Here is a 223,780-nt window from a genome sequence, read left to right as displayed (position 1 = left end):
TCAGCACGCCGCCCCTTTAAATCGCGTGCTCCCTGCCACACGAGCTCTTGACTATATTACAGCGCATTTACAAAGTTCACACAGCTAATATAACCCTCAAATGGATCTTTACAAGATGTTCGTCATGCATGCTGTGTGCATACATCGAATCATGGGAGTAAAGTATTTATTTTGATGTTTACATTTGATTCTCTATGAGTTTGAGGCTATATACTCTGTGGCTAACGGCTAATGCTACATTGTTGGAGAGATTTATAAAGAATGAAGTTGTGTTTATGCATTATACAGACTGCAAGTGTTTAAAAATGAAAATAGTGACGGCTCTTGTCTCAGTGAATACAGTAAGAAGCGATGGTAACTTTAACCTCATTTAACAGTACATTAGCAACATGCTAACGAAACATTTAGAAAGACAATTTACAAATATCACTAAAAATATCATGTTATCATGGATCATGTCAGTTATTATTGCTCCATCTGCCATTTTTCGCTGTTGTTCTTGCTTGCTTACCTTGTCTGTGCACAGATCCAGACGTTAATACTGCCTTTCCTTGTCTAATGCTCGAACATGGGCAGGCATATATGCAAATATTGGGGGCGTACATAATAATGATCCCGACTGTTACGTAACAGTCGGTGTTATGTTGAGATCCGTGTGTTTTCCGGAAGTCTTTTAAACAAATGAGATTTACATAAGAAAGAGGAAGCAATGGGGTTTGAAACTCAATGTATGTCTTTTCCATGTACTGAACTCTTGTTATTCAACTATGCCAAGAAAAATTCAATTTTTGATTCTAGGGCACCTTTAAGATATTTTTGATGAAATCCGATGGCTCAGTGAGGCCTCCATTGCCAGCAATATCACGTCACCTCTCAAGATCCATAAACGTACTAAAAACATATTTAAAACAGTTCATGTGAGTTCAGTGGTTCTACCTTGATATTATAAAGCGACGAGAATACTTTTTGTGTGCCAAAAAAATAAAATAATGACTTTTCAACAATATCTAGTGATGGCAAATTTCAAAACACTGCTTCAGAGCTTTACGAATTGAATCAGTGGTTCGGAGTGCCAAAGTCATTTGATTTCAGCAATTTGATACACGATACGAATCACTAATTCGAAACAAAAGATTCGTAGAGCTCCGAAGCAGTGTTTTGAAATCGGCCATCACGAGATATTGTTGAAAAGTCATTAATTTTTTTTATTATTTTTTACGTACAAAAAGAATTCTCACCACTTTATAATATTAAGGTAGAACCACTGTACTGTGTTTTAAATATGTTTTTAGTACCTTTATGGATCTTGAGAGGTGATGGTGACACTGAGCCATCAGATTTCATCAAAAAAATCTTAATTTGTGTTCCGAAGATGAACGAAGGTCTTACTGGTGTAGAACGACATGAGGGTGAGTAATACATGACATTACTTTCATTTTTGAGTGAACTAACCCCTTAATTTCACTGTTCGGTTTTACAGTATAGATATACTATATTCTTCATTTCTGAATTTTGCACAACCCTTAGATGATACAATCCTAATCAGGTAAATGATGAGACAAACATACACTGAACACTTAAAATAATGAATGCTTTGCTCTCAAAGCCAGTGACAATAAGATTCAATTATTCAAATTGTGCTTTTTCAGTCAAAGTCAGAAAAATCATGCGTCTTAATCAGAGTTTTCTAACATAAAACATAAAAAAAAGAGTATGACAGGCTTTTATCTGAAATGCATTCTCCGATTAGACATTCTTATCTAAACATAAAATATCCCTCTGATTTCCATGTTCCCTTCTGCTTTGCGCTGGAGTTATGGTGCACTCAGCTGGCTGGGAAAATAACCATTAAGGACTTGCAGTGCAATAGAATAAATATTGCATGCAGTGATATAGGACTCACTTGACTCTTAAAGAGACAGTCAGGAGATTCCTTGAAGGCCAAACTGCAGAAATCACTGAATCACTTTGATCTCCAACAAATGTTTAAAGGGTTAGTTCACCAAAGGTCTTACAGGTGTGGAACAACATGAGGGTGAGTAATTAATGACAGAAATGTCATTTTTGGGTGAATTAACCCTTTAACTATGAACTAATTAAATGAATGGAAAAAGTTGTGCCCTCTCTTGATGTGTACTTTGTCACAGCAATTACACATAAGGCTACTCAAGGTAAAATTTGAAGCATACAGCACCATAAACTTGTTATGACTCATATGACATTGCATATAAAAATAGAAGGCTGTGTGTGTGCCCTGCTGCATTTAATATTAGTCAAAGTGGTTCTCCTTCAGAATAGGATGGGAGGAAGGGAGGAGAGATTTAGATGAGGAGGGAGGTCATTAGAATAATCATTTAAAGCAGCGGCGTGCAAGTCCTCTGTGTGCGATTCACTTTTATGGTTCAAGATGTCTCCCACCTGGCACACAAACAATAACCCTCTATAACAATAAAGACGATGCTTTACACGCAGACACATCCACACATGTGCACCGACACGAGCACTCTGAATCACCCTGCTGAGCCCGGCGAATCTGCTGCTCTGGCCTTTTTTGGCTCCGAGGCCTCCGGACCCCCCTTCGCCTGTAACGCGTGTAATCATGGCTTTCATTTGGTTACAGGAGCGGAAGGGCCGCCCAGAGATGGCTAGATTAAATCTTCCATGTGTCAGAGGAGAAGAGAAAACAACATTGCGCTGCCTAGGGAGGGCTGGTGAAAAATAACCTGTCATCACTTTCGCTGGTTTTGGCTGCTCTCTCGGTGCTCTATCGGTTCGGTTGTTCACTCACTCCATCTCTCTCTGGGTCTAATTCGTGAGGCGGGGTTTTCAGGGGACAAGGTGAGAGACGCAGGCGGTCTGTAATAAAGAGAGACAGCCTGATAGGAGGCAGATGGAGGATAGGGGAGAAGGAAGCAAAAGCGGGAGAGAGAGTGAGGATGCTCCTGAGAGGGAGAGTTTGGGACTGGGAGAGAAAAGAGGAAGTGACACTATGTGCGAAGAGCAAGTCATGTAATATAAGGAGTATTTACCTCTGTTATGGTGCTACTAGAGACTCAGCTGCATAGATGCTCATGCATATCCGGGCATTGTTGGGCTCGTTACTCAAAAAAGTGTAATTTATTACTCGTTACTAGTTACTCCTTTCAAAAGTAATACTATTGCTTTCTGGCAACAGTACTAGTTATATTACTTTTTCTTTACTCCCCACAGAAGTTGTAATTGTGTATCTTCCCCAAAAAATCTTCTAAAATGTTACTAACAACATATTTCTGCCACATTGGATCGCAGTCAGAAGTTATTACAAACACTCAATAGTGACTGATAGTGACTTTTAAAAGGATAGTTCACCCAAAAATGAAAATTATCCCATGATTTACTCAAACTAAAGCCATCCTAGGTGTATATAATCGGAGATATATTTAAAAAAATATCCTTAGTCCTCCAAGGTTTATAATGATTTTGAAAGGGAACCCAAATTTTAAAACGGTCGTCCACCTGAAGCTAGTTATTTGAATTTATAAAGTTTTAAATATGGATTTTTTTCTTACAAAAACGCATCTTTGCTTCAAAAGGCCTTTATTAACCCTCTGGAGTCGTATGGATTATTTTTTTTTTTAATGGATGGATGCATTGTTTTTGTTTTAAAATTTGGGTTTCCATTCACAACCATTACAAACCTTGGAGGACTAAGGATATTATTAATATATCTCCGATTGCGTTTGTCTAAAAGAAGATAGTCATATACACCTAGAATGGCTTGAGAGTGAGTAAATCATGGGATAATTTTCATTTTTGGGTGAACTATCCTTTTAAGTAAAAGTGTTGTATTGTATTAATCCCATTAATTATCATATGTACCTTGTAGCTAATTTCTCTGTTACCCATATATGATTATATTTCATGATGTATTTTATTAAAAGAAATCACATAAGTTTGTAAGAAAATGTTTTGTATTCCAAAAAGATTTTTGTAGTAATATAATTTATATCGGGATCAGAGGGATGTGGGTGGGCAAGCCATGTAATGCCAGAGTAAAGTAATGCCACAACTTCCATAATGCCACAACTTACACAACGGTGTTCAGATCATCTTTTCTCCCGACAAAATCAATGTAATGGCAATATTTCCATCTGCTGAATGTAAGCTTTTCCATATTCCAATCTTGCCTGCTGCAATGGTGACTTCATGTGCATGTGTGGGTCTTGAAAATTATGAAAATATATATAGGAATTATTGGATTGTTGGATTTCAAATCAGGGGTTGAGACATCAAAAGTAACTAAGGTTGAGTCTCAATCAGCTCCCTTCCAGGGCACTGAATCATTCACTCTCTAAAAAGTCTCACAATGCACCGTGAACACCAGGGAGCATCGATGCTCACTCTGTTCCCTTAACGGACGTTCTGAAACATTAAGCGTAAATCCATGAGCCATCTCACTACACATAATGACGCACGATAGATGTTTTTAAAAATACAAACCATTATTTTATTATATTTCAGCATAAACATACATCGCTAGACAGGTAATGAACATAATCTAGCTAACATTTATCTATCTATTGTCTGTCTGTCTGTCTGTTGATCGATAGATAATCTAATCACCGTGTAGTAGTCACGGTGCAAAATCTCAATTTGTTTCTCAAAAAAGTTTAGTATTTTATAATAATTTTCTCAACATGGATAGTCTGATGGGACTCCTTCTTGAACAGCGAGTGTAAAGCAGTTTCAGAAATAAACTTTTTTTAAACACAGTATTTGCTTTCTGGAATATATTTACAATTATGAGGGCTTTTTTTTCTGGCCATATTTAAAGGTGCCCTTGATTCAAAAATTGAATTTACCTCAGCATAGTTAAATAACAAGAGTTCAGTACATGGAAATGACATACAGTGAGTCTCAAACTCCATTGTTTCCTCCTGCTTATATAAATCTCATTTGTTTAAAAGACCTCCGAAGAACAGGCAAATCTCAACATAACACCGACTGTTACGTAACAGTCAGGATCATTAATATGTACGCCCCCAATATTTGCATATGCCAGCCCATGTTCCCAACATTATGAAAGGCCAGCCAGTATTAACGTCTGGATCTGTGCACAGCTGAATCAACAGACTAGGTAAGCAAGCAAGGACAATAGCAAAAAATGGCAGATGGAGCAATAATAACTGACATGATTCATGATAACATGATATTTGTAGTGATATTTGTAAATTGTCTTTCTAAACGTTTCGTTAGCATGTTGCTAATGTACTGTTAAATGTGGTTAAAGTTACCATCGTTTCTTACTGTATTCACGGAGACAAGAGCCGTCGCTATTTTCATTTTTAAACACTTGCAGTCTGTATTATACATAAACACATCTTCATTCTTTATAAATCTCTCCAACAGTGTAGCATTAGCCGTTAGCCACGGAGCATAGCCTCAAACTCATTCAGAATCAATGTAAACATCAAAATAAACACTGTACTTACACGATTAGACATGCTGCATGACGAACACTTTGTAAATATCCATTTGAGGGTTATATTAGCTGTTTGAACTTTTTTTTTGCGTTGTTTAAGGCAAGCGCGAGTTCTTGGGGCGTGGAGCACCAGATTTAAAGGGCCACACACCCTGAATCAGCTCATTTCTAATTATGCCCCAAAATAGGCAGTTAAAAAAATTAATTAAAAAAAATCTATGGGGCATTTTGAGCTGAAACTTCACAGACACATTCAGGGGACACCTTAGACTTATATTACATCTTTTTAAAAAAAAGTTCTAGGGCACCTTTAAACAAACACAGGGTGTGAGTCCATTTACTTAAATCACTTTGATTTACTTTAGTCAATTAACAATTTGAGCAATTATGACTGTTATGCATAAAATCAAATCAACATCAAATCAAATACAAGAATCACTGTTCTTCAAATGCCACTGTCCTAGTTCAGACCCTGATCAAACTCACCTATCTGCAATTTTCTAGTAACTCTGAAGACCTTAATTAGTTTGTTCAGGTGTGTTTGATTAGGATTGGAACTAAACTCTGCAGGGCAGTGGCCCTCTAGGACCGGATTTGAGGAGCCCTGCTGTAAATAATGCTCAAAGTATTATAACACAATAAATGCTCCTTTTAAATAACCAGCATTTCCCTGTGTTATATTATACAGCTCTCTAATGTCACTGTAGATTTTGATCTTTTTTAAGTTTTTGAGATGTTGACTACGGCAAATACAAACATTTGATGTAGTGTCAGAGGCACTGAAACCATAAGTAGAAAGGCCTAGAATAGAATATAAAAACATAAGCAGAAGATATTTAAGATATAGAAGAGAACTTGACTAGGGGAGCCTGTTTTACTCTCACATTTGATCTATTTTACACAATTTTCTTTCACAGAAGTAGCTCACACCACTAAACGGGCCTGTCATCTTGCTTTCTTCCTAGAAAATGAATCAGAAGCATGTGCAAAAAAGATGTGTAAAGAGAGAGATAAGGTGAGAAAGAGAACTTATAGTTGGATGAGATGTGAAGAGACACCAAAGAGAGCAACAGAGAGCTTGAATACACAGGTCATGCTTTGAGGTAGTTTAATTATTAATATTATGAAGTAAAAGGTTTGTTCTAAACCCTAATCGATAAGTATTACATTTCTGCAAAAAAAAAATGTCCCTCACCCAGGGCTGTCGCTACCATTCATGAGGCCCCATATAACAACCTTAAATATTCTTGCATTATTGCAACAAATAAAGTAAAATCATTGCAAGTAAATGAGAAAGCACCACTCTCACATTTTTACAAAATATTTACAAAAATAAAATAATAAAATCAAAATTTAAAAACTCTGGTTTTAGTTTTAAGTACATTTTTTAAGTGTTTAATTGTATTTATTAATAAGTGTTTATTGCAAACCCAGTGAAACAAAAATGTTTTAATGACAATGAGTAAGTGGGGGAAAATAACTGGACTGTATAATAAAGAGCATGTTTATTTTATGTGGGTGAGGGTAGTGACTCTTTATCCATGACTGCAATATGTGTAAGGCTTAAAGGGATAGTTCACCCAAAAATGAAAATTTGCGGTTAATTTACTCACCCTCAGGCCATCCAAGATACACTAAGGTCTTAAGAAGCTAAACGATTGGTCTATGCAAGAAACTGAACATTATTTACAGCATTATTACCTGTAATCCTCAGCCTCTGCAAACGGTCTTGAGCGCATTCATTCACGTCACATGACGTATGCATAGGAGCTCAAACGTTGAGAATCTAGGAAAAGTCAAACTTCCCGACTGAGATCATGCATATATAGGTTGCGGCATCCAGGGTAAGCATAATAAGAACTTTTCTGATGAACAATACAACACGCGCGTCTTCCCTCTCTGTTGTAAACGAACACAGCCTCAGCTCACGTGTGAGTTTGCTCCTGCGCACACGTCATTATGTGACAGGAAGCGCTCCAGACTGTCGTGAATGCGCTCAGGACTGTTTTCTGTGGCTGTGGATTACAGATAATAATGCTGTAAATAATGTTCGGTTTCTTGCATACACCAATCGTTTTCCTTTTTAAGACCTCAATGTATCGTCAGGAGCCGCGTTTTTATGAATCTCAAAGCGACGGCTCCCATTGACTTCCATATGAATCACAGAGGACCACGGTTTCAGCTAAAAATCTTCTTCACTGTTCTGCTGAAGAGAAAAATTAAGTAAGAGAGTAAATTAACAGCAATTTTTTGGATGAACTATTTCTTTAAGAGGTCAAACAAAGTTTGCTACACCATATGTTTAACTACACCATATGGCAACAAAAACATCTTTTTCCATTGTCGACCATTTAAAATATCTGTATTCTGATCAAATAAAATGTTTTGCAAGCAACATTTAAATGCAAATATTTCATTATATTATAGAAAATATTTTGACAGTTTTATTTCTGAAAGGCTCTGAAAAGTGTGCAATGGACTAGTGAATAGGGAAGGTATTGGGACTGGGCATGTTTAATCAATCATTGCTGTCATCAGTGTCGGGAAAAATTACTTTACAATGCTTTACAATATTGTTTTACTCCCTAAAAAAGGAACTAATTCTGTTACTTAGTTACTTTTTTTGGAAAGTAATGTATTACGTAACTTTTGCATTACCTTTTCTTACCTTGGCTGGGCTTGCTTAAAAAAGTTTTTTGGTAAATAGAAAGGCTCTTTCATACGGTGGCCCAGTAGTGCACAACACAACGAAATTAAAAAAGCAAACATAAGTTCATAACACAACGAAATAAAGCCACAACACAACGGAAACAAGCCACAACACAACGAAATAAAGCCACAACACAACGGAATCAAGCCACAATACAACGGAATAAAGCCACAACACAACGAAATAAAGCCACAACACAACACAAGCCACAACACAACGGAATAAAGCCACAACACAACGGAATAAAGCCACAACACAACGGAATAAATCCACAACACAACGGAATAAAGCCACAACACAACGGAATCAAGCCACAACACAACGGAATAAAGCCACAACACAACGAAATAAAGCCACAACACAACGGAATAAAGCCACAACACAACGGAATAAAGCCACAACACAACGGAATCAAGCCACAACACAACGGAATAAAGCCACAACACAACGGAATCAAGCCACAACACAACGGAATAAAGCCACAACACAACGAAATAAAGCCACAACACAACGGAATAAAGCCACAACACAACGGAATAAAGCCACAACACAACGGAATAAAGCCACAACACAACGAAAAAGCCACAACACAACGGAAAAAAGCCACAACACAACGGAATAAAGCCACAACACAACGAAATAAAGCCACAACACAACGGAATAAAGCCACAACACAACGGAATCAAGCCACAACACAACGGAATAAAGCCACAACACAACGGAATAAAGCCACAACACAACGGAATAAAGCCACAACACAACGGAATCAAGCCACAACACAACGGAATAAAGCCACAACACAACGAAATAAAGCCACAACACAACGGAATAAAGCCACAACACAACGGAATAAAGCCACAACACAACGGAATCAAGCCACAACACAACGAAATAAAGCCACAACACAACGGAATAAAGCCACAACACAACGGAATAAAGCCACAACACAACGGAATCAAGCCACAACACAACAGAAATGCTCCCGACCACTTGGGGGCTCTCAGAGCTCGGTAATATTACTATTCCTTGCCACTGTTCTATAAAGTCGACAGTTTTACAAAGATATCAATACCATGATTAGTTTTAAGTATGTAAGCATTGTATATCGACATTTAAAAACAGACATGTTCAAATTCCAAAGGTTTTTAATTCCTGTTGGTAAGACTGACAAGCTTTGGAATTTGAATATGTCTGTTTTTAAATGTTAAAAGTAATTTTAATGAATACAAATTATACGTTTTAACCACTTGGTGGGATTGGCAGACGTTCCCTTCATCATGCGCCGTGGTAGCGCGTCAAATCATTCACAAGTATAAATATGAAGCTATTTTGCACATAGGTGATGCTGACTCTATAGAACAGTGGCAAGGAAAACTAACTTTACCGAGCTCTGAGAGCCCCCTAGTGGTCGGGAGCATTTCCGTTGTGTTGTGGTTTGATTTCATTGTGTTGTGGCTTTATTCCGTTGTGTTGTGGCTCGATTTCGTTGTTTTGTGGCTTTATTCTGTTGTGTTGTGGCTCGATTTCGTTGTGTTGTGAACTTATGTTTGCTTTTTTAATTTCGTTGTGTTGTGCACTACTGGGCCACCGTACTTTCACACCAAAAGTGAAATGAATAAGCCTCAGGCTGAAAAAAAACAAACAAACCTTTCTACCATTCTGGACTGCAGAAGAAGAAAGTTCCACACTCTTCAGCAAAAAAAAAAAAAAGAAACACAAATTTGATGTTTATTTTAGTCATTTTTTCTTACTGGTACGGTTGAATTTGATCATCGAAGGTCAGCAGCAAAGACACTGGTTAATAAATTCTGATTAAATACACAAAGTATATTTGTGTAATTTAACCTTTAATTATTTTAGGTTTGCGTAATATTCCGAGATTGCATTTCTTGGTTTTTATCCATTTTGTGGAATACTGAATCTGTTTTTGTGCAAGTGAGGAAATGCATGCTCATATTTAGTGAAGAATTACAACACACAACACATCTGCACCTTATACTTCTGATTTCTCTCAACATGGGGACAGGAGAGGTGTCAGTCAATAAATGAGAAAACAAAGTAACTTAGTTACTTATTTGAAAAAGTAGCCATTTTAATATTTTGTAATGTTAAAATACGTAATATGTTGTTGTAAATTTAAAAGTAACGCATTGCTTTACTAGTTACTTGAAAAAAGTAATCTGATTACATAACTCACGTTACTTGTAATGCATTACCCCAACACTGGTTGTGTAACAGCCTGCAGCTAAAAAAAAGCTGGCTGAAGAACTGACCACCCATAAGCAAGGACTGCAAGGTTTAAATTACTTCCAGGTCCTCCAATTCAGATGAATGCGGATATTAACAAATAGCTTTCTCTGGGTATTATATGCCTCCTTGGGGATGACTGAAGTTTGCATAGCGTGTTAAATGCACAGGTGCTGTGTGATCACACGGAAGAGCAATATGTTTGTAAGTGTGTATACAGTACATGAGCATGTACGTGTCACATGTGAGACACCCCAGACTGTTTGTTTAAATACTGTAAACACTCGACAGCTCCTGTTGCATGCAGATACAGTTAGCACTCAGCACATGAGGTGTGTATCCTCAGTAAACAGAGTATAGGAGTGGTGTGTTGACAGAAAAGATCGATACTTGGGTAACTGCTGATGGGAAACGGAACAATCTTCACTTCTGATCCCTCGGTAATAACACCGCCAGTGTCACAGACACACACATGCTTGTCACTCAGCCTGATGAGCATCTTACAATCTCTCTCCCAATATCTGTGTGCACATTAACACAGCAAACAGACACATCGACATTAATAAACATTTACAGATGTTGTTAAAAATACTGTTGAACATGCATAGATATTAAATTACATGTGCATTAATAGACATTTTAAAGAATAATTGAGTTGAAACAGGCTAAATCTCAAATGCAGTCATGTGTGTGAACACATGCTCATCAGGTCCTGTCTGAATCATAGGGATGGGGGCAATGGCTGCTTTGGGTTTGAGTCAGCATGAGGGTCTAACATCTCAAGCTCTATATTCATTCCTGGTAGCAACAATTGTGAACAAGTACTATGTACTCTTGACTGAATTCATGAGGGACAGGATTCGAGTGGGAGAGCTAGATTGGATAGGTACTTTTGGTTGTCAAGCATAATAAAGTCTTAAAAGTTTCACTCAAATGTCTTTCAAAGATTGTCACAAAGCTTTTTTTTTTTCCATTATGTAACGGCCACTTTTATTTTTATATAGAATGTTTGACTCTGAAATATATCAAATTACAGGAGTAAAATATGTTGTGAACACTGTTTCACTTTGCACTAACATGCACAGTTCAAATGTTTGGGGTCGGTAAGATTTTGTAATGCTTCTGAAAGAAGTCTCATATGTTTACCAACCCTTCAAACTTACAGTGAAACTGTATGTATTTTTAATATATTTTAAAATGTAATTTATTCCTGTGATGGCAAAGCTTAATTTTTAGTAGCCATTACAGACTTCAGTGTCACATGATCCTTCAGAAATCATTCTAATATGCTGATTTGCTGCTCATAAAACATTTGTTATTACTATGAATGTTGAAAACAGTTGAGCTGCTTAATTTACCAAGGACAGCTCAATATTTTCACATACAAAGAATCATTTATACTGTGAGAATAACAATAATCATGATATAATGTTGATGTGATTGATTGAATAATTTTTAAATGTAGTATTAGTAGAGTGTGTAGTGTTTGAAAAGCACACACACACACACACGACCCTGGCTTACACTTGCGTACAACATCATTGTTGACTTCTATTTCAGGAAAGGAACATTATGTACACAGGCATTCTGAAATGAGACTGTAGAGAGATGAATTGCTCAGGTAGCAATTTGCATTCTGAGAGTGTTAAAAATGTACCTTATATGATTTTGCAGATAAAAAGCTGTCTGGTTCATACTTCCTAATGAGTCTAAATGTATGCAAAGATATGAGTGAACTTGACCATGTTAACATTGCACTGAGAGAGGTCTTCCTAAAGTGCACTCTTTATCCACATTTAAAAAGAGAGTGAGTGAGTGAGTGAGTGTGTGGCACAGCCATATAGACACACTTTAGCTTTTCCAGACCTAAAAAAAAGAATCACTAGCCATGTAGGACAAAAAAACAAAAAAAGGAAGAAAAGGAAAACAGTAGATGAGTGAAAAGAAGAGAACAGGATGGAAAAGACAGAGATGAAGAGGAAGGAGAGATGTGATGTCATGGTAACAGAAAAATGTTGTTTAAAAGGCTGAAAAGAATAACAGGAGGAAGTTGAAAATACAGAGAAGACTGACTTGAGAGTAAATGAAGCTTTTTTCCCACTTTTGCTCAGAAACATTTAAATGAATAGTTAACTAAAACAAATTAAAATTCTTAAAATCCTTATCTTCAGTTCATTCCAAAACCATATGAAGGAGAAACATTGCAGAATGTCCATGCTGCTCTATTTTGTACAACAAAAGTAGATAAAAGACAAAAATTGACCACAAAAGTACTTGACATAACATCTTTATTTGAAGTTGACATTGAAGTGGTCTTTATTCTAGGTGTTCTAACGCAGTATAAAGTGTATAATAGACCAATTCTAAGGAATTGGTCCTCAGTTTTGAATGTCCTGAAAAGGTCAAATTAGATTTGAATCAATTTTTACACTTAAAGGTGCCCTTGATTCAAAAATTGAATTTACCTCGGCATAGTTAAATAACAAGAGTTCAGTACATGGAAAAGACATACAGTGAGTCTCAAACTCCATTGTTTCCTCCTTCTTATATAAATCTCATTTGTTTAAAAGACCTCCGAAGAACAGGCGAATCTCAACATAATACCGACTGTTATGTAACATTCGGGGTGTATGCCCTCAATATTTTTATATGCCAGCCCATGTTCCCAACATTATGAAGGGCAAACGAAAGTTACCATCATTTATTTCTGTATTCACGGAGACAAGAGCCGTTGCTATTTTCATTTTTAAACACTTGCAGTCTGTATAATTCATAAACACAAATTAATTCTCTATAAATCTCTCCAACAGTGTGTAATGTTAGCCGTTAGCCACGGAGCACTATCAAACTCATTCATAACCAAATGTAAACATCAAAATAAACACTGTACTTACGCGATTAGACATGCTGCATGACGAACACTTTGTAAAGATCCATTTTGAGAGTTATATTAGCTGTTTGAACTTTTTTTTATGTTGTTTAAGGCAAGCGCGAGCTCCGTGGGCGGAGAGCACGAGCAATTAAAGGGCCAGCAGCCCTGAATCGGCTCATTTATAATGATGCCCCAAAATAGGCAGTTAAAAAAATTAATTAAAAAAAAATCTATGGGGTATTTTGAGCTGAAACTTCACAGACACATTCAGGGGACACCTTAGACTTATATTACATCTTTTTAAAAAAAGTTCTAGGGCACCTTTAACTTAAACCCTGCTCCTCACACACGATTGTTGTATGGCTTCTGGAGATCTATGAACTACATATGGTACTTTCTGTCCATTTGGATGGAGCATGGCAGTTTATATCACCACTTTCATTGTATGGAACAGAGAAGCTCGGATATTTTGCAAAACATCTCCATTTGTGTTCCATCGAAAGAAGAAAGTTATTCTGGTTTGGAAAGAAAAGAAGAAACAGAGTAAGCACTGAATATAGTCAACCTTTGACCATGAGGTGTGAAGTAATTAATACTTTTATTCAGCAAGAATGCATTAAATTGATCATAGTTGATCAACAGTTATTTCGCAATATTACTGTTTCTTTGTATTTTTGATTAAATAAATGCAGCATTGGTGAACATAAGAGACTTCTTTCAGAAACATTCAAAAACAATAAAGACTTATTTTGAACTTTTGTGTTTTCGTCACACACACACACACACACACAAAATCCTGGAAAAATGTATGACGGTTTCCACAAAAATATTCTATAACTCTTTTCAACATTGATACTAACATGAAATGTTTCAAGAGGATCAACCTTAGGATCATGTGACACAGAAGACTGGAGTAATGATGCTGAAAATGCAGGATTGCCATCACAGGAAATAATAACATTTAAAAAATATATTAAAATATTAGAATAGTTATTTTAAATTGTAAAAATATTTCACAATATTACTGTTTTTACTGTATTTCTGGTCAAATAAATGCAGCCTTGGTGAGAATAAGAGACTATTTCAAAAACATTAAAAAAAAGGTACCAACCCCAAACCTTTTAACAGTATTGTACAGCAAGTTGAACACAATGTATTACGCTGTGGTGCTGTGGCCATTTGTGGCTATAACCTCATATGACTTATATATGTCCTAAACCTGCTAAACAAGCACACACATTTTTTTATCACAGGATGGTTACACAGGAAGTGTCTCTCTACTAGTTTCTCTTGCACCTAAATCATAATTCAGAGTCTTATTCAATAATCTCTTGTTCACTCTTTTTAAATACACCACCACAACTCTCTCTCTCATTCTTTCTGGTGGGAGAACAGAAACAGAACGGCCTCCTGCTAGTTGAATGAGGAGCAACTCAGTACAGCTGGAGAAAGGTCACTAATGACAGGCCTTCAGCACGGCTGTCAGAGTAGCCCACAGATATCTCACACACATACACAACTGCCTCCACCTGCATTGAGCCGCTCAGAGAAAAAGGCGTAATAAACTCAAATGATAGATAGTGAAATGGATAAGCAGATGAACAGACATAAAGGACAAATGAACAAAAGGAAAAAGGGCAAAAATAAAGATAAATGAATGGGTGGATGGATAAATGATGGACAAATGAATACATCTTGAGTCAGAGTTCCGCTCTATGCTAGTGAAGAAATGAAGATCGTATTAGCCATTTTGTTTAATTGTTGCCATCTAGTGGACAAAATAGAAATAGATCCAATCTATTCTTACCAACCACATTTTTCCCTCTATTATGCTATTGAAAAAGGAAGTTTGGGTCAGACATATCAAGATTTCATAGGGCCTGCACTATGAGTCTCCTTCTGTGGCACGCATCTATCATCACATGATGCACATAATAGCCTACACACACATGCACACATGTTCACTCAATCACATTCACTTACGGTCACTAGGTCCATGAAGCCTCAAGGCTTGTGTGGCTATAGTGAAGCAGCGGTTCAGCACTACATCATACTGTCCTCTGTCAGTGATATCACATCTCATCTACCCTCCAGCCACTCGCTCAGCGTCACACGACCAGCAGGCCCACATCCAGCCTGCTACAACTGTCCCAGGTCTTGGAAGGACTCTGATGGGATCAGACACTCAAAGGCCTGTGGTCATATTCTGAGATAGGGATAGGCCACAATGGTCGTAGCAGTGTTGTTTTAGCATTCTGATCGTTCACTGGTTAAAACTCTCTCAGAAAAGTTGTCTTTAAATTAAAGGTCCTCTAAGCGACGTCACACGTTTTTAGGCCAAAACATTTTTGTCACATACAGCAAACATCTCCTCACTATCCGCTAGCTGCCTGTCCCCTGAACACACTGTAAAAAAACGCGGTCTCTGTAGTCGCCGCAAGCTCCAAAAACGGCAACAAAAACAAACTGGTGCAGCCTGGACCACGAATCATAATAAACACGCTCCAGCCAATAACCGACAAGAATGATTTTAAATGCGCGTTCATGACTGTTTCAGGAAGCACGGATGGGAGGGGAGGAGGCGGAGGCGGAGGGAGGGTCTAGCTAGCCTCTGTTTTGTTTGACAACACTTCGAACGTCAACAGGAAGTTACTCCGCTCAGGATCGCTTAGAGAACCTTTAATTCCCTTTAAAGTACCATTAGTTGTCACTGCGTTTTTATAAAAAAGTTACATTTTTAACATAAAGTACAAAAACGTCACTGTTTTTGAATGCATGCAAATGTCTTGTGTAAAAGCAAAGTCCCTTTAAGACAAGTCATTTCACTCGGCGGCCATCTTTGAAACGCCTCTCGGGCATCCTGGGCATCATGCAATCTCTTTGAATGGGGAAACATCAAATTCTCCAAAACTGTTTGCCAACCTTACGATTAAATTTCATATTTGAAATCACCAATGAAATCTAACAACAACCGGCTCATAAATTTAGTTTCTAAACGCTCGAATCATGACAAAAAAAAACTATTTTTCAGGCTGGATCAAGCTAATGCGCATGCGCAGACCTAAATGCGCATCTCTTCGGAGGCGCAAGTCTGACTGTTTCTATAGAAACCGGTGATTCTAACGGCCGCTGAAGTGACGCGATGACTTTACCAGTCGGCGATTGGCTCTTATTTAGAAGGCGGGACTTATTCCGCCATATTGCGCATTACACTTTCTCCCATTCAAAACAATACGAGTGACACGTCTTGTGTTATTCTATAGTCTTTGGTAAAAGTCCCCTTGATACTTACTGGTTGAGCCACGTTCGAAGCGGTTGTAAAATTTGCGAAAACATACAGCTGACCGCATTACATGTATCGCTGCGTCACTGAGTTTCTTAGCAACCACTCTTAGCAACGTAAACATGTTTGTTCCCTATTGATTTTGTTCATTAAAGCTTACTGCATTCTGTAGAAGAATATTGTGAGAGAGGTATCGAGTGACTGACTGTATTTCCTGACTGTAAGTCATTCCTGTTCATAATAAAAAAAAACATTTGAATGCCTGCTGCGATCTTGTCCTTTTAACATTCAATGGGTCTTCCCGTGCCCTGCTGACACTGACAGTGCTAGTCAAAGCATTTGCCATTTGCGTTGTTTCAGAACAAGTTTCAATACAAAAGTCTTTGTGACTGAGTGACTCGCTCATAAAGACAATCTTTGGCGCCATCTAATGGCATGATAAATGTAACTTCTGTTGCTGTTCACAGTCAGGGACTATTTTTTCCAGTGGAAGGAAGGCTTTTAATGATTTTACTTCATAAAAGTTGCATTGATACATAACTTTTGGCTTTAATATTGTATTGTGTGGTAACCGTTTTATAAAAGCAATAAGCCCTGTGAAGCCGTGGTTTACAGGGAATTTATAACAGCTCCGCGTCGTGCCAAACAACGCCCCTTAGCTGTTATGAATTTACTGTAAACTACGGCTTCTTGGGGCTTATTGCTTTAATTTACTTATTCGACTGTTAAAAAGTGCACTCTATATAGTGTGAATATGGTATATGAATGAAATTTGGATGTACTACATCCGTCATGTCACGAGACCTACTAGCGTCAGTTGCGCCGCTTCACTTCCATTCATAAATCCCCTCCCGTGGCATAACGGGATAGTAAGTGTCCATCGAATGCGCACTTTAGAATCTTGAAGGTCATACGGTGACTTTTCACCAAATACTATGTATTCGGGCATACTACTATTTTCGCATACTATATAGTAGGAAATTATTTTATTTCAAAAGCAGCGTGAGAGTTCCTTGCCTCATATACACAGACCTGACACTAAAACACTTTCTTAGTTTTTGTTCATTTACTTTATATGAGGATTTGATATGGTTACTATGTGTGAAGTAGAGTTCATATACAACCAAAACATTTGCTTGCAGCACTGCAACTTATAAGTACAAGCCATTGTCTCACAATAAGTGGCCTGTGCATTTTTCTTCAATATACCCTGCAAACCTCGTCCTTAATGTTTGTGGCCTACGCACATAATATTTCCTTTTTTTGCACTCTTTACGAGGCATGGTGTGTTTCCCTTAAATCGTTCGTATGAATATGCCACATGATCATCATGAAGGATCACTTTGGAGAGAATCAGGGAAGCAGAGAGAAAGCCAATTGCTAGGAGATACAGCCCAGGAGAAAATAGAGAGATGTGAACATGCAGTTAATTGGGATGTATGAGAGTGGAGAAATTAGGAAATATGAGGGAAGTAGAGAAGTGAGGAGGAAGGGTATAAAGAAAGTGGAGAGGAGCAGGTAGAAGTGTGAGAGAGAGCAGGAGAAAGCAGAGGGAGGAGTATACGGGACCTTGATGATACAGGTGGAGGGCATCTGTGCATTCTGGTGAGGAGAAGAGCAGTGAGTGGAGAAGGTGATGAGGGGAAGGAGGAATGACAGGAGGAATGTGTTGTCACCTCACTCAGGGCCCATCATCTGTCTTTATACCCTCACTGAGCAACAGATTTTAACATTACACACACACTCTCACACCTTTACATTGTGCTTATGACAAGCTGTATTAGAAAAGACACATACTTGTGCCCTTCTCTTTCTCAGACACACACTGTAAATTCCCATCAGGTCTTGGGATGAGATGAAGACATCATCTGGCTGTATGGTAAAACCCTGGAAGTATGGAAATTTGGATTAGAGCTGGTCCATCTCAGGCTGAGACCATACAGATAAGAGAAAGACCTCCAGGGCAAAAGCACTGCTTCTGAGTCTCCATCAAACACCCAATCTCTCTGACATATCATCAATATTTTGCCTCGTATATGAATCATTAAATATACAATTTGCAATGCACCTGAATGTTCTTTAATGTTAAAGGCCTGCAGATGTGCCAGAATCAGACATTTAGTAGTGTGTTCTGACAAAAAACTATTATAGCCTATTATATTATATTATATTCACATCTCTCGTCTCTCAAAGGAATAGTTCAACCAAAAATGAAAACTGTCGTCATTTACTCACCCTCATGTCGTTCCAAACCCGTAAGACTTTCATTCATCTTCGAAACACAAATGAAGATATTTTTAATGAAATCTGAGAGATTTCTGTCCCTCCATAGACAGCTATGCAACTGACATTTTGACGCTTCAAAAAGTTCATAAAGAGATCGTAAAACTAATCCATATGAATTGAGCAGTTTAGTCCAAATTTTCTGAAGAGACACAATCGCTTTATATGATGAACAGATTGAATTTAGGCTTTTATTCACATATAAACTTTGATTAGCGAACATAAATAGAAGCTCAACTGTACTTGCTTGACGCTCGAGAACAAACCTTATTGGTTCTTGCAGAAGCTCAAAAGTGCTGTGAAACATGAGAATGAACCTCATTGGTTCTCACACGTCAAGCGAACATGCTTGAGCTTCCGTTTACCACACCTGATGTGTGCGCTGATGAATGTTTATACGTGAATAAAAGCCTAAATTAAATCTGTTCATCATATAAAGTGATCATGTCTCTTCAGAAAATTTGGACTAAACCGCTCAATTCATATGATCTCTCTTTAATGGTCTCTTTATGGACATTTTGAAGCATAGCTGTCAATGGAGGGACAGAAAGAACGACATGAGGGTGAGTAATTAATTTTTGGTTTAATTTTAACTTTAAGTGGAAAATGGACCTCCTTGGCTTTTTCAGTCTTTTGCCCATTTTCTGTGTATGAGTATAGCATATAGATAACAAACTTCACTGTTACAGACATGCTAAAGGATACAAATTTTGAGGTGTAAATTAATTGTATGAGTTTTCACCTTATAGAATGTGCTAATTTTTCAGGATTTTTAATTAAAATAATGAATTCTGTCACCAATTCTTTTTGACACTTTGAATGTGTACATACAGCGCCTCCCAGATGTCATTAGTGAAGCAATTAAACAGGATCTTTGATGGAAATGTTTAATGTCTGCAGGTAAGTCTTGGTGCAGTGATGGCATTATTGGTTGTTGATTAATCCAGTCCCTTGTCTCTTCTTACAATGACCTTGTTGCAGAAATTACAGATCAATAGCACAAAGTGGCGCTGTACATAACTCAACCAGTCGCTGAGCTAATAAACACCAATTCCAACCCCTGACCGGCAAATTAAAACCCAATCAGAGAGGCCCCAAGGGGGCCAGGAGAGAGTACAGCAAGGCCAGTGACTCACACAGACCTGGAGCTTTGAACAGAGGACTTAATCAGTCACTGATTAGAGTGGCAATCAGAGCATAGGCTAATGTACAGCAGGGATGCTATAAGTGTAATTATACTTCCTGCAACGCTACTGAGGTGTATACTACCACTCACTGATATTTCTTGTAAACCCAGATTTGTTCTTCTGACTCACAGTTCATGTTTTCTGTCTTTTGCTCTCTAGCACATGCCCAAAAACACACAAACCCAAAAGAAAATTCAATTCCTCTGAGGTTATGCTTTTGTAGGCTACTTGAAAGCTTGAAATCAACTCAAATTGCAGTTTACTTCCATAAACAGGATATTTATTGTGAAGTAGGTGATACATAGCAGAATGGAACTTCATACCTTTTTCTCAGAAGTTTCTCCTAAAATTCTTTATAGGAAACATAGCTACTGTAGAAAGAGAAACAAACAAAATAATTGGAGTACAGCAACAGCATGAAAGAATGGTGTATTACATAGATTGATAGCATGATAGCTTAACCAAGATAAATTTGATTTTGTAAGAATTTGATGAGAAAAGTTTGAGTTCATACTGAAATCTCTGACTTTTGATTACAGACTTCAGTATCATGAGAAATCTGAGCAAAATTTGAGAACTCTTTGAGAACTCTTCTGAGACACTATTTTATCTTAATTGAGGGTATGCACGTGACGTCACCGTTACGACTGCGGTCACGTCCACTGAGTGGCAAAAGACTGAGCGGCAGAATTGGTTTTCAGCGTGAATGTCCCGAAAAACACACAAAACACATCCAAAACGGGAAAGTGCTTTGTGATTGACTGTACAAATAGCTTTGACACGAACCCTGAGGTATATATTTAAAGACCGCCGAAAGCTACAGAAAAAAAGAAGCAAATGGATCACTGTAATTCACAGAAACAACTTGACTTCAGCAGATAAACATGGATTTGCAGTAATCATTTTGTGTCAAATTGTTGGATTTTGAGGTAAAATCATACCGTATATATTGTATTGTTATATATTATGTTGACTCATCAATTAAATATTTTCCATCTTATATTCTGCATAATTGGGTGTTTTTCAATAAACAACAACACTGACAAAAACTATACTATAAAACTATATATGTTTTAGGGCTGGACAATATGACGATATAAAATTGATATAAGTGATTACGCGGATTTAAACCTACCTATATTGTAGTTATATAGGCTAAAATATTCACAGGCAGATTTGCTTTATGTGTCTCCCCGCCGTCGAAATCAGGCACATATAAATGTCAGGAGACACGATTCCTGGCTGCATGTCAATATCCATGGATTAGGTTTATTTGACAAGTTGTAAGAAACACATTCAATTCCAACCTTTAGTGTAATTCGTTAGTTTTACTCGCGTTTTCGCAGTTTCGCCTATTAAATCCAGTCACGCAGCAGGTTCTTTTGCCACTCAGTCCAGCTGAGGGAGCGCGCTTTCGGCGGGAAAGTGACGTCGATGCATACCCTCTATAGAGACAAAATAGAGACAAATATGGAAAACTAGAGTCTATTTTTCAGGGAAAACGTCTGAGAAGCAAGAAACATAAACTAACGTCTCAATTTGCCATATAAGAAAAACAACTGAGATTTTAGAGATCTCATTTGTGCTTTATCTTTACTATGGGAACACAGATACACAAACTTGTTCACCTATACTTTTATAAACCTCCAGTTGACTTCTGTTGTTCTTAAATTAAGCTTATTACCAGTCACTGATCATTACAGACATCTTATGGCATTTTTAGACTTCAATTAAGGCCAATATGATTTACCCAAAAGACATTAAAGTCAGTTTAATGGTGTTTTAGAACAACCGTGAGGACATTTCCAGAAATCCTCACCCATATACAATCACTTCTGTACAAGCAACTGACAAGAAAGTTAAGGCACAATTACACATTTAACTGTAGTTCAAGAACAGAACTCATGTCTTTCGCTAATTAACTTCACATTCCTCTCTGTCAGTAATGAAACACTCCTGCATGTGTCACAGAGGAGGTGCAAGAGGGCCATCTAAAGGCCTGGAGGAGAATGACATGCATAAATGTGCTGACTTTAGCAGGAACGCTTAGTTGAAACTACAGCAGCTATATAAGTGAGTGAACAGGGCTGTAGTGACAGTTGTGTGTGATTTGACAGGTTGACAGTCTCTAGTGGCCTGAACCAGCAGTTCATTTCTCTCTCTCTGTATCACTGCTGTTCACCCTGTAAAGTTTGTCACTCTGCCTACAACCTTAAGCCAAAGGACAAACACAGGAATGTGTAAAAATACTGTGCTCAAAATTACATCTGTTGAATTCAGAACATGGTTAAACGCACAGTAATGAATAATGTCGCTTTTCAGATGTGTTTTGCTACCAAACACACTAGAAATCACTTCCCTTTTGATCAATTACTCTTGCTTTTAAAAAATGTGAACAAATATTTGAAGATAATCAACAATAAAAGATCTTCATCGTTAACTCTCATCTTCATTCTCTGCTCTAAATATCACTGCCCAGGAAGCGCTGATGGCCTTTAATGAGCTGATCATCACATAATGTTAAATATAAGACTGATCTCAGAACAAGTTAAGAGGAAACGGACATCACTCTGTAGTTTTAATTTAGTAAAACCATTTGTGTCCTAGTGGTAAACACACATGCTCCAACATATTGAGCTGTGGTGACCATAAAAGTGATGTGAATTCAAAACCAACAGCGTTTCCTTACCCTTTTCCCACTTTCCAGTCCTCTCTGTACACTTAGATGAATAAAAAGAGGGACTTGTTTCTACCAAGTGTGCAAATCAGATGTCTGTCCATCATTTGTCAGCATACCTTCACAGAAATTGAGCACCAGAGATCAGGCTGTCATTCAGGACCTGATTGGTAGCTAACTGTCAAACTATTACACACAGCCAACCGCAGAAAGTCAGTAGACTGTTAGCCACAGCAGATGGCATCAGTATATTATGTATGGGGCTTAGATGGATAATTTATGAAGGTACAGCATCCTGATAAAACTAGCATCATCATATGATATCAGTGACTTTTTGTAAGCTTTTTTTTTTTTTTTTGTGAGTCAGCATAAATGGCATATAGTGGACTTAAAGCAACCGATCATCACTAACCTGGTATTTTTCCAGGTATCGAACACTTTAAAAAAATCCTCTAAAAAATGAATCAAAATAGTTCTGTAAGTTCTGTAAGATTTGTAAATGTTTTTGAAAAAATACAGTAAAACTGTAATATTGTGAATATTATTACAATTTAAGTGTCACATGATTCTTCAGAAATAATTCTAATAAGCTGATATGGTGCTTAAGTAATGTTTCTTATTATTATCATCATTATAAACATTATAAACAGCTGTGCTGCTAAATATTTATTCTGATAGAATATTCTTTGATGAATAAAAAATTCAATAGAACAGCATGTATTTGAAACATAAAACTTTTGTAACATTAAAAAAATCTTTACTGTCATGTTTGATTAATTTAATGCATCCTTGATGAATAAAAGTATTGATTTATGCACATGTAAATAAACCTGAACTGACTCCAAAATTCATGAGAGACTTCCCAGAACAGTGCTGCTTTAACGTACAATCAGTAATTTCCAAAGCTTAGTGACTTTCTGGGGTAAAATTATGGGTAATTTGATAGTATGTTATTGCAATCAGGGTTTGTTTTGTAGTTATATAACCTCCACTACATTCAGAGACTCAAGGGTAAGAAAATATTCCCCGTTCCACCCCTGTCCTATATACTGTAGACATTACGTTTTTCTCATTTTAAGACCATTATAAAAGAAGAAACTGAGAAGCATTTGCCACCTTGCCCACTGACACCAGGCAGAAAATCCCAATCTGTCCCCATCATCAGGTCACAGAGGTCAGACATCCATCTGCACTTCAGGGGTTCTGTTCATTAATCATTTCAGTGTTTCTGAACCGCTTGATACAAATTTGCTAATAGAATATACAGGGGACAATCTGTGCGACTTTTAACTAAAGATTTGTTTAAAGTACATTTTATATTACACATACACATCCTCAAGGAAGCTGACAGGACAAACAATGCAGCGCTGTGATAAAAACCATCAGTGGCATTGTGCCCTACAGTTTTACCATAGAATGAATCTTAAACTTTTGCAAATAATTTTTCTGTCAGCAAATGAAAAACACACTTCTTCCATTATTCAAAACAAGCAGTTCTGCCTCAAACTCATGCAATTGGAAGGGAGCGTTCAGTAGTGATTTCAGATGGTAGGCCTAATATTTCTTCGTACTGACTGACGTGGTTTTTACGTGCACTTCACACCAATGTATTGCCATGGCATCAGTATAAAACCCGTAATACTTTAATCATTTTTGTTAGTGCAGTTAGCTGGACTGTCTGAAAATGGAGTGCAGTATAGTTGTGTGGACGTTGTTCAGCCACCAGAGGGAGCTCTTACTTCATTTACGGTCCTCACAGTCCATCTTACAAAGATTGCTAATTCCAATCTATTATTATTTTTTGTTACAAATTATTAAATTAAGGTGGCAGTTTCGTGCCTTGCTGAATGAACCCCCCGAATTTCTATTTTCTACTTGAGTAGAACAGACCGTTAAGACGTTTGTGACTCATTGGTAAATCACCTCAAAGTACCCTGCAGATTTCCGGCGCAATTATCTTTGCAAAGCTCGGTAATTGTTTTACCGTCTCATTTTAACAAAGAGAACTAAATTATTGCTTCTAACTTTTACATTTAATGAGCAACATTTAAAAATCACTCAAGGTACAAAAAACAATGAATAATCAAATGTTATTTATTTGATATTTAAATCATACAGCTAATAAAAACATTGGTTTAAGGCAGACTAGCAGCGAGCATTAGCTGCAAGATGTAAAGTAAGAACAAATACAAGGCTGAATGTTATACTGTAGTATAATGAAGAAAAAAAAAAAATCAAAAAGCCAGACAATGAAACCCAAATTGTGGCGCTGCAGCTGTTGTACTAGAATGTGAGACAATCCAAACTGAAACAAACACTATAAAAACTCTCATTTTCTCCATTTATCAGTTCAGCACAAATGAAGAGAGATAAATACACAGGAAGTTCATGTAAGCATGTTTTTTTTGGGTTCATGATGAAAAGTGTGCATGTGTAAAAGTGTATGTGAGAGAGAAAACAGGGAGTGTATTTGGCGGTTTTCCACATCAGTTTTGCATGAAAAAGTATCATTGGTCAAAAGTGCAAATATCATTCCATAAGAAAAAAAAAAAAAAAAGCTTGGTAACCTAAAACTCAAATTGACCTTTTCTAAAGTGACTTTTTGCTAGTACAACCTTTGCTAAACTGTTGTACTACAGGATACAGCAGGAGGACATCACTAGCTAGACTGCTAATACTACAAATATCAATAACGTCACGCTAACACACCAGAGACGCAATCAATGTTCATCACCGCTAAGCCCTGGTAAGCTGATTAGAAATAAGTGTAATGGGTTTGTACTTAAGGCCAACACGAGCTTAGTAAGAAACATTCAGGGAAAACATTCAGTTGGGTCAACTGAGCACTGACCACGCTGGTTGGCCAACAAAACCCTTTCCCTGCGTTTTGAGAAATGCATCCTCAGTGCATCCTTCGGTCCAAATTAGGGTGGGTTTAACGCCTCTGAGATGCTTTTGTGAATCTGGAAAAAGTGTTTGCGGCGGCGATTAATCTTCTCGCCGTTTCTGAAATCAAATCCACATTTAATTGCTTATCTCACTCCATGGCATGCACTGCTATGAAAACCATGCTGGGGAAATCACAACATGGTTTCGGTCCTCTGGAGAGCCCAACCTCCAGAAAACATACATTTTACACACCAAAATGAGAAAGCAGTGGCGCCTGTCTGCACATGGAGAGGAAGCAAAGGATTGTGAGAGAAACAGTGTCTTTCATCCTCTCAACAGTCTGAACCCACCGTTTTGAACTTCATCTTGTCTTTCTACTATTTCTTTGTGTGGACATCTACAAAACAGAACAGGTGATGGCTTGTGTGTAGCGGACCTCAGTGACAGGAAAAGGCCTCTGCATGAAGAGGGATCTGTGGTACTGTGCTGTGGAGAAAAAGGTTTAGGGGAGATGGAGGGACACAGAAACATAATGGGAGACAGTTTCTGGGGTACAGAGGTAAGGCCCATATTCGTTTTCTGCTTCCCCTCAACAGGGGAAGAGATGCATGAGGGAGGGGTACAGTCCTGTTATCCTGGTCACTCAGTTTTCTTGGCCCAGGCCATGTCATCACTGCGTGGCTTCTGACCCGTCAATCTCTCGATCAACCACTCCATTGTCCGCCAAAAACCCACTCTGTCCAGCGGGTAGTTCAACCACCCTGAGGGAGAGAATGACAGAGAAAGAGAAGCGGGGCGTCATGCACCAATGTTTATAAAGGGACATCAATAGCAGGGGCTCACTTAGTGCCGTAGGCGAGTTAAGACGTTACCAAAATGGAGGGAAAACACTTTTTGACTTCTAAGTAGTTATTTATATAAGTGTAAGACTAGATAGTCAAGTGGTACACATTATAAGCAGAAAAGGGTTTTAAAATTGGACTTCACACTAGTGTTGGCAAAAGTATCGACTTCGGTATCAAGTGAAATTTTAAAAATGTGATGCTTAGAGCACTGTTACGTAGAATTGTAATTGGCCGTTGTGTTCACGTCCTCATCAGAAATGTCTGTGGTTGGCTACAATGATCAACGCTTCAAAAACATGTTATAAATAGACATCAATGATGCTCTTCACCAAGCGCTTGCACAGATACACACGTGAGCGTTTGCAAGCAGGCGTCTATCAGCAGACCTTTCCATTGATAGACGCCCGCTTTCAAATGCTCCCGCTTTCAAATTCAAACACTTCCATGTGCTTTCAAATGCTCCCAAGCGTTGATCATTGTAGCCAATCACAGACATATATGTTGAGCGCGTGAACACAACGGCCAATCAGCGCTCAAAGTGTCACATTTTTAAAATTTTCGACTCAAAGTCGGTACTTTTGACAACACTACTTCACACATTATATATATATATATATATATATATATATATATATATATATATATATATATATATATATATATATATATATATATTTTTTTTTTTTTTTAATGTAAATGATAAATGTTAAAAAGAGGTGTTTTACCAACAAAAGAAGAAATTCAACCCCCCCCTAAAAAAATGCATGTGAATTGGAAAAACACTCTTAAAAAAACTCCAAATTTAGTGGTTAAAAAAAATCCATGACATTTCAGCCGTTTAAGGCCCTCATCAGACACTGAACGCCCGAAATGTAATGTAAATAATACAAAATAATAATACAATTATTACATATATATTATTATTTTTTACTATCATTGCTTAGTTTGAAATGGAATACTTTGAAATGGAAGTAAAACTGAAAAAGGAACAAAAGTAAGGTGAAGCACACAGGCTTGATGCGTAAAACCAACCAGACACAATTCATTCCTTTCGCTGAATGACACACTTCTTTGAAAACTCACCAGCAAGAGAAAACAGAGAAATGCAAGCGAGAAAGAGAGAGAGAACAGTGAGAGGGCAAGACAAGCAAAAAGGAGAGAGCAAGGACAAAAGAGCAAGACAGGAAGAAAGAAGGGAAGGCACAGAGAACAACATCAAGAAGCAGTGAGACACAGAAGCTCCTGGATGGTGACTCCCAGGGGATGGACAGAAGATCAGGCGCTAGCAGTAGAGTAATGTACACACTTACTGCTATAAATATGTAGCAGCACCCCACCCCCAGCTAGCCCGCCTCAACTCCACTATGTGTACACACACACACACACACACACACACACACACACACACACACACACACTGTTGTGCTCATAGACATACATTCCATTGGGTTTTGACAAGAAAACCATTTCAACAATACATGAACAAGGTATTTAGACGTTTAACACACAACGTTCAAAGTAGAGATACACCAATGTATATCAGCCAGGACGACTAATCAGGAATTTGGCCATTTTGAGATTATTGGTTGATAATCATGCACACTTGAGCGATTAACAGAAGACTTTATCTCTCCAATTTGTCAGTTCCAAATTCTGCTGACAGCTTTATTCAATGGATAGTAAGTGTATTTTTTATTTAAATGTGGAAAATGTAATCATGTAAATGTTTTACTCTCATTTCAACAATTTTGTGTTCAGTTGCATCAGAATTATAGAATTATATCGGCCACTGGCCACTCTGCCTTCTAGATATCGGCATTGGTCAACCATTAAAGTTCACACACAGGTCCTGTTTACACCTGGTATTAAGATGCGTTTTTGTTGATCGGATCACAAGTAGACAAGGGAAACACATTCCCGTTTACACCTGATGTTTTAATCCGTCTCTTTTGTCCACTTTCAACCACTTCTGTCCTGATTTCTTCTAGGGGAGTGTCTATAGGCAGGTAAATGTATGTTGTTTTTCCAGATCTTTCAATCTAATGGACAAAAGAAGCTTTTGCGATTTACATACGAACTCGCACGGAGACTGTGGAAAAACATACGGAGAGCAGCAGCTTTCGTTTCTGCTTGTATAGCTGCAAGACCACACCGAACGAGGTGAGTGCATGTTAGAAATCAGGAATGGTGAGAGAACATTGTGCTTGGTATGTTTTTCATCTTCAAACCAAACTTTGTTCTTCATCTGACAAAGTTTAAATCCCATCTGGCTAGTGTGCTTCCCATAACGTTTATGCATTAGGTCAGTAAGTGCAGTAAAAGCAATCCGGTCGAATGCGTTTTCGACTACCTCTGGAAGTTCTCAAAAGTGGACAAACTCAAAGCATTTTAGACCCAGTTTACACCTGTATTTAGCGTCATAGTAATTTAATGTTTATATATTTTAAACACTGAATCGCTATAGAATCGCGATTAATCCGATTCTTTGCATTTTACATCGATTATCGACCGAAATAAACGATTCACGATTCAAAAAACATGTTTCAAGATCGATGCATATGCATCGTCAGAATTTGTAATCAGTGCATCGAGAAAACGAGTGAATCGTTACACCCCTACTAAAAACTAGGTAACAGACACAGAAAAAAATATTAATTATTAAACACTTTTTGACTTTTTATCATAAAAAAAAAAAATATGACCATGATAATATCTACTATATGAACTATACCATGTTTATTTGGACATGCACCACAGTAGTATGGCTGGATGGTATATATAAAAAGATCTCAAATATTTCAATATTTTATATATACACATCTCAATATTTATGCATTTGCTACAGTATTACAACCAACTACATTCATTATACTTTAATGCAATAACTACAACAGTAAAAATCTAGCTATATATTAAGCCGTTTTAACACAATATAAAAGGCCCTTGTAATAAACAGCAATATTTCCATATACGGATCTATATACAGACCAATAAGGTTTGTTCTCATGCCTAAATTAAAGGTGCCATCGAACTGAAAATTTAATTTACCTCGGCATAGTTAAATAACAAGAGTTCAGTACATGGAAATGACATACAGTGAGTTTCAAACTCCATTGTTTTCTCCTTCTTATATAAATCTCATTTGTTTAAAAGACCTCCGAAGAACAGGTGAATCTCAACATAACACCGACTGTTATGTAACAGTCGGGGTGTACGCCCCCAATATTTGCATATGCCAGCCCATGATCGAGGCATTACACAAGGGCAAAACGTCTGGATCTGTGCACAGCTGAATCATCAGACTAGGTAAGCAAGCAAGGACAACAGCGAAAAATGGCAGATGGAGCAATAATAACTGACATGATTCATGATAACATGATATTTTTAGTGATATTTGTGAATTGTCTTTCTAAATGTTTCGTTAGCATGTTGCTAATGTACTGTTAAATGTGGTTAAAGTTACCATCGTTTCTTACTGTATTCACGGAGACAAGAGAGCCATCACTATTTTCATTTTTAAACACTTGTAGTCTGTATAATTCATAAACACAACTTCATTCATTAAAAATCTCTCCAACAGTGTAGCATTAGCCGTTAGCCACGGAGCACCATCAAACTCATTCAGAATCAAATGTAAACATCCAAATAAATACCATACTTGCGTGATTAGACATGCTGCATGACGAACACTTTGTAAAGATCCATTATATTATAATAGGGTTATATTAGCTGTGTGAACTTTGTTTATGCTGTGATAGAGTCGAGAGCTCGGGAAACGTTCAGCACCTTTAAGTAAAGTTGAGCTTCCATTTGCCATATTCATGTCCTATGCATGTTGTGTCTCTTCAGAAGACTTGTTTACACTTTCGTTAAAATTTTTTTAAAACATCAGTTTTGGTGGAATGGATTTTCAATGGAGAGCAACAAATCTTTCAGATTTCATTAAGGATATCTTCATTTCTGTTTCAAATATTAACAAAAGTCTTATAAGTTTGGAATAACATGGGGGCAAGTAAGTGATAAAGTGGTTGAACTATCCCACTATTATCCCAACTATCCCCCCCCCCCCCCAAAAAAACATTAAAATTATCCCGATATTCACAATTTTGATACATCACAAATAGAATGGTATTCTTTGAGGTACAATGGTATATGAATATGGTAATCCTTCAGAACCAATTGAAAGTACCATGTTATTACTACCTGACACCGTTATTGTACCATGGTACCGCCACAGTACTTTTTCCAGCGATCCCCAATTATGACATCACATGGTCATCCACTGCCCTAGTATCTTTGTATATAAGCACCACACTGTTCCTTGGTCACAGCTCCGTGTGTGTGTGTGTGTGTGTTTGTACCCTTTCTCTACAGTGACCCCTTTGGTGCAGGAGGAGAGCAGAACAGCTCATCATGTTTGTTTGATTTTTCATCTTTGTCAAACCCACCGCCCCCCCTGCCCAAGCCTATTTGTTAGCACTGACAGCAGGTTAGCATTAAATATACATGGAGGTTGTCAGCCACTGGCACACACAAAGGCGGGCCCCGGCCCCCGGGGACTCGGGCAGGGAGGGTGGAGGAGCAGGGCTCATGCAGAGAGAGACTCCCAAGCGTGCGCGTATGTGTATGCGCGTGAGAGAGAGAAAGAGAGAGAGACCCTTTCCTCTCCCTTCATCAGCGTCTCCCAGTGGGATCAGGGAGCAGCAGTGGAAAGGAAAGAGGGAGGGTCAAAAGGACCGGTCTGTGCTCTGGAGCATGCGTGCACACACATCTGTCGTCCACTGGGGCGCAGGGTGACGCACAAGCATCCGTGCTCCCCTCTCTCCCAGAGACGCAAGTCGCATACTGAGTGCTCGAGCTATCATGGGAGTTTAATGCCTTCACACACACACACACACACACACTTATGTGCAAACACACACAGCTGACTTTAAAAAGTTATTTTAACCCACTCTTTACAGCTACTGGCGATGCAGGCCACGCTCCGTGGAAGAATCCTTGCCAGATACTGTAGGTTAGCGTGATCAACTACATAAAAGACTCTCAGAGGAACTAAACCTCCCTCACGTGAATCTGATCCTGTACGTATTGTTGTTGTAAAGATGCCTACGGGACTAAATGATAGTTCACCTAAAAATGAAAATCCTGTCATCTTTTTCTCACCATCATGTTGTTCCAAACCTCTGTGACTTTGAAGAATGCTTCCAATGTTTTTGTCCATACAATAAAAGTCAATGATGGCATTCATAGCTGTTTTGGACCCCATTGAATTTCACTGTACAGACATTTTTCAAAATATCTTCTTTTGTGCTCTACTGAAGAAAGAAAGTCATGACATGAGGGCGAGTAAATGATGACAAAGCTCAATTTTGATTGAACTATCCCTTTAAGACAGCAATAACGCAAGGCTTCCACCTCATCGAACAAAGTATGCGTGTGTACCTGTAGTGATGCAGTAGTACGTCTCATGTGGCGACACATGATGGATCCGGTGGTGCTTTCGTGGCAGCACTAGGTGGCAGTCCTGCAGTAGTGTGACCCAGCGTGGCAGGCCGAAGTAGGAGTGGGACCACTTGTGGATCTGATTAGTCATGGTTACAAAGACTGCCAACGCAAAAACAAAACATTCCCAGGGGTAGGACTCTGCAAGGGCATCTGGGAAAGAGAGATAGCGTAAGAGGGAGGTGGAGGGAGAGATAGAAGAACAATGGCAAAAGGTGAATAGAGAGAGATAAAATTATATGCAAATGAACACAAAATGCCTTAAAGTGACATGCCCTAAACTTTTTAATTAAGTACTAGCCTAACCTTTTAGCATGTGAAACATCAATCAAATTGACCTTTCAACTTTCTTAGTATTGAGCAGATCATCAGCAACACAATGTTAGTGGAAAAAAAAACTTTTTATCCAATGGAAATTCTGTCATCATTATGTTTTTCTAAACCTGAATGTCTAAAACCACGAATGGGAATGGGATGAATGCTGACAAGCTTCAAAAAAGAAAAAAAAGGGGCCATTGAGGCTTGTGAGTGATATTCCAAGTCTGCAAGAAACAAAACGGAATTTACACTGATCAGGCATAACATTATGACCACCTTCCTAATATTGTGTTGATCCCCCTTTTGCTGCCAAAACAGCCCTGACCCATTGAGGCATGGACTCCACTAGACCCCTGAAGGTGTGCTGTGGTATCTGGCACCAAGATGTTAGCAGCAGATCCTTTAAGTCCCGTAAGTTGCGAGATGAGGCCTCCATGGATCGAACTTGTTTGAATCAGCACATCTCACAGATGCTTGATTGGATTGAGATCTGGGGAATTTGGAGGCCAAGCCATCACCTCAAACTCGTTGTGCTCCTGAACCATTTTTGCTTTGTGGCAGGGCACATTATCCTGTTGGCAGGTGGCCTCTAAGTAGGTGTTACGTGTCAAAGTAACATTCCAAATGGATGGCAGGACCCAAGATTTACCAGCAGAACATTGCCCAAAGCATCACACTGACGCCGCCGACTTGCCTTCTTCCCATAGTGCATCCTGGTGCCACGTGTTCCCCAGGTAAGCAACAACACAGTGCACACACCCGGCCATCCACTGTTGGGCCATGCCCACTTTCGGTGGTGGACAGGGGTCATCATGGACACCCTGACTGGTCTGCTTTTGAATTTGGAACATTTGGAGATGCTCTGACCCAGTCGTCTAGCCATCACAATTTGGACCTTGTCAAACTCGCTCAAATCCTTACGCTTGCCCTGCTTGTAACACATCAACTACTTTGAGGAAAAAATGTTCACTTGCTGCCTAATATATCCCACCCACTAACAGGTGCCGTGATGAAGAGATAATCAGTGTTATTCACTTCACCTCTCAGTGGTCATAATGTTATGCCTGCTCGGTATATATTTACTTTAAATGAATGAAAAAATAAATCACTCAGGACATTCCGCTAAACTTTTCTTCCTAGTGAAAAGAAAGTCATATAGGTTTGGAATAACATGAGGAAGACAATTTTCATTTTTTGGCTGAGTTGTTCCTGTAACCCATGCAGAGCAAAAATGGAACTGAGAACATTTTACCCTTTTCAAACCATATTCTCATTTGTCGATTTCCCAATTTTAGGTATTTTAAGATGAATGTGGGACACACTGACGGCTCCAGGACAAGGAGCCACACTCGGGTCACACTCATTGGTTCTAAAATAGTCACGCTGACTCACTCTCACGGTACACTGGAAAAGTGAGTGGATGTGTGTGTGTACCTGGTGGGTAGGAGAGGAATTTATAGGCCATGTGGGCCAGAGGCAGGATGGTGATCATGCAGTTGTCTCCATTAGTCTCTATGAAGTCATGCCGTGTGATGGCCGTCGGATCAATGTGGTGCTCCCGGAACGGGCGAATAAATGCCTGAATGGAAAGAGAGAGGTAAAAAGAGAGAGGGGGAGCAGGGGGAAGGGAGGTTAAGGTTCAATTGAAAAATGGGAAGAGATGTCTAGGACTGTGATTTAGAACCATTACCCTGTGGTAATGAACGGGTACGTCTATGATATAGACACTGGAGGATCAAGCTAGAAGCTACTGTTGTATTACAGATTACAGAGACACTAAACAACTCCAAGAACACTGGATGTGCATTTTAAAATGCTCATCCAGTGTTCTTAGAGTTAAGATATGAGAAAGAAGAGGAGTTTAAACTAAAATATTCATTACAGAAACATCCTCTGCTTCAAGTTTCCCCACTGATAATGAGCCATAAACCCACAGAAAATCTGTGTGCAGAACTCTTCAGTTCTACACATTTGACATCCTTGCATGCTTTTTTATTAGATATGAGCTAATTTAATTTAATCATCTTTTAGCTACCAGTTAGAATAGGTCACAATGGTCGACTGCAACAACTGACTAGTTGATTAGTTAGCTTGACTAGTTTATCTATTATTTTCATTTGTATATCTTCATTTCATTATATATTTAAATTGCATGTTGTACTTTAGCAGTAAAACTGCATCAAATGTCTGCGTTTTGTTGGCAATCGGCATGCAAGTGCATAAAATGTAAACACGAACGTTTTTGTTCCCTTTTTATTTATAACGATGTCACAGCTTTCAGACGATCTCTACGTAAAAGCTTTGTGCGCTCGTGATTCTTTAGCTCCGCCCACGACAGGCACGCACGCCTCCAGGAGCTCGGCTTTTTTCAGAAAGACTTGGTAGTCTTTTATCATCTTTTATGAATATGATAAAACTGAAGACTTTTCAGAGATATGAAGGATGCAATATTACTCTATAGCAGTGGTCGCCAACCCGTCGATATTTATCACTGTTCCAGTAGCTCGTGAAAATAACAGAAATATGAGTACAAAAATACATTACATTTCTCCAATCTTTGTACTGTATTTTTGTATTTATTTTTATGTTATTTTCGGGAGCTACTGGGACAGACAAAGGCAAATAGCCCACACATGTCTGAGTCTGTAAAAGGCCGTTTTAAAGAGGCCAAAAATGCTGAAGACAAACGCAAAAAGGAGAAAATTCTGTAGCAGGTAGAGCAGCTCACTGTTCATGATGCTCGAAATATAGGAAGAAAATATAAATTTGGGGGTGAATTGGGTGTGAGGGCTTATATGAATGCATCTCTAAAAGGAGATCAGTCTTCAGAAAGATTTCGATGGCAATGGCATTTTATTTTCCTCTTACCTCAGAATAAAGTAGCTAATTATTAGCGCGTTTCAGCTTTGTTTACAGCGGTAACCAACGAAACACTGTATCACTGCTGCTCCATAAGCGCCACCTGCTGTCAGAGAGTGAATTTACGTCCCATTCAGTCTGCTGTTTTTGTTTCATGCTTTTTTGTGTGTAGCGTTTATAATTTCACAAAGATAAAGTCAGACTGTTCTATTTTTGCTTTAAATCTTGAAATTAAATCTAATTCAAAAAAAAAAAATAACTGCTCATGCAACGTGCGTAGCATCTTTGTTTGGATTGTGATTAAAAAGCAGTGGTTCCCTCTAATTTGAAATGGCTATGTATTTTTGTTTATTATAATAATAATATTAATAATAAATATCTGCAACCAGTATCAGAATCGGCCAATTTGCTTGTAGAAAATAAATAAATAAATAAATCAGAAGCTAAATAACAGTTAGGCCACGAAAAAAAAAAAAAAACTAAACATAATCTGGGCTGTCTTTTTCTATCAAGTAGATCTTGTCTTTCAAAAAGGTCGAGGTCAGGGATCTTGGGCTTAAAAAGGTTGGTGACCACTGCTCTATAGGTACTCAAGATTAACTTGAGATTGGCAGAAACTGTGTGCGATCCCCCTCTTTAAAAAGTTTGCATTGTAAAAAAAACTTCAGGAAAAGTTGTCTCTTTAAGTGTAGTCCCATTAAAAGCAACTCTGTTGCAGCCAAATGCATTTTTGAGCATTTTGCCACAAGAGTTGCAATCGTAGGACAGCATGTCAAGTAAAAAATAGCCCAACCTTTTAAAACCAAGTGCATTCTGTTCCATTTCATTGAACTCGTCTAGAGGTTTGCAAACACAAGAATGTGCCTTGTGTAAAGTCTCCCTAAGAAAAACATGTCCAGAACAGAGTTAGGTGAACCCAATCCAGCCTCATTATTTATTATACAGTACTTCTAGTTAAGAATTAGTCCAACTGGTGGTTCAGGTAACCCATCGACTAAGCAATTTTATAAATATGCCCTTTTGCACATCCATACCAATAAAAAGTGTAGAACCCCCTTTACCATGTTTACTTCCATTCCACAGATTTTCCACAAAAATCAGCATTGAAAATGCGAAAAAGCAGATTTCACCCAGGTCTGGTGGTAAGACAGGGTTGGGTGGGGTTAGATGTTGACTGATAGACTCAAATTGGCGCGTTGGCGGTACTAGGGCCTAAATGAAAGATGACGCATGCGGCACGAGCTACATGTTACGAAGCGGAGAGATAACCTAGCATTAAACAGCACTTCCCCACGGCTCAGATCCAGCATCATGAAAAACCATAACCCAGCAGCACCTGTCACTCACGCCCAGGAGCGCTGCTTTGAGACGGGCGCCCGTCTGCGACCGCGCGGGTGCCGCAAAATGAAAGGGAGTAAGAGAAAGGATGGTATAAGCACAAAGGAAAATACAAGAATGAAGGTAATTTATTTTCCACATAAAAAGGAGGAATCGTTTGGAGCCACATTACCATAGCGTTTCAGAGACAGAGCGCAGGGGGAAAAATGTCATTATCGCGTGTTTGTGGGCTGAACTCAATCACACCTATATCTGAGAGAACGTGGCGACACTCTGCTGGAGCGGAGAAAACTATCTGTTGATATTTCGACAATTATGTTCCCTCCTGTTCTCCTCGTTTCCTTTCCGTCTCTCTGTGCGCGAGATTAAAAGAGCGCTAAGCCCCAGACAGCACACAGTGTGCATGTCGACTCACCGGCACGCTGCGGCAAACCTGTGCCTCGCCGCCGCTAATCCCACACCGTTTAACGGCCTGCCTCGCCTCGCCTCGCCTCGCCCGCCTTCTGCCTAATCACGACTCACATCTTCGGATTGCCCTAGCAACCCAGCCAAAGACCGGAGCCCGTCCTCCCCCACCCTTAACCTAGAGCGCACATTAGAGATCCATTTCATTTCTCTTGCCTTTTTTCCTCCTCCCTACGCTCTTTGCTCTTAAGTGCCTGTTTAATCACGGTCATTAATGATTCTCCCTCAAGTTAGTGCTTCTTGTTTGAACATGTGGACAAAAAGCCATATATATCGGTCTGCTAAGTGCCGCCTTTAATCTGCTGGTTAAGGGTCTTAAAGCGCTGCGTTCTGGATGTCTGTAAATTCCCTCGCTTTTTTTGAAGTTCGATCACTCCCAGGTGGCGGATCCTAATTATCCTCGACAGCAGAAGGATCGGCGGTGGCTGCGGAGCCGAGTGGAAACCCCTTCACGGTGGGGAGGTGTGGCCGAGCCGTTTTACAGCACAGACGGACAATGATGAAAGCGAGAGAACGCGGGCCCCTCTGCGGTAGCCGGACGGAGGCATTCAGATGACCTGCTCTTGGCCTCAAACAGTCTTGACCATGTAGGACAAATCAGGACCTCAATGACCAGCATGTAAACACAGCCCCCTTTATAAAAGCAAAAATAATGGTACTATAATGGAAATTATTATAGATTTTTCAATTATCAGTATCAGTCAATATTGAATATTTAATTGTACATAGGCTACTCATTTTCGCAATTTTTACATTTAGATTACCATTTTCCATCATCTAACAAAGGGTTAAAGGGTTAGTTCACCCAAAAATGAAACTTCTGTCATTAATTACTCACCCTCATGTTGTTCCTGTAAGACCTTCATTCATCTTTGGAACACAAATTAAGATTTTTTTTTTTTTTAAACTAAGATATCTTTTTTATCCCCCTTAGAAAGTAATGTAATTACCATCATTCAAGGTCCAGAAAAGTAAAGACCTCATTAAAATAGTCAATGTGACTACAGTGGTTCAACCTTAATGTTATGAAGCGACGAGAATACTTTTTGTGTGCAAAAGCAAAACAAATATCACAATTTCTTTTCTACCCAGTCAGACATGTTCGCAGTTGACGGTGTTAATGCAGTTCTGTGCTTCTGTGTTTACCCCCGAACGCCGGCACAGTATTACAGGTTTGGAACGACATGAGGGTAATTAATGACAGAAACTTCATTTTTGGGTGAACTAATCCTTTAAAGTTAATCTTTAAAAACACTAATACTTTTATAAATCTGTTAAATGTAATCTTTAGCAAATCTCAATATGATCCATTTTTCACACTATATTATGACTTGATTAAAACACTAGCCTCAAGTACCTTATTGCTTTTATAAAACGGTTACCACACAATGCAAATATTAAAGCCAAAAATATGTATCAATGCAACTTTCATGAAGTAAAATCACTAAAAGCCTTTCTTCCGCCAGAAAAAAATAGTCCCTGACCGTGAACAGCAACAATCATTACGCCATTAGATGGCAGCAAAGACTGTCTTTATGAGTGTGTCAGTCAGTAGCAAAGACTTTTCCACTAAAAAGACTTAATTGTTGTGAACAGAACAAGACGAACTGACAAATGCTTTGACTAGCATTGTCAGTCACGGGAAAACCCCTTAACTGTTAAAAGGACAAGATAATACATCGGACATTTAAACAGATTTTTTATTATGAACATAGGATTGACCTGAAGGAAAATGCTAAATCTGAATGCAGGTAATAAACTCGCTCAATCGATCTCTTTCTCACAATACTCTTCTAGTTCTACATAATACAGTAAGCTTCAATGAACAATATCAATAAGAACAAACAAGAGTGGTTGCTAAGGGTGTTGTGTAGTGATACACAGAACCGTTGGGTGAAGCGGTCATAGCCGCGTTTTATTGTGAATAAAACAGCTATTCATCAATCAGAATCAAGGACAGGAACTAACCGTTTTATAGTTTTATTTAGAAAACAATAAAGAATTTTAATATTCTATAGCTGATAATTTGGCGTTGCACAGTATAAAGCGGCATAGCACCCACCCAGACCTCTATGACACAATCTCTATGCAGCACACATCAGCCAGAGAACAATAGGAAAAATTGGTGTTACTCAAAGAACAGGCCTCAAACTGTGAAAATTTCATGGTCACACACATTGTCAGGTGTATACTGATCATTGCTAAACCTGTATACTTGTCATTTCCTTTCACAGTAATCAAATTTAACACTCCATTTTTTCAGAAGTAGCCTAATAATTGGCACACGGGACCAGATTTAGCTTAGGTTAGCCATTTTTCCACTGCCAGTCTACTGCCCCCTTCCACATAATAGCACAATGACCCCTGTCAGCACAAAAACACATAAATGCTCCCAGATTCATGGCCCCTACTTGTCTGACAGAGAAAGCAAGTGTCGGCTGCTTTTTAATTGGACAGCGAGGGGGTGACCTTTTCTCTGATTGGGCAAGGAGAGTGCGACCGTACTATGCATTAATGCAACCCTCCTGAGTATCTCCAGCACCCTTTGGGGTTAAGAGTGGGTGGGGTTAAGATGTGGCGCTCCAGGAAAGCAGGAAGGGCTGAAATCCCCAGGGTGGAGATGGCATTTTACACTCGCCGTTTTTGAGCCTGGTAAACCACAACAGGCCAATAGAGCAAAAGCTGATATGAAAATTAAACAGGGTAATTTGTTAAAATCAAACAAGATACTACGCTTAGAGACCACACTGTGCATATGAATGCATGAGTGTGCCAGAAACATGGTGCCATTGTACCTAAACGTGCCCACATGCCTACAGCCAATCACATTCATATGGCAGGGCAGTATAGGGACAGTACATCTGAAGTACTGATCTATGCCTTGGTTCTTACCTTTCCAATTATTGGGATGTCCACCGAACCCCATGTATCAGCTCCCCAATGTACCATCCCAGACGCAAAGTCTGCTGTCACAATACCAGTCACTTTGAGAGAAAGCAAAAAAATAAAGAATGGGGTTGAATTTATTGAGTAGTGAAATAAAGGTGACCATGACATGGCAAAACAACGTCCACTACAACTGATGGGTTTCTCTACAGATAATGACAGCAGAACTTTATTAGAAAACAAAGGAAACGCATGAACAGAAAGGTCACAAAGAATGTAAGAATTACCGATGCCAAAGATGATTTTGTAGATGTGCACTGTGGAGAAGTTGAGGAGGAGGAAGGAGAGGTTTACAATGAAGAGTGAGAGGCACAGAATCACACAGATCCACTCCTGCAGCCGCTTTCCTACAGGGATAACAAACACATAAAAGGTACATGAGCACAAATAAAGAGACAATGCATATATGACATCAATAAATCAAGTTTTATTTTAATTTCAACAACATAGGTAGGATAACTAGGAATTTGAAGTCTGATAATAATTATCTTTAATTTAATGTATTGGCTTAAAGGATTAGTTCACTTCCGAATGAAAATTTCCTGATAATTTACTCACCCCCATGTCATTCAAGATGTTCATGTCTTTCCTTCTTCAGTCGAAGAGAAATAAAGGTTTTTGAGGAAAACATTCCATGATTCTTCTCCATATAGAGGACTTCAGTGGGACTTCCAGATTCCGTGCAGCTTCAAAGAGCTCTAGCGAAACAATGTCATTTTTAAAAAAATAAATAAAAATGTAAATACTTTTTAACCACAAATGCTTGTCTTGCACTGCTCTGCGATGAGCCATGCATTACGTTGAAAGGTCTTGCGTGACGTAGGCGGAAGTACAGTGGTAGGGCGTAAAACTTCATCTAATTTTCTCCTCTAACTTCAAAATTGTCCGATATTGTTGTTTTACCTTTTTTTTTTTCCCCGTAAAGGCCGTTTGGCTTAATCTTTCCATGTTCGCTTTGTAGACACTGGATTAGTACTTCCGGCTTCGTCACGCAAGACCTTTGTAAAGTGATTACGTCATGCGTGCGGATCGCAGAGCTAGTGCAAGATGAGCATTTGTGGTTAAAAAAAGTACATAAATTATCTTTTTTTTTTTTAGAAAATTACAGATCGTTTCGCTAGACAAGACCCTTATTCCTCGTCTGGGATTGTGTAGAGCCCTTTGAAGCGGCATTCAAAACTGCAATTTGGACCTTCAACCCATTGAACCCCACTGAAGTCCACTATATGGAGAAAAATCCTGGAATGTTTTCCTCAAAAACCTTCATTTCTTTTCGACTGAAGAAAAAAAGACATGAACATCTTGGATGACAAGGGGGTGAGTAAATTATCAGGACATTTTCATTTAGAATTGAACTAATCCTTTAAATATTGTGGGAATAATTTACTTATTGGACTAATACCAACAGCACTAAAAAAGTAGTCAATGCAAAAGTTAAAAGAATTCTAAAAAGTAATAAAAGGTGTATGAGATACAACAGATTGCAAAAAGACATCCTTCTGAAATAGTTGGTCAAGTAGTCGACCATAATGACCCATTACATCAGGAGAAAAAGGGATAGTTCGCCCAAAAATGAAAATTCTGTCATCATTTACTCCCTCTCAGTTTGTTCCAAACTTGTATAAATGTCTTGGTTCTGCTGAACACAAAGGAAGATAGTTGGAAGAATGTTTGTAACCAAGCAGATCTTGCCCCCATTGGCTACCATAGTAGGGGGGAAAATACTATGGTAGTCAATGGGGGAGAGATCTGCTGGTTACAAATATTCAATAAATTTATTACAGGTTTGGAACAATTTGAGGGGAGTAATGAAGACAGACCTCTGATTTCACAGACAAGGCTTAAGCTAGTCCTAGACTTAAATGCATGTTTGAGCTGTTTTAACTGAAAACAGCTTGTACTGGCAGATCTTAAAATGTCAGTGCCATTGTTTTTTCTCAAGATGCACACCAGTAATGTTTTTTTCTAGGGTACGTTTATAAAAGCTACTTAAATACCCTAATTGAACTAAGGCCTAATCCTGGCTTAGTCTAAGCCCTGTCTGTGAAATTTTTGGGTGAACTATCCCTTTAAGGGCAAAAAATTAAACTAAAAAGAAAGATAACTCAAAATGCTATCTTCTCTTGAATGTTATTAATTCTCCTTAGTAACAGTATATTTAACTACAGTGTCCACTGCGAGGTCACAGATGGCAGCGAACCGACATCTCTCAAAAGTAGAAAAGGTCATTGGGGTCGGCGGACAGGAGACAAGCTGAACGTGTGTAACCGTGTGTGTGTGTCCCATTATCTTGCATGCTCAGGAGTAATCGATTAGACTAGGACAAGTTGTAGGCAGAGGCGAGGGTCAGGATCTCTTGCGATGGTGCGTTTGCCTGACACAGCTAAACGTCCCAGGTCAGGGCAGAGGGCACTGATGGAGGGGCCACAACGGGCACTGTTCGGACCACCATGACAGCGGCGTGGCACGGCGGGCGGCCGTGGAGGATGATTAAAGTGCTAATGCATTATTCACAACAGAGTAGAGAATTAGTCTATATGGACACCGGCCACATCTACATGTCCCCATCTCTCCACAGCCTACATTCAATCTCCATTTTTAAAAGCTTGCATATTCAGTATCTAACTGCATTCTACCACATCTGAGTCTTTCGTTCTCTTACTGCGGCTCTTTCTTCTCATTCCATCGCTCTCTCCTTCGCTCTCCTGTTGGGCGGATGTGGGCATGGAGAGGCGCAGTGGACTCAGCTCTTTTGAAAATTTAATGCCATTAGAGGAGCCGTCCTGAGTGGATTGGGAACGTGAGGAGGTTGAGAAGAAGATATTGATGACAGCTATTTATAGCACCTCAGTGGGCCAGCCAACACCGTGTGCCTGAACGATGGACCACAGTTCTTATAATGCACTCACAAGCCTGCGTTATATCACAATTACGAGAGCACCAACCTATGGCAACCTTAACTGAACAGATTGTATCCCACAATGCACCCTGTGATCAATCCAGGTTTTGGTGCAGACTTCAGTTCGATTGACTGTAAAGTTGATTGCTGGATTAGTTTGAAAGCTGTTGGTTTTACACCAAAAAACCAAATGCTGGGATTAAAATGAAATAAAACCAACCATTGTACAATCTGTGGCCGAAGTCAACTGCCATTGATTACATATATTATGCTTTGTTGCCCTAATGGGACAAGTTTTTGCATGTTTTAGTACGGACAATGCAATACAATCTGTTTTGTTTTGCCTTTATTAATAATACATACCCTTGGATACACTTTAACAATAGCATTCAAATCATTAACATCAGTTAATGCATTAGGTCTAGTCAATTGACAACCCTTTTTACAGCATTAATCTATGTTAGTTTATGAGTTGTTAACTCATGTTCATTCACAATACATTAAATAATGTTAATACAGAGGCCTTTAACCCTGCTCCTGGAGACCTACCGGCCTGCAAACTTTATATCCAACCTGCTTCAGCAGACCTGAATTTCACACCAATGTGGTTTTCAAGTGATCCTAAAGAGCAGGGTTGGGAAACGAAAATCAATTCTAATCCTGGAATCAGATACAAGTTCAGGAATCAGATACTTGTTATAAAGCTAATCGATTCCTGTGTGCGCATTTTAGTGTGGTTTTAAGCTATTCAAGCACAAGAAGAGGCGAAAGAGAACTCAATTCGGCACTCGCATGCCGTTTTCTGTTCTGGGCACATCCAGAGCGTGCGGAGAAAAAGCCACTTCTCATTTAGTATACTGAATTATATACATAAATGCTGAATTGAGTTTCTCTTTCTTCTTCTGCTTGAACGGACAAATACACACAAAGTTATATCAAAATATCCTCGTAAACACAGTTGGTTATGTCTTAGGGCATTTTCACAGCTGTAGATCATTTGCTTTGCTCCAAAACAGGGACTTAATTTGTTACAATGTTGCACTTTCTTCTTTGTTTGGTTAGCTTTCATAAGGCAACATTTCAAAGTGTACCAAAATGTGTTTATGCTAATCATATGCAAGTAAAACTGTCCCCTTATTGGTCAATTTCCCCTGTGTCATCCATCAAGATGATTGACAAGTTCGCTCGATATTATTGTGGCTTTATTTGTGACTGTTGCAATCATTTCGGCTGTTCAATTATAGTATTAATGCTGCGATAAATTCAAACGTGCTCCCTCTGGATCTCCCAGAACTAGGCCAACTGTGTCGAGACACGATTCAAATAAACACTATATGAATGTTATAATGACCAGGAATCAAGGCTTTGACCGGGAAAGCATTCTTGCACGGAGAAGAGCGATTACACAACATTTTAAGATGAAGAGGCACTCTTTGGTTTTCAACTACAGTAACTAATGTGCTCACTCACAGAATCAAAAACTGCTGCATTTTATATAACACATTTCCCATTATGAATTATGATATCGTTTGGTTCGTTGGTCCATTGGGTTGGATCCCTTTCACATCTCAAGCGAACCGCCCCAGAATTTGTTTGCAATCGGGCCGAGATCACCCCGTTCAGGCGGTCTTGGAGCGATGGTTTTGGTGCGGGTCTGAGCGTGATTGCCGTGTTCACATATACCTAAACGAACCAAACCAAGGGAGAAAACGCATCAGGTTCCAAAACGCCACGTCGGGGTCAATAATTCTTAGGGGGCAGTCGTGGCCTAATGGATAGAGAGTCGGCCTTGTAACCCAAAGGTCATGGGTTCGAGTCTCAGGTCCGGCAGGGATTGTCAGTGAGGGGAGTGAATGTCCAGCGCTCTCCCCATCCTCAATACCATGACTGAGGTGAGACCCTTGAGCAAGGCACCGTACCCCCAACTGCTCCCCGGGCGCCGCAGCAATGGCTGCCCACTGCTCCAGGTGTGTGTTCACGGTGTGTGTGTTCACTGCTGTGTGTGTGCACTTGGATGGGTTAAATGCAGAGCACAAATTCCGAGTATGGGTCACCATACTTGGCCACATGTCACTTCACTTCACAAAACAAATGCTCAGGTGTGAACACACTTTTAAGTGAACGTAAACATTTGGGAAAGAATATGCATGTGTACCAGTATACTGGATCCATGCATTAGGTCATAATAAAGCTGCTGCCATGTGTTTCATTACTGTTAAACAAACGAAAGAAAAAGGAAAATCACTCGATCTTGACTGAATAACTTTTGTATCTTTAATAAGGATTATTAAAGTGATTGTGTGTGGGTATTATGCATAATTGCTGTTTTTTTTTAAAATCTTTAATTAAATTTTTCTTTTAAAAGTGAATTGTGAGATGTGGATTGTACAGTATGTACGTATTGTTATTTCGTATTATATGAGAGCATTTTAACCTAAGAATAATTTCTATCATTGGTGATAGACAAAGTTTCTCTGAATTCTGATTATTTTATTTATAAAAAGAAAAGTGTTACTTTACATTTGACTCAGCTTTTTCAGTTGTATTTATTTGTGATATTGCTAATTTGCTCTTATTGTTTTACCAACTATAATGTATACTTCTTTTTAATGTTTGAAATGTATATTAGTAAGCCTAGTTTACTAGTTAGCTGTTCTTTATGCTGCAGTTTTTTATTCATGGTATTCAGCTGCAACAGAATATTTTGCAAAAAGACAATAAATATGTTTGATATCTAAATGTTTGACATTATTTTTGTATCATCTTGGAATCTCATAAACATACAGTGTGACTGACTCACAAATTGAACCTTATTGTAAAGTGTTATAAAATCACATTTGAAGCTCACATCTCGGGTAAAATATGATTTCTTTTGCTGTGGCGCTGTAGATTCAGTGGCATGGTCATTTTACTGTACAAACATACCGTGACCAATATACTGTAACACTTTAAATAGACCAACAGGGGAAGGGAGACAATAAAACTCATGAAACTTCTGACTCATGTCCATGCACCGTACCAAGTAAACACAAAATAAAATGAACATAAAAGGCACGTGTTTCAATATACCAATGAATATCTAAGAGAACAGATGATCCAGGGTCATCTGATGTTGTTATAAAGCCCATACTCCTTTCTGATGGCACAATGGATTGTGTAGTTGGACTTAATGTGGTAGCTCAACAGGAAGTAGAGGGAGTCCAGGTGCAGCACATCCAGGTGTGTGACCCTGAGAGATCAAAACTAGACATTGTGCCACTTTCATTACAGCAATATCACAGTGGTCTCGGATGTGGTGTCGAAAATCTGAACAAGGTTTGCATGCAAGCGCTGTTACAGTATTGATTTTTGTAGACGAACAATATTACAGATTTTATTTTGGAATATCACGGAAAGGAAAAGTGTGAAAATCTACCGCTGTTCAACACTTCACATGACACCATCTCTGAGATCTTCCAAAATTATTCAGAGACAAAAACCTGAAGTTAAAAAACAACATTAAAAAAAACAAAACAACAACACTCTAGCACTTGTGTCCTCTCTTTCCTGCCTTTTTTCTTTCTCACACACAGACATGTGCGTACACACACTCTCGCAGCAGTGGGGCCGCTGTCAGGTGATCAGCGTCAGTCCTTGGATCCTCCTGCTCCCCGGTGAGGGCAGAATCTAGGCCAGGCCTCGACAGAGCCGCCGTCGCCGTACGCAGCCAGGAACACCGTCCCCCTGTCCACAGGACCTGAGCGGCGCGCTCATTAATACAGTCCTGACAACAACGTGCTCCCTTGCAACCCCCTGCACCATCGCTCACACCCGCAGCCCCCTTTCCTGCTCGCTGGCGTGGGGAATTAACCTGGGAGGGGCGGGGGGAGGGTAGGGGGTGCTAATAGGCTGAAATTAATCAACGACGCCTGATTCGACGCAGAGGGGCGGCTGGAGTGCCAAACAACGTCCGTGAATGCTAATGGCGTTCTTGCTCTCTCACTCTGTCAAAATGTGCGCAATTTTCTGCGGCAGGTTGTAATATGCCGTCGTCCATCCTCGAGTTTCACCGCGTTTCACATGCTGATGCATGCAAGCACGGTTACATGGCTTAAGGTGAAAAACGTAGTGAATCTTTCCAATTTGTTCAACGTCACACTTCTGCAAATTAAAAAAATGCCGTTTAAAAGGGACCGTTCACCAAAATATGATCATTTACTCACCCTCATGTCATTCTAAACCTGTATGACTTTCTTTCCTGAAAGTGAAAGGGACTGTCACGCTCAAAAAAAAAAAGACGACAAAAACAACCATTCGAGGATCAAAAAAGTCATAAAATAATACGTGCATGTCTTCTGAAGAAATCGAATAGCTTTGTGTGACGACCAGACCAAAAATTGTAAGTTCAAAAAACTGATTCGTTTTGGAATCAGACCGATTCGGTTCTCGAGCTCACAGATTCGATAATCTGGTTGCAGCAAGATCATCAATAAATAACTACTTAAAGTTCAATCACACCAATATAAAGTGCACAGGTTGTTTAAGATCACTTTTATGATCGTTTTGATGCTTAAAATACCTCCACCCCCTTGACTGTAAAAGTCGCATTATTGAAAACATCCTCTTTTGTGTCCTTCTGAAAGTCAAACCAGCTTTGCAATGTTATGAGGGTGAGCAAATGACATTTTCATTTTCGGATGAACTAATCCTGAAATAAATGAGGACAGAAAAACTTTTACAGGCTGATGGGACATCTGATAGGGTGCTAAGGTCCCGTGCTGAGTTCAGATGAAAAGGGGTGGGGTGTAGAGGGCGTGGTAGCGGTTTATCACCTGTCACGCCAGCAGAAGTCAGAGAGTGTGAACAGTACGTGTTGTTTGTGCTGTGGAGAGATGGGTGTTTTTTTCTGTCTCTATCCTCGACGAACAAAGGGCTCTTTTCTTCGGCAGGCTCTCCTGATGGGGCTGCGGTGGTGCGCGGGCCCCTCTGTTCTCAGCGCAGCCGCGGCGCTGAAAGAACGGCTCTCACCTCCTCCGGAGAGGCAGACAAAAAGCAACTCACAGACTCAGAATAGCAGCCTTTCAGAGGGCCGGCCACGCCACAAAGTCCTGCCAACATGCCATGACTGAGCCATTCTCTACCCCACTTCACCTCCCCCCCAACAATGCCAAGGGCATCTACATGTGGGCAAAAAGGAAACTGTATTGATTTAGGAACATCAAATGCTGGCCAGGAAAATGAACCTCATATTAGCACACACAATTATATTTAGCGGGATACTTAATGGCACAGGCGCACACACTCATTGTCCCCTTGCCAGCTCTCTGTAGGCCTGTCTTCAGAGGGGACTTTGGGAAAGAAGGGAGAGACAGGAAAACTGGGTCACGCATGGCGAGAGGAAGAGAAAGAGAGTGAGAGAGAGGGAGGTAGAATTCCCCTGATCAGGACAAATGGATCAGTCACAGGCCTTGTTGCTTTCATCTGTTCTCAGTGGACAACTCAACCTGGGACACACACGCTAACACATGTACCCAGACACACACACACACACACACACACACACACACACACACACACACACACACACACACACACACACTTTGTGCCATATAATACTCTGTTATTTAAAAAAAAACAAAAAACAAGTATGTGAGGACTGACAGTTTTTTTTTTTGGGATAAAGCAGAGACACAAAAACATAGTGGACTGGGAGTAAACCACTAGCGACAAAAGTTCATTACTAGGAGCGTGAATCATAATGTAACAATTGCAACTCTGAATTTACACCTCTTTACACCTGGTACTAAGATGCATTTTGGTCAACGGATCACAAGTGGATCACGCAAAATACAGGTGTAAACGGGGTCTAAAATGCTTTGAGCTTGTCCACTTTTGACCACTTCCAGAGGTAGCCGAAAACACATTCGACCGGATTGCTTTCGTAGTGTAGATGCTCATGTGGTCAAAAAGACCACCTATTCTCCGCCTACTGACCTTATGTGCAAACATTATGGAAAGCACACTAGCCAGACGGGATTTAAACTTTGTCAGCTGAAGACCCAAGTTTGGTTTAAAAAGAAAATGGAACCAAGCACAATGTTCTCTCACTAGGATTTCTAACATGCACACACCATGTTCGGCGTGGTCTTACGGCTGTCAGAGCAGAAACGAAAGCTGCTGCTCTCCGTATGTTTTTCCACAGTCTTCGTGCTTCTACATATGTCCATTAGATCGAAAGATCTGGAAAAAACCCACATATATTCAAAGAAATCAGGACAGAAGTGGTTGAAAGTGGACAAAAAAGAAGGATTTAAACACCAGGTGTAAACAGGACTTTGTCTCTCTCATCTTCTTGTGATTCAGTAGACTAAAACGCATTTTAAAGGTGCTAAAGAGGATCTTTTCGTCGACTGAGAAACCAAAGACTGTTACTGAGTTTTTGAAATGAGCGCATGCGTAAGAACAACCCCCCTCCTTCGAAGGAACGCCTCCCAAAACTCGTAAACACTCGTATTGGAACACGAGTGTTTACCACCGGCATTCGCCGTGTTGTGTTAGTGGATTCATTATGTCGGACTCACCGCAGGTAACTCATAATCTGCAGTTGTTACTCCTGTCTCTGAACAAAAAAAATTGCATGCGATGCCTGTGGAGTGTGGAAAGTTACTGGAGCGCGCAGCCGCGCTCGTCTCTCACAAGGAATGTCATGGCAGTGATTGACAAGCCAGAGAGCCAATCCGCGCACGTCTCTCACAAGGAACGTCACGGCAGTGATTGACAAGCCAGAGGGCCAATCGTTTACGCGATGATCACGTAAACAATTGGCTGATGTTTTTAAGGCCCTACCTCGTGCACAGATGATGTATATTAATATTATTACTTTCAGTGCACCTAATAAATAGTCTTTTATCAGTTAGTAAAGACAGTTTCAAGTAATATTGCAAAAATGTATAAAACAAAACATCCTCTTTATCACCTTTAATACCAGGTGTAAACAGGGCCTCAGATTCCTTGAAGACAAATGAGACTACACTGGTACAGTTTTGTTGAGTGCAACTAGAAAAGACAAAGCAATAGAAAGTAGTAGTCTATTTATTGTCTTTGTATGAATTTGTATCACTGTGACCAGTTTAGATTGTAAGCTAACAAAGTAACACTTCTTTTGTGGTGAAAGTTTGGGGTCAGTAAGATTATTTAAAAGATACAATATACATTTATAAAGGTTACAAAAATGTATATTTTTAAATAAATGCATGCTTTTGAACTTTCTATTTATCAAAGAATCTTTATGTGACGTGTGATGGAAATATTTTATGTCAACATGAAATGTACAGAAAATGCAGACTAAGGATGCTTAGGTCAAAGACCAGTCACATGATTAGCTTAAATCATTACAAACCAATCACCAGAACAAATCACAGTGATGAAGACATTGATTTTTACTCAACTGTAAGACTTAAATGTGCATGTATCTTTCTATTCATTGAGACTCACTCTGTTGTTGTGACAAGTGATCTCCCGGCCGTAAATAAAACTTCATTTCTACAAAGAGCAACTTGGAAGTCGTGTCAGGTATATGCTGCGCAGCTGAGGAATAGAAGTACTAAAGATTCTACGCTCAAAAGACCACAGCAGAGACAGTGATAGTGTTGGAAGACTATAGAGTCGCCCTCGGGGTGAGGCTGTAATACTCTGAGTCAGTATTAATGATCCTGTGTCGGACCAGCGTACACCTGAGAAGGACGGTGAGAGTGTATAGATGCTAAAGACCTGTGTGCTCATGTGTGATTGAGGTAGTGATAGTAGCTTCTTGACGGGACGCCGTCACCTTACTTTGGGAAGGGAATTACCTCAAAGTATTGGAAATGTATTAGAAGTATTCGAGAAGGGAATTACCTCGAGATACTGTAGTATTATGTTGTATTATATTCGAGACGGGAATTACCTCGAAGGTACTATGGTATTGTAGTATTGTATTGTATTATATTCGGGATGGGAATTACCTCGAAAGTACTGTAGTACTGTATTGGTACTGAGTATTATATATATTATATTGACAACTGGAGGTTGTTTGAATTGTCAGTGGTGAAGTCAGATTTGTATTGAGAATTTCCACGACAGACGTCATTCCTTTTTTTTTTTTTTTTTAAAGAACTAGTCCTAGTTTCCATTCTTACTGGTTAACTCCATTTTTTAAAAGAGAAATAGGTAGACACATTTATGTTTGTCTATGTACCCAGTCAGACCGACCCTGATATAAGGGCCACAGATGACAGACTCAGGAAAGAGCGACCCCTGAGACCACACACACACAGACACACACACACACACACACACACACACCACTACCTTTTAACATCTACAAATCTCCAGATTGACGAGCGCTGAAGGTCACGGCGAGAGGTTTTATGCAATCATTCAGGACAGACAGATTGAACGAGAACACTTTATGTATGGACTAGATTTTTATGGTATGGAATACAATCTGGAAGGTTGACCTCGGGAACGTAAAGAGTTAAGCAGGTTTATGGCCTTTAGATTGAAATTCATTAATAAGGGAGAGAGGGATTAAAATGCAGAGAGTGGATTTTAAATATTGAAAATTCACAGCGGAGCCACTTCACCGAGAACTCCATACTAAATACAGCGCTGATTGAGGACGGCGCGGGAAGGGCCGCGTTTAGAAATGGAATTTAGATAATAGTAATTATACGGCTCACCCACTGTCCCTGTCCCCAACTGCCACAAACCACCTGAATTCACACAGAAAGCTGATGGAGAACTCCATCAAATATTAATAACAGGCTGTGTGGTTCCAGTCCAAATGTATTTAGGCGCCCTGGCACGCTTCTACGTGTGTGTAGGCATGCAAAAGAGACTATTTTCCGTATGTGCCGTTAACATCCTGCCGCATTTGACCCCCCATCCCCAAAGTACGCGAATGTGTCTGTGTGTGCGTTTGAGTGAGCGAATCCGGTTTTGTATCATGTATACAGCTGAGGTCCTAATGCATTTAGCTGCCCTGGTGTGTGTATAATTGAGAAGCCCAGCAGGAGAGGTTGCAGGTAGCCAGGTTCCCCTCCTCCTTGTCTCTCCGTCTCCCTCTCTTTTCTTTTCTCTCTCTTTCCCCTTGAGAGCAGACTTGGCTTTTGTTTACGCTGCCAGTGAGCAGTTCATGCTGGACAGAGTGGCGCAGCGAAAGCCAAAGCAACACTATACGTTTTACGTCACATACAGCAGTTGAGCGACTGCCTGATCCTGCTGCAGCCCCGGTCACAGAGGTCACAAGAGCAGCTCAGGTGTACGGCCATAAGCTAGCCGTTCAGAACCTTTAACCCGTGACCTTTTGACCCCATGGTCAGCGTTCAAGAGCCAAGAGCACTCGGTGGGCACGCCGGGGGTCAACGTGGCATGACTTCGGCGGGAAGGTGGGATAAATTATACAGCAGGTCAGACTCCACTGAGTAGGGGGACTCAAAAAGCACACGCACAAAGAAAAGAAGAAGCATTAAAGATTGGATTCTGGTGCTGCCAGGGGGCAGTGTTGGCCTGGCAGTGGGTCGAGGCTAATAAGATTACACGGCTAGGCAATTTTAATTGTTTGTTTGGGCCAGTATGAATGAACTTCAAGAGGAATGGAGTTAGAAATGCAATAGTTCTGCAGGCAGAAAGTAACTATAAGATTAGAGTAGCTGTGCACCCAGAGGTGTTCAGCTCTCTAAATCAGTGAAAGCTGCATCCAGCAGCTTTAGCAAGAAAAACTGCGGTCATCAGACTGCACAGACCATTAGCCGGAGTCTGCAGTTTGCCACAGAGAGGACAGAATCTGCAAGAACCAGGGTGTAATTTAAGAACCGACACTAGTCTAAAATATTTTGCTACTTCTTGGAAAAAAGGAGTTACACTCATTTCGTCTTGACAGGTAAATGTCCAAAAGCAAGATCTGCAATAGATTTACAGGCAATTGCTTTAGCAAACATTCACCACCACCAAAAAAAAAAAAAAAAATCAACACATCTGACCCTTCTAAATTTATTATACCTTGATTCCAGTAACTAAAGGGACTATTTAATCACCCTGTTGTTTCAAATATGTATGTTTTTTTTTTGTTGGAAAGAAGTTTAGCAGACTGCGAAGGTGCTTTTTATCATTCATTGAAAATGAATCATGACAAGGAGTTTGCACCATGAAAGTAGTCTGTGAAGATCACAACAAACCATATTTGAATATTCAAAAGCACAAATTAACTTTCAGAGCTGTGACCGAGAGAAATTTTGGTCTATGATAGGGCTGCATGATTAATCATATTTTAATAGCGATAGTAATATCTGCTTCTCTCGATTAATTAAAAATAATCATTGCAATATTGTCTGGCTGGTTATTTGTCCTGAAAACGTTTTGACAATTTGACATTTCCGTAACCTTGCATTGGTAATAAGCCTCCAATATCTTTCCTGCTTGAGGTTGCCAAGAGCATAAATCCCCCAAACTGAGCTTTTCTCTTTTTCTGTCCAGTTTTTTTACCAAAGTCCCTTTCAAGGAAAGTCTGTTCACTCAACGGCCATTTTTGCAATGCCTCCGGGCAGCTATTTCGGGCATCCAAGACCAAGTCCTATCTATCTGAATGGGGGAAACCTGAAATCTCAACAACTGCTTGCCTAACTCACAATTAAATAACATATTTTAAATCAGCAACAAAATCTAAAATGAACTGTCTCATAAATCTTGTTTCTCATGCTCAAATAGCGTTAAAAAGGCTTTTTTTTTTTTTTTAGGTTAGACAAGTCAATGCGCATGTGCAGTCCTAAGCGCGAGTCTCAGGTTTCTATGGGAACCGGAGCTACTAACGGCGATTGGCTCTTTTACCATATTAAGCGATGCGCATTGCAGTTTCTCCCATTCATAAGTAATAGGAGTGAACCGTCTTTCTATACCATTAGCCTTTGGATTTACTTTACTTTTATCTTCCCAACCTGGCAAGCGGCAACCATGCGCACACGCTCTCTATGGTCTGCAAAAAGCACTGATGATCTGACAACATTTAGCGATGTTCATTGTGAAATTCTTCTTGAATGGAAGTGTCATACAGCCAGTTTGTGTTCTTTCATGAGGCCGTGTCTTGCTGCTACTAAATTTGCGATCGAACCTTCTCTGTGGCAAACTGCAATAAATCCAAACAAACACTTTTTTTAAGTCACCATATTCTTTTATTGTACAGCAAAAAGTAAGATGTCCTTATGAGTTTCACAGAAGAAAGAAAGTCACATGTTTGCAACAACATGAGAATGAATATATGAAGAGAGGTTTCGTTTTTGGCTGAACTCTCTCTTTTGGCTTCTGTACAGTCTTCATATATCACAAATACATGGAATGATGTCACTCACCACAATACAAATCATTTCAACCCACCCCCTAATTTCTGAAAACTAAATCTGTACCTTATATTTGACCAGTAATATTCCTGAAATGTGACGTTAGTAGGTGTGTTTTGAAAGTGACACCAAAATTCTACAAATTCAAGTCTGAAACTTTTGTTTTAGTCATACATTTCCTTTGAAAAGTCTTATAGAAGCATCTTATGTAAAGCTTGCATTTATTTAATAAAAAATAAAACCAGTAATATTGTGACATATTATTACAATTTAAAACTAGTTTCCTATTTTAATATATTTTAAAATGTAATTTATTTCTGTGATGCAAAGCTAAATTTTCAGCATCATATACATACATACATACATATACATACATACATACATACATATATATATATATATATATATATATATATATATATATATATATATATATACATATATATACACACACACACACACACACACACATATACATATACACACACACGTGTATACACACACACATACATATATATATATATATATATATATATATATATATATATATATATATATATATATATATATATATATATATATATATATATATATATATATATATATATATACACACATAACACACACATACATATATATTTCTAAAATGACTCAAATTTAACCAATGGATTTACAATCTATTAAAATCACATGCTGGTACTGTGCAAAGAAAGATCTGCTGAGGCGAACAGAAGAAGGACTGTGTACAGTATGTGGTGCTGCAGCAGGACTGAAGGCAGGGTTATACTCAGTGTCAAGCATGAGTATCTGGTGTCTCATTCTACTCCGTGGCCCGGTCTCCTCTTTGTACTGTAACACACACCCCTGGCCCTGCGCCACAGACTGGAGGATTTGCCTACAAGGCAGCAAGCTGAAAGATCAACTGCTTTCCTTTTGGCTCACCCTTATTTCTAACTTTTATTTCTTACATGGAAATGTTTCAACACCTCAGTTGCTAACTCACTAACATAGATAACGGGTGAGAAGCAATGGAAAAAAACTTCACTGCGGCTGCCGCAAAAGGATTTCTACTTCACTCTCCAGCAAATAGATCTAAAAATCATATAAGGAGAGACTCCAGCTGCTAAAAAGGTCACAATTTACCAGCTACATAGTTACATTAATGGTGTTAGAAAACAAATGTCAAACCAAGTGAAGTTATAAAAGCGCTAGCATTTTTTTGTTTGCAGATGCCACTTGGTTTCAATAATTATAAAAAAAAGAAGTGTCCAAATACTAATTAGAGCCACTTGAATTACATAAACTGGATAGATGAAACAACAACGGCATTCAGAGTCAGTCAGAGATTAGATTAACAAGAGAGAGTGATAGGGGAGTGAACCTAAGATCACAGGGCTAGAGGTGGACACAGCAGCCACGACCTAAAGGCACTCAGTGTGAATTTCTTTAGTAAATTTCCATCTCCAAGGCCACCAGATGCCCTCAAACTGATCAAGGTCAACATGTCACCACTTAAAATGACATGAAAGACAAACAGCTGGATTTCAAGAGGTCAGACTTAGTGTAGCCTTTCACAGAAGCTCTGTGCTCATTTGCAACAAACCCCTCAAGTTAAGAAAACTCTTATAGTTATAATTTGTAGGCATATTTTCACTCAGGGTTTTTATAACTTAAGTGGTTTGTTGCAGTGGTCCACATATTGGAGTGTATTCTTGCCCAGAACTACACACTTAGACTGGAAGAAACGATCTGACCAAAATAAAACAATCAACCACAGTTATTTTAGATTTTTTTCATGTGGTTTAGCAGTGGGATATTCTGAAATTGATCTGAAATAGATCATATCACAATAGCAGAATGGTGTGGAAAAAAAATCTGAAACAGATACGGAAAACACACAACATTCTGTGATCAGAAGTTCTGCCCATATAAAAGTATAAATAACTATTAGTATTTTTTTTTTTTTTAAATTTGAAGGTCACCGATCTTTCATCGTCAAAAGCGTTCACTCCATCAACCCCATGCCTTGAAAATACAACTTTGTTTCCATGCAGAAAGATGAAAAAAAAAAAAAAAAACATGCCCTTGAATTGCATAAAGTTTCATGTTAACTTCAAAGCCTGCAGGTGGACAAATCAATTTATGCATAAAAACCATCAAACAAAAATGCATATACAACAGGAATGTATTGTAGTGTGGAATGTTATGGCAGAACGGATTCAGAAAAGTAACGCTCCTGGTGTGCAGTGTTGACACATTGTTGGCTTATCTGCAGGATTGCTACCATAAATAAATATAGCGGTGTTTGACAGCTGATAAGCTAAAATCGCATTCGCACATGGGTCAGTGTGTCTATAGTGCAGTCCAGCCATTTACACCCTGTATCATTTCCCTTTTCTGCATGGTTCAAGCTTTTCTGTAGTCAAGACATCTACCTGCCACAAATAAGGAACAGACTTAACCGAGTGGAGTCAAGATCGCTGACTGCATAGGAAACTAGATCTTGCAATGTAATACTATATTGATCTCTTTTTCTCTCAAACACACAGACACACACACAGCAAGCGCACCGGTAACCAGAGCATGGCGGCTGGCAGAGGCGATGGGGGAAACAGAAAGTAGCCTGTAAATCCTGTTTACTTTGCGGCGAATCTGTAAAGTGGGATAAGAAGCACAAAGAGCAGTCAGTGGTGCATGACACGCAGACATATGGCGGGGAGAGGCGTCCAGCTGTTTCGCTGTCCTGGGGTTACAGTAATGAGCCGGAGGCTTCATTGAGCAGACTGAAGCCTCATCAATCCCTTTTCACCAGTAAGCCTCAACACTTCCATACGCCATTCCCGCTCACCTCATCTCAGACACGCACAAGCACAAACCACCCCCAGACAAGGCTCCGGAGCGTCTGCTTTTAGCATCCTTGACATTATATTCTATGGCTCAACCCTCTGCTCTCCATGGCCTCTCCAGATGGACCGCAGTTCGGCATCAGCTCAAGTCGGTCGAATTCCGTCAGGAGTCTCTTGGGTGACCGAACCATTGGATTCCAAGACTATGGCACTTTTTGTGGATAAAGGATCGAATTAAAAGAAAAATACAAGGTCTTGAGGTGGACAAGACCATTTGGGGATGCTGTGGTGTACTTAAAGGCTCAGGAATGGTAACCACAAGGTTGATGGTTCGATCCCCGCATGAGTCATCACCATTTTGGAACCACATGGCGCCATTCTATGGTGTGAAAGGCACGGAAACATATTCTTACGGCCCCATATGGAAATAAATAATCTAATTTAAACTAGGGTTCCAAGTCTTGGTCCAATGCACTGAATTGGAGTTTTGAATTATATTGGCCACAACCCACACTAAATTTATCCATCTACCAAGCTCTCTGTCTGTAAGGACTACAAAGCTCCAAACTAGGGCTGCACGATTTATCGCACAATACGAAAAATATAATTGAACTTAAATGCGATTATCGCTTAAACGCAATTCTTAATTATGAAATCGCAAAGGCTGCGATTTTTTTTTTTTTTTATGTACAGCTTGTCAATGAAGTATGGCTCCAAACGCTAATCCATCTGAAAGCACTGGTGGACAAATCAATTTATGCATAAAAACCATCAAACAAAGATACATATACAACAGGAATGTGTTGTAGTGTGGATTGTTATGGCAGAACGGATTCAGAAAAGTAACGCTCCTGGTGTGCAGTGTTGACACATTGTTGGCTTATCTGCAGGATTGCTACCATAAATAAATATAGTGGTGTTTGACAAAAAGCAAATCGCATTTGCACATGGGTCAGTGTGTCTATAGTGCAGTCCAGCCGTTTACACCCTGTATCATTTCCCTTTTCTGCATGGTTCAATCTTTTCAGTAGTCAAGACATCTAGTAGTCGTCTTGGCTTTTCAGTGTCTTGGCTTTTCAGTAGTCAAGACATCAGTCGCTTATGTACATTTGAAGAAGCAACACGTGTCAAACATCTTTCCAGACATGAGAAGCATTTATTAACATCTTGTTCAACAAAAGACAACATTTAATATGTTTTTACTCCAAACTCACTTCATAACGACAGTTAAAGGATAAGTCCACTTTTAAATACACTTTTCCTGATAAATTTACTCACCCCCAGTCGAAAAGAAATTAAGGTTTTTGATGAAAACATTCCAGGATTATTCTCCTTATAGTGTATTTCAATGGCTACCAACAGATTGAAGGTCCATATTACAGTTTCAGTGCAGCTTCAAGGGCTTTAACGATACCAGATGAGTAATAAGGGTCTTATCTAGCGAAACGATAGGTCATTTTCGAAAAAAAATACAACCGTTTATGATTGATAAACAAAATATCGCCTTGAACGTACTTTCCACTTCCGCATTCTTCATAACGCTTACGCTGAATGTCCTACACCTTCCCTATTCTACTTACGGAACGAACGCGGCGCCAGTTTCGTTTTTTCCCGTAAGTTGAACAGGGAAGGCGTAGGACATTCAGCGTAAGCGTTATGAAGAATGCGGAAGCGGAAAGTACGTTCAAGGCGATATTTTGGCTGTTTCTCAATTCTAATAACGCAGAGAATGGACTTGCGTTCTCGTGGAGTCCGGTCTTGCCAGGCGACCTTGAAAGAACGATCTCGGAAGGACGCGAGGACAGAGAACGCATCATTTGAGAATTGAGATGTGCTGCGATCTTGTTGCTCAACTGACCGTCCCAGCATATTATAAGTGGCTATAATGCACAATAAATACAACATAACATCACAAACAATTGTCATATCCTGTTAAAAAAAATTCTTTCATATTATTATAGACATTGTTTTGAAATAATTTTATCTTTTTATTTCACGTGTATTTATGAAATGTTATGCTTTGTCAGTTTTAAGATAATTTTTTTTATATGCCAATAAAAATACTGCAGGCTTTCTTCAGGTTATCATTTTATTACAAATTAAGCAAAACAAACGGTTTACTTTCATGAGCCGTCACGTATTTGCAAGCTTGTAGCTGGAATCTCACGAGAACTTTAAAGCTTACAGGCTTCCGTACGTCCACCACCGCAGCGTCTTCTGGGATTTTTAACGGTTCGATTCCCTCAAGTTTGCATTCGATGCATCCTCGATATCAAGAACACATCCGGGTACTTTCATGCGTCCTCCGTTCTTGCGGTCTTGAGTATTACCCTGCGTTCCAATGTCCATACTATCCATCCTAAATAGTATGTGAGATTAAAATAAGTGTGTCCCAAAGCATAGTATGTTGAAAAGAGTATGCCAAAAGTCCCCGGATGGTCTACTATTTCCTGTAGATTTTCAAAGTGTGGATCCGTGCACACTATAAAGGCTAATATTGCCCACAACCCACTGCGCATTGGACGAGGATTCAGCTCAGAACTACAAACACGAGTAAAAAGTGTTAAAAACTACAAACATGGCGGATACGCGCGATCGACGCTGAGAGGTTTGATTGACTAATAATCAGTTTAACCTGATAGAAAATATATATTTAATGTTATCCGTGTTATTTTTCATCTGCAAATACCAACGTGGACTTTTATAAAGATCCGATTGGCCATTAACTTTTAAATGCATCATTATGCATTAATATGAGGAGAGTTCTCAACATGAAAGACCCGCGACTGCAGATCAACGTGCTGCATTTCTCTCCGATACGGTATGAAATGAACTAAATGAAATCTGGAGGATGTAAGATGATTGACAGGCCAGTTTACGGTGACAGGATGCGACAGAGAGAAAAGACGCGATTGTATGACGTGTTAGTATGTCCCAAAGCTTGTCTACTCTTTTGCTACACACTCAAAAGTAAGTACTTTTGGTTCACAGAAAGAGTACATACTTTTAGGGCGTAGTATAAGTAGGCGAATTGGAACGCAGCTTTAGAATAAACTTCGACGGTTGATGATGACGTAAAGCAAGGACGCAAGATCGCTGAAGAACGCATATTGAGAACAGCCCGTTTATAAAGCATAAACGGTTGTATTTTTTTCGAAAATGACCGATCGTTTTGCTAGATAAGACCCCTTATTTCTCATCTGGTATCGTTTAAAGCCCTTGAAGCTGCACTGAAACTGTAATATGGACCTTCAATCTGTTGGTAGCCATTGAAATACACTATAAGGAGAATAATCCTGGAATGTTTTCATCAAAAACCTTAATTTCTTTTCGACTGACGAAAGAAAGACATGAACATCTTGGATGACATGGAGGTGAGTAAATTTATCTGGAAAAGTGTATTTAAAAGTGGACTACTCCTTCAAGCATCCTTCTGTGAGATGATGTGGCTTCTTACACACAAATAGGCAGTCGTGTGTTTATTTAAGCGTTTAACGTTAAATCTGTTTATTCAGCTACATCGAAATGATGCATGTAGCATTATGGAGAAGCATTAAATAATTGCAGCCATCGCCAAATCGTGTGCGATTTAATCGCGATTAATCGTGCAGCCCTACTCCAAACTTTAAGAATTTTTTAACTTTTCTTTAATACAATCAAAAATTCTTTCAATAAACTTGCTTTTCCAGTTCTACAAATTACAGTTGCATGTATTTACTTGAAAATGCAGTTGTACACAGTGTTGAGGGTAACTCAAGTAATTCGAGTTATGTAATCAGATTAGTTTTTCAAGTAACTAGTAAAGTAATGCATTACTTTTTCAATTTACAACAAAATATCCAAGTTGCTTTTTCAAATAAGTAACGCAAGTTACTTTTTCACATTTGACTGACAGCTCTCTTGATCCCCATGTTGAGAGAAATAAAGTGCAGAGGTGTTGTGTGCGCTGTGTAATCACGAATAAGCAAAATAACTTTAGATTAGATTTAGAAATAAGAGTGTTGAACTCCTTTCTCCTATATTTTATTCTTCTTTAATCCAGAATGGCAGCACAGCTGAAAGGTTTGTTTGAGCTGCGCCCTCTACTGTACTGCCGTAAATATGCATTTCCTTCCGCTTTAGGCCTAAAAATTTGCACAAAAATCTTTTTTTTGTTATTAAAAAACAAACAAGCAAGCCCAGCCCAGGTGAGAAACAGTAACGCAGAAGTAATGTAAAGCATTACTTTTTGTAAAAAGTAACTATGTAACAATTAATTATCTTTTTTTTTTTTTTTTAAGGGAGTAATGCAATATTGTAATGAATTACTTTTAAAAGTAACTTTCCCCTACACTGGTTGTACAACCTGTTTGCTACATAAATTCAAATTCAATTCAGATTTCTTCTTCTTCTTCTTCTTAAAGACTAGCTCTGACTGGTGGACGTTTAAAAAAAAAAAAATTAATTAATACTTTTATTCAGCAAGGTTGCATTAAATGTGACCATAAAGACATTTACTGTATAATATTACAAAAAAATTAAATGCCGTTCTTTTCATCAAAGTATCCTGAAAGAAAGAAAAAAAAGTATCACTGTTTTAACAAAAATATTAAGCAGCACAACTGTTTTCAACATTAGCCATGCTTCCATCCACCTATTTTTATGTGAATTTTCTGAGCCAAAATCTGTTGTCAAAGTGGTTTGGTAAAATTACCTTCCAGAACTGTCTTACACAACTGTGTTCCCAAACAGCAGGCATCCGCCTCCGAAAGCAAGATAACATGACCGCGTTTATTGCGTTTCGTCTGCGCTCTGAGGCACAAGTTATTTATTATATACAAAAAGACCTCCAGTGGCCTCTCCTACTGCAGCAACTTCCATTTTTCTCAGTGATATTTGGCACCAGTTTATCAGGAAGTTACGATTTTGTTCTCTTTGACTCAATGGATAGAAATACTGCTTTATTCACTAATGTTTTAATATGATATTCCTTTGGATGGAAACATAGTAATGATAATGTTTTGTGAGGAGCATAACATTTTTGATCAAATAAACGCAGCCAGGATGAGCATAAGAGCCTTCTTTCAAAAACATTACAAAGAAACTTTTGAACTTTAGTGTCTATCTAAAATATATATTCTTGCCTTGAGAATATCAGTACGCACTTTGAGGCGAAATATTGCAATACTATAAAATATTGTTTTTCCCCCAACCACAATCCTGTATGTCATGGATAATAAACTTTGAAAGTGTGGTAATTACAACTGCAAACAGCATGCAAACCTCAGCACAAGCAAAACAACAATCCCAGCATACTTTCCTTGAGAATCCCACAGTTAAGCCTCTCCGACATGCACCTCACAGCTGGTGGATACTAAACTCGACTGAGCTCATCCAAAAATCCCATCCACAATCCCACCCAACCCCCCATTCACAGAGAGATGCATCACAACATTATCTTATTAACCTCGCAAAACTTCTCTCAAACATTCTCAACATGGCCAAGTAATTTACATGCTGGACGTGCCAGTGGTAGCATATGCTTAACGCGCTGGGTGCTTTGCCAAAGAAAATGGAGTGGTCATTATCATTCTTAATAGCATTTTGAGTTAAATCGATGTAGTTTTAATTGCAGCTGCAAAATACAAGCATCCCATGATGACACAATGAGCTAGAGGACAGTGGAGGGGACGTTCCCTGCTAAATCTTGTTTTAGTTGGGGGTGGGATTGTGGCGTGGTGGGGTTGGGGGTTAAAGGCTTTTTCCTAACACTGCTGATCTCCGGCTCATGATGTGCAGAGATGGAGCTGTTTTCCATTAAGCAAAAAGTGGAATGAAGTCAAATCTGAAACACACATTAATTTGTTTATTTGGTGTTCCATGTCGGACTCCCCACAGCAGACTCAGGTCAAATAAAAAAATATCAGGGAGAGCACAGCTTGTAGAAGATGTTGAGTAACTGGGAACATCAAGGAACATCACAACGTAGAGCTGCACGTTTAATCATTAAAAGGTCACAATCTCGATTCAAACACCCAGGCGATCTCTTTCCTAAATGACAATGCTTCGCCTGTGTCTATAAAAACATTTGACAAGTACAATCACAGCGAACATTCAGATGCCACTGAGCCAGAGAGAGCAGAGCATTGTCATGTATGAAACACACAGTATTGCAAATATTCATATTATCACAGAAGTACTGAAATAAAAGTTTATAGTTCGGATATAAACACTGATGTATACGGTAGTGATCAAAATAGAGAAAATCACATTTTTAAAGCAGCATGGCACTTCAAAAAACAATTGTATTGATTACATCATTACACCAGTAGGTGGCGACAAGTGACTGTTAAAAATGTATTTGTCATTGAATCATTCATTCAAGGAATTTGTTCAAAAATGTCCAGTAATCCAGTAATGAAGCAAGGGAAGTCTTTATGAGTGAGTCATTGAATCATTCATTCAACCTGTTCATTTTTTAAATAATTCATTCAGATTAAATAAACTGCAGCAATTAACATTTTGTCAGAACCACTAGAAAATTACACATTACACAGACATTAGTTGTCTGTTCAGAATCGTGGGAGAACCGTGAAGCTCTATCACAATGGATATCCATAACTTTTTCAGTGATTCTAGATTAATGCAAGCTTAATTTTTTAAAATCACACTTTATCAACGCTTTACAGTAAGCTTCTGTTTGTTAACATTACTTAACTACATTATTTAACATGAGCAAAAAATGAAAAATAAAGTATTTATTAATTTCAGTTAATGTTGTTATATCTGTTAATATTATTTAATAGACCTGAGCTATCATGAACTAACAACGAATAGTTGTATTTTTATTAATAAATTAATACAAAAATTAATAAATACTTTAACAAATGCATTGCTCATTGTTAGTTAAAGCATTCATGTTAATCAATGGGGGCCTCACTGCAAAGTTTTACCAAAATCATTTTATAGAATTATAGAACATTTCTATCTGTATATCAGGTACTGATCCTTAAAGATATAAATAATTGCACTTTTTTATATTTGTGTAAAAAGTCTCCAAAAATGACTTGGGTAAAGTTGGTTTTATATTCGCACATTCGGACATCCGTATTCAACAGCCTTGTTAATCACACTACATTGGACATTCACAAGTAAATATGCCATTAAAAGAATACTTGCCTATTTTGATCGACTGTGAAAAATGTTGTAAGTTGACAATTGTTGGTTGTCAATATCATGTCACTGCTTAAAATTCACAAACATTAATTTATTGCACATTTATTGGAAAGTCTGAATTTATCAGAAGTCTGAATGTGCAAATATAAAACCAACTTTACCCAAGTCAAAAAATGTGTCTATAAATGTCCATGGCTTAGACAATAACTATTTCCTTGATCTTAAAAAATATGTAAAAACTTAACATTAAAAAAATCCCTAATATTTTCAGGTTTTCCATGACCATAGAAACCTTATAACATGTGCATATGCAATGCATGCACATTTATCAAAACAGCAACTCAAAAAGCTATGATTCATATGCACCAAATATGGTATGTTTTTATATAATGAATTATAAACAAAAGAAACAGTTCAGCCAAAACTAACATAATGTCATCATTTACTCAAGGCAGAACAACACCTCCATCACTGTTCAATTTTATTTTATGGAAAAAAAAGACTGTCATTCTGCCCCACTTCTCCTTTTATGTTCCATGAAATAAAAAAGTAAAACAGGTCTAGAAAAGGGTGAGAAAATAATGACGAATGTTCAATTTTGGGTAAACAGTTTCTTTAAAAGTTGCAAATTATTCTCTTATTCTCAACACTTTGCCCTGACAGGTGCAATTACTAGGGTAATCTATAGATTTGAATGCACGGTGTTACAAGTTTATATTATATATACATATTATATATATATATATATATATATATATATATATATATATATATATATATATATATATATATATATGCAGGGGGTGTTATACAAGCACCAATATTCAGTATATTACGTTTATGCCATTCATGCAGTGCTGTCACATGTTATTGATCTCAAGCTGACCTCTATAACACAAGGCTACACGCAACTTTGTGTGTGTGCGCGCTTTCCCGGCCTTAGTTTGGCCCGATAGTGCTGCAGCGTGAAACAGTAAGAGAATAATTCATATAGAAAAATATCTGTTTAATGACACACGATGTGTTTGTCTTACCCGGAGAGTAAAGCTTAGCGAGCTGTCGGGCCCCGGCATGTTGCGGTCCCCAGCGAGGCAAGGCGCTGCGCGCAGCCGCCCCATGTTCATTCCCGTTCGGATCCTCCTCTGCCATAGACCGGTGCCTGATCTCCGTCTCCGACAGTAACGCCGCAGCCATGCTCCCTTCTGATAGCCAGTTTTCAGAAAACTTGCATTAATAATGACGTTGTATCGTGCATTTAGTAACTAATACACATGGGTTTGGGTTTAGCGGTGAATGACACACCTTTTCTGGTAAACTGAGGTTCCTACTTTAGAGAAACACACCCGGAACTAAAATACGCACGAACTGCCTGTCTGATACTTCGCTATAATAAACAAACATATTATAATAAGTATTATTTACCTTGTTTCATCTCATGAGATAAATGATTGATAAATATTGCTTCCCACGGGACATCTGAGCCGGGTCTTTAAACTGTCCGATAGCCCGAATAAAGTGAATATTTAGAAAACTTTTCTTGTGCTCACTGTTGTGGTGTTCTTAGGGATAGTCGTAAAATGTGTGTTTGTGTGTGGCGCGAAAAAATTGATAAAATCACTGGCTGCTAATGTCGGAGGATTTGTTTGATTAACAAAACTACATAATATTTCAGATGTTTATTAAAATATGTATTTGCTTATACACACATTGTCCCTTATATGTTATAAAAATACAACGATGTTTGGTAATTTATTGATGGTCCCTAACAGCTCATGCGAGTCTATCACAAGACTTTAGGATGCTGATAAGGGAAACAAGCATCTTGCAGCTAAATTGTTTGAGTACACACGACTACTGTACTACCTGTTGATAAGAAACAGATAAGATAATCATGTTATCTCATGTTTATGTTAATGTGTTTGATTATGTGGTAGTGAAACACTCGGCGATATAATAAAGTAATAAAATAAACTATATTGTAATATTACTGTATATTCATTGATTCAATTGGCTATAATATAATATAACATAATATAAAATTAATATAATGTATGTCACAAAAATATTAATTGTATATAGCACATACACTGCTTACATTATTGATAAGACCTTTTTTTTTTTACATGCTAGCTAATGATCTGTTAAGCATTATATAATTTGGTAATGTTTATTAATTTTCTAAATGAAAGTAATTATAAAGTGTTTTAGAGAAAATCTGTGCAGGTCTGTAAAGCCCTCTGAGGCTGTAAAGACTGACAAGATTGGCTACCTTAACCATATCCTCAAATATTTTAAATAATTCTACCACAAAATACAAATGTACAGTTTCAAACTGTAAACAGTTTCCTTTTGCCCCATTTGGACATCTCCATTTACCATTTAAAATCCACACGCTCTTAATACAGCACAGATTTAATAAAAATACAAGTACATTGAAATACAAGTAGAAACATTAGTAGCCTATTAAGGGCATCTTTCAATACTATTGGATATTTGTGGGTGAAATCAGATGCCAGTTTCCAAGTATTTAGGAGTTACTCAGATGGTGTGCTGAACCCAGTTTCCCAAGCGGACCGTTTCAGAGGCCCCCAGAGGCCTGTAGTGTATCAATGCGTTCCGATGGCTGATTTCTGGGAACAGCACCGACCTTCTGTCCGGCTCAAGTTATGAGACTCAGCGGCCGAACCAGCTGCTTAAACACATGGATGCAATTAAAGCAGAAACTGTGCTGGTAAAAGAAGAAACACTACTTTAAATAGATGTTTCTTCCCTTATTCAGTGAGTCAAAAGCATTAAGTCATCTGATGATCACTGCTGGTTTTTTTTCTTATTTACATTAATCGTAACACATTTGCAATAATCATACATAGTTCTGCATTATGAAACTGGTTTTCCATTTTTTTAATATATTATACAAGATGAGAAATCTTTTACTTTAAAATCTGACGAATACAGGTGATGCAGTGTAGAAATGACAGATCATATCATATATCTCGGAGAGCAGTATTGTTATCAGCAGGTCATAAAACGTCACATTCCGTGCGATGGTAATTTCATAATATACCGTCTGCTCTGGATGACAGTGTGGCTGCTTCTGCTTATTGTCCTCTTAAACATTATATAAAATTGGCAAAGACTCTAGTCTTTGATTCTGATCCCACTGCAGACATTGAGTTGAACGCTATGAAAGCGGCACGAATCAGGGTTCGAGTAAAATGGTGATTAGTGATACAATACGGACTCAATGATCTTCTCTCCTGCTGATGAATCATAGTTATTATATGAATTGTTACCACTCACACATCTAGAAACATAATTAACAGCACGATTATTTATTGACATTGCGCACGGCATCTCTTAATGTAAAAATAAACGACTAAGCCTGTGTTCCTGTGTTCACACCCGTCCAAGAGTTTTCATCAATGTCATTAGAAGTTTTTTTTTTTTTCCATTCACATTATCTGTATGCATTACTGTAGCTCACTGATATTTATTGTTAAATAGAAAGCATGACAAGAAGAATAGAGCTCACACAGCGTCAGGGGAACAGAGCCACTCGAAGGAGTTCAGCTGCTTCAATACGCTTTATCTGCGCTTTGAAAGAACACTCACTTCAGATGCACAGATTCCCTTTATTCATGATTTATTTATTTGTTTATTTTCAACTGTACTAGTTTATTGCAATCTGGTTAATTCACATTTAAAAAGCAGACATCATCCAGTTGCACTGAAATCAATGATATTCATTTTTACAACATCCATAAGGCCCATGTACTGGAAAATCCAATCAAAACCATTATGTTTTTTATTTTTTTCTTTATATGTTTTTTGTCTTTTTACTGTAATTAGAAAAAAGAAAATATATAACAATAATAATAGAAAGGAAAAATATTACGACTGGCAAGCAATCACAGCACAGCACAAGTACCTATTTACTGCAAGAAATAAATGGTACAAATAAATCAACAAATCAAAGGGCTGAGAATATATGCCTTGAAAAGAACAAAATTGGCACGTATGAAGTTTGATACATGAAGCAACAGAGGACAAGATATGTATTTCTAGAGATTAAAATCAGGCAGAGGGTGTCTTTTCCTTCCATTTTTTTCATCTTTTGTCCCCAAAAAAATCAAGAAAAACCAAAAAGAAATGGGGAGAAAATAAAGAACACACAACCAGGAAGAAGGGACGATAAAAAATACTGCACGTAGAATACCTTTTTCTCTCCATCTCCTTTTTTTCTCTCCTTTTCTTTTTTAATAGCATATCCCATTAATATTCATTCCCCACCGTTCGTAATAGCTGCGCCTGGTGGCGGAATCGTTAGAGTTTTACATGTGAGTAGCAAATGACACTTTGATTGGCTGTGATGTTGAAATGTTCCTCCCCCACCGGGCCTGGGTCGGGGTTCTAGGCTGAACCGGGAGTCCTGCGGGGCCCGGTCTCACTGTGCGTGCTGGCTCAGTGTGTGGTTCTGCAGGGGAACAGAAGAGAACACATGAGGAGAGAAATAATAAGCTACGTGCCCACACCTCCACCCGTCTCCTTCGCTCTCTCCCTCTATCCATCTCTCGTTCCATTTACCCACCAGGCCTGTCCGTCCATCTCAAGGCTAGCAGCCCCACTTTGACAGAGGAGTTCAAGCTCTGCAGCCATGAGCGAGCGAACACCTTCCTTTCTTTCCATTTTCTTTCTTCTCCACACCCTCCCATTAAATATTGGGCACATGTGCACTTGCGATCCCATTCATCCACCCACGCGCTTCCGTACCGGCAGAAAAACACGACGTTCATCCTCCGTTTTTAATGCAAAAACCCTGATTTGTTTTTTTTTTCTGGAGTCTTCGATACATACATTTAAATCAGCACAATGCCTTATGATGCCTCAATGGACTCCCGAGAACAGAGCGCACATTTATAATCGCATATCAAATCTCTCCGTATTGAAGTGAAGTAGTATAGCAGCCGAAAACTGTGAAAGATTTTTCACAGAGATGCCATAGAACAACCATTGTGGGTTCCCCAAAGAACCTTTTAGTGAACTGTTCTTAAAAGAAACATTTTAATGGACCCTTTTGACATTTCTAGGGTTCTCACTTTTATAGCTGTAAACAAGAGATGTCAGCAAATTACATTTTTGGGTTCCGATTTGCTCAAACAGCCATGACTTTCAAAAACAAAAAAGAAAGAAAAAAAAGAAATTTGCCGTCACTCCCTCAGCCATTGTATTAGAAACACCCTCGCAGCAGTGTTAACTAGTTATATAGTTAAGATAATATACAGTAAAATACAGTATATACATTAAACGATTACCCCAAGATTTACTCACCCTCAAGCCGTCCTAGGTGTATATGACTTTCTTCTTTCAGATGAACACAATCGGAGTTATATTAACAAATATCCTGACGCATCCGAGCTTTATAATGGCAGTGAGCGATACCAATGAGTATGAAGCTCAAGAAACTGCATCCATACATCATAAAGTTAAGCTTTTAAGTTAAGCTTTTTCCATAAGTTGAATAGGGAAGGTGTAGGACGTAGCGTAAGCTTTTTGAACTGTGATAGGCGTTGCGCTTTCTTTCCAAGTTGAATATGGAAGGCAGTCTGGCGGAGGCTAGATATTTTACTTCATAACTAAATATGGATTTTTTTTTTTTTTTACACAAATGCATCGATTCGCTTCAGAAGGCCTTTATTAACCCCCTGGAGCAGTGTGGAGAACGCGTTTATGATGGATGGATGTAGATGGAGGCACTTTCTTCAGCTCATACTCGTTGGTATCACTCCCTGCCATTGGATGCGTCAGGATATTTATTAATATATCTCCGATTGTGTTCATCCGAAAGAAGAAAGTCATCTAGGATGGCTTGAGGGTGAGTAATTTTCATTTGAAAGTGAACTAATCCTTTAACACAAAGTATAGTGTTATAAATGTAAATTTTTTAAATACAAACTATGAAACATTTACAATATTAATAACTGTGGAAATGCATCATCAAAGTCTATAATCTAAAGAACCTTTTTCCACTATAAAGAACCTTTTATTAATTTCAATGGACGTTGAAGGTCCTTCATTGAACCATAGACGGCATTAAAAAACATTTATTTTTAAGAGTGTACGGTGTACGCACCACAAGGACAGTATAATGGTGGAAAGGGGACACAAGAATGACCTAAAACTATGATCGCGTAAACAGATCAATCAGCCGTTACATGAGGGTTAAAAAGAAGCAGATATGCACAGGCTAAATGGTTATTGTGTTGCCACGGTCTCTCTGCAGCTCTGCTTTTCCGCATGCTTTTCCCTGGACCATAAACCCAATTCCCAGAGAAGAGCCGGCAATCATCCCACTTTCCCTCTCAAAGCTCCTTTCCCAGATTAATCTCTCCAAGAGAGATAGGCTGTTTTTATGCCCCGATATAAAAAAAGGAAAGGGGGAGACAAATCTGAAGGATTAAACATGGTTTTTCGTTGATAAATACTTATTCTTATTCTTCGGCCTCTTATCTTAGTGCACATATTTTGCAAATGATTGCTGGCGAAAGGGGATGGGCAGTTCCATCTGAGGAAGGCCAAACCACTGGGTCTTAAAACCCCAGACCGAATCAATGGCAGCCTGTCAGGGGATGCGCATCTCGCGTCCTCCTTCTCTTTCCATCCCGGCCTGTCTCTCTCTCTCTCTCTCCTTTCCCGCCCCTTCTGCGTGGAACAGAGAGGAGACGCGCACGAGGAGGGCTCTTGAGCGAGGAGACGCATCTCTCTGGGAGCCACTGACCCCATTATGAGAGCAAAGCACTTCTCCTTTTGCATTAGACTGCCTGCACTGCCGCCCCCCTTCCAGCAGAGGCCAGCCTTGTCTATGTCTCGCTCTGAGCGCTGACGGAGAGGAGAACGAGATGGAGGTGCATATCGGACAAAACCCAAACATATTGCAAATCATTTGTCCTCATCACCAAGCACCTGTTTCACATATCGGAATTACAAGAAAACGGAAGGGGAAAAAGCGACAGCACGGTGAAACGCGACTGAAAATCATCCTGGGACTCACATGACAATGAGCAATGAGTCAATACAGCATACCTGCCTGCATTGTCACATGTGCACATGTCAAGAGCAACTAACGACCCAATTTACCCAAACCTGCCTTAGCTGAGTCCCCAAGAATATGCTTCTGCTCAATCAATTATCAGTTATTCCCCACAAAGCCAATCCCCCTCCAATCGCAATCTTCACCTGCTGCAGAGCCAAACGCTACTCAGCCATTGTCATAATATACCTGATACCACAGCTCAACATGAGACCAAATTAACATCTGGGTCGCCTATCTTTTCATTTATGCTGATGATCTTAACAACAAAAACAATAACACTAATAACAGTAGTAATAATCTCATGTCATTTAATCTCAATTCTTTCAATACTCTCACTGTTCAAGCCTTCGTGACTTGTTTTTGATGTCTTAAATTAATAATAAAGTATTTCACTTTGTAAAACCCATAATTTCGGTCCTACTTTCTGATTGGTCAATACAGTGTTCCAGCTTGGCTTAAATCTTACCTCAGTCATGTCCCAATACCATTCTCACTCTCTCACCATTAAATTCCTGCCTAAAATAAAGACCAAAGCCCAAAAATATATATATAAATCTATGAAATAAATATAGTTATATATATATATATGTATTCGTCCCGATTCGGTTCATGCAGTTAGACAACGAATGCAGTCAGTCACAGGTGATCCACACTCCAATCCAGAAGGGGGCGCGTGCATTAATACAACACTGTGTGCTAACCTCCACAACAGGAACAAGACCAGAAGAACAACAGCGCATACACGTCGCAAATGACTTGAGCACTTGAAAACAAAGTCCACTAGGTAGGGCGCACGCGTCGAATGCTTCTTTCTGCGCTCATGGACAAAGGAGAATACTTTGAAAGGCTTGTGCTCTCAAATCTGCACGAAACGGAGCGGAAGGTGGAAAATTAAGTATAGGAAGGTTGGGCTTAAGCTGTGAATGTTTAAATATAGTTTAAGTGGAGTAAATTGTAATACCCCTAATGCACAAGTTTTATTTTTCTTTATTCAATTTTGTACTTTTATAACAAGATGCTTTTCAGTTTTGTAGCTGATTGTGAACAAATACCTTTGCCCTGCAAAACAGTATGACCTATGAAAGAGTGCATTCTGTTTACTGCTTAGTGCTTTATTACACTACAGGAGGCTGTACTGCACCAACTAGGGGACTAAATGCCGCTAGGTGGAACAAACTGTGATTTGCACAACTGTCTGTTAAAAAAAAAAAAAACCTAGTATTGTGAATTTGTTTCTTTGTCCAATAACACTTTAATTTAGGGTCCAATTCTTACTATTAACTAGTTGCTTATTAGCATGCATATTACTAGGATATTGGCTGTTTATTAGTACTTATAAAGCAGATATTAATGCCTTATTCTGCATGACAATATTCTACATCCTATAATCCTACCCAATACCTACTCTTAACAACTACCTTATTAACTATTAATAAGCAGTAATTAGGGTTTATTGAGGCAAAGGTCATAGTTAATAGTTAGTTAATAGTGAGAATTGGACCCTAAACTAAAGTGTGACCATTTTTCCTATTGTATCGAAATTGTACCAAACCGTGACCCCAAAACCAAGGTATGTATATATACACACACACATACATATATTTTATTGTACATGGTCTGCAACAATGCTTTGGTAGGTGATGCGTGTCAAAGTAACATCCACATGGATGGCAGGACCCATGGTTTCCCAGCAGAACATTGCCAAAAGCATCACGCTGCCTCCGCCGGCTTGCCTTCTTTACATAGTGCATCCTGATGCCACGTGTTCCCCAGGTATGCGACGCACACGCACCCGAAAAACGTAAAAGAAAACGTGATTCATCAGACTAAGCCACCTTCTTCCATTGCTCCGTGGTGCAGTTCTGATGCTCACGTGCCCACTGTTGGCGCTTTCGGCGGTGGACAGGGGTCATCATGGGCACCCTGACTGGTCTGCAGCTACGCAGCCCCATATGCAACAAACTGCGATGCACTGTGTATTCTGACACCTTTCTATCAGAACCAGCATTAACTTCTTGAGCAATCTGAGCTACAGCAGCTCGTCTGCTGGATCGGACCACACGGACCAGCCACGTGCATCAATGAGCCTTGACCGCCCATGACCCTGTCGCCGGTTCACCACTGTTCCTTCCTTGGACCACTTTTGATAGATACTGACCACTGCAGACCGGGAACACCCCACAAGAGCTGCAGTTTTGGAGATGCTCTGACCCAGTCGTCTAGCCATCACAATTTGGCCCGTGTCAAACTTGCTCAAATCCTTACGGTTGCCCATTTTTCCTGCTTCTAACACATCAACTCTGAGGACAAAATGTTCACTTGCTGCCTAATATATCCCACACACTCACAGGTGCCGTGATGAAGATCAGTGTTATTCACTTCACCTGTCAGTGCTCATAATGTTATGCCTATATATATATATATTTACCATATATATATATATATATATATATATAAAGACCAAATTTGGACTGGAGTGTATGCATTTGTGACAGAGAAAGAGCGGAGCGTGTGATTGAGTGTGTGTGTATGGTCTCCCCCAGGTTGTCAAGACTGTGTGGAGCTGTATTGATTTGGAGGTGGAGGGACAGAGAGGCAGTGTTGTTCCCTGGGGTCTAGGGTTACACCAGCACTGCAGTGGCCTGATGGAAACGGCACAGTAGGACTGGAGGGGTGCAGGGAACCCGACCTAACATACAGTACACAACCTCCTTCATATACACACACACAGATCCCTCACTTCACTAAAACAAAAGACGTGCTCAGACTCCCCAGCGCACACATGCCTTTGTACGTAACACACACAGCCACTAGCCACAATCAACATCCATCGCTCAGCTTATTTCATTATCTCTGGCATATAAGAGCCACTGTGGTATCATACATCTGCTCTGTCTAATCACACACACCCTTATAAATGCAACACACTGTCGCACTTCAGCTGCCCAGCGCGAGCACGCACACACACCCCAACACATCTATTTCCATCGCTCCGATATCTCTCTTGAAAGATGGCAGCTGATGTGTGGGCGATCAAACCAGCAACACTTGTTTAAATTAGTTAATCAGTGTGTTGGAACAAACACATTTTCAGGCCGGTCGCAGTTTGTTCTCTTCATCCGAGCGCGTCGTCGGGGGCAGCGCTATTGATTAAGCCGCAGGCGATCGATCGCCAGAATGGTGTGTGTCTCTGAATCTGATAATGACTCGCAATATGACATCAGTGCAATGCAGCTGTAATTGATATATTCTTGAAGGGGTGGAAGTTAGAGCGAGAGAGGTGGGCAACACAGATGGATGCTGTTTAAACAGTCATGGAAGAGCTGTGACTGAATGCGCCAAAAAAAACACATGCACGGACACAAACGCTGTAGTGTCGGTATCAGTTGCATACCGCCGTACTTTTGTATAGGAGAACTTAAAGAGCTCGCAAACATGCTAAAGGCTCGCTCACGGGTCATGCGCCTTTGTCGTCGAAATGGAAATGGGACAACTTCCTCTCGATTTCAAGCACAGATTTAGGAGCTCACTGTAAGTTCGTGACACGCACCTGAACGCCGCTCCACCGAGCAGACCCGTGCAACGTGAAGAGGGCACGGCGTAATGCGCGGAACAGCGTCCTATCTCTTTCCCCCCTTGGCTTGGCGACGGAGCGGGGGGAGGCTGTTCGGTGGGCAGAACAGCCCCTGCGAGCTCAGTCAATATCTACGCTGTCATTGTTTTCCTAAACTGGTTATAAAAGAGAGGCTAAATCCTGCGGAGCTGTGCACTCCTGGGAAATATGGCCCAGTCACATTACTGATGCAGTGACTGCGAGACTGCTGCACTCACCGAGGGGGGGTGAGGAGGGAGAGAGAGAAGGGGGAGGCGGTGGGGAGATAAAGATAAAGGAAAATCAAATCTACGTTTCCCTACACAGCCTCTTTTCACACACAGAGCATGCACATACAGCCGGACCGAGCGGCTGTCATGTCACTTTCAATCAGGGCTGTTCGTGTGTGTGAACGTGTGTGTGCCGCAGGGTCCCTGGCTCCCGGCTCTGTGGTGCCCCCTGGGGACGGTGCAGTGTCAGTGAAACTCTAATGTGTTGGCTCGTTCTGCTAGAGCGAACAGAGCGAGAGAGAGAAAGTGTTGTTGGAGAGTGTGGCCGTTCTGTCAGTAAACTGTTTTTAAATTCTTTGGAATTACTGACGTCTATGAGCTGACCTAAGAACAGTGCAAAGCAGCCGCTACCCATTGAAATGCACACAAAGGCATATGAGTCCTGTGCTACATGATTCACAGCGAAATTACATAATATATTTATATGATAAAAAAAAAAAAAAAAAAAAAAAAAAATATATATATATATATATATATATATATATATATATATATATATATATATATATATATATATATATATATATACACACACACACACACACACAGTCAAACCAAAATTTATTCAGACACCTTGAACATTTCATTCATTATTACAGTTTATTCATTATAGTTAAAAAAAAAAAGGTAATAAAATATGACAAGATCTCAGAGTCAAACTGTCTCAGAAAAAAATTAATCTTAATTATGCCAGATAACACTTAAGCAAAAGGTCAAAGTGTCTGAATAATTTTTGGTCCCAAATTGTTATCCATTTTACTGGTAGTCCACTGTATGAAGAATTTTGGGTATAATATGTCACAGTTTACTTTATTTTGCTATCCTAACTTACATAAATGAACTGTAGTGTCCTGCACCCACTAGTAGAAATATATCAAAAATTTGTGTGTGTGTATATATTTTATATATATATGTGGTGTGTGTGTGTGTGTGTGTATGACAAAAAAACTATATATAAATATTTTCAATATATATTAACATATTTGGAATTCAGAAATTCATATAAAAATTCAAATTCTGGTATTAGTGTAAAAAAACTGAGAGGATCGCTCAAACTCTAATTGTATAAAGCTGTTAAATACAAAGAATACTATATATATATATATATATATATATATATATATATATATATATATATATATATATGAAAAAATAATTCATATATATATATATATATAAATGAAAAAATAATTCTCCCTAGTATGTAGCACATATAATAGAGTAGGAGCCACTTGGTACTACACACTGTATCTATCTAAATGCTTGCTCACACACACAAACAAAACAGACAGTGTGTCTCTGCTATCGGCTTTATAAAGTGCTCTTAGTCTGTCTGGTGTCTGTATGGCTAGGCTAAACACAGAAAGGGAGAGGAAATATTGAAGCTGATAGAAAGACATGGGACATAGAAAGAGATGAGAAGAGGGCTAAGAGAGAGAGGGGGAGCCTGAATGAGAAAGAGAAAGAGTAAAGTTGTCAAAAGAGGAAGAGAGATTGTGAATGAGTATGAGAGAAAGAGAGAAAGGTGGTGGTGGGGGGGGGGAGCGAGCGCAGCTTTGCTCTTAGGACTCAAGTCTGTCCCTCTCTGCTCCGTTTTTAACACAAAATGAAAAATCACCTTTGCCGCCTGGTGCACTTTAGAGTAGCTTATTTTTAGACCTGCTTGACAGTCTTCCAATGGCCGGAGACTAGCAGATGGGCTGTCTTAAAGCTTCATATGCTCCCAGCTCTCACCTCCCAGAGACAGGAAACTCACTTGGGAGTGTGCTACAAATAAATGCCCCCCTGCCCTGCCCCTGGATTCCCTCATCCCTCCCCTCTTCCCACCTACTCACACCATTCTCCACCCAGATAGTGCCTGTCCCTGAATTTAGCACCTTCCCTGCAACCACGTCCTGTTGTACTCAAGTGCACTACACCCACGTCACTGTCCAACTGCTTTCCCCTTTCTGGCCTGACCAGGACTGGAGGCGTATGTGTGAATCTGAATGAATAAAAATGTAAACAGAAATATACTTATGACAGATGATCTAGTGATTAGCACCCATTGAGCCAACGTGTTCATGTGATACTTCATCAGACTAATTGTGTTTATTTTATTATTCTCCACTTTATTATTTTCTAAATTGGGATGCAAACCAAAACATAATATTATTCATAATAAATGAATGATAAATAAAAAAGCTTTACATTATGTAAAGCTAATATTGTAACAAATAACAGTGATTAATTAAATTATACAAACCATGTTTGAAGCAGTTATATGCAAATAAAAACCGATACAGGATATATGTTCACCAAAAACACCTGTTCGCACAATTTTATTTGCTGTTAATTTGGTTTCATAAACTGTATGCCTTGAGCATAATGCCTCATGGAGAGAAAAATCCAGGTGATATCAGTCAAAATAAGTTTTGTCATTTTGTTCTCTCTGAAAGGAGCAGAGGGAGTGATTCCACTATGACTGACCTCCTCTGACCTCCGTGCTCCAGAGCGGCTTCTTCGCATTCATCACACACACCTCACCATCACACATGCTCTGTTTACACTCATACATACTGTATATCTGACACTGGTACATCTCTGTCAAGCACCAGGTTGCCAAATAAATACTAAATGTACAGGGGATTAATTATACAGTGATGATGTACATAAGCAACTGATGATGTAATCTTCAGCAACAGAGTAGAGCTGGTTCTAAAAGTCAACATATGCTGTCGGCTGTGTTTAATATAACATTTGACATATTCTGCAGGCATCAAATAGCAGCACATGACTGGCATACAGACAGACCCTTCTAAAAATGTACCGTCGCAACAATAGTTTGCGGTAGTATTCACAGATGAGCCAAAGCATCATGACCAGTCACAGATGAAGCTAATGTCGTTGATCATCTCCTAACAAGGCCACATACTGTACTAAGGTCTGTGTAGATTAGATGGTAAGAAAACAATCAGTTCTTGTAATCAAAGGCTATGTTCAGACTGCAGGCAAATCAGATTTTTTCTCAAATCAGATCTTTTTCAGGCAGACTGCCCGCACTATTAATTGCAAGTGAACAAATAAGCAAGTGTGTCCTATGTGCATGGGATGCTTTGGTAAGGACATAGGCGTATCCACGTATGTGACGAGGCTTTCAAAACAGATGCAGGAAAAATGGAGGTGCATCATCTCGCGCTCCAAATATGCGCTCTGTCGAATTCCTCCGTCACACAAGATAAACTCAGCGACGGAGAGACTGGTATATATTTTGATGTTCCGTGATTTAGTCACGGCCAGCTTCGCTGTGTAACTAGGGGTGCGGTGTTTCCATCACCGGTTATGACATTATCGTTGTGTGATGTGTTAAGAGTGACACAAAAGACTATTTGAAATCCAATTTGAGCATTCAGAGTGTGACACATCTGTAAAAATCTGATTGGAATTGCATTTCAAACCACCTCCAAATGTGGTTTGGAGAAATGGAATAAAAATCTGAGCGACTTTGACAAGGGCCAAATTGTTATGGCAAGGCAACTGGGTCAGAGTATCTCTGAAACAGTAAAGCTTGTGGGTTGTTTCCGGTCATGACAGTGGTTTGTTTATCTCCAAAAATCCCCAAAGCTCATCGATAAACAAGGGCAACGAAGGCTATCCTGTCTGCTCCAAGCCAACAGAAGGTCTACTGTGGCACAAGTTGCACAAAATTTTAATGATGGTTATGGGAGAAATGTGTCACAACACACAGTCCAAAGCACTCACCAAAGCCGCAGACCAATCAGTGTGCCTATGATGACCCATGTCCGCCATCGAAAGCATCTACAATGGAGCAGTAGAAGAAGGTCGCCTGGTGTGATGAGTTCGGTTTTCTTTTACATCACATGGATGCACGTATACGTGTGTGGTGTTTACCTGGTGAAGTGATAGCACCAGGATGCACTGTGGGACAACAACAAGCTGGTGGAGGGAGTTGTGATGCTCTGGGCAATGTTCTGCAGGGAAACCCTGGTTCTAGTCATTCATGTTGACATAAATTTGACATGTGCCACCTACCTAAACATAGTTGCAGACCAGGTACACCATTCATGACAACAGTGTTCCCTGGTGGAAGTGGCCTCTTTCAGCAGGACAACGCACCCTGCCACGCTGCACACGTTGTTCAGGAATGATGAAGAGTTCAAGGTGTTGCCCTGGCCTGCAAATTCCCCAGATCTCAATCCAATTGAGCATCTGGTGGGATGTGCTTGACCAACAAGTTAGATCCATTGTAACTCCACCTCGCAACCTACTGGACTTGAAGGATCTGCTGCAAATGTTTTGGTGCCAGATACCATAGAACACCTTCATGGGCCTCGGTGGGTCGGTGCTGTTTTAGCAGCACACAGAGGACCAACAGCATCATATTAGGCAGGCAGTCAATGTTTTGGCTCATTGGTGTGTGTGGATATAGATATAGACTGTTTAAATTTGGGGTCTGTAAATTACATTTTTGAAGAAGAAGAAATTAATCCTGAAATCCTAGTTTTTTTTTGTTTGTTTTTTTGCAAATATATTAATTAAGTTCAAAATTATAATTGAGCAACAAATTAGCAGCATATTTGAATGAATTTTGAAGGATTATGTGATACTGAAGACTGGAGTAATGGCTGCTGAAAGAATAAATTACATTTTAAAATATATTAAAATAGAAAACAGTTTTAAATTGTAATAATATTTCACAATATTACTCTTTCTACTGTTTTTCGATTAAATATATGCAGCACAAGTGACATTCATTTTTCATGAGGGCAATCAATTCCTGATGGATAAACTGTTTTACCCGGTTATCCTTTTCACTCGAAAAGCATCGTATTACGAAAGTCAAATTAGTTGAAAATACCACTTAATGTTAACGATGGTGGTTAAGCCCAAGTTACCACAGTACATATGGATTAACTATGATTAATGGGTGTATTTTGACAAAACTACAGTTAGCGTGTCCTTTTTTGTAAGCAGTCTCTAACATAAAACTTCACACATTCCGCAGGCATCAAACGACAATGCACAGACATAAAGACAGACTACATACAAAAAACAACACACGCATGCATGCACACACCCAGAAGGACGGAAGGTTCGTGAGATCTGTGGAGTGTGGAGGTTCGAATGTTAGATGAGCTTGGTGGCCTCAGCAGAGCCGTGTCATGGGTGATAGCACTGCGCTAGGCTAACACTAGGCTACGCTACGCTAGCTGTGTTCTGCCACTCAGAGATGCACTCAAAGTACACACACTCTCTTTCCATGTCATAGCCTCACTAAAACCCTCCCTGATTCCCCTCGGGGAGGAGGTTTTGACTCCAAAGCAGCCCTAAACTAAGAGAGAGAAAACGCATTACGCAGTGAACGATGCGGCGTGCAGAGAGAAAGAGAGAGAGGGCTAGTGTGTGTTATCTACAGCCAGTCAACGTCAACACTTTGTTGTCACAACGATATGTGAGCCTAGCAGGCAGAGTGCGAGTGAGAGCGAGGAGGAAAAGAGAATAGGAGAGTGTGTGAGGTGTGCTGTCAGAGCTGTGTGATTTATAGAGTGTGCTGTCAGACTCCAGCTGCTGAACCAAAGTGTCAGGTTGAGAGAGACCCCTACCAGTTTCTGTGTGTTAAGAGACAAAAACAGAGAGAGAGAATGCGAGAGGAGACAACTTTTTAAAGGCCCTATTCTACACTTCTATAGCATTTTATTTTTTCCCTTGTGAAGTCCACTTGTAATGTTAGTGAAGCTTTCTTGAAACCAGAACAGTTGCAATTTTGCCCTGTTCTGTCTTACACACAACAAACTCAAAAACAGGGTGTCATGTGACACAATACATAGTCCATCAGAAGCGTTCTCTGTTTGCTCATTTGGGATTTGTCATATAATATCTGATAATATATCATTTTCTAAACTATAATAAATAATATAAACCACTATATAATAAATAATATTCTAAACTTACACAATCAGTCTCTCCTCATCCATATTTGATGATTAATATACATTAAGGAGCATTACTTGTGATTTTATCACAACATGTCTGGTTACAATATGGTAAAATTAAAAAAGCCATTTGACAATATAGTCAAATGGTTTGTCATTTAAGTCTGCGATCACATTAAAATGCTGGGATTTAATTGATCTCACTCAAACCTAATTTAAATCTAAATCTAATTTAAAGGGTTAGATTCACCCAAAAATGAAAATTCTGTCATTTATTACTTACCCTCATGCCGTTCCACACCCGTAAAACCTTTGTTAATCTTCGGAACACAAATGAAGATATTTTAGTTGAAATCCGATGGCTCCGTGAGGCCCCATAGGGAGCAATGACATTTCCTCTCTCAAGATCCATAAAGGTACTAAAAACATATTTAAATCGGTTCATGTGAGTACAGTGGTTCAATATTAATATTATAAAGCGACGAGAATATTTTTGGTGCGCCAAAAAAAAAAAAAAAAAAAAGACTTATAAAGTTGACTTATTTACGCTCCGAAGCTTCCTGAAGCAGTGTTTTGAAATCGCTAAATAAGTCGTTATTTTGGGTTTTTTGGAGCACCAAAAATATTCTCGTCGCTTTATAATATTAATATTGAACCACTGTACTCACATAAACTGATTTAAATATGTTTTTAGTACCTTTATGGATCTTGAGAGAGGAAGTGTCATTGCTCCCTATGAAGGCCTCACTGAGCCATCGGAATTCAACAAAAATATCTTAATTTGTGTTCCGAAGATGAACGAAGGTCTTGCGGGATGACAATGACAGATGACAGAATTTTCATTTTTGTGTGAACTAACCCTTTAAACCTGAAAATAAATTTACAAAATAAAAACAAGTAAATTAAATAAATAAAAGATTTGATACGTTTCGATAAGATTTGTAAGTTTTTGCCTTAAATTTGACTAAAACAATAAAAATGTTCATTATTTACTCAACCTCATAACATTCCAAACCTGTACAAGTTTATTTTTTCAGCAGAACGCAAAATATAACATTTTGAAGAATGTTTTTCTCCATACAATGAAAGTCAATGGGGTCCAAAACAAAATTGTTTTTTAAAATATCTTCTGTGTTCTACAGAAAAAAAGAATGTCATACAGGTTTAGAAACGCCATGATGGTGTGTAAATAATGACAGAATTTTTGGATTACTTTAAGACTTATAACAATGTCTAAAAATCTTGCCAATTTTAAACTCAGAATAAACAAAGTTACAGGACTTCAAAATAAAAAAATCAAAATAAATGTATTGAAATATATGAATAAATGAATAAAATGAACAAGTTTTGGCCTTAAAGGAGAAGTTCAACAAAAATTTAAATTCTGTCATTATTTGCTCACCCTCATGTTGTTCCAAACCTGAATGACTTTCTTTATTCTGTGGAACACAAAAGAAGATATTTTGAAGAATGTTAAAGAACTGATTTTGTCCATACAATGAAAGTCAATGGGGTCTAAAACAACACTGGCCCCAATCGATTTCATTGCATGGACAAAAAAAATATATATATATTGTCGTCATGTAGGTTTGGAGCGGCATGTGGGAGTAAATAATGACAGAATCTTCCTTTCTGGGTGAACTATTCCTTTAAGATAAAGTCTTCTCATCTGTTATGCTATGTTAATGAGCGAGGCAAACAGAGTGAAGTATCCACAGTTCCCAAACCCTCTAGATCACAGCTGCGCTCAGTGTGCATGCGCACGCGTGTGCGTCGAGCGTTGAGAGTGTCGAGCAGCGAGAGTCATCTCACCGACAGCGCTTAGACTCATACGTCACTGTCACAGCCACGACAGTTCCAGTCCCGAGCTGGCAACCCACACGCGAGACAACAACACACACCACGCAGTGCAGAGATGTAGCGCCACAGCACAACCCTGCTCAACTGTCATATCTGACTGGGGCATGTGCTGTACACACCCCCTCCTTCTTCTGTTGTCTTCACATTTTCATTTCAGCTCGCTTTCTCTCATGTTGCGTCTCAACATATCCTTCGCTCTGTCTGTGCGTTAAAGGAACAGGCTACCATGAGAGACGGATATGAGAAAACGCTTTATAGTGATCCCAGTGGACACATCTCTCTTTTTTCCCTCGCTCTTCCTTACCCCCTCCCTCTCTCCCTTTCTCTCTGCCTCTCATGCCAGTCCCCAAATTATTTAATTTAGCGCAGACACCATATCTCCCTATGTGCCATCCCGCTGAAGTTCTCTCTCCCTCCACGTCCTCCTCCCTTCTTTCCTCCACTTTATAGATTGTTCCAAGCAGGGGTATTTCGTGACAGAATCAGGAGTGTGGGTGGGTTCACTGGAAAATTTGCAAAAAGGCATTTACTTCATTTTTATCTCAACATAAACACGCACGTGCACGCTCGCAGCCGAAACCGATGTCCCACGTTGTAATAAATGAATGCGAATGTGTTGATTTACTCTGAAGATTAGTGCCGCCCCATGGTGAGTGTTTTTGATTTGAATTCGCCAGGCCGGAGCTTTGTTTGAATCTGCGTCTCAGCAAGGGCAAAGCAACAAAACAAATGCAAACAGGTAAACAACTTAAACATGTCCTCTCCGATTCTAGTTCACTCCAACGTCCACCAGCCACCCACTGCCTGGAGAATTTCAATCAAAAACAGTGTGGCAATGTATGTTCGTAACACCGTGTCACACTTCTTACAGTACATGCTCCTGTTTGGTTATGCCAACTTCCTACATATTTAGATAACTGAATGCAGGTTTCATTAGTTCATTATTAACTCCTGGCTAAATTTGCTATTTGTCGTGTTCTCAGATTATCCGGGGCCTGGGACTCTTCAGGCTCGGTGCGTGGCTGCAGACTCGCGGATGTCGTGGTCTTCGAGAGGGAGCTGTTCTAAACACAGGGCTCATAGCTTTAGCTGGAGACACTATACTGCAGTCCCCTGACACCCCTCAACCAGCCAGCCAATCAGCAGCAGGTAAGGTGGATTTGAGGAGCTGTAGGCATGTGTGTGTGTGTTGGGGTTAGGGCTCTGAAGAGAGCCCCCCAGATCCCCATTCTAATAACGTACACTGCCACTCCAGACGCAAGGGCAGCTGGGACACGCGCACACACACTGGCACTAATAAAATTGAGCATCACAATAGAAACCTATATCAATATCTACAGCACACAAAACCAGATTCAAAGCACACCAGACAAACTCTCCACGTACATTACAATTCTAATATGACACATAATGGAACAGATTTAAGAATGTTTTTGGAGCTTCTACACTTGTTAACTCTCTGATTTGCTTAATGTGGGTTAGTCTATATAAGTAAAAAACTGCCTGTTTGATCATATGCTAATGTTAATTCTAGTTTAAGCCAGATTTTATGCTTTCTGAAGAAAATGTTAGTGGCTATTTTGTTTCTAAGGTGTTCTTTTTAGTGTATTGTTGTGCGTATTGCTTTTTGTCTATATTTTATTAGTCTCACCCTCAGACGCCCACAGACCGTTGGCTGAACGTCTGATGCATATGGCACACTTAATTGGAAACACTTCAGGATTTTCAAAGTCGTCATCTGGTTGGTTGAATTCTACAGGATGTCCGGGAGATGTGTGAGTCATGTTCTTCAACGGTCTGCCTGGAAACAAATGCAGTGACGCCAAACCCCCTCATGGAAGAAGAACGCCATTGTGTTTACAACTGTGACAATGAACGCTTACCAGGATCAACTAAATGCTGGATTTTCAAAAGTACGTGAAGTTCAACGTTCTTGAATGAATAATTTACTAGAGGCACGCCGGTCTGTTATTGTAGACATCGACGTTACATTTTCACGCCCCTAAACATGACGCGGAACAAAACGAACTGTGATTGGTTGCTGTACATGTCAGTCAAATGTACTCTTGGGCGGTCCTTGGCCAATGAAAGCTGCGATAGAGTCAGTCTGAAGGTCTGGCTTTGCTAGACTAATATTTTATATACACCACTGTTTAAGATTTTGGTCTTATTTTTTTAATGTTTTGAAAGAAATCTCTTATTGTCATTTCATTAATATCAATGTTGAAAACAGCTTGTGTGGCTTAAAATTTTTGTGAAAACTGAAACACTGTTCAAGATTCTTTGATGAATAGAAAGTTTAAAAGAACAGAAATTATTTAAAATTTTTTTTTTTTTTTAAAGTCTTTAATGTCACTTTCAGTCAATCCTTGTTGAATAAAAAAAAGAAAAATCTGACCCCTAAATTGAACAGTACTGTATACATAACCTTAAAATACTTAGGGTTAGGGTTAGGGATTTAAACACACCTGTAACCCTAAATATGACCAATAATAGTAGAGACTGCTTGCTTACAAGGTTGAAAAACCTCATCTCCAATAGGTGCAATACAGAATATGAATTGTATTTTGAAATCATATAAGCTCTTCCTCCACCTCTGTGAGAAATGGAAAGTGTGTGAGAAAGCTAGTGTGTGTGTAAGCTCCGATGAACACTGCCTCCTTACATCACTCCACTCAGTGCTGTATGAGAACTCGCATCCCTCAAATATTCAACACTTTTGCAATGTCGAGTGGGGGGGGGGGATGGGAGAGACAAGGAGGCATCAACAAACAAACAAGTGCAAAGGACCTCCTCCTTCCCTCATTCATACACGCACTCTCACTCGCTCACCCATCCATCCATCCATCCAAACTGCTGAGTACAGTTAAATATTAACCAGCGCTAAAGGAAATACCATACACCCACGTGCGCACACACATACCAGCAGGGAAGGGATACGGGGCATGGGGGGAATGCGGCGCCCCCTGGAGGGCTCAATCAGAACCGGTAGTGTGTAAAAATGAGGCGCGCTGTCAGAGAGTGACAGCAGTGCCTATGGAAGGGCCGAAGGGTGGGCGGTTGGGAGTTCACCTGGGGAAACAAAATAACAACTGAAAGAAAATCTACACACACACACTTGCTCACACAAAAAGTCTCTGAAGTTTCTAACAAAGGAGTAGAGGATCCAGCAGAGTAGGTCTAGCTGCGCTGATCGGGGCGAAGCATCACTTATTTACCAGCTTACATCTGCACTATTTATGGGGCACCAGGGAGAGGCAGAAAGGAAAGAGGGAGACGGAGAGAGAGGGGTGGGTGGGGGCAACACAGAGGGGCTAAAATATGCATGGGGGCTGGCTCTTCTGGGAGCTAGAAAAAAGAAAATGGGAAAGGGAGAAAGAATGAGAGACATAAAAAGCGAATGAGAGAGAGAAAGAGAGAGAGAGAGTTGGAAACAGTTTGAGGAAGGGAGGGAGTTGGTGGGAGTGCGAACGAGAGAAAGAATTAGAGACAAGATAAAGGATGGAAGCAAAGTTTGCCATAAGGGAGAGGGGGATGATACAGTAACATGTCTTGCGAAGGCTCATGGGAAGGTGAGGATTAACTCAGAGTGGGACCGCACTGGGAGGGCATGTTGGGTAGGGCACACAGGTCAAGCCCGTCCATCCATTCAGTCTCGTTAACAACGTACACACACGTTCAAGTCTCATTTCACCTGGGCATGAGCATGGTAAAACCCGGATATCGGAACGGAGTTGTCTGTGCGGCTGACTGCTCTATTCCTCACCGCCGTCACCGCTCAGGTGGGCCCGGAGTGGATGCGGGGGGCGGAGCGGACGGGAGTGATGGGGCACGCCCGCTGAGCCATGGGCTGGTACGAGCATCTCGGTTGGCCGGCCTCGGGGTGAGGCAGACAGTGACCGACAGGGTCCAGCGCTCCCCCTGCTGCTAAATGGACTGACCGGCCATATGCCCAGCGCCGCCGGCCTTATATCACTGTCACACCACGGCCGGGGGCTCACGTGGAGAGGTGGGGTGTTTAAGCCATGCAGGAGATTTAGGTCACACCCCCAAGCCCCTAAAATATTAAGTCATGGACCTGAGTAAGCTATTAACCTCACTGCCTGCTACTTATAAAGACCCACCCACCAACACACACAGGCGAGCACTGGAGGGGGCTGCAGGAATGGTGGCCCATAGCTCACAAAGATGAATGTAACGTGGGCTAGGGCAGGATGCAGCTGACCCCAGTGGCCTGTGGCAGCCACTGTGGGCTGAGTTATTCACAGTCCTCCCCCTACTCAATCTGTCTGCCCCATAATCAGCACAGAGAGAGAGACCAAGAGAGAAACAATCGCCTTCATATACTGCCACTGACCTAGCAACAGTATATTAACATTATTGTTAACTTTTCAGCGGGCACATTTTATATTTTATGTTTGGCCTTTATGTTTGCCACTTATGGAGAGAAATGGGGTCGGAAAATGTTGTGAGAAAGGTTGAAACTCACACCTAAAGCTCTGCTACCTAAGCCGAGCCTAACAGGACCAGAAAACTGCCAACTACTGAGCATAGGGCGCGGCCCAGTGCGAGTTAGGGGAAGCAGGGGCTCCTCCTCTGTCCGTTCGCATGCCGGGGGGATGAGTTCCCCCTTGGCCGGTTCGGTGGGGGCCCCCCTTAAGCGCGGGACCCGGTGTGGTCGCACCAGTTGCACCGCCGTAAGGATGGCCATGCACACAATACAAAACTTCTGGTCTTTATTTTTATAATATCTGAGTGAGAACCTAGCTAGTTGTGTATAATAAATAATAAAATTACTTAAAAAACAAAAAAAAACAAAATTGTTCGGTTACAGGTTACAGGAATTATAAAGAGTTTGAATGATGTCAGGTACGAACCCGGTTTAGCATCAATTTAAAGCCTTGTGCAGTCATGTGCATGAACCGCTTAGGCTCCAACAGCAAAAACTTTCTGACCACTGCAAACTACAAGCAACTACTGAAGCAGCAGTACAGTAAGATTACTGTTAGTTTTAGCACATTTTAGTTGGGACATGTCTGCCAACTGCAAGGCTCCAACACCAACACTCAAGGCGCGGTCACACGCGGTGCAAAAAAGGTCCATTGTCTATTGTCTACTTGGCAATTTCCTGTGAAAAACCTGAAGAATCTCTATGAGGAAATGTTTCATTCGTGTGCAAAATTCCAGATTGCGTGGATTCCTATTAAAGTGACTAGATTTTGCCTGTGACATTTTTCAGAGCAACGGTAAATATGACCACACTTTAATGGAAATGAGAGTGCTCATAAGGTTCTTAAGATTCTTAAACTGTATTATATTTGGTCGACTCCAATACTCAATACTCCAATCCACAAATATCTCCAAATATGGTCATAAGAATTCTTCAACAATACTGAATACAGTGCTGATACTATAAGAGTGTAAGGTTGCACCACTAAAGACAAGTCCCTAAAGGGGAATTAACCGGTTAGCACTAACTTTTTTAACCAGCACATTTAGTTCTAGCCCTTTAGAAGGGACTGTGTGGGAGGAAAGTGTGTGTGTGTGTGTGTGTGTGTGTGTGTGTGTGTGTGTGTGTGTGTGTGTGTGTGTGTCTAAGATTTAAATCCTGCCTGGCCCTTAGGCTTGGCTGAGATGTCTGCATTTGTGTTGGTGCTAAAATTGATACTATTTTTCACCTCACAGCTCTGTGATATCTCCAGCTAAACTTGAGTCAGCAGATGTGTCTCACTGCTCTGCCATGTCTGCTTCCTCTGGGAATCATTACCACGGGCCAGGAACATCCAGAGGTGCTTAAATCAAACCACAGCCACTAGAATGTCTGTATTTCTATACAAAAAACATCTTTTTGTTGGGCAATGAAGACACAAAACTCCTGACCAACAAAGAACCAGACTGCATTGTGGTACCAAACAACAACAATAAAGGCTTTTTATATTTAAAAACATCGATGAACAACTTCTTAAAGTGTGTTTAGCAGCGACAAACAGACCAGAAGTCAATAATTATCGTTGTCAGTGTGAACGCACATCAAGGCATACAGTCATGCCAAAAGGAACGAGGCATTTGGTACCACAGTGCCATACCTGTAAAAAAAAAGTTATTGCAAAAAGTGTACAGTGTGGCAGCGCTTTGTAAACGTGTGCGGCAGTGCTTACTTGCTAAAGACTATATGTGTGTGAGTGTGTCAGTCTTAGAGTGGAGGGGTTCAGGGCCTCCCTCAGGGAACTCAGATAAAGGATTCAGTAAAAGAGAGAGAAAGACTATACCTATCACAGTAGAAGAGACAGCAAGAGAAACAGATACAGAACAAAGACAAAAAGAAACAGAATAAAAAAGGGAAGGAGAGAAAGAAAGAAACAGAGACTCATCCGGAAAGGAATAATGTCAAGTGGACAAAGTGTGTTATTGTTACAGTAGCCAAACGGCTTTTGATGAGCTGTCAGACATCAGATTGTGCTGTGAACTTGAGCGTGAACCTGTAGGGCATACAGTTGTCTGTACAGTATAACTGCTCAAGGCCATCTGAACTGTGATTAGTGTACATTCCTTCATATATAGTGCTTAGTGGTACAGTGGTTGTCAAATTGTTTTGTTTGATTTTACACTGGATGTGATCCAACACAGTCCCAAAAGAGTTCATTATAGTAAAAAATGCAGAAAATAGAATACCTATAATAAATGCATTAAAATACTATAACATTTGATAGGATTTTATGGTCAATTGCAATATATTTATTTATTTGCTTTTAAAGGATTAAAAGGATCTAACTTCCGCCAGACCGCTTTCCATACTCTTAAAAAAGCTTATGCTGTACATCCAATGCCTTCCCTATTCAACTTACGGAACTGACGCGACACCAAGTTCTGTTTTTTTCCCGTAATTGGAATACGGAAGGCAGTCTGGCGGAAGCTATATTTTACTTCATAACTTGTTAAATATGGATTTTTTGTTTTTTACACAAATGCATCATTTCACTTCAGAAGGCCGGAGCTGGGTGGAATATGTTTATGACGGATGGATGTGGATGGAGACACTTTCTTCAGCTCATACTCGTTTGGTAATGCATACTGCCACTGTAAGGCTCGGATACGTCAGGATTTATTAATATTTCTACGATTGTGTTCATCAGAAAGAAGAAAGTTATATACACCTAGGATGGTTTGAGGGTGAGTAAAGCTTGGGGTAATTTTCATTTGAAAGTGAACTAATCCTTTAATTTTGTTTTTGTTTTTGTATATGCATTGCAAATGTGAGCAAGAGTGGGCCCGGGACAGCATTCCCAGTTGTCTGCCCTGACGATGCGTGTGTGTGTGTGGATGAATGTGAGTTCCAGCAGTCACAGCAGGTGGTGCGATTGATTTGCAGAGTAATGGGTCTAATCGTTACTGGCTTGAGGATGCACCTTGTTTTCCCCTTTAATTCCCTTATTAGCTGTGATCTGTGTCACATCTGTGTCTATCAGGGCTAACTGAGATCGACTACATAATACTATACTCCAAACATCACACATTTTGCTACTACAAGGAGATTCACTGCACATATGACACATAAAATATGATTAGAAAACATTAAAACATGAACATCAGAAGTTATTACATAGCTTTCTGGAATATTTCATTCCGACTGGTCAATCACGGCACAGAAGATTTCCTACATAGCTGTTTCTAGATTCAAGTTTTTCTTATCATTCCTTATGCCAAATGTAAGTAAAAATTGGCTTTGGGAAGTAAAGAGAGTCACTTGTGAGTAAGTATATTAGGAACTGTAACAATGCATGGTTTACATCAAATTGTTATTTTGACGTGCTCTTCTTTTATCCACCGTTTTTACCTTTAAAATAAAAAAATAAAATAAAATATTCTTACCCATTAGAATATTTAGCATTTTAAGCTTTAAGAAAACAACCTTTGTGTTTATTCAGGACTCCATGTGGTGACACATGGAATATTGTTGAATATTGTGAATGGAAAAAAAAAAAGAATATCCATATAATATCTTATCCCAGAAAGCCATGCTTTTGTAGAACTGCCATGTGATTGTGCATTACTCACCTGGAGCTCAGTTTGGAAGAAGAACTTCTGCGGACACTGGGAGCAGTCGTATATCTTGTCCTCCTGTCCATGGACGGCAAAGATGTGCTGCTGCAGCTTATTGGCCTGAACAAACACTGGGGGGAAAGGACAGAAGGGAAACAGCAGTCAAACGATTGGCTGAAACGCTTTACCCAAGAGTGTATGGCGAATTGGCTGTGAAAACAGCTGATTCGATTAAGAACTAATCCTGAGTGAGAAATTAAAAAAAAGGAAAAATCCATGACTACCAACTTTCACGCTTTGGGTAGGAGAGGGAGAATAAAAATAATGAATTTTTTGGATTTGAGACAATGTGTCGACACTGAGGAAAGTACAAGGGGGAGGGGGCGTTCTCAAATGAAAAGCTCTCAAACTCTCTTTATCGGAGAGCAGGGGATGACAGCCGGAGATGGAGGGAGAGACAGAGACAGACTAAAGTATCCCCACCAGACCTTGTGATATTTATCAATAAATCATTCCTCTATCCTCGGGTTTTTAAATTCCGTTCGTGTATTTTTTTTGTTTTTTTTGTTTCAGTAAACTTAAGTTTGCTGTGTGTGGAGACTATGAATTATTGAGCGTCCCTGGAGGAGAAGGCATCAGCTTACTTATTCATGAGCCACACAGGAATAGTGTTAAAGTTTAAAAGAGGACTGCGTACCTGTAAGGGAGGAAAGGGGGAAAAGAACGTGGTGTAGCCAAACAACTCGGTAAAGGTGAAAGAAAGACGGAGAACTAATCCACAAGGAGGAAGAGAGAGAGGGAGACAAAGGGACGGACAAGGCAAAAGAACAAATGATTTGATCAGAGGGGTGGAGAGAAGGATGAATAGAGGAGTGAAAGTGAGTGTACAGTGAATATGGATGAAGATGGAACTGGAAGAGGAGAAATAAGGAATGGGTGAAGGAAGAAAAAGATGAGATGAATAAAAAAAACGAGTGCAAAATTATCTGGAGATTGGCTTGTTGCAGTGCTGGGGACAATTTGGCCTTCAACACTGGTCTTTGATGTTGACAAGCTCAAGTAATGATTTCTGATTCCCAAAGGTTAGCCGACAAAAAGTCCAAAGTGACTTTCAAACTTAGTGCGAGGAGACGCACACACACTGGGCCTGTTTAACTAAATGCACACGTACGCGGAGGGTCCTACCCTGGAGAGTGAGAGCGGATTACACTGCCTTTCTATAAACCTGCCCTTTATTCTCTGACCTCTCCTCTCCTGAACACACACACTCACTCAACCAATGGATCTTCTTACCTCAAAGACATTCAGCATGACAACTGGCCTACAGAAAAAGCTAGTAGTTCATATGAGATACTTCACAGAATACAAAATGGCCGTTATGATTTGATGAAGCCAGTTAACTGCAGGCTCTTGTTTGTCTATTCTACTGCAGTGCCTTCTGGTCCAGTGAAAGTGGGACGTCTGACAGGGGCTCGATCTGCCCAGGGGTCATGAGTCCCACCAGGCATCACAGCGGGTAGATCAGCTCTCATTAGCTTTAGCATCAGCTCAGCAGGATATCTGCACCAACCGCAGCCTCCTGTCTTGGCCACGTTGAACTTTATTAACCATTGTGTGCTTCTGCATAAGAGTGTGTCATAATATCTCAAGTCTAGGGAAACTGATCTTGATTTATATAATTTACTATGTATTTACAGTATATGTGTATATTTCTGATCTTATATGAATTCCAGAAGCCATAAGTTGATCCGTGTTCTCAAAGAAAGTCCATGTCTGGTCTTTCCTCTCTCTCACCAGGATGAACAATGAATTTAATAGTTAATTCAGTTCAATTAGCAGGACAAGGAGGAGAAATGGAGCAGAGGAATGGAGGGGGGAGAGAGGGGGTGAGTGGTGGAGACGAGGATGAGATGGAGAGAAGGGGAGAAAAAGAGAGAGAAGATGAGAGAACCCCCCCCCCCCCCCCCCAAAAAAAGAAATGAGATGTGAGGAGACGAAAGAGAAAGAACAAAATGAAAACTAAAAGTTAAGAAATAAAAAAAGAGAAAAACAGACAAGAAAATTGGAAAAAAAGAGAAAACAGAAAATTAAAAAAAATAAATGAGGAGAAGAAAAGACATAGGACAAGATAAAAAAAGAAATGGAACAAAAGGAGACAAGAAGAGAAGTATTAGATGAGATAAAATAATATCTCATCTAATAAAACAATAAGAGAACGGTTAAAAATTTGGAAAATGAAATGAGAGGAAAAGAAAAGAGAAGATTAAAAAAAGTGAAATGAGACAAGAAGAAAAGAAATGAGATGGAACAAGAAACTAAAAAAGATGAGAAGAGAAGAGATGAAAAACTAGATGAGAAGGGGTGAGATAAATTGAGATAAGAGAAGCAGAAAGACAGGATGAAAAGAAAAAAGGATAAGAGAAGTAGAAACAAAAAAAAACAGGTAGGGTTGGGACAAGAAGAGAGAAGAGAAGAGATGACAAAAAAAAAATAAAGACGTGGTTTTGCATGTGATCCTACATAAAGGAATGTGCTAAATGGTGCTTATTTAAATGCAGATGGCCACATGAATGACCATGTGACCGTACACACTGAGTGCAGTTTCCCCTGCCATCAGTGGCAGTGTGTATCCCCCCCCCCCCCCCCACTCTTTGACTGCCCCTGACCCTACGACCTCGACCCCACCAACCCCCCGGGCCGGACCCCTCACCTGTAAAGCAGACGGGACACTTGAAGGTGCCTCCCATGCCCTCGAAGCTGTGCTCGATCAGGTGACACAGGAGCTTGGCCGGAGAGTCAAACATCTGGTTACACAGCTTGCACTCATGATTGATGCCTTCCTCTGCAACACAAGAGCACGATACAACAGGTTACACACACCGGCAGGGTCAGACAGAGAGAATGCGAGACAGAGAGACACAGACACATGCTGCCAAAAAACAAGGTACGACATTTTTACACATTAACCATCTTGTAAGTGAACGGTCATAGTCTTTTCAAGCTCTCTCGAGCGAACAGGGTCATTTTTCTGTTTCTTTCTGTCCTTGCACATCATTTGCGGTCCCAGGCTTATAATCTTCAGCTCTGGACAGTATGACCACCCGTCCCATCCCTCCTCCCCCTCCTCTGCCCAGTGCCGTCTCTTTCCCGGCCGGTAATTGCCTGCTGCCCCCCCAGTGCTGCAGGCTCTGTGCCCTCCCTCTGCCCGCTGCTCTATTTTAAGCTTGCCTGAGTGACATCAGTGCCGCCCCCTGCTGGTGTGGGACAGATGAAAGGTGGGCGTTGTGTCCTGGCTGGACGCCTCTGCTCTCGTCTTATCACCCTCCCGCCACACAGGCCTGAGCCCGGCCCGCCTGCCTGCGCTCCATCAGACACCCGCTGCCAGACTCCCACCCCGATCCCCCGAGCCCCTAACTGAGCCCTGGGGTATGGTTGACGCCACCACTGCGCCGTCTCCCAGACCCCTGTCTTCTCAAAGCGTCCAGCACCCCGCCGGCCCGTGCAGACAGACCCAAAGAGTCCTGCTGCTGAGCTACAGGGTGCGCGGAGGGTTAATAAAGTCTTCAATCATATATCCCCACCATCACCCTGACCTCCACCTCCCACCCCTCCCTTCCAAAAGCCACCTCTGCCGATTCCAATCTCCGCTCCGTCTCAAAGGCCCACACAAGGGTGCTCTAATCCCCGTTTGAAAGGAGCGGGAGGAGAGGCGGAGGGGGCAGTGAGAGTGGGGGGGGGGGGGGGATTGGCAAGGGCACAGCTTTGGTCTGTCCTCCCCCACTGCCCCTAAAAGACATTGCGTTTGGGAGGAGGGGGGAGAGAATTCCTTTTGGGGAGAATGAAAGCAGCAGCGGACAGAGGTTACGACTGAGTTTAATATGTCAAATGCCTTTTGGAGAAAAATCTGCTCTAGTTCGGGGGCCACGGTTTGAACGAGACCGGATCATCTCGAGATGCAAGATGAGATCCGTTCTCCGGATGCAAACCAAACAAACAAGGATAGGGATGAGAAGGATGCAGCACCAAGTGAAAAACTGATTCCTTTTTAGGAGAATGAAAGCGGCAGCGGAAAGAGGTTATGACTGGGTTTAGTGTGTCAAATGCCTTTTGGAGGAAAATCTGAACTACAGTAGTTAAGGGAATGTTTTGTACTAAACAAGATCCAGTTCACAGCTGTGAATGAACCACATACTTTACACACATCAGTAATAAAACTGAATCAGTTTTTAATTAGTGGTTTTCAAAACAAAATACAATTACTTGAGAAGCAAGGATATAAGGATATAAGTATTCCGTCTTATTGCACTGGCAGATTTTTTCATTTTTTAAGTATAAAACAAGAGAAAAAACACTTATACTCCAAAATACAATCTATGAATACAAGTAAATGTATCTTTGTTTTCTAGTAGAAATACTAGCTAATACCAATACCCTATTTTGGGGAACATTTTACACGAGACAAGAGCCAATGCATGGATGAGGATGAACTGAATGAATCCTTTTTGACAAAACGAGACAACATCTGTTCCGTGGCTAAGAACGGATCAAACAATATGTACATGCACAGAAACAAGAGAGAAGTGAGACCAAAGTGAAAAATTGGGAAAAAATGAGAGAAGGAGAGTTAGAGGAAGAGAATTCTGCTAAAGAAAGCAGAAAGCAAAGGGATAATTGGGCTGTCCAACACAAAGTAATGGTAGCCAAGGGGCCTGTGAGCATGTGTGTTTCCGCATGCGTGTGTGTGCAGTAAAAGTAAGCCTCTCTCCGAAAGAACTGCAGTTGATCAGTAAGTACAGAACATGCTCCATCATCTATTTTCCAGTCTGCGCAGAAACACTAAGCTCTCCACTTCATTGTCTGTGTGTGTGTTTGTGTGTCTATATGAGAGAGTGATGGGGCTACGTTGGGATTACCGTTGCTTGTTACTGCAAACCAGACTAGTGCTGTCAGGGAGAGCATTTGATCAGTGAGGCTGACACAAAGGTCTCAGAGAGGGGGACTGCAGTGTGCTAGGGGAGCCATCACACCACTAAAGAGGAGAAGACAGACGTGTAGAGTGCAGCAGAGGGCCTAGGAAGTGCATGACAACAACACGCTCTTTCATAACTGAAACTAACTGGGGGTTAAAAAAAGAACAAAAGGACTTTACAAGCACTGCGACACATCGTGAAAGGCAAACCGAAGAGATTTCAGATTCCTTCCCTTCATCTCGGAAAAGCATTGATGCTTGGCATGTTGTTTATATATATATATACACATATATATATATATATGTATATATACACACATACATACACACAGTGTCTTTGCATGTCACAATGTAAAAAAGGTTGATTGAAAGCAAGACCCCTTTATATTCTTATCTATATGTGGCTTACGTTAGAGGTTAAACAATTTACCATTCACCCTTTCTCCTCAAAGAATTTCACCCCATATTCATTGCTTATTAGAGCCTGTGCTAAGTAAAGCAGGAAGGGAGGGAGGAACAGGAGGGAAAATAGAGATATAAGAGCAACTAGAGGCAGGGATGTGCGTCTGAGAGAATATTTAACTGGAATTGAGAAGGAAAGAACAGGAGGAAAAAAGAAGACTGGCCGCCTCTAAAGGTATGCAGCATCTTAATTGAGAAACGGCATGAAGCCGCCACACATTCGCAGAATCACTGATGAGGGCTTTCCAGGACATCGATAGAGGGAGGGAGGCAGTGAGGGAGTGCGAGAGAGAAACGGCAAGAGGATCGAATCAAGAAAACAGCGATCGCGCAAAAAGATAGGCGGAAAGCAAATGAGTAAAGGACGTATTCATGTGGTATTCCAGGTTGTTATTCCACCGACTGAGCAGGCCGACTCGCCTTGCCGCTGCGCCTCTGCAGTGGCTGCTGCTGCAAAGCTTGGCCAATGTGCTTCCAGCTAATTGACCAGGGGGAGCCAGGTGGCGCCCTGGCCTGCGCCGCTCCACTGGGACGGGCCCATCTATATGAGAGTGCCTCCCTCCTTCCATCTTGCTCTCTCTCTCCACCCATCACCCCCTGTAGCATGCACTGGCACACAAATGAGCTGTGTAGATGGGAGCTGCACATCCCATGTGGCTCAGCACCTCTCGCCTGGCCCTGAGGCCCGCGGCCCCGGCCCCCGGATTGATGGCCTGAGCGGTAGAGAGGCAGAGCGGGAGAGCTGTGGGAGACGAGGGGAAGGAGGGGAGCGAGCTGGGGCGAAAGGGGGTGGAGGTAGCAGGCTTCTCTAGGGGGCGAGCTCAAGGTGTGTTGCCATGGCAACTCAGAGAGGGAGAGCAGGGAGAAGCGGCGGCGTGCTGAGCTTGACCCGTGCTGGTGGGGGTGGCAATGTGGGCCAAAACAGAGTGCACACACACACACACACACACTCCTACTGCAGGGCTAGGGGGGTCTCGAGAGCTCTCGCTTCCTACTCTTTCCTTTCTTTCTTACGCACAAACACCGAGTGCTGCATTGCTGAAACAATCCCAGGAGCCACCGCTCTACGTGCACGCACACATCGACTCACTACGCAACGTCTCCTTTACACAACTTTCATTCATGCCGAAAAGTTAAACCCAGCCCTCGTTGACTCGACAAAATATACATGTAGTCCGATGGCGATGCTGAGAGCAAAGTGGGGGACACGACTAACTCATCCGTGTTCTTTCCTGGCTGACGGTCTGATTCACACGTTTCCTATTATCTGCAGCAAATATTTCCGGAATGCTCTCTCTCGCTCTCTCTCTTTATCTGGCTGCCAAACGGGATGGAGTCTCCGGCTCCAGATATTTTTGGCAAACGTGGACGGCATATGGAGTTGACCAGCTTGGAATCTCCTATCAGATTACATAACAGTAGGACGCTGGATCCCTCTACCCTGCAGAAACCGACCTTCACGCAAACAAGCAAACAAACAAACTCTCCATCCAAAGCGCACGCCACCTCTTTGCTCGCCTACTTTCTCCGCTATCGTTGTGCATGTCTAAACTCATGGTGCGTCCTCGCTTATTCGTCGCTGTCTACCCTGCTGGTGTGGTTGTCTTGGTGACTCAGGCTGGTGTACGGATGAGTGTGGTAATTTTCTACCAACTGTGGCTATTGACTCAGAGCTTAAGCAAGCCACTGAGACCCAAAGTCGTCTATAACATGTCGACACTGAAATTCACATTTAAATCTTGTGCTGTGTATGCAGACTATATAAAAAAAAAAAACATACTGGCATACAAATATGCAAAATATACAGGTGAATGTAATAATACACTGCAAGTTGTATCTACTTAACGTGCTTTCTTGCATTTCTGTAGCAGTAACAAACCTCAGTACTCAAAAAGTTGACAAAGTTACTATCAAATGCCTGTGCCTTTGAAAAAGGGATGCTTTTATTCATGTAGACATCTATAAACATGTCAAAAGTTTAATTAACTTTAACTTGTTAATCAAGATTCTGTTAATTTGTTGCTTTGACCAGGGTTTTGAGCCACTCAGAATTGAACTGGGATTGAATATGAAATAAGGTAGCAAAAAGGATTCAGAATTGCAATTCAAATTCGAATGTAAGGAAGTAGAATTAAAATGAATTGAAACATTCAAATAACTGTAATGAACTACAAAATAAACTTGTTTGTTGAAATTTTTTTTTAAAAAGCCTTGAAATTAGAAGCTAGATAGATAGATCAAGCTTGTGTAGTTAGAATCCACTGCATTCACTTGCACTGAATGTGTTTCGTGCTTAAGGGTTAATCTTAATGGGAGGTCTTGTCAATATCACACTCTTCATTACGACTGCTGCTTCGGGTCTCTGAACAGCACAGAATCAAATTAGCTACCCGAAGTCTTATTATGCCTTGTTACTACCAGGGTGCTCTCATCCAGAGAACTTCATTACCCATAATGCTCTACAGGAGCAGCTGCACATTCTGTTTAGCTTAAGCCAATGAAATGCCCCCTATAATAAACCAACCACATACTCTTCCAATCAATGTGCTCTGTTCTTAAGTGCCACCCTCCTAATTTCTACTCCACCAATCAGGATGTGTCAGCAGGTCTAACCCCCTGTGAGGCAGGCTGGTCTGGCTGCAGTGTTGATGGCCACCCAGTGCTCCCACTGAGGCAGCGCTCTCTCATTTCCAGCACACACAGATAAAAAGACAGCACACTGTGCTGCAGATAGAGTCTGCAATCAAAACAGAGCTCAAATGATGGATAAAACATGCATGTTTACTGCATACATCATAGCGCTCTGACCTTGCAATGCCTGAAAAATAGTGCATGACCGAGGCTTTTTTTTTTTTAAACTGAATTAACTGAGGTATGAAAAATAATGTGTGTGATTCTGTTGCCAGGGCAAATGATATGCGTGCCCATGCATACATACGCACGCGCGCACGCACGCAAACAGTAACCCACCCACATCATCTTGTACATACAAACCACCCTCGACCTCACAGTCATACACACTTGAGGACCTGATTGTTAGCGTGTAATATATGCACAGCTATTTGTGTTTTGAATGTTAATTGAATGCTGGAAAGTGCCGGTGGGGGAATAGTTCTAATCAGCATACCAATAAACCCTTCACATGATAAAGTCTTTATAAGAAGCACTTACTCCCATGGCCTCCATATACCTTAACAGTCACTGTACACCTCCTCCTCTTTCCCCTCACCCATTTCTTTCCTATCATCTGCCCTTCCTTGAACCTTCCTAGACGGCATGAACGCAAAACAGCCATGTTACTACCAAATCCGACATGCGTGAACATATGCTTCTGTGATTAAATAATAGTAAATCTACACCATAAAAATGAGGAAAGAGAGGTATGTGCGGCGTTGAATGTCGCTATGGCAATGCAAAAGCATGAATAATAAGCTCATTGAAGAATTATTGCATGTATAATAAACTCTTTAGAACAGCCAGATGACTTGGCCAGGGTCTCGTTAAAAGCAAAAGAGACGACGCAACACGTAGAAGACACAAATCCATATTTCAAGGTCAAAGCGAGCCATAACTCCTTTGCCAGTTTCAAACTTTTATTGGAAGTGGACACACGCATGAGCTCACCCGCGCTTGCACAGCCCCAGATTGCTAATTGCAGTATAGAGGGTAATTATGGCTCTGGTGAGTGGTCAGCAGAGTATGAGCTGGCCAGTGCTGTTGGCCGGACCTGGTCTTTGTGGGGTCTTATTGAATTTGAGGCCTGGTGCAGTGAATTTGGAGTTGGCTGAGCTGTTAGTCGGCTGCACACACACTGTCTATCTCTCTCTAATACTGCAATCTGCCACACGACTTTCCGAAGACATGACGGGTTGCTTTTGAATGCAATAACTGCCAGAGGACGCAGCTGCCTTTACTATTACAAACACACAGTGGTCACATTCAGCAAAATATGCATAACAGTCCTTTAAGTCCTTTATGGCTCTGTAAACAGTAAGCATGTGTGCGCATATGCGTATATATATATAGTATGCCTATAGTATGCACATGTGCATTTAATCCACACCCCTGGGTGCGCCAGGGGCTTTTTATCAACGCAAGATCTCCCAAATGCAGCTCAAAAGCAATATCCATGAACCATTCCACCACAATTGCTCATTGTTGATTTGGTCCTTTGGGATACGGCAAATTCCTGGGACTTTGTTTCTGTCCTCCCCCCCTCTCGTTCAACCCATTGAACCCACAACCATATCAGCTGGAAATACAATTGGCAAAGAATACCTCTATCACATGGACATTCAAACCACATCCCATACCAGGTCGCCTGTGCCGACCCGCTTCAACGTTCCCTTTCATCTCTCTCCTGTTTTTTTTCTCCTGTATTAGGACACGTCTACGTCTTTGGTTGGCTGGTTGTGAATTATCTGCTCACTAAGGAAGGGGGAAAAATTCTGAGCAAATATGAGGAAGCAGCAGGATGCTAATAATGCACCTCCAGCTGTTCAAGTTAACCTGCAAATGTGTCCATCTGTACCTCCAGAGTAAGAGGGAGACAGAGAGAGAGAAAGATGAAATGCTAGAGAGGATAGAGAGGGAGGGAGTTATACAAATGAAAAGAGATTGAAAGGATAAATGCGCTCACATGAAAAAAACAATGATGGAGGTGGAAATAAAATGGTGGATATAACTAAGAAAAAGGCGCAGAGTTAGACTGAAGGGGAGATAGAGAAAAAGAGAGAGAGGTTGGGGGGGGGGGGTCCTGGCAGTAAGCCGGCTCTATGTGGATGATTGTGAGCAGTCGGAGTGACCTTGCTGCGTCTGGACCGTCCCCGCCCCCTGCCCTGCGTCCGACTGTGCCCTGCCTTTGGACCCTCACCCAGGGCCAAAACACACACTGCCATCTTGCTGGGGCCTCAAGGGAACACAGGAACCGCGAATATATATTAACTAACACGCTTACACGCGCACACACATACTTAATATCACACTAAAAAAGCTCGCACATATACACAAATCGCACATTTAATGAAGACACTACATCATTTGTAGGTCATGTGTATGAACCTCTGCCAAAAACTCCCATGGACGCCCCCCTCCTCTCCTTTCCATCACAATCTTTCCTCTCGCTGTTCTCAGTTGGTGCGTCTATAGACTCTTCCTCTGTAAATACTGTCATATCAAAGATCTTCAGTGGCTGTTTTATGTGGATGTTTACAAACTGATCTGAGACACATCATCAGCACTGATGATCAGAGAGTCGAGACTGTTAGGGGAGTTCATTGAAAAGAGAAGAGTTGCGTATCTGTGGGGGAGAGATGGGAACGCTTGAGCGCAGCGACAAAGGGGAAGAATGGAGGACGGTGATAGAGAAGTGCAAAAATTCAGGTTATCAGAGCTGCTAAGAGTGTGATAAATGTATTTAAGGGATTGGATTAGTCATATCCGCTCGATGAGTGCTCACCTACAAGGACGAGTCTTTTTTGCAAGGATTTTTAATTAAAGGTGAACTGAGTCGTTTCTACGCCACTAGCGGCACCAGGGAAATTGCCAAAATAAGAGTTTCCAAACAGGTTTTGTGAAACAGTCCTACTGCCCCCTCTCCGCTGTCTGATATACAAAAGATCTATCTGTCCGTCCATCATTTAAACTTTTTAAAGTCCCCCTGTGGTGAAAATCAAGTTTTTAAATGTTGTTTGTGTGTTTTTAATATGATTTAAGACAAACCATGTGCAAATTCATGTGTCAACACCATTGCTGAGTAATTTCTCCTTAAAACTGCAGTGAAAAAAAAGAGTCTTAACCCCCCGTTTGAAATCGCTGGTGTCTGTGACATCACAAACTACTGTGCCGGCAGGCTTTAGCATATCATTAACAGCGAATTAGCAGGGGAGTCTCGAGAGAAGCCAGGTTATCCTGGAATATTTTTCTGTTGATATGAAAAATCGTGTAGATTTAGCAATATGGTGGGTGTATGATGTATATTACAATGTTATGATGAACTATATGCCTTTCTTCACTGACGTTTGAGCTGTTCAAAGCATTTGTGAGGATACTGATTGTTAGAAGGCAGCTGTCTGACTCTGAAATTTGCGAACGGGAACATGATTTGTGTAACATTAGCAACACATTATTAGCTGTTTGATAACACAGTCAAACAAAAGGCTAATCATATTAATTAACCTTATGTGTCCGATGTTGTAAAGAGCGATACCATTGTGCAGTGTTAAGGCAAGGGTGTAGAGTTACATTCAAGCTATTTTAAGACATGAAGAATTTCATGCTTTCCCCCACAGGAAAAAAAACAGTTAAATATGTCATTTTGGTAATCAAAGATGAGTTTTAAGTGATAAAATTATTGACTATAGGGGGACTTTAACTTTATTTTTAAGTTAAACATTACAGTTAAATTAATTTCTTTGAATTTCAATTAATTTCATTCAATTTTCATTTTTAATGCTAATTCCTTACATTCCAATTGCAATAGGAATTCTGCATCCTGCTTTCTACCTCAAGTTTAATTCAAAATAACGAACTGAACTAAATTTTTTTCAACTTTTTTGGTCACACGATGCAGCGTTCCTGTCTCAAACTTCTTCCTCTATGACGCACAATTAACTTAGAAATCAATGTCACGGCATTTTCTGCCCAAAACGCCATTGCTGGCTCAAATAAACAACAAAATGTTTTGAAAGCAATAGTTTACACACTTTGCGATGTCAGCCTTCAAACGGTTTACTTAGTCACTACTAATTAAACTGGAAAAGAAGAAAGCATTTTAACATCGAAAAAATTATACATGCACACCACCTTGTTCATTACTGTGCTTCCTGAAATCATGCGCAGGAGCTGCGTTTGCGTCTCAAATGACTGTTCTATCCCCTGTGCAGGGCACTGCCTTTGATGTGACTTAATGGAAAGGTTTCTTTCTGCAGATTAGGGAATAGGGAACGACTGAGCAGTTTGAAAGAAGGCCCATCTTCCCTCAGGACTGCAACATGCTCTATGCCTGCATGATATCTTCTCTGCATGCCACTTCCTCTGAGCGTTCATCTCCCAACATGCTTTGCCCAGCTCCTCTGAGTCTAAATCTCCCAGCATGCTTCTCTTCCCCCCCACCCCACCCACTGAGACTGGCCAGGCCATAGTGCACCTGTGAGTTACCATGGTTACCCGAACCTGTCTTTTGTGATGCTAGTACCACATACTCAAATACAAACAAATCAATAAATAATGCTGTATTAATTATTCGAAGGCCAGGATTAAATATACATGTGTTTAGAGATTTGTTTGTGCGTTCAGACAGCAGCAGGGCTTTTAAAACTGCCATCTTGGATACAGCATTCCCAATTCGGACAATGACTCCCAGCTGACAGTGACGTACTTACATACATGGAAAACAAAAGCCCTCATTTCCTGGTGTTGGATAGAATTAGAGTCATGTTGAAGCTTTTAATAAAATAAGAATGAGTGGGAATTGTTTGGAAAGTGACTAAAGAATTTCATACACTATATCCCAAATGCGTCCTCCATATTTTGTACAAAATTAGTTTTCCAAACGCATTTTCAATTACAATTATTTACAAAGGACATCTGTGATTTTTAGTAGTTTTTAAGATGGAAGTGTGTACTTTCTGGCTATGGCCATTATGGAAGGATGTGTGCATCATAAATCTTATTGAAAAACAAAAAAAGTTAAGGGAAAGAAATTAATTAAGATGAGGATCATACCTGATTCTGCTATTAAAGTGGCAGTTCTGAGCAGTCCAGACCTTCTGTATTGATTTAATTCTCTTTTTAAATCAGATGGGATGCCAACAGTACTTGAACCACCAACTGTTCCCATAAAAGTTTTGGCAAAAAGATCTACATTCATAATGAAGGTGCACTGGGCAGTGAAACAAGAAATTTAGCTTTAGTAACAGAATTCGGCAAAAGTCGTATTAAACTAGAAAAGGTGTTGTGAAAAAATGATATACCCCAGACATTTCTATCCAAATGGGATTAAATTTCTTAGCATTCCCCTGAGTTATTCGAAAAGCACTAAGCAATTTGCTCTAATTCTTACAGAGGTTGTCTGTAATTTTTCATAGATATGTTCAAATCAGGATTAAAATAAAACACAAATTTACCTAAGCTCCTTAGGGAAAACTAGTCCTGTCCAAATAGTTCTTTTGTTGTTTTCTTTATTGGATTTCTTTCCTTTTCCAGTCTATGTAACTCCCTTAAACTCTCTGTCTGTCCCAGACAGACTGTTTGAAGGTTAGCAGAAACTACTACTACTACAAAAAAAGCAACCACAAAGAAACACCAAATACTAATATTAATATCAGGGTGTCAAAGACTTGAGTTATTACAGATGACAAAGCATTAATCGGGTGTGCACAGGGCGTGTTCCCCTGAGGGGTGACACCAAACTGGATGTTCAAAGACCCCAGTCGAATAAAAATCAATATTAATGCGCACACATCAACAACAAAGGAAGTATGTCAGTGCTTCTGTTTAGAGGATGCTTTTCATCCTAACTTTAATTTTTTTCTTAAACCATCGTTCATTCCCCCACTGCATGGAGGGAGGGGGGTGTTTGTCCCCTTGGGAGAACTCATCTGTCCCACCTAAAGAGTCCTCAGTCAAATCAAAGCTCCCAGCAGCCCAAGCGCCCTAATTCAACATGTCACATCCACACTCACGGGAGTGAAATGAGAAGGACAGCACAGGAGGGGGTAAATATTCCACTTTTCCCCCCCATCTCTTTCACTTTTCCTTTACAGTTTTTACACCTTATGTTTATGGTCTTTATTCTTTTGTATATTTTAAGGTCCTGGACATGGCAGACAGATCTTGATGAATCTTTTATATGAGTCTATACAAGATTTTATGAATTAGTGAACCAGAACTAGCTATTTTTAACAGTATTTTTAAAATCTAGGTTACTGTTAATTTATAATAATATAATGTAATACAAAACAATGTAATTTCATACAATATATTTTTAATTAGTTTAATTCATGTTTAGTCAATATATAAACTAATGTTAACTTAATAACTTGAAACGTTAAAAATGTCAAGAATGTTAATGTTAACATAAATTAAGATAAACCAAGATTAATAATGCTGTAAAAGTATTTTCAAGTAAGCCATTAATAAAAATATAGAACTTAGGAATATTATATATATAAATATATTATATATACATATATATAAACCTGCCCTGTACAGCTATGATCAGCTGTTTGTTTGAGCTTTCGATGTTTTGTTATGGATATAATGTAAAGATTACAGATTAAAATGTGTGATTAAATTGCGTTTAATCACGAGTTAACTCGTGACAATCATGCGATTAATCGCGATTAAATATTTTAATCGATTGACAGCCCTAATTTACTGTATCTGTGTGTGTATATATATATATATATATATATATATATATATATAAATGCTATTATATACATATATCTTAAAATATTAAACGTATTATTATACATAAAAATATAATTGACCAATAATTACGAGTTAACTCATGACAATCATGCAATTAATCGCGATTAAATATTTTAATCGATTGACAGCCCTAATTTACTGTATCTGTGAGTGTGTGTGTGTGTATATATATATATATATATATATATATATATATATATATATATATATATATATATATATAAATGCTATTATAAATATATATTTTAAAATACTAAATATGTATTATTATACATAAAAATATAATTAACCAATAATTAATAAATGGTGTAAAAGTATTTTCAAGTTAGCCATTACTAAATGTTAACATATAGAACTTGATATACAGTAAAGTGTTACCAAAATTCCATCCCTATCAAAGGTTTAAAATAAAATCATCTGGTCAAAAAGGGGTACATTTTCTCTCCAGAAGCAATGAACAGTACTCGCAACCTCAGAATGACACCAACAGTTAAGCTGAGAATCAGCGGTCGGTCTAATTTCATTGGAGGTGCACAACAAATTTGTCGAACACATGCAAGATACACACACATTCAAACAGCGCGCACACACACACACAGATGCTCGCGCACACACAGGCCAGATGGAGCAGGCGAGGCAGGGCCAAGTGCATGTGCACCTCATTCGTATGCCGCGTTTCCTCACTCCAGCGATGGCTCCTCAATCGTTATGTCTCAGGCTTGAACTCCTGATACGAGCAGCATTGTTGTTTTGTCATCTGCCCTCCCTCTCTCTCACACATCAAAATAACATCTGTTTACATCTATGCAAACACCTGACAGGCAGCTGATGCCCCTTTCTCTACCCTCTGCTATAACAAAAAGCAAAAAAAAAAAAAAAAAAAAAAAGGGAGGGAGGGCGAGTCTAGAACCGGAGCACATCTGGGTGTACAGCCACTGGCCTGATCCAGATGTGGGCTGCCGAGCTCTGCAGGCGAAAACACACCTGGACGCATACAGCAGCAAAACAAAGGGAAAGGGGGAAAACAGCCCCCCTGCTCCAGACTATCTATTCTCATCCAATCTCTCTCTCATTTGCCTTTTCTCTTCAACCAAATTCAAAAGCGCGCATGGAATTGTCATGTCCATGTATGGTGGCCACTGTCACCTACGAATCGAATGCGTGAAATTAGCTTATTCGTGGGCTAATTCTATAACTGAAGAGGAAAAAAAGGAGTGTGAAAGTCTCACAAACGGCTGTCTCCCTCAAACCCCCCATGGCTGCCCATGCTTAATCCCCCATGATGCACCGGGGCACTTTCAGAGCCACTGAGACCCACACTGGCGCCGAGGGCTCACACACATACGGCCATCCAGATGCTATGGGTAATTAACCTACCTCTGTGAGCGAGCGAGTGTGTAAAAGTATGAGAGACAGACTTTGTGCACGCGATAGAATCGGTGCCATTATAAGACGACAAAAGAAAAAGGCACGATGGTCACGAATGTGCACTAGCCTAAAGAAACACATCAGTGGAGACAAAAACATGAGTGCGCACACACACCGCAGCAGTTGAAGAGTGAGATCAGGGATGAATGCATGCTGTGGCACAGGGGAGGCAGTTCTGGGCTTGGCTATGCCCAGGGTCTTAATGACTTAATTGAGGTAATTATTTGGATAAGAAGTCCAATCACCTGCCTCTTTTCCTCAAGGTCCTCATCAGAAGCTAATTAAAGAGCCGCTCCCAGCGCGAGTCCGACCGGTGCTACGTCAGAGGGCTAAGAACTCAGTAAAGAAAGAGTAAACTCTCCACGCACCCACATCCCGCTCGTCTCGCCAACCTCCTGCTGATCTTATCTGAATATGTAGCTTTCAGGTTGTGTTCAAAATCTAAAAAATGTTATAGTATATAGAGGCATAAAGGAACTTTTGAATGCAATGTTTGCATAACATTGTTTCTACTACGATACTTTCAATTTTTTCAGGATTTGCTTCTGTTTCTACAGTGAAATAAGTGTTATAGTCATTAAATATTGGTTTGGTTATATCTAAACCAGAGGTCTTCAACAGGAAGTCTGCAGCCCCTAGGTGGGCCATGGTGGTATTGCATGGGGTCTGCAATCATTGTTTGATCTCAAACAAATTTTTGTAAAAAAAATGAAAATTTGCATTAAACAAAAATGTAATATTAAGGTAACTTATACCAAAGATGAATTTAAGTTGTTTCATTGTCAAGAAATTGAGTTGAATGAGTTAAATGTGTAAATATATATCTCTGTGATTATATTTTATGGCAATGTAAGCATCATAAAACATCATGCAAATATATAAATATGGTACTATTGAGGTTTACTTTGCCTTAAAAATAATTGAAGGTCCCTGCTCGAAAGCACACTTTAAGTACACAGCCAGTCTGTTAAATGAATAGTTCACCCGATTTATTCAACAATGTTGTTTCAGAAAAAAAAGGAGGCAAAGGCACCGTTAAAATATCTTAAGTAACTTTTATGTACTTTATACGAAGTCTTATGAATCCATTTAATATTTTTGGGTTGAGAAACAGAGCAAAATTGACATTGTTCACTTGCTGGATTCATTGAGTCAGTAGGGAGTTGTACTTGAGAACCAAATCAGTCTTATTCATGAACAAATCATTCAGAATGAATTAGAGTCAAAAGAATGAATCATTCATGAATCAGATATCACTATTTGTGTCATAAATGCTCCAAGGAGAACACTGGTGAATGTCAAAATTATTAGCGAATAATGGGTTGGGATTTATCACATGGCTTAAGAAAACTTGAAATACAGCACACAAGTCTTACAGACTACTTTATGATACATTTAAGTTGAGTCCCAATTAGGGTTGGGTATCGTTTTAATTTTAACGATTCTGATTCCGGTTCTGCTTATCGAATTCGGTTCTTCTCCGATTCCGATTCCAATATTTTTTTATGGAGAGAAAAAAAGAGCAAATACTTCAAGAATAATGTTTTTACCTTTAATTCTTGCCACATTTAGGCTATAACCAGTAGGCTGTAACCGTTTTTGTACCTGAGTGTGAGACGCAGCTATTGCTAAGCTGTATCTGCTGCTTTAGGACTCGCGGCTGGGTTAGAGTTCACAGTTCGTTATTTCAAATGTAGGCGCGTTATTTCAAATGTTCGTTATTTCAAATGTGTGCCTATAGGCTATGCTTTTCAGAATGCCTCAAGCGCACCGCAGGTCATGTGACAAGAACCAACCGATCAGCTTCGGCCTTTCTGTAACAACATAAAAAGCTCAGTCGGTTTTATTTCTCATCTCCATAAATATATCTAGTAAAGCTAATGCAAGGGCTAGAAATCAATTAATCCTTTGCTGATACTTCCTCGTCATCTTACAGAGCGCAGTTCATAGTTGCATAGCAACGACAGATGCCACAGGAGCTAAAGCACTTTGGAAAGGAGGAGAAAGTGGCGTGGCCGTGCTTTCCATGCGTTTTTAGACACGCTATGTGAACGGCCCCAAACACGGTGCATTGCTTCAGATTAATGCCGTTTTGAAGCAAAAGTCAGAGCCGATTGTGATGAACTTCGTATGTGCGTGATGAGATAAGGTCCTTGTAGCAGGTCCTAGCAGATAGATACAACTGTAAAATGCTCACTGCTGTTCACCGTGTGAAAATGACTGAAAAAAAGTCAGGAATCAATAAACAGAATCGAAATGCGTGCATCGCATCGAATACCCGGTTCTTTTAAAATTGGAACCGGTTCTAAAATGGAACCGGTTCTCGATACCCAACCCTAGTCCCAATCCTCATTCACATTCATTACAAGAAAAAGAATAGACAGGATATTCTTCAAAAATGTACCTTGTTTTCATAAAGGTTTGAAACAACATGAGGGTGGATACATTTTTTGGTGAACTATCCCTTTAAGACCTTGGTTTCAGCCTCTATCCCGTCTATCTGTCCTTCCATCCCATCATCCACTCCTGTAATGCTCTAGAAACGGCCTGTCAGCGAATTCTCAAGTCGCATTTCCCGCTCATGTTTTCGATTTCTCCTTCCTTCGCGGATTCTTATAGTTTACCTCTCAAGTCTCACGATTTCCTGTCTCATCCTCGCCCGCTCCTCACCTCTCTCTCTCTCTGGCGAGGTGGCGTGGAGTGAAGTGAGGCCTCTCTCTCCGACGGCAGCTCTGCTGTGCTGGTTTAATTGCGACAGCACCCTCATGAGCGGCTGGAGCTAGGGCCGCCTCAACACCTCCACAGAGTGTTCAAGGGTAACCAGCAGGGGTCTACCACCCCCCTACTCTATCTCTCTCCCTCTCTCGCACTCACGTATACACACACAGACACACACATGAACGCAGTGGGCCCCTCAAACAGGCGCCCAGAGAGTAGCCGTCAAACACTCACTCCTCACATCTCATTAATCAGCTCCCAACATCAAACAGTAACGCTGCTGCTTCCCGGGGGCCTGCCCGTCCGCCCGCCTCACACTGTTGTGTCTGTCGTGGCAAATGCATTTCTGTTTCTATTGTGTATGTGCATGCGTGGAGCATACTGAGTGCGCCAAGTCTGTTTTGGCCAGTTTGTGTTAGATAATGAGCCGAGTTGAGACTGTTGAGCTGAGTTTAGCAACTGTTGCCGGTGCCTGGGTCAGGTTGTTGTTTACGATAGTCCGCTCGCCTGTTGCAGAGCGTTTTATAAGCATGTACTGTGTGCTCTTCCCTACGGCTCTGTGAATAAAATCCGACACCGTTTCACCTCTGACTGGGCTGGAGCGGATTCGCATTTGCATTGCCGGTTACTTGTGTAGGACACAAACGTTCTGCCTTATAGGATGAGAGCTCCTTTGTCACAAGGTTGTTGTGAATTCCGACATATATCTTTAAATAAGTCATCAAATGTGTGTCATAATCAGTGTTGGGCAGTATCTAGTTACAGTAATAATATTACTTTTTGCAGTAAGTAGTAGTGCAACTAATTACTAATAAGATTTCAGTAATAATATTACAGTTACCATCCATAAAACAGCTTGTTACTTAGTTACTTTTGATGCCTCAACCCCTACTGTTTTGAAATCCAACAATCCAATAATTCCTAGATTTATTTTCAGAATTTTCATGACTCACACAGGAACATGAAGTCACCAGTGCAGCAGGCAAGCTTGGAATATGGAAAAGCTTACATTCAGCGGATGAAAATATTGCCATTGCATTGATTTTGTCATGAGAAAAGATGATACGAACACCGTTGTGTAAGTTGTGGCATTATGTAAGTTGTGGCATTACTTTACTCTGGCATTACATGGCTTGCCCACCCACATCCCTCTGATCCTGATATAAATTATATTACTATAATTAAAAATCTTTTTTGGAAAACAAAACATTTTCTTACGAACTCATATGATTTCTTATTGATAAAATGCATCATGTGCCACATCAATGTTGCCACGTTGGCTAAGATACTGTCCATTTTTCCCCAACATAAATAAGAAATAAGTGATGTAGCCATTAAATATTTGTTTGGTCATATTTTAAAGCAGAGAATTTTAATCCATCACCAAATGTCTCAAAATCCAGGGACTGATTTGTGAAATTTATGCTGTATATTATAGCTGTATAACTTTTATTTATTATTATTGTTGTTATTATTATTTATTAAAATCTAATGATCTAATAATTATTTTACCTTGACAACAATATACAATAATTTTTCAGGTTTTTGAGTAAATATATAATAATATATATATATTACTCAAAAACCTGAAAAATTATTGCATATTGTTGCATATATATATATATATATATATATATATATATATATATATATATATATATATATATACACACACATATATATACATGACTCACACAGGAACATGAAGTCACCAGTGCAGCAGGCAAGCTTGGAATATGGAAAAGCCATATACACATATATATATATATGTGTATATATATATATATATATAACACATATATATATATATATTATATGTGTATATATATATATATACACATATATATATATATATATCGTGTATATATAGGCTATATGCTGTTTTCAGTATATATATATATATACACACATATACACACACACACACACACACACACACATACAAAATGTCTATGATACACAAAAATATTGGTAAAATGTATAAATTTTTGTTGGGCTTGTGAAAATTATGTCTATGATACACAAAAATATTGGTAAAATGTATAAATTTTTGTTGGGCTTGTGAAAATTATGGCAGGGCAAGAACAAATCACTAACTTCCTCAACTTCTTACTTTTGAAGGCATGCCTGGTATCAGTCACGCACTTGCACCTTAATACGATCCATTTCCAGTGGTAGTCACCTCTAAATGACACTAAAACATTCTTCCCTGCATTGACTTCCCCCTTTTATGAGTGTGGCGCACAAACAGGGCGATTAGACAGCAGCTGAAGGTTCCATCAGCATTTGAGCAACGATTTGCCTCTCCCCAGCTGCAGCCCATTACAGGAGGGAATGAATTAATAAACCAGTGAGGGGAGGGGAAAAGCGAGAGAGAGCGAGCGAGCGAAAAGAGAGAGAGGAGAGACTCTAGAGTGTGTCTAGCCTCAGAGCTGGCCTGGCTGGAGAGCTCATCTGAATATGGACCTCGTTAGCAGGTATGGCTCACAGGCAGAGAGATAACACACACATACATACACACACACAAACACATGCAGAAAGAGAACAGCATAAATACAAAAGTCATAAAGTCTTGTAGTGCGAGGCTCAGTGTCTAGGGAAAGGAGAAAAGCAGAAGGACTTGGGGAATTTAGAAATAGAAGACGACTTTTATTATCTGCTATGTCAAGATGCAATACTGTATCTCATAACGACTAGAAGAGCATAATGTATTCAGAGCCTGACATATAAAGTTACTATAGATGAAAGCTATTAAGTGTGCCAGTTTACTGCACTGTAAGGCCCTCAATATATTCTACGCTAGTATGTAAATGCAAATGTTCACAATGCATTTACATTACATGTTATAAGTGCAGAATTTTCACATATAGTCATGTGTCATGGCATAGGCGCCGATCCCGTGGGTGCTCGGGGGCTGGAGCACCCACGGAAATGGTCGAGCACCCACGGAAAATTACGAGATATTCTCCATGGATTTTAACAAGAAAAAAAATCGATTGCTATTGCTATCAGAAACGATCCTTATATATATAGTTTATTTAAGGCCGTTTCAGTGACGTTATTTTAATGGCAAAAGTCGAGAGCGCGTCTTTTGATATGGAACAAAGTCTCAGATTTCAAATTCTGTCCATTTCATTAAGAAATTCAAGCAATAAATACCGTTTTGGCGCTCTTTAATGTGCACTCGCCTGTGCGTTATCAAACGCATAGCAAAAGACTCGTGCCAGTTTAATTTTTGTTCTAGATCCAGTGCTCTGCTGCTACATTGCAGCGCACTCGCCATCAACTGGACAGGGGTGGGAATTACAGTTACAATTTAAAATAGATCAGCCTCAGTGTAATCTGTCACCGTGACGGACGGCCTTCAGATTTTTCCGTCATTGAAAAAATGTCATTGATTCTGTCAATGACAGGTCGAGCACCCACGGAAAATTACGAGATATTCTCCATGGATTTTAACAAGAAAAAAAATCGATTGCTATTGCTATCAGAAACGATCCTTATATATATAGTTTATTTAAGGCCGTTTCAGTGACGTTATTTTAATGGCAAAAGTCGAGAGCGCGTCCAGTGTTGAGCGAGCACAAATCTCAACTCGGATTTCCATCACTCTCACGCTCGCTCAGATTCAGAATCAGAACTTAAAACTGTCATTGCCCTGTCCCTAAAATGGTCTTCTTTCCTGGATTTAAAGTTGACAGAAGCTTTTAACCACCTGACTTTCACGACTGACTGACGAAATAACAGTGTAGGCTACCTTTAGGTAACGTTACTGTCTGATCATCAGATTTCAATGAGAGCACGACAACACTCATGAAAAGAATGTGCTTGTTTTGGGTCGAATTCAAATGAAACATCCAGTTGACATTCATTTGACTTCCCTGGTATTGATATACAATCATAAATAAACTTCTTTGATCTTAATGAGAGAAAAAAACTATGCGAGGGCGGATTCGAACCGCTGATAATTAGAGCACGGGAGAATTTCTGACTGTATTAACGATAACTCTACCACGAGACCAATAGGGAATATTAGGACAAAATGTGGAATTGTCTAAAATATAATAGTAGTTCGATACTTATATTGTAATGTAGCTGTAAGAATGAAACTATAATATCTTTAAAAAAAAAAAAAAAAAAAAAAAAGGGGGGGGGGGGTGTTACTGGGCACCCACCGGCAGAAACATAAATCGGCGCCTATGTGTCATGGAATCAATGGTTCAACTATTGTCATGGCGGAGCTACAGATTTAAAAGAATAGTACACCCAAAAATGAAAATTCTGTCATCATTTACTTACCCTCAAGTTGTTCCAAACCTGTATGAATTTCTTTCTTGGACTGAAAAAAATACTACGGAAGCCAATGGGGCCCATCAACCGTTTGGTTACGACATTCTTCAAAATATCTTCTTTTGCACTAAGCAGAAATTTCAGCAGAAAGTAATTCATACAGTTAAATAAATTATGGCAGAATCGTCATTTTTGGATGAACTATCCCTTTAAGACAATCTTGCCCAGCAAGTTATTAAAACTATTAACATGTTTTAGATTGCTATCTGAAAAACAACACTGAGAGATATAGTATGTACTGAATCTGAATGTACTTTTCGATTAATATTGTAGATATGTAGGTGTTTAGTATAATAACTATATTCCCAGACATTATTAGCCATGCTGAATGTTGGCCTACAACATTCTAACATCTGTGAAAATAACTTAAGTGCCTACAGTGCCTTCACTTGAAAAGAGCAGCCAGCCTCACAATTTTCCACCATTTTCTAAAATAATTTTCTGGCAATTCTGTTCCTGCAAAGTTCAGCTCCAACCCTGATCAAACATGACTGAACCAGCTAATTAAGATCTTCAGGAGCACTTATAAACACAGACAGGTGTGTTGAATCTGAACTCTGCAGGTAGGTAGATCTCCAGGAACAGGATTGAGCACCCCTGTTTTACAGGATACCAAAGTGTCCACTGGCTGTACACATCAGCAGCTCATTGGATATAGATGACCATTCCAGTATTATCCAGCTCCTGTTTCATGAATACTACGTGCATCTTACTCATTTGACATGCATTTTGCATACTACGTGGCAGGACACTATGCGTATTGAGTCAAGAGTGGCGTAGCTTAGCTTCCAGCAGTGTAATGTTGGTAATGGCATCCAGACGTTCGGCACACACTCACATACACACGCCTGGCAGCACAGAGGAAGTGCCAGCGCCACCCGTAACCTGATCTCCACTCACAGCTGTCCAAACACCACAGAGAGAGAGAGAGAGAGAGAGAGAGAGAGGGTGAGAGAGAGAGAGGGGAACCCTCTGGGGGTCTGGGGCAGGCTGGTGCTCCCTACAGTGAAGGGTGCATTCTTTCCTCTCCTCTCCTCTCTCTATCCTCCCCCACTCTGTCTTTCTCCTTCTCTTCCTCTTCTCTCTCTTCTTCTCCCCTGGCACCTCTTCCCCCTCCCTGCTAATACCACAGTCTGCTGTGCAGAGCTGGGCCAATCACTGGGGCATCTGGGACCTGGCTCAGGGTGGGGGGTGCAGAGACACATGATCATTGCCGCATGTGTGTGTGAACGTGTGTGTGTGTGTGTGTGTTGGAGCGGGGTTTAGGTTTTTCATGCCTGTTTATCCTTTTGTGTTTGCAGGGGACTAGCGGCAATCTGGGGGTCTGTTCACATTGTTTTGAGTGAGAGAAAGAATGTTCATCTATTTGTGCTTTTGAATGAATTTTTGAGTGTGTTTATGAAAGTGCAAATATTACATCTTAAGGGAGTATGTGTGTGTGTGCTGTGTGTGTATAGGTTGGGGACAAAATTGACTTCAAAAGTGAACTAAATCTGACAAAGATTGGAATTTTTGTCTCTTTTGGACTAAATAAATTATTTTATATATAATAACTATAAAATTCATAGGTTTTATATAGTATATATAATTTATTATTTTTATGTATACATATGAAAAAGTGAGCTAAACATAAGAAAAAATATAAATAATTTCAAATTATGGTTTTTGAAAACATAAAAATGCAGAACATTTTCTGTGATGGGTAGGTTTAGGGATAGAGAATTGAATATACAGTTTGTACAATATAAAATTATTATGTCTATGGAAAGTCCCTATAAAACATGGAAACTGTGTATGTGTGTGTGTGTGTGTGTGTGTGTGTGTGTGTGTGTGTGTGTGTGTTCGATAATCTATGAAACTAAAATCTCCTAGACTACAAAAATTACATGTTGTGGCATTCATGTACCACTGGGTGTTGTCTTGTGTTGAAGTGTAAGGGCTGAGGCTAAATTCTCTGTATTAATATATGTGTGTGTGTGTCTGTGTGTGTGTGTGTGTGTGTGTGTGTGTGTGTGTGTGTGTGTGTGTGTGTGTGTGTGTGTGTGTGTGATGCGAAGCTCTAATCTGGCTCCTGGATGCTGGTGTCAGTGTGTGCTCTCAGCTTTCTCTCCTGGGGTTGGTGACAGTAAAGTCTCTCTAATCCCCCCCAGTCCCTGATACACAACACACCTCCCGCTGCATGCTGATGAGCCTTTCTCAACCCGCACATGCTCGCACACCACGTGCATACATATGCAAACACGTATGCAAACGCCAAACGTTTCTCTTTAACTGTGAGGAAATGGAAAGTCACTGGAAAAATGGAAAGTCAATATGTAGAGACAACGGCTACTTCATATTTCTGTCTATTTATGTTTACAAGTGCAATGAGTTCTTGTATTCTTTTCAAACACATGAACGAAGCTCCTACACTCCTTAAAAAAACCTAACAAAACACTTACTGCATTCAAAATCCCATACTTTTTTTGTAAAACAATGTCCAAACGAGATGCAATGTGTTAAAGTGACAAAAAATAAACTCTTTTAAAGCAAAAGTTTGCCCTAACCAGCTGCAACTGCAACAAGTGACATGACGAGACATTGTTGGTTACTTGTTTCTTTTTTGTCACATCACACTAACTCATTTGATTTTCAAGAACTTAAAATAAAAAAGTTAATAAACAATCTTTTATGTCAATTTCTATCAAAATGTGTGAGTAGGCTAACTCAGCAATTAACATGCATGAGTACTACAAACTCAAAACTTGATAGTTCTGCTTACTTAAAATTGAGAACATCATAACTCAAAAAATTATGCAACTGATTACCTCAATTTTTTTGAGTTAGCCCAACTTGTTCAGGTTTACAGTGTACTGTTAAACATTAAATATCAAAAATGTTCTGTTTGGCTTCAATTTTGTCACTTTGCAGAGAGCGAGAGAGAGAGAGAGAGGGGGAGGAAGAAGAGACAAGAAAAGAGAGCAGTAGAAAGAGAGAAAGCAAAGAGGGAGCATGAGAGCGGCCCCTGAGCATGTCAGAGGCCTATCAGTGAAAGACAATGCTCATTTGCAGCACAAGTCAGGACCCCGCAGAAGACCAGGGCCGAAAATGAATGGAGAAGCAGGGGAGAGAAGGAGCCAGGAGAAATGAATCCTATAAGTCGGCCCCTCCTCTCCTCACGTCCATCTGAAAGAAAGGAGCAGGCCAGGAAGAGGAGGAGGAGGGAAAGCTGGAAAAATGGGAACCAGTGGCTGGATGTCAGATCTGAGCCACCACACTCTGCTACTCGTGACTCCAAGGAGCGGAATTTACACTCCCATGGTTGTAAGAGAGACAGAGACAGATGATATTATAGCAGGAAAGCAGAGGTCCAGAAGCAGAGAGAATCATTAATGGTTATCAGAGAGGAGCAGAAGTCCCCCATCCTTGACTGGGCTTGAGAGCGTTCCTGTCTGGGTCCGTCTCCATTAGTACGAACAGATTCCTAGTCTGGTTATATCTAATTACGCCGCACCTCACTACAAATGTTAAACTCTACGGGGCCTTTTAGTGAGCGAGCACGCCACTCAAGGCTGGATGGGAAACAGAAGCACCTCAAGTCCGCAGAAACAAGACCTGAGATCCAACACAGGTGCAGGGAGCACCTGCAGCCCACGCCATCCATCAAAGCCAAACACCTGCCTTTAGCAAACACTTCTTCTCCCGACTAACCCGTTTTTTTCCTGCCCTATCATCCCCCTTCCACCTCAGGAGCTCCACAGCCCAGCTGGATCGAGTCTTTCTCCACAAATCAAAAGAAAGGCTTGTGTACAGTGCGCGTTGTCAGGCGTTTGATTGGTCTTGGCTTCCCAGCAGGCAGTGCGCCGGGAGCCTTGAGGGGGGGAGGCCATGTTGCCGGCCGAGCCAACCCGGTTCAGCCAGACCTGACACCCCTGACCCCATCTCGCCCAGGACCAACCGAAAGCCCCGTTTACCCCCCTCACCCTTCACAATTCGAACGAAAACACACAAATGCACACATACCGATGACTTTTTATTGATGAGAGATGCCAAAGAGTTACATAAACACGACGACATCAGCACAGACCTTTGAAAGAAAAAGACATGCAGACATAAAAAACACCCACAAATCTAAAACAAAGGAACCCATATCCCTAGGGTAGGCTGAGCTGTCTGTGTTGAAATGCAGTGTGGAGTGGACTAAGGGGAGCGAGGACATGTTTGTGCGAGGGAGTGTGTGTGTTTTGTTGTGTTTTCTGAACAACTGTCATTGTTCAATGCTTGTTGGTGAGGGCGTCTGCGTGACAAAGCCTCCCTAGTCGGCTTTACCACAGAGACCCACTGACTTCAGCCTTCTCAGCAAACCCAAGGCCTCCTGTGACTGTGCGTGTGTGAGAATCCGAAATTCCGGCAAACCAACTAAATATGTCAGAACATTGAGAGGAGTGTCAAATCGTTCTTTTTCCCTTCTGTAATCCTCACTATATGTATGTGTGTGACAGACTGAGAGCGTGTGTTTTCACTTCAGACCTGGCTGCAGCTGTGCAGACTCCCTTCCACTCGAAGAAAAAAAAGCCTACTTATCAGCTTATGTTAACAGCGTAGCATTTGAATTCAAAATATTGAACTACTGCTATCATGAAACAAACACTGACGGCACTCCCGCTGCTGTAATGTGCTCTGTGACCTTAAAAACGGATCTGGGCCCATCTCAGACACAATAAATCTGCTTAAAAGCATCTCACAAGTGAAAAAACTTCTATAAGACTTCTCAAAGGAATTCACTGATCATCTATTCGAAAACATCTGGATGGTAACCCGGTGTGACAGTATTTACTGTATTGTGTATATAATATTTATTTTTTGGTTTGTGATTTGGAAACAATCAAGTGAGATCAAGTATATCTCTTATTATGTATATTTGATCTAAACACAGTAAAAACAGTAATATTGTGAAATACTATATATTATTATAATTTAAAATAATTGTTTTCTATTTTAATTAGTGCTAATCGTGATTAATCGCATCCAAATGAAAAGTTTGTTTACATAATGTGTGTACTGTGTATATTTATTATGTATATATAAATACACACATACACGTATATATTTAAGAAACACACACACAATATATATAATTTATATTATATATAAATATACATATTTTATGTATAAATATAATACATTTGTGTTAAATATATACATGGATGTGTGTATTTATATATATACATCATAATTATACACAGTACACACACATATATTATGTAAACAAACTTATTTTGGATGCGATTAATCACGATTAATCGTTTGACAGCATTAATTTTAATTTTTATATTTTTTAATTAGTTTATTCCTGTAATGGCAAAGCTGAATTTTCAGTGCCACATTATCCTTCAGAATTCATTCCAATATTGCTGATTTGTAGCTTAAGAAACAATTTTTAATCACTGTTGAAAAACAGATTTGCTGCTAAATATTTTTGTGAAAACTGCGAAACTTTTTTTTAAGATTCTTAGACGAATAGAAAAGTTCAAAAGTACAGCATTTAACTGAAATATAAATCATTTGTAACATTATAAATGTCTCTAATGTGACATTTGATCAAATTTAATCAAATTTTAATCTCATCTTTTCTGAAAAAAAAAAAAAATAAAATAAATATATATACATATATATTATATAAAAAAAAACTTACTGACCACAAACTTTTTAATAGTACTGTACCATTATTGTGATATACAACAATTACTCTTAGATGGAGATTAGAGTGTTTCACAACATGAGGGTTACCATCTCAAACTCTTCCATTCTTTGATGACATACACACACAACCTCAGTAAACATTTGCTAGCAGACCATCTCTCTAGCCCTGCAGCTCCTCTCCATTAATGTCCGTGCTGCTGTCATGGTGGGGTGTGTGGGTGAACGGTGGGGTTGCTGGGTCGGAGCTCCTGGAGTTGGGTGAGAAAGTATGTGGAGGGTGACAGCTGCGTAGGCCCCTCCTCGCCTGCACCCGCTGGGGGTTCTGCTGTACTTCACTCTGCGGACGGGAGCCTCTTTTAATCTACCAGCGGGGCTCCACAGCTGCTGTAAGCTAGCCCAAAAACGTCTGCTTGTCTAAAAACCCACGCTCCCCCATTCTCTGTAACCCTTACACAACTGAGTCTTTCTCTCTTATCTTCTCCTTTCTCTTACTCCCTCTCCTTCATTCTAGATTCACGCTGTCAGTCAATACAGGGTGATCCAACCACGCCGGAGATAAAAACAAAAACTTCCTCTCTTGCACAACTAGTACAGAAAGATGCATTAGAAGCCCTTGTTATAAACTTTACCAAAATTAAACTATGCTACATTTATGTTCATACAATTAATAATCATTATGATTATTATTTCATCTTTTTACTTCATAATTAGCCTAACTTCACAATTTAACAACTAAGTTCAAATAATTTAATGCATAATAAATTACATTCTATTTCGTTCTATTCTATTCTGGTCTAATTTTATTTTACTTTTACTTTTTAAATTAATATTATTTGTTTACTCGACTAAGCTTACTTTACTTTAAATTATACTCTTTACCACTATTGTCATTGAATGCACAATTGGACCGTTTTTGTCATGCCACTGATGCACACTACACTAAAACTGACAGCGAGGGAGAGAGTAGGTGTAAGGTTGAGTTTAAGTTACGCTCTTTCCTCTTGGATGTTCTCTTCCTGTCTTATTCAGAGAGTGAAGAGAGCCAGAGATCTGCAGAGGACTCCAGCCTCACTCCACTATTAACATTCCAGGTCAAATCTCCCACCAACAAGGGCAAGAGCACGAGAGAGACAGAGGGAAAGTCAGGGGAAAAAAGGAGGAGTGAAAGAGAATGAGAGCGAGCCAACATATTTCACCTGTTGTGCCATCTTTAGCTTAAAAAAGGGAAAAAAAAAAAATAATAAAAAAAAAAATCAATCCTTTCACTCAGTGCAGTATTTTAACGTTTCTGTTCTGCGTTCCTTCTGTAACTTTATCGTTCTGAAAACGGTTTGATTAAAAAAAAATACCGGTTACTACATCAGACTCAATCATAAAGTCCTGCATGCATTTTGGAGGCCATCTCTGCTTGTTTGGAGTACAAGGGTAAATAAAAAAATTATTTGAATAAGTACAGCGTTTTCTTTATTAAAAGACGATGTGTGTAAAGGCTAACGTTTTATGTATTTGAGGAGCAGAGAAGAGTGTCTTAGTTTGGTATTTGCTGTCTAGTCATAGCCAATACAGCCTGTGCCTAACACCTTATCTTTTATAACACAAGCTTTTGGCCAAATATATTAAACTACAGTAAAAACTGAGTGCCCACATATAGCTACAATAACCTTTGCAATTTGTAAGTTGATAAAAACTTAATGCGATGCACTTACTGTCTCAGATGTAGCCGTTCAAATGACGGACAAAACACAAATCTGACTCCAACATTCCCTGGAGAAATACCTCATAACTCCATTTGAGCTTGATTTTGGTAATGCTAATAATAAGTGTCTGACCATACATAAAGCCACAATATTAACTTTGACAACAAGGTGTTTAATCATTTAAAAAATGCATTTTATAAAGAAAACAATTACTGAATCGTAGCGGTTCTACGCTAACCTGCAATTTTCGCTGGTTTCAAAAACGCTGAAAGATGGATGCATAAACATCACATTTGCATAGGGTGTACTATTTTAATTCATGACTGGTTGACTGGCAAATTAAATCTTAAACAGAACGATAAAGTAATATTATTAACAGGTTAATGGACATTTCAAATAAGCATTTCTGTTCGGAACGATTAAACTTGATTTCGTTTTCATTTTTGTTTATGTTCCTGTTAAAATTTCATTCATTTCCATTCATTTTGATTTATTTCCTTGAACCGGTTCAGAGCCCTGGCCCTCTTAACCAAAAATGGCAATGTTGGGCACATCATGCAGGCAGATTGGTTTCATACCAATCATGTTAAAGGGAATTTAATCAAAGAATGAAAATTATGTCATTTACTCACCATCATGTCATTTCAAAACCTGTATGCCTTCTTTTATGGAGCACAGAATAAGATATTTTGAAAAATGTTTTTGACCGTTTTCCCAAAACAGCATTAGACCCAACTGACTTTGATTGCATGAAGAAAAAAACTTCAAAATTAATGTGTGTTTTTTGTGTGCCACAGAAGAAAGTAAACCATACAGGTTTGGAAAATCATGAGTTTGAGTTTGAATTCATTTTTGGGTGAACTGTCATGTGTCATCACACACAACACAAAGGTGAAGTAACAGACCAGTGTAGCTCAGCCCACAGTGAAATTCTTCACATAGCTATATAGTGAACATAAAATATATCCTGATTGGCTGTGATTTTGTTACATCACAGCCTTTTCGTTTTCAGAAAGCACAGCAAAAATTACTTGATCACACCCATGTACTGTATACACATTCTTGACAAGTAAATACTCGATCATTTCCTCTCTACCTTCTGCATACAAACAAACACGTGGGGGTATGACATGTTTCCACGTCTCCTTCACAAACCCTCCTGCCACATCTTTCCCAGCCTCAAACTCAATTAGTAAATTAGTTCCACACGACTGGGCAATAAACAGCGATCAGGGAGCTGATAAACACACACTCCACACCCCATTAAGAATCACCTCCACTCTGGAAACACACCTCTCCTGATTCACCCATACCACACACACACACCTAACTCTCCCAGGCATCGCCAACCACTGCGCACTGTCTGCCTTCGCCTCACGTTGCACTCAGAGCTAGCGATGCAACCCGGGACAGAAACCAATTACACTCCAGAGACCAAACACAGGAAGAGAGAACGATGAAAGGATGAGACATTAGTCCATCGATACCTCCTCTCTGTGTCACACATTAAATCCATATCGCAAATGAAGCGTTATGGCCGAATAGGATGCCGCTGCCGCTAATAGGCAGACCGCAGGCAGTCCGAGGACGCAGGGGGCTGTCACTGAGGTACAACCCTCTGATGGAAGGAGCGAGAGAGGGAGGGGAGTCGACAGAAGCAACGGGAGATGCAAACAGGAGGAAACTTTTAAATTATGCGCTGTGAAAAATGCGTTCGACGGAACATCAAGTGCCATCACATCCTACTTCTGCTCGCACACACGTGGAGATAAGTCCCTCGCCCGCGAGAACGCCGAGGCACTCTCGTACCCGCGGCCTGTGTAAACGAACGGTCCTGCACACACAAATGTGACGCATAAACACACAAACAAACACTCTGGCGTGCACGTATGCGAGTGTGTGTATTTTGACAGGGTTCAGAGAATAGAACAGTTTGCGATAACAGTGGTTAAAGCACTTAAGCTGCTGTAATTAGAGTGTGACTGAAGATCCGCATTTATCAGCCGTTTCAAAGAACAGCATGAGCAGGATCAACGGCGGAGACGAAACAGCCCTGCTCCCAACCAGGCTTTTATACTTCTGCAGACACTCTCGCACAGTACAGCAATCTATCCAGAATGACATGCTCTAAACTCACGTCCTCTATCGTACGGCCGTCAGGAGTCGTGGGCAGGGAAGGATAGACCTCTTGGCCCAGGACAGAGAGCTCAGAGCCAGGGCATGGGGGTGAGATATGGACCTGCGTATCGCTTCAATCCGACAGCCAGCGAGACGACAGGCTCTAGGCTTAACGCGGCGAGCCAGGCTGTACCCAAAGGCCTGCTCCAATGTTGGATACCAGCCTGCATTCTCTAATGGTAAAAGTTCTCAGTCACTTTTAACCACACAGTCTTTGTCTTCCCCAGCAAAAAGGGAGAACATGATCCCTGCCATCCTGTTAGAGGGAGGAGGAGGAAGAGAAAGACCGATATGGGACAGGAGAGAAGGTCACATGGATCTAAGAGTGTCTGCGTCCTTCTAAAATCTTATTGGATTTATGTGCGTAAAGTGGTTCTAGTCATTAGAGTCACAAGGGTATATTATTCATGTATTTTGTTAATATAATAAATAAATTAAATAAAAAATATATATAAAATACAAAAAATATAATAAAACAAAACCTAAAAAGTAAAAACCTAAAAAAAAAAAAAAAATCCAAACATGATTATGGCGAACATGCATCACCTGTATGAGCACCACTGCTACATTTTTTGGAGAAAAAAAAAAAAAAGAGAGTGACCTAGGGTCACAATGACACTAGACTGTGCCTCACAGTTTACCTGAGTAAACTGTCTCCATGGCTACAGGACACAGCGTGCAGTGTGTGTGTGTGTGTGTGTGTGTGTGGAGATGACAGGTGGAGTGGGTGAATGTGTCAGGGCTCTTGGATGTGAAGGGCTCTCACTCCTCATACCCTCAACTCCTGTCTTCCCCTCTCTTCCTCTCTTCGCTCGCCTCGCCGGAGTCATTACTGTCTAATTAAGTGCATGGCTTGTAACACAAGCAAGGCATTAAACTGAAACATTTCGCCCTTGTAAACGATGAGAATGATTATCATGCTAATTCAGCCGCTCTGCCGAGGAAATGGGGCGGCAGGCAGCGTATCTGCTTCTGCTCGTCTGACAAAGCTCACAGCCCTTTGATTCATTCCATCGCATTTTTTTCCCCATATTGTTTGTGCTCTTTGTAGCTTCACCCTCCACTAATGAAGAACTAAAGAGTGTCTTTTCAGAAGAATGTTCTCGTTTGCATATATTTGTACACTTTGAGGAAGGGAGATGTAAGCGCACAAGAATGGAGGAGCTTCTAACAAGACAGGCATTCTGACAAACCTAGATCTCAAGAATTCAAACATATTTTCTTGCACACAAAAATGAAAAGACATGTCTATACACTTAAACGCTGAGGTTTAATTAGCAGGTTTGCTCTCTAATGGTGGATTATCACCAATGCAACAAGTTCCCAGTGACAAATAATTCAAAACTGAAAGCGAAAAACTCATCAGAACTAGACTGGGTAAACCCAGCCTGATCTGCCGGCGATTTGATTTCGCCCGGCAACTCAGTCTGGAAACCCGTACATTCATTTCTACTGCTTCTGTTACACTTTTGCGGGAACCAATCACAGACTGGCTTATCCACCTTGCTCGCTATTGGCGGGTATAACACGATGCCGATAGAGAAGCGACGGCAAGCACGACCGTCAATCCAATTCCTTTTAACCTCTCGACGATTCTGAATGACTTCTTTAGTTTAGCAAACAAATCGCTCGAGTGGGTGTAAATACCACTCACTTTCATGTTTTTTTGCACAACCTGCAAAAATCGCTCGATGCCATTGCTGCTTCTGCAAACCGATGATCAATGCTACAAACCAACAGAGGGTATGCACCGTCGACTGATACAACTGCGGTCACGCCCGCTAAGTGGCATAAAGACTGAGTGGCAGCATTGGTTTTCAGCGTGAATGCCACGAAAAACACACAAAACACATCCAAAACGGAAAAGAGCTTTGTGATTGACTGTACAAATAGCTTTGACACAAAACCTGAGGTATATATTTAAAGACTGCCAAAAAAGAAGCAAATGTATCGCTGCAATTCACAGAAACAACTCGACTCCAGCAGGGAAACATGGATTTGCAGTTTTCATTTTGTGTCAAATTGTTGGATTTTGAGGTAAAATCACACCGTATATATTGTATTGTTATATATTATGTTGACAAATTATCAATTAAATCTTTTCCATCTTATATTCTGCATAATTGTGTGTTTTAAAATAAACACTGACAAAAACTATACTATAAAACTATATATTTTAGGGCTGGACGATATGACGATATATATATAACATTGATATAAGTGATTACTCGGATTTAAACCTACCTATATTGTAGTAATATAAAATATTCACAGGCAGATTTGCTTTATGTATTTCCCTGGCGTCAAATCAGGCACATATAAATGTCAGGAAACACGACTCCACGCTGCATGTCAAAATCTAGACACGCAGCAGGTTCTTTTGCCAGTAAGTCTAGCTGAGGGAGCGCGTTCCGACGGGAAAGTGACGTCGATGCATACCCTCTATACAAACTAAACCTGTCTGGAGTTTTCGCGTCGCTCTGCAAAGTACGTCACCCAGGATCGTTGATCTGACTGGTTGAAGGACTATCCAATTGCGTGAATAATGCTCGTTGATCACACCTCTTGTGCAGTAGAAAATACATAGCAGACTCCCCAGACCAATGTTCAATTTTAAATTGAGCTTGGTCTGGTGATAGCCAGACAACATCAGAACATATATGCTGTTTAATATGAGATTTCTCTGTGGGCTATCTAGCTTTATGCCACTGAGGTTTCCACTCAAAAACAAAAACAACTATGTAACCAGAAAAACTTCAGATTAACATTGAAGTTATAACTTTAATCACCTTTAATCACACTAATGCGACACACCTACTTATGAATGTGTAAGAGGTAGTTAGCGTATAGCACCTTAACATGGCTGAATTAAAAGGTGTTAGTCTTAAGAGGTCTTAACAGAGCCGACAGGTGCTAAAATGTCCACGTACACATTCATCATCAACATCACACCAGAATGAGCATTTTGTCTCCTATTCTACCCATTTCCCAATTGTTCCATTTTTATCCGTTTTCATTAGGGTTTTTTTTTTTTTTTTTTTTCAAATGATCTAAAACTTTTTTATAATAATTACTTTTATTTACACTACTGTTCAAAAGTTTTATTTTTTGAAAGAAAATTAATACTTTTATTCAGCTAGGATGCATCAAATTAATCAAAAGTGACAGTAAAGACTTTACATTGTTACAAAAACATTTGTTTTCATACAAATGCAATTCATTTTGAATTTTCTATTTATCAAACAATTAAATAAACAATACATTTAAAATATATTAAATCAGTTATTTTACATTGTAATAATATTTTATAATATTACTGTTTTTGATGAAATAAATGCAGCCGTTGTGAGCACTTTGCACTTTTTTTTTTCCATTTTCCCTTTTGAACTGTAACTTTTGTGTGTAAAGTGCTTTTAGTTCTTTTATAAACTTATGTATGGGTTGGGAAGCATGTGTGGAGTGGTCACATGGGCATATTCATTCAGGGAGGATGGTATTTTTAATAAATATATACAAAAAAAATCAATTATCAAATAAAACATTTAAAAAAATCAAATAAAATGATAAAAAAATAATAATTGTAGTTTAAAAACTACATAAAAAGAATGTGACTCAGACAAACTGACCAAAACTGAACTGAAAGTTCTACCCTGAGTTCTACCCAGAATTCCTTCTGCCCTGTCAACTCCTCCATCTCCAGGCACACCCTCACACAGAACCCCTGCTGTTGTAATTAAAGGTGTCCTTGACAGTGATATAGGTCCATTTTCACACCCCTGGACCCAAGATTTTTTTTTTTTTCTTTTTATCATTTTCCCTCTTTTTTAACAAACCAACCTTCCACATCAGCAGCTCAGTGAGAGACACACACACACACACACACTCACTCACACCCACCGGGGTGTGTGATGTAAGGTGTAGCTGAGACCTCCTCTTTCTCTCCGCTCTGACTTGATGGAGGTGCTAAAGTCTTGATGAGTCTGTGGGGACCTCACACAGAGTCAGAGAATCAAACATGCTGCGATATTTGCATACTTTTATTCGTAACTGTGGGTATGTACGTGTGGGTGTGAGAGAGGAAAAGAAAGAAAAGGAAGACAAAGGGTAACGTGCATGGTCTATGTAGTAACCACAGCACTTTGCTTTCATTTTTGCCATTATATTTCGACCCCTCACTCAGCAGATGTCTATTTCCACTTTGTAAAACATTCCTCAGCCACAGTACGTCAAAAATACTACTTTGTGCGACAAAACAATATTGCTATGATGACGCACAAAAGGATCAATGTACTTGCAGTGCGTTAAAGCCCTGACACAAGACTCACATCAACGTTTGTCAACGTTTTACGGAGTGACGCATCAAGCTAGAGTTTTACCCCTGGTATACTGCTAGCCAATTATCACTTTTCCCTTCCTCAGCAACTTTTGTTATGGATTTATCTTGGGCCTGATTATAAATAATATGTAATTGCTTACATATCACATTATATCACTGAAGCTAAAAAATATCAAATTACACATTTCCTGTTATTATTAAAGGGTTAGTTCACCAAAAATGAAATTTCGTCCCAAACCCGTAAGACCTTCATTTGTCTTCGGAACACAAATTAAGATATTATATATATATATATATACCCTCGGATATCTGAGGAAAAAAAAAAAAAAATATATATATATACCCTCGGATATCTGAGGAAAAAAAAAAAGAAAGGAAAAAAAAAAAAAAAAAAAAATATATATATATATATATATATATATATATATATATATATATATATATATATATATTTTTATATATTTTTTCATTTATATATTTTTTCATATATATATATATATATATATATATATATATATATATATATATATATATATATATATTTTTTTTTTTTCCTCAGATATCCGAGGGTATCTGATCCACACATAGGTAGCAACGACATTTGCATTTTTAAGGTTCAGAAAGGTATTAAAGACATTGATAAAATAGTCAGTTTGACTACAGTGCCTATGTGTGGATCAGATACCCTCAGATTTCATTAAAAATATCTTAATTTGTATTCCGAAGACAAACGAAGGTCTTACGGGTTTGGGATGACAAGAGGGTGAGTATTTAATGACAGAAATTTCATTTTTGAGTGAACTAACCCTTTAACAAGCTAATTTGCTAAGTTTACTAGCTTAGCATAATGCTAACAGTTAGCGAAAACTGTTTTCGAAACATTACAAACAGTTACCTCTTCTATCTAGAGGATAGACTTTTGCACGTCAGCGCTGGTAAACCGAAATAAGATGAAAGTAAGACTGAGCCTGTGCATATATGAGTAGAGGGAAAACAGACCTTCCAATTCTTTGTGTGATATATCAAATCAAACACCAGGACTATTATTTCTGTTATAAGCTACTTTTAGTGTGCTTTCACTGTTTTCATGGTTACGGTGTACATTTTTCTTGCTACCTAGCAACTTCGTAAAACCGTCTGTAACACCGAAGACCTGAAACAAAGAGACTATAGTGAAAATGTGTCTGAGTTTGCCCATACATGAACCCATTACACAGTTGGACTGCTCCTTCGGTGTTTGGATGACTACATAAAAATTGGTACAACAATTTCTGCCAGCAATGACTCTGCATCCCTAACCTACTTGGACCAACAATCGAAAGTCACAGAAATAAATTCCACTAGCCGACATCATATGGCCTTAAAAAATGATTCCAAAAAGACTCTCCTTATGTGTAATATAGTTGACCAGCCAGAGACCAGGTCGTTTTACAAGGGTTGATAAGATCTATACACGCACACACTCGCGTGGATCAATGCTGTCTGGGTCGAGGCTGGATAAGAGATTGTGGCAGACTAAAGCAGGCCTCAGGGCACAAACCCCACACCTTTAATCTGCCCCTCCAGCCCTCATCCATATACACTCAGAAAAGAGCAGAACCGCGTCCTTATGCGCAAGCACATACGTGCGAAGACAACATCTGTTAAAAGTTAACACATCTAACTCTCTTTTTCAGTCTTACACACACACATACATACACATTTAAATAGATACAAACTGTAATATGATTACTTCGCTACAGGGAAGGACACATTATGTGGAATTGAAAATGAAGAGAATATGAGATGAAGGAAGAAAATCTCCCATAATTATTCCACTCCTCTGCCTGTCATCCGATGTCTACCGAAACCTCAAGTCACAATGACATCCTCAGGGCGGTCTACTGCATCTCCACTCCATAACAAATCTGTGTCCATCTCTGCGGGCTTCATCTTCACATGTTAGTTGGAAAGTAAATGGTCCCCCTTTTCAACCTTTATGTTCTGTTGAGATCGACTTAATTGTTTTTATGTTTGGAGTATGAGAGATACCAATGATATTTGTCTAAAAATATTATGGGACATAATATTATCCCTCTGTTTTACCAGAAAGTATTCATGCACTTTTTCTTTTTCTTTTTTTTTTTAAGAAATGTGACCCTGGCATTAACTAAAGCATATGACTAAAGCATTTTCAGTCATTAAAATAAAATATAAATATTAAAAGTAAAACTTAAACATAAAAAAGTACTAAAATTGCTAAATCTAAAAAAATAAATAAAAAAAGTAATTAAAGTTTAGAAAAAAAAAATTACATAAAATATTACTAAAACTTAAACTACAATTAAACTGAAAACTGAAAATATACAAATGAAAGAAAATTCAAAATATTAATAAATAATTTAACAGTATATAAATAATACTAAAATAACACTGGCAAATACAAACTGTAGAAAAATGCAATAAAATAATTTAAAATAAAATAAACAACTGGTAGAAGTGTACACCAGTCAGAGAGCTTTAACATGTAAGAATTCATTGCATTATATAATATTTTACACCAGGGTTATCTTCTTTATGAACCACTGCAGATGCAGCTTGGATTTACTTGTCTAAAAATAAAAGTGAGCCATTTTTTTTCAGTGTTTTTACATTTCTTCATGCAAGTCAGGTTTTTACCCTGATCTATTTTTATCTCTAACATAGTTTGGAGCCCCTCTTTTTTTAAATCAACAGTTACAGCATAGGTATCAGATTAATTACTGCAGGAGCGCTTTTAACATCTGCTTCAGTGTCATGTCTAGTGGGGCGAGTGTGTTCTCTGGCCTCGACGGAAGTGTGAAGGGTGCGAGTTAAAATAAGAACAGTGGCGTCTGGGAAGGTGGCTGACTGGGAGCCACAAAGACACGTAGAACGCTCCGTTTCCTTAGAAACACCACCACACCATAGAAGTGAAGATCGTGTGCGTCGATGATTGAGTGTGCGATGGTATGGGCGGGATGTTAGCGCGCTGTAAACACTGCAGGAGGCTGTTGTGTTTGAGAATGTGTGTGATATGCAACTAATTGCATTGTAGTAAGCATTGTCAGAGAACATACTAGATTACCAATGCCGAGTTCTCAGGGTAGATTACGAGGGTTTGTGTATGTTTGTGCTTCGGTGTGTGTGTGCATACTAAGAAGAGATAGTGAACATAATGACTAGTTAAGACTACAAATCAACACTAAGAACTCCCCACGAATGATTGTGGCCGGCGTCTATTCTATTTGCACGCGCTGTTTCAGGGCCTGTAAGTATGTAAATCAGATAACGGTGCAAATGGGTTCACAAAATCTGGAAAACACAGGAATCTGATGTAGGTTTTCATGCTGCAACTGTTTAGTGAGTTTCCCCCCCCAAGAACGTACTTGTAAGAGCATACTTTGCTAATGATGGAAGCACAAATGCGTCCAAACTCTTGTGGATGTCCCTAAAGGTATCTACGGCTCCTCCACAGAGTGGGCGGGCGTGAGCCGTGGCCCCGCTCGCTCTGCCGGTCAGCGCCGCTGGTTGCGAGTGCGGTGTTGAGAGCTGCAGGTAGCTAAAGGAGAGGAGAGGAGGGAAGGCGTAGGCTTCATGCTTTATGTTTTCAGTAATTAAAACAGCATTAGGCTATTTATTTTCTCTCCCCGTGCGTAGCTGATTGGGCATGAGGGAAATGTGGGACTCGCAAAGCCGAGAAAAGAGCACAATTACACGCCATCAGCAGACAACATTAACTCACTAATAGGAACACGGCAATAAAAGTTTATTATTATGGTGTAGCGATGATTGCCTGGTTTAAGCTAACATTTATAATACTTAGCGATGATTAGGAGGCGAGGGCGGGTGAGGGGGGAAGGGTCACGAAAGATAACGGAAGATGGAGCGGGAACCTTTTCCTCCTGCTTTCTCCTCGGCGCATTTGATCAGGGAGAGAGAGGGATAAGGCTGAGGGTCTGTTCCTGAGAGGATAGCACTCATTAGCCAGCCTTCCAGACCTCCATTATCTTCTTCTTCGCTAATGTTCTCTACCACTTATTCAAGATGGCTCACCTCCACACGGATCCCACGCTATTGGCTGCCACCGTAATGAGCGAGAGATGCGGTCGGAATAGAGTAAGTGTGTTTAAAATGAGTTTGCTCTTCGAGCGCCCTTTCCCCGGAGAGGCAACGGCGAGATGCGTAACGCCTATGGATGTTGATCCTATTCTTGTGGAGGACCCTCATAGACCCTGCTCACCTCATAAACACATACATACTGCTGAGTCTAGGCAAATACTACCCAGCAGCACCTGACATTGCGAGCGATTAATGTATGCAAAGCTACTTAAAAGAGAGAAGAGGGGCTGCTGGAGGAAAACTAAAAATATGATGATGAGAAAAGCATGAGAAAGAGGGGAAGATTTGTGTCAATAAGGAAGAGAAGGGGACAGGCTAGGGAATGAGGTGAGCGCATGGTGAAACGGGAGGTAAGTGTGGTGGGCTCTGCTTCAAAACCTAGTAAGCTGACTTGACATGTACTGTCTATGGGCAGCTGCCTATAAATGAAAACTTATAAGTGATTTGAAACGCTTTACATAGGCACCAAAAATGGTGTGTTGTTAGCATGCTGCTAAGCTAAAAATACTCATAAATATATATAATAAACAATCTATCTATCTATCTATCTATTGATTGATAATCAAAACTTCCAGACATTTACTGTTTCTCCTGATCAAAACTGTTGAAAATTGTTCTATGAGTTTCTTTCTATGTTCATTAATTTTATCCATATATTTAATTAATAACTAAAATATTAAATAACAAATACAAAAATTAAATAGCAATTCCACATCCATATCCTGTTTGCAACCTCATTCAAGTTCAGGAATTGGAATTTAAAATAAATCTTTAAATCTTTAAAATCTTAATAATACTTGAGGAAAATATATTTGAGATTAAATTGTCCATTTAAAATAATAATCATTAATCATTTTGAAATTATTTTCTCAATACTTTTCAGTATTTAACATTTCTCCTGCATTGTCCGAAATCTTTTTTTTTTTTTTTACACTGCCCTGTAAAAAAAGAATTGTTGGTTTAACTTAAAAAAGCAATTTAACTGGTTGCCCTAAAATTTTGAGTTAATACAATGAAGGCGATTGGTTTAAATCAACAGAAACTCAAAATATTATGTTATCTGAACCACATTAACTACTGACGTTGCTTTGACAAAAGAAAAAATGTTGTGATAACAAATAATGAAAATAATTTTTTACAGTGTGAAGTTGATGCAATGCATTCTGGGATTACTTTCTCTGCAAATGCAATGTTGCCTTAGAATTTAGCCAAAATTATGTATCTTAAGAGGCAGCATAATTACCCTGCCTACCTTTTGGAACAGACTTCATGGCTATAATGCTTTAAAAAGCTGCCTACGGAGGCAGCTCGCTAGGTTTTGGAACGGAGCAGTGGAGTACGAGAGAGATAGGGCGGCTTTTCCTTCTTTGCAATTCTCTCCACGTCAGGGGGATAAATTATTCAGAGCCCAGGGAGACTCTGGCCTCATCGTGTAATGAGAAGGACACGCATTGATACCAAATATTGCTGTTGGGAAACTATCGATTGGAGAGCTATTTGTCCAGAGTTTGGTCTGGAAGCGAAAGCTGTCAGCGGCTTTTAATATGACTGACACTTACGTAGAAGCCCAACTCACAGTTCGCCCTCCTCCCTCCCCATCTATCCATCCATCCATCCATCCATCCATCCATCCATCCATCCATCCATCCCTCCCTCCCTCCCTCCCTCCCTCCCTCTTCATCCATCTCTACCATTCCCTCACGTCCCTGTAGTATAAAGGGGATTTACTGACAGAGGGGGGGTGGGGTGTGAGCGAGACAAAATGTGCACAGTATGGAGAGCAAGAAACACTGTCAATAAGGTGCCAGCAGCACAATTAACGCCTGCAGGAAATGCAGCAAGTCAGCGCAATGGTTACTCTTTGACCTCTGACCCCACATCTAAAGGTCACCAAAGAGTGAAAACATGCCTGTCTTGTTCTCAACACTGAGATCTAGTTAAAAACAGTTAGTCTGGTGCATAAAAGTGAGGCGAGTATCAAGTAGCTTTCATGCTCAACTTCCTCTCTGTCCTTGGGCGAACACTGGTGTGTATCTGTGCCGTAGGATCTGGCCCAGGAGGGGAGAGGAAGCTTGCTTTGGCCTGGAACTGAGAAGTTCTGGCTTTCCTATGGGGTATAAGGTACGCAGAGGAGTCTTGTGGTTCCTCCAAGGTGGTCTGATGTCCCTGCCGAGTTTCAAATGGAAAATCTGAAACTCTCTTCCTCACGCGAACGTCTCGGTGTTTGTGTGAAACTATTCTGGATCACATAAGGGCAAGAAATGAGTAAATGTATAAAAAGTACACAATGCAATTCCAAATTGTGCCACCACAACATCCAGATCTCAAAGTTATTTCTCTAAGTGCAGAAAAGGAATATATTTGAGTTTGTGCACATACACTGGTATGTGTGGCACGCTAACGGCCATCTACGACAGCGCGGTCGGTGGCCTGAGAGAACAGAGAACACTAATAACCCTCCTCTTTCCCTCTTTCACACACACACACACACACAGACCTACAATTACAACATCAATGTGTGGCAGAGACAAAAAGAACCGAAAACATCATTACAATTACAGTCTACAGACTCTTCAGAGAGGAGAGAGGAGGTGAAAGAGACATATAAAGAGAAATGAGAAAGAAAAGAGAGACTTAATGAGAGGGAAAAACCTACAACAACAAATCCTCTGATTCAAAGCTAGCATTTTCAGATAACTTCGGCTCAATACTCAAATCAGGTCATTACAGTCTTAGTCAGCTTATTCTGGCCAATAACTGTGCACTTAGAGACACTGTCTTCCTGACGTATAGGACTACGGTTCCTCTGATAAAAAATGATATATACATTTCTATTCTTAATTTTGGGGTACGTAAGACTTTCCAATGTTTTTGAAAGACATACAGTACATAAATACAGTAAAAACATTGAAATATTGCGAAACATTACAATTTAAAATAACTATTTTCCATTTTAAAATGTAATTTATGCCTATGATGGCAAAGATGAATTTTCAGCAGCCATGAAAATCCAGTCTTCAGTGTCACATGATCCTTCAGAAATCATTTTAATATACTGATTTGGTACTAAAGAAATATTTCTTATTATCAATGTTGAAAACTGTTGGACATTTTTGTGGAAACCATGATAATTTTTTTTTTTTTCAAGACGAAGATTTGGTAACTTAATTTCTAAACAGACTGCTAAAAGCCAAACTCATGGAAGTTGCCAAAAGTCAGCCAATTAGAGAGAAGTGCATCAGTCGGTCAGTGATCAGACTGCAGGTGGTCTATGGACAAGCTGTCTGAGGCTACTACATTCTAAAAAATGAGAAAGGATTCTGATGAGATTTAGTCTTAAAATGGTGTTCTGTAACACATGAGTTTAAACTTATGTTTTATTGACTTTTTATTCACACATTGACATCTGTGCTTGCTATTCGCACTTAAGCCTGCAAGCAAACTCTCACACATGACAAATAAGTCTCAGAGAGATGTACAGATGGACCGGCGCCTTTAGAAGAGGCCAATGTCTCATTATTAACGTGCATTTGAAGTGTGCGCGACTTTGACAGTATATAAGTGTGTGTGTGTTGTAAGTGGGGGAATCTAGGCCCTGTTAAACCCGGCCTTCCTCGGGGACTGCTCAGCTGGTGAAGGGGGCTGGGGGGGTTGGCACAGGGGTCTGTAGCTCTAAGAAGTCAAATTACCTCTGAGCCCGACTCATCAGCTCCTCGTACACCCACACGCCACACACTCATTAATGGTGTACTCGCCAGAATATTAGCACAGACAGGACTCGCAAACACGCACGCGAACGGCACCAAAGTAACACTCGTGCTGCAAGCCATGGACATAAAACTCTCGGAGCAACTATCCACGCTTCGCTACACACTCGCACGCATACACAACACGCAAACACACAAAGGGATGCGCGCAAATATCTTCAAATAAACGTAACACATTCTCTCGCGCACACACATACACACACAGGGGCATTCTTGCGGGTCTCTAATGAAGCCCCAGTTGTGACGGCATGGAGGCGTCTGAGGCTCCGGCGGGATAATTATGCCGCTCCCTCGCAGCTGAGTTTGGCAGATGTAGGGGAGGGGTGCGAGCGGCGCCGAGCACGGAATAACGAGCGCGGGGGAGCGGAGGTGGGATTCGGCACGGACCCCGCCATCCGCCATTAGCAGCTTGGCACCGTCACAAATGAGTGTTTTTCACCAGAGCACCGGGAAGGGCTGCGAAATTCCAACAAATTCTAAGCTCGCACTCTGTCGCAACACCCAGAGACGGCGAGAGAGAGATCGAGAGAGAGAAACACAAACAAAAGCAGGGTGGAAACAGAGGAAGATGGGAAGGGAGGGGGGGAAAGGTTCACACCGCCATGACCGGATTTGTCACCTCTCTCAGCGCAGGGAGCGCAGAGCGTGGCACCATGGGAAATTACCAAATCAGAATGCATTGATTTTCTTCAGGGAGGAGGCAAAAACATTCCTGAAAAACTGACATGGTTGAGAATTAAGAAGGAGATTGTATCAGACCTTTGTATTATTGAGAGCAGAGAGTGGTAGACTTTTGTTTTGTGAGGATGCGGAATAAAAGCGCTCTATTGTACGCCTCTGGTACGCAGGGACCGCGTTCGCGTCAGGCCAACTATTACATCTTCCTCTCTCTCTCGTACCTCCTCGACTTCCATTTGTCTCTCTTTGTCCTCTTGTACTGTAATTACCATAGTGTCACCAAGGTAGGACCGTGTGCTTCACTCCAAAGAATAACTTAAAGTAATTGTATAACTGTGCGTGTATGTGTGTGACAGAGCTATCATAAGTGTGAAGAAGTCCCACAGCAGTGGATGGAAAATAATCTCCAAATGTTGTGCTTTCTGCCAGCTTTCTCTCCCACACATTTCAAGTCCTTAACGGTCCTTTTCCCAGGTTTGGTCAGCTGAGTCATCCGCCGCAGGGAAGTTGACCTTGCAGGCCGCTGTCACAGGAAACCAAGTCGCAGCGCTTGCTGCTTTGACTGCGACGTCACCCCGTATCTGACGATACGTGGCATCTGCTACAGCTGTAGTATTTAACACTCGCCATTTCTGTCGCTAGCTGAAGAACAGCTGCTTTTGTTTCACAGCTCTTTTAGTAGACACAACCTGCGTTTCAAAATCTAGTGAGCTGCCTCACTGCCGACCTTTCCAAGACAGCAACCTAACCTTCGTGGAACATCAAGTAGGCCTACATGGAATCTTCTCTCGAAGAATTCCTTTTAATTTCTGCAGATCTTTGAAAATTCTACACAGGCAGCAATGTATGCCACACTAATAGAACTTCACCTGGGATTTTGCAATGGATTTCAATAGAGTTTGCTAACAGAAAACAAACATAATACATAGAACAACGTTTATATCTTACAGTACCTAATGAAATGTAATTTTTTTCTCTTAGTGAAAGTTGTATTTTTTCCACTGAGCTTATAATAATGCAAAGGATTCAAATTGCCTAGAATTTGCCCCCCCCCCAAAAAAAGATGCATAGAACAGTCTTTGTGTCGGGAATGTGCCTCACTAGGTTTTGGAACAGAGCAAATAGTCAGTGTCACTCGTTCATTGGTTCATTCACTCTACTCAGTCCGTCTTCATCTCTCTGATGGTAAATGATCAATTTCAAGGTGACCCTGGCTGAATTACGGTGAGTGTTTTGTGTGTGTGCGGGCGGGCGGGCGGCTGCAGCCTGGACCCAGTAATTAACACCAGCGCCTAATGAAGTCCAGCTGCTCACCGCGCAGACTGAGAGGCTGCCAAAAACCAGGAGAGCCCCTGTCAGCCAGCCTCATCCTCCTCGCTCGCTCTCACTCACTTCCGAAGGTCAACCTCCCTCATCAGCACCCGGTCAGTTCATCTCTCCCTCTCTTTCTCCCTCCCTCTGTATCTTTTCCTCCCGCAACATCTCTGTACCAAGAAGGGAGGGAAAGGCACTGATCATGCATTCCTCTCATCTCATCCCTAGTTCCTTGCCAAATCTCCCCCACTTCCCCTCTGTCCCACGGACCCCTCCCCATTTCGGACATTTGTCGCATCCTTCAATCTTTTTGATGCTCAATAATCTTCCTCTAACTTTATTCTCTTAATCTCTCCATCGGTTCACCATCTGAAATCGTTGTATGAGTTCAAGGTGATATTTGGATATTTTAGTGATGATGAACAGCCAATAAGAGCACAGCAGGATAAAAAAAAGAGCCAATCAGAGAGCTCCTTCGCCATCCCAAACTTTTGAAATAGGTTGTCTATACACATAAAAAACACAACATTTTATAATGTACATTCTGTGCAAAGAAAGACATACTGTGTAATATGGATGTAACACGACTGCACAGTTTAAGCCAAAACTAAAGTAAACAGACTTCTGAGTCGTATTTACTTGTGCATCAGGCGAAAAGCACAATTTCTAATGATGGACAATATTAAAATTTTGTCTGACATTATTCTTTTAAATTTATTATGATATGGTTGATAGTGCTAACTAGCTAACATAGGAAAAATTTCTATACAATTAAAATGAAAAACAAAATTAGACACTACATTTGTTACATGTGCCCTACGTCCATGTTCTATTTTCTTCAAATAGACTCCATTTCCCACAATCCTCCACATAGGAACCAATCATGCACTCACACCTGTTTCCCATCAGTGACCCTTTATAAGCTGCACTCAAACACACACACATTGCTAAGTATTGTCTAGCCTTTGTTCTACCTTGTCTCCGTGTTTCCTTGTCCTTGCCTAGCCTTGCCTGTGTTTTTGACCCTGGACTGTTTTCCTTGTTTGATGATTGTTTGCTGCCTGCCTTGACCATAGCCTGTGTTTGGATTACTCTTTTGCCTTGCTTTTCCTGTATCTGTTTGCTGGTGTATGACCTACTGCCTGTCCGACTACACTCTCCTGTATTAAAGCCTGCATGTGGATCTCCAACTCCATTGCCCTGTCCCGTACATTACAACACTGAACTACAATATTCACACCGTTATAATGTACAGTAAGAAAATAGCTATTCATTTTCGGATTTGCTAAATATTACTTTTAAGAGTGTTATTATAATATATAATATACATTATATAATATGTATAATAAAACATGATATATACTAACCAATACAGTTTTTTTTTATCTCTAATATCTGGCATTGTAACAATATATCATGCATCCTAAGTTCAAACTCTTAAAAGGCAATCAAATACCTTTCCTCAATCAATCGCATGATTTGAGGTATCAGTCTATAGTCCAAATAAAGTTGGAAAGCAAGTTAAAGTTGAAAACTTATGAGCTATATACCACTAATTAATGAAAAGAATGCTCTAAATAAACGAGATGCAACTCAAAGCGAGAATCATAAAGACCGAATGCCTCTGAAAACAGAGTTATACATACAACAAAAACAAAAAGACAGCCAAACAGCAGAGGAATGTTAGAGGCATACCCACAGGGTAAAAGTGAAGATTTAGAGTGAATCCTAAAAGAAGCCTAACAAGAGATAGGCCTATCTTAGATCTACCATGTCCCACACCTTCTATTTTTTATCTACAAGTCACACCTCTGAATTCCCTTTTGCATTCATCCTTCCTGCCTTCCATCTCCTCTCCCACTCTGACTCCTATTCCGGATCAAAGCCAGGGTTCCTGTCATACAGGCACCTCTCACCGCTCCTCAGAGAGCGGCCTTTGAAGAGTCCGACCCCAGGTGGCCCCTTCTCCCACACACGGGCTTGAGCACATGCACACACTCTGAGGGGCCTCCACCCGTCTCTCTGGGACCTCCGCCCCCGCCCCTTCCATCGAGAGTGTGCCTTCCCCTGATTCCTACACATCTCACATAGAGCACTGATGAGCTGTGACATCCGCTTATTCCTTCCTCCCACACACACACACACACACTTATATACACTCACACACTGAGCTGATGTGCAGAGGCAAGATCACACCAGACAGCAGATGTTAATTATCAGCCAGTATTTAGGGGAATTTTTTTGCAGAGTTTACCTGGAACCGCTGTATCACCTGCACCGCTCTGCTGTTCTAACATCAACTAGACAAGCCTATGGTCAACTTGGGTTGTTACAAGATCTACACCTTCTCCCCACCTCTTCTCCTGTTAAAACACACTCCCCTGTACACCTTGATTCGCCTCCTTAAAGGGACAGTTCACCTAAAAACAAGAACCCTTCATTTTTAAACCATTTACTTTCATGATGTGCCAAACCTTTTTTTCCCCTGTGGTCCAAAAATGGAATTTTAAAAGTGAAAAAAAGTGTCCCATACTCAGAATTTGTGCATTTCACCCATCCAAGTGCACACACACAGCAGTGAGTAGTGAACACACACACATCATGAACACACAACTGGAGCAGTGGGCAGCCATTTTTGCAGCGGAGTGATTGGGGGTTAGGTGTCTTGCTCAAGGGAACCTCAGCTGTGGGCAATGAAAGTACTGTTCATTCACCATTTCCTGCTGGTACTGAGACTCGAAACCCGAAGCCTTCAGGTTTCAAGTCAGACTCTCTAACCATAAGGCCGCAACTGATCTTTATTAAATTGCGCTGGCCGCTCTTTTCCACGTAAGTACCAAGAATGGGAACTGGAGCTTTCAAGCTTCAAAAGGGTTGCAAAGCATCATTAAAATGGACCAAATGATTAATGCTCTAGATTTAAAGTCTTCTTTAAATTTAGAGCCAAATAAGTCTCATTCATGAATGAATCATTCAGACTGAATCAAATGACTCATTGAAAGGGTCCAACTCAAAAGAATGACTCATTCACAACTAGACGTTACTAGAGCTCTCATGAATTGAAGGAAACAGTCATAGGGAAAATTTAACAATAAAGTAGAAAAAAAAAGGACCATGTGGTTTCAGACTTGAAATCTAGTGAATGAATCATATCATATTTTATTATACTTTTATGATTTTTATAGGTCCTTTTGAAACTTTTAAGCTTCACTCAATGTTCATGGAAAACAACAATCGGAACATTATTTTAAAAATGGAACAAAAAATATTTATGTATAAATACTGACAAAATTTTCATAATTGGGTGAACTAACTTAACACTCCACCCTTATCACATTTCCACCCCCCCTCATCACGCATCCATTGTGTAACGTCATGTGCACGTAAGTCCTCTTCGCCAGCAACGACAGATGCCACTGTCACTCGAGAAAATAAATTCAGAATACTTAACGAATTAAGTGAGGAGCAAATTGCGGCTGGCCCCCTTTCATTATGCACAGATAGGCAGGCAGCTTGTTTGTCTTTTTAACAATTACCGCACGGCATGGAGAAGGGAGGGTTGGGAGACTGACGAGCTCCTGATATTGCCGCTCCTTCCCCTCCACGGCAGCTGGCTGAGACACACCTGGACGGATCTGGGACGGCGAGGAGGGGAAGGGGGGAAACGGGGCAGCTGCACCTCTACCAGATATACCTGAGAAAGATATGTATACGCATGCTGCTAACATACCAGCATGCAAAAGACCATTCAGACCTAGCAACTTCCTCTGTCAAAGATTACAATATATCAGTACACCAGATCAGCTAAAGACACATTTCCTATGCAGTCTTTCCTCTAAATACACCTGCAACCTCCACCCATGCGATTTCACCACGTCGGCCACAAGTGTACCTCATTTTCCATTCTGTTCCCACACCTTTTGGAGGAGGCTCCCCCTGAGCAGTTCTCTTATAGATCTCCAAACAGCTTGTAATTACCTTTAATAAACAGCATAAGAAGCAAATCAAGCGCAAACGTGGCAAAATGAGCTCTCAGGGGGATCAGACATCACTCAGCCTTGCAAACAAACATTTCGGCAAAACATTGCTGCCTCACTCCCTTTTCAACATGACATTCTCTGTGGGGGCTATTCAAAGGAGGGAGGAAAGGAAGAGAGAGAGTAAAGAAATTAAATCAGTGGTGTTTGGTCATGGAGCAGGTTAGGGGTCATGTGGTATGTTTGAGTTTGAATGTGAATATCTGTGTATAAAGTACAATAAGAACACATGATATACACTGTAAGCACCATACTGGTTATTTATTTTATCCATAAATTTAAATTTTTAAATTAAATTTTCACATTTTTTAAATTTATATGTATCTGTTACTTAATGTAACTTTTTTAAAAACACTAATAATTTAATAATACTGTTGAAAGTAAACTTAAGAAAATAAATTAACTATATAGTTTTAGAGTTTTATTTTTAATTTATTTAGAAAAAATATATATATATTGAATAATATAGACCAATGCATGAAAACTGGCTTATTACTGACCAGAATTTTTATATTGCTACATCCCTAGTATACTGTACATACACTACCATTCAAATGTTTGAGGTCAATAAGAGTTTTTAAAAAGAAATTAATTACTTTTATTCAGCAAGTATGCATTAAAATGATTAGAACTGGCATTAAAGACATTTAAAATATATTACAAAATATTTCTATTTCAAATAAATGATGTTTTGAACTTTCATTAAAGTGTCCTGAAAAAAGAAAATTACCGTTTCTAAATAAATTTTAACAGCACAACTGATTTAAAATTGTTTCTTGAGCAACAAATCAGCATTTTAGAATGATTTCTGAAGGATCATGTGACTGGAGTAATTTAGTTTTGCCATCACAGGAATAAATTTACATTTTAAAATATATTAAAATAGAAAACAGTTATTCACAATATTATATATTTTTATATAATATATAATTTATATAATTATACAATTTTTTAAATATATTTTTTACATTTTTATTCAATTTATTTTATTTAATTTTTTTACAAATAAATGCAACTCATTTCAAAAGCATTAAAAAAAAAATCTTACAAACCTTCAACTTTTAAATGGCAGTGTATACAGGTTATGCAATGATGTGTTCAATGTGTTTAAGGCATGATATACACTATATACAGTCAAACAGTTGCCACCAACAGGGTCATCAGGACCCCGTCGCAAAGTGTACCAAATAAATAAATAAACTGACATAAAATATTGATTTTAGATTACTTTATTATGTGAGTGAAATGAGACCGCAGACTGATACAAGAGACATAAAACTAGCTCAGCTATGTAGAAAAATCAGTTACCAGTTATTCAGTTTAGCAGTCATTATAGACATTTTTTTCATTTAATATGGCCAATTTGAATCAAGTATTCCAGAGCCCCATGTAGTAAAAGCCAAACATATGCAGATATGTATGAGTTTAACCGTGCACGTGTGTTGCATTGATTTGGTCAAGCTCAACTCCCTCATCCTTCTCTCTCCCTCTCTCTATCACCTCTAGCAGCGCACCCTCCATCATCCCCCCTCAAACGTTGCCCGGCCCCTCTGAGGTTCCGCCTGGCTAGCTCCAGGTGGTCTATGATGTGCATGAGGGGCTGTCATCTGTTCCCATGCTCACGTACTTGCCACATGGGCTGCAGTAGAGAGCGCCACACCATTAACAAGCCATAAAAACCAACCCAACCCTTTTAAAACATCAGAACACTGAGGAATAACTGCTCTCACCAAAGCCACTCAACCTAACATCGGCTCGGCGTGCACAATAGAGACATCAGGGGCTGGATAACAGGGAGTGACATGCAATGTGAAGGAATGATGATTTCTTTTGCTCGCATAACTATAGAATGGAGGGGGCTGGAGTATGGCTATACACACACACACACACAGTGTGGCCCTAGGCTAGACACTGGCTTGCTCGTGTACAGGCGCTCAGTGAAGTGAACCCTCATCCACATTATCTACATCCATTGACTCCTAAAGCTTCTTGTGTGCTGCCTCATTAAGTCTGCGCTGACACAGAGAGACCGCGCCAGGTCTCCTTTAGTAGCCAGTCTCCGTGTACGTGTGTGTGTGTATTTGTGTATTTGTGTAAGTGTGTCTCTACAGCATGAGATGGGCATTACCTACAGCAAAATAAAAAAGGAACTGCTCTACAGTATCACTTCCTGAAAAAAAAAAAAAAAAAGAGCTCAAAACAACACTGGTCATCTTTATGAGACAACATTAAGACAACAAATCAATCCCACAATCTTTACTTTGCACTAAAGAAATTATCGACTTCAGTAACTGCTTGTGCACATGAAAACAGATTTTCGACAAATAACAGCTGTGATGTGACAAGATTCAAATATGGAAAAGCGCACCCACAGTTGAGACAAGAAGACTATTATGACATCACAGAGAACACCCTGGGGTCAAACGGCAAGCATCTATGTGGTGTTGCCTTGACAACACATGTGTGACTCGTGCTCCAGGCGTTAGAATCACTGGGATGAATAACTAAGAATCAACGGTAACATTAGCAATACTCTCTGGAGAGCAGTCTCACTCAGGTGTATGTGCGTTCATGCCCCTGGCCCAGCCCCATGCACAAATAACCACTATGGCAATGTGTGTTGGTGTATGTGTGAGCTTATGTGTGTAAGCTGGCAGAGGGAATTGGATATGGAAATCAAATGACATGATAATAAAACTAAGGTTGCGCCCTTTTATGTTCCTTTTTTAGGGGTCATATTATGACATCATATATTCATACTCAAATCATATTCTACTACTGAAATAGAAGAGTTTCATGTACTTTGTTTAAACCAAATTGAATTGAGGATGTCTTTTAAATTCCAAATAATTTCCTGAATTTTAAATGATGTTACAAACAGGATGCAGAATTGCATTTTAAATTTGAATGTATGGAAGCAAAATGAATTCTAAAATTCTAATAAATGTATTCTAAGAATGATGAATTTTATGAAGCTAAGAATGTTTTAGAATGTTTCAACAGACGGACAGATACAGATAGACAGATAGATGAGACAGACAGACAGACAGACAGACAGACAGACAGACAGACAGACAGACAGACAGACAGACAGACAGACAGACAGACAGACAGACAGACAGACAGACAGACAGACAGACAGATAGATAGATAGATAGATAGATAGATAGATAGATAGATAGATAGATAGATAGATAGATAGATAGATAGATAGATAGATAGATAGATAGATAGATAGATAGACAGATAGACAGATAGACAGATAGACAGATAGATTCAAAATGCTCCATTTATTTTAACAAAGCTTCAAAAACATTTAGTTCCAAGCTCACTGAATACAGCACCACCACCCACATTTACAGTATATTCCAACAACTCCTATTCTCTATTAACAACGAGGAAGTGGGATAGATAGACTATTATTATTTCTAAACCATATTATGAACTATACCACCATAAAAAGAAGATGCTATTACTCCACTTGCTATATAACTAACGACAAGAGCAGTATGTGGAGAAAGTCCACAAAACATTATTGATTTAATCTGTCGCAATGTAATTCAGGCTTTGCAGAGACCGTTAGATGGGGACTCTTGAGTCATTTCTTATTTCGCATGCGGCAAAAAACTGCCTGTTTAATTCTGTGGGTCAAAAAGAGTATGGAAAATGAGCATGAAAAACTAAATTAAAGGGGCCTGAGGGAAAATAAATGAGTGAAAAATGAAAAAAAGTATGGTATGACCCCTTTATGTGACCAATCATGCACTGTTGTCTACTATAGCCCCGCTCCTTCTACTCAAGCAGTGAGAGATGTATGTATGCTTGAGGGGGGTCATTCATTCAGGTAATCTAGCTAAGAATGGAGAGAGATAAGGGGGAACAAACCTTGCAGCTGGGCAGGCTCTCCTACGGGCCGTCCGACAGGCAGGGAGGGTGGAAAGAGAAGGCAGGGTGACAGTTAGTCAGCAGCTCTATGATCACATGAGGGTTAGATGGTGGAGGAGGGGTCAGACATGGGGGTCATGGCTTACTCATGGTGACGTTATGGAGGGAGACTGGGCTGCCATGGTTTTGCATGTCTTAAATTGTCAAAATACACTACAACTAGAAAATAAACCATTGGTAAGGGGTGAGTTTACTCACACTCATTGCAAATCTATAGCAAATCATAAGGACCACTTTAATGATATTTTTTTTTGTCATTTTAACTTGATAGCACACTTTTATTACTAGGAAAAGACTAAACTTCTGCTAAATTACTCTTTGTGTTCCACAGAATAAAAAACATCATACATGTTTGGACCGACATGAGGGTTATTAAATGATGCCAAAATTCGATGAACTATTCTTTGAGCATTCATTATCCTAACATGCTTCTAGAATGATCGTCATATACAAACAAACAAACTTAAATGGATAGTTCACCCAAAAATGCACTCACCCTCATTTCGTTACAAACCTGTATGACTTACTTTCTTCTGCAGAATAGAAAAGAAGATATTTTGAAGAATGTTTCGACTGTTTTTTAACCATATGTGACCCATGCTGGCAAAACGAGTCGCAAAGAGCAAATTTTCAAAAATGAGTTTGAAAATTGTTATTCTCAAACTTTCAAAATGATGTCTGATTTGTTGGAAACCGACAAAAAAAAAAATGACTGAGCTACACCTGTTTGAAGTTGAAAGTCAATTCTGAGAAAAATCGAGTTAAAGTTTTCTGAAGGTTCCAAAACAAAATCACCTAGCAAAAATCCCTGGTAATACCACCAAATTTGGCACAAACCAAGTCAAAACCCATATCTGTAGGAAAAATATATATATTTAACTTTTTTCCATGATTTCACAATTTTATGTTTGATAAACATTAATGAAACAGACAGCTTATATATTAAGACCTACTTTGTACCGCACGTAATATAATGTTACACATCAGATGTTTTTCCCTAACAGTTAACCAAACGTTCACTTAAGACATAACAGATAATGTTTGTGTGAATACTCTCCAAGACAGATTTTTTGAAATACTATACTACTACGGGATTGTACGCTATCTGAGGCGTCTTTGTGCGTGCGCTTTGGATCCGTTAGTCAGCACGAGTAAGATCGTTTTGTTTACATCAGCATGAGTTTGAAAATCACATTTCATTGGTTCAGACTCATGCCATCGAGAATTTGCTATGAATATTCACCAAGTTGGAATGCTTCGCTTCACAACGATACCAAACGTGCTGAGGGGAAGCGCCAGTTGTCGAGGAAAGGTACTCCTCTCAGAAAACATACAAATAAAGATACTTTTAGGTGTTTAATTGCTATTTGGAGCATTGGGATTGCTAGACAAGGGCTTAATGAACTAATTTTTGTGATTGACATTTTTCACTTGTTTTGCCTGTAGCTCGAAATTTAGCCCATGAGCATTCCGACTCATTTTGCCAGCACGGGTCACATATAATGAAAGGCAATTGGGTCTAAAACAATACTGGACCCCATTGACTTTCACTGTATAGACAAAGAAACAGGTTTTTTAAAATGTCTTCTTCTGCGTTCCACAGAAGAAAAGGTCATAGGTTTGGAACAACATGGGAATAAGTAAATGAGTGTGCATGACTGTGTGTAAGATGTACAACAGCGTGTCCTCTAATGTTCAGCCCTGAACCTATCACTGAGAAAGATCACAGTGGCACGATACACAAGGCCTTGGAAAAGTGAAACAGAGAGAGAGGGGAGAGAGAGAGCAGAGATGAGCAAGGGAGAATCAGGGTTGGACGGAGGGGGGTGAAGAGGCTGACTACAGCTCAATCCACTAATAAAGGCAGATGAAAGGGAGGTTAAACACAATATGCTAATTGAAATGTGTTGGCTGATTAAGGGCGATTGAGAGGAGAGTGGACGTGCTGTGAGTTCTGTACGCCGGTGATTAGTGCAACATTAGTGTCTGCATGCTTTTCCTTGCGACGTGCCCAAATGGACGGATGAAGATAGAGGTGTGGGGGGGGGGGGGGGGTGGATGGAGAGGTGAAATGAGAAAGGCCTCTTTCTGCTCGCCTCTCTTACAGTTCCTATACTCTCGCCCAACATGAAAAGCACAGGAAAACATAGAAAACTTGTCGAACCCCAAGGACTGCATTGAGGTCCAAAAAACAAACTTTCCTATGTGCGTCTAGCCTGCCTAGCAAAACACAAACATTATAAAACATCACACCTTATCACAAGGAGTGTCAAGAACATGTCAAGGAAGAAATGTGGAATACTAGGCCGAGCTCCTTACTGTAATGTCTGAGAGGCCTTGTGCTTTGTGTCTGCTTGTTTGCTACTCAAGCTTATTTTTTCCTCTCTTGTCTTGCTTATCTGTCAGTCTGTCTGTATTTTTATTACTATTATTTTTCTGTGCACAATCTTTTGTGTGTGAAGGTCTCTCAGGAGCACAGAGGTTTTTTATTCTTCAGGCTTTATTGTTTTCCGCTGCACAGCTGTAGACCCACGGGGTGCCCCCTGCAGGTGTGAGAGTGTGTATGTATGTATACGTGTGCGTGATTTCGAGCGTTCGCTCTCAAGAGTATGCGTTTGCGCAAGCTCTCCCCCTGCCAGCAGGGCGCGCCGCTGCGCAGAGGCGATCATCAAGGGGTGCTGTGCTAAATGAAGACTAAAATTAAAAGCAGCGCACTGAGATGCCAGTGACTATGCGGGCAAGTCCCCATGAGGGTGGCCCGACAGTGGGACGCGACTTCTTTTTGGCCCCAAACTAACAGCCTGGCTCAGAAGGAGTTCTGTTATATTAATATGAATATAAACTCACTGAGCTGGATCGAGCTACCTATCTCATTTTCATCTGCATCCCTGTCAGGGACAAGTCAAAATGGCGTAATTTTTTTGCTAGCGCTGCCAAAGTCTTTTGCTTTATTAGGCAGATGCTGTAGAGAGTGACAGGAACGTTTATGATACATCACCTGTATACGCACACATGCTAACTGGTGTATTCTGACCCTTAAAGGATTAGTTCACTTCAGAACTAAAATTTCCTGATAATTTACTCACCCCCATGTCATCCAAAATGTTTATGTCTTTCTTTCTTCAGTCGAAAAGAAATGATGGTTTTTGAGGAAAATATTCCAGGATTTTTCTCCATATAGTGGACTTCAACGGGGACCAACGGTTGAAGGTCCAAATTGCAGTTTCAGTGCAGCTTCAAAGGACTCTACATGATCCCAGACGAGGAATAAGTGTCTTATCTAGCGAAACGATCGGTCATTTTCTAAAATAAATAAATAAATAAAAATGTATATACTTTTTAACCACAAATGCTCGTCTAAAAAACCAAAAAAGCGTGACGTAGGTGTAAGTACTGCGGTAGGGCGAAAAACAGTTTCTGCTCCAACTTCAAAATTGTCCGACATCGGTGTTTTACCTTTTTTTTGTAAAGGCTGTTTGACTTAACCTTTGCATGTTCGCTTTGTAAACACTTATCTAAGTTATGCGTGACTTAATCATGCCTTTCCAACATGATTACGTAATGCGTGGCGCATCTCAGAGCAGCAGAGCCATGCAAGATAAGCATTTGTGGTTAATATATATATATATACACACATACACACACACACACACACACACACATACATACATACATATACATATACATATATATATATATATATATATATATATATATATATATATATATATATATATATATACACATACATACATATATATACATATATATATATATATAGACACACATTTTTTTTTTACACACATATATATATATATGAAAATGATGTATGTGTGTGTATATATATATATGTATGTGTGTGTATATATATATATATATATGTATGTGTGTATATATATATATATATATATATATATATATATATATATATATGTATATGTGTGTGTGTATATATATATATATATATATTTTTTTTTTTTTAGAAAATGACTGATTGTTTCGCTAAATAAGACCCTCATTCCTCGGCTGGGATCGTGTAGAGCTCTTTGAAGCTGCATTTAAACTTCAATTTGGACCTTCAACCCATTGGTAGCTGTTGAAGTCCACTATATGAAGAAAAATCCTGGAACGTTTTCCTCAAAAACCTTAATTTCTTTTCGACTGAAGAAACAAAGACATAAACATCTTGGATGACATGGGGGTGAATAAATTATCAGAAATATGAATTCTGAAGTGAACTCATCCTTTAATGGAATGATTCAAAGGATAATTGACCCAACAATGAAGATTATGTCATTATTTACTCACTTCATGTTATTACAGTGAGTTTTTAGTGTTTTTTTAAATGATACATTTTATTTTTAGAAGCATATATAATTTATTAAAAATGACAAATAACTTAAAAGATACACACACACACACACGACGCACGCACACATTAAAGATTTAGAATTTATACCCAGCTACATGTATTTACTTGGTGACACCTTTTATTTAAATGAACAGAATTCTCATTCTTATAACCTTATAGTTCAGCCATGTAAACTGTGTAACAACTGCTCAAAAAAATTCTATTTCTGTGTTAGTCAGAACAAGTACAACACGGTATGTAAATATATATATAATATGAGACAAAGTAACACAAAAGTAAATAATGACAATTTTTATTTTTTGATGAACTGGGTGAAACATAACATCAACACACATTACATACTCTATTTAGGCACCCTCTTTGCATCACACCACCAGTCACTCAACTAAATGCCACAACGCACCACAATTCTCAGCTCTGTTCTTTCTTTCTTCACTTCAGTCCAGTCAGCCTGTGTCATGTCTGAGACAGGTCTTGGTGTGGGGCAGTGAAATGTGTAGAGTAGTGTCTGTCTCCTCACAGGGGAAATGAGAGGGTTTACACCGGCTCTCACATTATGGAGTGTGTGCTTCCAGAAAATATTACTGTTATTGCCAGGATTTTGTTTCCCTGGTAAGTCAGAAAAAGTCCTTCACTAAAGTACTTCCTACAAATAGTCCTGTAGTGTGACAAATTAAATTACAAACACTTAATATGAGGTCATAATGTATAATAATTATAAAAGTAGTTTTAGATGAAATATAGCACATCACACTACTGTATACTACTGTCACAGAATTATATGTCATGTCAACTACACAGATAAACAACGAATATGCATATTATAAAATATAATATATTAATTTTTCATATATCTGGATCAGTGTCCAGTAAAAAGTCTTTAATTCAGAAAAGATCATCATTTCATTTCATAAAAAATTGTCAAGCACTAACAGACCAATGGGATGCCTCCACTTTAAAAGGTGACTAGCCAATGAGATCAGACGACCCTAAACAGAAGCTGAACAGACTATTACTGCAACATGAAACTAATAATAATGCAGTACAAAAACCACACAGTAAATAAAAGTCTGCATGACCCTGTGCAGTCTGGAGCCGTCGGTTGTTTGATGAAATCAGGGCAGCGCTAATGAAATTCATTTTTCCCGTACACGCGGATTGCCGCCTCCGTGCTAAGGAAAATCGTTACGCGGTCTCTCTGCACAGAGACAAACGTCTACATTAAATAATCACACGGCTTCAATCAACAGGCAGGGAAAAATAAACCCACATTCCTCCAGGCTCACCGCCTCCTGGAGAATGGAGCTCTGATCGCATTCGCCTGCCTCACCAGTCGGATTAATTAAAACACTAGGCTTTTTCCACCCCTCCCATCTTGGTGTAATCAAGCTCTTTTGCAGCAAACCGCAACAGCCCGAATCTTTATCGATTCCCTCACCTATGCTCAATGCCGCTTACATGCAAACGCAGGCGGTGAAGATTTGAAACGACACCGACATAATCTAAACCTAAATTAAAGATCAAGTCACAAAACCTCAAGGTGCCCTAACCACCTGAAGCATGCCTTAGGAAGCCTTCAGGTGTGTAAAACGAATGTTAAAGGTGTGTGTGGATTTTTTTTTTTTAATTTGTGGGAGGAATGTCTCTTGTGATTGGTGCACGTTCCTCTTGGGCTGTTGGCAGAGCAATGTGACGGTACAGAAAATGACACAGGCAGCGTGCTCACGCAGTGGTGGGGCGCTCACAGGAAGGACACGAGAGAAAAGAGGAGAGGAGAGGAAGAGAGGGGAGCAGATGTTGCAAGTTTGAGGAGGTAAACTGATTGAGATGAGGTGTCACCTCAGCCTACTGGTGACTGTGAGAGTGAGAGAGGGGAGGGGGACAGAGCTGGAAAGAGTGAGAGGAAGGGAAGGGTGGGGGGAGGCTAGGTGAGGTATGATCACACCTCGACAAAAAGGTAGGACGACTGAAACGGGGAACCGAGTGTCTGCGTATCAACAAGCAGGCAGGATTTTGTGTCTGTCTGTGTATGCAAGCTCTGATGTGTCAATCACATATAAGCGCAGGTATGTGTGGGTAGGAATGCACAGGGACTTCACATCTACTAAATTCACATCTTTCAACATATATGCAACAACCACACTCGCACACACACAGTTGGTTTTGGCAGAGGAGCACGCATGAATATGCATAGTGAAAGCACTGATGAAACACAGGAGGCGGAGAGATCAAATTCATGCATTTCCACAGCTGCCAAACGGTGAGCAAAAAGCACAAAGCTAAATTGTTCTATTTAACACGGCAGGAGAAGAACATGTAACCTACTAAATGCTCACTCAATTAGTAAGTTCAAGCCAAACAATTAGTGACAATTAAATATATGTCACAGTGAAACTGCATTGAGTCCATTTGCTGTCAAAATCAGCTATTTCAGTAATTGTTTGATATTGACACAACCAATCAGAAAGCACATGTAATATAAATGAGGCTGTCTACAAAATGAATGATTTCTAAATTGCTGCATACAATTATGACGAGAAAGGACCATTCTTGACTTAACACATGAATTATAATGAATTTCATTGCTTGAATATAAAGTAAGATATTTATATTTTTATAAATGCATTTGTGCATACATAACATGCTTAAATTGACGTTGTTGTGGAAAACGAAAAACGGGCTTTTAAAATCTGACCAGCCCTTATGACTGTGATTAAAGTATGAGGCTGGTTGTGGTCGTCGGAAATTATTAGGGGTGTAAATACTCATGGTTCGGTTTGTATGACTGTTTTAGGGTCACGGTTTTGATACGGTTCGATATGTAAATCTAATGTGTGTATGTAAATGTACATACAAAAATAATAGCACAAACAAATACAATAGAGCAAAGATACATTTTTAATTTATGTGGTCTATCTTCAGGTGGTCTTTTCAGGTACAGAAACTGAATAAAATATTCAAATTTAAAATAACTCAGTCTTCACTGTATAAATTAAATATAGATTAATCCTTTTTTTTGTCTTGTTGTTTGATTAACATTAAAAACACAGACTTCAGCAGTTATATTAGGCTGCTGGGTCACTTTAAGACATAATGCACAGATCCAAAATACTGAATCATGCTTTTATTTCTCAGCTGTTTACATTCACTTAAAACATAACCGACTGTTTACAAGGATACGCTCCAAGACAGGTATGTTGAACATTTTGTGTGAATTTGTCAGCCCAAGTGCGAGAATAAATTAAAGAGAACTCAATTTAGTATTCGCACGCTGTCTGAGGCGCGACTCTCCGCATGTGTGCGTCAGATGTGTGTGTACAAAAAACTTCACACAGCGCACCCAAGTCCTCTTTCACGTGCTCGAATGTTTAAATTGGCGAGGCTTAAAAACATGTGCAACTTTTGTAACAATGCAGCACTGGCACTATGAAGACAGTGACTGTTCTGTCAACTGTCGCTTTCGTTATTGCTTTGTGTCTGTCAGAATAAGCACTGAGTGCCTGTTTAAACAGAGAAGGCAATGTGTGCTGTTTCAGTCTCACCTGCGCTCGTGCGCTATCAATACACGGGTGATGATGGTGTAAATGACTCAAGCAACCAAGGTGCAACTGAACTTAAGGTGGAGAATGGTACAGTTAACAGACAACTGTTGCACCCATCTAACATCTATAGATCTACATACAGTCAAATAAAAATGAAGTATCATTACTCTCATCTGGACCATGTTCACTACATTTTTTTTTAAAGTGGTCACAGAGCTGCATAATGTAAGTATCCCTGTTGTACATATTTTTTATTATTTTAGTTACAAAAAAAAGCACTGTGCATGCTTCCAAATTCCAGAGTAAAAGGCAGACTAAAATATCAAAGACTTATAATAGCCTCACTATTCATATATCAAAGCTGACAGATAGTGTAGCTTTTTAATGATTGCTTCGTAATCTCAAAAAGAAAGAGGAAGACAGAGAGCAAAAGCGCTAAAACTAGAACTCCTTTGTGATCTAGCTTCAATTTTCTGGTGCCTAACGCAGAGTCTGATAAGGTTAATACACGACTCCCTTTTCATTATTCAAAGACGTCATCAATCTTTGAAGAGGGGTGGAAAAAATAATAAAATAACAACGGCACTTAAAATAATCTGCCTCAATTCCATAATTAATCTCCTCCAGCTTTTCTGACAATTATGATGTTAATTAACCCAAAATTCCCTTCATGGCGATGGGGAGAGACATACGATCCGCCTTGCTGTCTCACACGCAGCCTCTATCTCTACCATCAGTATCTTCAGAGAGGAAAAGTGAGAGAGGATGGAGGGATGAAAGGAGAGAGCTCTCAGCGTGGTCCAAATTGGATTGTGTTGGTCTGAGATTGGGCAGGTTGGATGCAGTTAGGTTGTGATTGAATGGTGAAGGGTCAGGTGAGATGGGAAAGAGGAATGGAAGAGAGATAGGTGGATGGATAGAAACAGGGTGGGAGGTTAAAGACAGGGCGGTTAATATGGGAATAATTGGGTGCTAAGCACTTCCATGCTCATTTAATGAAGGAGAAAATGAACATGGAACCAAAGGGCCCTAGAATTAAACTCAAAATTCCACCCACATAAAATAAGGACAGACAAAAAGAAAAGTGTAGATTGCAAACACTCACACACACACATAAGTCTATGTGGTTAGGCACAATGTCCTTTTTAAAGACAGATGCAGCATGCTCACAAGGACTCTAAGAATATATCAGGTGGCTCCGCTTTAGAATCGGCTGTCAGGATCGGAGAAGGCCGGGAAGTTGCTGAGGCTCAGAGCATTGCACCGTTTGTTCTGTGAAATTACTCACAGGCCCAGCTCGTTAATCTACACTACAGTGTGCTGCTGCAGCAATTATTACTTAAAGAATAACAACACCAAGGGAGGAGGCATATAAAACAACTACAAAGGAACTGTTTGGTTAAGCTAATATACTGCAGCCAGGGCCACTAGCCAAAGAAACACGAAACATACAGTAGGATGGAAAATATCATCCACCAGGAGCCAACGTTAAAAAGTGCCACCCAGCACTCAATAGCATTATAGCGTTTGAGGAAACATATTCAAAACATCCCTATAACATAATTAGATAAGTCATAGAGCCCTTTATTAGTTCAGCTAACCTAACATAATTAGAATTCCAACATCGGTAAATAACACCCCCTCCACGTGCACATGTAGTTACTCTATTCGTAAAATATCTGCAACAAAGAGCAAAATCTGTGTAATTGTCCACAACAGACTACAGGAATTAAATGAAGTGGAATAAAATAGAACCTAATTGTTTGTTGGCCTTTGCTGAAGGAGCGAGACCTGCAGTCCTAGTCTCGGCTGCATGGTGAAGAGTTAACAGAGCAATCAGACCTGCAGCCGAGGCCTCAGCTGCGTAGTCAAGTGTTAAACAATGGAACAGCTGTTGAGAGCGATGTCTGCACTTCCAGAAATAGAGCTGTTCATTTCACCTGTCTGTCTCACACCTGTGTGCAGGGAGTGAGAGAGAGTGCTGGGGCAAGACTAAGGCAGCAAATAAGGGTAGGAAAGCAGGAGGAGCGACTGGCAAGCATCCAAACACACACGCACGCGTGCGCTCACACACATACACACACACACACACGAACGCACGCTCACTAGCAGAGGAAACTATGGGGTCAACTTACCGATCATATGATTGGCAACATGGATCTGGATCTCTCGTTCTGTCTCAAAGGTCATTTGGCATTTGATGCACTGATACGTCTTCTTCTACAAGGAAAGATACAGGATTGGAATTCACATTGAACAGGCTTTTTTAATTCTCCACACATTCACAAACACCCAACCTATCCTGCTGCAACGAAAGGGAAAAGGCAGTGATTCTCCTATCTGTTACACTGAGCTGAGACAAAAGCACAGGTAAAGATTGAGCGTCCCTGGAAGTTCACTGTCAATATCTAGTGAAGCGAACAGGCTGTACAATAGCCCAGCAGGATGAGGCTGCTGAACCCTCTGGGACCAGTAGTAATGTAGCCATGAATTCACACATCTCTCTTTGACTCAGAACACTTTGGGAACACAGGGAACTTATACACTAAAAATACTGCCAGAAAATGGTTGCTGGCAATGACTCCCCTTTTCAAAAGAAATTGCATAAAATTCTTTTTTGAACTGCCAAAAGAAAAGAGATAATAGGAAAAGAAACACAAAAAGAGAAAAGGTAGAGAAAGAACACAAATTTGAGAACTAGAGGAAAACCTCAAATGACCTAAAAAACACCCTAAGCAAATACAAAACCATTTTGTAATAAAACATTTCTGTCAAAAGGCCCAGTGCTTGTGGACAATGGCTAAGAGTCATCTTTGATCTTCTGGTTTAATGTAGAACTATCAAATACTTTTAATATCCTTTCAGACAAAAGAAAATATAATTGAGATAGTTTTAGCATAAAGAATATCAGGTTTTCATAGGGGTTAGGATTGACACTTACTTTAGGGACAGGTGAAGCATCCGTAACTTTCTTAGCTCCACTGGTCTCAGGGCTCATCTCAGGATGGTCCACTTGAACATGGCTTTCCAGGTCTTCCAGGGTCTCAAATTTAACAGCACACTCTGGGCAGCGCAGTCCATTGGTGCCCTTCTCCCCTTCTTGGGGGGTGACAACAACAGTTGGGGACTGGCCATTTGTGCCCCGACTCATGCAGCTAGCACAAAGACCATAAGGCAGGCCGTTGACATCAATCTTGACCAGCTCTTGCTTATTCTTGAAGTCTTTGAGACAAAGGGCACATTTATAGAGTTTGTGAGCCTGCAGCTGGCCATTTGGAGATGATGAGGCTGATCCTCCTCCTCCGCCGCTGACCCCAGAGGACGAGAGCTTCTGCATGTGAAAAGTTCCATGGATCTTCAGTTCGAGTGTCGAGGTGACAGTTTGCATGCAAACAACACAGCGGAAGCCTGTGAGGGAGTTCCTCAGATCAGGGTGCATCTGGCAGTGCTCGATAAACTCTTCCTCGCTCTGCAGGGGCATCTTGCAGATACGGCAGGTGCCTGTGTCCAGGCTCTTGCTGTGGGTGACCTTGTGCTCAGTGAGAGTAAGGAGTGAAGGGAAGCGTTCACCACAGATGGGACACATGTAGTGCTTCGCCGGGCCACGGTGCGTCTGGGCATGTTCCCTCAAGCCGTTCTCAGAAAAGAATGTCCGCGAGCAAACATTGCACTTGTGGTTACCCTTGATGAAGTCAGCCTTCTTTTTTCTAGAGCCTGCATCGTCCTCACCAGGCCTGATATTGTGGTCTCGAAGGCGGTGATTTTGGAGAAGAGACTCCATGGTATATGCTGCACCACAGATGTCACAGGCATACATTGGCTCTGAGGCATCCAGCTCCTCTTCACCACCGCTGGCTTCATGGCTGTTTGCCGTTTCCTGACTTCCTCCTTTTAACAGCATGTTCTGCAAATCTGCTTGCTCAGCAGCTGCAGTCGATCCTGCTGTGGAACGCTTAGAGCTTTGAGTTACCCCGTTAGGTGTTCCATTTTGGCTGCCTCCATTTCCGTTGCCATTTCCTCCATCAAAAATGCAGTGCTTCTCTCTGAGATGTCTTTCCAACAAGACAATGGCATGGAAAGCCTTCCCACAGAGCCGGCAGTTATACTTTTTACTGTGGGTAGTGATGTGACACTGGAGCTCTACTTCTGTGCCAAATGTCTCCCCACAGAATATGCATTTGCGTGCTTTCCCAGTTGCCCCTGTACTGGTAGGATGACCCAAATGACTGTGCTTCACGTGTAATTGTAGGTCACTTTCTTTGCGGAAGTCCCAAGCACAGGCCGTACAACGATACATTTTCTTCTCATTGCTGTGCTTGACGGCCAGGTGGACTTGTATAGAGACCTTTGAATCAAATACTTCCTGACACAGTGTGCAGTGGTACAGCACAAAGGTATGCATGTCTAGCAAGTGCTTTTGCAGATCATCTACAGAAGAGAACTGTTTGTCGCAGCTCTCACAGACATACTGGGTGGAAGTGGTAGTGTAGTGAATGGTCAAGTGCTGAAGCAGTGCCTCTTGAGAATCAAAGTCCTCTTTGTTGCATTGTGGGCAAGACTGCCTCCTCAGCAGCAGTTCCAGGTGGGACTTGAGATGGGCTTGGAAGCCCTCAAAGCTGGTAAATCGAAGGTCACACTGATTGCAGGGATAGTCTCCATTAGCAACTGCTGGAGTGCTGTCACCAGTTACCCTATGGCGTTTGGGGGAGGATATCTCCACATCAGATGAGGCTGGGCTCAAGTCTGCCACTTTGACCTTGCGCTTGTTGTTGGCAAGTGGGATGTTCTTGTGATTCTCCTTAATGTGTTTAGTGAGTTTGAGGAGGGAACCAAAGATGGGAGAGTTGGTGCAGTAAGGGCAAGAATACACTTCCATGAAGGACTGCGAGGGCTGCAAGACTGGAGACTCCATCTTGGTCACACCACCCCCACTGCTGCAATGGGTCTGTTGAATGTGCTCTGTGAGTGAGGACTCTGTAAGGAAGCCCATGGAGCACTGGTTGCAGAAGAAAGCATGGTTGCCCTCCAAAGTGGTGGATCCAGCAACAACACCACCGGATAAGCAATGAGAAACACGGATGTGCTCTTGCAGGCTGTTGATGTCTGCAAACATGTCAGGACAGTAGTTGCAATGAAAGGCTGAAACATTACTGAACTGCAGAAGGGGAAAGTTTGAGGCAGAGCTCCCACTGGATCTATGTGCTTTGCGCACATGCTCATTAAGGTTATAGAGCGTAGGCAGGGTTTCCAGACACAACTGGCAAGTGTGGCTCTGTTGAGGTTTGTCTGCATGGATAGTCTTCAGATGAATCTCCAGGACAGCCAGGCTGTTGAAATCTCTCTTGGAGCAATATGGACAACTGTAGGTCACTTTACCTGACCAGCTTCCATCGTCATGGTCAGAAGAAGGTGCAAGTTTGCGTCTGCTCTGTCCAGGTTTGAGAGTAGAGTCTGGGGTTGATCCTCTCTCCAGGGAGGCACTGGAATCAGGCGTAGCACTGCTCATTGATGCCACACTGCCCAAGACCGGATCAGGACTGGCACTGTGGTTGCTGGAGTCTGGCTGCCGGTGGCTGTCAAGATGGCAATAGACATCCTCTACAGATGGGAACTGCTCAGCGCACATGGGACACTTGTGTTTCTTGTTGGCGTGCGTTCTATCAATATGGGTGAGTAGAGTGCCTTCATCGCTGAAGATTTCAGGGCAGTGGATGCATTGCAGCTCTGCACGGTCTGAGAGCTGGGGATGCTGCGTCAGCACATGTTTCTCAAGTTCATCTGTCTGACTGAACGTCTCCTCGCAGTAATCACACATATATAGGTCCTGGTCCTGGTCAGCTACGTCACTGCTAGATCCATCACGCTTACCCTGGTCTTTCTTTGCCAGGTGTTCCTTGTTCTTCCGATGGGCTTGCATGTGACTTTGTAGAGAGGAGGTGGAAGAGAAGCCACGCTTACAAATGCTGCACTTGAATGGTTTGCTGGAACTGTGTGTCTTGAGGTGGATCTTGAGATGATCGCTGCGAGAAAATGCTGCCTCGCACTCCTGGCAACTGTACTTCTTGTCACCGGTGTGCAGCTTGACGTGACGATCACGACTGCGCTTGTGTTTGAACAAACGACTGCAGAAGGTGCATTTGAAGGGCAGCTTGTCACTGTGGATCTGCTCGTGGCGCTTTCAGGTAGCTGAGGCGACTGAAGGACTTGTCGCAGAACTGGCAGGGATAAGGCAGGCCAGAGCCCCCTTCTTCCTCCCCTGTGCCCATGCCCATATCGCAGCAGCCATCCCCTAGCATCTGTGACGGCGATGCCACGTCTTTGCTAGAGGGAGAGGACGCCACCCAGGAGAGCCCCGGGTCATCATCACCATCTGCAATGCAAAACACAGACAGAATTAAAATGTTAAAGAGGCAGAGAAAATATCAAAATAGAAGCAAAGAACTAAAGACAGCAAACCCCACAAGAATAGAGAAATAAGGACAAAGATGTATTTTTTTTTTATCCTCTTATCCTCCCTCAGCAAACAAGCTCATACCCATATCCCCCAGATTTGAATCTGCTTTATCATATTTTCATTATGGTCACCAGATTGAAAAGCTTCTCAAAAGTGATTAGAGCACATTCAGAAAGGAAGGCCCTCTTACTGGACAATGCATACAAAATCATAGCACTGGATTATTTATGTTTTTTCGCTGTTTGTGCAAACACACAGCCAGTCTAGATTAATGCAGGCATACATTATACAAAGATATACAAAGCTGGTTGCTCTTAATTCTCCTGCTTTGTGCAATCTGATGGGGCCTGACACAGTCCACACGTCATCTATTTAGCATCTCAACCAGCAGACTCCGAAGGAAAGCAAGGGAGAGAGCTCATGACTTATTGAGCAGGGATGCTGCAAGCACAAAGTCCCACTGCGGCTCAGACAAACACAGAATTTTCTATCAGTGCACTGTTTGTTTGCTTTATTTTCTCTAAGTTGTATGTTCACTCTTAATGCGTTGAAAAAGCCTCTGGTATAACAGAGCCAAAAAAATGTATGTTTACAGAGGATAATGCCCCACATCCTCTAAAAGCTTCATCTGTACTCAGAAGCCAAATGTAACAATGGCCCCCTATGCTCAGTATTCTAATTAGAAATGAAAAACCCACTGAAACAGAGTCACAATCTACGACCTAATGCAATGGGAAAAGGAAAAAAAGAACAAAGAAAGTGCATCACCTCAGCGTGTATTGTATAAACTAATAACTTCAACTCCATATGGCAGTTGTAGGATTTTACTTCCGCCCACTACTCTCCCATTACACAAAGGTGAGCACAGCAGAATTTGTAGAAAATAAATTCAAGTGATGAATCGATCCACTTTAAAATGTAGGTGCTGTGCAGAACAAATAAATCTCCACGGGGGTTTGTGGGTAGAAATTTGTAAAACCATGAATTATGAATTTAGCTCTAAGCGAGAAATGAATTCAGAGCAGGAGTAAAGAAAAAGTTAAAAATAGAGATATCAGTAAAGGAGTAAAATAAGAGAAGAAAGTGTGACATTGTTTTGAAAATAGGAGCAAGGAAGCCTTTCTAAATAAAGAGGTCATTCTATGAAATTGGTGCCTTTCCCATTTTCCCATTTCCCAAGTACACTTTTGTAAGATTCAGATTTACAATTTAAGCGTTAATAACTTGCATTGTGGCATCTCAAGCTAAATTAATACATTTAATATATAATGGTATTTAATTCCCCTACTGTTAAACAAAATAAAAGGAAATGGTGATTTTAAAAAAGGGCATTCTGAATTGTCTTTGAAAAGCTGAAAGGGAATCTTGAAAGTATGATGATGTAACTATAACAAAGTTTTTTGGTTTATGGCATTTTTAATACTTTAAAAATAAATAAATATGTTGTCTTAATCTATCAACTAAAATCTAAAAAATAGAGAGAGAATAAAGAAAAATGACAAAATACAAAGAATGTATAGGTAAAAAAAAAAAAAAGGTACTCAAGTTTGTGTCCATGTGCATCCTCTTTGTACCCCTTTCATTTTTTGTTTTAACATCTCTTTCTCAGATTACATTTGGCGTAAGACAGACCAGCCCACCTCTCACACACCTCCTCTGCCTCTTTCCCCTCCTTCCTTCAAGTACAGTGCCTTCCCCCTGTTCTGTTCTCATGCTTTTGTGCCCGTGTCAGGATAAGAGCCGTCCCAACACAACTTAAAACCCTTGCAACACGGGAGAGAAAGTGTTGCAGTGGCCCAATGAAAGAGCTCGGATGAAAAGCCCATAAGGGACTTAACCGTGGTGAATTCTTTGGCTGCACAATGAGACTGTGGCCCCTGACAGGCCATTCTCTGATCCAGCCACTGTGGAGGTGAGAGGGGGCGGGTATAGTGGTGACGGTGGGGGTGCCGACTGACAGGTAGGCTGTCCTGCTGAGACACAGACATGTACCACAGTGCAAGAGATACAAAGAAACACTTGCTTGAGTTCAGAGCCAGAAAAAAGGAGGGGAAAAAAGGCAGAGGAGAGGAAAAGAATGGAGCCTAAAGAAAAAAAAAACCTCCTGGCACATGTGGTCATTCTGGCGAATTATAAATCTATTAATGCTAATGCAATCCCTCTGACTGCGACAGAATGTGAGAAATCACTTTTGAGAAAGAGGGAGATTATAGTCATTAAATAGCTTTAATCCTCAGAAGTGTGGCTGTCGGAAAATGGAAGATCACATGGCTTTTAGGGGGCTTTTGTCATCTGTCCGCCGGGGGACTTGGCAAGAGCACTAAACAGGGTAAGAAATTTCAATGAAAAGTTAAATTAGAAAAGAAACAGAAAGAAAAAAGTGAGGGGATGAGAGAGAGAGAGCGAGAGAGAGAAAAGAACCGGCGCCTGGAATGGGCATGAAAACATGGGGCTCATTCAACGCTCCTGTTCTTATACATTTACAGGCTCAATCGACCTTCCTTTTCTTTTCAGATTCCTCTTTCTCCCTCTCTGACAGTTTGTTCCTCACTTGTTCCACATTCCATCCCCAAACTTTCTTTCATGTTGTGACTCATTACCGAATTAACAGGCTGCTCTGGTGGTTGCCCCTGGCGCTGGCCTTCTCCTCGCCAGCCTGTCCCATGTGGAGGGGTGGAGCACAGGATGGAAGGGTGTAGCGAGGGAGGGAAGAATGGGAAGACAGGACTGGCAGAAGGACACATTCTGATGTCCAGGGATGGGCCTGCCACCCTGCCTCGAACAGGGCCTGGTAATTGGGAGCATGATAACAGAAACACATGGTGATGGCTGCAGCCACCCCAGCATCTAATCTGCAGATAATTCTAGGAGATTCAAGAGCAGACCCCCCCACCCTGTGCAGACCCCCATGCCTCCACTGGACCGGGCTGGGCTGAACCACATCAGGCCAGTTAATGGGCTAGCCAAAGCACTGGCATGCGGGGCCGGAAGCGTGGTGGAAGACGGTAATGAAGACGTGCTCAGTCTGATGTCTGTCCTCCCTCCTCTTTATCAGATACAAGGACAGATAGAGGAGGGGGGGAGAAAGCCAGATAGAGAATGAAAAAAAGAGATCCCCTCCATCTCTCCCAACACCAAAGCTGTGGATTTTGTGAATGCCCCTACCGACACGAGCCAATCGTCAGAGCCAAAACAGGCTAGTGTGTTCATTAGCGCTTGGAGGCATACAGCAGACCCACACTTATGACATACAGCACTGCTGTTCCCCTTCTGGAACAACACACCATCCAAAAACAATACAGCCGTTCCACAATGATTAGCACACTGAAATTTATAATACATGGGAGACGAGGTTAAATATGCCCACTTCGACAACAACCACACCAACACTAAACCAGTTTAACATTCATTCAAACATATTCTATTCAAACTTGAAGGCAAATGAAGGCAAACATCCTGGTTTTGGCCTGATTAATCTTATCATTCATCTAGGTTAGATGCCACTACTAAGATCTTGCTTTGTCCTGAAGCACTTTTTAACTAATTAAATCATACTTTTGCTTCAGAAAAACTCAGAAAGTGCCTGTCATCAAAAACAAATATTCTTCCAAGTCCAGACTTGGAAAGCCAGAAAGTTTACAGTACATTTTTTTACCATCAAAATGTTGTGTATTATTGCTGGAGAAGCTTGACATTTTCTCACAAAGGTTTAACACTCTGAGGTCTAAAAACGCGCCGGCGCGTTTTGCAGGTTTTTTTTCACATTGCAGCAAAACAGACTTAAAATACTCCGTCATTTTTTTGTCATAGAAACATAAGTAATCCATCAATTGAAACTATAGAATATCTCCTTTTATTTGTATACACTCAGAGTAAAAACAAAATGTTGTGCTTTTTGTAAAATAAAGAAAACTAACATGATGCGTGATCTCTCATCTCCCTCTGAACGAAGTCCAATCTGATAGTTCTCAGAAAATGAAGTGTAACTTAGTGAATACTAATCACAAAAAAATCATACTTATGTCTAACAAAACGTTGAAATGTCAGGTTTTAAATCGTGCAAGTCAAATCGAAAACAAACATTCTGTGTTTATGTAATCTGTATGAAAAGAGAGCCATGTCAGAAGTCCGTGATTCAGCTCATTACCCACTAATGCGGCCACACCCACGGAGCCAGCGCTATTCACAGGCAAATTCAGAGACAACACATGCATTCATCATCTCAATCGTGTATTTATTGCCTTGAAAATTGTTTATCTGGATGAAAAAGCCATGGTTAGCGATCTCTGGAAGACATTCAGTAAATTCCTGTTTGTTTTCTTCTATTGATAAGTTTTAAGTGAGTTTTTGTTTCTTTAGCGCCCTCCGGCTGTAGTATGAATTGGTAAACACCATTCATGGAATATCGTCTTCTTCTTAGGTGAATTTGTGGACTAAAATGCACAGAGCGCCCTCCGGCTGCAGTATGAATTGCAAACACCAGCGCTCATAGAGATAACAATGAATATTAAATAAAAAATAACTCCTCTGTATAGAAAATTGACATAAACATATGAGAATCCTATATTTCTCCAAATGTGCATGCTTTTAAACTAAAAGCCTATATTCAGACTCTTTGCATCGCAGAAATACATTATATTTTAAAGTATAATATAAAACCATTATTTTATATTGTAATAAAATTTTTCTGTATGTTTCATATACCATGATGAGCTTGAGACATCACAGAAGTTTTTTTTCACAGCCTACCTGACTGAAATGCCTCATTAATATGCAAGTCTTTTCAGGTCATTACTATTCAATTCTTTTGTCTTCACAGGTGAGAATGAGCCATTATTCATGGAGATTCACGCCTCCTCGCATACCGTGTTTCTTGGCAAAAAGTGTCTTACAAAAACTAAATCAGTATATTGTTATAAATGAAAGAGTAGTCAGCATAATTTTTACATAATTTTGAAGCAAAAACTCTAGTCTACAACCTTCAATACCCAAAAGTCTTGTGAACACAGATTTAATATACTTTTATTGGCCTTATATCAGTGACTTAAGTTTTTTGTTTTTTCAGTAACCACGCATAAACGTTATTCCTTCAAAAACACAAACATGTACACACATGTTCCTCACATATTATGGTAGCCTAGTTTGTGCTGAATACAGTGTAATGACACTTGTGTCATTAATATGTTTATGAACAACTGAAAAAAGCACAAATGTCAGGGCATGTCAAAACTTCTCCAGGCCCCAAATCAGCCTCAGACTCCAGAGGGTTAACTTCAGAACTACACCAAAAATTTATTCTAAAATGTGGGGAAAATTTTATCAGTGACCACAGACATCAACATGCTAATGCTGATACCCTCAAGCAATGCTAATTAACATAGTAATGGACCTTAGTAAGGGTAGGCACTAGGGGTGTGACGAGATTTCTCGTCAAGGCGAAAAGTAGTCTCGTGATGTTGCCATGACAGAGTGTTTAGGATGATTAGGAAAGAATATGCCACCACTACGTTTACATTAAGCCTCCACTATCGTTTTGCTTTGTATTAAAATAAAAAACATTTAATTCAGTTGGATAACGGTCGCCGCCGCTCCATATTTACAGAGTTACGCGCGATCGCTGAAAGTGAAAGTAAACACAAGCGCGCATTCAAACGCGATTTCAGTACCCCGCATTTTGAAAGCGGCTCCCTGATGAATACAGATATCTCTCAATATGAAAGCTATCTTAGGCTGGGCTGTGTAGTTGTAACCATCTCTTAGCTCTGTATCAAAGAAAAATTTGGTCTTATTTGCACTTTGAATATTGAGAGAGTGTGATTATGGTTGCACTTATTGTAAAGTGTTACCATAAAAATGAATAACAGTTTTCTCTTAATCTTATTAAGCACAAACAATAAGGTTTCATTTGTTAACATTAGTTAAAGCACTATGAACTATCATGAACTAACAATGAATGACTATTTTTATCAACTAACATAAACAAAGATTAATAAATACTGTAGCAAATATATTGCTCATTGTTAGTTGATGATGGTTAATACATTAATGTTAATAAATGAGACCTTATTGTAAAGTGTTACCATTTTCAATTATACTGTTCTATTTCTATGATCAGTTTGTGGAAAGGAGTTCAGTTAGGAGGTCAAAAGTTGTAGCTCATAAATCATGTACAGTAAGGTCTGAAGAGACTGAAATCATACGGGAAAGAAGTCAGTCAGTTGAGTTAGTAGCAAAACATTTTACAGTACTTGAGTATTGTTTTCTTTTACTGCAAATGATAATTCATAACTCTGAAAGTAGAATTGAAATGACATTGATTACAAGATGATTAGTTAAAACATTTCAAATACACCTGCAGAATATTTTTTCTAGTCATGCATTTCGCCATCTCGTCTCGTCTTGTGAGATACCCGTCTCGTCACACCCCTAGTAGGCACCATATTTAATTTGACATAAAAAACAAGGCAAGATGTAGAGTCTATATAAAGTTGTTTAGCTGATAAAATACTGAAATTACCTGTTTCCAAACAAACCAAAAACTCCAAAAACATAGGTTGTGTATATTAGACATGACTTAGGACCTTAAAACATTACAACCCATTGAACGGACTTTACGTTTCACAGCAGAGGTTTTATTCATGTCCAATTAAATATGGTGCCTACAGTCGGCGCCGGTGGCCTCATGGGTAGCGCGCCGACATGTAGCGCTAATGCGCTTCGGGCGACCCGAGTTCGAGTCCCGGCTCGTGGTCCTTTCCCGATCCCGTCCCCCTCTCTCTCTCCCACTTCGCTTCCTGTCTGATCACTGTCCTATCATAATAAAGGCAAAAACGCCAAAAAATAAAAAAATAAAAAAAAAAATAAAAAAATAAAAAATATGGTGCCTACCATGACTAAGATCCAAAGTAATGCTGCAATCAAGTTCCTATTTACAACAAGTATTATCACTATTTGTCATTAACAGTACATTACACAAACTATAATAATGTAAACAAACGATTAAATAAACATAAACCATCTCAATATTTGTGTGAAAATGATTTACAATAAAATTTTCAAAAGTACAAAAGTGCATGCAATTGAAGAAACACCCAATTACAACTTCTTATGATCAATACCACTTCACTTCCACACTAAATCTTTAACTGCCATCCCACAAGAGCCTAAAAAAAGTAACCAATTCCCTACTTTTATGAGCACTTGTAAATACGATCATTCAAACATGATGGAACACAGGGAAAAGCAAAATGGTGGAATGGTGGTCTAACTAAACCTGTGTCTTATCACTTTACCTAGTCACATTCCACATCCCTGACCTCTCACCCCTCCTCTACCCCCTCCACCTTTGAGCCTGGCCCCCTGCCCAAAACCTCCACCTTTCCCAGCAGCCCCCCTGCCCAGCTCACAGCCCCTTCCCCCTGGCCCTCTGCCCACAGCCTGGGGCAGGAGAGACACACTGTAGGGGGCAGAAAAACAACTTCCACCCCGTGCTCCCACTGGGCAACCCAGCATGCCGGCCAGACAGGCCTGAAGCAAGAGCCAGGGGAAAACAACTTCCAGAAAAACCTGAAGTATAGGACTATAGGAGTTTTTACTAGAGGTTCATCTTAATTCTCTTCGATCATCTCTCCTGTTTCTTTTTCTGTGCTTCTCGCAGAGACCTCCCTCTTCCCTATCTTCCTTCCTTCCTCTCTCCCCTAGGCAACAGGGCCGTCATAACCAAACACAACAGAGGACAAAGCTATGTTGCTAAGAGGGTAAGAAAGAGTGGAAGAGCGAGGACAAGAGAGGAAAGAGAAGAAGGGAGGGGGACGGCACGCAGGAACTGACCACATGGTCAGCAGTCCTCTGGGAGCACAGTCTCTGAGACCAAACACCTGTTTATCGATACTAAAATACACACACACACACAATCTATACTCATACACACACAAGCAAACCGACTCCTGTATTTCTCCCTCCAACTGTTCTGCACTGTTCCTTTGGGTTTCTATGCTGACACACTCTCTGCCTCTGCCGTACCCCACCGCCGCTCAAGGGAGACAGTCTGTCAGGGGCCTGGTCCTAGTGGACACACAAACACACACATACACACAAACTCATGTTTGCCGTCCCTAACGGTCTCTGCTCCATCAAGCTGACACTCTCCAGTCTGTGCTCGTAGGACCCCTGGCATTGCTCTCGGTACCCTACAGGGGGCTCCAGGGACACAGTCTGTTAGGGGTCTTTTCCTAAAGGACACAAACACGCAAACACATGCCAAGGTGATGTCATCGTGTAGCCAGTCTGTCAGGGACCATAATCCTGGAGGAAAACCATGTATTTGCACTCATATGTACCCTTGCGCACACACACACATATGCGTACTGCAGTGATGTCACAGGACGGACTGTCTGTCAGGGGCCGGAATCCTGGAGGACACACACTCTTGCTGCCCACAGCCCATATGGAGTTGTTGGCGCCCATAAGCGTCCGAGCAGCCGGACTCATTCCCAGGGCAGAAGGTGAGGAGCAGGGGGTTGGGAAGGCAAGGACAGCTGACAGCCTGCTCCCCATCTCCCCTCTAGCGACCCCCAGGTGAGGAAGAGAAATGGAACACCTTCTGGAGGCTGACCACTCACTCACCTCTAGAGACCACTGAGTGCTGTACAGATGGGTGCAGTGCTAACATGACGACAAGAGACTGGAGAGTGGACAGGAAACGATGGGCAGAAGACATGAGCAGAATTCTTGACACCAATGTGACACCACAGGCTTTGGCAAAAATATTGAGGATTTTCCGATTAATGGCGATCTTCATTTGAACAATCTTGATAAATTCTTAAAATCTAAAAATCTTTTATTCTATGTAAAAGAAAATCTGTGTAAGAAAAATAGATATTATAATACAAATATATCTAAATTCAAATCTTAATCAAAAATCAAACTGATTGAGAAACTGCTGAAAATAGTTACTGTTAAAGATCAATTGAATCAAATCAAATCAAATAATCTCAATCTAATCAAAATCTAAACAAGATCTCAAGATTGAATTTTGACATGAATCAAATCAGGAACTCTAGGCCGATACAAAGCACTAGTCAGGTTGTAAACCCCCAAAAATGTGCATCAAAGGCACATTATATCCATTAAGGGGGTGACCATGAGCACCCATGTGAATCCAAAAATGACAAATCATACACACTGTAGTCTACGGACGCAAGTAAACATCAAGCACATCATTTGGGAAAGGGCCTTTGAGTTTTGGTAATAAATGTACAAAATCTTCTTGTTCTGTGGCACGGTTCACAACAGAAGTCCATGCCATATTGACTTCGATCGTAAGTAAATTTCAGTTAGCACTTTGTTTGTCTTTACAAACTGAGGGGCAAAATTATTTTCAATGGTAATTGAGAGCATGCCACAGATGTTGACGATAAAGCTTGCCTTCTATTTAACCTGAAACACTCCTTTAAACACTAACCAGACACAGATGAAATCACTTCTAAACAAACCCTTTCCACAGTAGATAAAGTTGCTGTAAACCCAATTAAAAGCCTTCAGCCATTAATAATGTTTAGATGCGGAAAAGCCAATGGCGTTTTTAGCGAGGATGATTTACACGCTAAGCATTTTTAGGGGCACAAAGGTGAAACGTAAGTACTCTGTGTGTGTCTGATGGAGAGAGAGAAGGTGAAATGGAGGAGAGATAAAGACTGAGGTAGAGGTTGCGTGACGACAGGGGCACTGGCAGTGGTTAAGCTCCGTTTGACTCTTGTGTTGCTCAGTCTGCGCGAGCGGCGGGGGCCCGCACTGTTAAACAGCTGCAGATTAATTACATGTGAAGTGTACCAAAACAAGCCTCTTCACAACTCCAGCATCAGAGATGAGATGTTTGGCTTCTGCCGCTTTCTTTTCTCGCTTTTGCTTTTTTTCTTCAAACTTTGGCTCCCTTTGCTATACTTGCCACATTTGGGTAAACATAAACCCTTATGATGTCACTGAATGTACGAGAAAGCATGTTCTACCTGGCTTGTCATTTTGCAAATGATGAACATTGCCTGACTTTTCATACAACAAGTATGGCTCTAAGTGTGGAAACACAATGAAAAAACTTTTACCTCTGTTCATGTCCATTACAGTGATAAACTCATGTTACAAATTCATACTGACTTGCTCTCTCATTCATTAAATAATGAGTACCACATACACTACCTTTCAAAAGTTTGAGGTTACTAAGATTTTTTGTAAGAAATTTAATTTGTTTTTGAACGAAGTCTTTCATTCTAACCAAGGCCACATTTATTTGATCAAAAATATAGTAAAACAGTAATATTGTGAAATTTTATTACAATTTCTGTTTGTACAGTTGTATGTGCAGTTTATATATATATATATATATATATATATATATATATATATATATATATATATATATATATATATATATATATATATATATATATATTTTTTTTTTTTTTTTTTTTTTTTTTTTCTTTTGGGTAAATGGTGATGGCAAAGCTGAATTTTCAGCAGCCATTACTTCAGTGTCACATGGTCCTTCAGAAATCATTTACACTGATAATTTTGTGATTGCGAAACATTTCTAATTATTATCAATGTTGCTGCTTAATCATGAAAACACAATGTTTCCACAAAGATATTCTTTGAACAGAAAGTTATTATATTATTTATTTAAAACAGAAATCTTTTGTAACATTACACATGTTACTTTTGATTGATTTAATGAATCCTTGCTGATTAAAAGTGTTATTTAAACCTTAATTTAGAATCTTTCTGACTAAACTTTCAAACGGTAGTGTAGTTCATTATTTGAAGGGAAAACAAAAAAAAGTATATTTGGATGCAGTTCCAGGAAATCTGTGCACTTTACATGTACACTGTGTCTCAAATTATGAAAAAAAAACCTGTAAAAATATTTTAATGTCAACACCCATTTGATGTCTCTCTCAATTGCTCGTTTTGTCTTCTGTCTGGTAGTCATGTATGTCACAAGTTTTACTGGTTGGGAGTGTAGAGTGAGTGCAGTCAGGTTCCCACTGTGTACAGAGTCAATGGGAAGCAGCTGCCTGCCTAGCCATGCAGGAAAGCGGTGCTAAACAAGCACTTTGTTCCCTTCTATAGTCTCACACACACAAACATCTACCTCACATAACCTGGAACATGACCCTTCGTCACTGGGATGCGCACATTTGTCTGTGTTTTTGTGTGTGAGAGCGAGAGAGCATGTGCATAACAGATGGGAGAGAGGAGAGAGAGAAGGTGAATGTGTTTAAAAGTGTCCCTGATCGTTTCTCCCATCACTTACTGTACCCGTCTGTCTATGTCTTTTTCTCTATGATCTGTGCTCGGAGGCAGGCAGGCCTCTAAACTGATCATACACTGTATTCTGCCTCTTGGCTCTCTTTGATCAAACCGATGGTGTAAAAGGTTTTGGTTAAGTCTCACCTGCCCTCTTTGTTAGCACAAAGTGACCCTTTAACCTCACTATATCATCACAACAAGTATAGGCACAATGCTCCTATATTTTTGTAGGGGTACTAGAGGAAGTCCTAGTCCACTTTGTGCTATACTTGAAATAAATGAAAAAAAAATAAATAAATAAATAAATTATATATATATATATATATATATATATATATATATATATATATATATATATATATATATATATATATAAACTTTATTTATTTAAAAGGGTTATATTAGGGTTTTAATAATAAATTAATCAATATCAATATCAATAAGTAATTCATTAAAAAAAACGTATACGCCATATGTGAGGCACGCAAGCACAGCAAATGACCTTCTTTAACACCCACGTCTAGAAAAACACTTCCACCAGAGATGTTATTCCTATCAGAATCAGTATATGAAATCACACATGTCAGGTGATTTAAAAACTAACTCAAACATAATTTAGAAAACTAGTCCCATCTGAATAGGGTTAAAGTCTACTTGGCTCAAAAATCTTAGGGAGTGTGTGTCTTTACAAAACACTATGTACCCGAAAAATCATGAACTGCCGAAAAAATTGTGGTCTAGTGAACATGCTTGATACAAACAAGACATGGTAATAATTTCTCTATTCGATCTGAAAGAAGTCAAAGTTATTAAAAATAAATAAATAAATAAATAAAATCTGCCGGATCCAGTGACTGACACCAAAACAATATATGAAGAGGTTCTGCAGTCTACCATGTCTATCTCTGACCACCCCTCTTTTCCCTGATCTCAATCAGCCAAACCTCATTGTTAAAAATAGTCGATGTGCCCGCAGGCTCCTGCGCTACAGGAGGAGGCTAATGGAGAATGCTTCATGATAACTACAATAAGAACACACACTGCCATCCACCCCACTAAACTTAGCATTACTTATGCTAAAGGTGTTTGAATAATTAGCTGTTGGCACACAGGCCAAATTCAGTGTAAAAATGGGTGTGACAGTAATAGCCATCGCTCTTAGCTTAGCATATAACTGTCTCTGGGGCATGACAGGCTAAGCACCTTATTTCTGATGAGTGTTTAATCCACCTCAAGCCTTCAAACAAGTGCTCCCAGCTGACAAGTTGATGCTACAGTAATCCACTTACACCTGCACAAACTCGCAGTGCAAGAAATGACCACTGAAGCAGTGTAGGGCACTAAAGAGCTAGGGCTAAATATGAGAGAATCCAAAGCCTTTTTTTATTCATAGGCCAAAAGAGACAGGAAAGTTAAAGGAGAAAACGAGGGAAGAGGATCGCAGACTGGAGAGGAACCTGGGACTCCATGAGCTGACAGCTCTATGTGTCATGAGCACAAGCACTGCTCACTATGCCATGACTTTATCCAGGAAATGCATTTATTTAGAGCAGCGTTTTTCACTGGTGAGCTTAATCAGGTGTATTTGATTAGGAAGAGACGCAACATGTACAATATTGGACCAGGACCAGGGTCAGGACCTGGTGTAGGGCATGTGTATTGCCCCCTACAGTCAGGTGAGGGGAAAACAGGTATGCTGGTGAGTTACAGTTTAATGATTCCTAATTCATAGTTTAGAGTTTATAGATTTAAAAATGCATATTTAACTACATGTTCTGATATGAACAACTAGTCAGTAACGATACTGATTTTAACTTGCACTACCAAAGTTTAGGATCACTAAGACGTTTTGGTAACACTTTATTATTATTTTTTTTTTTACAGTGTCATTGTTATATATGTTACATGTAGTAACTATAGTAATAACTATAAATTATGCAAAATTACATGCAACTAACCCTAAACCAAACCCTAATGCTAAGCCTATTTAAATACATGTAGTTACTTAATATTACTCAGTACTTAAATGTATAATTACAGTGTAACAAAGACACCTTAAAATAAAGTGTAATAATATATAATATATAATATATATATAATATATAATAAATAAATTAATTCTTTTATTAAGCAAGGATGCATTAAATTGATCAAAGGTGATAGTAAAGACTTATGTAATTACAAAAACAAAAAAAATTCTATTTCAAATAAAAGCAGTTCTTCTGAATTTTCTATTCACTAAAGAATCCTGAAAAACATGCTTTCCAAGCAGAACAGCTGTTTTTAACATTGATAATAATAAATGTTTCCTATGTGTCAAATCAGCATATTAGAATGATTTCTGAAGGATCATGCAACACTGAAAACTGGAGTAATGGCTGCTGAAAATTCAGCTTTGCCATCACAGGAATAAATGACATTTCAAGATATATTAAAATAGAAAACAGTTATTTAAACTGTAATAATATTTCACAAGATTGCAGTTTTTACTTATTTGTGATGTAAACGAAGCCTCTGTGAGTGAGCATAAGAAGCTTTGGGGTAATTTAAGTACAGGAATGCAGTGAGGTCATTAACTGAAAGATTCATTTGACTGATTCAAACTGAGTTTGTGAAGGATTTATTAAAAGAACTGGCTCATATGAGTCAACGGTTCTTGAATCTGAGTACACCAGTAGTGCTGTTTGTTTTTAAGTGCAGCAAGCAAAGTCAACGCAATAGAAAGGTGCGTTTTCTTGGCATTATTTTGCAGTACACTCTCTCTTTATCTCATTACATTTCATTCAGATATCAAAATCACAACATGAGCTAATGCATAATATTGCACTTCAATATCTAAGCCATAAGAGGACTATGGAGCTGAGAGTGGGGGGTTAAGGCTGGGGTCCTCAAGAGGCTGCTGGGCCCAGGGGACCTTCCACGCAGGCAGAGAGAGGCGGGTACCTCCTGCCCACGCTGCCACAGTGGGAGCCATCGGCCCCTCAAGGGACCACCAGAACTGAGAGGAACACCTGGACCTGCCATTAGTCACACAGACTGTGAGAGCAGACAGACGGTAAGCTGGAGATCTGGAGAGAAAGACATCACATACACATATGCATATACCCATACACACACAAAAACTACACACACAAACACATGCTTTGACATTAATGCACAAACAGTTGAGTAAACAGGAACAAGCACACACAGAAGTGCGCATATAACATCAACACAAACAGCAAAAAAAAAAAAAAAAAAAAACACTTGACAGACACACACACCCACCCACATGAGTTAATGAAAAGGTGTCATGAATATTAAGAGGCATAAAAATACAGGGCAGCGGCACTATAAAAAAAAAAACACTAAAACACAAGTTCATGCACTCAGATACACACACGCTGCGAGGCAGGGTGAAGGAGACACCTGGACGGCAATGTGGTGAATAAGGACAGGATAATTACTGTGGTATTAAACGGTGCACTCCCCAGGGTGACACCAGAGCACCCAGCCGGGGTTCAAGGACGCAGAGAGAGCTGCACCTCACCACTGTCATTACAGCAGCACGCACAGTCTCTCTCTGCCTGTCTGCTGCTCAACCTCTCTTTCTGTCTCTCTCACACACTCGAATAGGACACATATAAACACAAACAGCTGCACCTCACCACTGTCATTACTGCAGCATGCAGTGTCTCTGACTGTCTCTCTCTCGCTTCTCTCACACACAATCACTTACAACACATATAAACTCAAACAGCTGCCCTTAAAGAGACAGTTCACACAAATGGAAAATTATGCCATGGATTACTCACTCTCATGTCATGTTGTTCCAAACCCGTACCCGTAATTTCTTCCAATGGAACGCAAAAAGAGATGAATATTCACACTGCTCTTTTTTATACCATAAAAGATGGTGTTGAGCTCAAAAAAACAAAAAACTAAAAACTAAAAAATCAATCATTCAAAAGTCATTATTAATACAGTCAAACCAAAAATTATTCAGACATTTTTGATATATTTTTACTAGTGGGGTGCAGGACACTATAGTTCATTTCTGTAAGTGAGGATAGCAAAATAAAGTAAACTGTGACATATTATACCCAAAAATCCTTCATACAGTGGACTACCAGTAAAATTGATACAAATTTGGAAGCAAAAATTATTCAGACACTGTGACCTGACCACGTTTGGCTTAAGTGTTATCTGATATAATTAAGATAATTTTGTTCTGACACAATTTAACTCTGAGATCTTGTCATATTTTATTACCATTTTTTTAAACTATAGTGAATAAACTGTATTAATGAATGAAATGTTCAAGGTGTCTGAATACATTTTAGTTTGACTGTATATTTTGTTATTTAGTCACTGAAAATCATAAGTCTGAACTCACTTTCACACTTGTGCATATTAAAATGTTGGTGCTAAATAATGGGTTGTGAGATGTGTGAGAACCAGTGGCATTTTGTGCTGATGTCAAATCTGGTGTGCCTACAATAGCTTTATGTGAGGAACAGATTATTTTTGAGATATAAAATATATATATATAAAAACCACTTTTAAAACAATTATAAATATATAACCATTATATATACATTTTTATGGTTCTAAATAACATTTTTCACAAAATTTTTTCATTTTGTCATAGCTATCAAATCTCATGGAATGTATGATTTTCAGCGAATAACAGAACAAAATCTGTTCTGGATATCCTGACTAACATCTCTTTTTGTATTTCACAGAAGAAAGATAGTCATAGGGGTCTGGAATTCCACCAGGGAAGGTAAATAATGACAAATTTGTAATTTTTGGCTAAACTATTCCTTTAACCGCTGCCATTCAGGTTCATACCGACAGAGAGGCAGAAAGAGAGAATCATCAATCAAAAGACAAGAGGAACAGAAAATCTGAAAAATCACACAGACACACAAACAAAATCTTTCAACAAGCAAACAGAAGTCACAACAGATCGCCTGTATGCGATCTGTTAACAAAATCTGATCACTGGACCATACCCACGCTCTGATATGATTTGAGCCTTCTTAGAAACTCACACCGCCCATTTAACGTTGCTGGAGCGATATGTACCGCGGCAATTAGCCCAAAAGAATAGGCACGCTGAATAGCAAATCAACCCAACATTATGCTAACAATGCCATTACTTTACAAACAAACACAACACCCACGTCCATGCATGCGGGAGGCTATGGATCAACGCCCGGCGGGACATGCGCTAAACAACGGACAATGCGCGACCGCCAACAGGTGAGGACCGCTTATTCACTTTGAGCGGTTTTCATCAGTGGATTATTATTTTTGTTAAACCTATGCACTCCCTGAGACTCTCTCCTACACACACAACGGCAAGAACACATATTAAACTAAAACACACATCGCCTTCATCTTGTTTCTTCACTGTTCAAATGCAAAAAAAAGATGCCAGGATGACCCAAAGAGTGGCCAGCCATTAGTTTGGGTTTTTCACTTTTAACACAGTGACAGAGCGGGGGAAAAAAAAGAGCACAACGCCTTTAATCAAGGTCATGAGGACCATAAAAACACAAAATAAACTAGCAAACAGGAAGAAAAAAAAAAATCAGTATCAAGTTCAATGTGGTTGTCAACAAAAAGGACCCAACTTTAAAACAAAATGGAGGGTGGCGAGAGAGAAAATTCTCTTTGTGTATTAAAGAGCTCAAACTGTCTCCATCAAAGGGGGCTCAGCTGGGGGAAAAGGAGCGGCAGAGAAAAGAAAGGGAGGACGAGACAAAGGTACAGCGAGTGGGAAAAAAAATCTGCCCGACATGAAACAGATCAAAGGCTGCGGTCGGGAGAAAGGGAAGCCAGGGGGTCCAGTAATTACGGCCTACATCCGCTAAAGCATGGGGAGAGGGAAAGAGAGGATGGAGGCAATGTGAAAACTTCTCCAATCCATTGGCTCCTGGGGTTGCCTTTGCGCTAGTCCTTCACACACACACTCTAACCCCTACCAGGACGCACAAACGCTGCCAGATCCCGTTCTCGCCCTCCCCCTCTGCCGGCAAGGCCCCACCCCATGCGGGAAGCCCCCTTGCTGGCCCATGGGGGGGATAGCTGTCCACTGTGACTGAACGACTTGGAAAAAAAAAAAAAAAAAACTTTTTGTTGGAACTTCTGGCATCGCCCCAGGGGCTGTTCTCTGAGAAGGAGAAGCAAGCTGACCTCCAGACAGACGTGCATTCAAACATACAATGTGTATAGACATTCACACATATGTAAAATACATGAAATGCACATGCAAACATGAATATAAAAATGCCTGCACACATATGAAAAAAAAGCCACCTCACACACATAAAATGAGGCACACAGTGTGGTAGAGGGCAGTGTGACGGCGTGCGGTAGATCAATGGCGACCACTAGCTGCTCAGACTCCACAGCAGAAAAAAGGATTGCAGTGGGACTAACACTAAAAGTGCAGCCCCATCCTCACATCAAATGTGGCCCCGCCACCACTTTTTAATAATGTGGGTGAACAGAAACATGAAAATGGCTTCAACAAGGATCTGGCTTTCATGTATGCCCTCCCTCGTTCTTCTTACCCTATCCTATGGAAGAACTTCAGGGATGTGCGTGGCCTTCATCAATGACACACTATCAAACTCAACCACTGGAGAGGTGTAGGTTTAATCAATAAAATGACTTACAACTACAGTTATACATTTTTAAAGCAAATATGATGAGAAAAAGTCCCTGCCATAATGCTGGGATGGTTTATGTAGGGTCCCCTGGCTGGTTATGTACTAGTCCAAATCAAAAAAGACCTAAGTTCCTTCTTCAATGTAAGTCTATGGGGTTTTTTTTATTTTTTTATTTTTATCATCCACTAAGGCTCAACAATAAGGACAGTCAACTGGGCCTTGGTTTTGGGCCAGTTTCTTAGTGCCGTGTTGCCACACACACACACACACACACACACACACACAGACATACAGTGCATATTTTCATAAAAAATATTTAGTTATAATATAGCTTGTTGGAAATGCTCCTTTTAAAGAAAACCAATTATTTTTGTAAATTTAATTCCTGTAAAAAAGTTTTAAAAAAAAAATAATAATAAATGTATTTGGTAAAATCTTATTTTTTCCATTTAATGAAAAATCTAAAATATTTTAATTTATTAATTTTTTTTTATGTAATGTATATAATGTATGTAAAATACACATACTAACTAAAATAAGAATAAAAGACTGATCACTATGTGTTGAAGCCAGTGATATGGTTGATAGAAAAAGTTTAAAAAAAAAAAGAAAAGAAAAGTAGAGATGGTCCTCACTGCAGAACACGAGATCCAGATCCAACTCCTCCCACTTTACATATCCCTAAACCTACCCATCTCCACCCCCTGGATCTGGATCCTGGATCTCGTGTTCTGCAGTGAAGAGCTCCTGGAAAAGTAGGTAGGTCAAGTTATGCACCAAAGTTTAAAATATAAGGTTATGGGTGTGTTTAAATGCAATTATAGTAAACACTTAGATTTGGGGTATTTTAAAAAATAAAGGCAAGAAGAGGTGTAACTGAAGACAGAGGTGTTGCTACAAGCATTTGACTGAATAGAAAGAGAATACAGTAAGAGTTTGGAAGTGAAAAGGCACATAGGCTTCTATGTCTGCCTAATGTCTTACCTGTCTACCTGACCTGTCTCTCACTTTTTTCTAATTCTCTCTCTTTACCACACACAAGCAAAAGCACAGCCAACAAGGAAGGGTGTGTTTTCTGCTGCACAAGCTCACACACATGCCCCAAAATTAAATTAATATGAAAAAAATTAAATTAAATCAAACCCCCAAGTGTTTTATTACTTACTTGTGTTTCCAGCCATTTAGAGACTGCATTACTAAAATATGAATAATTAAGGACATATGGGTATTATTATGTCGGAGGGAAAAAAACAATCGCTCATGCCTTATTTCATTTGGAAGAAACGTTGTTATCTCTGGAAAGTGTCTGACAGGGGTCGCTGATGTGTCTGAGGTGTGAAACGAGAGAAATACACAGGTTTGGTCTATATCAGGCAACAAGTCATGCTACCACATCGCCGCCCACACTAAACTTTCTTCACTTCATGACTGCTGACGTGGAGTTCATTTCCAGCTCTCTGAATTTCTGAAATATCACATTCAGGATTTTTCATTGATTGCAGATTGTGGCCGAAATTAGATTTAAGACTTGGCTGCGGTTTTCGGCACAAATAGTGGAACAACTTCTTGTGTATGCACGATTGGATCACTATAGAGCCCTGCCAAGCCTCTCTGACATCCACATATTGCATTTTTGGGGCTCTGGGGGAATGATGCTGCCTCGTCTACATCAAGAAGTTTATTCGTTCTGACCCAAACCGGTGGTGGAAACTCTCCATCGTAAGCTAATCACAACAAAATCACCACTGATTCTTCCGCAATCCCACAAGACACTGAACCATCCAACAAATCAGCGCAGAAAATGCAAGCAAGAAAAAAAGCAAGAAAGAAAGAAAGCAAGAAAGCAAGAAAGCAAGAAAGAAAGAAAGCAAGAAAGAAAGAAAGAAAGAAAGAAAGCAATGGCGAGACACCAAGGCAAGGTCTAGGTCTGCCTATATTCTGCAAATGTCTTCAAAAACAAAAAAGAAAATCCGAAAAAATAAGAACATAATAAAAAATACATTAATAAATAATGAATTCCATCATTTTCTAGCACGGTATGATGCTAGGATAGAATGCTTACCAGCTGGACACATGGTGCCAGTTCAGAGTGTTCATCACAATCCCAAACCAACACACACAACCACACTCATTCCATGTCACCTCAACTTTTTCAGCATGCTTGTGGATTATTAGTCGTCTCCGATCCGTACCAACCCGTTATCAGCCCCTCACCGGTCAACCCAATGCCCCCCACAGCTGTCAGAGCCTCCCGACGCTCCCTCTCCTTCAAACCCCCACTTCACTTTATCTAGGCTTTCGCAGGCCGCACGCTTTGGCAGCAGACTGGGGGGTAACCAGTCTCTCTGTTTCCCTCTCTTTCTCTCCATCTCCCCACCCAGCAGCGGCAACAGCAGTCCCGGCCTGCCTTGGGAACGGAGTGTGGAAACAGGCCCGCATTGCTGTGCTGTGTCCTGGGGGAGTTCATTACTTGAGCAGGGCGCTCCCACCAGCCAGCCAGAGAGCAGGTCCGCCACGGCCCTACTGCGCTCCACTGGAGCTGCTCTCATTAAACAGAGGGAAAAGAAAGAAAGAAAAGAATAAAAGAGAGAGAGACAGTGAAAGAAAGAGGGAAAGAAAAGAGCGAAAGAAAGAGCACAAGAAAGAAACAGCGAAAGAAAGAAAGAGCGAAAGAAAGATTGAGCAAAAGAGTGAAAGAAAAAGCGAAAGAAAGAGCGAAAGACAGAAAGACAGAAAGAAAGAAAGAAAGAAAGAAAGAAAGAAAGAAAGAAAGAAAGAAAGAAAGAAAGAAAGAAAGAAAGAAAGAAAGAAAGAAAGAAAGAAAGAAAGAAAGGCAATGGCGAGACACCAAGACTAATAACGTGACAAGTTTTGTTTTTTTCTCATCGGGTTGCATTTATCGTCTTTTCCGAGGTGGAGTTTGTGTCTGCGACGCCACCCACTCCCAGGTCTGGTTACTTATTCAGCAGTGAGTTTCCTATCCTCCCCAGAAATGAGAAACAGGTTTAAATATTTTACAAAGGCAGGGTGGATAGAGAAGGCTCTGAGCTCGAAGGAACAGCAGAAGGATTCTCCAGATCTTTAACCCCAATAGAGGGCCGTCTCCTTTGAACACTCAACCCCCATCATACACTTCCCTTTCTCAGTTTCTCCCGGGAAGCTCCACTGTCACTAGCCTTGACAAAACAATACGCACCTACCGCACTAATTCCGCTGAAAGAATGAAAAAAACAACATACATGCCCTCCCTCATCCGATATTACGCTCTAAATCTAGACCTGTCCTGTTCTTTCTTCTACTATCCATCCATCTCTCACTCCCTCGCGGTTATGGACGCCCCCCCTTGCGACCCTGCCAAGATGCGAAGGATTCCAATCAGGCACTTAGCTGGATGGCTATTTCCAGGGACAAAGGACATGGAGAGGAGCAGGACTGGAGGGGAGGGGGAAAACGAGGGGGAACAAAGACTGCTCCTGGCACCCAGGGGAGCAACCAGCCACTGACGTCACCGTGTATGAGTGTGTGTATGTGCAAGAGAGATAGAGGGAGGGCATAATGGGTGTTTGAGAGCCTGCCTGAGGCTGGCAGAGGTCCCCAAGGGGGCTGTCCTCATGGGAAGATTGGAAAAGAGTTTCTTTATCATTTGTGCACACTTACTGAGTGAGGGCCTTGTGCAAAATATCAACTGTGATATATCGTAACAACGGAAATGAGAATATGTGATATATGATGTATTTATGTGAGATGTAAAGCTTGCACAAGTCATAGGAGATGTAATATTGACAGTAGTGGAGGCCGGCGTTTCGTGTTACTACAAAGTGTTTCGTGTTAGCCACCATATCATGAGACCACATGAAGAGATAGGCCGCCACATTATGAAGAGTTAGGACACTTAAATAGATAATTTGTTAAGTTCCAAAACCTAGCGGGCTGCTTACCTTATCAATAACTGGTGAGAAACAAATTGCTATTGATCAATTCTCCCTTCGCCGGGAGTTTAATTGACAGGCAATCTGACCAATCATAACACTAAATCTGCCGTTTTGTCCGACAAACAAACCAGAGATTAGTAGATTAACATCAGTGGACTTGAACTTGAAAAAAGGTGTACTAATGTCTTTCCACGGATAAAACAGCATATCTTTTGATTGTGATGTTCATTCATGTTTATTTCGTGCAATAATTAGGAAGAGGTGATCGGTTTAAGTGTCGCTTGAACTGAGGCACTGCAGCGTTCTGTCATGACACATTAAAAGAGGCACAAAATGGTATTTCTTTTTAAAAAATTAAAAAATTTGAAAGCTAAGACTTTGTTTCATACCAAAAGTAACCTCCTCTGTCTTGTCTGTCGGCGTGTTGTCAGTGTCCTCTTTGCTCAACAATGTATTTTTCACTGCACCATGAAAAATACACCATGGCTTTTCTTGTAATTGTGAAAGATGATTGTATAATTTAGTTTTGTATGAATATGAATTTTGTGTATTAAAGTAAAAACAACTTTTAATGGTTTATGAAGACAGTAAACTACATTTCCCATCATTCTGTGATAAAATACATAGATGATACAGCACAAGAATGACCAAAATAAAATCACATACCTAATGTGTATCCTTTGTTATGTAGCATTAGTGCTAAAAAAGCTCCCTGTCTTTGTCAAGAAGTTAAAAAAAGTGAGAGAAATTTGATTACAATCAAAATCAATGGACGCATAATATAATTATAATTTCCCAACTCGTAGGTAGAAACTTTCCTGGAGGAACGCAGAAAAAAAATAAGGTTACGCTTTATTTTACAGTGAGGTAGTTACATCGTAATTACTCACATAAGTACTGAGTACTATTAATTAACTACATGTGCTTACTATAGAGTTACAGTTAGGGTTAGGTTTAGGGTTAGTTACTTGTATTTATGCATAATTTACTGTTATTACTATAGTAAGTACATGTAGTAACGTGTAACTACGGCACTGTAAAATAAAGCAAAAATAATCCAAAAATAATCCAAGATGGCGGACGAGTGTAGAGAAATACTGAAAAACATCAAGATAACAAGAACACTCTACCAGAAACAATTGTGCTTCACTTTAGGAGCATTATTTGCAAATTGCTGCCTATGTAGAGTTCCAAATTTGTCACTTATGAGGGCCCATTTCAGATTGCATGCTGCAAGACACTCGAACGAACACCAATCTAATAAAAGTAACAAAACATGACAAACGGAAAAGCATTTATGGGCACGTATGTGTCCATCTCTACTGGCGTGCACACGTCTGCGTGCTGAATCAGTAAGTGTGTGTCAATAAGGGCGAGTGTGTGAGCATGTACGCTGGCGGCCGTGGTTAATGGACTCTGGTCTGTCTGCGGAGGGGGAAAGGCTGGGGCTCTTTGAAAAGAGTGTGGATTCAGACAGCCTTGCCCATTTCTCTCCATGCGTACGTCCCAGGGGCACTGCTTTTCCTGACATTTCACTTGACAAAGGCGAGCCACACCTGAGCGCAGGGTTAAAACTATTATAACAGCTCTCCCCCTGGCACACTGCCCTTTGGCTCCACTGCACCAAGTGTGTGTATGTATGTGAGAGTTTGTGTGTGCGCGATTTTGGGCCCCTTGAGTGCGAGAATGTGAAAGAGTATGCGGGTCTACAGTAGGTGTATGTGTGCAAGTACCTAAGGTCTGCAGCTCCGGGGTGTGTTGACATACAACGCCACCTGACCGCATCTTCATAGCGTACGGTAACAATGCCGGCAATGGCGCATCTTGAGGGCCGGACCTGCAGGGGCCCACTCCACGCCCACATTCGGCCCACGCTAAGCTGGCTATAGGGAGCCAGTGAGGAGTGGAGGAGCACAGCCAGTAGCCACAAACCATAATGGAGAAGCTAGAGATTGAGAGAGTGAGGGAGTTGGGGGCAAATGGGCCGAACTCAACAGGAGGTGGGGAGTGAGTGAAAAGAAAATGAGAAAGGGAGAAAGGACACTGCAGGAGAGCTGGAGAGAGGGAGACGTGGAGAAAGAGGGCAGTTTGGGTTATCCACTACAGGGTGAGAGACGGAAAGAGAAGGAGGGGGCAAAAGGACTGAATCGGAGAGAACAGGCTGTTCCTCATTACCGCGGCTCCCCGCAAAGAACCTGGTGATGGCTCTATTCTCCAATGCCAGGGTCACCGAGGTCACACCCACCAACCAGGGGTCACATTCTCAGACAAAACCCTAACTAAGACGCAAGGCGATCAACGGAAGACCGAAACACCTGACCTCCTCCACCCACAGAGCCTCTGACAAAGGCCTTGTCCCTGCGGAAAACCAACAAAGGGCGGCCATCTTAGAACGGACCTACAATCGCTCAATGGGAGCAGACACAGCCTCAACTGACTTTGGGGCTCAAAGTTGAACAGTCAACATCTAGGAATGGAAAGTTTAATTTGATCTGCAGAAAATTCATTTTCAAACTAGTGCACTTCCTGAGGCGAGCACAGATCTTTATGTATGAATGAGTAATATTTATGCATTAGTACATGAGCTTGATATAGAAAAAAAGAGACGATTTGAACCCTAAAACAAAAAGGACGCGTGACCAGAGCTTGCGCAAATAAGCACAGCATGAATTATGCATATTGGTGTGGATGAGCACCAAAAGAAATATATTTGTAATTGTGTACTTTGATTATCTGTACATTTATTTGTCCGTACACACCCTTCGTATAGCCAATGAATACAAATGAGTGCGTTTGGTGGCAGGAATATTAACTCTCTCTCTCTCTCTCTCCAACGAGCGGGAAAAAATTGTGTGTGGATATTCCAACAGATTTTGGCTTCTTCCTGGGCACACGCAGACAGACCAAATATTTACTCTCCCCTCTTCCGCCCGCCTGCTCGACACAGCAGCCGAGAGAGAAAGAGAGAGAGTGAGAGAGAGAGATAGAAAGAGAGAGTTACATTTTTAATCGGCTGATTTTTTCCCTCCGAGAAGGCAAGCTGAATACAAGTACGCTGCCGCCAACACACACACGCTCCTTTTTTGTGTCCTTTGGCAAATTCTTTTATTTCGCTCTTGCGTGGAGCAGGAAAGAAAAAAAAAACGAGAGAGGAGAGGAGAGGATGGAAGGAAAAGGAAGAGAAGAGAAGAGAGAACGTCCCCACAGAGTTTTTCTCCCTTCCTGGTGCGAGCGCAGGCCCCCACAGAGTCCCTGTGTAATTTCCAGTCCCTCAGAATTCAGGTATTAATAAAGGCCCCATGGGGAACTGCACACAATATAACCCTACATTTTCAGGCATTATGAAAGGACGCCCCCAGGGGTCTTTGGCTCAAATTTCTGAAATGCAGGCATTGTAAAAAAGGCACCCCAGGGGAGTCCCCCCGCAATAGAAATCTGCTGAATTCAAAGCATTTTCGGAGTCCTGGTGGGAGCCATTACTCCCTCTGGAAGCGATTTTTTTTCTTCTTCTTTTTTCCCTCTCTCCTCCTCTTTTTTTTTTTTTTTTTTTTTTTTTTTTTACAAAACATGTGTTGCTGACATGTTGACAGATTGCTCAGTGAAGTGTTTAGGTGCATGCACAAACCGAGTCTCTACAGAGACAGAGCAAGCTCTCTCTGCCAGAGAGCCTCTCAACTCTCCCAAAACTGGTGCCATCCATATTTTATAAGAAGGGGAAGAGGAAAATCTAGGGCTAGGAGAGCAAGCGAGGGGGGGTAAACACAAGATAAGTAGAGTCACGTATGGAAGGAGGAGGAGAGGAAACGAAAAAGAGACGCTGAAAGACAGCGATGGGGAAAGAGAAAAAGGAGAGAGAAAAGAACTTCATCGTGAAAAATGAACCCTGTGATGAAAAATGACTTCCAGTGTGCTTTGAAACAACCCTCCTTCGTCTCACCCCCTCCCTTTCTCTCTCTCTCTCTCTCCCTGCATGCTGTGCCCCCTCCCCTCCCCTCAATCTCTCTCTCTCTCTCTCTTATGGAGGCAGGGCTCTTGCTCTCCCTGGAAAACCTGAGTTTACAACCAGCTGTGACTGCATTTGTATCTGTGCCAAAGGCTTAGTGGAGGAATCTTCAGGCCACCCTCTGGCTCAGAGAGAGAGTGAGAGAGAGAGAGAGAATGGAGGGGGTAAGGGAGGACCAACACACAAAGCAGCTCTCTCTTTGAGGGAACACGCGTAGTCTGATTTGTGCAAACACACAGAAGCGAACACACGCGCTACTCTGATATAGGTGCCGCAAACGCACATAAAGCAAATACAGCTCAAGACGAACGTGGCATGCTGTCGATTACCACAGACAACAATTTCAACTCGTCTCACGATTTGCAAAAACAAAAAAAGACAGTTACGTGCTTACAATAAAGATCTACGAGGCAATATGGGGTATGCCGCGAAGCTCAACCAGCGATCTGCAAATCTCTCTTCAGACCGCATTTCTGCTGACTTGACAGCAAATGATGTAACTGATTATGTTAAAAGCTGTCCACAAATAAACTTCACCAAGTCTGTTTATGAGCCATACAGATTTTACAAACATATGTTTGTAACATCTATTTTAACATCTTAAGTATTTTAATTCAGTGTCTTTGTGCAATTACAGTCTGCTTGTTATATAAAAAATATATATACATGTATGTGTGTGTTAAATATGTAAAATAATATAAATTATTTTAATTAAATGCATTTTTAATAAAATAACATTTTATTTTAAGATCAGCAGCTTTTAGGGGCCAGTGCGGAGCCAATTTTTTCAGCTCAACTGAGACACACGAAAAGACTCCAGATTGGACCCCTGTCGGTGGAAAAGGAGCACTGTAAGCGTGCATTTTTATTGGTTTTCACTTACCAAGTCAAAATTATTTTCCATGGCAATCAAGCTTAATTTAATAAATCTTATATTGTATTTAACCTAAAAAAAAAATTCCTTCAACATACAAATTTATGTCCAGCCACATTTATTAAAACTAATGCCAATAAAGCTTATTTAAGGTACTAATCTGTCCTTGTCCAGCTTTTTTTCTTAGCACAGCAAGATCAAATTACAAACTACTCTCCTCTTTCTCTGTATGATGAAGCGAGAGGGAAATGATCTGCAACTTTAATAAGAGTCTTGGCCTCCCTGGATTCAGCTGCTGTCGTGACGACAGGCAGGAGCTGGGGGGTCTTCAGTTGGCCCGGACAGACATACGGATGGATGGATGGAAGGATAGATAAGTGGAAAAGGGATATGTATTCATGGCGTGAAGCGCCCTGGGCGAGTGTGTGTTTAGTGAAAAAATGAAGGGGGTGACTGCAATCTCAGGGGACTGAACCACCCCGAGGCCCCGTCACATACCCCCATTACACTTCAACTGCATGCCAGACGCACAACTCCCCACCTAGCCTGCCAGCAGAGGAGAGGGCACACTGCTCTGTGTGTGTCAGAGCGTCTACAGAAGTAAATGAGTTGGTGTACACTAAATGTTACAGGCTTAAAGAGAAAAAGCAACTAAGATACGATTACCATTCACAACCCATTTACAAAGTTCTGTGTTTATTTTTAAAATATTTTATTTAAATATTCATTCAATATAGTAGTTTTATTAAACAAAAAAAATACAAATGCATTTAATAAATATTTAAATAATATGAATAAATTGAATCAAGTTGAATCTGCTGCTCTATGGTCATTTTTGACCAATTTTTTTTTTTTTTTCCTCTCTCCATATTTTTACTTTATTGGAATGGAACGAAACTTAGTAAAGGTTTTGGCACTTGCTGTGTGAACACAAAAAAAATAATGGACATTATTTGAAAAGGTTAAATGGTTCTGAAAAAAATAGTCACACTTGTGCTCCTCGCAGTCAAAAATGACCGCACTGGAAATTAATGGGAGACGAATTTCATCTAGTGACAAATTTTAGTACTGTGGCCAAACAAAATCTTACTGAAAGCTAATTTTTTGAGATATCGAGCTCAAATTTGGAACTCAACCTTTTTAGATTTATGGCTTTGATTTTCTTGCAGTTTTAGAGTAAAACATGTTTTTGAATATAATATATATATATATATATATATATATATATATATATATATATATATATATATATATATATATATATATATATATATATACTATTTTTGTGCATTTTCATAACAATAAATGTATAATTCTGTAACTTTTTTAAGTTAACTTTTTTGAACTTTTTTCACTTTTTTGTCATCTTTGAAAAAAGATCAAAATTAAGTCTGTGCTCTAAAGAATTAAAAATTTATGACAGTTTAAGTTGGAAATTTCATTTTCAGGTTTATGCTCAAAAACTGAATAAATGGATTATAATTTTAGCGTGAATATAACTTAGTGCCATAAAACCCCCTAAAAATACAAAATATTAAACAAAACACATTATAAAACTAAAATATAGTACATTCATTTCATCAAAATAATAATAAAAAAAATGATGTCGTTTTTGACCGATACGCAAAGAGCACCAGAGGCTTAAACATACAATTACAAATATACATGTAATAAATATTTCAATAAAACATATCTAAATTAAATAATAAAATGTGAGTATTGGCAAGTTTGAAGCTAACTGTCATCTCAACTTAGAGAACACCTCACTGTCAAGGCTTTGGCCTAGCGGTTAGCGCATACGCAGCCCATGCGAGTTTAAATCCAGCTGGCGACATTTACTGACCCCATTCCCCCTTATTCTACCCATCACTTCATGTCCTTTCTTGACTATACCTATAAATAAAAGTGGCAAAAAGGCCAAAAAAAAAGGAGCCATTCGTCTTCCCACCCTCTCTTTCTTTCTCGAAGCAGTGACAGAGAGTGTGTGAGCTGTGTAGAGCTATTTCTACTGACTACTAACCCCCCCAACCATCAACTCTCTTTCTCTCTCTCTCTCTCTCTCTCTCTCTCTCTCTCAGTCTGTCTCTCTGGAGCGCTTGCCGTTCCCCTCAGTCTTCTGAAGGCGGGTTAATTAGCACTCGCCTCCTATTTGTATCTGACAGGTGGAGAGCCCGCCCCCCCAGCTGACTGACAGCTCTCTCGTTTACCCACACGGCTGCCTGCTTCACTCAACCATTCTCTGGCTTACTCCCCGAAGTCTTTCAGTCTTTCTCGTCCGCTCTACTTCAGGAAGACACATCCTGACATTTATTTTCTATACAGATCAAAATATGAACTGATCAAGAGAGAAATGGGTCAGAGGAGGAATTCTAATTTCAAGCTAGAAGAGCTCAGCTGCCATGCAGCGGTCACCTCTGTGTGTGCGTGTATATCTGTACCTCCTGCTCACCCCCTGTCCTTCCACATGAGTTTAGAAAGCTCGGAGGGTGGGCAATACTGCTATATACAACACATGGAGAAGGTGGACCAATAAAGGCTACATATATAGCAAAAACGAGGTTGAGAGGACACCTGAACAGGCCTACTGGTCCACATGCTGTGCTGTGGAGTCTAAACTGGGCCTCTTTCTTCGACTGAGCCAAACCCAGGAGGCTACAGGGCCTTCTGTTCCAGACTAGAGAGGGAGGGGTCAGCTTCACAATGCCACAGGGGACATGTGGAAAGGGGGCGAGAGGGAGAAAGAGAGAAAGAGAGAGCAAGAGAGTGAGGTGAGTGTTGTTAACAGCCAGGGCCCAACCTTGGCCGGTTGCAGGGCAGTGGAGCGGAGCAGCGCAGTGAATGTTCTCCATTTGATCTGAGGTTTTTTCCAAGCGCTCCTCAGGGAGCCAGTGTTCCAGATTCCTCCTCCAGTAGAGCCTCCCCTCAGAATCAGCCCACAGTATGACACACACACACACACACTCCTGTATCACCCACACACATTCACAAACTTGTGCACACAAACACTAATCCACACTCATGACCCGATAGATTCACACACAGACAAATATAAACACACACTAAACGATATAATGCTGTCCAACTGCCAGCAAAGTGAACAAACACACACACTCACACTGTAATCCTGTAAACAGACATGTTATCGGGACGAAGGGTCATTTAAACTACTGTTCAAAAGTTTGGGGTCATTTTTTTTTTTTTTTTAAATTAGTACTTTTATTCAAGTAACAGTAAAGACATTCATAATGTTATACAAGATATATATTTCTAATGAATGCTGTTTTCTAATTTTATATTCAAAGAATACTGGGGAAAAAATACTTAAAATAAAAAATAATTACAGTTTTTACTTTTTTTTTATCATATAAATTCAGCCTTGGTGAGCATAAGAGAATGTTTTCAAAAACATTTTAACAAAATCTTACCAACACCAAACCTTTGAACAGTAGTGTAGAAAAGCGTGGTTACAAAAATTAAGTTAGTAATTTCTAAAATTACATTGGTTGTTCCTTTTACATTACGCACAAATAAAATAACCATTCATTGAACACAAACATACAAACGCTAGAATACAGTAATAATACACATTAACCCACTCTTAAAAACATACAGTGGGGCCCAAAGGTTTGGGACCACTAACAAAAATGCTTTTATTTAAACTTTTTTTCTATTTTACACATATATTGCGAGCATAATTTGAGTGAAAAGATGAACTGCAATATTAATATGAACTTCAGGATGTCTTTTTGCTTTAATGTTTGCATTAATGACAGGAGCATTTGAACTGCATGAACTTGCATAAATTTGAGTAAAACATGATGAAACACCTGACTATCTGTACAAAGAGTCACATGATCAATCTCAGAAATGTGCGTTGTGACCAAAAACTGCAGTGCAGAATTGCTGAATCAAGTTAAATCATATTTTTTCTTTTCATTTTTAAAAATCCTAAAACTTTCCTAAAAAGGTTTAAAAATGATTTTGTATTCCAGATTTTCAATGTGATATCAGACTTTTTAACCCAAATGTTAATCTTAAGCAGAAAGAGAGAGAGCACAAGAAGTTAAAGTGATATATAAGAAAGTAGAAGGAGATGGAAACACTAGGAGTGTAATGGGGGAAGGCAGAGCCAAAGACATTTGGAGGGACAGAAAGGCAGACGTTCCTCGTCTCCAATATCTTCTCCTGTGGAACTCATATTAGCAGCGATCAATGGCAGCAAGGGGGAAGAAGAAAAAGAGAGGGATGGAGGGACAGTCAGAGAAAGACAATGACGGTAGGGATGGTTAGCGACCATATCAGAGGTTATATTATTGTCGAGAAGCTAAAAAAAAGGACGGTGCACAAATACGAGGCGGACATGCCAAATACACATGCACGCACAAACACATGATGGGATTCCAGGTGTAATTCTATAGCCACGGTGTCTTCTGTTAAGGGAATAGAAATTTCATTTCATGCCGTGGCGTGGCACGGCTGTGCTCGAGAATATTCCTGCTTTGACGGGCATGTGGTCATAATAATAACCGTAAATTGATAGAGTGGCTTTATGAGCCTTCTGCTGGTGTGCTGATATTGGCCAGGCTCTCCTTGGGGCCATGGGAACCATCCACTGCTCTCCACAACATGGCCTCCCTCACACACATGCACACACACACACACTCACACACAAAATGGCGTGTGTTTGTCCCTTATCAGATGAAGTCACCAGCAGCACGCTACTCTCTCTCCCATTAGACCAGCTCCCAGGAGTGTGTCAAGAACTTGAAAGGGTTTGAAAATGATTTTTTATTTATTGCTATCATTATTTTTGTTGTTGTTGTTATTATTGTTATAAATAATTTAAAATAAATAGGGAACTGTATTAAACTAATTTTGAATAATAATTGCATTATTCAATATTAATTGAATTGATTAATTTTGTTTTAATTAATTTAATATTCTATAATATTATAATAATTTAAAAAATAATAATCAGAGTTATTATTGTTAACTAAAACTATTAACAATTTTTTGTTTATTGAAATAAAGCAGAAATAAAATAAAATACAAATATTAGCTGAAAAACAATGTAAACGAAAATTAGAAATGTTGTCTTGGCAATGAAATGAAATAAGTTTAAGCACTAAAATTACAAAGTGGACATAAATAAAAACTGAAACCAAACTAAAACTGAAATATAAATAAATTAAACCTAAATGGTAATAATATTTGTTTTTTATATATATATATATATATATATATATATATATATATATATATATATATATAATATATATATATATATATATATATAAAAACATAACCAAAAAAATGTAATCTAAATATGAATAAAATATATAACAGTATAGAAATAATACTAAAATAACACTGATGATAATAATAATAATAATAATAATAATAATAATAATAATAATAATAATAATAATAATACAAAATAGGAAGAAGGTTTGTGATCGGTCCAACCCCCCAGACATGGAACCAGATTATGGGTGCTTCTCAAACAGAAGGCTGCATTCTAGTGAGGCTGTGTCCTTCCTAGTCCAGTCCATCGAAGGCTTGTAGGCTAGAGTCCTCCTCAGCATTAAATGTTACAATGAGACGGTAGAGTAAAATGCGTATGGCAACATCATATATGTTTCTGCCCCCGCAGTCACGATTTGAAAAATCTATTAAAATTATAATTTGAAAAAATATTTATATTAAAAACCTTTAAATTAACTGCCTTTCCATTAATGCAGTACATGTAATGACAAGCATCTGTGGTCTGGAATATGTGCAAAGGATTGTGGGTGATTGGAGGACACGAAGGATACACTTGATGCATCCTTCAAAACAGGCCAAATGAAGGATGAGAAATGAAGCCCGCCTCCTTTGACAGACATTGATGATATGACAGCAGAGATATGCAGTCTTACTACATCCTTCCAAATGAGAAGCACCCTGTTTTACAATCTCCAGTTCGCACACTCCTGGGAACGACTGCATTTTTTAATTTCATTTCACTCTTTATTTTTCCCCTCCAATACACATCATGCATCTCTCTGATGACTCCAAAACTGAGATTGTGTCTAAAATCTAGGACCATGATTTCATTACTTTGGAAGTAGCTAAAATAATGGAAGGAGATGGGGAAAGGGTTGTGTCATGCTGTATTGTGTCCCCTCAGAAACATGTGTGCTCTGGTATGATGAGAGCTGTGGATAATAACAATCCACTAGCACCATATTTTGAGAATTTTATATAGCTGAAAAGATACTGCAAGATCATTCAATAAACTTACTGCATACGACTGCTGGAGTGGCATCACTCTCTCTCTCTCTCTCTCTCTCTCTCTCTATATATATATATATATTTCTATCTCTCCCCCTCTTTTCCTCAGTTTTTATGCTCGTTAAGGAGAGGCCCTTGATTAATCTGCTAGGAAGCAGATGCCCCTGCAGGGCCGCTTTCAGCGTTTCATTAATTACCGCGATTGTAATAACGGCTATTGTGTGCGTGTACTGCGTGTTAGCTTTAAAACACCACTCTCCTGAGGGAGCATACTGACTCCAGAACAGCCAACGGCCTCTAAGTAACCCCACCGCCTCAAAAACTATACCAAACTTCTGCCTCCTGCCAATATGATTTCCTCAGAAATAAGAAATTAAAGCAGTCTATAATTTCTGTGCCAATAGCATAACCACACAAAATTGCAAAAAAATAATGATTGTTTTCAAGTAGGTTTACTAAACACTTCCCTGTCTGCCATTGTACATCTAAACAGGTAGTCTAACCAACAAACGTAATGCAAAATTATTTGCATCTTCAATAAGTTGCATGATTATTGATTATCGTAGGTGAAATGTTTGCTGTGGCTGATTCAAAAATTTGAAAGTGGCAATCTACAAAAGTTACCCCACAAATGGTACATTGAACTGGGATAGGAGGATACATAGAGGGAAAAAAAAATACACTGTGTCTTTAAAGACAGTGAAGAAACACAACACATACACAAACCTGCTGGGCAGTGATTGGTACGGTGCTCGGTCAGGTCTGCCAGGCACTCAAAGTCCTGTTGGCAGTTGTCACAGGTGAAGATGGAGTCGTCATCTAAATCCTCCTCTCCCACCCTCTCGTCATGACTGGTCACACTCTGTTCTCCGTCCTCACCCGTCACCCGGCTCTCCTTTCTATCAGAGTCTCGCTCTGATACTGCTGCATCTATGTATATACACACATGAACCGTAGAGAGAAAGAGGGAAGATGTCAGGTCAAGGGATTGCTACTGACAGGTAAATCATACTATAACATTTATTTCTTGACTGTTATGTATTGTACTTCATATATGTGCTGATGCAGAGCTTTTGCAAATGTCACGGGTAGCGAAACGTACTGTACTTGTCAAAACGTAAATCAATTAAAAAAAAAATTTCATCCAGTGTTGGCGAAGCTATTTTGAAACTGTAGAACTGTAGCCAAATTAGAACTCAAGAAATGAAGTAGGTAAACTAGTCAACTACACTATATGCATATTCATATACATGAACACATATAATCTGTATTTTCTAGCACGATGGGGGTTTTGATTATATGAGACTGGATAAAAGAATAAATGGAGATTGTGATGTTGTCAACAATGAACTAATAAAATTAAAAACAGAACTAATGCAAGTAGAAAACAAAATATGAGAAATTAAACAAGAAAAAGAAAAAAAGTCAACAACAGCGTTGAGCAGCAGCATTTAACCAAATATTACATAAAATGCTGTTTCATTACAAAGATGATTGTGCAGGAATTAAATTCAGTAAATGAACTGATTCACTAGAATGAATAAAACTTTCCAAAGGCATATAAGGGAAAGAATCAATTCAGTTGAATGATTCAGACTTTCCACAGAGAGAGAGAGAGAGAGAGAGAGAGGACCAATTCATTAGTATGAATCAGACATTTCAATGCTGCATATGAGGTAAGGAATCATTTAGGATTAACCAAATCACTACAATCAATTAAACTTTCCAATGCTACATTTTAAAGAATCGCTAATTGTTAGAAAATGTATCACATTACTGGAATAGCTCCACTGTTAAAAATGACCTAAAAGAGATAACTTTTCTCAGTCTCAGTATAAATCCCAACCCTAAGTGTGTCTAGTCTCAGTCAAAACTACAAAGCTCCCATGAGCCTCTAGACTGAAGTGTAAGAGAGGGGCCCGAGGCTTTGAGAGCCGCTTGAGCGCGAGCCACCCAGTCGCTCGTGGCACACAGTTAGGACCAGTGGAGAAATCTGCCACTGCAATCCTCCTTCCGCCATTGTGGCTCCATTTTCACACCTTATTATCACATTAAAGGCTCTACGCTGAAAGGACTACACACGAGACTGGAGGAAGAGGGAGGAGAGAGCAAGATTGAGTTAGAGTGAAAGAGAGACAGAGGAAGCAAGACAAGACGGCGTACAAAATGTGGGGTGGTATGAGATTGTGAGACAGAATGAGAGCAAAGAGACCCTGATAAAATTGATCCAAATTAAGACACAAAGGCCCCCGTCACACCTGCTATTAACATGCGCTTTCGGTGGTCAGATCGCAATCGGATAGCACTTGACCACTTTAAAAGCCAGGTGATTGCATTGCGATTACCAAGACCACATATGGAGGTCGTCAGAGACCATTCTGACCACACTGGACAAAGGTGTCAATGCTAATATATTTTGTTACGTGCATACAATAGTAATAGTATACAAAATGATTTAAATTGACCCTATTTTCGAAATGATTGTTATTGATATTATTGTGAACAATTATTCCATGTGTCATTTTTAAAAATGTTGTGACCTTGTAATTTTTAATCTTTCGGTGAAAATGAGCGCATTCCAGACTTCTCCAATAATTTAGATTGCATAAACCTCGTCTCTTTCTTACAAATGACTGCAAGCTCGCATTCAGATCTGCACCCAACCAATCAACAACCAATGGATAGAACCAAGTCCCTGTTGCTACTTCCTTTTCATCCTGACTTAAATGTGAAAAAACAACAAACGATCAGGTCACTTGACTTAATGACTAGCCCATGAATTATTCCACTGGACTACACTTGAAATCTCTTGTTTCTCTCCCATAAATTCTCACTCACATCATTCTGCCAGTCCATAACCGCAAGGGAACTTTAAAACTTCATGTTTTCATCACTTTTAATCCCTATTAGCATCCTTTACTGTGGAAATGTTTCTAAACGCAATAATGCCACACACCAAATACCATCATTTTAATCTGTAAAAATGACAGCAAGCATTCAGAATGTTACAAATACATGAAATGGCAGAACATGCTGTTCAGTTAATGCAACGTCTGATGCAATACGCGACCAGTTTTCCGTTTCATGAGTGTAAGTGTGATCAGCTCTACCTGAAACACACTAGAGATACACTGCAATGGAAAAGAATACGAAACACGTATTAATGAATAAAAGAAATCAAATAGGCAGAGAAAAAAAGAACATTGACAACAAGGGAAACCAAGGAGCCGAGAAAAAGCGCAGAGGAAAGGAGGAAACGTGAGGGCAGAGGGAGCGGGGAAAGGGAGGGAGGAAGTGGGGGCCGGAGAGAGGGAGGGCTGCTCACCGGCTCCCCCGGGCTTAACATCCTGTCTAATCATCCTGGACTTGTGCAATCAGAGAGAAGCAGGAGGTGGCCATTCCTGTGCTCCACACATTCTGATCAGCTCTAATTTGGCCAGGACTGGCACTGCATTACGCCGCGCCGCAGCAGCCCACGCTAATGGGGCCTGCGGTTCGGAGCCCGGCCAGAGGAGAGCCTGGGCCTCGCTTTGGGCCCCAGCCCAGTCCGGACTGCAGGTGGAAATGGGTGAGGGGGGGTTGGTGGGCTCGGTATCTGGAGGGGCATTTGGATAAGGAAGCGTCGAGGTGCTCTAGTTTATTTCACCCCCACCAGAGCAGAGGGTAGAGAGGTGGGGGTGAAGGTGGGGGCGTCGTGGTGGTTTGGAGGGTGGTGTGGGCTGGGCTAGGGGGTAGGAGGGGTATGGCCATCTGTCCAGTGGTGAGAACACCGTCTGGACAGGGAGGAGAACGGCCCCTAACTGACACTACACTGATAGAGCCCTGAGCAGCGGTTACACACATACACACACGTGCAAACACACAAAAGGTGCATTAACTACACTATTTCATCCATGAGAGCTTCTAATCTCGGGGAAAATGGATGGTGGCAGTAACCCTCGAACACTCCCTACCTCTCCTCACTCAATCACACACTCTCGCACACACACCCTGATTCCCTCAGGTACCCTCATGCCAGAGGTACAGGCACTGCCAACCAAGGCACATGCCAGCACAACCTGCTACCATGGCAACGAGGGAGGAGCAGGAGGGGACCTTTCCCTACCCTTCTCCTCTCTCCATACCTCCATCTCTCCGGTCATAAGCGGGGCTGGCGTGCAGGAGGAGATGAGGATAAAAGTGGCCGGCGGAATGCTCTACACTACCTTTTAAACTCCTCCATCCTTCTTTTTCATTTTCTTTTTGCATCTTCCTTTCATTACTGCCTTCTCTTCCTCCTCCTTTCCCGTAAGCGTATGCCCTCTCAGGAGGGAAGAGGGGAGGGGAGTCTCTAGAGGGGGCCCTCCAGAACACACTCCATTAGAGTGCAGGGCCACCATCATTACAGGGCTCCATTTCTCTCTCTGCAGTGGAAGATTGATACACACGCATCACGCATCTCAGCTGCAGTCGTTCCACCTCCGACCGCGGCCTTGACAAACACACACGAGCGCAAATGCGTGCGTAAACATGGTGCGTGGTGCGAGGAGAGGCTGATGGACGCAGGGTGGGGCACAGGTCGAGGTGAGGTCCGTGAACATTTCGAAATTAGAGTTCACCCAACGTGGCTCGTTTTTTATTGTGCGCATTTGGAGGTTGAAATGTTTAAAGGGACAGCATACCCCAAAAAATATGACAGTTATTTAGTCATCCTCATGTTGTTCCAAATGCCATATGACTTTATTTCTTGTGTGGGAAAACTGGAAGACTATGTTTCCATGCCCTTTTGCATTTATTTACAATGTTAGTTCACAGAAAAATTAAAATACTGTCATTAATTACTTACCCTCATGTCTTTCCACACATGTAATACCTTTGTGAATCTTCGGAACACAAATTCAGTGAGACAGCAAGATAATTAACACTTTCAAATGCCCAGAAAGGTACTAAAGTTTAAACAGTTCATGTGACAGTTCATGTGACTAATGGTTCAACCTTAAATGTTATGAAGTGACGATACTTTTTGTGTGCCAAAAAAACAAGATAATGACTTTATTCAACAATATCTAGTGATGGGCGATTTCAAAACACTACTTCATGAAGCTTCAATGCTTTACGAATCTTTTGTTTCAAATCAGTGGTTCGGAGCTCGATCAAACTGCCAAAATCACGCTCCCCCAGTGGTGAACCACTAAAATTTCAAAACATTTATGACATAACGAAGCCTCGTTTACTGAAATCACATGACTTTGGCAGTTTTAAATATGTCATTAGTAGCTTTCTGGGTATCTTAATTTGTGTTCCGAAGATGAATGAAGGTCTTACAGGTGTTGAACAACATGAGGGTGAGTAATTAATGACAGAATTTTCATTTTGGCTGAACTAACCCTTCAAGGTTTCAAAAAGAGCCAAAAAAGGACACAAAAGAACCATACAAGTATCATAAACGTGGCTCGCAGGACTCAAACAAGTTTATAGAAGCCATTCAATATTTTTGTGCAACAAACAGAAAAAAAACTTAAGTTTTTATTCTCATATAATTTTTTCTTTCAGTCCAATTCATGAACTAATCATTCAGACTAATTTTGAGAGCTGAATCAAATGATTCACTGAAAAAATACAACCGCACTAAAAATTACAAAAGTACAAATTTCTCATTTTGTATTCCCCAGAAGAAAAAAAGCTTTCGGACAACATATAAGGGAGAGTAAATGACAGAATTTTCATTTTGGGTATGCTCTCAGTTTAACGCGCCCACGTAGGAAAAACCTGCAGAAGAGACTTAAGGTCAAGGCAAACAGGCTTAGTGGAATCATTCTAAAGTGGTGCGTTTTAAACACAGACTGTGGCACAATGAAATCAGGGCTGTTGAGAATAGAGTCCAAAGAGACTAATGTTTTAAAGAAAACAATTGAAAAAAAAACTGTTCTTTTTATGCTCTCCCATATAATTTCAACTCTGTACGCTGCTAACATATATCTCAAGAACGCGCCGCTCCTGACCGAGACCGTGCGGCTATTTGTGTTTCATTACTGTAATAGCTGTCAAGCTAGCAAGCCTGTGGTAACTGTGCTGCTATTTGTGTTTTTAATGTAGTAGAAACGTGTTAGTGACATAATGTGGTGTTTAATATTTTTATAATGTTGTGCCTCAGGTAGGCTGTAGTGGTTTAAATGAGTATGAGGGGCAATTTTGTCCCTTCAGTGTCCTTTTGCAACACTACAGGTAGAGGACAGACACACACAGTGGCGAACCTCACAACAGGGCCTAGACTCCCTCTACTGTGAGAGGGCTAGGTGAGAAACAAGCCAAAGAGATATAACACTTCTGCTTGTGTGTGTTTGTGTGTGTGTGTGTTCGGTGAGGGTTAGTGGACAACGGTGTTGCGAACTTGATTGAAAGCTCCATTTATCAGAGTAGACCTTGGTATGTTGATGACAAAGACTTCATCAAGCACACAAGTGCTCTTTTGAGACTTTGCCATCCCAGGTGGCAAGCTCTTTCCACCACACCTTTTTGTTCATGTATGTGGGAGAGTATTTTCTCAGTACTTTAAGTTAGGGTACATGCTGTTGTCCTCTTTCATGTGTGCAAGACCAATGTGTTAATGAGAGTTTGGGGGTCCCCAGCAGGGGATGTGCCCAGAGCCCAACTCTCTCTCTAACAGCCAGCTGTAGCTCCTGTCCCTCACACTGCAGGCCATTATCTCTGAGAGACAGCCTGTCCCAGCACCAAAAACTCACACATATACCTACCATACACTTACAAAATAGATGCAAACAACACAAATATACACTACACAAGGGTATTATAAACGTACACTCAACACACACACACAAATTCACTCTTAATTGATGCAAAAAAAAAAAAAAAACTATTTTCTCAAAAAAAACGTGTACCTAAAAATAAAAAAGCAAACAACATACACTCTAAAAAATGAGTGTAACCCAAGTTGGGTTGAAAATGGACAAACCCAGCGACTAGGTTGTCTTAACCCAGCGAATAGGTTAAATGTTTGCCCAAATACTGGGTAATTTTATTTAACTCAACTATTGTTTAAAAATGCCTATATTGCTCGCTTAAAATGAACCCAAAATTGAATGAATAATAATTACACAATAAATATTTTTTAAATTGCTTATTAATAAATGTTCACCTTTTAATTATTACTGTTGCCTCTGTCTGATTTTTAATTTCCAACCTATTTTGGGTTCATTTTAAGCCAGCCATATAGTTATTTTTAAACAATAGTTGAGCTAAATAAAACTGCCCAGAATGTTGGGCAAACATTTAACCCAACTGCTGGGTTAAAACAGCCCAATCACTGGGTTTGTCCATTTTCAACCCAACTTGGGTTGTTTTAACCCAGAATTTTTTAGTGTATATTTAATTTCAATTAAAATGCATTGTTAAAAATAAAATAAATTTTTACTTGCATCATTAAAAAATAAAAAAATTAAAATAAAAAAGAAACAATGTTATATATATATATATATATATATATATATATATATATATATATATATATATATATATATATATATATATATATATATATATATATGTGTGTGTGTGTGTGTGTGTGTGTGTATAAATATTTCAGAAATATCTCAAGAATTGCTAGCTGAATAAAAACAGCTGTTTCCTCTTAAATTCTTGAGACATACCCACTTTCATAAACGTAAAGAGGCTTCAAAACAATGTCTCAAAAATAGCTGCAGCATTTTTAACAGAGGATATATTCATATTCATATGTTACAAAGTAATTCAATGGTGCTCAAGAGTTGAAGTCATTAAACACAGTCCCAAGGGTTAGCATCCTTTCTAAAAATGGTAGATTGCATATTCTAATGCAAGAAAAAAAATATTAATATTCATAAAGCTTGGCCAACTTTTTAAACCACCCTTACAATATGGTCTGACTGAAACTCTGATTTAAGCAGTTTATCATTATCATTATATATTAATGATTGTTTTTCTTTATGATATTGTATAATATTCATAGCTCTACTAATAGCCCTTTCTTATGCTTTATATTAAATATGGTTGTGTTTGTTTTACATCAAGTTGAGCCTCAGGTCGTGGTGTGTGTGTGTGTGGGGGGGGGGGGGGGGTCTGCTACAATCAACCCCCACCCACCCCCCACCACCCCACACACTTTCTCTCTCAGGAAAGACAAACAGCCATGTTTGTGTGGGGTAATTAGATGAGGAGAAGTGAATTAGCAGAATCCACAGAGCAGTCATGTTGCCGAGCACAGCCCCGCCTTACAGGGACCTGCTAATTACCCCTCGTTAGGTTGATATGTCTTTTTTTTTTTTTTTTTTTTTAAAGTGTGGTGCAGCTTCCATCATGAGAGTGGGAAATAATTAGCATTGGTGTGATGCTGCCCTTAATGGACACCGCAAGGCATGCTCCACACTGATGAGAGGAACACAGAAATGACAAAGTGACAAAAGATCAAGAAGATGCTTTAGTGCTACTAAGAGCCACAGATCCAACAGCACAACTATGTTGTCTTTATAATCGCCCACAATGCACAATAAATGTTAAATATAAAATGCCATGAATCTGCATGACAAGCGCAGTTTGCTTTCCTATATTGAATTTTGGACGAAACATCCGATTGGAAAAAATGAGTGAGTACAGAATCTTTTTTTATTTGCATCCTGAAAGCCTAAATTTTAAGTGCATATATCAAGTAAAAGTTAAGTTTGTCAACTTTTAGGACTGCAAAAATAATAGAAATCAAAGATAAAAGACATGGACTAAAAGTCACAAATGTCAAATTTTGATTTCATATACTCTTTAAATAATGCAATAAAAAGCTTTCCATTTTGCATTGTGGGTTTTGCTCACCAAGACGGCAAGTCGTCAACTCAGCTAAAACGTTTCGAGACCTTAGCTAGGGAACTCTCTTTACGACCAGAACCCTTAAAACTCCATTTCCCTTTCCGCCACTGTGTCTGCTCTTAGTTATGCTGTACTGTGTGTGCGTTTAAGTGCAATTGAATGTATGTTTTTATTATTTCAAAGTACTAAAAGGGGAAATCTACATGGAGGTCATACTCGTGTGTCAACCGATAGAGAAAAGAAAGCAGGAGACAGAAATAGAGATCAGAAGAGAAGTTGTGTGTGTTGTACAACTAACATGAGGTGAGAGTAAGCTTGGTTTGGGGAAACTATACACACACACACACACACACACACACACACAAGAAGACAACTTAACCCCAACAAAAGAACAAGCTACACTGTGCTGCACTGGAAAAATAGCAGCTCCAACTTCAACAAGACTTTTTTCCTATGAAAACATTAAAGCACAAGGCTGTCTTTCAACTATACCACAAATACACACACACACGGACACACACTCGAACCAGACATGGCCAAATGTAAACCAGATCAAGGCTGCATTAGTCAGAGAGACCAAGGAATTGTAGTGCTGCTCCAAGCTCGATTAGGTATGTCTGATCTCATCACACGAACACAGCCTACCTGTCGAAATCCATCGCTCATCCTGTCCCTGAAAACTGGCACAGACGCGCTCCCTGATAGAAAACATTAATGATGTTGGACCACGTCAAGACATAACAGAGAGGTGATCCAGGTTTAATATGGACTCCATGGCACCTTCAAACAAATCCTACAAACTAAACTAAAATAGAATAAAATTATAAATATTTAGATTAATTATTATTCTATTATTATTATTATTAATCTGCCCATTTTTGACAATTTGAGATAATTCGCAATGGCCACCAATCGTGCCATCTTGTCTAATAAACAAGTAATAGTTCTTCCTTGTATCAATTTAAAATACCTACAGCCTTGTCAATGGATAATAAACTTTTCCTGTTTTCAATGCATATTCTAATGAATTTTTGTCAGATTTTGTGAGGTTTTTTTTGTCATCAAATGTACGTGTCAGAAACATAATGGTCATCCTGCTCTCCATAAACTGTCATCATCCATTAAATAACCCATGTTGGTTGACCACTAGCTCTAAGGCCACATGTATGGTACATCTACATCCGCATTGTGCGTATTCCAGTTTGGAGTTGGGACAAGGGCCCCTGATGGCCCAGCACTTGAGCAGGTGCAGTGCGTGCACGTGGTCTCTCGGGGGAGCGCAGGGCCTAACGCGGTAAACACGGGACCTATTTAAAGCAAGTAGACCTCTCTCTCTGGCTCTGCTGGCCTCCGCTAGCTGTGTTTCCACAATACCGCATGGCCCCTCGGGACCCCGGCTTGCCAGCCACGCTGTACCAGTCTCCCCTCCTCCAGAGACCCAGCACCCAACGCTCGTGCACCCAGAGAAGAAAGAGTGGGAGATGATGAAAGAGCGCGTCATGGAAGGATGGGAATTAAATCACACAGAACACACAAACAGCAATACAGCTGCTCACCGATGCCATCACCTGTTCCAGCCCATGGTTCTGCGAGCTGACACGTGAACGTGCGAGCGACGCGTACACACGTCGACGCGCAAATATACACACACGGCGACATGCTAATGCATACACACACAGAGATGCACACCTCCTCTTCACACATTAAAACTGTTTTCCTGTCGCTGCCTTGGGGAAATTAAAAATATATTATGGACCTCCAGAGGTTCATGCAAGGAGATGAAGAAAAATAGAGAGGGACACAAATGAGAGAGCGAGACAGACAGCGAGACACGAACGGAGGGAGAGGAAGACACACAAAAGCACTTGAGGGATAGAGAGATGGATCTCTTGGTTGTGTCCTCTTTTCTAAACTGCCCACTGCATCATAGAGAAAGAGGGCCATTTTGGGGCTGCGATGTAGCCGACGGTCATCATTGCTCCTGTCCTGCTCCCACCCTCCCTCTCATCCCTCGTTTCCCAGTCACCAAACAGAGAATGCATGCCTGAATCCAGCTCAGGTTAGATTCCAGAGGGGATGGAGCATATGAAGGGGCCAGGAGACTGACTGATTTTTCACTCTGTGTCATCTAACAGATCTTGCCAGTCCTCTGGCTCTCTACAGTTGCCTCAGTAAAGCCCAACAACAACAAAAAAATGGGACTTTTTTTTTTTCGGCCAGATTGAACTATTGCTTGCCCAATCAGGTCAATGTTGTGTAGTGATTTAAACATGTCGCCAAGTTAATAATACCTAGCTGGTTTTAGCAAATCTGACTTGTGAAAGTCTTGAAAGCATCAAAGAAATCAGTAAAACAGTGGTTCTCCTGTGGACCCACCACTCTGCAATTTTTTTTATGTCTTATCTTTTTAACAAACCTGATTCAGATCATCAGCCCATTAGGAAACAGCTCCATGAACTGAACTGAACTGAGTGTGTCAAATAAGGGAGACATAAAAAAAAAAATGTGTAGAGCAGTGGGTCCCCAGGAAATGAGTTGAGAACCACTGCAGTAAAGGTTTTGCAGCTTATACAAATATATATAATTATATATATTTATATAATTAATATAATTTTCTACAGATATGGCAATGAGGAAATCAATATTTTTATGGAGTTACATTGTTTGCAAAATTTCATTATGACATTATGACGTCCCGACCGAACGGTACGGACGTCAAGGTTCGGTGCACGCAGTTAGACAACGAATATAGTCAGTCACAGGCGATCCATACTCCAATCCAGAAGGGGGCGCGTGTGGTAATGCAACACTGTTTGCTACCAGTAAAAATCGCAGGAGAAGCAGCAGCAATGTTATGTTTACATGTAATCTCTCAACCAGTGTTTCAACTGCAGAAAGATATCAATAAAACAGCTTGAGAATAATATCTCATGTAGCACTACATTTACCTTAGGCATTTTAGTGTTGACAGCATGTTAGTTCGCTAGATAAATGAACTCTAGTGAGGAGTATTTCATATATGCACTATATTAGCCTATTCATTATATTTAACTTGTTAGTAATGTCTTGATTATTTAATGTATGTTTAAGTAAATTTGTCATGAAAACAAGTTATGACAGTAACTGTGTAAATTATTATATTTTAAAAATGAATGGGAGTAGAAAATTAACTTTATGATTAGATTTAGAAGTTAATGCAAAACCTGCCTTATGTGCAATTTACTTGCTTTTTTTTTTTTTTTTTTTTTTTTGAGTGTTGATTATATCTAAAAATAAATAGCAACTGAATTTAATAATTTGGGCTATGTTGTTAATTGTAACTTTTAATATAGTAATGTGCAAGTAAGGGCTCCTTATATGATTTATAGCATTAGCTAAGATTTTTTTTTGTCCTTAGGAACACAGAGGCACATTTGGGCACATTTTATGTTTAGTTTTCTCCCCCTGCTATACCGAACAGCAACTTCAAAATCGAGGTACATACCGAACAGTCATGTTTGTGTACTGTTACACCACTACTGTTGAATGCATGAATGAATGAATGAAGTTTGGCTGCATTTATCTGAAAAAATACAGTAACAACAGTAATATTGTGAAATATTACTATAATTTAAAAATAAATGTTTTCCATTTTGAATTTCTATTCCATTTTTTCCCATTATATTATTAAATCAGGGTCAGGTAAACATAAAACCAGCCAATTATACAGGCCTTCCTTAATACTGATGAGTCGACTAGTCATTCAGGCAGTTATTCTTAAGATATAGCCTTAAAATATGTCATTATGTCTCAAAAAGTTACAATGTAATTTTAAATATGTTTTTCTAAGGCATATGAAATTTGTTTCTAAAAATGACTGTGGCGAGCAGGGCGGGCGAGAGCCGTGAGTGAACGGCACGAGGCCGGTGACGCAAGAGATAATGAGCTCCACCTGTGAGGCGCACCGGCTTTGAGTCTCTCACGGAGGAGCTCCGGAAGCATAAAAGGAGGAGCGACGACAGTGAAGGACGAGAGAGGACCAGGCCTGGATATTATTTTACGTTTTATTATGTTTGTGTGGTCGGCAGACGTCCGCGAGGGTCTGCCGGCATTACTTTCGTTTTGTATTTGTTTATTTTGAATTAAAGTTATGTTTAACGTTCGCCGGTTCCCGCCTCCTTCTACGAACTTTGTTACAGACTTTAATGTACATTTTTTGCAGGGAGACCAGTCAAAATATTGGCAAGTAAAAATCTAAACTTCTGGCCCAACTAAGCCTATAGAAACAGCCCTGCCCTGTACTGTACTGACTGCAGCACATACCTTTCTTTCTCCCTCTTTCATTCTGGCCTCGACAAAAGTTTAACGTGTGCCGAGTTTGACAGTGTAGGCCATTAAGAGGGTCATAAATAGGCCTGGTTCGGTGCCCCGCTGCCAAATAAAACCAGAACACAACAGCTCCCTTTCTGCCTAAGGAATACACAGGTGACCAAAAAGCTCACATTACGGGTGAGGTCACAATGACTCGCCCAGTGTGGGTGAGACCAAGGGAGAACAGACAGAGCCATCTGATTGGCTGCGTTAAGAGGTCCTGCCGGCCCACCAATAGCTGAGGGAGGAAATGAATAAAATAATTCAATTCAAGACCATTACAGCCCCTATCGGCCAGCGCACAGGGATATGAGCAGCCTTTTTCCACAATGAATCATAGTCGGGGACACGCACACAAATTGGGTGCTTGTGTGCGTCGGTGTGTGTGTGCACGCACGTGTGTGTGTGTGAGTAATAATGTACTTGATCCCTGCAAATGTGCGTCAGACGATGTCCTATATGTTGACAAAGCAAAGTCTCTAGAGCTATTGTTTCAAAGTGTGTGTGTGTGTGTGTGTGTGTGTGTGTGTGTGTGTGTGTGTGTGTGTGTGTGTGTGTGTGTGTGTGTGTGTGTGAACGCATCCAAAAGCATCGCTCCGGTTCTTTGACAGGAAGCAGGAAAAACAATGCTCAACTTCACAGCTCTGATGGCACTTATAAAAAACAATTCCCCCCTCCTTGCTCCGTCTTTCGAAAAATGACAAGCGTCTGCATCTGTCTCTATAAACTCTCTCTCTCTCTCTCTCCCTCTTCTTCCTTTCCTTCGACCGACCCCCCCCCCCTCCCCTCCACACCACCATCTCTTCGAGTCTCCAGTGTCAGACCTGGCTCATTTTCTCTCTTTTCTCCTTTCCTTCTCTTGTTCCCCTCTGGGCCAGGGAGGGACGGGTTGTTTTTCTATCTCAGGGAGCACGGGGTGGAGAGAGAAAGACAGTGAGAGAGAGAGAAAGAGAGAGAGAGAGAGAGAGAGAGAGAGAGAGAGAGAGAGAGAGGGAAACGGGGGGTGTACCTCCGGCCCGCTCCCCCAGCGGGAAAGACCGAAGGGGCCTCAATCAGGTCCTCAGGGGCCCGCGGGTGGGGGGGCGGTGCTCTAACTCTTTCCTTTAACCTCTCCACCCCTTAACTCCAACCCCCCCGCTGCACTCGCTCCAAACTCAGTACACATTTTCCACCAAGGAGAGGGGTGGGGGGGGGAACGAAGTGAATTTAATACCAGGAAAAGCCTGCCAGTGTCCTTGTCGACATCATCTCCTAGGGAATAAAGGGAAGGAAGGTTTTTTTATCTTTTTAAATAAGAGATGGCGAGCGGCCCCCTGAGCCCCAGCACAGCAGCACAAACAAACACAGGAGAGAGTATGGATAGGGGGAAGGGATTGAGAGAAAGAAGGAAAAAAAAGGGAGACAAAGAGGAAAAAGAAAAGAAGAAAGAGGAGGTGATGCGGAATGCGACCAAGTCCACCCGGAACGGTGGTGGAAAAAAAGGCTGATTAGCACAAGCAAATGGGGTTACAGCACGAGAAATGAAGAAGAGAGGGATGGAGGGAGGAGTCGAGGAGAAGAGGCAGGGCGGAAGAGCGGAGGGTTTTAGTGAGAGCCCTGGGACTCCCCTTCCTGCTGTATCTCACACACGCAGCACTTTGCAGCCACCCAGGACCTCAGTCAGCACCCCTGCAGCACTCCCTCAGGGCCGGTTAGGAGGGGCCCACGTCATCCCCTCGGGCCCCCGGAGGCCTCTCTCTCTTACTCCTTTCACTCTGCTGAGCTCACCAAGATCCAACACGCACATTCACACACTTAGAAATGCACAAACAAAACTAACACACTCTTAATATCTGACTTTAGTGATTTTAATGCCCTAGTGAGATTCCAATATAGGCTATATATTACTTTTGATCGACAGGGATATAAGAGAGATGACAGGAAACAATTGGAAGAATAGGGAACAGGTCCAGGAAATAGCCCCAAATGCATATCAACAACATTTGCACAAATCCTTGACGCTAGGCTACAGATCCCACATAGACTAAGTTAGTATATTAAAAATAATAATAATAATAATTATCAAAAGTTATTGGCCAGTTGCATTGATGCTGCAGTCTTAAGGTAAGGTCACATTTACTGTTGCACAGTGAAATTTCCTGGGGAATTCCAGTCATTTCAAAAGTAATCCGCAAGATCAGGAGTCCTCACACAGATTTTGCTCATGTTCAGATAACTCATGCACATTTTCAGTGTTGACCAAAAGAAATCTGGTTTAAAAGTGACTTCTGTGTGAGCTGTGCTTCATACATTGCTATACCGTTGACAATGAACAATGGACCTTTTTTTGCCCGCAAAATTTCACCAAAATTTCGCTAATGAGCCCGGTACATGTTATTGATCTTTTTGTGAACAATTCATCCATGCATACCTGCAATTTATTTATTTATTTATTTATTTTAGTCATAATTCTCTGTGGTGTTGTTAGTCTCAGCCTCAGACGTCATGCCCACGGACCGCTGGCTGAACGTCTGATGCATATGGCACACTTATCTGGAAACACTTCAGGAGTTTTGAAGTCGCCATCTGGTTGGGTGAATTCTACAGGATGTCAGGGAGACGCGTGTCACATTCTTTAACGGTCCGCCTGGAAACAAATGCTGTGACGCCAAACCATCTCGTGGAAGAAGAAAGCCGTCGTGTTTACAACTGTGACGTACCAGGATCAACTAAAACGCTGGATTTTCAAAAGTATGTGAAGTTCGTGGCTCCACTGTTGCAGTAAACTTGCACATTTATTAGATGCACGCCGGTCTGTTATTGTAGGGACATCGACTTTACATTTTCATGTCCCTAAATATGACGTGGAACAAAGCAAACTGTGATTGGCTGCATTACATGTCAGTCAAATGTCCTCTGGGCGGTCCTTGGCCAATGAAAGCTGCGACAGAGTCCAGACCTTCTGCCGTCAATCTGAAGGTCTGGCTATGCGAGACTATGGTGTTATATGCCAGGCTTCTCCAATCATTTACTCTGCTTAAACCCATCCCCTTTCTCACAATCAACTGCAAGCTCGCATTCAGATCCGCCTCCATCCAATCAACAACTGATGGGCTGAACCATCCTCTCCCAACATTTTTTCTTTTTCAATAATCCCTTTCACTTGAATGTACATCACAATATGGAAGAAAAGATCAGTCGCTACTTTCGTTACATCATGACTTTAAAATTACAATTGACCATTTACGTTTTGAACACACTTTCCTGCTTTTATTGTGATCATTTGTCCTTAACATTTTATCAAAATAATTTGCTTCCTTTTTGACTGTCATCATCGCCAAGACCTTTTATTTCTCAAACCCCCTCTTGCCACTAACCTGTCATATAGAAACCACTTTTCACAAACCAATTAAAATCTCAAAGGGTGAAATCACATCCCGCCTTACATTTTTTTTTCACGCTGGCTGAATATCAGAAATACGGTGCTGACTTATACAAGCAAGGATTAATTAATACATAATCCATAAAAATGAATAGCTGTGTTTTTATTGGATAACGTCCAGTCAAAAAAATGCAGCTTTGTTGATGGTGCGGTAATGTTTCCACTCTCTGATCCAAATGAGTCTCCTGGTTTGAAAACACTTGAGTGAAAAGGGCTTCTGAGGTAACAGGGTGAAAAGCAAAATATAATATTCAGAAAGATGCATGATCTAAAACAGCGCGCTTGGATTTTGCCGGATAGAAATGTTCCTCTCCAGAGAGGAGGTGTAATCAAACTCGTCAAGTCGTGCGATATTACTTTCGGAGTGCGGCAAAGTGCCTTTACGTTCAGACAGGAAGCACCGCTAAGCTTCCAGTCCAGCATGCACCTGGACGCCAACCTCTTGTGTCTTATAAAAAACTCTCCCTCCTTCCCTCCCTTCCTCCCTCCCTCTGTGCGCAGGGCTGCAGGCCATGTGGAATTGATATTAGAGATTGTGATGCAGCAGGTCGTCTCCGAGGGAGCAGGGGGTTGGATGTATCGTGCAGGACGCCACGCTAGCGAAATCATACCTGTCTGAACAGAGGAGTCCCAACCACTGCCGCACTCCGCAGATTCGGCCTCTTCCACTGCTACCGAAAAAGAGAGAGAGAGCGTATTAGAGTGCTTGTGTAGCCAAATCACACATTTTAGGCACACAAACATTTACGGTATTCTTGTCAGAAGCGTGCCGCATAAACGGCGGCCCATCATGAGTCTATGATGCGTTCGATCTGACTGTTGGATACACATCAAAGGGCTTTGTTGTGTGCAAGTGCTCTTTGTTTGTGTATGTGCTAATTTTGGAGGTGCAAAAACAGGTAACAGGAGGCAGTGAGATGAGAGGAGGAATGTGTGATAAAGGTTTTCCTGGGCATAGTCAAGGAAGGAAGCCCCACTGGCACACAAACAGGAAGCAGCAGTGTTCATGACACAATAAGAACTTGGACCACCCCCCACAGCCTCACCACCATAAACACACACACACACATTACCGGTCTCTACAAAACTCCTTGTAGCCTGGAAGCACTTTGGCACACAGTCTAGAATGGAAACATACACTGTAACTTTTCAACAACAAACACAGTCTGTAATTTGCGTAACTCTTCCACATTAGATGATAGAGGCATCAGTGCATAAAGGAATATGTCAAATAATTTCTAACCTACACTTAATAGTCCATTCATGCTGAAAAAGTGCTAAGTCTTCACACTCAGCGAACAATGTCCATGAACATAAGGAACAAAAAGCAGGAAAGATAAACATCAATGATGAGGTTCAAAAGAGGCTGAGACACTAATTAAGTTATCAAACTAACCACATGAAGATTTAGAGCGTTAATTAAGCCAAAAGTGAAATGTCTGTCATTATTTACTCACCCTTATATTGATTCAAACCCTTATGACTTCCTTTTTTCTGTGTAACACAAAAGGAGCCATAAGAGCGACTGTTCATGCTGCTCTTTTTTAATTCTATGAAGGTGAATTGGGACTGGAGCAGTCAGGCTTAAAAAAAAAAAAAAAAAAAAAAAAAAAAAAATGTATAATAAAATTAAAAATACTGAATATATTGATTTATATATTATATCAAAATATTGATATAATGAGCTTCAGGAAGATTTTAATGGATGAAAACAATTTTTTTAATATTCCTAAGTCATTCATTTTCAAATGATACTTAGGCAATTATGCTATGAGGCTAACGATATTCCTCAATTAATATATAGAACATACTGTCGTATTTGTGTGTGTGTGTGTGTGTGTGTGTGTGTGTGTGTGTGTGTGTGTGTGTGTGTGTGTGTGTGTTTGGGGGTGGGGGGGGGAGCAGTCAGCACAGTGTGCATAATAGCATTTGTAAGTTGCTTTCCCTTTCAGTGTCTGCTAAATAAACGTGTAAAATCTTTCATGGAAGAACGAAAGTCATACAAGTTTAGACTATTATCAGGATGAGTAAATGATGACAAACGTTTAATTTTTGAGTGAGCTTTTTCTTTAAATAGAATTTATCTGAGAAAAGAAACAAAAGTGGGAACAAGAAAGACAGAAAGAGCCAGAGAAAGCACGAGAGAGAGACTGAATCTGCTCTGTGTAAAGGAAATTGTGGTTAGATATGCTCCCACTGGCATTGGGCATCACTGCAGTCTCACTAAACCCACTTCCTCTCAGGAAAAGACTCTCAGAGAAAGAGGGGAAAAATGAGAGACAAAAGAAGAGAAAGAAAAAGAGAGAGAGAGAGAGGCACGAACTGCACTATCCCTGACAGCCATACTGCATTCCTTCCACATTATCAGTTCCTTAATTACACACAGATTCTCCTTCTCTCTCAAATATGCAACACACCACTGTAGAAAGTGCTGTCTGAGCCACCGTACACTGCTCTCGTCGAGGCTGCTCCCAGCAGGGTGGTCGGTGTGAACTCGACTCCACTACCACCCTCCCTATTCCATATTCTACTCCCAAGCCAAGGCCAACAGGCCCCTGTTTTCCCTCTCAGAGCTGTGGAATATCAGGACCGCAGACACTCCAGCCAGGAGTTCCAGAGCAAAGCCTGCCGTCAAGGCCCGAGGAGCCAAGCCAGGTCAGGATGACTGGCCTGTTACCGGACGCCAAGCGCTAGAGCCCAGAAACAACAGAAGGCCTTTGCTAACAGGACACTGAGGTCTTCTCTTCCACTCCTTTCAAAGTCAAGGGATACGTCACACCTCTCTTTCCCTTTCTCTTGTCCTTTGTTTCTAGTCTCGCACATTTTTCCTCTCTGTTACTCAATTTCCCAGTTCTTAAATGACGTTTGGCTGGAATTTTGGATCTGTTTATTCTCGTTCCAGACTTGGAGGCAGTGTTGGCTAGAACTGGAATACATTTAATTCATAAACAGATTTTAAAAATCAAGTGCTTGGGTCATCCTCAAAATATGGTGACAAACATGTCCCTCGAGTTTTCTGTCATGAAAAAAGTAATCATTGTGTAACCTAAAATAAAAAACTAAAATGTTTGAATCTATATTGTTTTGCACATTAAATAAATAATAATGAAAATATTATTATTATTATTATTATTATTATTATTATAGCTATTATTACTATTATTATAGATTTTATTATAGATATTATTATTACTATTATTATTATTAGCAAGGTGCCTGAAAAAAATCATTTATATCACTTTTATTTATTTATTTATATTTATTTATTTCTAACTCTTTATTTTCCCAGGATAAACATTATTTAAAATTCAAGTTTTGCACACAAAGCAAACACAAAATAAACATATAATATTTTAAAATATATATTTATTTGTATAATTAATGCAATAATGTTTTGACTAAAATTAAATAAAATATAATAGAAATTATGCAAAAAAATGAGTCTAAATTAGTTTCGAGAATGACCTATTTGTAATCACCCATTGAGTATATTAGATTTTAAAAAAACACATTATCAGCCTATACTTCCTTTTGTTATGGATTATTTGATTAAATATCGATTACTTACGAAGCAACAGCAAAAAATCGGTTTGCAATTTACAAATGAACATGATCGCAGCCAGGTATCACCTTACCTTACACATCATTTGTCATCATTCATAATCAGAACCAGGGCGTTTCAACCAGAATGTGATTGCGTTGGGGCCTGTGATGAACGTACCAGGCCCAACAATTGCTTACTGTGGCTCTGATTAGGATGAATCTGCTTAGATATGCTCTCTCACTCCTCTCTGACCATCCCTTCCCTTCACTGTACTGTAGGTTTGTATTTATGTGTACTGTTCTTTCTCTGTTCACAGAATAAGTTTGTCTCGCGGCCTGAGCCACTCCGATGCCGTGCTGTACTGTTTATCAGGGGAGATATCATGCTGCTTTTTCTAGTCAGATCTTGCTCTCTTGTTCTCCACAGTGCAGGGCTGGGCTTCTCTCCCCCTGGCTTTATGGTATGCTCCCGGTAGTCTGTAAGATCCACTATGAGTGCTGCTAGTCATACAAAAAAACGAACACACTTACAAACACACACACAGAAAGCACAGTATCTCTCCAGAAATCCAGCCTACACTGCAGGTGTTACAGTAGGTACACTCAAACACCCACACTCACAGAACACCTCAACCTTCCTTAAGAAAAGATAATTAGTGGTGATTACTATTGCTCATACTCATGGTTAGGAATTTATACAGGCCCTTAACCCTAAATATTAAAGGGATAGTGCATAGTGCACAATATTTTGAAAAACTGTTTTTGTCCATACATTGCAAGTCAGTGGGGTTTCAGATTTGTTTTAGGTCCCTCTGACTATATCTTCAAAATATCTTCTTTTTTGTTCCACAGAATGAAGAAAGTCATAAAGGTTTGGAACAACACAAGTAATATGATGAGAGACTTTTTTATTTTTATCTGCAGCTCCCTAACTTAATCATCATGAAAGAAACAATGAAAGATGCATCAAACTGTGTGGCTTTTTGAAGACAGGTGTTAATGCTGAACAAATTGGGGGAATAAATCTAATTGAGTTTTTGTGATTTAAAAAAATAAAACAAGCTGTGCTTGCCTTGTTTGTACAGCTGCACAATTTGGCCAGAATGTAATATATATGAATTTATATGACTATAAAACAATAAAAATACTTTAATAATAATAATTATTATTACATTAAAAAAAATGCTGTAATACTGTAATATTCACTGTAAAATAAAAAAAGTGCATTTTTCTGATAAAATTTGTGATTTAACTCCAGGTTTGCTGTGCTACAATTTGGCCAACAATGTTGTATTACATATCATTATGACTATAATAATAATTATAATCATTATTATTATTATTATTATTAGTAGTAGTAGTAGTAGTAGTAGTAGTAGTAGTGGTAACACTTTACAATAAGGTTTTATTTGTTAACATTTATTAAATACATTACATTAGTTAACATGAACTAGTGATGAATAATACTTCTACAGCTTTTACTAATCTTTGTTAATGTTAATCTCAACATTTACTAATACAATTTTAAGACCAAAAGTTGTATCTGTTAACATTACTTAATACACTCTGAGCATTAATAGTTTTATTAACTAACATTAAAGGATTAGTTCACCCAAAAATGAAATTTCTGTCATTAATTACTCACACTTATGTGATTCCAATCCCGCAAGACCTTCGTTCATCTTCGGAACAGAAATGAAGATATTTTTGATGAAATTCGGGAGGTTTTTTTATCTCCCAAAGCAAGCAACGAAATTACCACATTCAAGGTCCAGAGAAGTAGTAAAGACATCATTAAAATTGTCAACGTCATTACAGTGGTTTAACCTTAATGTTATGAAGCGACGAGAATACGTTTTGTGCGCAAAAACAAATAAGGAATAATTGACGACGGGCCACTGAATTCTTATAATGCACACCCGAGGTGGTAACGCAGCCACGAACGCGAAGCGGAATTTAGCGGAATCTATTTCTTACTCATCTCATCCCAGTTGCTAATTACAAAACGTAATTTCAGAACTAGTAACGAAGGCTTGAGCCTTGATAGCAGAGTAATACCGTTGATACAGTTATTAACGCAGTAGAGAGAGTATATGTGAATTAGCCTACCTAAGTGTCTGTGCCTCTCACGGCAGCGCTGTCTCTACTAATAGCGAAACGAAACTATAAGTTTATCTACCTCAAGAATCCCACAGTTATTACCTTGCTGGTGAGTCATTTTACTGATTAATTCATCAGAGCAGCGCTGACAAAACGTTTCTGTGCGAGTGTCCAGTACGTGTGTATGTTTGAAACAGAGCGAGCGCGAGAGAGTATGCGTATTCAGGACACAATAAAGCGTATATAAAGACACAATAAAGACGTTTTCATCCTATAGTTTACTATATTTATTTGCTTGGTCAGTGTCATTGTGGGTTTTGTTTCTTTTGCTGTTATAGGACATTTTGAAATAACTGAAATCATTTGGCGAAGTGATATGGAACTGTAATGCAGTCAAGACCTGCCAGAACTACTTTAGCCGTGCGTTTCCCTGAAAATAATTGAACGCTGATCAACCAATCAGATTCGAGCATTCAACAGCCCCGCAGTAGTATAAATAAAAAAATAACGACTTTATTCAACAATTTCTTCTCTACCCTGTCAGTCTCCTATGCAGCTGACGCACTGCAGCACTTCCTGGTTCTACGTCAGAACGCCTGCTAAGCATTGGCCGACATTGTTCACGCGAGCACCATGACGCATACGTGTGATGCTGACGCAGCAGCCGGCCAATACTGAGCTGGCGTTCTGACGTAGAACATGGAAGCTCTGCAATCTGTCTTCAACGTAAACAGCGTAGGAGAATGACAGGGTAGAGAGGAAATTGTTGAATAAATTATTTTTGTTTTGTTGTGCACAAAAAGTATTCTCGTCGCTTCATAACATTAAGGTTGAACCACTGTAGTCAGGCTGACTATTTTAATGATGTCTTTACTACTTTTCTAGACCTTGAACATGGTAATTTTCTTAATTTGTGTTCTGAAGATGAATGAAGGACTTACAAGTTTGGAACGACATGAGGGTGAGTAATTAAGACAGAAATTTCATTTTTGTGTGAACTAACCCTTTAACAAAGGTTAATAAATGCTGTAAAAATAGTTTGTTCATTGTTAGTTCATGTTAGTATTAATGTTAACAAATGAGATCTTATTTATTTATTTATTATTATTATTATTATTATTGTTAATAAGTATTTACTTTAATATACTCACTTATTTACTACTTTAAAATGATTTATTAATTTAACGAAAGGATCTGACTTTTAAAGCTATTGGGGGGGAGGGGCATTATCTTAGTTTGAAGAAGGTACCCATGTTATACCTAGAGACCTGAATATCAGAGACATCAAGGTGAGCTCTTTTAACTTGTGGCCAGAACACCCTATCTAGGTGCAATACCAGAATTCCAAGTACTGAAAGCAAAGCATCACCTAAATTTCAGTCGCACCACGGTGAACACTTAAGACTGCTGGACCAGATGAGGGACGTCACATTCCTGAAGACACGTCTTCCCAACGGAGGAGGGAAAAACGCTAAATTACTCCCAATCAGAGCGCCACTCATCCCCCATTTCCCGCTTCATTAGAGGAAGGATATTGGAGTGTAGTCAGGCAGAGAGAAAGAGCGCGGGAGTGCGGAGGAGGAAGAGGGTTACGGTAGACAAATGCCCTACGTCTTCTCAAACACACACACACACACACACACACACACACACACAGAGAGACAGCTCCTTTCAGCCCCAGGCTTCAGCACAACAGCACCACACACAGTTGAGCCCCGATCCCTGTCTAAAAACAAAGCTGCCGGCGGCACTGGCAGACCTCTGCCTCCTACACACTACTGCACTGCACTGGGCTCGAGCCAAGTAAGACATACTAACTTGCTCTCCGTCTCACACACACAGAGAGAGAAAGAGCTACAACTCCAGACCCACTGTGAAGTCAATGGTCAGAAATATCACTGAATGAGCAGATATATGAAAGTGATTGCAGATGCTACAGAATATAAATTATCACTGTTATAAAAACCCAAACACATTAAGGTGTGGTTAGCGTTCATCTACAGGGATGGGCCGTACAGCTGCGGACCACTGGACTACAGATGGCCCTCAGTACACACTTCCAGTCCTGAGTGACTCAAACTCTCCAACCCTCCTAAAAAACAAGAATTAAACATAAAACCCAAGAGGATATTAAGACCTCACACCAGGATCCGCACAGCCAAACACAACCCCGCATGGAAAGAAACAAAAGAAGAGGGCGATTGGGAGAAGGAGGAAAAAAAAGTCATTAGAAGGAGTTTTAAAAGCAGCATTCTATTAAAAGCCTCTTCCTGCTCTCCCTCATTAGCTGAGCATATTTATTTCTGTGTATCTTGTCTTCATCCCCTGGCGCACTGTGTGCGAAAAGCGCTGCTGTTGTGAACTGCGACGCGGCGGGGGGGCTTCAGCCATAGGAAGTGTGAGATGAGGGAGAATGTGAGTTATAACGGGCATGTCATGTGATTGAAAAATGGTCCACTATCCACCAATCACCAACTTCCAAAGACATAAATTAGTGAATACTTCTACTAGTGCAAATTTTGGGATGATTATTTTTAAAGATTACTGATAAATGGTGAGATTAAAATTCTATACTATTTTGTCAAAATAAATAATGTTCATTATAAAACATGGCTAATAATTTTGAGATTTGGTAAAGATTACATTTAACAGCGTTTTTAAAGAATATCTTTAAATGAACATTAGACGACGGCAAAGGTAATCTAAAAATAAAAATAGAGGAAATGAGCTTACACAATTAAATAAAATACCCAATATCAAACAATAAACTAAAAACTCTCTAATATCCCTAGTAGCATCCCTAAAAAATGTGTTAATTTTGACTAAATATTGACAAAACAAGTCTTAAATTTTAAATGTATATATGACTTCCTTGCTAAAATTAAAATGTATGCTACACTACCGTTCAAAAGTTTGGGGTCAGTAAGATTTTAAATGCTCACCAAGGCAGTTATTGAATATATATATAGAGTATTGAATATATTTTAAAATGTTATTTTTTCCTGTGATGCAAAGCTGAATTTTCAGCATCATTACTCCAGTCTTCAGTGTCACATGATCCTTCAGAAATCATTCTAATATGCTAATATTGCAGCTCAAGAAGCATTTCTTATTATCAAAGTTGAAAACAATTGTGTTCCTTAATAATTTTCTGGAAACCACAGTAAAAAAAATTTTCAGGATTCTTTGGTGAATACAAAGTTCGAAAGAACAGCATTACATTTTTTTAATATAAATCTTTTGTAACATTATAAATGTCTTTACTGTCATTTTTGATCAACTGAATGCATCCTTGCTGAATAAAAGTATTCATTTCTTTAAAAAAAAAAATCTTTTGAACTGTAGTATTAAACTGACAATATCGGTCTACCACTACGAACTAGTGCATAACTCATCTGTGTTGTGCACTAGAGAAAGGAAAGCTCCACATTGCAGGCACTGACACTGCTTCCTTCCTCCAGAACAGCTCCTGCTTGTAAAAGCTTTATACAGTGGGGTGCACGTTCTAATGATAACAGCACGTTTTAAATGTTACCTTGGATACTCAGTTTCCTTAACATGCTCGCTGCACAGGAGCTGGATGGAGAAGTAGAGATTGATTCTGTGCCTCCATTTCAAGATCCAAAATGGACACTGCTGACCAGAGCATTTGCATGCTTGCACATACTGTGACCTCTCATGTCTGTAAAGCCCAAAGTATACTTCACTTTTTACATGTACGCGAGGGTCAGCGTAGTGCGCGTGAGGCAAATTTCGTCATCAGAAGAGCCAGATTTTTGTAACCGCGCGTACTTGTCGCACATATGCATTTAATTTCTTTTGCAGTAATTAGTTTATCCACAAGGTGGCAACCGTGTCCTGGGGGCGTCACAAGGTAGTCAAAGAAAACCTGCATAAACAGACCAGACCGGAACACATGCAAGCTACAGGGACGATGGAGGCCTATATAGACGAGAGATTGTGTGAAGAGGTTAGAAATTTGTACAACTTTAGCATGAAAGAATACAACATGGGTTGTAACTCGTGGTAAGAGATTGCTCAAAACTGCGCATGTATCGAACGCCTGTGTATGCATACGAATCAAATGAAGCATACTTTGCAAGGCTGTGCGTTCGACTGTGCGTGTACACTAGCATACGTGTAAAAAAACGAAGTATACCCAGGGCTTAGCTGTACAAAAAACGGGACCTTATCATTCTATAAGGTGAGCAGATTTCAGAAAACTGGTGACATTTTTAGTTATCATTGAATTATTATGAAAAAAAGGAAGACAATTCAGTTTTGTGCCCACACTTTGTGTGTCCACTGGCACAGCCAATTGACAGACCAAACTTTCTAAAACCGAAAATAAAGAAATGGTCGGAATTACAATTATTAACTAATATATTTTTTAAAGCTTACAAATAAATAAATAAAAATAAAGCTCCACTGTCTGGTCAGCCTAAGTAAGTAAAATAATATATGTAATATGTAATCATATTCTGTCATTTTATAAATAACTGTATATATGTGTGTGTATTAATCTCACAGGTAAGAAGGGGTTAATAAATAATCAGCATCCTGGGGAAATCTCCCCCTTTTTAGCACCATTGCAGGGGTGGACTGCTGTTTCTTTTTCCATTTAAACTATTATTTAAAAGAAGAAAGAAAGAGGAAAAAACACATTTCCCCCAAGGGCCATCTTCAAACTCCCTCACTACATCTCACTCACACACACACACAAATCCTTGACACAATTTATTTCTATATTATTGAAATTCCTCCTCAGTTAATTACTGCTGTGTTGGAGTGAGCATGCAGCGTTATTTGCATTTCTGGGTCCTGTTAAGCAGTGTTAAACAGCACCGTCACCACACACACACACACACACACACACACACACACACACACACACACAAATATATGTGAGTGTAGCTGACGGCAACACAGTGATCAGCGTAGCAGAGCGGAGAATAGGACGAGGGTAGAGATCAAACAAGCGCGTCGTAACAACATGGCAAACACAACGCTCGCATTTAGACGCCAAAACGCTTGCCAGCCGGTGGGAGAATGACACAGCCTTTAATTGTTTTCAAAATGAGCACTTTAAATTAACAACGGGCGATGCTTATCTACCAAAATAACAAGGGTATGGGGAAATCACAATAAGTATGCGCAAATGAACATGCGCCATTTCTATTTGAACTTGTAAAAGATCTGGCTTGTCTAACATCTGTGTCACCAGTGTCACCAAATGGAACTGCAAAAAAAAAAAAGACTGTTTTCAAACAGGTTTCCAAATCTGTCAAGTCTGCCGTTGTTCGGACAAATAGATAACCCTGCCCCAAACTCACGCTACTGGTTGAGCCAGACTTGCTGGTTGTGATTCTCAAACAAACAGAGCAATGTTTTGATAGTGCTACAGAGACACAATGTTTGTACTTTTCAGAGGAACACACTACAGTCTTTTGAGGCATGCACACAATGGTGCTCGAATTTTTTTTTTTTTTCGAAACTTTTTTTTGTTTGTTTTTGTTTTTATTGATTTAAGATATGTAATTATTGTAACTTTAAAGAATTAGTTCACTTCAGAATTAAAATTTCATTATAATTTACTCCCCCCCATGTCACCCAAGATCATGTCTTACTTTCTTCAGTCGAAAAGAAATTTTGAAGGTCCAAATTGCAGTTTCAATGTAGCTTCGAAGGGCTCTACACAATCCCAGGTACTACCGCCTACATTATACCTGACCTTTCCAACGTGATTACGCATTTGTGGTTAAAAAGTATACTTATATATATATATATATATATTTATTTATTTATTTATTTATTTATTTATTTATTTATTTATTATTACTCAGACCCTTATTCCTCGGCTGGGACCGTGTAGAGCCCTTTGAAGCTGCATTGAAACTGCATTTTAGACCTTCATCCGTTTGGACCCCGGTGAAGTTCCACTACATGGAGAAAAATCCTGGAAATTTCCTCAAAAAGCTTAATTTCTTTTCGACTGAAGAAAGAAAGATATGAACATCTTGGATGACATGGGGGTGAGTAAATTATCCTGAAATTTTAATTCTGAAGTGAACTAATCCTTTAACGTTGTGATTTAACAGAAGTAGTGTCAGATCTTCCTTATTGTGACATACATCCGAATGAAACGGATTATTGAAAAAAAAAAAAAAAAAAAGTAGGGCAGTTACTTGGTTCTATCCATTCATTGGTTGTTGATTGGAAGGAGGCAGATCTGAATGTGAGCTTGAAGTTAATTGTAAGAAAGGGACTAGGTTTAAGTGAACTAAATGACTGGAGAAGTCTGGAATACGTCATGGAATAAGTTAATAAGATGCATGTGAAAAATAGATAGGTTGAAATTCCATTTCATGCCTCAAGAAGTGAATAAAAACACTTATTGAGGCATTGTGGTCACAAGGGTTCAAATCTAGCTCACAATATATTTCCTGATTCCCTTTTCCTCTCACAATTTCCTGTCTTATCTACCACTGGAAGAAAAAAAAGCATCAAAAAAAGTCTTCAAAAAAGAAAAAGAAAAAACAAAACGGCAATTGTTGCAACAGGAGTCTATATAACGTAGTGCTATACAAAAAGAAAGCAGGTGTGGATAGCTGTCCGTAAGAGGCTCGACAAGCATGAAACTTGCCTTAAATTCCCCCCCGGACATGACCACGGCGAGAAAAATGGGGAACTGGAGGATGAATCCTGTTAGCATCTGTTTATATAACCCTTGTCGTTGTGACTGGCAGGATTACCAGAACACACTCCTCCTGAACCGGAGAGGAATTCCGTCAGGATCCGCTGCGTTATCAAATCAGGGATGCGTTTCACCACAAGTGAGAGATTCCGACAATGAGGAGATGCTGCGCATACGAAGAACGAGATCGCATCTCTTAACCCAGTGAGAAGAAATGCTCTCGCCCTCAGACATGATGCTGCGAGGGCCCTTAACGAGCACACGCGCATATGCGGACCCTCACACGCGCGCACGCCGGCCCCCTGCTTCTCCCAGTAAGGGCCTCACACACTGCAGGTACAGCTTCAAAGATCAGCTTCGCACAGCAGCGCCATGCCAGAAAAGAGAGGGGAGGGAAGAATATGGAGAAGAAGAAGAAGAAAAAAGAAAACGAAAAGAGAGATTGTTATTTAAACAGTCGTGCTAGTAGGGATTGTATGAATATCAATTTTGAGAGAGACAAAAAGACTAATAGATGGGCGGAGGGAGGGCGAGAATATTATGCAGACGCACCTCAAATGACATTACAATGAAAAGCTCTTGTGGACCACTGTTGGTATGTGTGTTTGACATGGAGAGAAAGACAGAAAGAGAGAGAGAGATGGAAGTGAGTGAGCGAGCGCTCAGAGGGAGTCTCACCTGGGCCCGGCTCTGCTGCAGCCGTCTGCAGGAGATTCAGCTGCAGAATACCTAATGCGTGTGTGGAGGGGCGTGCCGTACAGCCCTGTTACTGGCCCCGGGCCATTCTGTATGATTAAGTCTTCTACACTTAAGGGATAAAGCCTTGCTCTCCTTCTCTCCCACTGGAAGCCATTAGCAGCCCCCCATTTGCAGCTCAGTGTGTGTGTATGTGTGTGCGCCCTGTGCGTGTTTGAGCCTATGCATTTGAATGGGTTCATACCCCTGTGTCTTTGTGCTCCTGCCTTGTTTGTGTACGAGTGTGTGTGCTGCTTCCTGAGCAAAGCGTGTGTGATTTTGTCAGTACAAAACAGCTCCACGGCACCCTGGGATTAGTGTCCAGCGGCGAGCTGTTTGGGCCCAGAGTGCACTGCGGTCCGGCCCCCTCATTAGAATGGGCCCACGCAGGGCCAATGGCTGCCAACGCAACATCACGAATCACGATTGGGGTCCTGTTGCGTGTCCCTAAGACCCGTTCGTGATGGAATCGGAAGCCCGGGCCCCAGACTGTCGCACGTGCGCGCTTGCGCTGGATTAATCATGTCGGAGTCCGCGGCTCGGAGGGAGGGGCGTTTGATCTCCTCTGTCCAACATGTGGCACAATCATCATCGCAAAAAACATGCATGACACACACAGAGTAGTGGTGAATTCTG

The 223,780-nt window shown here is 40.0% G+C and overlaps 2 protein-coding genes across 2 annotated transcripts; both read right to left on the bottom strand.

The window, feature by feature from the left end:
* Positions 1 to 24,796: 24,796 nt before the first annotated feature.
* On the bottom strand, positions 24,797 to 65,716 carry si:ch211-212o1.2 (uncharacterized protein LOC492735 homolog). Its single transcript, XM_048168057.1, has 7 exons — positions 65,556 to 65,716; positions 65,168 to 65,335; positions 40,110 to 40,229; positions 39,829 to 39,920; positions 33,709 to 33,853; positions 31,897 to 32,109; positions 24,797 to 26,370 (listed from the first exon to the last, which is right to left on the bottom strand). Exons 1-7 carry the CDS (start codon positions 65,563 to 65,565, stop codon positions 26,249 to 26,251), a joined length of 870 nt encoding a protein of 289 aa, XP_048024014.1. The 5' UTR covers positions 65,566 to 65,716; the 3' UTR covers positions 24,797 to 26,248.
* A 2,035-nt stretch (positions 65,717 to 67,751) lies between these two features.
* Positions 67,752 to 211,166, bottom strand: znf423 (zinc finger protein 423). The gene is given in 10 exon segments (XM_048169047.1): positions 67,752 to 68,607; positions 90,954 to 91,069; positions 93,649 to 93,780; positions 145,994 to 146,014; positions 156,103 to 156,187; positions 156,909 to 160,145; positions 160,147 to 160,337; positions 194,196 to 194,399; positions 210,684 to 210,743; positions 211,146 to 211,166. Coding segments are annotated over 7 exon segments (3,738 nt in total). The 5' UTR covers positions 160,264 to 160,337; positions 194,196 to 194,399; positions 210,684 to 210,743; positions 211,146 to 211,166; the 3' UTR covers positions 67,752 to 68,577.
* Between the last annotated feature and the right edge of the window lie 12,614 nt (positions 211,167 to 223,780).

The sequence above is a fragment of the Megalobrama amblycephala genome, linkage group LG19 (genome assembly GCF_018812025.1).
Source record: "Megalobrama amblycephala isolate DHTTF-2021 linkage group LG19, ASM1881202v1, whole genome shotgun sequence".
NCBI classification, from domain to species: Eukaryota; Metazoa; Chordata; class Actinopteri; order Cypriniformes; family Xenocyprididae; genus Megalobrama; species Megalobrama amblycephala.
The sequence above is the reverse complement of the archived record's forward strand: the minus strand, read 5'-3'. Positions and strand labels throughout refer to the sequence as shown.

What these genes read in the sequence shown, in the direction of transcription:
- si:ch211-212o1.2 (XM_048168057.1), bottom strand. An exon ending in CGCTAAGCTTTACTCTCCGG is followed by an intron (nt 40,230 to 65,167) that starts GTAAGACAAACA and finishes TTATCCCTGTAG; the next exon opens with GAAAGCGGCTGCAGGAGTGG. An exon ending in CAAAATCATCTTTGGCATCG is followed by an intron (nt 39,921 to 40,109) that starts GTAATTCTTACA and finishes TTTCTCTCAAAG; the next exon opens with TGACTGGTATTGTGACAGCA.